Genomic DNA, 252350 nt, shown 5'->3' with positions numbered 1-252350 from the left:
AAAAACGAAATGCTGAATGAATCCGATCTCAATACCTTCGAGTTGGATGAGAAGGAGGATGATTTTTGTTATTAAACTACAAAAAGGAAGTGTTGAATAAATCCGATTTCAATACCTTCGGGTTGGATGAGAGGTAGGATGATTTTTGTTATTAAACTACCAAAAACGAAATGCTGAATGAATCCGATCTCAATACCTTCGGATGATGAGAGGGAGGATAATTTTTGTTATTAAACTACAAAAAGGAAGTGTTGAATAAATTCGATCTCAATACCTTCGGATGATGAGAGGGAGGATAATTTTTGTTATTAAACTACAAAAAGGAAGTGTTGAATAAATTCGATCTCAATACCTTCGGATGATGAGAGGGAGGATAATTTTTGTTATTAAACTACAAAAAGGAAGTGTTGAATAAATTCGATCTCAATACCTTCGGATGATGAGAGGGAGGATAATTTTTGCTATTAAACTACAAAAAGGAAGTGTTGAATAAATTCGATTTCAATACCTTCGGATGATGAGAGGGAGGATAATTTTTGTTATTAAACTACAAAAAGGAAGTGTTGAATAAATTCGATTTCAATACCTTCGGATGATGAGAGGGAGGATAATTTTTGCTATTAAACTACAAAAAGGAAGTGTTGAATAAATTCGATTTCAATACCTTCGGATGATGAGAGGGAGGATAATTTTTGTTATTAAACTACAAAAAGGAAGTGTTGAATAAATTCGATTTCAATACCTTCGGATGATGAGAGGGAGGATAATTTTTGCTATTAAACTACAAAAAGGAAGTGTTGAATAAATTCGATCTCAATACCTTCGGATGATGAGAGGGAGGATAATTTTTGCTATTAAACTACAAAAAGGAAGTGTTGAATAAATTCGATCTCAATACCTTCGGATGATGAGAGGGAGGATAATTTTTGTTATTAAACTACAAAAAGGAAGTGTTGAATAAATCCGATTTCAATACCTTCGGGTTGGATGAAAGGGAGGATGATTTTTGTTATTAAACTACAAAAAGGAAGTGTTGAATAAATCCGATTTCAATACCTTCGGGTAGGATGAGAGGGAGGATAATTTTTGTTATTAAACTACAAAAAGGAAGTGTTGAATAAATTCGATCTCAATACCTTCGGATGATGAGAGGGAGGATAATTTTTGTTATTAAACTACAAAAAGGAAGTGTTGAATAAATTCGATCTCAATACCTTCGGATGATGAGAGGGAGGATAATTTTTGTTATTAAACTACAAAAAGGAAGTGTTGAATAAATCCGATCTCAATACCTTCGAGTTGGATGAGAGGGAGGATGATTTTTGTTATTAAACTTCAAAAAGGAAGTGTTGAATAAATTCGATCTCAATACCTTCGGATGATGAGGGAGGATGATTTTTGTTGTTCAGCTACAAAAATTAAATGTTGAATAAATCCGATCTCAATACCTTCGGGTTGGATGAGAGGGAGGCTGATTTCTGTTGTTTAGCTACAAAAATCGAATTGCTGAATGAATCTGATCTCACTACCTTCGGGTTGGATGAGAGGGAGATTTGAAACGCAAATAATGGATATCGATTATCATAATATTTGTTAACATGTCTTTGTCTAGATCAGTTTATAAGTAATTTATAAAACACGTCTATCTCTATCGATTAAAAGTGCTGTTGGGATAAAATATTTTACAAATCGTCTCTACTTTTTTATTAAACATTGATCAATTTCTATCTTATTAAGAGTAATTTGTTACAGTAAGAGAAATGTAGAAGTAATTTTACAATTATTTATTACAATTGGAGCAGTATCCATCATTAAAATATCACATTGTTCTGCCTCCTCTTCTGTACATGGTTTTGATTATATAAAATACCCGAGTTCATTACTAGTAAGTTACACAAATAAAAGCCTTTTTTGTGGTTTTTCATATATTTGTAGTCTATATTATACATTTCAATAAGTTTTACTTCAATTGCGTTCCACTGAAAGAAGCCTTTTATGTGAATGAATGTTTAATTTCATCTTTTGTTTTTCTTTTAAGACCTATTGCATCGCAATCGAATAGTAGATTGTCAATTAATAATATTGACAAATGAAATTTATTTTGATAAACTAGCAGAAAAATATGGTAGATATTATGCTGCAATAAAGTTACACAAATAAAAGCCTTTTTTGTGGTTTTTCATAGATTTGTAGTCTATATTATACATTTCAATATGTTTTACTTCAATTGCGTTCCACTGAAAGAAGCCTTTTGTGTGAATGAATGTTTAATTTCATCTTCTGTTTTTCTTTTAAGACCTATTGCATCGCAATCGAATAGTAGATTGTCAATTAATAATATTGACCAATGAAATTTATTTTGATAAACTAGCAGAAAAATATGGTAGATATTATGCTGCAATAAAGTTACACAAATAAAAGCCTTTTTTGTGGTTTTTCATAGATTTGTAGTCTATATTATACATTTCAATATGTTTTACTTCAATTGCGTTCCACTGAAAGAAGCCTTTTGTGTGAATGAATGTTTAATTTCATCTTTTGTTTTTCTTTTAAGACCTATTGCATCGCAATCGAATAGTAGATTGCCAATTAATAATATTGACCAATGAAATTTATTTTGATAAACTAGCAGAAAAATATGGTAGATATTATGCTGCAATACTGTATTGCATTAAAGTTAAAGAAATAGGATGAGAATATAGTCTTAAATGTGCCTTATTTTTTTTTATTTGTATTCTCTGATTAATATTCATGTTGATAAAATAGCAGAAAAATACGGTAGAGAGTTTTCTTCATTACTGTATTGCATCAAAGTCAGTGAAATAAGGTAAGAATATGGTCTTAAATGAGCTCTATTATTTTTTTCTTATTATTTGTATTCCTTGACAAATACATTTTCGTGAGCAATATCTTACAGCAGTATTAAGAAGGCCAAATGTGGCTCCCGAGGTTTCTTTTCTGCCTATCTTTGATGCGATTTTATGTTCTTGCTCTACGAAGAAGCAAGTGATACCTCTGGGGAAAACCGAATAATTGCTCCAAGTTCCTCCATAATGCAGTTGCCAAGTAGTGCAAATCCCTAAAGAGAGAAACATTCAGCTGCTTTTACAGAGCAATACAAATTTTTTTGGTTCTATGTTCCCCAGAATTTTTCAAAACCAATAGAATTTTTTTATTTAAAGAAGTGATTTTTTTTCAACCCTAAACCTAATGCCGTTTCATTTTGTACCTTTGCAATTAAAAAATTCTCATTTTTTTTTCTTCCAGAAAATTCCAAAATATTAATCCCAATTACATATCATTCATCATATTTTTTGACTGTTCAGAAACTGTTTTATGAGTAAATTGAATTAGTAATAAAACTGTAGCAGTAGTGAAATTTTTAAAAATGTAAGAAATTAGACATTATTAAAAGTGGATTTTTTTTCCTGTGAAACATTCTATAATCTTATAACTTTACTTGGAAATATTCATATAATTTAAAATTATTAAATAATTTTTAGTTTAGTTTTAAAATAGCTCTGAAATTGAATTAGTAATAAAACTTTCGCAGTAGTGAAAATTTTAAAAATTTAAGAAATTAGACATTATTAAAAGTGGATTTTGTTTCCTGTGAAACATTCTATAATCTTATAACTTTACTTGCAAATATTCATATAATTTAAAATTATTAAATAATTTTTAGTTTTGTTTTAAAATAGCTCTGAAATTTTGAATACGTATTCCACAGAAATTAAAAAATAACCGAAAATTCTCCAATATATTTTTTATCTATTATTAAAATTTTTGCAGTCTTCTTATCTATGATTTTCTATCTGTATAGACTATTTAATTCGCAATTATCTCATAAATGGCATATCGCATAAATTATCGCATCTGCCCTTTGAAATTTGTCATAGGTGGACTATGAGTGTGAGTTTTTATTCTAAATTTAGGTTAAATGTTTTTATTGAAATATTATTTAACCCTCCCAGCTTATGTAGCTTTATCGAGGAAATCTGTTTTGAATCATACAGAATAATAATTTTGTTTTATTTTGTACCTAGAATTTTTTTATTTATTTTAAATATATTTGATATGCTGATTATAATTTTGAAAACAACCTTTTTTCATAAGCTTTTCTTTTTGAGATTTAGTATAGCTAAATGACTGATATTTAAATTATTATTATTTATTTTGATTTCTCTTTTTTCTAATCTTGAATTAAGCTGTTGTCGATTTACAGGAATAGTACTGCATTTTTTAATCTTTTGAATCGTTTTTTGCGATTGTGAGATGCGCGAGGATAGAACCTGGGACCTTGTGGTTTGTAGTCCAGTAACATAACCCTTATACCAAAATAATTTTTCGGATAGAAAAGCTGTTAACTGGCTTATATGCTATTCACCACACGTTCAACTTAATTTATTAAGGAAATTTTTTTTTAATATTAGGCTTAATTTTATGAGCTAATTTTGAAGAAAGTATCACCTTATCTTTAAAGAAATAGCTGATGGACAAAAAATAAAGTCATAGAGATTTTCAGCACATAAAATCATATAAATATACCCTGTCATAAATGCGTACTGACTTATGTAATCAAAAAAAGTCATCACGTGCATTCATATTACATTTATATGTTTCTGGATGGCAAGATGACCTGGATACAATTGTTGCATGAATGAATAATCGTAAATAACTACAGGATGTACCCGTTCAGACGGTTATCATCCTGTTAACAATATCACGGATGTTGTCCCAGATTAATTAACGAAAAATTAAGTAGAAATCCTTATGCATAGTATCAGAGAGATTAAGAAATCAAAAATAATTATTATTTTAATACAATTTAGATGCAAATATATAGAAACATATAAAAAAAATTGCTTCCTTTCTGTGCGATCTATTCTATTCCTAATATTCAAAAACATTCATTTCAAAACTGTTTGGTTTGAAACAAATAGTAATCCATTAACAGAAAAAATACAATGACAAATACAATATAAGAATAATGCCGGAAGAAAATATGAGCATTATCCTCCAACTAAAATGAGAATATCATGAATCAACATAAATATAAAATAATAAAAATTAAAGACCTCAACTCATTAACCTTTGCCATAATAAAGCATAAAAATGTAAAAAGCAATGCGAAGTTTATCAATCAATTTAAACACAAAAAATATCTTTCTCAGTTGCCAGATGAAAAAACAGAAATTGGAATTTCGCATTCGATAATGACACTAATCAAAAGAACATGAATAATTTTAACTGCGCCCAGTATTACAGACGGCGGTGGATAACTACATATTATGATTCATGGATGAAAACTAATTCATGAATGAAATCGATAATTTTAAAGATTAAATATTTCTAAATATTTTTTCAATATTTAATATAATTTACTGACAAGTAATTGCTTGAGTTCGAGAGGCTAAAACATTTTATGTATATAAAATACAGCACCGAATCGAAATCAAAATTTCACTAAACAAGCACTGAAAAAGCTTAAGAGATTTTTAGGTTTATGTTGGAATAATAAATTGGCCTTAAACACTTCAAACAAGTAAAGTAAAAAATAAAAATAATTTCTTAACGCTCAAAGTAGAAATTAGCAAACCAAATAGGACAATTACCTATGAACTCAGCTCAGTGGTTGAAAAAAAATAAGATTTCGAATTAAAGAAAGAAGAATGATAATACGTTGAACTACAATTCAAAGAATAATATCTAATGCTTAATATATTATTTTTGATTGGTAAAAGAACCAGTGCATTGGAATATTAAAAACTTTTTTTTTATCAAGAAATGGGTGCATACTTCTAAAACAATGATATATTTGTGAAGCAGTAAAACGCCAAACAATATATTTTCATGCAGAATTTAATTACATAAATAATGCATTCAAACAAATAATTATAAACAAGTATAGAATGTTTTTTTTTCTCTTTCTAAAAGTGAATATTTTAAAACAATATATTTTGCTACTGCATTTGTATGTTCAGAAGCTACTTGCGATATTGCGATAGATTGTGTACAAATTGTTGAAACAACTGTTGTACAATTGATGGAAGAAAATTCTTTCAATCAGATAATATAAAATCAGGAAAAATAGCCCTTGCTTACCTGATCTAAGATTTTAGGATCGGCTCCTGCTTGCTTCAACCTTTTACATAGTTCGTGATCACCTCTCTGACTGGCAATATGTAACACTGTTTTTCCTTTCTGGAATAATAAAAAAAGCACTGAGGAAATATATATTAAAAATCATAAAACTATATAACTAACTACGTTAATGAAATCAAAGTTTAATTATCTATCAACCACTTAAGGTGTACGCACACATTAGAAGATTTTTTTTCTTTTAATTTTAATTTTAAAAATCTAGTTTTTTCACAGTAGGTCATTAATATATGTTTAAACTCATTTCAGTGAGAAAAAACCAAATTATACTAATTATTAATTAATTAATTAAATAATATTTATTGAGCTAATTAGCAAATTTTTTGAAACATGATTTCTTAAATTCTAATTTGTACAGACACACAATTCTAGTTGGAAATTATGTCTAATATTAGTCTTTATGTTGTCTGCTTCAATCAAGTTATAAAAATATATAGTTTTTTTTTAACAATTTTTTCATCTGTGATGAATAGAAAGAGCGCGATTTTTTCTGTAATTTTAACTCTTAAATAAAAATTAAAACTGTATTTCTATAATTATAACTTTGATTGATTCACAAAACATGCACTGTTTCATACAGATTATTTTGATATGTAAATAATTGTATTTGGTGAATTACTTGTTGAGTTATGATTGTTTGAATGAAGCAACATAATGGAAAAATATCATTCTTCATAAAATGAGTTAAAAAAAATACCAAACTAGAGTTTTTAGTGAAAGTACCTCAAGAAAAATAATTATATCTTGAGAAATATTCCGAATATTGACAACATCTTGGTATCGTTTGAAAGCTAAAGAATCAGAGAACCTTTTGGAGTAATAAAAAAATTCGATAGTTTGAACAATTTTCAAAGTTTCAAGTGTGTATGTACACCTTAAATCCCATGTTCAATCAATCAAAGCTTGTTTTCTGCTAGTATATAATTGCGGCTACTGAAATATGCAGGTAATATTCTACTACAGGATCTCAGTATGTGGATAAATACTTAGAGGAATTCAAAATATTTATAGTGAAAATACAATTTATCTATCAGCTTCTTAAATCACATGCCCAAGCAATCAGAGAACAATTAATTGCGACTACTGAAATATGAAGGAACCGATCTACTACAGGAATCCAGTATGTGGATTAAATAATTATTAGAGGAATTCAAAATATGAATTTATAGGCAAAATGCAATTTAATTATCTATCAACTTTCTGAATCATATGTTCAATCGATGAAAAGTTGGTTTTTTCTAGTACTTAATTGCAATTATTGGAGCAAGTAAGAAAACTTTCCATTACAAGAATCCCACATTTTGATTAAATACTTATATTAAATTTATATGTTGAATTCCTCTAAAATTATCTATTTATATATTTTTTTTATTTATTCTTTTCCATTTAGATTAATTTCGAGTTCAGTACATTAAAACTCTTAGATAAATCTGAAAATTAACATTTCAGTCCTTTTTACTGAAATGTTTCATTTCTTCTTTCTTTGCGCTTCCCTTATATTAATATTTCTAATTTAGAGTACTGAATACCTAGAATACAGATGAAAAAAATAAAACTAATATTTTGGTACGTTTACTTAAATATAGTGTTCAAATATTATCCCAATTACTATGTTAAAATTACAAGAAATATAAATATTCTACAATTTTCGAATTTCGGAACATATTAAAAGAAAAGAAGCATGAAAAATATCGTGTACTTTTTTACAAGCAATAAATAATAGTGGTTTTAGTATTTCTGTTAATTAATGAGTATATTTTACAAAGGAGAACATATGTAAAAGAAGATGTATTTCTTTTTGCATGAGGTTAGTTATTTAAGTCAAAGAAAGCTCATTTATTTTTCTTAGAACCAGTATTAAAATTATAACGATTACTGTATGAAAGATATTAGAAATATGAGCAATTCTTTAATTTCCGAATTCGGAATAATATTGGCAAAAAGAAATAGAAAAGTTTTCTGAAAAATTTCACAAATAATAAATACACTTTTTATGTTATCAATTGCAACAATAACAGGTAAATCGTCCTCCTAGAGAATTATGTAAACAAAATATTTGAATTTTAATTCATGATAGTAACTATTTATGTAGTTTCTGTGATATTTCAGAACATATACGTGATACATGATCTAAATGCTTTGAAGAATCTTATTCATTTAAAAGTTTGAATTAACATTTAAATCAGTGATGAACGAAGAAAAACTGGTGACTACAAGAACGTCAGATCTCGAGGGTATACGTCTTAGAACACGGGAAAACGATAGACACAAAAGTGATATATACGAGTAATGGAGAAGGTAAGATATCAGTCCTTATTACCACAAATTACTCCGCCTTGCCATAGGGTAATTAAAGCAAAATAATCGGACCATCACAGAAAACAAAACAGTTATAATGATCTACACGAAATAAGCCAGAAGCACTTCCACAAACCCCCTTATGAGGGAGAAACACCTTGCCATCGATCGAAGAATCGTTCGACAATCGACGCCAGTATCAATATATCGTCCTGCCTCCGAAGAGAAGCAATAACCTTCATATTTATACGACAACTTTTCATCCTCAATCGAATCTTCTCTCCCCCCCCCCCAACACTCATTCTCTAATATATCAATACTGAACAACATTATCTCGTATAAATATAGTTAGGTGGTCATTTTGTAATTATTCGATGATAGTCGTATTGTATATTAAATACGATAAGTGAGTGGTAAAGGAGTATGGTTGAATCTAGCTATTGATATTCAAAGACAATTGAATGAATACATTTAAGGCAGAGTAAGATCAACAGTTTTAAGCAAACCATTCAAAATGTTCTCTCTTTATAATTTATCGCATTTTCGAACTGTTATTTCCATAAGCAAATAAACAGATAGATGGACAGAGAAACTCCTCATTGGTTAATTTAGTTTCAAAATAAACCAATGAGGTATAATACAGTTTTTCTAGTTTTTATAATATAGCATTCAATAGTTTTTTTGTAACTACAATTTTGAAATAATGAAAACATACCAATTACATCTATCTAGTTCTTCGCGGTTTATAGACAGATTCATGGTTACGCATCAACATCCCTTGGTTGATTTTTTTTGACGATTATAATAATTTCATTTTCTATATTTCACATAAAATTAAAAAAAAAACTAAAAAAACGGTCATTTTTGCTACATTCCTCTTTTTTTTTCTTTTTATCTGATTTTTGTTACTTCCCATATTCTAAACATGCAGTAATTTCGTATTCTTAAGTTAAGCCTAGTTACCACCACCACTATAGTACTTAGAACAATGAACAGGAATGTAGAAACAGGTAATTCAAATTACCTTCAATTGAATGAATAATTTACATTCAATTTACCATGTATGTGTATGTGTTGATGAAATATTTTTTGAAATTAAAAAAAAAAAATTGTTAAACTAGATGTAAAAAGTTTTTATACTTGATGATGTACAGAAAAATAACCAGTTTGTACTGAGTAACATTTTCATCAAACAAAAAGAATTTTTGTCACAATTATTTTGTATCAGTCCTAATATAAAACATTTTAGGTAATGAAATAAATTAAATGAGAACAATAAATCTATAAAGCAATAAATAAATTAATTAATAAATTACTCACAGAATCTTTACAGTTCAACACGTTTGAATGGTTCCTCAGAAAATAATCTAAAACTTCTGACTGATTCGATGTCACTGCTATATGTAAGGGTAAAGACCCTGTATCATCTCGAGCTTTCATCAGTTTCTCATTAGCTGAGACATGTTCTCGAACTCGTTCAACATCTCCTTTTCGTATGGCATCGTGGAAAGACTGTATGTTATTCTACAGAAATGATAAATAATATAATTAACATAGAATAACTAAACTATAACAACGTTTTCTAACATTATATTTATAACTGTATATATATATTATGACATACATATGACTGCATTATTACGTTGCAAAGAAGTATGTTTAAATTTAAATACTACATTCATAATTATAAATTAACAGTTTTATTAATTTTAGGAAAAAACTAGTATAAAACAGGTCATGTTCTACAAACTAAATTGATTTGAAAAAATTCAGAATATCAAGTACATAATAAATTTAAGAAGCATTACTTTTTAAAGATTGAAAAATGTGATAATTAAAACAGAATCAACTCTTTGATAATGTTACAACGTTTTAAAGTATGAGGTACAACCATGGATGTGTTTCAAAGCTGAACTTTTATGTTTAAAAAGCTATATTTGATATTTAAATATAATAAAAGTTTTCAGTCAATATTATTACTTTTCTAAATAAAATTACTGTAAAAGAATACATTGTGCAATATACTATAGTGCATTAGAAGAATTGGATATGCCATACAAACAGTAAATTTAAGGCATTTTAAAGGAAATAAAAAGAATATGATAGTTAAAACAGATATTCTAAGATTAGTGCTAATAAGTTCTCAGAGAAAGAGTACAAAGTGAAAGGTTTATGAAACAAAGTCCTTATTTTACAAAAGAGTATTATTTACTTTTTAAAGTATATTAATAATTTAAAATAATGATTGATTTTATTAGTTTTAAGTAACAAACTAAGGCAAGTGAATTTCTTGTATTGAAATCAAAAATGCATTGAAAAAATTCAGCATAACATAAAGCTTGTAAATTTAAGAAACGTGATTTTCGGACAAGTCAGTCAAAATTTCCTCTTAAGATTTATCTTCAGCAAATTATTTTTAAAAAAATGTAAAATGTAAAATAGTGATGGTTGTTTCAAAATTTTAAATTCATTGAGAAAGTTATATTCGCTACATGTATCTGAAAAGACAATTTAATAATACAGTAAAATTTCGATTAACCATGGTTGCTAATCTCAAAATATTATTATAAAAATATCAATTGCAAATAAAAAATTCTATGTTTTAATACCTATAAAAAGTCACAAATAAATTACCCTTTTTGTCTAAAAAGGTGAATCAAAATGCTTTTTAGCGCAGAAAACTACATTTCATTCATTCAAAAATGCGTAAATAGACACCCTACTGTAAATAAAAATTGCTTAAATACATTTTGTGTTACACAATTATTCAAACATACACTGTTGATTTACTCCTACTTCCGGCATTTTTACACATTATTTGCGTTTGCGGAACCATCCAGTTCCGCGGATAATTGGGATTTCACAGATTTTCTATGCCCAATTATCTTAATCACATCATTCTATGATATTAAAATAGTCGAAACTTGAAACTTTGGGTATAATAGTAAGAAGCTGAAATTAAAACTGAAATCGCTCTTGAGCCTTTTAAATATGCATTTTGGAAAAGTATCAGCAATTACAATCATTTGAAAATTTTTTTAATATTTCTTTTGAACAAGCCACGTTTATTTTTGCTCCTTTTTATTTGATTAAAATTAGCCAAGTTCACCAGATAATTAGGACTATTATGCTTTTAATTTCACTTTTATTGAAAATTTCATTTATACAGATTTACTAGTGAAAACACTACCGCATGACTTGAAATTTTGATTTATAATAAATGCGTTCTATTGAAACTGAAAATTTTTTTCCAAGATGTCAGTATGTGTGCAGAGTTATCTGAAAAAAGAATAATAATAATGGAAAAATATACTTTGGTTTATTTGTTTCAAATATTTTTGGAAATTATGTTTATATATAAATATATAAAGACTTTTTAATTTTTAAATAACATATTGAATAATCTAGCACGTTATATGAGTTTTATAATTAAAGTATTTATTTGTATATTAGATATTTAATATATATGTACAACGATTCTGTAATATAATAATATTTATATGTAATTCTAAGAAATTAATAATTTTTTCTTTTGAGTTTGTTTTGAATTTTTGTATTTATGATGTTGCTTTTTTGCTTATTGCGTAATATATTCATATGTAATTGTATTTAGGAATTAAAATTCAACTCTCCATTGCCTCAATCAATCTTTTACATAATCTGGCTGTGACAGCATCGCCAAATAAAGAAAGAAACCATTTGAATAATAATTTATTCTTAAATGGTTATATAAAGATCATGATTAAGAGCTACCCTATCAAGAAAACTGGCTTATTACGAAGTTTCCTGAAGTCAGTTTTGAACTATGCACGAGTTTTGACATAAAACTGAAGAGTAATGAACGTAGAGTCCCAAATATTGACACTGGGAACAATTGAGAACCTTGAAACGAGCTACTTGTTATCGACATCATAATAAGATCTGAAACTTCGTCAAAATCGACCAACAAACGACAATCCAGCAGTTTACTGTTGAAGTTCACTAAGCAGTTGAGTTAGAATCGACTAGAAGTTTTGTTTGCGATTACCGAATTCCCTCTGTTTGCACAATCTAAAGGCTGAGGTTCTTTTAGCTACAACTCTACCTTTTCATTCCATGAATTCGGAATTTCAATCATTTGCGGAATACATTGTGTACATATGTATATGAAGTTGCTGTAACAAGAGAAGTATTTTCCGCGGAGTTAGTGAATCAGAGCACCTTAAGGTCAAGGGAGAATTCATTCCCTCAAAATTAAATGATGATGAGATCCTACCATTTAAAACAATATTGATGAAACTTATTTTAATAAGCGTTCATTTTTTTCATATTATGATTTTTATTAAATTATATTCTTTCAGCGTAGTATTACTAATACAAATTACTTTCGCTTCCAAGTTATATATAGACTTCCAATTTTCCTTTTAAAAGGATTTTATAAGTATATAGTAAAAAGCTGATATATATATGTGTGTGTGTGTGTGAGTGGGTGTAAAAAACTCTTTGAAAAATATTTGATTAAAAATAACAAAATGGGAAATGAAGTTTCATAAAAAATTCCTTATTCTTCAGTTTTTACCATCCTTAACGAATAACGTAAACATTTTCAACAATTTGCTTTTAATGTTTAAAATTTAATATTGTTATTTGATTTATTGTTGTATGATTAAAAAGTATTAGCCAGGAAAAATACATCTTAGAAATCTAATTTTTTAAGAGTTTGAAAATTTAATAAATCTTAAATGGAATTTTATTTAAATTTTGAATAATACTTTCTAAGCTATATATAATATCTTTATTTTCTTCTAAATTTGTTCGTTGAAGTTATAAATTTATAAAGAAAATAACATGAAATCAGCTATTGAAGCAGTCACTTTTTAAAAATTAACTGTAAGAAAATAAAACAATAATACAAATTGCAAGTATGATATAAATTTTAAAATATTTTAAATAAATGCTTCAAATTTATTAATTTATGTTAACATTTTTACAATAATGTGCAGCGTGATATACGTACTAAATATGTAGGAAGCTCTTTAAGGAAGTTTTTCACATCATCATGCCATGAAGTTTTCCCCAGCAAATGTTTTCCGTGACCTTCTAATACCAAATCATGCAGAAGGTCAATGTCTCCTCGTTGCAAGGCTGCTGTCATTCTTTCTAATACTGAAAATGATGATACAAGCTAAATAATTTTCAACTCATGAATAGGTCTCAAAAATGATGAGAAAAAGTGTTAATCACGTTCTAAAGAGGATGTTTTAAATTAACACCATATAATTTATTCATTGATTGAATATTAAAATAAACTATACTGTATACAAAAAACATTCATTTTATAAATCTAAGATATTGATATCAATTAAATGTAATCGATAAGGTAACGATAAAATTAATAAAAATTACTTATTTTAATTGAGTAAGTTAAAGCAAATATTTTTAAATCACATTATATATATAAATTGGTTTTATAATTTGGAATGTTTAAGGAGTTTAGATTATATAAAAATAACTAACAGTCATCTCATTAAATTTTATAAAAAATGAACTTTATAATTGCTTTTGTATTCACTTCTTTAGGTAAAAGAGTTCTGAATGTGTGTATATTTGTGTTTACCCATAATTTTTATACTTATAATAATCTATTTATTGTGTATGCTTCTCTATCGCATTTATTTCAGTTAAATTTTTATTTCTTTTTAGAGGTGTCCTCTAGTAGCAAATTTCAGAAAAAATTAATTGCAAGACTAAAATTTTTCTAATTATAAATTAGGAAATATATTATGAAATATAAATTGGACAATAATAGAAATAAAGAAACTTTTATACCAGGGTGCTAAAAAGTTGAAAAGAATTTTTTTTATCTCAAGTATGGAAATCAAACCTTAATCATAAAACCATGAAACACTGAAAATGATAATGCAATAGGGATTTATAATAACTATATTATAAGAAAGAAAATACTTAAATATTCATTAGATTATATGTAAATATATATTATACACTTGATCAACTCTCTAATTTAATTAAAGTATTTCTTTCAGTGCCTGGCACTTTTGCCAGTTTATTTTGATATCTATATATTTGATAAAAAAAAATCTTGTTCTACCTTTTAAAAATGTAATAAATATGTGTTTTTAAAAGCAGTTTCATCTTTATTATCTACATTTGTTTTAAATGAATATACCCTCTGACATCATTCTAATAGTTTGATTCCAGCGTTTTGATTCTTAGCCTATGAAAATTTATTAACATTTATGACGGTACAAAAAATTAAAATTCCTATGATATATATTTTGGATAGTTACAATGGTATGTATCATTTAGAAATCAACTTAATTATAAAAAAAATCTTCAAGTACTTTTTTTATTATAGCACTTCTTTTATTCATTCTCTTCCGATAAATTTACCACTGAAATCTTTCAAATTGAAACAATTGAAAAACGAACACATGTAGAAGATTTGCATATTTTCCAGATTCGAAAGGGTAAGTTTTGAAAATTTAGAAATATTTTTGTCATTTATTTAATTTTAATCAATATATTATGAAAAAAAAATTCTGAAAAATCAGGCCAAAATTTGCAATAAATCATTTGGTAACATTTGTACATCGATAAGATTTCTGTTAAATTATAAACTTCATTTTAAGAGGTAAAAAGTTATTTCCAATTGGCAATCTGTGTTTTGGACTTTAGAGAAATGCAAAATTTATTTTAATAAATTAAGTTTTTATTTTGAAAAATTATGATTTTGTTTTGAGAAGACAAGGTTTTATTTCAAGGAATCGTGATATAATTAAAAGATAAGAAACTGGATTATTATTTTGAATAAATGATTAAGGATAAAGGAAACGATCTGTGAAGGAAAAGTTTTTTTTTCTGAATATTGCAAAATAATAATAATAATAATAATAATTAAAAATAAATTCAAAATCTGAATATTTTGTATTAATTGATTCTTTTTTTAAAAGATAAATGTGTTTCAAAATTATGAAAGGGAATTTATGAAATTAAAAAAAAATAAATATGTTTGGAAATGAAAGTAAGAGAAATTTTTTATATGCCCAATATATCCAACTACTAGAATCACGTATATATTCACATTGAAAGCACATTCATATAATTTTTAATCATAAAAGAAATTTTTCCCGTAAAAGTTTCTCATTTGCTGAATTTACTATTTACTAAAAATTACAGAAACTTCAATTTCTCACAATTATTTCTCGCAATTAGCAATTGCAAGTTTTAGTAAAATTGAGTGCAAAATGGAAGCTTCTTAAATAAATAAATAAGTATTTAACTATTCACAAACCACGTCATTTTTAATGTTGAAAAAGTTATCAAATACTTAAAATAAGAAAAGAAATGCCAAAAAAAGAATTATTTACAAAATAAAAATCCCTTTTAAAAAAACTATTTTCTATTTTCATAATTTGTTTTATTTTTTTTCTTTTTAAACAGAATTGGTAACAGTTGAAGATTTTATATAATCTTCTGAGCTTATCTTTTTTTTAGATGCACTTAAAAAGCTGACATTTAAAATTTATTTAAAAGATAGTTAAGAAAAATTCTAATTAAAACAGTTAAGTGGGCAGCAGTATATTTTAACTTCGGTCTTTGCACACATTTTTTTAAAGAAGGAGAAAGTTATTTATTCAATTAGCGTAGTTTATGCGAAGGAAGGATGTTTTTTCAACATTTTGTAATTATGATGAGCTCATAAAAAATATAAACAAGAACTAAAATATTTTAATATAAATGTTCACTATTAGTGAATAAAATTAAGAATAAAAAATGTCTCAAACTAAGTGCATCTACCTAATCCTCTAAAATTTATTTTGACGGCACTACTGCAGCTCTAGTTTTTAAATATTTTTTTTTCTTTTCTTCCTCGTTAATATAAAGTATACCTTCAAAATATCATGATTTTTCTCCTAAGTAATTGCAAAATATAAAAAAATAAAATAAGGTAGCTAAAAAATGTGCAGTTTTTCCAACATTTCATATTTATGTAGGAACAAAAATTGTGTTATTCATTACTTTTTTCACTTACCACCTTGTTTACTGTAACGATTTAATGTTTCTGTTCCTCGGCCTCCTGCATGTCTTGTCTTCATCATTGTTTTACTTGGAAGTGTTATGAGGTGGGTTTTATAGTAATCAGGTGTCCGCCCATGCTAAAAGGGAAATATATATTTAGTTTTAATACTTAAAATTAATGATTTCCTTTTGATTAATTTCAAGTATGTAAATATACAACAATACAATAAATTAAAGGCTATTAGTGAGAGACATTGCTTAACAAAGCGAAATTACATTGAATCCTTACTCAAATCCCTAAATTAACAATAAAAGTTTGAATTTCCTTTGTGTAACATACCGTCGCTATAACATTAAATATCGTATATGAAAAATATACAAACGTATACGAAATCTAATACAACAACTGAAACGAGATCGACATATGGCATTTCTTAATAACGTACGAACATATCTCATATTACACACAACAGTTTGAGAACAGTTATTGCAAACTTATGCAAGTATTTTGCATCAATAAAACATTTGGCTTGATATATCAGTGATGATATATTGTGAAATCCATGAGTCAAGGACTCATAATAAACCAGAAGTGTCATCTACTATTAGCCAAACCGATAATAAAGAATCTAGATAGTACTTGAGATAGAAACTGAACTTAAATCTAACGTATTAGGACACTGGCCCTCATTTGTTTTGTCTTCCAAAAAAGCTAACAAAATTTTCAAAAGCCAATTCAACTGCAGCGAGCAATTTATGTGCGTAGGTACAAAAGTGCATAGGTACATAGGTACAAAAGTGTACATGGGTTTTAAATAATACTCAGTAAGAATATAGATAGAGGATAGTAGAACCCATTACATTCTTTGTGCGATTTATGTTCCTCAAAAATGTAATGCCTACTAGGTCACTAGTTGATCAAGTTGATTGTAATTTCTTTGTCCTATACTGATTTGATTGATTGAGTGTATTTTCTCATTTCCTGTCCAAAGACATCTTAAATATCGTCATGTGATCCTCACGGGCATTGGTTCAAATATAAATTTGTACTCATTTTGAGATTAAATAAACCAAAATTATTATGTCGAAATTATATGTCAAAATACTCCAAATATAATTAAAATTCCCTTTGGGAACATATATAATTAACAATATGGGCATTTGATTTTTCTAATTCACTATTTTCTTTTCAGCCTTGGAATATCGTTCTCTGTTAATAAAATTATAACATTGGAACCGTTTGATTGTCCTATGAAACACCATTGATTCGCATTAGTATGTCGCTTTAACTTAATTTTTTAATCCCTTGCGCATCTTCAAAAGAAAAGCGCAAGATCAATTCAATGTTACATGGTATACGTTGTTACTTATGCCATGTGACTGCGGTGTCACATGAATTGACTTCATTCCATTGAAAAATGGTGAAACCTTAAATAAGGCACTTTAACACTTAATTCGTATAATTATCTATCATTGATTACAGCTTATTTAGTCGATAACACACCATGATCTCTTAAACCAAAATTCTCCAAATTCCTTCAAGTGCAGATTCCGACCATTCTTCAGTACACCGAAATGCCTTCTAACCTTTTATAACATCTTAGTAGCCGAAATCGGTTTATCCTTCGAAGAAATAAATTGCAGTGTTTAGAGCACCCCACAAGAGAAAAAGAAAAATGAAAATCTTTGGCGGGTGGTAAGGAACTGGATAGGATGCGGCTTTTGATGGACTTTTGCGGAATAATCCGTGGCAAATAATGTTGATGAAGTTTCTATAAACATAAGCACAGATGAGGGATCAGGCTTCTAATGTAAATACGGTATCAAATGCTGTTAATAATCAAGAAATTAAATTTGTTAAGCAAAAAGCATTGTTAGTGCTTGGTATAGACGCAGTTTTATTCTTTTCTTTCCCTTTTCTTGTTTCTTCCTCCCCTTTTCCTATCAAACATTGAATTTCTAGAATTCCTTATCACTGAATAGATATCGTAGACTGACTACTCCGACCCGCCCGATGGCACACGGAAAAACTTGAATGACTGGACTGCAGCAACAGCAACTCTGGCGGGAACTGTGGTTCACTCCTAAGGGCCATCACTGGCCACGGCACAACATTTCCTTAAGGGAGTACGTTCCGTCATCGATGGGAGGAGTCAGACCCCCAACCTTTCGTGTACCCACAGGGGTGGCGAAAACTAACCAGCATATCGGAAGCTTCTCACCCCCAACCCCAGGTGGGACCATTTGAATGGGTATACATGGAAAGATTTGTTGAAGTAAGAAATGCATGTTAAAGTTTACATACAATACACGAAACTTCACTACAACTATGAAAATATGAGCGTTTGGTGGGGTTTAATTTAGTTTAGTTATATTACCGTCCCTTTTTAAATCAACACAAGGGCTGTTTCGGGACGAACCTCAGTCAGATGACGAGGACGACAGCTGAGCTGGCACCCCTCTCTCCATACCACACCAAACAAGCGACAGGGCGTTTGGCCAGGACGGTTTAGCGTGCACCAGACAAGCTTACACGACAATTCTTCAATGGAATCGGGTATCGAATCTGAAACCCACCGGTTCCGAAGCCGAGACCTTACCACCAGGCCACCACGACCGATTGTTTGGTGGGGAAAAGAAGTTCAGGGATTCTGATGAGATTTCTCGAAGAAAGGCTAGATTGAGGAAATCGACGAAACAAATTATTCTGGTCGTGGTTTGGGAGAAAAACAGGTCTTCGCTATCCTACAGAAACTGCAAAAGATTACTGACTTTGATTTCGGACATTTTGTTTGTCATCACGTTGTTCCGCCAAATTCGTTCGAGGTCATGGGTGGGTTGGTGAGGTGAAAATACGTGGTAAGAGGGCAGCTAGTGGCATAATGAAGTGGATCGTCTATTTCCTAGCAGCGGCAGAGATCAGAATTTTTGATATGAAATCGTAAAATATAAAAATTGGAGCCAAAGGTGGGATCTACGAATCTCATTACAACTTAGAGTGGATGTGAAACCGCTTAAAGCACATGAATGATTATGTTTAATAATTCAGTGCCTGAAGTATAAGAAGGTTGTCGGTGAAATTATGATAAAACCCTTTGCAAATGCTTCCTTCGAATCGTAGACACAGTATGTCAGTAGATGGATTTTAGTTTAAAAAATTATTTTAATCCATATCATAGCACCTTGTTTTTTTTTCAAGAATAATTATTATGCAATGGTATTGAACATTTATTATGTTGTAAAGCAATTAAGATATCATCCAGTAGAACACGTAATGAGATTCTTGGTTTTATTAAAATTCAATAGATAAATCATTTATGAAAGTGGAGCATTTTTATTTTAACGTATTTCTGTTGACTTTGTGACTGACTGACTCCCAATTTTGAATTTTATATATAAAAAGGACCAAATTGTAAGCTAAGATGAAATTTTCTGAATAATTTCAGAAATGTGTTTTTAAATAATCTATGCTTTTAGTAATTTTCGTTCATTTTGAATTTGCAAACACTAATTGTTTTCTTTAGAAATGTTCTTGTATTTAATGTATTAAATTGTGTTAATTTCTTTTTTGAAATATTCAGTCAATTATTTTGGATTATTATATCTAGATCATAGTTCTTTTCCTTAACTAACTATTCCTGTTTATCTATTCTTTTGAAATGTTGTTTAGTGTAGGTTCAAAGAATTTAAGTAAAGTGACATTCCTGATTAATAATATGATTTTATTGGAAACATTAACCAGTTAAATTATATATATATATATATATATATATATATATATATATATATATATATATATATATTAAATGCCATAGCGTGCATTATTCCTATAGATTATTCTCTTGCTGGCAATTTTTATTAAGTTTTAAAAGAATCTTCATATATAAACCAGATAGTACTTCGTTTTGGTTTTAATATTTGAACAAAAGAAATTGTTTTTGATTGGATAAAACAAAATGGCTTTTATTTCTGTAATGTACAAACTGTTTGATTTTAGGTCTTATGTGCAGAAATTAGCCTCGAAGTAAGTATGACTATCAGAATGAATAAATTGAAAAAAAAATGCGAATTCAGCCTTTCGATGATATTATTTGATATTAAGATTTATTGATTGACATTTTCGGAAAATTTTGAAGAAAACTGTATTACTAAAACCCATAAAAACCTTACAGGTAACCAAAATTCAAAGAAGAAAGAGAAAATTCCACTTCTGGAGGTTGCAACTGAAAATAAAAGCAATCAGTGAATTTCGTGTAGATATAAAGAAAACAAATTATTTCAACAAAAAGAGAGAATTTTCCTTTGGAAATAGCTAAATTGTCTATCTCTAAAGCCACGAATGAGATTTTTCTTGAAGATATAGAATTACAAAGTCCTTTTACAGAGAAGAGAAAAGTTACTTTAGAAACCGAGGACAGTTGTAAAAGAGTCTGTACCCTCAGGCAAAGGGCGTACCAGACAAATGTTGAAAACTTTCTTTCTTGGGACTTTAGAGTCAATGAAGACAATAGTGAAACTCTGACTGAAATAAGAAAGAACCGCCTATTTATTATTATAGCAGAAAAAAGATATTTTCACCGAAAAGAAGGCTATTATTTGAGCTGCAATGCAGAAGAAGCGATTAGAAAAAAATTGTTTATAATCCTGAATGCCCATTATCCAGTTGCCGAAAATACATCCATGCTTATGAAAATCAAACATGTGAAATAGTAATAAAATTTATCCTTTGAGGGATTAGAGCATCTTGTTTTAAATAATTGTATATTATACTTCTTTGTATATTTTTAATAATAATATTTATGTGATAGTATTTATTATCCAATAACATCTAATGAAATTAAGAAATTGACCAGAAACCTACAGAATAAAATTGTTGCTTTTGTAATTGCTGAGAGTTCAATCATCTAGGAAATTGAAGGATTTTTATTATAGTATCTTTCGGTAGACTGTATAATTTTAAATATCTTCCAATCATCTGCGCCCTAAGAGTTTGAAGATCACATTTTCATGCTTCAGGTAATTTTAAAGAAGGGAAGAATGTAAAGGTTTCATGTAAAGAAAAATTCGACATGTATATCCATTTGGAATTCTGGATGAGGACATGAACCTTAAACCGTCTACTTCTACTCATCCGAAGGCAGATGTAAAAAAATAATAATAATAATAATAATAAATGACCGGACTGTAGCAACAGCAGCACTGGCAGGAACTATTGTTGAGTCGCAAGAACCATCACCGGTCATGGTACAACCCTTCTTTTAGGATGTACGTCCCGTCATCGATGGGAGGAGCCGACCCCCCAGCTTTTTCTATACCGACGAGGGTGGCGTGAACCAACCATTATGTCGGAAGCTTCGCATCCTCCATTACGAGGTGCCTCCCCCCCCCATTGTGATGGATGAAAACATGGATAGTGATCATCATTATCCTAATATTTCTGAAACTAGGAATGGATGTAAAAATCTCTCAAAACAGGATGGACTTAGGTTTTCTGTTCACAATCATGCCGTTTATGTGACTATTAGTGAATACTTTTACGAACGGACAAGTCACCCAGAATCAATAGGATCGTGTAAAAGTCAAAAGAAGGTTGATGAAAATGATGGCAAGCACTTTAAGATTCGTAATAAATCTGTTCTACTTAAATTAGAGGATGATTCTTTCCAGAGTTGTTCATATGAACACGAAAGTTGAGATAAGAATATTCTGGGAGATCATGAATGCAGTAACCAAGATACCCAAGAGGAAGTACTCTGAGGATAAAACTGCATACTGTGTTGGTAAGGAAATATAATGATATTACAGATTCTTATTTCGTAATATAATAACACCTCATTATTATTATTACAAATTTTTAACAATATTATATCATTATCATTTTTAGCTCTTAGTTTGTAATAATGTCCTTAATTCCCGGAACTCTTTGTTTCGAAATTGAAAGAAAACTTCACTGATTGTCTCCCGTAGTCTAATGAACTTAGCAACAAATATATCCACCCTCTAAAAGGACTAGAAATATCGGATGAGAGTTTATGTCACATTAAGGTTAAAGCAAAATGTTCTCATAACAATTCTTCACTGATAAAGGATTTACTATTATTTTCTAAAAGAATGATCTTGTATTATTTTATAGTATCTTAATTAGCAAGAACTCTATAAATAAATCTATTAAAAAACTGAATATCTTTCAATTGAACTTTATCCAAAATTCCATCAAAAAATTCAGATGGTAATATTATGTATTAAAGTAGGATCTCAAATCTTAAAAATACTTCTTGAATAATGAATTAAAACAGATTGAGATTTGTAAATGAATTTTGTGGATAATGAATTTAATTAATTTTAATTTGAAACTGAAATATAGAAAATTTAGTTTTAGGACTATCTTTAAATTGAACTTTATCCAAAATTCCATCCAAAAATTCATTTGGTAATATTATGTAGTAAAGTAGGATCTCAAATCTTAAAAATACTTCTTGAATAATGAATTAAAACAGATTGAGATTTGTAAATGAATTTTGTGGATAATGAATTTAATTAATTTTAATTTGAAACTGAAATATAGAAAATTTAGTTTTCATCTTAAATTCCTTTTGAGCAGATTTATAATTCAAATTTTAGCTATTTAATATTTCGGATTAAGAAAAATTTGTCAGTTATATTTTTTCAAAAGAAATTCCATTAAAATGAAGATATTAAATCATTGAGTTAAATGAATTAATTTGAAATCAAAATGACGCAATCAAAATTTTACATTTTTAGAGTACAGATAAGAGATTGGTCTCCTTGTATAAATATGAGATTTAGAAGCTCTTAATAATTACGAAATTATGTCTTTGTTAGTAACCTTTTCTTCTCTGTTGAAGCTAAGTATAGTAGAAATGATCCATAACACACAATGCATAGCGGAACTTTGAAGGGAAAGTTCATGGTTGAAAATTACTGAAATTGAAATTGCAAATTTGAAAAGCTTATGATGAAATGAGTGCACGGTAGCGTGATAATATTAATTTCGCAAGAATTTAAATATAAAAATAATTTTTGCAATGAATACATTTTGTAAATCGTTCAAAACATTCCATTACTGGATCTAAAACTACAAGGAGTTACTTTCTGGATAATAAGTGCTCAGTAAGAAAGGGCTTTATTTTAATCTTATTAAATATGAATTCAAACTTCATCACTTCAGGCGATATTATCTCAAAATAAGTATTTTTACTCCTCTATAAAATGCAGCTTATTATTTCTTCAGTAATACCTATTTCCTTATCCTACAATTTTTTCTTTATCTAAGCTTCAGAAAATTAATTTTAAATAAGATTTACTGCAATGAGTTTTATTATTTTAATGAATTCCATACCCATTTTATTATTTCATCAAATCTCTTCTCAATTACTGTTACTTAAGTAATGTTATGATAAATGAAAAGTTGTTTTCTTTGGGTATTAATACCAAAGCAGAATTTTCCCTTTCGCTTTTAGTGACATTAAAACGGATTTATGCAGATATTTTTTTCGTAAATTGCGTAAAATAAAGATCTTTATATATAGAATGCAATGGCTGATGAAATTAAGCCAGGCGAGAATAAGACAGGAAATCCAAGCAATCAAAACATTAACAGGGTATTAGGTTTCAAAATGAGGCTCGAATATTTTCTTTTCATGAATTCAAATTTTTCTTCTTTTTTTATGTTTTTTTGGGGAGTTTGTTTTTGTAATGTATTTTTGTGTTTGTTTTTTATAAAATTAATTGTAAGAAATAATAATTTTGCTATTTTTACTTACGCTGTCTCGAACTTTTGGATCAGCCCCCGCCTGAAGAAGAATCTTGTACAATTGCTGACCATCTTTCCTAGACATCGCAGCAGCATAATGCAGTGCACTGAGTCCATTCTATTTTTATGAAAGAGATATAATACATTCAGATATCATCTTGATTAATTAGTTATTTCTGAAAAAATACTAATTTATATAAAACAAATATAAAATAGCTTTTAAATATAAGCAATTTAATTTATAAAATTAAATTGATAACTTTGTCACAAGTTATATAAAAAAGAATTAACTTTCATTTAACAAATATTATTCGTCAGGACAACCTTCACACAAGTATAAATATGAAAGACTTTTAAATATAAGGAATTTAATTAGTAAAATTAAATTTGTGTCTTTTTCTCAACTTATACAAGTAAGACTTAACTTTCATTCAACAAATATTATTCGTTATCTCAATCTCAATTTTCACAAAACATTTTTCACATTTTTACACAAAATCTCAATTTTCCCATAAGAAGCATTTTTCTTAAAAGATGATAATTAAATATTGATAGCTATCATTTTCTTATAATTTTAAATATATATCTGTAATCTAATTTTTAACAGAACTGCAAAATATATCTATTTAGATTCCTGACTTTATATAGCCATTGTAATATTATGTTTACTGCATAATTTCAGATCATAAGATATCACGATTATTGAAATGAAACTAGAATTTTTCTAGTTTATACATTTGGAAAGTTTAAATGCCATAATCATTCCCAAGATAATTATATACCTAATCATTCCAACAAGTTAGAGGGAAAAAAATCTTTTTTTTCCAGTATTATTTCGTTGATGACCGCACCTTTGTAATGACTAAAAATTATCTTTGTTATTTTAGTAAAAAATGCCAAAGTAATTTAGTGATGAACAATGTACTACCAAATGCATCCGTTTATTCAATGTTCTACAAACAAAAAGATGGTATTTATTTTTGATGATGAAATTTTAATTGATATATTAGGAAAAGGAAACGCTCATAATTTTCATAATCTTAAAAATATCAACAATGCTAAAAATTCAGAAATAACTTTTCAAAACTCTAAAAAAATCATTAACAATGAAATTTTAACAAGTAATTTTTTTTAAAGTTAAAAATAACAAACAATAAAAAAAAATCAAAAATAATTTCAAGAAACTTTAAAAAGCATCATAAATAATAAAAATTCAAATATTAATTTTGAAAAAGTCTAAAAAGCCTTAAAAATATTAAAAGTTTAAAAAATTTTAATCTAAAAAGTTTTAAAAATTTATCAGAAGAAATCAATATAATATTGATTGGTAAATATAATTATTTACCAATAAAAATTATCAATTATATTTTTGCGTTGGTAAATAATTTGAAAAATAATTCCAAAGAAGAATACAATAGAAATATCAAGTGCCTTCTTTGATTCGAATTTTGGGGATACAAAAAATGCTATTTCTTTATAAAAAGATTTTAATTAGTGCAGTAGAGACACCAAACACTTTAGGTGATTCGATTAAGGGATGGCAAAAAATGATTACTAATTGAAACCAAAGAAACCAAAAAAATCTGTGACGGTAAAATAATAATAATAATAATGTTTGATTGAAAATGGCGAAGTCACCCAAATACCTTATTTTTTGCATTAATTGCTTCTGGAAATTTCTCAATGAGAAAGGCTACAATTTTATTTTTTCTCAACAGCACAGCTTTATGCAGAGGAGTCATGCCCATATGGTCCTTGGCCAGTGCATAATCTTTCTCATCGAGGTGATTCTGAAGCTCATTCAAATCATCGCTGGAAACTGCTGTGTGAATTGCATTGACTCTCTCAACCATTTCTGAGATCTTGTTGGCTATTTCTGATTTATCTTCTTCCTCTGCTGTGTGAGCTCGAACAACTTTTTCGCCATAGCCTTCAATGACAGCTTTAGTCAGCTTCTCTACGTCTTTAGCGTTAACCCATTTTCGGATGTTAGCGCTGTTTATATCTATTCCTGCAAATAAAAACAAATGTTGTTTTTATGGAAATACAAATAGCCATTCACGATACATAAAAAATTACAAGTGAAATGCCTTAAATTCATCGTGGTTACTCCTAATTTGCAATGAGATTAACTATCAATGTTGAAAGACCACAAACACCCGATCAAGGAAGCAACGGAATCAGCCGAGTTGCTAGGATATCACTACTGAATGTCCTTTCCTTTCTTCAGCGTGATTGACTGAATACTCATGGCGCGTGCTTTGTTCGTTAGAGATGCTCTCCCAGAGGGATTTCGGGAGAAAAAGAAGCTTTCTAAGAATACCCAGAGTATAAACGAGCATACGTGTAAGCTATCATTGAAAAAGCTTATCATTAAGCTTATGAACATAGGTTACTATATTGCGGGTTTTGAGGGAGAGGGGATAAAGATACTGTATTTTATCTGAAAGAGAAACGTAGGATTTCCAATACTCTGAGGTAACTGAACTAAAATGATCTTAGGAAAAAGAGGGTTAAATATCGACTTTAATATTACAACTCGTATTTCACATATGAATTGAGACAGACCTTTCCTCAATATCATCTTGCATTCACGCAATAAAAAAAATTATAAACTCTTCAAAAAAAAAAAAAAAACTGACTTTGAAAAAATGCTTTATGGCTTATCACTTAATATACTCGTATGCCAATTCCCGCTATTGTTTTAAGCCTTAACTTATAGTTTCATCTTGTCAAAAAAAAATGATTACTTAGAAGCATTATGTGCATAATTCATTTTGTCAAAAAAAAGTGATTACTTAGAAACATTATGTGCATGATTCATCTTGTCGAAAAAAAAGTGATTACTTAGAAACATTATGTGCATAATTCATCTTGTAAAAAAAAGTGATTACTTAGAAACATTATGTGCATAATTGAATAATAAAACGATTTAAAAAGTGATAATAATTATAATTTACAGGAAATAATCTTTTATACAGTTAACGATAAATATTTTCAGATTTTTATAACTTTCGTGCAAAGGTCATTTGATAAATTTAACTAAATTTTTCAGCAATTTTCTGCCATTCAAATTATTATATTTTTTAATAAATCATGCTGCAACTTCTGATGCAAATTCTGGTTTAATTAAGATTTCATTCCTGAAATATCTTCTGCTGAATTTGTACTGTAAAAAGGATGGTTCATACAGAGGGTATATAAATGTTCAAATCAGCAAATAGGCCAATAATTCAGTCATTAACCGACCGATTGTAATAAAAACGATCTATTAGAATAAATGCCACATTTATTTCTTTTATGAAAAATTGTCTGTTGTCTAATCAAAAATCGAGGAAAATGCGCCTAATATTGCTGGTTACAATAATTAACTGCAAAATGTTCATTTTATATTAAAAACTAGCTGTTTTGGGGTATCACGTTGTTGCGGGAAATAACAGTTAACCTTAATTTATATTTAACTTCTTGTTTATTGTATTGATAGTTCCTTCAGAAAATTATTCTGCATTTTCGAATGTCATGGGAAATTATTCCGAGTTAGTTTAGCTTTCACTTCTATATTTATATGAATTATATTTCTTCTATTGCTTATATGAAATTCCCTTATAAAAGGGAAACCAAGAGACTCTTACTCGTTTAAAGTTTAGTTTAGTTTAGTTATATTAACGTCCCGTTTTAAAGCAACTCTAGGGCTATTTTGGGATGGACCTCGTAATTTTGAACCGCAGTCAGATGACGATGACAGCACCTGAGCTGTACCCCCCTCTCCACACCACACCAGTGGGAGGACGTTTAACGTGCGCCAGACCAGCTTACACGATGGGTTTTCGGTGGAATCGGGTTAAGAACCTGAAACCCACTAGCTTCGAAGCCGAGACTTTACCACCAGGCCATCGCTGCCCTTACTCGTTTAAAATATAACTATACGAATCATCTAATTGCGCATTGTCTTAAATGGAACTATAACTTCACTTTCTTATTCCTGAAACAAAATGCTCTGAACAACATTAAAAAAATTTTAATTTATGAGGTTCTTTTTCTTTCAGAAGCAACAATAGGTTTCTCATTAATTTTCTTTGCTTTTTTTAAAACTATTTTTTAAGTTGTTCATATCTGTTCGGGCTGAAATTTATTTATTATTTAAAAAAAAAAAACGGGTTAATTTCACTTTTACAAATTTTGTAAGAGAACCAAATGACTATTTCCTTTCATAATATTTCCATTTAATTTAAATCTGTATATTTTTATCATTAAACGGAATTAAATTTTATAGAAAAATGCTTACATAACTATTTATGGTCTGCAAGATGACCAGTAAAAACATTTTTCCTGAGAGGGATGACAGATTTTCAAAACAAATCTGCATTTGTGAAAGATCAAGTACATTTTAATTTACAAAAAAGGCACATTTTATGAATTCCGTGATGAAAATATCACTGCAAAATCTTATTGAATTTCCATACAATATGCCAGACTAAAAAGAATAATAAATATTACAAAGAGAAAGCTACATTTACTAAGGCGCTTCGTTTGCGTAGGTTTGGACCATTCATTTATTATTTCATTATAGAAGTCATTGTTGGCTGGTATATACTTCTAGAACTTCTTGACGCCTTGTATTAAAACTTATTATTGATAAGAAATAGGCGTTTCCTAAGTAGGCGGAGTTGTTTTCTGGCTCCCTGATGAATAGAGGGGAATGAAGATCTTGTTCTTATTTCTTCAATAATAAAAATAGTTCTTGTAAGATGTTGTCGGTATAGAGCTTAGGCTGTCTCAGCTCCTGAGTTTTCACAGACGAAATGAAATTCATACGAGTCGTTCATGGCAAAATAACATTTCTAGTTCTTGTTATGTACAGCCGACCACCCTCCACCATTGAACGAAGCTGTATCGACAGGTATTGTATAACATTTATGCTGTTGCGAAACATTTCTTCCATAATCTCGAATGGAAAGAACATTCTTTTTAAAGATGGTTGACCAGAAAAAAAACACAATGTAATCTTGAGGTGTGACACTACATATCTGGAATTTCTTTGTATATGTAAAAGGCTCTTACAAATGAGATGGAGGAAATGAGAGTCGCTTTCTAAGAGATTACAATTTTTAAAATAAACGCTGGAACAAGATTTATTTGGAAAGCTTTTAATGGGTGAAATATGTCCCATTTTTACATGACATACATGAGTTAAAAATAAAAAAAATCTCGATAATGTGAATTTGTTAAAAAACAAACAAACTGGAAATGGCTTTTTTTCTTAAAATGATACGCTTTCATAAATGACTGATTTCAAAATGAACGCCTGAATGAGATGTATTTGGAAGGACTTTTAATAGATAAATATGCCCATTTTAACATGACATACATCAGTCAACACCTAAGGAAAAACTGGAAAGGAGCCTTTCTCAAAATAACCGCGCTCTCAGAAATGATAATTTGCAAAAGCACCACCCTGAAATGATATTTATTTAGAAAAGTTTTAATAGATGAAATATATCCCATTTATACATGGCCTACTTGAATCAAAACCAAAAGAAATCTCCGCCATTTTTTTTTTTTTTTTTTTTTTTGAATTTGTGAAAAAATTGGAAATGGACCTTTTGCAAAATGCCTGTTTTCTTAGAAATGACAGATTTCAAAATGAAAGAAAGAATGATATTTATCTGGAAAGGATTTAATGGTTGAAATATGTCCTATTTTTACATGGCATACATGAATCAAAACCAAAAGAAATCTCCATAATGTGAATTTGTGAAAAAAAATGGAAATGGCCCTTTCTCAAAATGACAAATTCAATTATTTTATTATGCAGAAAATTTTTTCATAAGAGTTAAAGAACGAGAACTCTTGTGATCGAATTCGAAATTCGGTTTTCAAAATGTATCAAAAATGGATACTCCGAAATCTAAAAGATACTTACAAAATTTCATTTATATTTTTCTGTATTGAAATCTTCTTAATTATTATTGTTTTACAATTGAGACAATATTAGGTACATGAAACACAAGACAAAAAATTTAAATTTATAAAAATATTTAGTGAGTTATTTTTATGTCAGGCTAATATATTAAAACAATGGAAATTTAAATAAATAACTTCAACCTTATACTTACGTCTTGATAGCTTGTCTTTCTGTAACATCGATATAAGTTCAATTTCGTTTCCGCTGTCATTGCTTTGACTGTTTTCCTGAAATAAATTATCAATATGTTAATCTTTGTTATTATAATCCAATAAATATAATTCAATTATTATTAATGGGGTAACTGAAAATGTTAATGAAATTAATGAATTAGAGTCAGTCCATTAGTCCTCTCAATTCCTGATTTTTTTTATGGTGAATATTTTTGTCGTAAGCTCTACATCTTTAGAATTACATTTTATTCCGTTAAGTTAGGCATTTTATCTATAATTAAAACATGAAAACCAAAATAAATTTCATTTTTGGAACTATTTGTGAAAATGTTTTTACTATCGAGAACAATTCAAACTTCAGAGGAATTATAAAAGCCAATATTTCACAAACGAATGGAGATATAAAGATACCGATGACACATACACAAAAAAAAGATAAAAGGGAACTTTTTTTGAGAAGAAAAAGAGGAGCACTTATGCTGGAAGAGTAGTTTGCAACTAAAGTGACAAGAGTGTTCTGCAGATGTCAGAGCAATGCGTTACTAACATGTCAAAATAACAACTTAAAAATCGTCGCTTAACAAGAAACGCCATACATTTTTGCGATTTTGAAAAATAAGAAATGACTGTTTTTTCTAAAACAGTAACGAATATTTTGAATTTTCTTTTCTGCACCTGGTATAGACATACGAGTGCATGTTCATACTAAATTGAATATATATATATATATATATATTCGTTATTGATTGAAAAATTCTCGAGACAGGAAGTTTTGTACATGTTTAAATTGAGTGAGAAAACTTGTTCTGATTAATCAGTGACATGATACTTCAATCTTGCTTGAGGAAGAAATGGAATAATTCCTTTACTTTTAGAAAATAATTAAAAAAATTATTTTGAACAACTTAAAATATTTGAAAGTGCAATGAAAAGGTATTTGGTGCTGCCAAAAATTTTAATCAGTTAAAAATTAAAAACCGTATCTGTATTTTTTTTATTAGGAAAACTCTTTTTTTTTTTTTTGGTTTAAAATATATTGATCCAATCAAACTCAGCCGTTTAAAAAACATTCGGCGGATATATTTAAGAGAAACGATTACGCATGCAAAATACAACTTACATATGTAACTATTCATATTTAATTACATATATTTATTACAACTATGCATATTTTATGAACTCTATACTTTGTTTTACTAGTGTCTGATGGTTAAAGCGAGTGCCATACCTTTAAGAATCTTTGAGCCAGACAGATTCGATCGATGCGTTAGTGAAACTTTTATTATCAGAACCAAAGGGGTACAATTATTTTATTTTTCTTTATATGATTGGAATCCTTTAAAAGAGAAAACGAAGTGAACTGATGCACCTGCTTTAAGGAAAGTTCTGTCCACTTTTATCGATCATTGCAGCGCTGTTTCATCCAGTTCAAAGAAGAAACTTTCTCTTAATTTCTTTTTGTACTAAGAAAATATTAAATAGTTTTTTCTTTTCTACTTCAGCTTGGTGTTAAAAAATTGCTTTTTTCCCCATAAATAAAATCAAGTAATTTCGGGTCTGTATGTTTTTCCCTTATTACATACTTTTATTTGACATGATTTTTTTTTTTTCATATCTGTAAGCATGGGATTTCGTAAGCGATTTTTAACTCACTTCTTCATGCGCACGAGTTCTAGAATTCAGCCTAATTGTGTATTCCCAGTGACAATACAATACTTTAATGCTTTCAGAATTTAATTTTTGTTTAAAAGAGTCATTTTATGTAGTATCGACTCAAAACAGAGCTAAAAACAGCTACTAAATAATAACATGATAACACCAAAAAATGATAATGAATTTCAGAAAAAAATTGTTACGAAACTTGATAAAAATTGCAGTGATGAATTATAAAACCCATTAAACACTAATAAGTTGAAAATAGCATAATGAAAGCTTCTGTTAATATGCTAAAATATCTTATTTCAAACTCTGGAGGTCAAAGCAAAAATCGTAAATGCTTAGACGTTGAAACGACTTGATGGTGAAATGAATTCACACGAAAAACAGTAATTAATATCAAAATATATTATGCATATGATTAAAATTCCAATTCACTTATCTCATCAACAAACATTAAGATATTACGATACGATTTTTTGCTTTGACTTACAGATTTTTCATAAAGAAGAAGTTATTGTCTGCATTTCAGTGTATAAATGACTACGTGATTAAAAAAAAAAATGTATTATCTCCTTATTTAACATTTATTTGCTTTTTATTGGTCAGGCAATGGCAGATTCGCGGATTCAAGTTTGGTGGGTTATTGATTCGAGACGTACTACTATTGAATATACTTAAAGTATATGGGCCTAGTGAAAATGAAATGCGTTGAAGTCAAGCTTTCTTCAGGTTGTTGTTGAAATTTAGTAGATAGGAATTGGCTCAAGTTTCATCCTATTTATCTGTTCAAGGTTCAGAATTATGAATTCCATACCAATATAACCTTTGTATAATTTCAAAACAGGAAAATAATTTTGACAATCCTTAATCTAAACTAAGCTTCCTTACAGCCAAGATGGTCCACATATCTTTTGATGAGAATTCTCATTTATACTATTATGAGCATTACATTACCTAATACCATACCTTACTTAAATTATACATTCTGTGTCCAGATTATCTTTCTGTACCAATGAGGCATTTAAACTATGCAAGACAGCTAAAAATTCTTTTTTACATATATTTTCGTCAGCTCAAAGAATCCATTATTCCAAAATTGGCATTTTCACTTTTATTCCTTAAACAACGGAACCGGCATTTTTCATTTCTCATAATCGTTTCAAAAGCAGATAATTCATGCTCAGATAATTCAAAAAGAAAATGATTTTTTTTTTCATCTCCACGAAAACATTATCCTTTAGATTTAGAGATTTGATTCAATGAAAAAAATGCTATGTTTAGGCATTTTAAATGTATTTTTTTCAAATTTTAAAACTCTTAGATCAAAGCACTCGAACTCTTGGAGCATTAAACCATACCAAGCCATCTTTACATAGTATGGAAGGCTGCAATAACTTGGTGGTAAGGTTACAAGTTTGAAACCCGATTGCTCTGAAGAACTTTTGAGTATGTCATCGCGTGTCGAAAATATACATACACATGGTGTGGTGTAGAGGCTTGGAGTAGGTGTCGCCTCAGGTGTTGTACTTTTCATCTGACCATGATTCAAAACAACCTACATGTTGCTTCAAAACGGGTCATTAGTACAACTCAACCAAATTTTCACCATCTGAATTAAAATGAAAGATTTAACAAATTTACAAAATTTAAATTCTAGCTAATCGAAATTAATTTCTGAAATAATGATTCATGTATTTTCCGATTAATCCAAATTACAAATGAAAAAAAGAACTATGGCATTCAATCAGCAATAAACCATACTTCTTATCTAAAAACAAAAACAAGAAGTTTAATGAAAGAAAAAGAAGTCCCCGATATTTATTGCAAGTAACCTCAAAAATAAAAGAAGGTCAAATGATATATCGAAAAGGGTTTTGCGAAAACTGTCTTCTATAGAAACAAGGAAAGGACGATATTATTCTTTATATCCTTTTAAGGTGCAAAGAATCATGTCAAGTACTTATTTCATTTTTCCAAGAAATAACTATTTGATACTAACAAAATAAAATGTTTGTTAATAAAATAAATGCTAAAGAAAGTTTATTATGAAAGAATGCATTTACTTATTTCTCAGTGAAAAGTGCATTTATTTTTATTTAAAATCGTTTTTCAGGTTCAAGTGGTAAAAAAATTACTATCACTAGTTTTAAGTGCTTATTATCGCTAAATAATAGAATTACCACACTTCTATAGTGTATATATATATATATATATATATATATATATATATATATATATATATATATATATTGTTTGATAGGAATTTAAGAATGACTGGAACAATTCAAATAGATAAAAGCAATTCATTTTCAAAGCAAATGGAAATAAATATAGTTTTATGAAATAAATTTTTAATTTTTTGATGCATTATAATGGCTATTATTATTTTTCAGATTTGGAATCATAAATTGAAAATAATTTGATACATTTCATTATCATACAACATTCACGTAAGTTTAAGCAAGAACTATCAGAAATCTTTTAAGAAATGTTTCAGCACATGATTGGGATTTTTGAAAATTCCGAGAAGAAATATCATTTCATTTCATGTAATATATTTAAAAGGTTTTCAAATACTAATCCATTAATAACACAGAAATATGTATCATAAAGGTAATCTAATGATATGTTCATTTATTGATACATAATTAGATTAATTACATAACGTACATAAATTAGATTAATTTAGGAAAAGACAAAACTTCTAGTTAGTGAAAAATAGCAAGTTTCATTCACTAAATTTTCTGAATGGTTCAAAATTCAATTATTATTAATATTTCTCAATCTTTTTTTTATAAGAAGATGATTCTAAAAAAATCTTATTTAGATAATAATATCTTTTAAATATTTTGTATAAAGATCATTTAAAAAACAGCAAAATTTCAACACTTCTTTTATTTTCTAAAAAATATCATTTATTTTAAATATTGAAAGGAAATTATACTAAGGCAATGGTTTTAAACGAATCAAATTTAATCCGAAGAAATTTTTGCAACATTAATCAATGATAATCACGTCAGTCGTTCAAAAAATCGAACTAATTGAAAAAACGTTCTAATGAATTTAAAGGCATAATTAAGTCTCATTAGTATTCATGTACAATCATCTTGATTAGGCAAATGATGAGATACCTTCTTTCTGATGAGTGAGTATCCTTCTTTTAGGCTATTTAAAATTGCCAAATTGGAAGATATTTCCCAATCCCTTTGCTTTTTCCTTCGTTTTAACAATATTACTTAATGAATAGCAATGATGTATTTATGCAGATTGGTTTAGTTTAGTTTAGCTTAGTTATATTAACGTCCCGTTGTAAAGCAACACTAGGGCTATTTTGGGATCAACCTCGTCATTTTGAACCGCGGTCAGATGACGAGGACGACACCTGAGCTGGCACCCCCCTCTCCACGCCACACCACACTAGCGGGAGGACGTTTGGCATGACGGATTTAACGTGCAACAGACCAACTTACACGACGGTTCTTCGGTGGAATCGGGTCTCGAAGCTGAAACACTACGGCTCACAAGCCGAGACCTTACCACCAGGCCACCGCGGCCCTTATGCAGATTGGTAGAATGCATCAAGCACAGATTTATGTCAACTTATCTGGCATTCAAATCAATTACTCTAAATTTTAAAAATACATCTTTGTCTCTAAAACTTCATGCGACATCAATCCAGTTTTGATATAGATATAGGTGGATTTTATTAAAATTAAAATTAAACTATATAAGATATAAAAGGAAAAATGGAATATTCCGCTGAATATGAATATATAAAAAATGAATGTGAATCTATAACTACAAAATTATAGAAATAAATTTACCATAATTAGAGTAAAACTATGCAAGGAAAAATAAATATGTGTTACAAGAAGGGCACGGTATTTCTTACAATGTAAAATACAAAAGATCAGGGGTAAACATTGTGTTTGTTATATGTGAAATACAAAGATAAGGAATTGCATAGGAAATAAAAAGGAAGAATTAAATCTAGCCGATTTGTTTGATATCTCATAGATATAAACTCATACACTGAGTAACAAACATAAAAAACGAACATAAAAAATATTTAATACTAATGATAAGAATAATAAAAATTATTATTCTTACCATTTGTAATATATACAGGGTGATTCTAAAATCATGAAGTAAACTTTCAATGTAGGACAGGCATACAAAAAAAAAATATTTCTTTCCCAAACATATCATGGAAATCATTAGAGGGGGCTGGTTGTCCTTGGGTTAAGGAAAGAAGCAAAGTTTCAATAGAGAAAGAAGTCAGTTCAAAATAATCATGTTCAATAGAATAATACACTCAGGGGATAAAAGTCATGGGTTACCTCTTAATAATATGTAGAACCTCTTTTACCCCGGCGAAGTGCAGCAGCTCGACTCGGCATGGACTCGACAAGTCGTTAGGAGTCTCCTGCAGAAATATTGAACCATACTGCTTCTTTAGACTTGCATAACTGCAAAAGTGATGCCGCTGCAGGATTTTGTGCAAGAACTGACTTCTAGATTATGTCCCATAAATGTTCGAGAGAATTCATGTCGGAGGATTTAGGTAGCGAAATTATTCGCTGGGATTGACCAGATAGAATATAACCAGTAGCAGAATATAAGTATTTTCAATCAATGATCGGTTTATTTGGAACAGAGGACACAGTTCATTTCATTTAAAAACGGACAACACCATTATGGATGCACCACCGGCTTGCGCAGTGCCTTATTTAAAGTATGGGTCCATGGTTTCGAGGGGTCACCACACTCGAGCCCTACCATCAGCTCTTAACAATTGAAATCGTGACTCATCTGACCAGGCCACGGTTTTCCAGTCGTCTAGGATCCAACTGATCTCAGGAGAGGCGCTACATGCGAAATCGTGCTGTTAGTAAAGGGACTCTAGTCGATCTTCTGCTGCATTTTCCTCACTATCCTAACGGACACGTCCGACATACGTCCCACATTGATCCCTATGGTTATTTCACACAGTTTGGGTTAACACTGATAATTCTACGCACACGTTGTTGTTCTCTGTCATTAAGGACAGGCGGTCTTCCACTGCGTTATCCATGGTTGGAGGGTATGCCTGAAATTAGGTATTCTCGGTACACTCTTCATACTATGGATCTTGAAATATCGAATTCCCTAACGATATCCGAAAAGGAATATCTCATGCGTCTACCATTGCGAGTTGAAAGTCTATTGATTCCCAGCTGTACTCACATTAAAACCCTTTACACACGAATCTCTTGAATATAAAAGAAACCCTATTACTGTACTGCCCATTTATACATTTTGTACACGATATCACTGATATTAGTATATTTGTGTACTGTTATCCCATGAATTTTGTTACCTTACCGTAAATACGTATTGCACAGTGCGCGAAATAAATAGCATCATTGTAAATCATAGCATAACGGATAACAATGGCAAGTAGGATACAATATCAATAGCAAATAAATAAGATGTTTGAACCAAATACATTACTAAGTGTTCAAAGAACGTTCTAACATCAGTGATGTTATTCGCATTCATGCACCTATGCTGTTGTGATATTTTAAATATGAATTTCATGTAACCTTATTTCGTATTTTATTTTATTTTGTTTGACGTTCCTTGATATCTGTTTCTTTGGAACAACTCGATGGCAAAGGGACCACTGTAGATATCCTTTGCATTTTCGTTCTCACATTCTATTATAAAACTGAATTGTTTTTGTATGCCTAATCTACCCCTAATTGTTTCCTATGGTTTAAGAATCCCCATCACCCCTTATGCAGCTAATTAGTGTAACGTAAAGTTTTTCTGCATTATTAAAACTATGATTTGATAAAGGAAAAAGAAAATAAACCTATCTATGTCATTAAAAATAGGTAATAACTTTTTTCACTAAACAAAATTTGAAAATCTTATACTCCTTGATAATTAATACTACATGCTCAAATTAAACTTCTTATATGATTTCGTAAATCCGTTGATATTGTTAATCTTTATATAAATTAATTTTCTCACGGTAAATAAAAAGAAAGTATACAAAGAACTTCTCAACGTTTCATTTTTCTACTCTTTTGAAATAAAAGTTGCAATGAACATTTATGGATTATAAAACAAGATAAATTTTCCAAAATAACAGAAAACCGAGCAGTGTATAAGAATTATGTTACTTCCCTATGTTAAAACTAAGAATTAGGTTGTTAAAGTTGTTTACAGTAGCTAAATTTTTTGTCATTGTTGTTCCGTACGGACAACCGATTCATGAAACTAGGGATTGCAATACCGGACCAAAATTTCAATACCGGTATTCGGTATTTTTTAGATCTTAATACCGGGATACCGGTTTTAATACCGGTATTAGAAATTTTAGAAAAAGAAAGAAAACAGGTGTTTCTTTGTTTTATTTGCCAGTTTTGTTAGAGAGTGTAAATATCACAAAAAATTATTTGTAACTTATAAATTATAACAGTATATAATCACAAAAAGTAAAGAAATATCTTATTTATTTAAATCACAAAAAAAGTGTAAATATCACTATTCAGTCTGTGATACTATTACAATTTTTTGAAATGTGATCTTAAAAACATAATGCATCAATTGTACTGTCATTAAGCCTAAAAAGTAATTTTGTGTATAAATTACCAGCTGTCGAAAATGCTTTTCGGCATCTACGCTAGTTGGTGGTAGTGTTAGCAATGCGCGATATACTTTTTCCAAATAGTTACCTCTAAATCCCTCATCTTCAAATAAATCGATTTCTCGTCAGATAGTTTAGGATATAGCTGATTTCTGTATTGTATTTTGGTTCGTTGCAATTTTTTTATTTATCGCTAATTCTAAATTTTGTTCGAGAGACAATTCCTTTTCACTATCGACAGTAGTGACATCATAATCTTCGATAATTGAACCGAATTCTTCTGAATGTGACTAGGTTTGTGGGGAAAAAATTTTAAGAAAATTTACTCTAAACTTAATCAGATTTGAATTGGTTATTTTATTTATTTCATTTTCATTTGTAAAATCATTATAATTATGCAAATACCATAAGACATTTTCTATTTCGGTATGCCTTTCTTCTGTGCGATTTTTCAATGCAATATATAATTCTTCAGATAGTGATGTGTGCTGTTCTTTCAGTGACTGCAACATGAAATTTATTGTTGCATTAGCTGTTACTAAATTAGAATCTCTCCGACATAATGCCTCAGTAGTCAGTTTTATTGAAAGCAGAGCGTTATAGTTCTGGATATTAAGTCGAATTCACTATCTGAAAAATTAATTTACAGGTTTAAGTCGATTATTACTTTTTTGGATTGGATTTCTCAGTTTCAAAAATCGTTCCATCATTAGGAGAAAACTGTTCCAACGTGTTTTAGAATCTAATATTAACATATATTCTGTTTTATTTTCAGTTAGTATATATTTTAGTAATATATCCTTTTTATAGGGGAACGTTTAAATATCTGAACAATTTTTCGAACTTTATAAATTATAGGAAGCAATTCTTGATAGGTTAATATTTCATCCTCATTAGCAATATTTTCTTCAACAATTACATCGTCATTATCTTCATTTTCAATATCACTCTCACTCTTACTCTCTTCAAAGTTGGAATCCGAAGTTTCTACATCCACAGTATTTGGATTGTTCTGCTCTTTATTTTTTTTGGTATAATACATCTATTACTCCTAATTGAATTCCATGTGCATAGCTCAATTGCTGATTTGCATCAATCAACTTTCCAACTTTTTTCATAACTGTTGCTCCATCAGTCGTTATGGCTACAATATCTTCTTTCGGGGATAATCCATGTTTCGTTACTTCATATTTAAGCAATTAATTAAGCCATTAATTAGCTAATTAATTTCGCCCGTTAGGGAGACATAAAAACAAAAACGTATACTATTTTGCTATGTTCGCGATCCCTGAACATATAGTGGTGACAATTTTAAAAATTTCTAGTAAATACCGAAAAACCGGTATTTAAACTTGTGAATACCGGTATTACAAAATTGTACAAATGGCTCAAAATACCGGTATTCGGTATCCCGGTATACCGGTATTGCAATCCCTACATGTAACCCAAGATCCATGTTGAAACGACTTCAGTTAAGATTTCCTTAAATTTCGAAATTCCAAAAATTTCAAAAAATGCTTAGAAAGACTTTGAAAGCATCTTATTTCTGAAAGCTGGAGGAAGCACTGGGAATATGAGAAAAGAAAAACTTACTTTTGTGGAATCATTAGTGTCTTCGGACTGAGGGTTACTTAAATTCCCGTTACTTGGCGGGGGAGTTTCTAGAACAGGAAAACAACATGTTATTTTAAAAATATTTCAGGAAAAGTTAAGATTATGTTTCAATAAAGTAAGAAAATAGCATTAAATAAGAATGTATGTTTCTTTAAACTTGAAATATTAAATTGGAGAAATTGTTTACAGATAATGAAAGCCAAATAATTTGTGAACAAAATGTCAATATTTATTGAAATTCAAGAAAAGTAGTATAACTAAAATATCATTAATCGTAATTGTTATAATTTCTTTTTGCATTTTACATTATTTCAGTGGCAATTTCTAACATATTGGTGAGTATTGCAGCAGAAACATAAGCAATAAATGTCAGATAAACATATACATTATCTGAAAAATAAAAGAATTTGAATTTATATTTTGAATATATTTTATTTAATTTGCATTGTATTTTATTTAAAATAATTTAACGTTTGAAGGTCACCTCAAACATAAGAATGAAAAGTCGCCAGATAAGTAAATTTGTTTTCCAATAACGTACAGTAATGATGGTGTGGGCCTAGTTAACAGACTTATCATCGATGACCGACCGTATATTTGTTTGAAGAGTCGTCATATATACCAGTCACCAGAGTCGTATATTACGTCAACCAGAGAGCTTGAATTAACAATTCTAGGTATTCAGATTACCCGGAAACTACAACAAGGCGGGGGTAGTTTTTGTAGTTATTCAAATCTATCTGTATGGCATGTATAATACCGTTAACTGCTTGTAAAAACAAATAATTCATGAAACAAATCTGACAACAATTTTATTAAAATTTCATTAATCTGCACTTTAATAACTATGTTTCCTTTTTATTTTTTTATTTCATAAAGTTTATCAATGCGAGTATAATTATCTTAGGACTTCTACGAGGATTTTAAATGATAATTTACTTTGCAATTATATACATATCTCTATAACTTAAAAATATAAAGCACTGGGTACTTACGCCGTACAGGTGATTTTCCTTTGATTCGACTAGCGGTGTTGGCTAAATAATTAGCATTTACTTTGTGACACCTTTTTATTACTTCTTCAAGGTTCAAGTGCTCCGGGTATTGAGAGTAATAATCAGCTGTTTTTCCTTTCTGCAACGGGATGGATATATTTCTTTATTAAAATAAAAATTTAATTATCGAAAATGAAATTTCAATTTAATATTTAACGTGACAATAGGAAAAGAGAAATTATAAAGATGTAAATACTGCAAACTTTTATAAAATGTCAAAATGGCCAAAATTTTGATGCATTACCGAAGTCAAAATGTCTAAAGAAAGTACATGATGAAAAGAAAATGTTGTAATACGAGCTAAGCAATAATTTATAATTCATAGGTAATTTAATACCTTTTTTGGGTGCAAAGTTATTAAAAAAGATTTCTTTGGAAAATAACATCAAATTAAAGCTATGTGAGTAATAATTGGTGCTTATTACAGGTTGGAATACAGAGGTTGATGTAGATACAAGTGAAAAGATAATTCCAGTTGCTTAGAAATCATAACTGATGAACGAGAATACAGCTTTTTTTCGATCAGTCTCAGCCTCAAGGGTTGTTTGGGGGACTTTAAAAATAGAATATGAACACAAAAATATGCGATCTGCGATTATTCCTGAAACAGCTACAAAGACTTAATAACTGTAATATTGTTTCTCTGTGCAATGAATCTCATAGTAAGAAAGATTTAAAGATATGTGTAATAATTCTGGATCAATGACCCCCTTCCTTGCCTAGGTAACCAATGCAGGGTTCTTGAATATAAAGGAACTATGGCGATATCTGTATTAGGATTCGAGATTCATAGTATCTTCACAAATATTCAATATTCTGTTATGGAAATCATAAAAACTCTAGAAACTACAACAAGAGAGGAATATGAATTCTCCGTTTGGAATGTACTTGAGATGAAAGTGTTCTAGCGACAATCTAAGGATATTGCACTATGCTATTATTCATTCAACGATTTGCTGTGCCGGCGTCCTGGCTTAAGGGTAGCGCGTCTTCCCCGTGTTCTAGGCGTCTCAGGTTTGATCATGGTTGTTCTTTATCCTGTGTTCTATCTGTGAAGAGTGTCAAAGAGCCCCCTGGGTGTGTACAAGCGAATGTGTGAGTATCATCTTCATATGAGGTAGAAGTCAGACTTCTGCCCTACGGTGCTCAGGGGTCTTTACCCTTAGAAGCTACTGCACCCCTCTTTACCTGATCTCTTGTCTTTGTTTGAACTGGTGTTCAGTCCAAGTTGGATAAGCAACAACGATTTTGCTGTTTGCCTATGGGATGTTAATTTCTATAAATGTTGTATTGTGTAAGCTTAAGCTGTTTATATCTATGTCTCGGTTTTTTTTCTTGGAATAAAGCATCGCTTTCGGTCATCGATCTGATTGGACTTCTCACCATACATCCACCAGACGGAATTTCTGTTACAATATAAACGCCTCTGGTTCGCTGTGTTAGAGAGTAAGGTCAAACAATGTACAACCTTCCTCCTATCAATGTAGAGATGATCTCCCCATTAGCATTTCGATTAATCATACAAGCGAGTGGTGGAATGAGACTTGCGAAATATGAATTGTTATTCTCATCTAAGACAAATCTATGTCCACTGAAATTCTATCAGCATTCATCATAAAATTTTAAGAAATTCATACTTAGCGTGGAGAGTAATGTGCAAATTGTACAAATATGATTCAAACAGAAAAAAAAAAGAATAATTTTGTTAAAACTGTAATATATTGAGAGGCTGATAAACTAAGGAGTGCCATTTAAGTAAAATTCAGCAGAGAAAAATTTATTTCATGTACACTAATAAAAAATCACAAAATAGCAATAATAAATCAATTAATCATATTAAAAAAAACTGTATAGTTACACCTCCGTGAAAATTTTCTATGAATTTTATATTTATTGTATATACTTTTTCCTTTTAATAAACTATTTTTTTCCAATGTCCCTGAAGTAAATTATACTGAATTAATAATTTGATACTGTTTTTAAAATCTAATATAGATCCTTTTTTTTAGCAAATGAGCAAAATGCAAATTAATTTGTAAGATTAAAAAATCTCAGAAAGAATCTTTCCTAAAGGTTTCTAAAAAAATTAAATTCATCGCAATTCATTTATTATTAAGAAAACTACCTGAACTTTTTTGTTTAGAAAAACGAGAAACAAGTTTTACCCAAAAAATTATAATATTTCAATGAAATTCGATACGAATTTTAACAACTGGAGAAGAAGAAAACATTGCAAATGGAGCTTAATAAAGAATATTTTTTCAGGGCAAGTATCAGGTTTTATTAAAAAAGATTTCGGTGTTGAATTTAATTAAGAAAACAGTTCCTGTAGTTCATAAAAACTCAACCTCAGCTCAAAATAATTTAAACAGGAGCTTTTATATAAATCAGATAATGTTGTTCTTGTTTAATGAACGAAAATGAAAACATTTCATTGGTAGAATGGTAATGCCATTTCCAATTATCAGTCGTGAAATAAATAAATATTTATTTTTTTCCTCAATAAAATTAATTAATTCTAATAATTTTTTTAGGAAGGTGAAATTATTTTTTTAGATATGGGAGTATAGTGAAACATTAATAGTGGTCCTATACACATACAGTAATGTTTGACTGTAAGTAAAAATGCTGTTATACTCAAATTTCATTTTTGTATAAAAGTGATATTTTTTCTCCTTAAGTTAAACGTAAATGAGAAGAAAAATGTCTCATAAAATTTCAAGAAGATAAAATACTAAATGAAATTTTTTCCCCTAAAATAATTTATATATGACAGCATAAAATTCAGGATAAAAATTACTGAGGTAAAATAAAATTTAAAAAAATGACAAATGACTGACATAAGAAATATTTTTTCTCCTGTTCTCATGTTAAAATGGCATATTTTTAAATTTTATATAAAAGCAATTGAAAATACTTTATTGAATTTCTTAAATAATATTTTTTCACACGTTTAATTTTGAATATATTTTTCAAACAATCAATATCAACAATTTCAGCATTTCTGAACACGTCATGATAATATGATCCAATTTCTCTGGACTTTTGTTTAATTTTTTTCAATACTTAAAACTATAAAAAATTTGAAAATAACTAAAAAAAATGATGATATTTTTCTAGTAAATAACTCTCAAAATAACAAAAATAATTGCATTACTTCATAATACATTGTAACATATGGAAATTAAGATACCATGAAGCGTGTGAAATGTCAGAAAATAGTTAATACTCTATAATCAACAGGTTTCAATGAAATGACAGTTAACATTATGTCTAATACGCATAAAGCGAGTTTTATCTAAAACATGAAAATTAAATATTAAAAAAATAATAAAAAATGTACCTTTGATAATGTGCTGCTCTGTAAATAAGCAGTTCCATTTGAATCCCAATAAAAAACAATATTTATAAATCACCAGTAACTTTCACACTGATTCCAATGTATTGTGACATATGTATTATTAGTATAATATATTGGAATTCTAATTTCTACTATTTTCTAAATTAGGGTAACATATGTACTGTGATATAATTATAATGCATTGTGACATATAAATTGTAATTATAATGTATTATGACATTTTTGAAGTGTACAATAATATATACGTGATTTAATGATACCATATATTTTTGGAGGGTGGTTGTGGTTTGGGGCGACATTCATGCACTAAAACCCTGTATCCTCATTTCACAGAGTTTATGATTCATGACAAGACACCTTGTAAATACATAAAATTTTAAATTTTTATTCCAGCTGAAATAGACCAATGTATAATAAATAGATGTTGATAACGAAAACTTAATTTTGCTGTCTGTGAACAATTGAAAAGCTTTTCTTTAATAAATCACATTATTTCGTAAATAAAATTTCTTTGAACTATGTAAAAAACAGACAAAAGAATAAATTTTTAAACTTATTGAAACACGTATTAGCTTTTGAAAATGCGTCATTCTTTTAACATTCTATTATTTAATTTCTAGTCACCTTCCGACGTTATTGCTACATCATAAGTACGGTTATTCTTTTCTAAATAAATCCTTAGTGTCTTCCAGAAAAAAAAAATGAAAACAAATAAGAGAAAAAGCTCTAAGTAGCCTGTATTTTGCAGTATCTTTCAGTCAAAAATATATGACATTTTTCCCACAGAAATTTCGAGGCAAAGAAGTCAGTTTTTTTAAAAGCATTCTTACGATTTTTTTTTTAATATTTTGAAGATTCCTTTGGGAAACAAAACAAACAATACAACGAGAACCTACATTTTCATTTCAAAATGCCATCTTGAAACATTCACTACTTTTTAATAGCAATGCATAATTAATTTCTTTTAGTTTCCTTTTTAACATGTCTTATGAATTTTTAGTAAGACAGAGGTAAAAAATAAGACTTTTGTTGGGGCAGAGTTTTTTGACAGAGTACTGTAATAAACTGCAAAAAAATTGCACATTTTTCCTTGAAGAAAAAGGAATTCTGAATTTCCTTGAATCTATGAATATATAAAAACCTTGTGTTTTTTGAAACTCTTACGTACGTTGTCGTAGATTCCTTTATTCGCACCAGCTTCTATTAAAATTCCGTACATGTTCTTATTGTCTTTTAAGGCGGCAGCATAATGGAGCGCTGTGCGTCCTTCCTAAAAAGAAGATAGCCTGTTAATAAAGCTGGACGAATATTTATGCACATGCAATTATTCATTGAATAAAACTACATTGGTAAAAACATAGTAGAATAATTTTTCTGTTTCCATTCATTATATTCCTGTTTTAAGAAATTTCTTGAGATATGCAAACGAACAAATACTGATGCAAATACTGAAACACTTGAATTTCATTTTCAATTATCTCAAAGAACTACCAGCATGTAATGATAATTCATTACATGCTGATAATTCATTACATTGTTTTTGTATTTTGTTTAGCATTTTTTCAATATATAAGAGATTGTGTTTAAGATATTGAAACTGATTTCAGATATTCGCATGGTATTTGTTTTTCTTTAACTTGTACGCCTCATTAAAGGGATGTAAAAGACACTTTTATCGACTTTAAAAAGACGATAAAGTGCAAAATATTCCATTTTTTTGCACCAAAAATATTGATTAAGTATTTAATTTAGTGTGCAGTAACGTTTTAAGGAAGGTAGACGTGATGAAATATCAACTGTCACTAAAACTAGTTTATTAATGAGAATTAACTAGTTTATTAATTATGTTAATTCCATAAAGTGCACATTCTTCTCCTTAAATAGTAAACTCATTTATAATAAATTAATTATTAATCTCCAGAATAGAAAATTGAGGGCTTCATGCCCAATAGTTGATAAAAAGTTGTATATGCAGGGCCTTGTACTCATAGTAATATATACAAGCTGAGAGAATTGGGTGTTTGCTGTTGTATTACCCTAGTCATCAGTCAACGCCTCAATTTACGAAGCGCTACTTCAGTAATCCTTCCGGGATGTAAATCAAACGTTCATCCTTTGGTTTATGCCTTTTCTGTATGATTTTAACTCCTTCTTCTCTGGTTTCAACGCACATAAAAGTATATTTGAGAGACAACATTAAAAGCATATATTATGGATCAAAGTTTAGCACAAAAGTTATTAAATCGTTAAGATTACTTTCTTACTTTGCTTATATTTAGTCAAATACTGTGTAAAAGAAAGAACTAAATAATTTCATTCACTTCTTCAATTTTCTTAAATAAAAAATATCATGAAAAACTTTTATCGAAGTTTTAACTGTTTAACTTAATACATTACACGAATTCTTGATTAATACAGAAAACTACGATTCGAATAAAACTAATTTCTCACTTCAGTATTCTTAAAGTTTAATCTTTCGGCTTAGATTTCTTAAATTATTTTACAGCTCTATTTATTCTTCTTTTATTTACTTCCTTTGTATCCAATAAATATTTTTTCCATAAAAGTTTCTAAGCAAATCTATTTTTATAGTACTAAATAAATCTATATTATTAATATCCATAGATACATATTGCAGTTCTGTTAATTTAACTATTATATCTTCGATATAAGATTGAACACATGCTTTACGCACGTAATGAATAAATATTAATTTGGGATATTTCAGCATAAAGATAATACATCAAATATCATTCCAACGCTGCATATTTCCCAGAAGTTAAACATTCCTTTCAATGCAAACCAATCATTCCTGAAACATTCAAAATATTCTCTTCTGTCGCTGACTAATACTTTCTCAAAAACTAAAGCCTCCCCAAACAGTTGTTCCCAGTGACACGGCCAACAAGGCATTTAGGTTACATCGCCTTGTTGACAATAATATTCACAGGCTAATAACATATCCTTGCTATCATATTTAACCGAACATATGTGAGTGCAGTAAATATGTCCTGGCATATAATCGATGGCTCTGTGCGTGTGTACGTAATTATTTCTCCTCTCGCTGCCTGTGTTAGTTTCCATTTCCCGGGACTGACGCCTAAGGCAGGAAACTATTAGGAGTTGTTTCGTTCCTCTAGTGCGAGTTATTCTTTACTCTTTATATTAAGAAGATCACTCCACATATGTAATCCTTTTGGACGATGGAAGAAATTTGTTCCCAGTTAGTAGGAGTAATACGAGTTAGGGATGAAACCATCTTGCTTCAGGGTGATTTTTTCTAATTGGGAAGAATAATTGGTGTTAGAGATTATCACTGAGAAGGAGTAGTGATAAATAAAAAAGAGAGATTCAATTTATTCCACACTTACGTGAGATGAAATTCTAAATAAGATTAAAGATGTTAATGAAAAAGTATTATTAACATTAAACACATTTTTCTTTGTTTTCTCAGATTAAGATAGTATATTGGAATCGTACAAATATTTTTAAGAGTAATTTCTATAAAAAGGACAAGAAAATTATTTTTTAAACAGCAGTTCATATTCATACCCTTCCTTCACTTTCATTCAAACTGACTAATTCGATTTTTGTAAGGATGGAATTTGATTATCTATTATTCACACATTTCTTATTGTACTAGAGTATTAAAATTTTGTATATTTATGTGTTTCCGACAAAATAAATTTTATTTTAATAATTGCAGTGCTTTTCAGTTATCAGTTAATAGATTGAAGTAATTAAAATTTGAATTGGTACGCGTGGTGACATCTAGTAGCAAAATTTCATACAACAAGATGATCCGCACCGATCACCTGTACTCTAAATTCTTAGAAATTCAAAAATGTTGTATATATTTTTATTATATTGCTGGATTATTTTTATTATATTAATGGATTATATTGATACGTTAATAAATGTAAACCTGCTTTGGAGAAAAACGTTGGAGAAAAAACGTTTTGGGAAAGATACTGTCCTTACAAATATGACTTTACTTCTTACTTACAGAAAGAAATATTTTTTCTATATCAAATGCTAGGATGCTCCATGCAGTACTAGGATGAAATTCCGAATCTTTTAAGACACCAGACTTTATTCCTGTACCACCCAGCATAAGAAAAAAAAATTGAATAATAATTATTACTCACCATATCAATGGCATTGAGGGTTTCAGGGAACTGTTGACTTATGAAATGTGCTATTTTATAATGCCCAAACCATACAGCTTTGTGCAGTGGTGTGGCTCCCAGCTGATCTCTGGCCATCGCAAGTTTCCGATTTTCTAAAAGAATTACTACATGCTCTAGTTGATCCCTCATCACCGCTCTGTGGACATCATAAATACGTTCCTGAAAAAGAAGATATTTAGCTTGGCGCATTGAAATTTGGAAAGAAGCATACATTAGAAAGCACTTTCAGTCGTTCATTTTTTGAGGTTATCGAATAACTTAGCAACCTCCGTTTTTGCCGAAATATCACATCGCATGAAATGGAAAATTTATAGTATGATAAACTTAAATCTAATATTAAATTAAATATGAGAATAATGTCGTCAAATCTTCTAATACTGATACTCAGCTGCATCAGTATCTTAAGCTATATGAGTATATTATCTGTAACTTAAATTTTACAACAAAGGGGCACTTAAAACAAAGGGCTACCTTGATACAAAAGATTTTTAATCAGTTCTACAATTGTGGTGTAAACCTGTAAATTCAATTTCATCCGCCTAACTCTTTTCATTATTTGAATTAATGTGTCCACAGACAGACAGACGTGATTTCATCCAGTGGGAGTATTCTCAATAATAAAGATGTTATTCCCCTTCCCCATGTATGCAAATTGTGTACCTTACACGAGGCTGTGTCCACCACGAGTCCTCCGATTCCCATTGTACTTGGCGGAAATGTGACAACACAAGCAAAGGTGCCTATCCTTTCGATCTTCACGTAGAATGACAGAGTCGCATATGAACGCTTTGGGCTTAGTTTTATAAGAAAAAATGTTTAAAACCAGTGGATGTGCTCTCCTTTCAACTTTCCTGTATGCATGTCAAATAGGACGCTTCGGAATATGGGGATAAAAACTGAATATACATTGTGAAAGTTTTCTTTTCAAATGATTGAACTATAATTTTATATAGCTATACAATTACAGAAGCAGAATCGCATGCCATATTTCATCTATCTAAATCTTTGCAGTTTTGAGTTCTATGTTTACATACACTTCAATTAACAGATCAACAAACTGTAAGCCAGCGTCCTGGCATAGGGGTAGTACGTCTTCCACGTGACCTGGAGGTCCTAGGTTCGAGTCCCGGTTCGGGCATGGTTGTTCTTCATCTGTTCTATTTGTGAGAAGTGTGAATGTATCCCCCTGTAAAAAGGGGTTGTGCAAGCGAACGTGATGCGTCAGTAGCTAAGACGTACTCTTGGCCCTAGTTGGTGCTACCAAAACAAGAGACGCTCCCTTGGCTTGAAATTGATGATTTCGTCAGCGAGCTTGTTCATGGCAAGTGCCATTATAAACAACAACAAACTCTAAACCTATATAGTATTTGATTCGAAATTTGATGCACATGTATAGTTTAGATGATAAAACTGTGTACTATACTTTAACCATCTAGTTTTTGAAGATTTTTGACTATTGTATTTCCTTGTATTGAGATAGTTACACAAATTTTCTGTGATTGGATTGCATAAGAGAGTTCTACCATTGTGCAGTAAAGACCATTCATCAACTTAGTTCAAAACTTTTTTGAATTACCGTGTTCATACACAGACACAATTCCATGATTATTACATTCTCCAGAATCATCATTTTTATCAACAAAAGTTACCAAACTTATCATCAAATTGCCAAATGGTTATCAGGTCTCTCGCTAAGATCATGCATCATTTACCTAACATCAATTAAGAATCTCTGTAAATCTTTTATCCCAACAATAAGACTAACGTATCAGGGAAACTGTACTATTGATTCCTGAAAAAATTATATATATATATAAACAAGTTTCATCAATTATCATTGGTTTAATATTAAAACCATTTTTTTTGGGCATGGTTTAATTTTTGCAATATCGGCCAAAGTATCAAACATTCCCCATTTAAGGCACGATCTTATTACTTTTTGTATTAAGAAAGTTTTGTGATCAATTATTTTTGCATTAAATTTCGTCTCATTCCGTTAAACTGGATTGGAATGTAAAACTCGTTTTGAAAAATCTATTGAAATAAAATAAACAAATTATGCGGAAATAAAAAATGGAACGTTGTCGAAAATATTTTTAAAGTCTCGCTGTTGATTAGCCAATTTTTCTTATTCAAAATCGTCTGCAACTATTTTATCATTTACTAAATTTGGAAAATAATTAAATTAAAAATTCCATGAATATAAAATGGATATAATTAAAAAATAAGATTTTGTATTTTAAAATGGTATAAAAAATATTGCTTTTGAAATTCATTTTCGAAGTTACTGTGGAACATGTCTCGACATTCCAATAAATTTCTATATAATATTTAATTAAATTTTGCACTTTGAAAAGCTGACAGTTTCTTAAATAATAATTGTGCAAAAGTTAATTGAATTGAACACAGTTGTCTCAAAGGAGGTGATAGGCATACATGCTTGCAAAGTCGTGAAGACTTTTATTTATATTACAATCGGAAAAAAACATTATAAGACAAGTTTTGAAGAAAGAAACGCGATTTTGCAATAAAAAGATAAATTAAGAAATCGCAATCAATTAAAATAAAGATATTTTTCATACCAAAAAATAATAATGTTCTTGTGATTCTTAATTAAATGAAACTGTATTAAAATTTTATTCTATTATTCAAAAATTTTTCTAAGGAGCCAGCTTTAATACTATGTCTTCTACAATTATTTAAAGTTTACTTATTTGATATAATGCTACAAAGTAAAATTTATACATTTTTCTTTTTAATGGCACGTAAAAGCTGCCTTTTTTTGGTAAAAAGTACATAAAAAATTTGATGGTTAGCGGAACATGTCTTGAAGTGCCGCAAGGATGATAAGTTTTTAAAACTTGAAATATTTTGCTTCATTTTAACTTATTTCATTAATTTTTTATTGTACTGTTAAAGCCTTGGTAAAGTGGTTGTATTATTTATGCCGTTTCATTAACAGAACAAAGGCTTTTTTAGGGGGAGAGGATAATGTATGCCAAAGACATGAGATATTAATTATAAGCCACATATTTCCAAATAATCAGTTATGTAAAAAATATATATAATTTCTAATCTAGAATTTATTGATCTGTTATATTATTAACTGACCGAAAACACTTATAAGTAATATGTTTTCAAGTTCTATAATAAGTCAAGTTCGAACATAATGTATGGAATGTGAAATCGTGCGAATTGCAGTGGAAGGGATGGAATATCTGGGTAATGGAGGAGCAACTTTCATTTCTTAATAATCATCATTCCCTGAATGAGTTTAGAGTTTATTTAAATGTTTGATTACATTTTGAAATTTTATACTTTATTGTTATTACTATTGTGTTACTAAGAAAAATTATCAAAATGAATTAATCCCTTAATGTTCGTGCTCGTCTGTCATATGGCCAATAAATTCCAAAATAATTTGTAATACGTCTATATCTTATACGGGCAATGGTTTTCCAACAATATACCATAGAGATTCCGATTTTATCGTGTCCGTATAGCTTTTGAAAAGGAGGAGCAATTGCTTCCAAAATGACAGCTCAAAATTTTAATTGAATTGTTATTCGATTTGAAGCTAGTAACACTTGAATTTGAAATGGATAATTAAGACGTACTGTGAACAGATTTCAGATTCAACGCCTTCTGAAATATAGTTTTCTACTTTTTGTCATACGGGTATGGAAATTGGGAAGTGATTCATTAAGCAAGATTTGTCAGATGCTTTTGATTCTGATACTTGAGAATCAGAAGATAGCGACAGTTCCTCTCAGCTTTTACCAAGACGGCAATGAAACAAAAGTATTCCGAATGCGCCAAATATCTGTCCTATAAGTTTTAAAGGCAAATTTTTTCCTTAATTTAATATTTTAGGCAGATTAACCCGATACTGGGTTTAAAAACTTATCACACACAGAAAACTATTGTTTGTTTTTTAAATATTACAATCTTTAATCCAAACTATATTGAATAAAAACATTATCTTTTTTGTAAGTAATACGTCTTCCTTTTTTCAGCAATATATATATTTTTTTTCATCTAAAAATTTAGGCTTATTTCTTAAGTGTCTGCAGTGTAACCTTTCTGCCAAACTTAAATATGTGGGGAAAGTCAAATATCAAGTAGAAGATGTTAGTAAGTAAGCGATTATGTACCTTTAAAAAACCGTTGTACTTAAAGAAAAATATGCTATTTCTTATACAAGCAATTTAGAATTTTATGAACATTTAAAATAACCCATAAGAAATTTATGTTTTTGGTACATATTTTGAAACTATTAAAGTATTATTATTAAATAAATGATGGTATATTCTAGCTTTAATTATCTAAATGAAGTACTCTGGCAAATACATGACAACATAATGAATTGCTAATTTTTGCAAGATTATATCTCAAACCGGATACTTAATGAAAAGAGACAATTCACTGAAAGTGAAATATCTGACATTTTAGTGCCGAAAATAGAAAATATTTGGCTAACAGTTTCTATTCTTGTTGTTTATAATTCCCAAATTTTGTAAATGATGAAAACTTGTTATGTAAAGTATACAAATGTGTTAAAATTAAACAATAGGAAAAAAATCAAAAGATATTATTCAAACCTTATTAAATTTAAGAAGATGATAAGCTCTTATTTGATATTTCTGCCTACAAATGTATGGGTTTTCAGTAATGCATTTGTAAAAAATAGTAAAATCCCTTTCTTAAATCAGGAGTTTTTAAAAGATCTTAAAAAGTAGTTAAGAGTAACGTTGACAAAGTGTTCACAAATGCTCTGTAATTGAAAGATAAAGAATTTTTAGAAAGAAAGAAGATAAAGATAAAGAAAGAAAGAAAAGTGAAGAATTTTTAAGTTAAAGTTATTGAAAGCTGTTAGAAAATTCACAAAATGACACAGAAACGTCGCTAGTATGATTGAAATATTGAGGAACAAGAGAAAATAACACAAAAGCTCAATGTTAGTTATGAAAAAAAGATCGATTTTTTGAAAATTCACCAGGCACATCAATATGACTATAAAATACTAGTAAAACAGCTCGAATAATCTGCCATCTGCTGTCTTCATATGTGATAACACATGCATATCCGACAGAGTAGCTGCACCAATAGATAATGCTGTTTTAAAGGACTTTGATTTAATGAACATTTATGCAAAAAGTCGAATGAATGAGAAATTTAGACGAAAAAGTTCGAAAAACTGGGAAAAAAAGTACATTTAAGACAGTCAGGACAGTTAGATAATCGAAAATGAAGGATTGATTTCTGATGGAAGAAAACAAGACTATCAATCAAAAAAAAGGAAGAAACTAAGTTATACAAAATTGCTACTACCAAAGAGCTTTTTGCTATTTAGAGAACTTGAAGGTTTTTCATCATGTAACATCAACACTTGATACAGGAAATCGCGTTTCAAAGAGCCTAATTGAGTTTTAAAGATCTAGAAAACAATTTGAGAACTTGACCATGAATGGATGCGATAGAAACATTATAGATACTGGAATCACTAATGGCTTAAATTCGTTGTTGAAAAACAAAATAAGAAGATCATTGTAATGGTTCGTTTCCTAATAACAACAAATAACATAGCAACGAATTGTCTACGCGACACCTTTTTTTGTTTATTGAATGGTAAACTAAAGGCCTCATTGCATATGGGGGGGGGTAGATAAGCAATCATAAACCTGTCATGTGCTTCCAGTGGTGTCTTTCTTGCTAATTACAAATAATCTTCTTTCCTTAGAAAATATAAGGGATTTAAGTACAGATCATGTGAAAAATTCTCATTAATTTTATCTTTGAAAAATCCTGAAAAATCTGTTAACTCTTTATGCCTAAAATTTGAAGTTGGAATATTTTCATAGTACATGGCAACTAATAATCTCACGAAACATCCACACTTTATGGCTAATTTTATTGTAAAAGCTGTGCGCCTGTGCAGTTTATCCATGCTTTGTTAAGAGTGCATTCAAATAAAAGAATTTTGAAGAGAAGTTTGTGAGTCAAAAAGTAGAAGTGATATTATCAAGTTCATAATTCCTCAAATCAGTAAAGACATTTAAGATTATATAGATATCATCACATGAAGTATAACTGAAATTATGAAACTTCTTGTCGAAAAACACGTTTCCATTAATTCCTTTAAATAATGCATTAAAAATATCAGCTTCAACTTGTTGTATCATTTAATAATTGACTTCCTCGCGTTTCTATCCCACATACAAGTCTTGAATGAAGTTGTTAAACTAATTATTGAATCATTTTTGTCTGTGCGTATTGATTTTTTTCACGAAAAGGTTTTATTAATATAAAGATTGTATCTCAAGAAATATGATAAAATTTGATTAAATAAACGCCTCAACGCAGTGAAACACAAACATTTTCAGATGCTGAAAACTTCTTCACCTTGTCATGAATTTCAATGACTTAATTTTCTTTGTTTGCAGGATAAATATTTTCGCATACATGCATGAGGTAATAAATTGCTTTAATTCATTTTATTTTATTTAAATTACAGTAACATGCCTTAAAAAACATAAAAAATAACAACCTTATTTTTAAGACCTTATTTTTTAATATGTATGATATTTTGAGTTGGATACTTTTTCTATAATTATAAAACCTTGTTATAATTATTTACATTATTTTCTTATAAAACCACATTAGAATTAATTGCATTATTTCCCATTAAATGTGTCCAAACATTCATAAGAATTTAAACAACCAAGACATAAATTTAAAAAAAAATTCAAATTAATTTTTCAGAACAGCTTTTTTTTTTGAAATGCAAAATGCAATAAAAATTAATCGGTGCTTTAATATATCATGTTTCAAGTATTTTTGAATTAAGGCAATTAATAATCGACATCTATTTGAATTTTCTGATGAGACATTTTAAAATCAAGTTAAGTGACATGTCCACAATTTAATGCGAGGAAAGAAGAATAATACCTTTATTTGAAAGTATGCGAAAAAATTATTGGGAAGACTCCCTCAAGCTGATTTTATCTCATTGCGTATAAAATTTTTAGGAATTTATCAAATAACTGGCTGCTAAAAGAGAGAAATTTGCCGGCGTCCTGGCATAGGGGTAGCGCGTCTTCCCCGTGATCTGGGCGTCCCGGGTTCGAGCCCCGGTTTGGGCATGGTTGTTCTTCTGTTGTTCTATCTGTGAGATGTGTGAATGTGCCCTCCTGTAAAAAGGGGTTGTGCAAGCGAATGAATGATGCGTGAGTGGCAAAGTCGTACTCTTGGCCCTAGTTGGCGCTGCTATAAAAAATAAGAGACGTTCCCCCTCAGGCTTAAATCGCTGTCTTCGTAACAGCGGGCTTGTCAGTGGCAAGTGCCATAAGAAACAAACAAGAGAGAAATTTTTAATTTAAATTGTTACTTTCAATCTATATATCGTGTAATTTATTAAATAACTAGTGAGTAAAAGATACAAATTCATTTTCTATTCCAAAGGAAATGTCGAGGGAAATATTTTTTATCAATTATAAAATCAATATATTTTTTTATCAATTGTAAACTTTTTACAGGGTATATTAGCATGGCGGTTACAACTTTCAGGAGAAATAGACGATACCTAAAAGATAGGAAATCACTCAGCAATTCACGGTCGGAAACGCTTTCCTAGAGCAGTAGTGACAACACAAAACACAAGTATGTAAGGATACGAACAAGATGAGAAAAAATATTTTTTATTTCTAGTACAGCAAAAATGCCGAGAAGCCTTTGGCACGTGTACTCCACCTAAATGCAACACATCGCCTAAAGTGGATCAGGCGAAGTGGTCCAGAGCATTGGCCCACTCAATCGCCAAACCTCACTTGCCTTGATTACTTCACTGGTGAACGAAACTCCTGTTAAAGCTACTGGGGAAGTCCCGGACACGCCCGGTATTTTAGCTAACGTTAGATCTTTAATGCGCCGGAGATGTAATTTCGAACATCTTTGATGAAGGTCGTTGTCTCTTTATATTCTTTTTTCTTAGCTTTTTGCTGTACTAAGAATAATAAACATGCTTTCTTCTCCTGTTCATGTCCTTCCTTTCTTGTATTTTGTGTCATCACTACCGTGTCAGGAAAGCGTTTCCGACCATGTATTGCTATGTGATTTTCAATCGTCTATATGCACTCTATCTCTCCCGAAAGTTTGTAACCGCTGTACTGATAAACCCTATATATACTCCTTTATCTTTATAGAGGGTTAGGCAATTTTCATATTTACCGCATTATAAAGCAAATACACTGAAGGTAAGGTCACATTCCAATGTAAAAAAATTGTGCTTCTTTTTATGGTACTAACATCGTTTACCTCTTAGGTATTTAATTAATAATATTTGAGGGGAAAACAGAATTTAAATAATAAACAAATATTAATTTTCAAAAGAAATATCTAAAGGTAAGAAAAAAATTGGACTGTGCATTTGAAGGAAATTTATCACAGCGGTTTCAAAAGTACAGCCCATTTATCAAATACTAACCTTTTATATCACCAACAATAAATACGATAAAAGAGACGATTATGGTTCTTCTACAAACAAGATTCCTAATGGGAAGTTCGCATGTAAGTAACAATCAATCGCTATTCTAAGCATCCCTGTGATTCCCTGATCCCCCTGATCTATACTTACAAAAGATTTGTTTGTAGAAAAGCATTGAGCCTGTGCGTGTATGGCCGTGTACATTGTCCAGACGAATCGAATGCACTTAAAAGTGATAAGATATTACACGCGTATCCCTAATGGTCATTCAATGTACTTCTGAGTCCGAGTATTGATATGTAACTTAGAAAAATCGTTATTTTTTATGTCGTTTTGCCCTATATTTTAGCGGGTATTTACCAGTGATATTACTTTCTTTATGACCTTAGTGGGTGGGGATAGATACATCTCCAGATAGATCAGACAACTTTCATTCTAAAATAATTTAATGTCTAACGCAATTTACTAAATTTTCAAAAAATATTTTCAGTATATTTAAAAATTAAGAATTAAAGCTGAAAAAAATTAAAACCAAAATCTCAAGATCCGACAAATTTCGTTAGATTTTTCAAATTATTTTGATCTGAGAACTTTTACCTTATTGTAAAGCAAGTTTTTAAAATAATTTCTTTGGAGCTTTCAAGAATAGAAGAGGAGAGGAGAGGATATTTTTTTTTCGCGGGACCATTACTTGCATTATTGCCAAGTCAAAAATTCATCAATGAGCTGTGAACTGACTTAGGAATGAATTTTTCACTGTAATGAAGCAACTATTAAAAAAATCTCATTGCCAGTTATGTTCTTTCCAAATTGATTGTAATTGCTAAAGCAGATCAGTAATATTTAGAAAGAAATTAATCACAGAGATTTAAATTTTTTTTTTATACTTGAAATTTTCGCTCGTTAAATATTTGTTTTGGCCTATACCTATCACTAGTATCTGCATTCTAAAACTTTTGCAGCTTATTTTCTCCTTAGCGCAATTATTATTTCCTTTTATTGAACTTTAGATATTTCATGTTTGTAAATATGGAAATTTGTAGTCAATTTTTTTACTCACTACTTAATGAGCTGTAGTTTTGAAAATTAGTACACTTTTGTGTATCAATGAGAGTTTTTGTATTTGCAGTACTTAATTATCAGTTACTCAGGAATTAAATTAAATTTTGTTTCCCTACATGTGGCGCCACCTATTAGGAAATTATAGATACAATTGATTTCAACGTAAAAAAAATAAAAATAATTAAAATAAAAAATCCGCTGTTTGGTACTACAGTGATAAATGGGAATTTTTAAAAAACTGCCTTTTTTTTATTTTTTCACTTTTCATGTTTCCCTGTTTTAATATAAAATGTCAGAGAAAAAATAAAAAAGCCGCACGATATTTCATAAGATATTTTTCAGCAGGATTCTTGATTTCATATTAAATGCTATTTCGTCTATTTATTAAATAATGAAGTACTCAGTTAGTAATCAAAATTTAAATTAAATGAGTACGAATTCATTCGCTTTATTTATATGCTAAAATTTTACATAAACAAAAACAAATATTTTTAATCGATATTTCCTATTGACTCTAACGTCTGATTCTCCCCTCTACCTTGAGTACCCGTGACAGTTGAAGTCACAAAACGATTTGTTGGAAGTGACACGTGAGTTTTATTTCAATCAAAGGACTTACACAGAAATTTGTACTGTATCATACAGTTCATTAAATTTCTTTGTTAAATATATCCTGATTTAACTTTTCTTACCTACATGAATAAACAAGTTCTATTTAATATATAATAATAATAATAATAGGCTCATTTTTCATATTACGTTATTTGATATTTTCCCATTTCTTGTTAAAATTGTGCTGTAAATTAAAATAATATAAAAAATAACATAACCAAAAATTAATGGTAATAATTAGAGCCGAAGTAAGCATTTCCTACTTTGGGATGACAAAAATATAAAAATCAAGAATAAGAATTAAAAAAAAATTACTATGAATATTGATAATCATAAACCACTGACTTATTATATGCAATATTATAATGCATAGAAATACAAAATTCTATAAACAATAATAATGTGTACTGAAAAATGTTTAAATATTGTCATTACCTATAAACATACCATTCTAAAACAAAAAAAAAAAAAAATGATTCTCAGCAGCAAAAATTATTATCACCAAACAATCATTAATTTTATTTTGAAACTCATAAATTTCAAGATTGAAATATAAAGTACTTACCATGTACATTGGCACTATATTTAAGAAAGACTGGACTTTTGGGATGGCAGAGGTTTCTCCTAACAATCTGTCTCCTTGTCCTTGTAAAACCAATTCTTCTAAAGCATTTATATTACCATCGGAAATCAGCTCTCGAATCTGTGATTTGCTAATTGTTGATTCTGCAAAAATTACATAGTTACGTTAATGATTTTATGCATTACATATTGCGAGTTAGTAATAACTGCAACTATCAAATTTTCACGCACGTAAATCTAAATCTAGAGGCCAATTAAGAAAAAATATCTTACTTACATCCTAAAATAATAAAAAATATAAATGGATAAAAAGTTTTATTGTTTTAAAAACCCTTTCAGCTGCAATTGTAAAATACAGGGTGTTCATTAATTATTGTCAGGGTTTCCGTACCTCATAACTTTCGAATAAAAAATATTACGCAAAAACCGATTACGTATTCGTAAAGTACAACTCAAAGAATTTTATTAATGATATTAAAGTGTAAAGCTTGCACAATTTGCACTTTGTAGGTATTCAGCTGAAGGCGATTCTTTGAGTTGTACTTTACGAATACATAATTCTTTGAGTTGTAATTTACTTATTCATAATTCTTTGAGTTGTAATTTAAGAATATATAATTCTTTGAGTTGTACTTTAAGAATACATAATTCTTTGAGTTGTAATTTACGTATTCATAATTCTTTGAGTTGTAATTTACGAATACATAATCGCCTTCAACTGAATACCTACAAAGTGCAAATTGTGCAAGCTTTACACTTTAATATCCTTAATAAAATTCTTTGAGTTGTAATTTATGAATACGTAATCGGTTTTTGCGTAATATTTTTTATTAGAAAGTTATGAGGTACGGAAATCCCGACAATAATTAATGAACACCCTGTAAATCGAGAATATATGCTCAGATTATTTAAAGTGGAAAAAAAATTATTATCAAACACAGTTAAAAAAATCCAGACCTGCATAGAAACATATTTATTAATGCTACTTGGTGAGTTGAACTTATTGTTAAACACATTAATTTTACTAGTGGGCGGCAATATATTTAAATATTCAACAAGGATATTAAGGATTAAAAGATGTCTTAACTAAGCACTGAAATTAATTCGTCACGTTAACCCTTTGCATTCGGTAAAGTAATTCGATGCAAAATTATTGAACTAACACAAGAACTTGTTTATTGCTATTAAAAATATATTTATTATAGTTTTAAGTTGTATTTTACCGAAAAATTAATCTACTTCTTCTTATTCTTTTTAGGTATTTTTATAATAATCAAAATTTTAAAAAATAAACGTCAAAATGATGCACACTATTGAATGCAAAGGGTTAATTCTTAAATTTACAAGCAATTTACTGATTTCGTGAGGTTTAAACTGAATATAAGATCGCATATTTATTAATATACACGAAATAGCTTCAATAACTAATTTTTATCTCTTAATGATTATGAAGAGATTCTGGATAAAAAAATGGCATCTTATTTATATACAAATGCTGAAACGTTTTTTAATTGGCATTTCCTGTTTCATGTTATGTAGGTTAAATCGAAGATTTACATTAAACATAAATATACAGTGGAATATTATTAATTCAAAATCGACGGTGTTATAATAAAACTCGATTTTTTTCCAAAAATTCGTACTAAAAATAGAATCAATGGAAACTTCATTTGAGTTACAGCAACTAAAAACGATAACTTTAAAACTAAGAACCCCAGTTAATATTTATTTTAATGTTTAAAATTTATAAAATAAGTCACACATAATTAATAAATTTATATCGTGTGATTTTAATAAATGAAGTAAAAGAATTATGCAAAAAGATTGCGACATAAAAGGAAGAAGATACATCTAAAGTATTCATAATTTTGCGAAAATAAAGAAATTTTAATGCTTTTTTTCTATTGAGCAGAAAACGCAAATTCCATATTATAAATGCTTTTTAAATGAAAGAAAGAAATATTTAAACACAATACAGACGAAACCTTAAACATCTATTTCTGTACATAATAATTGTTCACTGTGATTACCTTGGTCACATAGGCAACATACAAGTGATCTACGCTATATCTTAATGAAACGAAGACATAAGAAATAATTTCAGAATATTAGCCACATGTAATACAAGCATGACTCTTAACACCGTATTACACTTCCGTTTCTAGAGCTCATGTGGCCCTTTTCCAGTTTGACATTGATGTAGATGGACTTTGTTAAAAAACAAAAACGAAAATTACACTGGATTCAATTGAAAAGAACCTTACAAATGACAAAATACGAATGCATATAACAAAACAAAAATATTAAAAACTAGGATCAAAAATGTTTGGAGTACAAGAAAACTGGATGAGTGAACATGATAATGTACAGTATGAGTGAAAAAATAAAGCAATTATAAAAAATGAGGTACTATAGGAGATATAAGGATATACTATCAATAAAATGGGGAGTATTAAAATATAGCATTGAAAAGTTGATACGGTTAATCTAATTGGAATAATTCTCCATAATTTATTAGGAATTTAGTCAATAGCTTCGAGTATGTTTCAGAGTGTCTAGCGTGAAATGGATTATTGCATTGATATTGCTTGTGTGACCAAGGGAAATCACATGTAATAATTAATCGAGAGAAATTATTACTTGTGCAAACAAAACTTAAGCAGCTCCCTTCTTTACTATGTTAAAATGTTTTCTTTTTTCGCGCTTTACAAGGAAGTAATAATCATTTATAATCGATATAATTGTTTTGAATTATCTATATTGCCCACTAATAAATTTATGGCTTTAAGAAGTTATTCATCTGTAATTATTTAGTATATAAAGGACTGATGTATTAAATTATCAAAAGCAATACTTCGCAATAAGTTTTGACATCGAAGTAATAAACATCCATTCAAATTGTAGCCGAAACTTTTACATTACATTAATAGGAAATGCAAAGCAAATATTGATTTAACGAATTCGCAGTGAAAATGTTCGAGTTAACCAAGTTCCATTGTATTTTTAAATCCTGTAAATTTTCAGATATTTACTCATTTTTCTTTAATAAAATCACAGGAACAATTGAAAATCGCAACAAACTAATACTAATGTGTTTTGAAGATGCAAAAGTCGGCTTCATTGAAAATTCATTTCGTCGTAAATAAGTATCCGTAAGGTGATACACGAATAATGCATTTTAGGGTAATGATATCTTACTTGCCGTTCCGAACAATATTTCGGTAAACAAAGTCTTGTTTAATATATCGCCTTAGAATATTGATTTAACCCATTTTCTCTCACTAGATAATATACAGAATAAATTTATTCAACATTGATTAGTTAATGGCAGTGTCGAGACAGAAAATGAAAATAAAAGTTTTATCATATCCTCCCTACATGAATTCTAGGGAAAGCCACAAATAAATTACTCTAGTACAATCCTAGTGTTAGGTCAGGAAAATTTCTCGAGATAAATAGATTCTTCCGTAGGCTCTTCACCAATTCGATGACAATAATTATTTATTATGTCTAATTAAATTTATGTGTAATGTAGCATTATTGACAAATATTGATATATTTAATTTTTAGAGTTCCTTAACCACTTAACTGATACCATGTAACATTTTAAGCATTTAGTTATTTGTAGATGTTAGAAATGGACCTAAAATTGACGAGGAATCCATATAAATATTTGTTCTTTAGACTTTTAGTCGTGAATCAAAACGAGAAAACAAAGACCACAGTGGCCTGGTGATAAGGATCCGGGACGGGAGGCTTCTAGGTTCGAAACCCGATTTCACCTGAAACTTAAACATGGAAGTTGACGTAGTATATTTAATATTTAGAGTTCTTTAACCACTTAACTGATACCCTATAACATTTTAAGATTTAATTATCTGTAGATGATATAAGTGGATCTAAAAATGGATGAGGAATCCATTAAATCTTTGTTCTGTAGACTCTTAGTTGTGAATCAAAATGAGAACACAGCAAAGACCGCATCGGCATGGTGAGAATGATCCGAGATGTGATGCTTCCAGGACCGGAACCCGATTTTACCTGAAACTCGAACATGAAAGTTGAACTAGTAAATTGTTATAACCATTAACTGATTAATATAACCATTTAACTGATACCCTGTAACATTTTAAGCATTTAGTTATTCGTGGATGTTATAAAAGGAGCTAAAAGTGATGAGGAATCCTTATAAATCTTTGTTCTGTAGACCCTTAGTTGTGAATCAAAACGAGAATATAACAAAGACCGCAGTTGCCTGATAATAATATTCCGTAATGTGATGCTCCCAGGTTCGAAACCCGATTTCAGCTGAAACCTAGTGCTCTTTAATGTTTTCTTGCTCATACAGTGCTGAAGTTTGAAGAGAACACTGTCTATAATGTTGTCATGTTATCTAATTAAGGTTCTATAGCACAAGGACCTTCTCAAAGCAACGTTTGTGTTACTTCAAATCTTGACATAAATATTAATAAACTAAATTATCCCAATGTCAGGCGTCTTTTAATTTGATAATAGAGAAAAATGAATGGTTGAATGATTAAAATTTAATGAATATTATTGCGTCCACTATCCATTAATATTGATTAACTTTAATGTTGTAATTATAAATACATTAATAAAGTTATTATAAATACCTTAATTTATAGTTTCAAAATTAAGAACGTTAAAATGTAAATATAAGCTTATCTTTAAAATACGAAAATAAACTTCACTTCAGAAATATTCCATAAAAATATTTCAGTTTAAAGAATCAGTATTTATGATGCGGACATTTTAATTCAATTATTATTCTAAATTAATCAACTAATCAGCATCGCAAACATTAAGCAAAATTTTAAACTGCACATTTTTCTCTAAAACGTCTTAAATTATATCAAACTGCAATTTCATTATATATTGTTGGAAATTTTCATTTCTTTATTTTAAATAAAATTAACAGTTAAAGAGTCAGTATTTATAATTATCTACCTCATATCAAAACAGAACACACATTTGGCAGCAGTTCTAAAATCGTAAAAAAATGTTATATTCTTGTTGTCATTATTTAGTCTATGATTACAAAAGAATGACAAATAATCTTTAAGAAAAATTTGCTAAATTTAGTTAATGCCTGCACATGACTTACTTATAGTGACTTTGTGATACTGTACCTTTATTAAATGATGATGATAATAATTTATCCATTAGAATTAATGGATAATTAAATTACTGGAAATTAATGGATAATTAAATTACTGGAAATTAATGGATAATTAAATTACTGGAAATTAATGCATAATTAAATTACTGGAAATTTGGAGTAATTATTAATGGAATTAATAATTACTCCGAATTTCCACATCTCAGCAGCAGTGGGAAGTTTGACTCCTTAATGTCATATTAAACGCGCAGTAAGTGCACTTAGGAGGCGGAAATGGGTCACGAACGAGGAAGTTTTTGGTCCCAAAGATGAAATTTTATCATTATGCCATCACGATCCGCATCATGAAAAAGCTATTTTTATCAGCACCCAAATTAAAATCAGAATGCATATCATTAAAGAAGACTGATAATATCGAATACCAATTCTAGATACACCCCGGCAAATAAATTAACAAAGATTTTCAACTTATCCCCCTGTCAGTTTTCGTTTATCAATAAATAGTGAATTCCATGACATAAAATTTCTTGTTCTTTTCACGAGTCCTGTGTCCCGAGATTAGCACTTTTTGCCGATTGTACTTAGCTAAGGAATAGTGCGCAAAAAAAAATAAATAAAAAAAATGATTGCTTATTACTTCTTTTCATTCCGAGAATAATCTGAGTTCATCCTATTGTTAAATATAAGCATTTCCCCCTCTTATCTTTCCTCTCATTCCTTATTTACGAAATAAATTTTTCCTGCCGCCTGCGCAAAAGCACGGAGGATTTCCGAATTCGATAATGAAACAATATCTATTGTTCAAAATAAATAAATAAATAAAAGAAAAGAAACTTCAAAACCTGTTAGATATCAATGCTCATTTCCCCTTCATATCCCCCCTCTATCCTAAAATAAAATCTGCCGTTTTGTAAGCTGTCGTAGATGCGCATGTGTTGGATGCTAGACATTTGCGTCATATATATTATTCATGGTTGAGAATCATTCCGATACTGGTCCTAACTTTCCTTCATGTTATTCTCAATTAATCAATTACTGCAATGTCTTCCTGCACTGGTCTTTTCTTGGACTAAAAAACCCTCCTCGCTTTTGTGCGTGAATCAGTATACATTTATTTAATCAAAATACGGGTGAGAGAAGATATGAAAGGAGGAGATGTTTATATTTAACAATAAAGGAAACTCTGTTTGTTCTCGGATTTAGGAGGTGTAAAAATTGAGGATAACTTGTAATGTTGCCAGGAACAGACACTAAATTGCAATAAAATACTCGTGCTTTAGAGCAATTTTTTACTTATAGTAAAGAGCTTTAGCATGAAATTATGATGAATAAATGGAAGATTTCTGTTCTTAAAATTTAGTTATTCACTTTTTTCAAAATAAAAATAAATTTTTATATTAAAACATTTTTTATTTCTTATTGAGTTTTTTGATAATATTTTTATATTAACAATGGTAGATAATTTCAATCACATTTAATGATAGCATATAAAATATTTTTCGTGCCACTCCTGAAAGCTTTTTTACCACATAAACTAGCATATTAACAATCAATATGCAATTTTGAGTTTAAAAAAAATAGCACGGTCAGCAACGACACTCAAATACATGTGGGAAAAAAACTGAAAGAAAAGTTTATTATGGGATGGAAATCAAGGTCAAATAATGACGAATAATTCTGTAAATGCTTTCATCCTTCTGCGTCTCACCCCTTAGCGAGGTAGAATCTTTGGAAAGTGGTAGCCCCGGGATACTGAAAGGACACTATGCGTTTCTGTATAAATAAATACTTTTGATGTTTTGAAATATTCACTTCTTTTATCCTCAACAAAACCAAACTCTAAATATCTAAATAATATTGAGTGAATTTCACGTGGAAATTTTTTAAAGTAAATAAACAGAAATTTCAAAATCATTGCAATAAATAAATATGTAGCAGCTGTTACAAACTAGAAAGATACATAAATAGTCTTGAAGCTTTCCGGATTTCGATTCTATCTTTTCGAGAAAAAATAAACAAGATCCAGTTTAAGGAGATACATCTGACTATAAGGATATTGAGATATATGTGCAAAACTGAAAATGATATCTAAAATGCCATTAAATGGCCGGATCTCTGCTAGTCATCAGTAAAATCTCTAAAGCAGTTTTCAGTGTTCTGTTAACATCTTTCCTTTGCCTTCCCTATCTAGAAAGATATAACAATTTGAAATTTGATGCATCACTACTTTCTAGGATATTAAATAAAATATTTTAGTTGAGGAAGGCTTTTAGTGAATCTTTAGCAATTTTTTACAGTTAGTTAGATATAAAAATTTGGCTGAATTGATAAGTAGAAGAAATAGTCTGTATGATGTAAGTCTTATAAATGTCTGTTTTAAGCCAGAATAAAAACGGATGAATAGAACTTTCCATTCTCTAATTTGCATATCTATTTTGCAACTCTTTGCTATCTAATTTGTAACTCTTCCAATTAAACAGTAAAATGCTGAAATGTAATTCCTTTTCCAAGCGTGTCTATACGTTCAATAAAACCTTTTAAATTTTAGTTTCATATTTTTAGATCATTGCATGATTCCGTGATATTTTTTGCTTTATAAAACAATAGAACCTATGATTTTTTAAAGTTATTAAAAGAGGCATTGTGAATATTTTATTTTTTAGAAGTGTGGAATGATCGGATACTAAAAATGCCAACTTTAGCTATAACATTTTCTGACTTTGATAATGCCTAATATACATATACTTCTGTTCTTTGATAATGGCTAATGTACATATACTTCTGTTCTTTGATAATGCCTAATATACATATACTTCTGTTCTTTGATAATGCCTAATATACATATACTTCTGTTCTTTGATAATGCCTAATATACATATACTTCTGACTTTGATAATGCCTAATATACATATACTTCTGTTCTTTGATAATGGCTAATGTACATATACTTCTGTTCTTTGATAATGCCTAATATACATATACTTCTGTTCTTTGATAATGCCTAATATACATATACTTCTGTTCTTTGATAATGCCTAATATACATATACTTCTGTTCTTTGATAATGGCTAATGTACATATACTTCTGTTCTTTGATAATGCCTAATATACATATACTTCTGTTCTTTGATAATGCCTAATATACATATACTTCTGTTCTTTGATAATGCCTAATATACATATACTTCTGTTCTTTGATATGCCTAATATACATATACTTCTGTTCTTTGATATGCCTAATATACATATACTTATGTTCTTTGATAAAGCCCAATATACATATCTGTACTGTGGTGCATAACTTTTCCAATGAAAACTGGGAGAATGTTTTGTATATAAGCTTTGATATTATTCCATATTCAATCACAAAACTTAAAAAGTAATTAGAGAACAGTCGAGCAAAAATCTTGAAAAGATTTCTGAAAATTTGCAGAGTAAAAGTGAAATAAATTTGAAGAATGTGAAGGAATACAAAAGGATTAGATTGTGATCTGTTTACTTTTTATGAATAAGGATACATCAAGTAAAAACCTCTTTTAAAATTAAACCCAAAAATTTAAAATTATAGCTCTACTCTACGGAGCCATAATTCGGATTTTTTTCATCACAACATCTTGAATATCAAATATTCATCGCATTTGTCTCTCCAAAATCGCTGAAAGCCTCTTCAGCACATTAAATAATACATCAAGAGATTTTGAAGGTAAACATGATGTCAGAAAACGAAAGAAACAATTTAAAATCTAGAAAACAATACTTTCCGTCATTTAAATTCTTTTTTGAAACATCTGCAAAATTCAAACGGTTCTCTTATTATAGAAGCATTTGTAAAAGAACATGTATCGTTTTCACCATCTGACATGGGCTCAAAATGACAAGGCCCGCCCAAAGTAATCCGCTTGTTGCTTTCAAACGAGATATTAATGTAATTAACTGAATAGTAAACAATAATATCAATGTTTTTTGCAACGAAAAAGGCGCATAGTATATTTAAAAGTATTGTTGAATTGATTTTTTCAACCCACGTATGATTCTTCTTACGATTGCAAATTTTATGCAACTGCTTTCCATTAAACTGTTTTCCATTAGAATCATTATAGTTCATCCCCTGATTGCATTTATTATGTTATCTAGTATATTCGGCGTTATATCTAAAATGCCGGCTCTAGAGAATTGACGGATATTTAACTCTCTCGAACCAACTTTTGCATGATTAAAATTTTAAATCCCATTTAAAAATAATCCTTTCAACAATAATCCATGCAAAACTATGATTTACTTACCCAATAGAAAATTAAATCCGATCACCGCAACGTATAGGCTCATTAGAGCCGAAAGGGTTGAAGGTAGGTTTTATTAAACCGATTGGGTATTAAATCTAATCTCTGGAACGTATATGTCCTTTAGGGCCGAAAGGTTTAAAATAGCTGCTTGAGATACTTTCTCATTAATACGAAAACAACATATTTGTGGTTTCATGAGACAAAATGTTGATTTTGCCAATAATGAGCATTACATTCAAATGATTCAGAATCGACGTCTTCTCCGAACTGCATAGTGCAGAGGAAATTAAAATTTTCTTTTTATAAGTGGGATATATCAAATAAATGTTATCAAAATAATTCGCAAAAGTAAGATTTCGCTTTATTTTTCTACAGAGCAAATAAAATTTCTATTTTTTAGCGTTGCGAACGACGAGCAAAATAAATATTACCACATATTATTTTTTTTTCTCAAAATATGATCACGATTTGGTCAAATCTCCGACTAGGAAAATACCTGGGGTGGGAAGTCCTGTCTCTCCGCCATGTCTCTGCCTATCACTTTTGGGTATATTAACAACGGCTCGCGTGTTTGTAAATTTTGTTTTATATAGTTTGTTTAATTTGAGATTATAGCAAACAATATATTAAAACTTAAAAAGTATATTTTCTATATAACTTATAGTAGTAAATTAATCCTTTTCACTTTTCAACTTTTTCTAATTCATCTGCGGAATATGACTCACAAACCAGCTTGAAAAACAATTGATTTACTGAATTCTTAACTTATAATTTTTGTCAGTTGAAGGGGGAATTGTTCCTTTTCATTTACTGAGTTACAGTCTAATGCATCGATTGTCAATGACGTGTCAATATTTTTAGAAACAATAATTTCATCTAAACAAATATGATACCGCAAAAACAGACTATTAAATCAGTTGATAAAAATAATTCGATAAATTAAATACTCTATTTAACGAAAGCATTTTATATCAAAGAGCAAGTGTTTTATTTATTTTAAATTTCAACATATCATTTGTGGGTTGTTTTTTTTTTTCATAATTTGGCAATTTAAAAACTCCACATAATAAAAGTTATGGGATTTTGTTGTAATAGCTGGAAATACTAACGACATTTGTAACATTTTGAGACAAATATATCATTCAGATACCATACACAACAATTTGAGAGCAGATGCAATAAACCCCTTATACAACCTATACAAGTATTTTACATTAGAAAAATGTCGTGGGAAAATGGAAATACAACATTTTAATATAACAATGATGTTAAATAAGAGCTAGCACCCATTTGTTTTAAAGAAAAACGTTAAATTCCCATTACTTATATAATATGACTTAACAAACAAAACGCTTGTAGAAACAGACACGAAACATTCGTCTTATCACATTTATCCCGCTTTTCTTCTGATTTAAAAACTGCTTTAAACGTCTGTTTTCACTTAGTTAACTTGTCTCTCCAATTAGAATTTAACCGTCGGTGGAAACTCTTCATTAGTGATTACTGTATTCCCGAATAAATCAGGTCAATGAAATTAACGGAAATGTATCTGTTAACAATGACGGTTAAAGAGATTGTCTTCGATTTACAGCTTGAATGAGAATTCTAACGAACAGAGAATGAAATGAAACGTAATTAAGCTAATTACATTCCACATTAACGGGCTTCCTGAACAACTTCGCGGATTCCTGAGGTAACCAGACAGACTCTTCTACGCTTTATATCCTTAGAAATTAGCGCGAAGAGTTTATGATCATTTTGTTCTTTTATGATATCATTCTGTTCCATGGTTTGAGATAACAGATGTCATGTTGTATGCGAGATTGTCAGTTGGAGTTAGTTATGGAATTACAAATAGACAAAATTGAATGGTAGAAATCATTAAGAACAATGTACATAACGAAACGATTAAATAAGTGCTTTAGTGAAGTCATGACCATTCTTAGAAGAAATTTACATTATATTTCTAGAAAAATTTGATTTTTTAATTGATAAGTGGAATTTAGATTGTTTTATCCATCAGGGGCTGCATATTTAACTACTACTTCACTCTAAAACAAACAGATATTGTATACAGTTTCTTAAACTTCAGAAGAAATTTCAGAAAAAGAATATTTTTTTTTATCGTTTCCCAAAAGTTGACCATGAAATAACTTTTCCAGTTTGGTGGCATCTGCAGCTAAAACGAGAGAACGAAATAAAATCACATTTCATATGCAGACTGTGGAAGGTATAGGAAGAAGAATCCGCCGATAGGGGAAATACTGACACTGTGGGAATACAATTCTGAATGAATTCATGAAACTCATAGGAATTAATCTTTTATTCGTCAATATTAGGGTCCCCTGGACGCTGTGCATTTTCAATATCCAGGCCTTCCATGTGTACAACACATAGCATACGATGTATGACGTTCTCCACTGCTTAGTGTAAACTGTCAGTTTCGATGTTCATAACAACCCATCTTATATTCTGTACATAAGACATGCAGGCTTGCTTAACCACGGCATTACATTGTCTAGTGTAAAACAGTTTTCCCAGTAAAGCACGCTGAGGTAAGGTAGGGCCTATATTAAGAACACATCAACAATCAATGATGAACAACAGTCAAGAACACTTCAATAGTCAAGAATGAACTACTAACAAGTCGTTTGCTCTCCCCTTTTTACAAGGCATGCATATAGAGCTGCTGTCAAGCAAGCACTAGGAAATTTACATAATCCATCCCATATACAATGCAAATTTCCTTGTTCGTACGTAACAGCACGCTACTATTTCCCCTAACGGCAATTTTTAGTACTAATTTGTTTCTGCGGAATTCATCTCCCACAGTTTGTATATGAAATGTGGTTTCATTTCGTTCATTCGTTTTAGCTACATATGCCGCCAAACAGGGAAAGTTACTTTATGACCACACTGTATAATGCAGGCAAAACAGAATTCGGAATTAATACAATTTAGCACCTCACAACGAGAATGAACAGAGCTTCAGATTCTATTATGAAGGCAGACATTGGGTTCAGACCCAGAAGTAATCGATAAAAAACACCATAAATGTGAGCTTGATGTCCATTAAATCTAGTCATCGATCAAAAGACTTGACTTTAATATGATGAAAAAATATGGGTATTGAAGATTGGCTTAAGCTCGTTCTTTTGAATGACAACGCTTCAAAATTACGAAGTCTATCCCGACACTCTCTCATAAAGCCTGAAAGCGAATTGTTGACGTGCCAAATGGATCGACCTAAGAACCTACTCCTAATTAATAGATAAAAGTCTGTTGTCTAAGGAATCTCTGAGGCTATGCTGTTGAACAGCAGAGACTGGACTTAGATTGAAATTTCATTTCCTAAGTTTGCACGTTTCTGTGTCCACTTTGTGATTATAACAAGTATCAGAATTATTAAACTAATAACTAAAAACACAACGCTTATCAATAGCAGAAGTGCTGAGTGTCAGAGAGTTGTCTTTGCTTGCTTAAACTAAAGAATATCGAATTTGGAAGCTGAATCCTCAAACACGGTAGATTCTTTTTCCTCAAAACGTGCAGTGAGTTTTCCCTCAGATTAAATGCTCGATATTCTGACAAGTCGATTACTTTTTTTATTATAAAAAATTAATAGGTAATAATTTAACCTTAAAAATGACAAGGAAAAAAGTTGAATTAGCTTTCCACTTTTCAAATGTGAAGCCAAAATTGCCTTTGGTAGTCCTTTGTTGTCCTACTTATATGGATATTTTATCTACAAAGAAATATATTATATAACGTGTACAGGTCCACAAACATGACAGAATTTCTGCAAAATCCGGTCTCAAATCAACGAGTCCTCTATTCTCGACGGTTCTAGAAGAGAAGAACCTCATAGAAAGTACATTTGTAGAGAGCGCAAAGCGTTATCATCTGACAGTCTTCAAAGCCTTAAATTAATTATTTTTTACATTTTTTAAATATTGGTCCTTTTAAAATTAAATTTAAATATTCTAATAATTAATTAATTAAATATTTTACTTATAATAGTTTTGACTTAAAGCAAAAATATTTCAATTAAAAAATTAAAATCAACAATTAAGGTTTTAAAATCTATTAACATATCCGCTTTAAAATATCAGATTTCTTCATTCTTTTCTCAGCTTAGTTACGACAGTATCGCATATTGAGCGATATGCATTTTATTTTAAGACTTCTAATTGGCAAATTGATATATGTCCAAAATCATTTTATAATAAAGTAACGGTGATTTACTTTTTTATAAATTTTCCTTATCCATTAGTTCTCTCTTTTTTTTTTTAGATGAAAATTTTATGCTAGGAGTATAGCGATTTGTCTCAGATGACAGTACTTGGCCAGTTTACAGCAGATTCACATTATTTCTATTAATCTAGTTTTCTTTGTTAAAGCGCAGTTTTTATATAATAAAAAGTCTCTATTAAATTGTCTCCCCAATTAATTTTAGTTACAAAAGTGCTGTCTTAGTATAAGTAAAGCAGCTATGGTCGATGCAATATGATCACAGATAACACGACCTTGCTATAAAATTAAGAGTTGTCATTCTTATCTCTAAAATAGCCGGAAAATGTTAAGATCAAAGCTGATTACAAAAACTCTAGAGTTTCACCTCTCAAGTATGAAAGTTATAGAGTTAAATCTGTTAGACTGTAATCTAGATGAGGTGTTCTGTCTGGATATCTATTAACGTTGCCATGAATCATGACTATAATTTAGACCACAAAATAATAAGATGCTTACTTCTTTACCATCTTTTAATTGTAGTAGAGAAGAGAGTATCTAATTGACTGTAGGTGTGAATCACAGGCAATTCACATGGTGAACAACGGGATAAAATAAGAAGATATAAATTAAACATAAGCGTGTTCTACATGCATCAAATTTTACACTGAATGAGAATTTTTACTCTCACTCAAACAACCTTCTTTACCATCTTTTAATTGTAGTAGAGAAGAGAGTATCTAATTGATTGTAGGTGTGAATCACAGGCGATTCACATGGTGAACAACGGGACAAAATAAGAAGATATAAATTAAACATAGGCGTGTTCTACATGCATCAAATTCTACACTGAATGAGAATTTTTACTCTCACTCAAATATGGGTACGTAATACGCTAATTGCCACTGATTCTCCTGTGATTCCCACATATCTAATTGTACGGAACCATCTATTCCATTAAATGACTCTTTCTTTACTTTAATTAATAAATCGCAAAAAAGGGATAATTTAATTAGAAAAATGGCCCATATATTCGGCGTGCGTTGTGGCAATAAATATATTAACATTATTTTTAATTAATCAGAATATTTTTTTCGAAATGCCTAATATTACTTAAACTATATGTTATTTTTTTGCAATCAATCGATTGTAAGAAATAAGAATTGAAAAAAAATTAGAACATCCTTTGCAATTTCTTAGCTTGAAACTCGTTTAGAAAACCAACAATAACATCCCACTTGAAAATCGATACTTCTTTTCTCTATCCGGATTTTTTTCCCCGTCCCTCAGATTTTTCTACGCAGTTTTTAATTTTTTTTTTATTTCAAATTTAGAGTCACTTTAATAATGATCTTAAAGAACGAATGGCGATTCGATCGATTGTTCACCACTGTTTCCTTAGCTAGGCTAAATAAAAAAAAGAAAACAGCGTAAGAATTTTTCTTCCTGAAGAATGGGTGGGAGAAAAAGGGATTTTAGGATTCTCCATTCTCTCAAAGTTGTCAGTCTGTGGTATTTCCCTTCACGAGAGGGAAAACTTGATTGGCGGGTATCAAGTCCTCTAGAACTGAGTGTGTGCGTTTCCCATTTGTCGTTAGATGTTTCTATGTCCGTTCCTTTTCTTGTTTATTTATTCAGTTCTTTTTGCAGCGATGTATTGAAGATATCTTTTAATGTAACGTTTTGTTCATAGTGCCAAGAAAGCAATAAAAATTGAAAGCTGTAAATGTATGAAAAAGAATTCCGGGAAAATGTTGCAGAAAATGTCCTATTTTCACTCTCTTTCTAGATAGGATTTTTTTCCCCCTGCTATCAAAAATGAAAGGAACGGTTCTCGATGAATAATTGGTGTCTGCTAATTGTTCATATAATTAGAAGAAATATAATAATTAGGAAAAGGAAGTTATGGCAATTTCATGGTGCATTTATTAATAATTATGTTTGTAAAACATAATATTTTGTGCTCAACAAATTCGTAAAATTTAGTACATCTGTTGACAGTGAGCTAGGTATCTTATTTCATAATTAATATTCCCTAAAATAAAATAATGTTCTAGTTTCTAGTAAGATGTATCACATACCACATTTCTAAAAAATCACAGAGCCAAGATAGAGCAATTAAACTGAACTGAAATCTTGCAAACATGAGCTTTACTGGTGCATTGAAAGAAAAAATAAATTTGATTTAAAATCAAAATAAATATTTCATTTGAAAGAAACGTTTCAGCAATACTCTCAAACAGATTCATGAGAAAAAAAATAGGCGACATGAAATAAAATGTGGTATGAAGAATTACTTACTGTTGTTGTTTGCAAGAGACTGACTCGTGGCCACTTGACCATAATACCTAGGTTTTATTTTTCTTATTCCATTCAGCGTTGACCCGTCTCGAAGTTGTCGCAACGTACTTTCATTTTGTCCATCTAGATAGTAGCTGGGCTGTCTGCCATACTGTAAAATCAACATCACACGTTTTGAAATAATTTTATATATAATCAAACATAAATTTAAATTTTTTTATTAATTTTGTAATTGAGAATGAATGAACATTTTGGTAGTTTAAATGTAGATATTCATAACGAAAAGTCTTTAAAAATGCTTTGTTATTCATCGTTTTTAAGCTTTAAATTTTCATGCTTATTTTTATATGAAAGTAACCCTAAAAATGTAAGAACATGCTTTGGTAAATGCAAAAAATATTTCACAAATAAGCCTTTTTTACATACTCTTTAAAAAATTGTTAGAAGCCTCATGAATATTACAAATGAAAATAATTCAAATCCTGTATCTTAGGATTAGCATGGCAGTCTAATGGCCTCATGAATATTACAAATGAAAATAATTCAAATCCTGTATCTTAGGATTAGCATGGCAGTCTAATGGCCTCATGAATATTACTTTATGAATCTAATTCAAATCCTGTATTTTAGGATTAACATGGTAGTCTAACGGTCTCATGAATATTACTTTATGAATCTAATTCAAATCCTGTATTTTAGGATTAACATGGTAGTCTAACGGTCTCATGAATATTACTTTATGAATATAATATAAATCCTGTATTTTAGGATTAATATGGCAGTCGAATGGTCTCATGAATATTACTAATGAATCTAATTCAAATCCTCCATCTTAGGATTAGCATGGCAGTCTGTTTAGGATTTATATTATTTTCAATCTAATTTATGGCAACAAATTGTGAAAAAAACTCTTCAAAATTTAAAATGAAGAATAATAATCATGAATATTTTTATTTTTGTCAAAAGTAACGACATAAAGCAGATTCATAATCTTGCTTTTCTTTAATAAATTATGCTTTATAATTAAAGTCATAAAGTTTTATTTTACACCTCAGGTTTAAAGTTAAATTATGAAAGAAAAGGAAAATACATAGGACAGAAATTCATAAAAATGTAATAAAATTAAATGAAGAATATCAGTAACTCGGTGGTGTTTACAACAGAGGAAGGAAAAATGGCAAATAGATATGAACAAATCCAATAGCGCTTTACTTTTTCTGAGTTTAAGAAATTGCTTTATATTGCATTATAAAAATAAAAAAAGGTAAAGTTATTATTATTTATAATTTAAACATACTACATAAATAAAATGAAAAAATTAATGAAAAAATTTATATTTTCTCAGTGATGGCTGTATTTATTGTTTAATTTTTCTTTAAATATTTTTAACTTATATTATTACCATTAGAGAGAATAAAAGTATTTTAGATACTATAAAAAAATGTATTTATCATGATGTTAATAAATGCTGTAAAACATGTGGAAAATATGATACCATGATACTTAATCATAATTAAATACATATAATTATAGAATAACACATCAAAAACATTCAAAATTTTAGGCATGATAAAAGTCTAATTTCTAAATATGATAAATTTGCAGCACATATATTTTCCATAAATCTTTGTTTAATAAATAAACTAGCCGCGGTATCCGCAGTTTCGTCTGCGTTTATTTGTTGTATGAACATCTAACTAAATATAAAATACATATAATTCTACGTCGTATAGTTTTCGAATTTCCTACATTCAATCTCTTAAGATATATTCCTATATTTAATCTCTTTAGAGTTCTCAACCATAAGTGAAATAATAATAAATATTAAAGATTTGGGATAAACAACGCGCTTGGCTTAACATTCTGCATATATATGTAAAGCTTATTTGTAATTTACGATATAAATTTAGCAAGGGGAGAAGTATGAACTTTTAGTATTCATACTGGTATCTTTCAGAGAGTAAATTTTAACACAGACAGCTTAACAATTTTATGAGAAGACAACTCAATTAAGAAAGCTCCTTGGTCTCGGATAATATTTCCTTGATTTAATACTTGAATAATAACATATGTAAATGTTATTAAATTGAATGGTATTAAAATAAAATTCTAATATTTACTAAATTCAAATATCAAGTAAATAGTTTTCATGGAGGAAAATATAACGTGTACTCAACAGAAGGCCCAAATGCATGAAAATAAAAATATTTTCTGAAAATATTTTTCAAAAAGCGTGCAATTTTTTAGGAGCATGGCATTCAATTTTTTAAAAGTTTAATCAAAAACTTTATAATTCAGTTCTTGAAATTTGAAACCTGACGGCACGACATTTACTAATGAAATGTCCCAGTATTCATCATAGCATAAACATCAGGAAGAAAAACAGTTCAAAAGATTTAGATTTATTGGAATTATGGTAACTAAGTTACTTGGAGCTATTCTTTTAGTTTATTGTATTATCCTTAAAGAAAATATGCAATGTGTTCTGTTAACGGATCGACAAACACAGACCTTTGTTAGCAGTCATCAAGAGAGACTAAAATCTCAAAGGAGAACGTATTTATTGCTAGTCACTGTATTATGACATGATACATTGTTAGAAACTGACATCATTGCACAGCCGCATAGTCTACAACGAAGTAAAAAAGATTTCCGGAAACGTTCGAAGATATCAGGGATGCTTTTCATGTCTGACACAATGACGTCAATTCGCACTTATGAGATCCTCCGTCGTGCCCATAAGCGTAGCGTAAAACGAGTGATTTGAAAATAGCCCCATAGGAAAAATTCATTCGGATTAAAATCTGTGGGGGTCAAGCAATGAGAGTAGTCCATCTCTTTTTTCTATTGTAACATCAAAGTAACTGCGCACTTCGCGGGAAAAATGTACATGCTATCATGCATGAGCAACATGCTTCACTGTCAGGTGAATGGTACACTTGACAACATTTCCGGAAGAACCGTTGAAGAAAAACAAAGTGTGTTGCTTTATCCAGACGTTTCGGTAGCAAGTACAGCCTCAAGACAGAATCAAAGAGGATTTCTACCCACACATTGACACTAATCCTCTGATGAGATTTCCACTGATTTGGAGATCGGTCATATATATACCTCCAATGTCGTTTGGGCAAAGATTTCGCTCTCTCAACGTAGATTGTGACACCATGTTCCATTGCAGTGTTTTCCTCTCGATGCCTACTAACAACTCTCCGAGTTTGTAGGTCCATCAGTAGAAAACCCTGTATAAAATTGCAGGACAGCTGTTATGTTGGCCTTCTGAATTTAAATAGCATTAAAAATCTGATTTGGCCAAGAATGCTCTTTATGAAAATATTAAGTAATAGTGATAATCTATTTTCTTAAAAGACTCGTTTCTACTTTTATCAATAACATAGCATACGTTAGAAAAAGAGGAATAATAATACTGTTTTTCAAGGAGATATTAGGGGACTTCAAAATGTTTTCATATTTTCAAGGAGATATTAGGGAACTTCAAAACGTTTTCATATTTGTGATATGCTGGATCTAGAATCACAAAGATATGTTCTACATTCAAAATTAAATAGTGGTAAAAACCTTATTTGGTCTCAAATGCTCTTTATGAAAGAATTAAGTAATAGGGAAATTCATATTCGGTTAAAATATTCATTTTTACTGTTATCAATAACACATCATATGTGAGAAAAAGAGAAATAATAATAATGCTTTTCAAGGAGATATTAGGGGATTTCTAAACATTTTCCTATTTGTTATATGGGGAATCAATAGAACCACGAAGATATCCATTTGAGTTAGGAATTGACTTAGTGCATTTGTCATCAGCATAAATTTTCTCTAGTTTTTTGCTTTCTATTTTTCAAATTTTGAACTAACAGTCTTCCCCATACTAGAATTACTAACTTCATAGAATCCCAATTTTCCCCCATTTATCGTATTTAAAATGCTCGACAGGCTTTTAGAAAACAAAAAGTATGGTTCAAAACCATTTAATTATCAATAAAGAGAGTGTTTGTGCTTGCATATATTTGTATATATATATTATATACATGTTTAAAAATAATTCATAATATTTAAAACTTGATAAAGAAATACTGTATGCAGGTTTATCAAAATTTAAAAATGATAAAGAAGTTTAATTGATGAAAAAGATTAAGAACTATAAATGAAATGGTTTTCCTATGTAGGAATAACCTAGGTTTGATAAATATGTTTAATTGATGCATAATTATAAAAATAACATTACATCAAGATAGTTTACTATACCAGAAATCGTTTTACATTAATGGCAAATTTGTTGGTATTATCTCTTGTAAGAATCGAGTTATTTATCCTTTCTTTCTTCTGGGAGTGCATATAAATCTAGAAGTAATTTTGGACTTTCGAGGCAAATTGGTCTTTTGGGAGACTTTATGTGTTGCCATGAAGATAGTTACCAATCTGAATAATTTTCGAAGAAACTGCACTTTATTTAGGCTCCTTGAGAGAGAAAATAACAGCGGAGAAATTATGTTGCACTGTTAATGCTTTTTAATGTAAACATAAAGCAAAGAATCTATGAAGATTTTAAAGATCGAAATTGTTAACAATATTCAGTACTGATCGAATTGTTAACAATATTCAGCACTGATCGAATTGTTAACAATATTCAGAACAGATTTAATTCGTTTGCTATTCATATGATTCAAGAGTTGTGAGAATCATCAAATAAATCGAAACTTCTTTTTACATAGTTATATCGTTTCAAACAATTTTTAATTTCAAAGATAAAAAAACAAGATATAAATGCCATGCATATCTTAAATTTTAACTGTGTTGCATATCATGACATGTCTGTGGGGAAATTTAAATCTTTAACTAAGTGAAGTAGAAATCAATTCAAAAGACAATAATCATGTGGAAACGCTTAAATATCTTACCTACCTTTAACACTTTTACATGCAGTAAGTAATAGTAAATAAATATCCCTACTAGTATGCATCATTTAATTAGATGGTTAAATAAATTCACAGTTTAAAAGTGTAATATTTTTTTTTAATTTTACAGTTATAAAACGATCTAATTCTTCACTTTTTGGCAATGGATGTGGGTTCAGAGATATTTTTACTCGTTCATCGGTTTATTGAAATTTCCAATTGGATGAATTAAATTATCCATCTCAATGCATCATGGAATTTAAAAGGTAAATCAATTCATAGGTCAAATGATTAATATCCTTATATATTCAAGGCTATAAGCTGTATTTAAATTCTACATTTTATGGTAATAAATACAGTTTTAGTATAAATTTCTTCTAGTTTATATTTTTATTTACATTAAAAAATTTATATCTTAAACTTGAAAGTAGAGAATTCTAATTATGTTATTTATTATGATGATACGTTCTCTCATGAATTTAATTTGAATTAATATCCTTATACATTCAAGATTATAAGATGTATTTAAATTCCACATTTTATGAACATAAATATGACTTTAGTAAAATTTTCTTCTAGTTCATATTTTATGCTATTTATTATGATGATAATGAATTAATACACGCTATTTAATTTGAATTAATATCCTTATACATTCAAGGCTATAAGCTGTATTTAAATTCTACATTTTATGGTAATAAATGCGGTTTTAGTATAAATTTCTTCTAGTTTATATTTTTATTTACATTAAAAAATTTATATCTTAAACTTGAAAGTAGAGAATTCTAATTATGTTATTTATTATGATGATACGTTCTCTCATGAATTTAATTTGAATTAATATCCTTATACATTCAAGATTATAAGATGTATTTAAATTCATTTTATGAACATAAATATGACTTTAGTAAAATTTTCTTCTAGTTCATAGTTTATGTTATTTATTATGATGATATGTTCTCTAATGAATAATTAATACAAGTTATTTAATTTGAATTAATATCCTTATACATTCAAGGTTATAAGATGTATTTAAATTCCAACATTTTAAGACAATAAAGATAGCTTTAGTATAACTTGCTTCTAGTTCATATTTTTATTCGCATTAAAAGATTTTTTTTCCACCTTAAACTTGATTGTAGAGAATTCTAATTATGTTATTTTTTTATTATGATATGGTCCCTCATGAAATGATTAATAATTTAATTTGAATTTTTTCCAAAAATCGTTAAAAAACTAAATTTATTTCTGTTGGAAACATTTAAATTGTAAATAATACATTTCCTTTCTCCGATTGTTTCTGAGCCTATTATATTAATGCTTATGAAATATTACTTTTAACTCATAATATCGATTTCAACCCTTTCTTCTGCAAATAAATAATATTTATTGCAAAAATTCTTATTTCTCTACATTCGACTTAGCCTTTTAGAATCTGAAACTTTTCTTTATTTCTAAGAGCTCAGATGTTATTTTTCTTCCAAATGTACCTTTGGAAATTTCCCTAGCAGACTTCTGTAATGGCTTAAAATAAATAAAAATGGAAATATGAGTTTCAAAAGGTTTCATTCAGAGATTTAGAGTGTTTGGGCTCCATCTTTTTTCTGAACTCCTCCATCTGATTTCCATTTCTTAAGATCTTTATGATAAAGCGAACGAAAGCCGAAACGCATAAAACGAATAAGAATTTAGCATAAAGCAAATAAGAATTTCTCGCATTAATTAACACATTTTATCAGTATTGGCACTTGCATTTTTTAAATGGTAACCGTAACTACTTCATCAGAATTTCATTTCTTGGTTTTATTTTTCTGAATCAGTTCACGTGAGAATAAATTCGGTTTTGCTTACCTGAATTTTTCAAATTGAATAATTCAAAACTTACGAAGTCATTATAAATATATATTCCAACTCTTTTAATTACTCTTTTAATTAAAATGAGATGATATAATCCTAAAAAATTATAGGTACGCCCAGAAAAAATTATAATTAATTTTATTAATATGCATTATATTAATTATTACTATCAATATAACAGATTTCAAATTTATTAAATGCAAATTTTGATCAATAAAATTTTCGAAAAATTCGTCCTCGAAATTTAACATTAGAACTCATCAGAAAAATTTCTTTTCTTTCAAGTTGATGCATAGCGATACAGATAAACCCTATAGAATAGGTTTTAATTTGATTTATTTGATTAATATCCCTCCTTAAACCACACACACAAGAATGTTTGTGAAAGAATTCTTAATGCTGAATTGTGGTAAAATCACGAGAAAGACTTTTAACAATACTTTTCTGAGCTAGACCATTTTCTAAATTCTTTACAGAACTAATGTGAGGACTCTCATCTTAATGGCAGATTTAATATACAGTATACATAAGCTCTCATGCATTAAGTTTTTAAATAGAACTAGTGTTGAAGTACGCTATTTATGTGTCAAAATCGAGAATACACCATCGGGCATATGCCGTATCATACAGACTAAGAAAACATTACGGTTTAGGTTTTAGTTATATTAACGTCCCGTTTGAGGCAACACTAGGGCTATTTTGGGACGGACCTCGAAATTTTGAACCACGTGCAGATGACGAGGACGACACCTGAGCTGGCACCCCCTCTCCACATCACACCACACCAGCAGGAGGACGTTTGGTCAGGAGAGATTTAACGTGCAACAGACCCCCTTACACGACAGTTCTTCGGCGGAATCGAGACTCGAACTTGAAACCCTGCGGTTCCGAAACCGAGATCTTACCACCAGGCCACCGCGGTCCCTGAAAATATTACGGAATTGAGTTACAGAGTTACCCACTGAGAACTCAAATTATTCAGCAGTTTTTATTGTATCAGTAAGGTCACCTCTTAACCTTTTCCAGGGCGATTATATCCTTCCGAAAATATCCTTTAAAAATCAATCCTATCTCTTTTTCCCTAAAAAGAGTTAAAAGTTTTTAAACTATACCACTTTCTTAAGAACCTTTTTTCTAAACCAAGTGGTAGTCTTTCGATGGTTTATAAGAATAAATTCAATAAATTCCTTCTTCATACATAAGATTATTGCAGTTAATATAACGTTCTGAACACCATATTTTTGCAATGGAACAACATTGAAAACACATATTGTTTGAAGCCTTCGATAAAAACATACATCTTAGTTAAAATATTTCGATTCATATAAATTTTTAGAAGAAATATTAAGCTAATTTGTAATAAATTTTAAATTATAAAGCATGAAAAAAATATATTATGAAAGATTTTTAAAAACTTTTAAAGTTTCACATTTTTTATTACAAATTTTAATTAATAGTTTAATTTACATTGATAAATAAAAGATAATAGTTTTTCTCCATTTAATTAAGCCGTAGTATGCATTAGATAAAAGTAACTGAAAAATTCATGACTCTTACTTGATAAACAAATTTAGTGTTTTTTTGCAAAAATTTTGATTCAAGTTTTCAAAACAGAAATGCACATATTTGGAATAAAATTATTAAAAATCTGAATGTTTTTTTAAAATTATTGATATTGTTTTCCTTTCTGATTATAAAAGTTGGTGGATTTTCTAAAACAAGTAAATTTAATTCGTTTCAGAATTATTTAATAACACTTGTTCTAAGTTACTTGGTATTTTTGACAAACATAGAAATATGCATGCTTGTTCTAACCTTTAAAACATTAGACAGCATTTTAATGTTTAATTTTTTACTAATAAACAAATTAAATTTCAACACTTCTAAAAAACGCTTATCAAAAGCAAGAATTATATAAAATTACTTTTTTATGATTAAAATAACCTCTGATAATTAAATTAAATAAATACGTTCTGTATTCTAAACGTATTTCTTTCATCTTGGCAAAGTGTTTTCTAATTTAAAATCCGTTTAATTTAAATCATCATGAAACGTGTTCAATGAAATGAAACGCTAATTTTATGTCCAAATGAAAAAAAAATTATTCTTTAATTATTTTTAATTAAAGTAGTAATATCCCTAAAATGGAAGTAAATGAATAGCTACGTATAATACTTACAATTAAAAACAAAATCCTGATAACTGAAAAAGTAACAATTTTGTAAAATATTTATTTCCCAATAAACGGAAAATTTAATTAAACTCAAAACATGAAATTATTTTTTTTACATCGAGAATAAAGTTTCACTCTACCAATAAGCTCTCTCTGTTAAATTATTTTAATTAAATCGAGAGGTGTAAGCAATAAATTTTAAACAGAAATCAATTTGTAACATATTTGAGAAGAAAACATTCAATCACTGAAATTCATTTACTGAAACATTCATTTGCTGAAATGTTGTTTCTTGAAAAAAAAAAAAAAAAAAAAAAAACAGTGGGAGTAGTCTCCCCGAAAGGCTCTAGCATACTCTTTAATAAAGATGTTACCCACTGAATAAAAATTATGAACTTATTATTATCAAGGTCGTAAATATCACTGGTGTTGAGATTTTTATTTTCATAGTGCCGCACATGAGAGCTTTAAGCTTTTTATTATAATAAAGAAATTATTTTAATTAAATCGAGAGGTGTAAGCAATAAATTTTAAATAGAAATCAGTTTGTAACATATTTGAGAAGAATACATTCAATCACTGAAATTCATTTACTGAAATGTTGTTTCTTGAAAAAAATCAGTGGAAGTAGTCTCCCAGAAAGGCTCTCGCATATTCTTGAATAAAGATGTTATCCGCTGAATAAAACTTATGAACTTATTATTATCAAGGTCGTAAATATCACTGGTGTTGAGATTTTTATTTTCATAGCGCCGCACATGACAGCTTTAAGCTTCTTATTATAATAAAGACAACCAAATACAATTTAATTCCACATTCATTCTAAAGTATGTTTTTCGTCCACAAAATTCACTCCTTGGTTACTGTCAAATGAAATCGAATTTGTTTTATATTTCATACTCGAGAAGTTCAATTCCCTTTTATTTCTCTATTTTAATTAATTTGTAAGATATTTATTTTTTAAAAGATATAAATCTAGACTCGTTTTATCATTACCAGTTCCATTACTGCATATGTTTGTACAGACTGATTTTGATCGATACTATCTTTTAGCAGTTTCGACTTCAAAGGATCGTGGATTCAGGATTTCCACTGAAACCCGCATTCTACCTCTGTTAACGTGAATTGAACATTATCGTTGTAATGATGAAATTTGGATGTGTTGTTGAAATGGTGGTTTCAGTGTTATCATCATTATTTGATGATATGTTAATTCTATGAATTCAATTTCCTCAATAGCTATAGCGCAGTACTAAAATAGCTATAGGAAGAGATGTTAATCTAATAAATCAAAAATCGTTCCCCTATTTTTATTCTTTTTTCTGCAAAAATATTTGCTCATAACGCATGCAATAAAATGGAAAGAATGTCAATATTTGTTTCTCTATTCAAAATTGAAACAAAGAATTTATTGAATTAAATTTATTAGCTTAAAAAAGCTATTTTTTTAACTCAAGTATCAAATGGCGAAAAACACATTTTCTCTCTTAAAATTATATGCCTCTGTAATATTCTATAGTGATATGACAAGCTTCAAACCAATTTCAAATTCAACAAATTCCTTTCTTGTAAAAACAAGTCATTTGCTTATTTTATTATTTATCATCTCTATATCCAAAATTTAAAGAAAGGAATGAACTTTGTATAAAATAAAAATGGATTGGGATTTAAAATTGGATCTGTCATTTCAAATTCCTATATCAGTAGTGGATAGTACGTGTCTTCACTTACCCATTTTTTGCATGATGATGGAAATTTCCATCATAACAATTAGTGAAGAAAAAATTGCACTCATAACTGGTTTACTGTAAACTGGTTATTGCTGGCAACTTTTTTCACGACTATTGTGTAATAAGGGACATAGCTGTCAAAAAAATCAAATGTCACAATCATTATAGCGGATTTTAATTTGTCATTTCGTTGTTTGTTGTGGTTAGAAGAAACGTGTGATTTCTTGAATACTTTTTTATAAATAATCTGAGAAATTTTTGCTACTAAAAGCGATAATGAGTGGAAAAATACAGAAGAGAGGGACATTGAATACTTTGTGCTGAGCTTAAAATGCAAATTTGCATGATGATGGATATTTCTATCATACTGTTTTTTCAATTATTTTGTATTATATATTTATACTAGGATTTTTTAAACAACTTCCCTCTAATCTAGAACAGGAATTATATTACCCTGATTTATTTCACACAAAAAAGAAAAAAATATGCAAAGAATCGTTAATAATAAATGGTTATTTTAGTTCTTAAACTGAATTCTTTGAAGTAGTTCCAAAATTGAATTTTAAATCAGTTAAGGAATTTTATCTTTCTCATACTTTTATTCTTTACCCTGCAACAATATTTATTCACGAAGCTGGCAACAAAGCAGATAAAATGGCAACATTTTCTCTCGATCCCAAACTGAAACAAGGTCACCCAGATTTATACTATTTTTTCGCCCTCACATATCAAACGGTAAACAATACTCTTTTGTGTATAAAAGTAAAAGCTAATCGCTCCGCCGTAACACTCTGGAATGCCTGCATTCCAGGACAATTCTCTACTGCTTTGTTTCAAATAGAAAAAGGTTATTTAGTGCAACAACTATTTCCTCTCTCTTTCTACCCCAGGCTAACAGAAAGAGAATAATGCAAGAGTAAATGAATTTTTAATAAAGAACATTATCTCCGGGAAAAAAACTGAGTTACTTTTCAATTAAATATTCACAGGGACGTTCTAATTCATCGCGACATGAAAGCCTCCCGCCCTTTTCTATAAAACAAGTCACAAAGGAGGGGTTTGAGTAAGACAGCTGTGAAATTGCCCTCGATTTCTTTAGAAACGTTTGTACGTGCATTGCAAGCCAAAAATGTATGACTTCATGGTACAAAACGTGAATCTCGATCTTCAATGTTAACTTGAATTCTCTCAACTTCTAAAAGAGCATTTAGTCTCATGCTATGGTCTTCAGTTGGCACAAAATGATAAAATATCGAGCGAACAATTCATTGTTTTAAATTATGCTAATCTGTCATAATCTTTAAACATACAAAATAATTTAACGTTAAATGGAAAGAGTACTTTATGTTCAGTTATAAGTTACAAATATTGCAACCAGAAGGAATCGTTATAAAATATGTCTACTCTAACTGAGATCCAATAAATGATTTTAAAACAACTAGATAAATGCATATATAAACGATAGGAAAAATGATTTAATTAATATAAATAATCAATTTTATGTTGTTTCACTCAATAAATGCGCTGCTCAAAAAAAACTGCAAAATCTAAATTTTTGCACAATTACTCGGCCCTATCAATTATATTTAGTAAAATACTTTTGGCACTAATATTTTTTCCAAAAACGTTACACACTTTTGAAACTAAAATTTATCGAGTTGTAAAGCTTTGAAAATCTCTATTTTAGTTTATTTTTGACCGATACTTTACCCTACCATAAAAAAAGTTTGCTTATCATTAAGGTTTCTAAAAGCAACTCAAATGTATGTGTGTTTTTTCATCTGAATCATGGGTATAATATTTCTTATTAAAGAATACTTCATTTGATTTAATTCTAGTGAATTAATTCACACTAAATATTTTAATCACTTTTCTAAAAATGCATTTTCGTATAAAAAGATTTTTCCATTTACATGAAGAATTGTAGGTGTAGAGAAAACATCACATGAAAATCTATTTCTAGAAAAGTATGTTTTTAATATTAACCAGATATAATCTGTTTATAAAATTAACTGAAAACATCATCAGTAGAATTTTTCACTTATGCTAATTTCAATTTATTTCATTTCCAGAAAAAAATCTAGAGTAAATTTCTGAATTTGTTTTCTTCTTGTTTATGAAAATGCAACTATTTAAAAAATATAAATAAGGAGAATAGAAAAAACAAAACAAAATCCTAAGATACTCTACAGTATCGTTAATATGCTTTTGTTATATAAAATAAGATGGGGAATAGGGAGCAATATCTAAAAATATTGTATAATGCATTTTTCTTTGATGCTAGAAATGTGCATCACAAATAGAAACAGTTGAGAATGCCTGCAAGAGATATTAAGAAAAAATTAAGATAATTTAGAAGGCATAAAACTTACAATAAAGTTAAAAATCAAGACTCACATATTTATTACACTGTAAATAATAAATAATAATAAGCAGTTGGAAAGAAAATTTTAAAATTCTATACTAATATCATTCCTTAAAATAAATAACTATACTGAAAAGTCAAGTTTTTTTTTTTTTTCAAAAATAAGAAAGGTTTTTGTATCAATATTCTTAAATTCTGAGCAGTCTTCTTCATAAAATAATTTGAATTTTGTTTCTTAGCTTATTCTTTGAAAAATTACATAGATTTTTATATTTGTATAATAAATGATTTAATTCTATTTTACATATTGAAATCCTTTTTTCTCAAATTCCTAATTTTCTTACGAAAAACATCGCAAATTAAAATCTAAGGTGCAGTTTTCGTTAATATTTTGTATAATAACTTCTCATTATGTTCTACAATTGTCTATGTTTCTAAATTAACGAATAAGCAATCTGTTCATTTAACAATAATCTATAGTTGTTTTAATGACTCACAATGCGAAAAAAAGTTGCACATTTCATGCTGTTTGTCAATCGAACCACAATATTTAAAAATTCGATAGAAGAAGTGTTTCTTTTTTAGTTTAGGAAATAGAAAATATTTTTCTATATGAGCTATTTGAGCAAATTGTTTGATAATCTTTTAAGCTAGAAGGTTTTTGCTTTATACTTGATTTTAGTCTAAAACATATTTTTTCCAATTGTTTTCAAAAACTGCTAGCATTAAACTGGAACAGTTTGATTTCATGGATGTTATGCAGAAATTCGAAAATATCGAACATAGTCACATAAAGATAATTTAAATAAATAGTTGAATTTGATGATATTGTCACGTAGGTACTCTAGTGTGGAACTCAATGACACACACAATATGTAAAGCTAAACCAATTTATTAAATGAACTCAGAACACAGTGACTGATAGATCTTCTGCTTTTATACTAGCAGGATAGTTCCAGAATACTTTTCTGGAAACAGTAAGAAAAGTCCAGAACACTTATCTGGCAAATTAAAGAAATGTCCAGAATCTTCTGGAACATAGAATTAAGAAAAACATAAAATCAAGGAATTAAATATTTACACAGACCGAGAATCGCTTTGTCTCTAGTGGGATTCGAACTTACGATCTCTTAATTAAGAGACCAGTGCCATGCCCATTCGACCATAGAGAATCGATTGCCTCTTTTCAATGCCGCAATATTACGTAAATAGAAAATTAAAAGGTTATAATTTTGAAGATATATGCTCACAAGAAAATACACCTTAAGAATGCATGCTTTCTCTCATATCAGCAAATAATTGTACAAAAGTGTATTTCCATAAATATGTACAATTAGTTTTTTATCAGTAAGATTCTTGAATGATTTGGAATTAATAAGATATAAAAAAGTGTCTGTTTTCTTGATATTCAGTAAATATACATAAAAAATCCATATAATCATGATATAAAACCGGTTATAATAAATGTTTCTCTAACATAAATGCATCTGAATAAACCTGTAATAGCAAGAGTTTTCGCGTTTTAAGAAAAAATGCTTGAATGTAAATTTAGAAGTACCAAGCAGTGTTTTAGCTGGAACAAAAAAATATCAATTTTAAGTAGAATGATTCATGTAATGAAAAAGTAACCACAAACTGGCTACTCCAACCCCCCGGATGGCACAAGAAAAAATCTAAATGTCTGGAATGCCGCAACAGCAAAACTGGTGGGGACTGTGGTTGAGGGGCCATCACCGGCTGAGGTACAACCCTTCCCTTGGGAAGCAGGCAAAGTAGATATGGAAAAGTAGATATTTTTTGTTTTCATATTGCTTTTTCTTATTTAATTAAATGATTATTAATTTCAACAAATTTTGTTTTGTTTTGGCTCTTTGAAAAAGTATTTAGAAGAATTTGAAATTTTCTTTTAAAGTAAAAAAAAAAAAAAAAGCTTTCTTTCGATGCCAATTTACGCGAAACATTTAAATGGATATTCCTGTATTCAAATATAATTAATTTAAAACAAAAAAAAACATCTTTAACACTAAGAATTCAATAGAAAAAAATCGATTAATGATGCTCCTGAAAAATCATAATAAAATCTTAAATCAAATAAAATATGAAAAATTAGCATTTTCAGAATAAAGAAAACTGAAAAATAACTTTTAAATAAGAGAGAAAATTAAAGATTTGTTGTTTGTTTGTTTGTATATACGAAAAGCGTGTATGCAAACACATTGGAAAACATTTCTAAATGAAATATTCGATAATGGCAGTAATGACATTTTAATAATAGGAACAATGCAAATCAATGCTAAGGAGAGAGCCATGAAACCTTCCGGTTAATTTATTTTGTTTTTCACGTGAGATGGTCTCACACTTGTAAAAATATCAGGCAGGTCTTTTCCTTGTTAAATTTTAAATTAATTATTATCGATTTTAATTTAGAAATATTTTTAATAAGAATGATAAATTGTGTTTAATAGGTTAGTTAAAATGCACCAAATGAGGTTAATTTTTATTTTATGGCATCAGAAAAAGCCTTTATTTAAAAAAATTAATAAAGTTAAAAAAATTCTTATTATTATACACTTTGGCATTGACTTTGAATAAAATGTAAACACAACAGAAGCAATTTATTATTGAGAAAATTCATTAATTGAAAATGCGTTAATTACACTTCAATTTCATAGGGTTCAATATCTCAGATATTGTTAAAATAGTTCATACTTGGAAAATATTCACTGAAAAAACGAATCTCAAGTTTCTAGGGTTAGTTCAACAATTTGAAAAAAAAAAAAAAAAAAAAAAAAGAAAGAAAGAAATTCTAAAACGTTAATGAATCCCAGCTGGATATAGAATCTTTTCTATAGTTAAACTACTTCAGACAGGAAAAAAATATTAACAACATAAAATTAATTATTTAAGGAAAAGGTAAAAAAAAAGGGAAGCCGTGTTTAATAGACCGTGCTTCATATAGTTTCATTAAGACTGATCGATTGGTAATGTTAACGGAAGCATAAAAGCTTGTAATAAAAGGCGTCCTTTTTAAAATATAAAAAAATAAGTACAATTACCTACTGTTATAATTTTCTACCCGCAGAAAAGCAGTTCATTAAGCTACGATATTCATTTTTTGAATATATATTGCTGTTTTCTTTTTAAAATCTTTCTAAGAAATTTCCACTTGAAAATAAATTTTGAAATAATTAAATCGGGATAGAGCTCTACTTTTAGAAATAAAAAAAATATAATAAAAACAGATTAAGCATGAAATATGAAATGGAAGATAGTTGAATTTCTCAGACTAAATTTAGTAAACAAAAACATTCATTAAGCTGTAGTAAAAGATATATTCTTTGCATAACCAATAAAATACAGGTACTTAATGCAAAATTTTGTAGATTCTAAAAGATGTTTTGTAGCTTAGAGATAGTAAATATAAAAAAAAAACTAAATCTTAAATCAGTTAAATGATCTTATATGATCCTACTCTAGTCAAAATTTTTGTATGAGAAATAAGTTGACTTCTTTTTAGTATCACACTCAGAAAAAAAATTGTAAACCAATAGAAAAATATAGATATCTTTTTGTATAAAAGCACAAATAAAGAAATTTGAGTTTAAATTTAAATCCTAACGAAATAAAAGTAAGCCCAACACAACTGAAAAATTCAAAATGCATTCAAATACCGATTTTATTATATTTTGAATGATATCTTAGAAGCACGATTAAATTCTTTTTTACTTGAATGTCTGCGAAGAATCCGCTTAAGAATCGTAAACAGCCCATTAGATTCCTGCAAAATTCAAATATAAACAGAGTAAGAATCAAATCCTCACAAATACCATTATATATTTCTCCCTAGTAGTCGTTACCTTATCGCTACTGAAACAATCATATAAATTCAAAAAAATTTCGTAGTATAGCTCTTGAAACGTGAGTAAGCACTGCTTCAGAAATATCTCAAAATTTCTTTATTTAATGCTCAAAACTGGAGAAATGCTTCAGAAACCTCTTAAATATAACAATAGTTTTAAATCTTTTCGAAAAATGGCTGTATTATTTTAATGGCGGTTTCTTCTTGCATTAACCAAAAACCAATGAAAATATTTTTGAAAGTGCAAAGTTTATGCCCAGTTTAATTATTTATTTTATTATTACGGATGGGTTTTTTTCTTCAGAATCTTGAAACCCCAATTCTTTTCATTGAGAATTCTAAGATGGAAGGAAATTTAAAAAAAAAAATTAGATGAAACAATTAGTTATTGTTTATTAGATAAGTTTAATAAATTAGTTTAGATTTTAAAAAATACAGCATACTGTATACATCATTTATGATATTGTGTTACTATTTTCTGACCCATATTTGCAGAAAAAAAACCCTAGAAATGGAAAGCGAACTATGAACACATTGCACATTTATTATTATGGATGGGTTTTTTTCTTCAGAATCTTGAAATCGCAATTCTTTTCATTGAGAATTCTAAGATGGAAGGAAAATTTTTAAAAAAAATTACATGAAACAATTAGTTATTGTTTATTAGATAAGTTTAATAAATTAGTTTAGATTTTAAAAAAATACAGCATACTGTATACATCATTTGTGATATTGTGTTACTATTTTCTGACCCATATTTGCAGAAAAAAACCCCCCTAGAAATGGAAAGCGAACTATGAACACATTGCACATTTATTATTATGGATGGGTTTTTTTCTTCAGAATCTTGAAATCGCAATTCTTTTCATTGAGAATTCTAAGATGGAAGGAAAATTTAAAAAAAAAATTAGATGAAACAATTAGTTATTGTTTATTAGATAAGTTTAATAAATTAGTTTAGATTTAAAAAAAATACAGCATACTGTATACATCATTTGTGATATTGTGTTACTATTTTCTGACCCATATTTGCAGAAAAAAACCCCCCTAGAAATGGAAAGCGAAATATGAACACATTGCACATTTATTATTATGGATGGGTTTTTTTCTTCAGAATCTTGAAATCGCAATTCTTTTCATTGAGAATTCTAAGATGGAAGGAAAATTTTTAAAAAAAATTAGATGAAACAATTAGTTATTGTTTATTAGATAAGTTTAATAAATTAGTTTAGATTTAAAAAAAATACAGCATACTGTATACATCATTTGTGATATTGTGTAACTATTTTCTGACCCATATTTGCAGAAAAAAAACCCCCTAGAAATGGAAAGCGAACTATGAACACATTGCACATTTATTATTATGGATGGGTTTTTTTCTTCAGAATCTTGAAATCGCAATTCTTTTCATTGAGAATTCTAAGATGGAAGGAAAATTTTAAAAAAAAATTAGATGAAACAATTAGTTATTGTTTATTAGATAAGTTTAATAAATTAGTTTAGATTTAAAAAAAATACAGCATACTGTATACATCATTTGTGATATTGTGTTACTATTTTCTGACCCATATTTGCAGAAAAAAACCCCCCTAGAAATGGAAAGCGAACTATGAACACATTGCACATTTATTATTATGGATGGGTTTTTTTCTTCAGAATCTTGAAATCGCAATTCTTTTCATTGAGAATTCTAAGATGGAAGGAAAAATTTTTAAAAAAATTACATGAAACAATTAGTTATTGTTTATTAGATAAGTTTAATAAATTAGTTTAGATTTAAAAAAATACAGCATACTGTATACATCATTTGTGATATTGTGTTACTATTTTCTGACCCATATTTGCAGAAAAAAACCCCCCTAGAAATGGAAAGCGAAATATGAACACATTGCGCATTTATTATTATGGATGGGTTTTTTTCTTCAGAATCTTGAAATCGCAATTCTTTTCATTGAGAATTCTAAGATGGAAGGAAAATTTTTAAAAAAAATTAGATGAAACAATTAGTTATTGTTTATTAGATAAGTTTAATAAATTAGTTTAGATTTTAAAAAAATACAGCATACTGTATACATCATTTGTGATATTGTGTTACTATTTTCTGACCCATATTTGCAGAAAAAAAACCCCCTAGAAATAGAAAGCGAACTATGAACACATTGCACATTTATTATTATGGATGGGTTTTTTTCTTCAGAATCTTGAAATCGCAATTCTTTTCATTGAGAATTCTAAGATGGAAGGAAAAATTTTAAAAAAAATTACATGAAACAATTAGTTATTGTTTATTAGATAAGTTTAATAAATTAGTTTAGATTTAAAAAAATACAGCATACTGTATACATCATTTGTGATATTGTGTTACTATTTTCTGACCCATATTTGCAGAAAAAAAACACCCTAGAAATGGAAAGCGAACTATGAACACATTGCAAGCCCAGCCACTTCTATACCAATCTTATTGAAGAGCTCTCGTAAATGATAAACATTCCATTCGCGTGTAATAATTTCTTCTACTTCCTATAAGCAGCTTACTAAAATGTTGCTTCTTTTTGCATCAATAAACTGCGTGGGTTCTAATCAAGTAAGTTGTGCGTTCAATCATGTCATGAAATTGCCATCAGAAATATATCCAAGTGACTGCTACTTCTAGATTGGCATTCCATACATTGTTGCCACGTATTTCTAGTTTTCATTTACAATCTAAAATTATATTCTTTGATAGACGTACTTCAATTTCAAGCGATGTACGTCCAATGGTATTTTATTTTCATTCATTTCATATTTCTACATTCTTGTTTGTGTTTAATAATTTATGAAGCAATCAGATGGTTTATATTGCTATTTCTTCGATAGATTGTTAAATCTAAAAAATAACGAAGTATGAAAATTCTTTTAGTTAACTTGTAACAAGTTTGTAAAAGTGCAATTTTGTAATTGATTTTTTTTTTCATCTTCTAAATCAATAATAGGACTGAAATTTTCAACATTGTGTTTTAAATGCCAGTATACTAATAAATAAATTTAAGATCATAATTATCGGTTAATTATTTAATTAAAGTTTGTTTCTATGCTTATGACGCCACCTGATATTGAGAGTGATAAAAATAAATTTTAATAAAAAATATTTAGCACCATAATCAAAGATTGCTGTTAAAATCTTTTAATTAATTATTAAAATTAATATTCCACAGTTGTAATTATTGAATGTAGTATTTCATTAATTCATTAATTCGGATTCCTTTTTTACCATCTTTACTAGTAAAACAGTTGCAGTGATAAAAATTAAAGTTTACAAGTATTAAAGTTATTAATTAAATTACCAAAGAAGTTACAGGATAATTTTTTTAGTTTTATATTGAATTTAAAGCATAATATTGAAAGCATAATAATTTAAAGCATTTATATTGAAGCAGTAATTACATTTACATAGTGATAAATAAGAGCATTTACCTTTCAGACACTATGATATTATCAAGACCAAATACCAGACATGTCTGTGAAATCAGACAACTAATTAACAACCACTTCATTATGTTACTGGACACCTCTATTTAATACCTTTCCATTAAAACAGCTAGCATAATAGATCTGTCCATTTTATGAAGCTTTAAATAGACATTTTTGATCTACACTAAAAGATACAGTCTCCCATTAATAAACAATCAAACTGCGTTATGGAAATGCAAATCGAAACTTTATGCTGCTGTTATACTAACAAAACACTGAAAAAAAATGTAGTGTGGTTTTAAAAGTTTTCGAATGTTTAAAAGAAAGAACAGAATTCAAGAAAAGATGAGTTACGAGGGTCTCTTTTTAATACAGTAAATATCGAAATTTAGCTTATAATTCCAAATTTGGCCTAAGTGAAGATTAGTGTGCACCAGCCGATTGTCGCCAATATTGCAACCCATCGGATCCCTCTTATAGCAACCGTACTGCTGTTTTGTTTACTACTTTTTGCAATGGTTGAGTTGTACTTAAACTACAATTAAATTATGAAAAAATGTTAAATTAAAAATATTAAAAAAATATCGATTAAAGATTTTACTTTTGTTCTTTATTATAAAGAAATTTAAGCTTATAATTAAAAGTTATTTTCTTCTTTCTTTTTTTAATGTGAATACGAACAGAAAATATTTATTCTTTTGCAATTTTTAATTGTCAGTATTCGCTTTAAAAAAATCGTCTGCATTCTCACTTTCAAAGACAGCTGCAAATGGAATTCTTCGCAGTTCTCGTAATTCTTTTGGTGTTATAACGGTTGGTTCCCTTCATAATTTGTTATGTCGGGATTATTTCGAACCTGTAGAATGAAGAGCGAGTTAAATATGCATACATATATATTTTACGAGTTAATGAAATTAGGAAAGGATGCTTGTTTGAAATTTTGTATTGAGAATGGTTTGATATCGAACAGGCAGAATGGATGGAAGGTGAGTGGAATATATTCTTTTACAAGTTGATGAAGGTGGGGAAAGTATGTTTGTTTGAAATTTTGTATGGAGAATGTTCCGATTGCTTATTTCTCCGTTTTTTCTTTTCTCTTGGTTATGTACTGTTTCTGTTTTCCACACAGTCCTTATGTTCAATGTGCTAGCGAAGCTACTAGGTTCCCGCTCCCGCTGCTAGCGAAGCCGTAGGATGTTTTTTTTAAGTTAAAAAATTCTGCCCGGTGCCTTCTACAGATGCCTTCGGCATCTGTAGAAGGCACCGGAGTATGAAAAAAAAATACTTATCAGTAAAAAGTTCTAATTAGATGGCGGGAAATAGTAACCGTAACTGTTCCGCGGAAGTATTTGTTTATTTTGTCCGCCATCTTTATTGGCGACTTGGCATTGTTGGCGCAGCTGGGTGCACACTAAAATTCACTTTTACCCCAAATTTAATTTAAAATTATATTTTATATAAAGATAACTGTCATTGCATTCATTCTAAAGCAAAAGAAATAAGGAAAAGTGAATTTGGGAACGAAAAACTTTCAAAAATATTGGTCAGTTATGGTTGAAGCTGTACTTTTCAAGTAGTATAACTACAGATAACAAAGAATAGCCGTAACATGGCATAAGAATGGCATACTTACAACATCCATAGCTCTCTCATCAGCTCCCAACGCCAATAGATATTGGTATATCTCCCCTCTGTCTGGTAGAAATGCAGCGTAATGCAGGGCTGTTCTTCCTTGCTACAAAAAAATAAAGAAGTCCACATATTCTTTTCTGAATGTACACTGAAGAAAATGTAAACATAGCTTTATTCAGTAGAGTAAACAAAAGTAAGAAAAGCATTTACTGGAATGCCTTCCAGCAATTTTGTTTTACGTTCCGATATTTCAGTTTTCTTTTCCGTCCTTTCTGTCTGAGCAAACTGGTTTTTTTTTTTCACCTGAAGCCCTAAAACTCTAGAGACAGTAGAAACGGAAAATGAAGTTCCATGTGGAAGAAAAAGTAACAGAAGTAAAAACAATCGTTTCCGAATAGTTTTCGTAGGCAAATATACAGAAACATAATATTTCAAATAAAAACTAAATTGCGACAGAATTAACTAAAACTGTTATATAATCCTTGTTAATATTTCAAAAATTAATGTACATCTGGGTTATAAAAATATATTTGCCGTCGGAATTTCCTTCATGGCCATGGTAGTCTAGTAGCAAAGTCTCGTCTTGGTGATAGGAGAGATCAATATTCAAAGCCTAATACCAACAAAAATCCACCACGAATATGTGGGCCTGGTGTCTTTTAAATTTCATGGCAAGTGTCTCTACGTCTTGTCGCTGGTGGGGAATACAGTTTGGGAAAGAGACTCTAGGAAACTCAGGCGTTGTTCTCGGCATCTGATAACGATTTAAAATTATGAGTTCTATCCCAAAATATCCTTTACTTCAAAATACAACCTTAATATAATTGAAACTAGGCACCCCTCCCGTTAAAACGGCCGCGGTCGCCTGGTGGTAAGGTCTCCGCTTGTGAGCCGTAGGATTTCAGGTTCGACACCCGATTCCACCGAAGAACCGTCGTATAAGAGGGTCTGTTGTACGTTAAATCCGTCATGCCAAACGTCCTCCCGCTGGTTTGGTGTGGAGAGGGGGCTGCAGCTCTGGTGCCATCCTTGTCATCTGACCGTGGTTCAAAATTACGAGATCCGTCCCAAAATAGCCCTAGTGTTGCTTTACAACGGGACTTTAGTATAACTAAACTAAACCAACACTCAACAAAAACATATTTTCAGGGTCCTCTAAAGGAAATGTGTGTATGAGCAAATTTTGCTCAACAAATGCCAGTTGTTTCGGATATATTTGTCATCCTTCATGTAAAATTATTAATTAAGTTCCTACTGTTCACATTTAATGTGTCTTTAGAGAAGATGATGGTAATTAAATTTGCAATTTTTCTTATTCTGCTGAGTGTTAAGTACTTGCAAATTTAGGAGGCTAGTGAACTAAAGTATTAAGGGATAAAGTCTTGTATTATTTTACAATGATCATATGTTTAATATATAGAAAAGTTGTTAATTCCATTCATAAATGTTGCTAGATTAAAATAAGTAATCTCTAAAAATTTATCTAAAAATCCATTTATCTTAAAAATCAAAAAAGTATAAGGTTTTTGTAATGCATTGTAAAATAAAAGATCTTGTAAATTATATGCTATAAGGTATTGAATAATTTTTTTATTGTTAATTATCATTCATTACATTATTTCAGAAATTTAAATAATGTGTGATTAGTTGGAATTTTGTGGCATTTCTTTTGATTTCTTCTGTAAAGCCATAGGAAGCATACTTTCATCACTTTAACGGTGGGTTTTTTTTATTAACCTGAATTTTTTAACTTTAAAAATCTCTATTAGGTAAAAAGAATTATAATGCATTTTAAAAGGTTCAGGTAGTGAAGAATTAAGGAATGACTAATATTAAGCTCTAGATATTGAAGAATGCGTAGATATATCAAAATTCCAATCGTAGCTTTGTACAGTGCCGACAAAGAAAATGTAAGTATTACGACATGTGTGTGTTTATTTTAATTTTTAAAAGTTTCCTCTTAATTTTCAATTTTATATTCCCAAAGAATCATAATTTGTAAATAAATCTCTACTCTAAAACTGACAGCTCGTTATTTATTTCAAATTTAATCTGACATTAAAAAAATGAAAGTTATTACATTTTACAAAAGTTGCTTTGCAATTTATTGAAAGTGAACAAATATAAATACGACGCAACATTTCAAAATTTAATCTATTGACATCTGACTTATTTTTATAAATTCAATAAAATTTTAATTTGATACATCGATCTGCATATTACTAAAAGAAAAAAAAATCTTTTTTTTTAAAATTTATGGTTTATTTATTACTATTAAATTACATTTTACTTTTTCAATAATTCACTACTTAAAAAATCATACAAATCTTATTTATATACTTCTTAAATTAAAGAGTAGCCACAAAATATGCTTTTAAACAGTTTAATAAGCATAAACTTATTTCGGATTGAATTGAATGTCTTTACCTTAATATTTTATTAGCTTACTTTAAGACTTTTAAGTCAATAAATGAATAAGTATTTCCATTAAGACATTAAGAATGAAAACCAATGCAATTACAACTCTTTATTTCCCACAAATATGTTTCAAAACTCTCTCGACAAAATTCCGATTAAAAAGGGTTTCATTCGATTATAAAAGCTCATGATGAATAGAGTTTTATCTGATTAACTTCAAAACTCTAATCCTAGCACTCAAATCGTAATCCTTTTGCAGTAAGTGGCTTTTATTTAATATTTGGCAAAAAATTCAAAACATGCATTGATTTGGACAAGCTATTTGTCTTCCGGGAATCTTCGAGTTTGATTTAAATACCAGTTTAGATATTCAAAATACGTTTACTTTTTTCTTTGTTGGTATATAAATTGTTTAAAACGAACTCAAATACTCTTCATCGTTTCTGGTGCTTGCATCTAATTTATATATTGCAGTAAACGTGTTGAAAACATAGATTTAATGGAGAGATATTCAAAATTTCAGTTAAATAAACATTCGAAGTTGATTAATTATACTTAAAACTGCGAAGAATTTCCTTTTAGTAAATCTCTAAAGTAATTAATGGCAGAGCTGCTTTATCATCTAAAAGGTTAAGTGATTCTCAACTTAATTTTAAAATAAAAAAACTGCTATCTAATCATTAAAAGTGTCCGAAACATAATGTGCTGCCTTTATAACAAGAATCTGAAAATCAATATAATGTGCATTAGTGACTATTCTTGAATTAATGGATTTGAGCTAGTCATTGCACTTGCCAAAGATGCTGTGAAACCAAACCAGCCCATTTATTTTGATAGCCTGCCAAAATTCTTATAAAAAAGAGTTGCCTTTGATATTTCAATAATTTCTTGGCAGCAGCCTTAATTTATTAGTAATGCAAGTTATAAAAAATAAAGAACAAATATCTCAATTGCTACACATGACCTACTAAGAAATTTCATTGTAATTTTATTAACAGAGACTTTTGCTGGAATACAAAAAATTTGATTACCAAATGTATTTTGTATGTTTTTGTCGTGTCATATTTCTGCAATAGAAAATAATTTTGAGCTTCCAAACGCATCCACTAAATGAGATATCAAAACCAATTTTGGAATTTTTAAAAGAAAGAAAATCACTGTTTTAAATCATTTGAGAATATATTTTCAGCAGGGGCATGCAGTTCGTCAAAATGAATTTTGTCTCAAAGGATAAGTCAAAATTAGGGGAAATTAATTGAGGATTGTTATGCCAATGATTCTATTCTTCCTATTACCATCCGAAGTAAAGTTGTTTGCGATTGATTGTCCAAAAGATTGGCTAGTGGATTAAGCTTCTTCATACTTGACAATTCTCATGCTAATTCCCTCTTTTTGTAATTTCTGATGCTATATCCTCATCATCGAAATTTCAATTCGGGCTGGTGATTTCATTGTACCTCCAATAATGGTGATGCAGCTGGCTAAGGCCCCAAGAGCAGTTAAGTGGATCAATATTCTTATGAGTGCTCCATGTATTTTACTGAACTTCTAAGTGATCCATGCATGAGGTAATATTTCCTTCTGAGTGATCCATACCTGGGACAATACTCCTTTCTGAGTGCTCCATGCATGGGACAACACTTCTCCATGCATGAGACAATTTTTTCTGAATGCTTCATGTATGGGGCAATACATTTTTCTGCGTGTTCTATGCAGAGGCGGTGGTAGCAGGGGGGCAAGGGGGCAATTGCCCCCCTGTCGACAGCCTCTTGCCCCCCCCCCCGTTGGCGAGAAATTCAGAGTTTCGTCGGCAAAAGTGTTCACCATTTCATAATGGTTGTAGAGAGTTGAGCATTATCGAAAATGATTATTTAAAATCAAGTCTTTTGGCTATATTTGGTAAAATTGATTGGGGGTAGGTCAATAATCAATAGGGTGGTAGGTCAATAATATGCCGTATTTTGGGGACAATTTTTGATAGACCAAATTAAGAACAGAATGCAATGGATGTCAAAGACGTTAAGTTCGCAGATTTTCAAACATCTGATTCAAATGTCTTTCATTAAGCTATGATTTGTACTATGTTTGGCAATATAACCGACAAGGTAACAAGTGAATAAGATATTGACACGGTGATATTCACATTTTGCTAGCAATTTTTGGTCGGTCGACTAAATTCAATGCGGTGAGCGCCGAAGATGTTAAATCTGCAGATTTTCAGACATTTGATTGAAATGTCGTTCACTTAGCTTATAAATTGCATTAGATTTGGCAATATATCCGACAAGTGAATAAGATACCGCATTCTGCCGATAACTTTTGGGCGGCTGACTATGAACTAAATTTGATGAATGTCAAAGAATACATACACAGATTTTCAGATATTTGATTCAAATGTCGTTCATCAAGCTTTGAATTTGCACTACGTTTGGCAATATAACCGAAAAGACGACATGTGTATAAAACATAAGACATGTCGCATTTTGTCAAAAAATTTTGATCGGTTGACTAAGAATTCAATGCGAAGAGATGTCGACGAGTCCAAATTCTCAGTCATTTTATTTAAATGTCATAATGTTCATTCAGTATATAATTTATTCTATGTTTAGCAGAATAGTCAATAATCTGGCAAATGAATACGACGTCACATTTTTTTCCGACAAATCTTTATCCTTCGGCTAAGATTTTATTATAGATTATGAAAAAATTGTTTCATTGGGCACTTCGATTACCTGCCAGTGGAATTATTAGAGAAATTGAAGCTTTTATATTATTCATGAATAGGCCGATAGAATTGTTTTCCATAATTCATAATTCAAACCCAAGTTCTAAAATTAATCATCATCTTATTCATATAATTGTTACTTCCTCGGTAACGAATTGATGAATTTATTTTATTTATTTCACTATGAGGATTGCCTGACTAAAATCTAGTTAATGGTTAAACTAAATTTAAAAAAACACTGTTTTCTTTTGACACTCTTGTGAGTATGCATGCTAAGAAGAGTTATTTTGCTGTAAACAAATTATGCGAATTCATTATAAATCACTGGAGTAAGTAAATTGTATAATTGTAAATTAAATTCATTTAACAATAAAATGTCTGTTTTCTTTTGAAATCTAATTTATCAGGCTACAATTATTACACTAAAGAAATATTATCGACTGCAGTTGACGATAAAAAAAAATGGTATGGTAGCTTTTTAGCTACACTAAAAGAGTTTATCCAAGTATGCACTAATTTTTTTAATAAATTACTACCTAAATGCGCAAGACTCTACATTCAATATTATGACTATGTAATCGGAGAACGTTTCATTTATATATACTTTTCTTTCAATTACTATTATCGGCAAAAAATATATCATTTCAGATACTCCTAAATTTTTAATAGACTTTGAATAAAGATGTCTTGATAAAAAGATGATTAAAATAGTTATTCTTAGAATATTCATAAATAACACATTAACCCCTTGATATACGAATTTACTTAATTTCCTAATTAGATGGCAGATCTTATTTGGGACAATTATCGTTATCTTAATCCCCTAAAAAATATACGGGCATTTGAGGTAATGATGCGTTTTCAAGTGATTTTAGCTTTTTAAATTACTTAATACTTTCACTTAATTGCAGATTCAAAATTTAAAATTAAATAATTCCATACGTGAGTTAGACTTGCCATTGTATATAAAGGGGTTAAAAAAAGCCTATGCATGCAACTGAGGGGATAAAACTCACCTTTTGGTAGGAATATTAGCTTGTAATAACTTCGAATTCAGACAGTACTTAATAGTACATAGAATAGTCAGAAAGTGCATAAATAAAAATGAAAATAGGTGAATTCATGTTCAAGATCTAATATTTTTTTTTTCAAATAAAATGCATTGGTTTTTTTAAGCCTAAATTTATATAGAAAAATAAATACAAGAGGATCTAACGTTTAAACAGTCCATTTTTCTTAAGAATATTTTTCATATCTTACATAAAATAGTAAGTTTGTACATATATTTACAAAAAATTTTCTCCGGCCTTTTTAAAAAACAACAATTTAGCATATTGTGTATTTTCTGCCTTCTATATTGTTCGAGTCTGAACTATAGTAAATTTTTTGTTGAGTACGCGCATTTATTTTCCTCGGATTCGAAACACATCTTAATTTTTGCTCGTTGTTGAAATCTTTACTTAACAAATATTTTAGGTAGGGGACTAAGCAGAAAAATCGGTTTTTGGAAGAAACATCGAATATTTTTTATTTATTATTCTGGATTTCTAAAACAATTACTTTTATAAAACTTTTTGTTTCAACATTTATTTATATAGATTCTGATATAAAATAGTAAGAGTATGCATTTGTCCATTTAGCATGACACGTCGTTCTGATACAATCTGTGTTTCTATCTTTATACTACAATCTAGAATGGAATATGACTATATTTTTTTTTCTAAAATTAGATCGCAGAGAAATTAAATCTCAAGAGTCTCATAAAAAAATAGACTCAAATATTGAAAAAAAATTTATGGTTAGTAAAAGAAACTGAGAACCTGTTTTTTTACAAATACCTTAATAAAGTTTTAACAATGAAAAAAGGATCAGCATCTGAATAAAAAAGAATGAAATAATACTTGATTTTTTTTAATTAAATGTAAAATTAATTATTATGAGCTATTTTGAAGCCAAATTAGAAATATTGTGCTTGCCCCCCTGTCGAATTTGTCTTGTCCCCCCCCCCGTCGGCAAATCTCTACCGCTGGTTCTATGCATGGGACAATCTGAGTAATTTATGTATGGAACAATATTTCTTTCTGAGTACTCTATGTATGGTACAATACTTCTTTCTGAGTATGCTATGAATGGTACAATACTTCTTTCTGAGTACTCTATCTATGGGACAATAATTCTTTCTCAGTGATCCCAAGCATGGGACAATACTTCTTTCTGGTGGCTTGTCAGGCCTTACACGCTTGCAGGTTGGCGAGTCGCTGTATAATATGTTTTGTATGGAGCATTCGCAATTGGGTCTATTTTGCATGGTTCCTGGCATTAGCATTATTATCAGTGGTAAAATCGGTTGCTTATTTTCATTAGATGCCAAATCGGGTGGGGGGATTGTAAGCAATGACTTGCTAATTACAATAAGTATTTTTTTTTATTTGACCAAAAATAAATCATTAATATCATTTTATGCAATCACGATGTTTTCTGCAAATTAACTTATTCAATTATTTTCAGAAATTTTGAAAAATATTTTATATGTTTTTTAAACATTTTGCTAAACATGCAAAAGATAAACATTTTATTTTGAACATTCTAGCACTAGACTTTCACGAATTTATTTCAATATGTTTTGGGAGAAGTAAAAGATAGTAACTATTACATGAGATATAAAATTTTATGAAAATGTTCATTAGTAAATTTCAGAGCTTATGCAATGTAATCTGCTTTCTTAGCCAAACCTTTTTCTTGCCATTTACAAAAGAAAGAATTTCCCTAATTTTCAAGAATTAGTTTTGTCATCCTCGGAAAAACGATACGATGTTTAATAACGTTCTTTAAAAACAAAAATAACAGAAACACAGCAGTAACAAGTATTGCACACAAGTATCAGTTATGGGATATTGGATTGAGAATTGTGTAACTGCAGTATGTAGTTTCTAAAATATAAAACTGTTGAACCATAAAGAAATACAAGCATATCATTTGTTTTTGGGTAAATTATTGTTCGTATTGTTTCTATGTTAATGATAGAGTAATGGTGATATTCTCTAAAAGACACTATGATCGTTCTTATGCTAAAAACATGTCTTAACTGGATCTGAATGTTTCAACATTTATTTTAGGCCCATTTATCATTATAACCGTTCTTAATTATTAATGACATATTGAAGCAAAGCAATTTCTCATTTCATTTCTCACAGTCTTTCTAAAATTGATTTCAAGAACTTTTAATTGATATAGCCTTCACATGATCTATCAATTTCTCCAGATCTCGATGCCATTCAGTTTTTGGAAGAATGAAAACAGTATTTCTTTCACATTCTTGATTCAGCGTCAAAATTTGTGATATATTTGAGACAAGCACCAATGAATCGTTAGATAAAAATAAAAAATAAAAAACTTTCATGTTTTAATACCTAACTAAATTACATCCAAAACTTTTAGATATTAGTCTCAATGAAGTGTCATGTTTTGGAAAATATGTGTACCTACTGATTCTTCTATATTGTATTCAAATAGGGTATCATTATAATCCAACATTGGTAGCGATTTGATATTATATCGTGTCAGAGATGCAAATGTTAATAAAAGTGCACTTATAATTGATTAGGCCTAAAAATGGATATGAATGTTATCACAGGAAGAAAAATAATATAACCTCTTCTCAAAACCGTCATGCAGGCATTATTTTTTGTTATAATTAATAAATAATTCTCCCCTTGGAGTTAGAGGTATTAATAAATTAAGATATTCAAATGTAAACAAATGAAGATTCCAGTTAATGTTTTTTAATTGCTGTCGATGCATTGAATGGGAAAAAAATCTATACAAATAAGCTCAGGATCACATTTTAATTGAAAGTCATGCAATTGACATTTTACGTATTCGATATTTTTTTTAAATATGAAAATCTCTACATGAGGTTTGTTTAGCTAAATAAATTCTATGTAAGACCAAAATGAAAGAATTTTTTTAAAATTTAAATATAATATCCCAGGAGAATTAATTCTAAGCATTGTTGTAATTTTATAATCATATCATTTTCTATAATTTTTTTTCTAAATCAAAACGTAAGTAGTAAATTATCTCGAAAGAAATTTCAAACGCATTACCTTCTAAACATTTTCCCTATCCAAACTGCGTTTATGCAAAACTAAACAAATTCTATGCAACATATAAAAAATTGGTTCTATTCAATTCTACAGTTCCTCTATAAAATTGAAATAAACCAAATACTTTCATCAGTATCAATAATTGTTTTAATTTAATTTATTTAGCATATTTATTGTATTACATTTCAAATGCATTCAATATCCACAGCTGCACTGGGACATATTTCTACATAATCATATAAAAATGGTTTTAGTCAAATCTACTCACTGCTGTAACTACTAGCTATATATGGTATTATATGGTAGCAATATATGGCAACATAAAACATTCACATGCAGCACATGCATCAAACTTATTTAGATGCTTTATATCGATACAATGTTTCAGTAGATTTGACGAACGATATCTCTATAGAACAGCTATGATTTGTTTAATTTTTCATTTTTAACTATAATGAAAAATATTTTACGTTCTCTGAAATCATGCAATTCCTTCTACAGAGCATTTTCAATCGCAACTACATTTTAACTCTTTCTAGGGCCATGGCAAGTATGCTTCCTACCAAATTCGCCAATCGTTGTATGAAGTTAGGTAAGTTGACATAAGTTCTGACAAATATTAAAATAAAACAAAAACTTAGATGTTTCTGTTCTTTATCTTACACAAAATAATGTATCATCTTAATTTATTATTTAATTATTGATTCACCAAATTAATTAATTAATCAAAGTACGTTTATCTAGTAAGCAAAATGAATCCCTTTTCTTAAGTCAATCTCAATTCTAAAAATATTTTAATATACCTAGTTAGAAAAAAATAGCATTTTAATGGTTTAACAGGTAAATGCACTTCCTAGATTTTAAAAAGCATCTTATACAATATATTACAATACAAGTAAAAAGTTACGATACAATATATTAGGATACAAGTAAAACAAAACAAAATTTTTTAAAAATTTACCTGTCGAAATAATTTTTGGCAAACAAAATCCAGCTTAAATTATTCCTTTTGTTTTTATTATTTACTAAGATATCCAGTCATACTATGTTTTATACTCAAAATTAATAATAAACTCCAAATAACATCGAAATGACCTTCAAGTTTGACTTTGCGCTATCATGTAATGCTCTTGTGAGTGTGCGTTTCTGAATATGAGTGATTTTAATGATTATTCAAGACACAATTGAATCAATAATTCATCACATGTCCTTCACATAACCTTCAAACATGCATTCATCTTAAAAATTAAAAAAAAATGCCATTTGAAATGCTAAGTAACACTTGAAAAAAAAAGCGAAATGTTTTATTACGTTCTTCACGAAATGCGGTGGACTTAAAAAAAAACTTTTATTGAAGGTGACTTATATTTGTTTTTCATTTGAAGTCTTTTCGTTCATGTCATATTTCTTTCAAGTATTTTTATTGAATCATCTACTTAGTCTCATGATAAAAGGCATATTTATCATGTGCACCAATCAATCATATCTAAGATTCTTTTTTGGTCAAAACTCAATGACATTACATATACCATCGTTGAAGCACGCCTACCCATTAAAGATGGTGTCAATAAAAATAAACGGAAAGCAGTGAACACGCAAAGCATTAAGGGTAATCTCACTCGCGTGCAGACATTTTTGTTTGTTTTTTTCCTTTCAAAAGAGAGGCTAGTTTGTGTGTGTGGCCGTGAGCAATCTGCCTAATAATGCTCGCGGCCGCACACACAACTAGCCTGTCTTTGGAAAGTGAATTTAGATTAAAAGATAGTGCAGTAAAATTACTGTTTAATGTAAGGATTTATGTATTAAGATCGTTCTTATTACCTGATTAACTCAATATATTGATTTTGATTAAAATATTAACTCAGTGTTTCTCACTTCATACAACCAACTAACTCAAATGGTTGTGTTTTCGATTAGTTCGAATGGCACGAACATTGGGCAATAAGTACGTTAAATTATATGCTCCTATTTATTAAAAAGTATAACACATTTCTTCAGCAAGCACAGTGTAAAATTTAAATAAGAAAGGAAAGTAGACCTGATTTTTGTAGGAAAATATGTTTCCTACAGCATCCTACACTACAGATCTTATGAACAATACATTCAAAGAACTCGAGAGGTAAAAGATTGGAACTGTGTAAAAGCTTCATAAAGCAATTGGCCCTATTTTTCTGAAGTGTTCTATAAGGATTCAGATCTTCTCCGTTAATGGACAACGTTAATAGGAAATACTGACAAGATTTCAAAAATGACAATGCATGCTCACACGAACAAACAAATACACAGACAGTCTATACGATGTTGTATTTAATATAAAAACAGACAGATCTATAATTTTGATGTAAAGATCAGTGGGAGTTCGGGAGAGATCCCCCCCCCCCAAAACAGTCTCACATACTTTCTAATAAAGGTGTTACAACAGAAAATGCCTTGTACAGCATTGGCATACAATTGTTAGGAAATATTAACTTTTGACGTGAAATTAGCATTTTTATCAAGTTTTTGATTATTAACCCTTGGAATATGGTTAATAGTATGCGGAAATCGAATTTATGATTTATATGCGTTTTTCCCCAATCGATTGAAACAATATTTTGACACAGAATTGTATTTGTAGTCATGAAACAACATACTAAATTTAATATACTGAAGTCATTCCGTTTTCGAATTATATCGTTTACGGGGTTCTGAAAATATAGACCAATAGATGGTCAACCTCTGGTTGGATATGATACACACTTCGGTAGGTGTCTGTCTACACACTATGGATATTAAATCAGTGTGCCGAATTTTATTTATCTAGTTCTCTTCGTTTTGCAATTATCGTGTTAACTTACATTCGAATATCCGGACGGATTTTCTCTGAAGGAATTTTGTTCATAGTTTGAATGATATCTAGAAACTTCATGTAAAGACTATATATATATATTCTTCCCTCTAGCATAATGCATTTTTGAGCTATCCTTGTCTCAGATAGACGGACGGACAGACACAATACCAAAGATGTGTTTTCCGAATTCAGGGAAGTTTAAAACATGGTGATCGTCAAAATCTCGAGTTCGAATTTTTTGACGATTACAGTACTCACTCTATGTGGTTTTCAAATAGATCTTCCAGATATGGATGGAATAGAAATTTTTAGATGGTTCAAAAGATGAAAATAAAGTAGGATCTGCAATAGTTGTATACTACTATGGGAAAGAGTTAGATAAAAGTCTTGTGAAATTATCGAACCATGCCACAAGTTTCCAGGCAGAAGTGCAAGCTTTAGAGATGGCCATTGAATATTGTGAAAAAGTGGAGGACGGACATAAGCACTCAATTTTTTCAGATTCTCTGTCAATCCTACAAGTTATACAATCATCTCACAATTGTAATAAGGAAATATGGACGATAAAAGAAAAGATAAACACTGTAAAAACTAACAAGTGGTTAGAGTTGAATTGGGTTAAGGCCCATATTGGAATATAAGGTAATGAAAAGGCGGATCAATATGCAAAGTTGGCGGCACAGAAAGAGAGTGTTGATATGGTTGTCCCCAAATCAAATGGTATCTTAAAATGGGAATTAAGAGAAGAAATAAAGCTGCAATGGTTTGACAGATGGTCTATGTCCAAAAACGGAAAAGTAACTTTTGATTTTATTCCTCATCCAGAAATAAAAATAAGAAGATACCATCCGCTGATAATTCAAATTATATCAGGACATAGGAGATTTCCTGCATATTTCCAAAAATTTGAAGAATGCAGGAAAATAAATGTATTGTGAAGGAATCGGTACTGTTTACCATTATTTAAAGGAATGTATTGAAATCTCGGAGTTAAAAAAAATCTGAAAATTGTAAATAATGACTTAAGTACAGTACTGATGGTACCAGGTAATCTTAAACTCTGAAGGACATGACGTCAAAAATTGTCATTTTTTTACCAACTAGTTGAGAGTTTAAAAGTTTTCAGTTTTCTGTTGTTGTGTAACTAGAATTTGAAGAGATATTTTGAATTTCGAGGAGAATTTCTCTTAGTGATGGCCATTTCATTGTTTTATGGGTAGATAAGGCAGAAGGACAGTAATTGAGCAATTTGTGGCCAATTACCTCGAAGAGAATGTCATTTTGACAAATCAGTCAATGCAAGGAAAGACAATGCTAAAGATAGTAGTCGGCCACAACAAATCCTGTCGATACTGCTACGTTCAGTGGTGGCGGGGTGATCGGTTGTACGCAAGAAGAAGAAGTACTCACTATATGCTTCGTATTTCAGAAAATATTAATGCGCTCATACTTATCCGTTCAGCTTATTATTCTTCAAATATTGCATTCGCGTGCGCAATAATAGACAGCTAGCCAGACTATTATTCGATTGACGGATTTGGGTCAAAATGTAAAGCATTTCTATAAATTTGGTATTAAAATTACATGTCAGATTTTACATGTTTAGCATGTTAAGTAATTGTTTTCGTATGCACAAGGAAAAATAGACAAACTTCTCGCTGATGGATTTCATCTAAACTTTGATATAAAACTACAGTTTGAGAACAAAGTATACTTACCAAATTGCATCCCTTTATTTTTCCATTTTTGAGTTACCGTTTCACAGACAGACTTGGTTTTAAAAATACTAATGACCTCATGAAGGTCTCAAATATGAAAGTTCTTCAAAATTTCGAGGTTGAATTTAATTTAATAATAACAATATTTTTTTTCTTTGTGTAATTCGTATGGAAACATGCATAATCAACTTAGTCATATGAATGGAACTTTGAAAACTAGATGATATGTGCAAAATAGTGAAAAAAAGATTTATACATTCTGGTAATTAACATTCTGATCTTATTATACTGGTAATTAACATTCTGAGGTAAGTCATTTCACTGACTCTCCGACCCGCCCGAAGGTACACGGATAAAGAAAACACTGAGTGACCAAACCGCCGCAAAAGCAACACTGGCGGGAATTGTGGTTGAGTCCTAAAGGCCATCACCGGCCAGGGTACAACCCTTCCCGAAGGAAGTACTTCCCGTCATCGATGGGTGGAACCAGATCCCCACATTTTTGTGTACCCTCCAGGGTGGCGAGATCCAACCACCACACTGGAAGCATCTCATCCTCTTTCCGAGGTGCCCTCCCCAGGTAGAATATATTCTGAGGTAAAAAAAAAAAATGAACTTTATACAATAGTAATTCGTGAATTTCAAGTAAAAAAAATTAGTTTCATGTTTCTATATCTAATTATTATTTCTAGAAACATAGTGACTAATATTCAGGTGCAATGAAATAATTATATCTTGCAAAAGTTATGGAAAATGGGTTTATCAAGGTATGCAAAATCCAATAATTAAAATAAAAGAGGAGTAAATGAACTTTAAAATTTACTCAATAACAGAAAAGTATTGATTACTACTATTACAAAAATTCGAAAATGAAAGTATTAATACAAAATATATACATATATATTAAACGTCAGAGTAGAACGGCAAAGAATTAAACGCTTTCGTTTTATGGCAAAAAAAAATCATAATGTAAAAAAATTAAGATAATTTTCTTCTGCAAAGTGAAAATTCGATTTTAATTCGATTACAGAGCAACAATTCAAAAATAATAAAAAAGAGCAATATTTTATTATTTCGAAAATAATAAAAGAGAAATATTTCTATAATGCAATTATTTTTCAAGTCAGCTTCTAACTTTCATTGAATGCAGCCAATAATTAAAATAATAGAAGAGTAAATGAACTTTAAAATGTTCCCAATAACAGAAAAGTATTAACTACTACTATTACAAAAATTCAAAAATGACAGCAAGTATTAATACAAAAAAATTAAAGTCAGTCTAACATGACAAAGTAAACGTTTGCGTTTATTGCAAAAAAAATTACAATAATGTAAAAAAGTAAGACATTTTTCTCCTGTAAAGTGAAAGCTCAATTTTAACTCGCTTACAGAGGTACAGTTCGAAAATAATAAAAAAGAATTCTGGTACAATATTTCTATAATTCAATTATTTTTCAAGTCTACTTCTACCTTTCATTTAATGCAACCAATAATTAAAATAAAAGAAGAGTAAATGGGCTTTAAAATTTATTCAATAACAGAAAAGTACTGACTACTACTATTTCAAAAATTCGAAAATGACAGCAAGTATTAAAGCAAAAATATATTTAACACAGTGTAGCATGACAAAGAAATGAAAGCTTTCATTTTATAGCAAAGAAAAAAGAACAATAATATAAAAAAGTAAAATGATTTTCTTCTGCAAAGTGAAAATTCCATTTTAATTCGATTACAGAGCAACAATTCGAAAATAATAAAAAAAAAAAACTGGTACAATATTTTTATAATTCAATTATTCTCCAAGTGTGCTTCTAGCTTTCTCAAATTATTCCTATCGATTACATTGTACAAGATGTTATCTACATGGCATTCTCTCGATAAAATTATCCAGATTTTGAGATGAGAACTTTCTAAGCCCCAAAAGTGGGCGCATTTCTTGAAATCATAGTCAGATTGCGACTAAAACGTTCAATATATCTATGAGATATGTAAATGCCGATGGGTCGAGAATCATTCCAGTTGTTTGTTCACATCTTAAAATGAGGGAACATTCTCTTTGTCCTGTTTATTCAAATATTGACAGGAAGTTTTTAAATTAGATTAAATAAATATAACCAGTGAAGGTGTATTCATTTGAGAAATCAAATTTCCGTAAAAATATGACATTAATATTGAAGTGTGAAATTGTCTAGTTCATATGATTCAGACCATAATGCTAACTGTAATTCAATTTCTTAAAATTATGAAATCAGTTTTAATTCGATTCCAAAACAACAATAACAAAAATATTTTCCCCTTGGATAATACTTTTAAAATTCAATAATTTGCAATTATGTTTCTAATTTTCACTAACACAAATCTATTATTCAAATCAATTGAATTTTACGAAATGTTTTTCTAAATGACAATAATTCAAAATTATGTCTAAACTTAATGATGAGTCTGATTCCTACCACTAAAAAATATATTATATATGTTAAGGGAAATGGGCAATATTATTCGCTTTGTTTGATCACAGCTTAGGAGACTTCCTCTGTATCCAGTCGATTCAAATGTGGGTGGCAAGTCTTTAAATCAGATTAAATAGAAATACGCATTTTAATTTGCAGAAATGTATTTATTTGAGAAATCAAACTTCCATTAAAGCAAATGCGGTTTGACACTAAAAATGCCCAACATGAATGCAGATAAGAATTGTAACCCTTAAATGCATAAATTTTAATTTTTAATAAAGGAAATTTGAAATCAACTGAAAAATGGGTATAGTTAATGGGAAAAAATACAAAAAAAAAAAACCCCACCTAACAATTTTTTAAACCAAAAAAAACATATTAATTTATGTTCACATCATCAAGAAGCAATCACTCCTTGAGTTTTACAAATCTACTAGATATTATTTGTAACTCTTACCTTGTTTCAATACGAAAATAATTTTTTATGTATGCTTTTATTACTTTTTTTATAAATAATCGTCATTAGTAACACCCGCCAAAATAAAAATGTATCAGATAGAGCGCGAACAATCAAAATTCTCCCAGATAAAGAAATAAATTATCAAAAATTCTAGTTGTGTTCGGAAACGATAAAATAGTTTTGGTAAAATGAAAATTTAGAAAAAAATAGCACTATGAAAAAATATATCAGGATGTAAATAGACGATGTAAATTACATATATCAGGATGTAAATAGACGATGTAAATTACATATATCAGGATGTAAATAGACGATGTAAATTACATATATCAGGATGTAAATATACGACGCAGATCTACATCGCTATGCATTCAAGGGCACAAGTGTCTTAGAAAAGACCCTTTTCGAGATCTCAGCATAATTCCAATTAATTTAACTTTTTTATGAAATCTGAATTTTTATTTGTTGTGTTAGTGTCTTTCAAAATACTGAAATATGCTACTTTATCTACTTCATCTTTACTTCACGATACATACATTAAGTACTGATAAAGGCACAGATGTAATGCACCAATATATGAAACTGCTTTTTAATTATTGTAACCGTTATTTTATACTTGAAAATGTTAAATAATCTGATAAAGGATTATCTAAATATCTTAAGTATTATGTATTAAAATTGATTTAAAATTAACACAAATAAACATTAGCAAAATCAACGAAATTTCTGTACAAAAATATTCCAAACGTTATTAAATTTACAAATTAGTTCAGAATGAAAGGTCAATGAACATCTGTACAAAGTCAAAGCAAAAAAAAATCTCCTGTATGTTAAAAATATTACCATAATAGTTTTGGGGCAATCTAGGCTTCAAGACAAGAGAGACATTCGACCAAAATATCCTAAGTTTAAATATAAGGACCTAATGTAAGTTCAATCCACTAAGAATCAAATGCTTTTTCTCTAATATGATAAGGAAATTTTCATTGAGGCTATAGCTAATATAATTCCTATGAGGAAGATATAATTCATATAAGGAAAGTTCGTATTAATGTAGCCATTCCAAATAACCTCGTTTCGATGTCTCCTCCCATGGAAATTTGGAATGAGGGATTAATTTAACTCAAATCAAACTAAGCTTGGGCATACGTTCTGAGCATAGAGGGTGACTCAAAATTTAACCTACACACTATTAGGAGAGGCAGTAAACACAAAAAGTAAGATAAGAAATCAAACAGTGAGTATAAATTGGAAACGTCAAGCGCATAAGCTAGAGGGCGCTGTAATTGGATCTCAGAGCTAGTCATTTAAATCACCGCTTACATAAAGAAAATACTCGACCGTCTGCAAATGCTGAGATGATTGGATTATGGGTTCACTAGGTATGTGTGTATAGTAATTGGTGGCACGAAATATGGCAATATGAGGAATGGTATTCAAACAATTATATGCGAAATTCCCAAATATTTCAGCTTGAACTTTCGTGAATACACAAAATTCTGCAGTATGGAAGTGTGCACATACTAATCAAATATAACTAATGAATTTTCCTTCTTTAGTAGCTTATCATTTTTGCAACTTTGTATACCTTTAACTCTCCCGAATAACGTTTCCTATGATAAGCCCATATGTGTTTCTATTTTTATGGTTTTAGCTTCTTCTATCAGTTTTTGAGCTAAACTTTGTGTATTCATAAACCTATTCATCTGTAGACCACCTATCACTTATATGATCTATAGATATATAGGTGACATATTTATAGACCTTTATTCAATTAAATTTAGTTCAATTAAAATTAATACTAAATTTTAAAAATAAATTTTAATTAATTTAAAATTTATTTAAATTAAATTGTATTATTAAATTAATTCAAAATTTATTTCTTCAAAAAATTAAAACTTCTTTTTTTTATTTAATTTTTAAAACATTTAAAATTCCGAATTTAAAAATCACTAGTAATACACAATCACTGCTAGTACATTCAGCCCATCAGCTAATATATACCTAAAACGAAATAAGAGAAATTGCATTAAGTTTCTTCGGAAACTTAATACAGTTTCTTAACTTCTATAAAGATATCGAGAATTTTATGTAGCCATCTAATTATATCCTTGCCTTTAAGCACAATTGTGGACCAAACAAGATGTGAAATATTGAAGAGATAAAGGAGGCTTTATGAATTGTTTCGTATACGCAAACGACATCTCAGGGAATTTGCGTGACTCTCGATGCGTGAGGTTGAAATCCCTTGAACCAGAAAACCGGCTTATGTGGCTCATTCATATTTAATTCAAACGATCAAAATTAAGGAATGAATCAGTAAATACAATGAAATTTTTCACGCAAAGCATAACACACGAAAATTACAAGGAGCAACATAGCTTTGTAATTTCCTTTTTTTAAAGAAAAATAAAAGTAATTATAAAAATACCTCAAGCGGAAATTTACAGTTGCTACATAATATTCAATTATACTTTTTTTGAAAAAATTCTGCTATTATTTAGTCTTCCGGCTACTATTTAATTCTAAAAATAACATTGGATTTAATTGTAGAAGCTGTGCCAAAATATCATCAGATTGAATAGGTTTCTGCCTTAAAAATAATTTGTTTCTAGCACTAATGAATTATTAACTATTATTATAAAAATTAATAATTAATTATCGTTCTATTTATTAATATCCTATTTGAAACTAAGTTAATATCCTATTGAAGAGTTTCTTGGTATGAATTTCTTGATTTTGAAGGATAACTTTGACGAGAATGATTTTCAACCTGATACACTTTCTCCAAACTTTATTGCCACACTAGCAGAAGGAAGCTCAATCATCAGCTATGGTACAACTCCTCCCGGATGAAGCACTTCTTGTCAAGGGGTAAGAGGTAGTTGACCCTGCATCATTTTTGTATCTACTAGGGAGGTGAGAACCAACCACCTTTTCGGAAGCTACTCATCCTCCTGTCTGACGTGCTTCCTTGGAGGGGGGGGGATACTACTTGGTATAGTAGCACTTATCTTTTACTGTTATTTATTCTAAATCTATATTGTATAACTAAAGGAATCTTTACTTCTTAGCTAAATTTTTATCCATTAAAAAATTCAGAGTAAGCCAATAAATGTCCGTGCATATAACGAAACTACCAGTTCGAAAACTCTTCGATTGTCATAGACTGGCTCACATTTATTAAGCAGATGAAAGACGCTTATTGAGAAATTATGTAGCTTTTAGCTTGTTACAAATACTCGCCTTGTCTTACTTACATGATCTCTTATATGAATGACGCCTCCATATCTTTTAACAAGATATTCTATGATGTCTTGATGACCGAAAATGACTGCTTTGTGCAATGGACTTGCACCGTTGTGATCTCGACAAAAAGCTAACTTCTTCCTGTCTATAAGATGCTGGACATCCCGCAGCCTCCCCTGCGAAACAGCCTGGTGAATATCTCGTATTTTGTTCTGAAAAATGAAATAAAAATCATATGATTGAAACATTTAAACAAGCATTCAATAAAATAAACTAAATAATAGCTGCTAGCTTTCCATGTCAAACATTATTTCTTAAATGAATAAGTTATTGAGAAATACCATTTTAAAGGATATTCGTCGGCCATCTTTCTGCTCATATAAATATCATTCTGTCAAAATATCATTATATTAGTTTTATATATCTGTAATTGAGAGATTAGTTCAATACTTTTGTAATTATCAAAAATAATATCACTAAATAGGATATGAATTCAGTTTGACTTTTTAATATCATTTCAGTATTGGAAATGATATCCTTCAGTAAACTTCGAGAAAATCATTTGAAAAATATTTATTAAAAAATATTAAGTGGTTCTTAAATATGCAGTGTGTCTTCTTTAACCGTATTCCAGTAGCTTATTGGAACTATATTATACTCTTTAGCATATAATACCAGTTGTAAAATGCTTTAAGTAACGTGAAGAATTATATTTTACGCTCTTTTAATCAGTAAATATGCTGATAAAAACTTACGAAAACTGCACTTTTATACAGCGCCCTAGTCTTATTAGTCATATTAAGTAAAACATTTTTGCCATTCTAAAATTTTAAACAAAAAAAAAATGTTCAGTTATCAAAATGGGTCGATCAGTGAAATTTTAATTTTCACTTTTTAAAACAAATCAACATTAGCTTCGATGAATCGTTGATTGGATAGTTTTTTTAAGGAGCCATTGAAATGGTCTAAAACAGTAGTAGTCAAAGCCTCATAACTCGGTCGGTTTTTGTCATAGTAAAGTGGATTTTATATATTCTTAAATTGTTAGTATGCCAAGAATATTTTACAAGATAGGAGTAATAGGATTGGGGCAGTATATAAAAATTTATGATTTTTTTCAGCAATATTTTTGTTGATAGAACAACATAAAATATTATTTTCTTGCGTCATTTAAATCATTTTTTCTATTGCAGTTGTATACTGTCCTAACAGTTTAGAAATTATTTATTAAGCTATGAATAAAATGGACAGTCACTATATTGACAATAAATATTAAATGAAATTAAAAAAATGATTTTCTATTAATATAAAACACAAAACTATATGCAAATATTCTTAAATTTGTTCCTAATAGCTGTGAAATTCCACTTCTTGAACACTGAAATTCCACTTCTTGAACACTGAAATTCCACTTCTTGAACACTGAAATTCCACTTCTTGAACACTGAAATTCCACTTTTTAGCAAATAACCAAAAATTTAAATAGCACATATTTTTTCATAAGTCATAGCTTTGTTATAACTTTGACCGATATTGTAAATCCTGCGAAAATTGTATGAAAAATGTATGCAAACTTATTACAGGATATTTATTTTATGTTCATTGCTGTTTTTATAATTTTTATTTAACTAAACTTATTTCGTATTGGTAAGAATGGAATTATTCTATTGCTAAAATGTCAAATGTGTTAGAGATTTTTAAATTTTACATATTTTTATATTTTCTATGACAATACAACATTTTAATATTTTAAAAACTCAATTAACACTTAATAGACAAATTTAATTAAGTTTTTTTATTACACACAAGTCACATTACTCGGTAGAGAATTTGAGAATAATTGATTCCAAGATTCCATAATATTTATAATTATGATTTATATAATTTAAAATCTAAAGAGTAAAAAATAGTGAAAATAAAACATTTTACTTTTAAGTACACCATAAAGAATTGTTTTTAAAACTTATAATTTTAATTTAGTCATTCCGCTTTCAGACTGAATGCAAATAAAACAGAAATTTTTTTAAAATAGCTTCGGTTACATTGGATATTATCATTTTCAATCTGCAATATCGTATAATAGTTTTAGATAGCAATAATCTTTACAAAAATATTAGAAAGTAGTTTTACCTTCATGCGGCATGTTTTATATTTTATAATACCAGTATATTTTAATACTAGTTCTGTAGAAATACGTATATGACGGAAACAATGTTTGTTTGAAACTACATAAGAAATAAATTTCAGTGAATAATAGTTACTGCTACAACTACTGTAGTCAATCCCATTCAAAGACCAGAAAATGTATATTTAATTTTTCTCTCAAACACACATGTCTATACAATTTCATTGTATTCCCTTGTCTGGATGTTACGGTCTGTAACATTGCCTTAACCTTCAGCCAGCGATTCCTCTCATCAAAGAAAGTTATTTTCACAGCATAATCGAGCGAAGTTATTTTCTGTTTGTGGTGTTTTTGTCAACAATCTCTTGAAAATGTGATGCATGGAAATCCCAGAAGAGCTGCAGTTTTACCAAACACTTTTCCACTACATCTCCTGCAGTCGAAGTGAAGGAAAAAAAGAGCTTCTCTATTCTGCTATCGTTCTCTTTCAAGTAGTACCAACTAAAAGTAAAAAAAAAAAAAAGTGAAACTCTGTTTGAAAGGAAATGACGTGCTTTGAAAGTTTTTATACCTTAAATTTTCATGGGGGACCCTCTGCATATTTTAAGACGTACCGACATCAACAATTTCAGAACAGTGCAATATTTGTCATCAAATCTAATCTCCCGCGGATTTCTCAAGAAAAGTCACCATCCTCATTTTCTAGTCTTATTATATATGATGCATGAGAATATAAATTTTAATTTTATAGAATTCAAAGAATTTGATAGATTTTTACAATAATTCATGAAATAATATTATTTTTAAAACATCCATTTCTGTTGCAGCAACATAATCTTAATATAGCTGTTTAAATTTTAGTCGACTTTAAAATGAAATGACCATGAAAGATCAAAATTAATATTAAAAGACTATGAATCATGATATTCATAAGTCATGTAAAGGTATTTCTGTTTTTTTTTTATATCAATGTGAAATTTCCTGATTTATATAACAACTCATGACTTATGAATCATTATATTCATAAGTCATGTAAAGGTATTTCTGTTTTTTTTTATATCAATGCGAAATTTCCTGATTTATATAACTACTCATGACTTATGAATCATTATATTCATAAGTCATGTAAAGGTATTTCTGTTTTTTTTATATCAATGCGAAATTTCCTGATTTATATAACTACTCATGACTTATGAATCATTATATTCATAAGTCATGTAAAGGTATTTCTGTTTTTTTTTATATCAATGCGAAATTTCCTGATTTATATAACTACTCATGACTTATGAATCATTATATTCATAAGTCATGAAAAGGTATTTCTGTTCTTTTTATATATCCATGCGAAATTTCCTTTCGATAGCATGAGTAACTCTTTTGTCCTTCACTTGTCTTTCGTGCTGCAGTGTTTAATTTCGAGATTAATGAATCACGATATTATTTTTCTTCCTCATAATTTAGGATAATTTTGGCAGGTATACATCATTTTTAGAAACAATTGCTCTGATTACAAATGGCTATAGCAAGCCTGTAAAAATCCATAAGAAGATTTGTTTATCGCATAATAATTACTCTATTCAACTTCTCTTGGTCATACAGGCAACATAATTGCAGTAGTCCGTTTCATGCCATAAGAACTAAGAAGTATATTAGCAACTGCTGATGATGTGTGTGTGGCAGTCGCATGGATGTTCTGCATGTGACTTTTTAAATCTTCTGAAATTACATTTCATATCTTCATTTCATTCAAAATGCTTTTTTTTTTCATTTCATCGGCAATGTTTGTCTTAAATTTCTCTCTGTACAAAAATAAAAGAATTGAAGTTATGTATAGAGAATGCTTAACATAATATTGAAATGGACAACCACATATGTATTGTCTGTGTGACGAAGGGAAACAGCATAGATATTGCCTGTGTAAGAAAGGAGAACCACTATAGAGAACTTACTGCACGCTTAAACAAAATTTAAATTTTCCTTCCTGACATTTTCACATGAAACTTATGGCCATTTGTAATCGGGTTATTGAATTATTTTGTGTTATGAAATAAAGATGTATCTTTAGCAGACAGTTACGAACTATATGTACAAAATCCATAGCTAAAATTATGTCCCTAAATTGATATACTGCTCATAAATTTCTATGATGAATGGCTGTAGTCAGAATTTTGTTGACTGAAAATCAGAATTAATTTCACAACAATAAGCAAATATTAAAACCTATTATTTTATAAAAATAATAAAATTTTTGAACTTTTAATTTAATTCGTATTTCTAAAATTTTACTTTTGATCATTTTTCTCCGTTACTAATCTTTTAGAATAATATAATCTTTAAATTATTACTTTTATAGTTATTTTTATAATTTATATTTCTTGTGCGCTTAGTATTTTTGCAAAAGTAAATTTTAAAACTGTTTGAACTTTATTATTTACTAGCCGCCTTTGGCGACCAGCCGGTTCGCCAATCTTAATGTTCGCTAAAATTTTAATAATTAAATATTTTATGCAATTTCTACTTTAATAGCTTCTTCAAAATATTTTAAAACTTCAAATTTTGATTATCATATAATTCATTCATAATATTATAAAGGCCTTCAGTCATAACGTAATATGTATCTCTCTCATTTTCTGTTAGCACCCGTAGAATTTATGCTTTAAATTAAAGTGGAAAGAATTTATCTTCAATTAATATAATAATATTTTTTACTGAAACAAAGCATTTTTTTATAATCTGATTACTAAAAATACAGTCACTCAGCGTTTAAACTTTATGGGCACTAAAGAATATCTTTTTTAATTTATGTAATATCTCAAGAGTTGGTCAACAAAATTTTCTTAGATTCATTATGAGCAGATCGATTAATTAACAATGTTTAAATTTAAATGCATCAAACACTAAGAAAATAAAACGAATCGTTTAAAATAAACGGTTGAAAACAGGTTTTAAAAAAACTACTTAAAAAACGATGTACTTAAAACTATAAGCATATACAAAAAATATATAACTAACATAAATACAATTTACTTACAAAAGCCTGCAACTAACCCAAAAATAATTTAAATCATCCATTGATAACGGTTGTCATAGCAACCATCAGAACAGAATGCGCATGCGTGGATTTTCTTCGCCAGTTACGTAACGCAAATACGTGATTTTTTTCTACGCCAGTTGGGGTAACGCTATGCGGATTAGAAATTTTTAATTTCCTTTATTCTGTGTTATTTTAATTCAAAAGTACTTCAGAATGAATCTGAAAGATCGATTCATTAACAATGTTTAATTTTAAATGCATAAAACATTAAGAAAATAAACAGAACCGATTGAAATAATCCGCCGAAAAATTTTAACCCTAGCCTCATTACTGTTGGGAGAAAAAAAAACTGAAGCCTTTCTCGTTTGGCGCTTGGGATAATGGAAGATTTTTTTGGCGGAAAAGTTGGCGATGGGGAAAATGGAAGATTTTTTTGGCGGGAAAGTTAGTTTTTAATTAATAATTAAAATTCTAATTAAAAATTCGAAAAAAGAAACCCCAGGTGCACATTCCCAACCTCCAAGGTATACATGTACCAAATTTGGTAGCTGTATGTCAAATAACCTGGCCTGTAGAGCGCCAACACACACACACACACACATTGAGCTTTATTATAAGTATAGATAGATAAATTCTTGTTATTTAATAAATTTTAGAAAAATCGAAATTTGAAACAGGGTGGTTAAAAAATCTTTCCCTAAATACAAAAATTATTACAAAAGAACTATTAGATTTATTACAAAAGAGCAAAAAATTTATTACTAAAGAGCCATGCTGTAAGATTTTTATAGAATAGACGCTTTTAAAATTTTTTAAGTTCAACGGCTAATGCAGATTGAGTGATTTTGCACTCGATTGTTATCTAAATGACATGAACATTAATATTTTCTTTTCTTCCCTTAATTCAAATTTCCCATTACTATTCAACGACAGTTTTGTTATTTCATATAGGACTAAGTGTTTTCAATGCTAGATGAAAGTTTTGACATTCAAAGTTAGGATCACAGATCTTGTGTCCAGTGTGACAGCTGAAATGCTAGACAATACTTAGCTAGAATTGGAATACCTTCTTGACATTCATCGAGACACCAAGAATGTTCACATTGAAATTTACTGGTGTAAATGGTTTTATTAAAAATTTTATAAACGTCTTTACAACATGTCGGAGCAACCATATACCAAATTCTTATTGTTTGTTTACAATAATTTTTATAATAAGGAAAATACGTTTTCTGGATACAAAAGAGTAAGCAAATCCTGATTACAAAAATTTTTCTTTGTGATCTTTCTGTATTTTAAACATTGATCTGTTTCAAATATAATATGCATTAAAACGTCTCAACAACTTATCATCTTCAATTATTATTATTCTGATAAAGAATCATTTTTATCTTATTTTCCTTTGAAACTATTTTGTAATTATTTGTTTCTTGTACTTTGCTTCGTAAACCATTACAGCATAACTAATGGTTTAAGTTCTACCTATCCATCAATTTACCATTTTATCTTTGAATCATCACTCTTCTCCAACTAATTTGACAGTCTCAAACACTCATTAAAAAGGAATTCCACTTTTAATCAAATTGTATCGTCGAAGCTCCTATCTTATAATATAGCTTAATGAAAAATTATGTTAGTTTAAAACAGCATGAAGCATTAGGATAAACAATCAATTCTGTTTGTATACTAACAATTTCAGTAAAATATTAAATAGGGAAATGTATATACTTCCTGCTGGCCACTATATTTGCCATCATTTATTTTTATTTTTCAATTTTAGTATGATAAAACTCTTTGATGATTCTAGTTATTATTTCCTTTAACCTGCAGGATGATATAAGCTATATGGGTTTGGAATTATTAGAGAAATCTTCATTTGTAATGTCTTCATCATTGGAGAAATCTTCATTGCAATTTCTTGATTTTTCAAAAGGCAATAGTCATTAAAATGTGCTTTACAACATATATAATAAGATTTTAAAAAACAATTTATGTGAAAAGTAATGGACCGATCTATAGAAACTTAATTTATAAAATGTTTAGATATTCCTTCAAAATACTAATGAATAAATATGGATTTTTTCCGAAATTTTTATAAATTAATTTAAATCTGCTTTATTTACAAATGAATTCGGAAAAGAATATCGATTAGTAGATTTTTAAATTGCTTAGAATTAAATATGTAGATGACCCCTTTGATAATCTTGTTCATAAGAAACATTAAACGGCTTTACTCTCTTCTACACTGCTCCTTCATCTGGTTCTAAAATGAAACATGCCTGAATTCGTTAGTTGGCTCTTCCCCTACAAATGGAAATTCTAAAATGTTACGTTTAAAAGTGTATTTGATGAGGATTTTTGTGAATTGTTTTGTTTTTATTCCTGGGGCTTTTCCTTTCTTACTTAAAGATTCGTGTCATGTTAACTACAAGTAATCCGTTTACATTCACCAAACTTTGCAGTAATATTTTTACTGCCTGAAATTCACCAAACTTTGCAGTAATATTTTTACTGCCTGAAATTCACCAAACTTTGCTGTAATATTTTTACTGCCTGAAATGTCATTGTTTATTTACAATAATCAAAAATATAATTTCTTTCATGTGCAGTAATATTAGCAATAACAGTAGCCCTCATTTACTCAATATCTTTATAACAAGAATTGTATTTATAAAATATTATTTAAATAAAGCGAATACGAAATATATCTAGATGTCGGAATTTCGATACCTCATTAAAAGAAGAAACTATTTATTTGACAAAGAAAAAATTGTCAAGAAAATAAATATGAATAAGAAATTTTTATTAGAATTGTTGTTTCATTGAAATTTTTTGTCAATTTTGCAAGTATGACAAGGATGAGTGTATTTAAAATGTGTATGTGTGCGTGCGTGCGTGCGAGTGCGTGTGTGCGTGTGCGTGTGCGTGTTTATTAGATCCGCCACTGGATGGGAAAAAAAACTGAAAAACTGATTGTTGTTTTTAATAAAGCGATAACAAGTGCTTTTTTCTTTCGTTTTTATTAGTTTGATAATTTTTCCTAGATTAACAAATGTTTGGCGTGCTCTTTAATAAACCAAATAAATTTTAGCACATAGGCACATTCCATGTTCTCTTTCATATAAACAACTTTTGTGAATGCAATTGTTATTATAAATTGGAATAATAATCTTCAGTCAGTTAAATGATTACAACAAAATTTCGTAATTGAAAATCTACAGTATAAATAAAAATAATTTAACATAATTTAAATAAAGCTGCCCTAATTTATAATATGTCAAATTTGTCATAAAATTGCACTGAGTATATTAAAATATTTCAAACTAATCATACAGGTATATTTAATTAAAGGCTTTAATAGTCACAGTACATTAGCATAACATTGTAAAAATTATAAACATTTCATATATTATCTTAAAAATATAATGCATTATGTTCCTTTAATTGATCTTGAATATTAATCTAAAATCTAAATTTTTCTATAAACTATGTTAAATATTCAAATAACTTTTATCAGTGCATTAATTAAAATAATATTGTCTCGTTTTAGATGATATTACACTATTTCATAGAGAAACACAATTTCTTAAGACTACGGCCTTATACATTAAATAATTATTCAATTACAGAAAGTGAGAGCTATTTCAATAAACCCTGAAAATAATTAAATTAATTTTTCTTGTACAAAAACAAACTTGATTTTCCCCCCTTTCAGTTGTTATTTCCCTCAAATAAACAATACTCAGTTTCAGACAAATAGAATTGAAAACGCAGAAACTGTTATCCTCAAATATTTTTTATGTCATTTTTAAATTTACTTTAATTTTTTGTTTTGTTTTCACTTAATCGTTTTTATTTATTTATTTTGGAGGAAAAAAATTAATATTGTTATATGTATGAAAGCATATTTTAGTATTTGCTTGCCCGAATAGAAGAAACTTTTGAAATATTAACTTCGATTTATTTCATCACGGGAAGCATATTACGTAGAAGGAAGAAGCGACGAGATACTCCAGTCTACATCGCGATACAAGAGTAGAAGAGGCAGAATTTTTTCCCTTCGATCATTTTACTAAGAAATTTTGATAGGGATTTCTTTGAAACGTGTCGATTTAGGCAAGGGAATTTTAGGTATCTTTAAAGAATATGGTAAGCATTAAGGATTTTTATCCCTTCGCTTTGAGCGTGAGAAAATGCTGAAGTGAATAGTTTTATAAATTGCATATGGAATTAATTAAATAAAAAAAATGGAATTGTATCAGGAAATAAGAGAACATTTTAGAATGAAGTTAATATGGGCTGAATTAAGATAAAAATTAGGAAAATAATTAGGATTTAAATCAGATTTTTAATATATCATCACATGTATACATCAGTGATTCTTATTCCGTAAATCTCAGCTAAGTAATTCATTAAATTTATGTGAATTGTATCAACGTTAAAGATTACCATGTATAAAAAATATCTAAAAATTAAAATGTAAGTGGTTTTGATTGTTAAAATGGGCGACTAAATTTAACATGAAATTTCATAAATTATTTCCTGTTTTGAGTGAACAGAACTTGCGATTCATTTGGAGTAAAAGCTGATATCACAAACTCTTGCAATGCACTTTTCTTTCTAAATAATATTATTTTGAAAAATCTATGACATTTTCGGAAAAACAAAAAAGAAATTGCCTAAAAAATTATCTAAAAATATAATTGTTTTTACTGCTAAAATGTGCGACTTAATTTAACATGAAATTCTATAAATTATTTCCTGTTTTGCATGAACAGAACTTGCGATTCATTTGAAATAAAAGCTGATATCACAAACCCTTGAAATGCATTTTTCTTTCTAAATAATATTATGTTGAAATATCTAAGATATTTTTTGAGAAAAAGAATTCATCTAAAAAAATTATTTACAAATTAAAATATAATGTTTTTTTTATTGCTAAAATCGGCGAGTAAATTTAATATGAAATTGTATAAATCATTTCCGGTCTTGAATGAACAGAATTTGCGATTCACTTGAAGCGAAAGTTGAAATCATAAACTCTTACCTTGTGTTTTTCTTCGTGAATAAAATTATATTGAAAAATCTGAGACATTTTCTGAGAAAAAGAAATTTATTTTAAAAATTATCTACAAATTAAAAAATATAGTTTTTTGATCACTAAAAAGGGCGAATAAGTTTAATATGAAATTGTATAAATCCTTTCCTGTCTTGCATGAACAGAATTTGCGATTCACTTGAAGCGAAAGTTGATATCATCATCATCATTGATATCATATCATATCATTACCGTGCATTTTTCCTCATGAATAAAATTATGTTGAAAAATCTAAGACATTTTCTAACAAAAAGAAATTAATTCTAGAAAATGTGAGCATTAAATATTGTTGATTGTATCATTTCAAGTATGCGTGACTGTGATTTCCTTAGTGAAATTAATTTTTATCGATTATTAAGAGCTAATGATCTGAAAAGTTATAAATTATTCTCAGCGAACGCTCTATTTTTAATGATTAGGAGATCTTTTTCTTACCGCCTCTGGATACGTAGATGCGTGTTCAATCTCATAAACTCTTCAAATGACGAAAACGATCAAACGAACACGAGAACATTTTGCTGTGATGAAGTCAATGATGTAGATTAATTTTCAGCTTAGGAGAACAAGGGTCAATGACTTGCAGAGTGGAAATATTCATTTATTCCAGCTTTTGTATTAAATGATAAGGCAAAAATGGCAAAAATACCAAAAATAGCAGAAAAAATTGTTTAAAATGTTGTTTAATTATGGCCAAACGTTAGCTAATGGATTGGTATGATTGAATCATCGCTTTGGAAAGAGCAATTATTTCTAAAAATGATGGATTATAAATGCTTAAAGAATATCTTGAAATCATATGCTTTAACGTAGAATTAGCTTTGGGCATGTATATATTTAAATATAATTTTATTATTAGATTAAGTACGAAAACTAGAAGATATTTGAATTCAAAGTTGAATAATTATATGCGAAAACTAATAAATTGCATAAATTATATTAGAACAAAATTCAACACTTTTAATATTAATATTAATAGACAGCTATTATCTATATTTCATAACAAAATTGCTGAATTTATTTAAAACGGCGGTGTTGGGAAAATGCACAATTTGAAAATTTTACATCATACTCTCATACTCTAATGTAAACCATCAATAAATTGCTTAAGTTTCAATTATGTAAGTCTCATAGTAATTTCCTTCGATTGTATTTAAAGATCCAAAGAAATTTTGAAACTAAATTTATTGCTAAATTTTTATTTGAAAATATGTGAAATTATATAAATGTTAATGAAAAAATTTGGTATTGAGAAAATTCAATTTTACTTGAAAAGTTATTAAAGATTTTTTTTTTTTCTTTTTGCAGAGATAAATATCTGATATTCAAAAACATACAAAAACATTTGTCAGTGGAAAATACTTAATTTGAAATCTTTTAAATTTTACGTTGCAAATCTAAAAATCTTTATAAGATGTTCCTTGCAATTAGATTATTAGATTATTTCAGGTTCCAGACAAGTGTTATCCCGTGCATGTGCTGATTTAGAACTTGACAAATTATTAAAATTACGAGTCTCAAATGATCCCAAGACATTAATTAATGTAGTCTAATATTCAATATTTCAATTCAATTTTATTCTTAAATTCATGCATACTTTTTCCAATCATATATTTTCCCTTGTTTGTTTCATATTTCAGACCAAGACTCTTAAAGACCAAGCTCAGCAGGTTTAAAAATTATGAAGATATATGCTGCGGCTTGTTATCTCTGCTGTTGCGAATAAAGAAATGATGAGCAGAAAATCATTTGAAAGTTATTATATCCCTCGAAAAATCATCGTGAATAAAGGTTAAGTGCCTTCATTCCAAAAACCCAAGACGCCGAACTTTATTGAGCAATGCTGAGGAAGATGAGATCCTCGAACAAGTTGTCCTTACTTGAGCAAATTGGGAAAATGCCTTCTAATACTCTTGATCTGAAGCTCAGCCTGAAATCTCTCGGATTCCGTCGGGAGGCAGAATCTACAACTTTACAGTTGTTAGGAAAAGATAGATCCCTTCCTAATGCTTCCACAACAAATCACATTGGGGTTAGGGGGCTCGTAAATGGAAGTACAATCAAAGGAATGGCCATAACATCAAGAGATGTAATAGTTGCGCATTTTCTTTAAATAATACATCTGATGAACATGATGAAATGTTGAGAATGAACGTGACCCGGAAAATGATAGCATACTTTCTCAAAAATAAAGCTTGGAATGTTTATTGCATTAAGGGTCTCAGGGGGAAAGTGTATCGAGCATTTTGTTGATAAACTTACTCAATTGTATTGAGAACGGGAGTTTTAAGCATATATTTGCATAAATGGCAAAAAGAATACCTTTTATTTCCTGAACGTGTGTATTTTGGATATTTTTGCATATCTTTCTTAATAATAAGAGTTAATACAAAAATGCAAAGCGTTTTAATTATTAAAAACCACCTTTGTTCTTATGTTTTCTTCAGGATTTTGGTTGCCCTTTTTCCAGATTCACTATGCAAAAGCTGTTTCTTAACATATAAATGTCTACTTAAACTGTCGTGATTCCATAGAACGGCAAAACTAAGAATCAAGACTAATGGTTTATGACGATTTTAAATTATTTACATTCATATTATTAGTTTCCAAAACAGTTGAAATAAAGGGAAAATATTGCAAAGTTTCCCAGGTTTACTGTAATTAAAATAAGAATAGGAATCTCACTAAACAAGTTTTAAGTTTTCTAACTTCTCGAACAGAAATTACAGACTGTAGAATAGTTATTTTCAAAATTTATAGGAAACTATTTTTTCATAGGTTATTAATAATTTTTAAGAATGATGTAATATGTACATAAAATAATTTTCTATAAATAATTATTTAACAAAAAACTATTTAATCAACAGCCACAATATCTTCCATATAATTCATAAAAGTTACGAGCAAAATTTGAATATACTGTATTAAAATATTTTGGATTTATACAGCCTTCAAACTATTTATGAATTTTCACTTTCATTTTTATAGGTTATATCTTTTAAGGCTATATATATAAAATGTTATATTTATTATGGCTTTAATCTTCCTTTGTTAACCTCCACCTATATTTCTTTAGTAAATAGGGCAGATGATTTTTTTTTTCGCTTTTCATCTGCCATCAGATATATTTCCTGACTTCAATATTCGATTCATTAGCAATTTTGCTCTATTTTTAGAACAAAGGTGTCATTTATCAAATGCAAAACAATTTAGGGAAAGAAAAGTAGAACGTGATAATGAAACTTCGCACAGTTCTTTAGATAATTTCATTCATCATCAAGGTAAAGCTTCACGATTCAAACTGACAATGTCACGTAGGAAGAGTATAAAACCATGTTAAAATATTTTTAAGGGATTTCACATACACAATTTTAAATAATTTTTAATTGTTGATATTTTTAAAAATAGAGAATCAGTCAAATTTTATCAACAAATTTATTCAAATCATTCGAAAAAAAAAGCATGTTAACGCCAAATTCATTCATTCTATTCTATTTTTAATTAAAACCATTTTCCTACTTCGTTATCTATTATAATAGCATAGTTAAGTTTGGGCACATTTTTTTTTCTGTAATTTAACCATTAAATGTCAGGATTTTTCTTAAAACCCGATCTTAATATGCTTTCTTAACTTTCATTTCTTGAATGAATTGTCGGATAAATGATTTAAAGAATCATATTTTATTTTAAGTATGATGACTTCTAAAAAATGGCACGTTGCTAATCGGCAACAATAGGCTTTAGTTCGGTAAAAAAATGATACATTGTAAACATGGACATAAATGTTTATATTTATATATATGTCTATAATACTAATTACTTATTAGGCATAAATGTATATATTTATCCATACGTTTATAATACTAATTATTTATTTGGCAAAAATGTATATATTTATCGTTTTAAAATTAATAATACCTTAATGTAACGCTTTAATAATACTTTTGTGAACAGATTAGGCTAAAATATCAATAATTTTTCACAAAATAATTTCATGAAATATTAGTGACTCCTAGAAATACAAAGTTGTAAGTAATTTCAGATATTTTCTTTCTACCTAGAAACATAGATTTTTTAACATGAAAGAATCTTAAACCTAAACCTGACATGAAAACTTTGACAAGTTTCAATTAATTGGATACTCCAATGTTGGCAATCAATTATAATTATGAAAACCGTCTTCATTAAACTTATTGTGATTAATATGCGAGTTAGAAAAATTAAGTTTAGTTTTATTTTTGAAGCAACACGAAAGCTATTTTAGGATGGATCTCATAATTTCGAATTGAGGTTAAATAACAAGGATGAAATCTGTGCCAGCACCCTCTCTCCGAAATTCGTGCTATATCAACAGAATGAATTTTGAGCTTTGACTTCAGATTTCAGGTGCATTATGCCTTAACGATTTAGATGGAACCCCAATTAGAAAATCATTGCCATTTCAAAAAAAAAAAAAAAATTACGTCATAAAATAAATAAGTAATGATACATATGACCTTCATTTATTAATATACATCACTTTACTTCTAAGCTGATTTGCAAATCAAGTTCTTAAAAAGAATCATGAATGCTAAACACTTCAAAAAAGATCCATTTTTGCATTTCTTGTTCCATGTTATATCAATTTTCCTTAAAAAGAGAAAATTCATCTGTATCTGCCCAAAGTGGAAGTCACGTGGCTTATAGTATAGATGAGTAATGTAATGTTGATAACTTAAGTAGAATTTATCAAAGAATTCCATTAATTTATGTATTTGTTATTTACTCTTAACAACTGTTTGTTTTATTCTTCTCTTTTAAAGTATACTTCAAATTCTGAAAACTTTTTGGAATGAAAAGTTAACAGGATGTGAAAAATAATCATGATTAAATTTATAAGCAAATACCACTGGGGACAAATTTAAAATCTCATCAGTGCTCGATAGTAATAAAAGGAAACTGTGAAAATTTCACACAATTTCTGGCCTTGGATTTCTAGAATTAAATTTCTTCATTAGTTTCAAATTAGGAAATTGTTTTGTTCTTTCTGACAATGTCTGTACGCTATATTTATGTGTGAAAACTATTTTTTGTTATCTATTTATTCTATTTTCTCTTATTTTTGCTCAGCGTATAATCATATGAAATAAATCTTTTTCAAAATAAATAAACAGACCAGCTGCGAATCAAATTAAAATGGAAACTTTAGAAAATAATAAGCGGCTTTGGTATCTGTTTTGGAAAACTTTCACTACGGCAAAACTGAAGCGTTACATCAGCGAAACTAGATACAATAATTCTAATTCTAAATCCTGAAGAATAAAATGACATGTTTCATTGGGAATTTGAATTCAAAAGATAATTAATATTTGAAACGAAATACTAAACTTTATTCTTAAGATTTATTCTCAGAAACATTGCGATAAATAAGATATAAAAAAGGAAATTTCTTGATAATTGGAAATGGCGATTTATGAATCAAGCCATGAACGATTTATATATGCTATAAAATAGTTCATTATAAACTAGAACAGCAATTAAAATAATTTTAAAAAAACAAATTCTTGATGATAGATTTAAAATTCATTTAATGAAATATTTATTCTTCTAGACTATTTTTTTTTTTGACAATGAGGAATTCCTTTTTGAAACATTTTTATTAATAAACGCTATTATTCAATTTCTCATGTTCCATGTGCGCAAGGCTGGAATTTTGTGACCGATTTTTCGCCAATTTCCTCTTGTTACTTGTACATAATAAATTCTGTATATTTAATATTTTAATAATTTTCGAACTCATAATTTTCAACTAATATTAATTAAGCCAAAAGTTGGTTTCATAGGGGTGGTGGCATGCATAAATTTATTTGAGAATTATTGATTTTTATATTCAATGATTTTATATTTCTAGCCATGGATTGTGAAAAATATTTCAGACTAAAATTAGAAAGTAATAACAATAAAAATATTTTAAATGTACTTTCATTAGTGTTGCAAAAAGTAGGTAATAATATTCTTTAATCAAAAATCAGGCAAAATTTTAAAGGAATTAAAACGCAATATAATTATAAAACATTCTTCGATGTTCATTGAAAGTTATGATATATTGTATTATATCTAATTAATTATATTAAAGATTTGATTAGAATTCCAATTTAGTTAGAGTATTTCTATCAGAATTGCATGTTTTTACATCCATATTTTTGTTACAGAGTTATAAATTTTAAAAAAATTATAAAAATATTAGAAATAATAAATTTATTCTTAGGAATGGTATATGTATCAGTAAAACAAGCTAGAATTGTAACTATCTTAGTAGATTATAAACTATATAATTAAATATATTTATATATATAGGTTGTGTACAAATTAGAATATTATGCTTAGAAATTTAGAATATTAGATGATGGCAGCTTGTTTTACGAAAATTTTTTGCATAACTATTTAGAATATAAATACATTTTTAAAAACGAAAAAAAAAAAAAAAAAAAAACACGTTGGTCTACTTGGTTCTGGGGTTTGTACATGATATTGTAGCGCCACCGTGGCCACAATTTATTCCTGGTTAAGTGTCTGATGCTTCATTTTTTTTTTTTTTTTTTTTTTTTTTTTTTTTTTACAAAATTGTAAGATATAAATTAAAAAATACAAAAAAGCTTTAAAAAAATTCTTTAATCAGTGTCTTAAAGAAAGAAAATTAATTTCAAATAGCATAAGCATGAGGAACAAAAAACAAAAGGAGGAGGATGCAATGCCATAGTGAGCATCATAAGAAACACACCCAAAATAAAATGGCAAAGCATTCATTGTATAGAATTCATTGAATTTAAAATACATTATAAATGTAATTGCAATTTAATTTATTTAGGACATTTGTGCGCATCTCATGGTTTTGCGATTTTTGTTTTGCACTTACAATTAGTGAATAAACATATTTCTTTTTTAATACAATGATAAAAGTGTTTTTTAAAGGTTTTCTAATTTTCATTATTTAATTTGACTTGTTTCATGTCTGTATTAAAGTAATTTTGTAATCGAGTTTTCAAGCGCATGCAGGTACTCAAGAGACTTAAAACATTGTACACTTTTATATGCCGGTGTCCTGGCATAGGGGTAGCGCGTCTTCCCCGTGATCTGGACGTCCTAGGTTCGATTCCCGGTTCGGGCAAGGTTGTTCTTCCTCTGTTCTATCTGTGAGTTGTGTGAATGTGCCCTACTATAAAAAGGGGTGCAAGGGAATGAGTGATGCGTGAGTAGCAAAGTCGTACTCTTGGTCCAAGTTAGCGCTATTAAAACAAGAGACTCACCCCCTATCGACTTAAATCGCTGTCTTCGTAACAACGGGTTTGTCTAAGCGCCATAAGAAACAACAACATTTTCATATGCACAGTGCCAATGCACTCTTTAAATTTTTTTTAATTATCAGATAATTGATTCATTTAATTTAATTTTCATTCCATTCGAAAAGCACTAGCTAACAGGAAATTTGAAATACATTTCAAAACTTCTTTATAATTATGATGAATTACAAAATAAAAAGTAGAAATTAATTAAAATAAAAAAACTACATTTTTAATTCGCAAATAAAACAGTTTTATTGAAAATTTAGCAAAATTTCCACTTATGAAACGTTAAACCAGCTCTATTTTCAAATAAATACTCATAATATTTATACTTAAAAAATTACTTATAAAATATAAGTAATGATTTTTCATCTATTTCTCTTTTTAAAGCCAAATAGAATGTTTGCCAATTATTTAGAATATATAAATATAAAGTATATTTAAAACCTTGAATCAATCTATCTATGATTCGTTTATCAGTTATTTATTATTTCCTATTAAGTATTATCTGTTTCCATTACCCATTACACGAAGGTTTTCCCAATTCCCATTTATTCATTCATTCATTCACTCACTCACTTTCTCATCAACGCATACCCTAATGACTATGTCAATGATTGAAATATAGGAAATATTGTCCATTTAATATATGATCTTAAAAGTTTCAAAAGTAATTATAAAATTCCGATTAAATATTCAATAGGTATTTCAACTGTGCCTTTATTATTTTAAAGAACATAAGCATTATTTTTAAAAGTACGTCAAAATTATTATCAATTATATTAAAAGTGCACTTATTACTCCGATTTAACATATAAAGCTAAGTATTCGTGATGGCGGCGACGGAGATATATAAATAAAGGATCAGATGGAAGCTAAGAATATCGCTAAAGCAACCCTGGAATGCTACGCCTTATTTACCTTAAGCCCCCTAGAGTAAAAAAGGATCCCATGGCAACTCAGGATCACGACGCCTCTCACTACCCTAAAGAAACTAAGCCCGTAAGGTCCGTCGCGGCTGAAACAGAAAAAGATAAAAATAAGACAGACAAAAAAAAAAAAAATAAGTAAGAGCTTAATTGGGAAGTTTCTTCATGGTATCAGGATGCTAGAGCACCAAGAACGTCTTTCGATAAAAAAAATGTCCAACACATTTTTATTTAACTTGACTTAATTCATGTTTGTAAAAACGGTATTTTTTTAATCGATTTTTTTTCTTTGGTGTTCTGGGGATAAACTAACTGTTTGTTCTCGGTTCTAGTTCACAATTTTATTTTTTTCAGAATTTAATTACTAGTTAATCAACTGATTAAAATAAATTTTAATTCCATAAACATGGTGTTGCTTGCTAGCGAACATGAGAAAGATTGATTTTAAAATTTCGAAATATTTATAATAACAAACTATGAATTAAGAATTAGAAAGTAGGAAATAAATAAATAAAAATTAATTTCTCATTTTATTATACTAATACATTTAACTATTATTATTTTTTAATTGATATTTTGCACTATTATTTATTCTACTATTATTTTTCGCATTAAATTTATTGTTTATGCGCAATTAAAGTATTCCAATTTTGAAAGATTATATCTTCCTATGAAATTCCAAATGTTAATTAAGTTTTCTATTCCAGCTCTAATCGTTGGTTTTTTCCAGTAATAATGTCTCTAGTAAACAATATTTTTGCAATATTACAACTCTTCAATTAGCTCATAGAAAATAATCTTTAAATTTTGAAAGAAAATAATTTAAAATAAGAGACGTACACTGGCATTTAAAGCTTTTGCTAAAATTTAATTTAAATTTTGTCATTATACTGCAATATGGTTATTGTATATGAATTAGAAAATGAGCGTGGAATTGTTTTCTGAATAAATGAAAACAATTTGATGGAAGAGCTCACCAGTAAAAAAAAAAATTCTCTTTTAACACATTAAACCAAAGCTTTTAAATTACTGAATTTAGGTACATGAAAAGGTAAAGTATATGCATAAGCATAAAAACAAATTATGTAATAATAAGTATTCATTTAACATAATCATCCACACATTAGAGGTATTCTTTTGTATGAAAAGTAAGAAACTGCAAACAAATTATTTAGAATTAAAAATTCAATCAAATAGGAAAGAAAATTACAAAAACTGAAAATAGCAAAACAAATACATGCACAAAATAAGATTAAATTAGAATTGAAAATATTTCCATACAATAAATTTATCGTGATTTTTTTTAATGCTTCTATCATATAATTTCCTTTTGTTGCTAAATTCTGTTTATACACATGCTTATATAATATTCAAAGATAAATAAATGTTACAAGATTATCTTTTATTTTTAATTAAATAATAATAATTAATTAATAATATAATATTTATTATTATTAAAAATAATTTAATAATAAGAATAATTTTAATTTAATAATAATTGATAAACTCTTCGTACTGATTTTTTTCTCCGTTTCTGTTTACGTTTAATTAACTGGACTTGTTCATATTAGTTAAACTAACGCTTTATAATATATATTTCTTTTACTCCCTGATATTTAGGACTTTGAAATTTTGTACCTTTGCCTATTCTCGAAATCTACTAGTGTATCTAGAAATGTGTAAAGCAAATTAGTAAATTATACTTGTTTGTTATATTTGTTGGAACACTTGAAGTTTGTTTCTCAAGCCTATAAAAAATACATAATTTTGATAAACTCTTAACTTTATTATCAGTTAACTCACTAATTAAATGTTGTTCTGCATGAAATCAAACTACTGGCACTGAATTTATAAAAGATTGATTTCCTGATGCTATGGTATTTATAATAAAGAATTATGAATTAAAGGATAAAAAGTAAGAAATTATTAAAATAAAAAAATTATTTCAAATAATTTGGTACTTTATGAAAACTTTTTTTATTTAATTTATTCATTATAAATTTAATGATTTAAACAAATTTCCTTTGAAGTTGAATTTGTTTTGTTTTTTTAATCTTGGTTTTTCTTTCTTTCTTTTTTTTTCTCTTCGATTTAGTATATACGCAATTAGGTAAGCATTTTAGAGCAAAAAAATAATTGTTTGATATTTATCATTTAATGAATATCATATAGCTTGAATTACCAATATCATATATATATAGTGTCCTCTAAATTGTCTTATAATTAATAGGTCATTGTCAACAATCATTGTCTCATAATTAATAGGTCATTGTCAACAATCATTGTCTCATAATTAATAGGTCATTGTCAACAATCATTGTCTCATAATTAATAGGTCATTGTCAACAATCATTGTCTCATAATTAATAGGTCATTGTCAACAATCATTGTTTTATAATTAATAGGTCATTGTCAACAATCATTGTGTTATAATTAATAGGTCATTGTCAACAATCATTGTCTTATAATTAATAAGTTGCCAGTATTGTAAACTTGGTCAATAATTAAGAGAAAACATTTATTAATTCATATTCTTTTTGAAATAAAATTATGATTATTTTTGACGATTAAACATCAAACACAAATAATAAAAGCTTATCAAATCTTTATATGGTTGGATTTTATACAATTGTCGTTTCATCAAATGTCTTACTGTGTCGTCATCAAAAATCTTGATCTATTGTCATTTTACGGACGGAATTTCGAAAAATTTATTTGCTAATGCAATTCTTATTTCTAGTACTACACTGAAGAACTACAAAAGACCAATTATTATGGAAGCCAAAATATATGAATTAGAGGAACAGAAAATATACATAATTGTTTTGATGATAAAAGATCAACATTTTTGATTGCTTTAATTGATAAACACCTTATTCACTAGACTGACGACAAGGACCAGATTCATTCTTCAATAGGTAGGGAAGAAGAAACTCGTTGATTGTTGGAGAAACCATCTCATTCAATAGAATAATGGATACCATCTTTCATTTGTGATAGATTTAAGTCCGAAGACTGACAGGAGGTGTTCAGTGGTGTCGTTTTACCGATTTTTATGGACGTGATACGTACCTCAGAAGAATGAAGCAAGCATTCATATCGCTCCATCCATCAAGATTTTGTTCTTAGACCCATAATGCAACTGTCACGAAGTGTTTCACTTGTCACACTGAGCCTAATCCGATACCGACTCAATGAAGAATTCTTTGTCGCAAAGTTTGTACCTTCGAAAAACAGTGCAGTAGAATCTGGGAATCCAGTTTTACTCATTCCATGTTTTGCGTTCTGATTGATTTTTCTTTCAAACAAATGAGCTATAATGAATATTTTCTCCTAACATGGGTTCCATTTTCAATCAATATTTATTTATTTAATAAAATACAAAGTTACTTAAACTAACAAAGACAATTTATATGAAAATTTATATATACGAAGATATTATAGACTGACTACTCCGACCTGAAGGCAGAAGGAAAAACTTGAATGACCGAACCGCCACGGCAGCAACACTGGCGGGAACTGCGGTTGAGTCCTAAGGGCCATCACCAGCCATGGTACAACCTTTTACTAAGGAAGTACGTCCAGTCATCAATGGGAGATAGCCACCCATACCATTTCGTATACCCACAAAGGTGGCGAGAACCAACCACCGTGTCGGAAGCTTCTCATCCTCAATTACGAGGTGCCCCTCGGATGGGACTATTTATGCAGGATAGCAAATAAATTTCTAGGTTTAATTATATAGCGAGGAGATGATAATACACGTAAAAAAATTTGCCCTTTATCGGCTTACTAGATCTCACAAAAATTAACATATACTGTATCAGTTATTGCTCAAGGTTCAATTTGCGCCTCAGTTTCTTGCATCAAAAATTGTCTTTTGTCGTTTAATGAGATCTTACAAATATTAATATATACTGTATAAGGCATCGCCCAGGTTCACTTTGCGCCTCGGTTTGTAGCATTTCTCTTGTAGACATGATGATAAGCGATTTCACGATTCAAACAAATGCCCAAATTTTCAAATACTTACTTCTTCAACAATCAACTCCCACTGGAGGGCATCTCAAAAATGGGAATGAGAAGCGTCCAGAATGGTGATTGGTTCTCGCCACCCTGGTGGATACAGAAAAAGGTGGGGGTCGGCTACCTCCCATCGATGACGGGAAGTTCTTCCCTTAGGGAAAGGTTGGGCCGTTGCCAGTGATAGCCCCTGGTACTCAACCACAGTTCCCGCCAGTGTTGCTATCACGGTGGTCGGTCATTCTGATTTTTCCGTGCGCCTTCCGGAGGGTCGGAATAGCTGGTTTAAGGTTCCTTATCAATAAAGATCTATCTTCTATTAATATTTGTATATTTATAATTTTTCCTTTACGCTCTTCTTTAACCCCTGTTTCCTCAACCAATCATAACAGTATGTCTCTTCATCTGACGAGGTGGGTTACTGCAATTTTTCCGGGGGAATTCGAAAGTTCTTTAAAGAAAACGGATGAGAGGTTTTCGAAAATTCATGAATACGGCAGAAATGACCATATATCGTGGATTCCCTCAAACTCTGAGGCATTTCATAACCTTTTCACCTCTTTTAACCAAACAAATGAGTAAAATTGGAAGCATTTCACAATATCCAGCTTCTTCTTTCAATATCCAACTTCTTTTTTTTTCTTCCTATGGACTATTAATAGTAATATGAATGAACTGTTGTGCATATGAAAGTGTTTCATATATTACTGTTCGAATTCGTTGATGAAACACACATACAATATGTTTATTAAAACTTCCTTTTTCATGTATTGCATTTAGCTTAATATGCATTATTTTTTCAAGGAATACAAATTATTTTTTTTTTTCGATTCATAATTCTTAAAATAATCCATTCCTGCATATTGCACCGTTTTAGTAAGTTCAAATAAATTCTTTTTAAGAAGGCTAAGATACTTGAATGAATGGATTTTCCTGCTGCTAAAAATTGACGAATTTATCTTTATTCTGAGTTTGCTATTTATATCGGAAAGATAGGAATATTTTTAATTCAAAATCCTAAATCAGAAAGAAACTAAACGCTAAGCTATTTTTTGCAAAATTTATTACTTTGAAAATAAATATAACTTAGTAGAAAAAGAATCAGCAGTGAAACATTGCTATCTCTGCCTCATACGCTTGGCGGATGAAAAATGCTGATTCTTACTCTCTCTAAGAAGATTCTGCCTTTTGCTAATGCCTTAAGAGAGCAAAGAATTATTGATGCCCTCTATTTTACAGAAAACTACATCGAAGTTTTTATTATTTTGTGACCGCATCTCCTATTAGCCAAGATCTGAAGGTTATGCGTATGTGCAGAAACTAAATATCAATACTTCGGAAGAGTAAGTACTACAACCTCTGTTATTATTTCGTATTTATACAATGTCTTAGTATTCAGTGCTTCCAATAACTTTTAAAATTTTATGAACCAGTTCCTAAGTATATTGAAAACTAATTGAAGAGTTAACATTGATTAAATTCTCTTCGATATAAAATTTAAATCTTAGTTATTTTCTTACGACAAATCTTTAGATGACATTGGTGCACGAATGTTTCGTGTCAACACTGAAAAGAATATGGTTTATTCGGAAAACCACTATGAATCAACAAAAATATTCCTTTCTATCATTTCAACACACATTAGACAAGGAAAAATATCCATTCTATGATTCCTCAAAAAAAAATCGAAACAAAAAAAGGTTAATTCTATTTTAAATAGATTTCAATGACACTAATTAATAATAATCAATTACTTTTTTTTATTTTAAATGTACCATACATTTTTTTCTTAAAATATTTCTCATAATTAATCATAATTAAAATGTCCTTACATTTTTGTTTATTTTAAAAACCTGTGATACCATTCGACCATAATTCGATTTCAGCGGCTTTATAAAGAAAAAAAAAGAATACATATAAGATGTACAGAACGCAATGAAATGGGTAAATTATGTAATTCTTCGTTGACGTAGAACGTAGTAAAGGAATTAACACGTAATGGGAGGAGAAAATGTACGTTATTCTTAATGATTTGTAGTCAAAAAATGATCTTGACGTGGAAAGAGAGAAATGTATGTGCAGTGTGCTTCATCAGTTTCTAATATTTATTGTTAAATGCTAATTTTCATTTTGACAGTTCCATGCTTTTGACGTCTAACAAGTACCCAAGAGATTGGAACTCGAAGTTATTATGTAACAAAGCCATACTTTATTTACCAGGTTTGTAAGTTATGAAAATAATAATAATGATGAGGAAAGACTAACCTTCATAAGAATATTTTTATCCTTGAAAAGTTTATTACGTAAGTTCTGATCAAAATAACATTTTGCTTTAAAATAGAATAAATATTTGCACATCGGAACTTGATTCCCATTTTCAACAAACTAATAAAAAGTTCTTAGTAAATTTATTGCAATATTATTTTGTTTAACATTACAAAATGATTGCGTTTAATATTACAAACTAATTTCATTTAATTTTCATTGCGTTTAATTTTAATTAATTATTATTAATTGCGTTTAATTTGATTGAATTGAATCAGTATTAGTTGCATTTAATTTTATTGAAATATCTCAAATATCACAATCAATTTAATATCACAAATTGAGTTTAATTTGATTGAATTTAATTTTTGTTAATTACGTTTAATTTTATTGAAAAATAACCTTGTGTAATATTACAAATTGCGTTTAATTTTGTTGCAAAATAATTGCGTTTAATTTTAAGGCGAAATAATTGCGTAACTGCATTGAACGAAACTCTTTTAAATGCCTTTTTCATTGCATATAATGAGAAAAGAAAATTTTGTTTTAATTATTTCTGTTTTTGCATATTTGATTAATAATTCATTACTATAAATATTACAGAATCTTGTAAACCTTTCTTTCTGAAACTCACTGTCAGATGGCGCCACTCTTCTGGTAACAAAATTTAATTGATTTAACTGTAATTTTCTGAAAATATCGAAATATTATTTTCTCATCAGGACACACAAGGATAAGAAATTTTAAAAATCTTGCCCCAAAGAAAGTGAGTGAAAAATCGATTTCGAATTTTATTTTTTATAAACACGAAGTGTGCAATAAATTTACTGAAGATGAAATGAGTTATAAAAATTTCAGAACGTATATACTAGTAGAATTTTTAAAATGCTTCTCCTAGAATTACAAATTAAATCATTACGGAATAGATAAACAAAGTAAGGTAAATAGACGAATGGAAAACAGCTAAAAGAAAGATCCTAAGATAAATAGAACACTACAATAAAAATGATGTATGATCAAAAGTAAAGCATTTTCCAATTTTATGACATGAAGTTGTGCATCTTTTGGAAGAATCGACCGAATTTTGATATTAGAAGTTGTAGTAAAGCTAAGAATTATGCAAACAAAGCTGTCATTTACAGGGGCAGATGACATCTCTCTGCAAAAAAAACTGGCGTGATAAGAAAGTTTACCTTTCATATTTTTAACATGATAATGTTTTTAACCTGATTAACAATATTAAAACTCCATGATGTAGAATTGGAAAAATCTTTCATTAAAAAAATAAAGAAAGAAAAGAATCTATTACAATAAATAGTTGTTATAAGACAAACAGAGAGGAAGACAAATAAACTGAAAGAAATATTCTCCTTGCAAATTACATGATACAAAAAGCATTGCACGCAGAAATCAAAAATTGGTGCATTCAAGCTTTAAGCATGATCACACTAGGAGAAAGCATTAGAGCTAAAGATTCAAAGCTGTTTTTATTCAATTTTTATAAACATATTAGTGAGAAAAGAAATATATTTTTTTATATTTTCGAATCTAATCATTTGAATTCACTAATATGTCAAGAATAATATCTTTTAATTTATATTATTTCTTTACGATGAAAATCCATAGGAAATTTAAACGATCTAGAACTAGAATGAAACAAATGATGGAGTATAAAATTTTATTGTGAATAATTATAGAATCTTTCATACATTTTTTTTCTTTTCATACAACCAATATTAAGCACATGATCTTGCATATCCTACATTATAATCAATTATGCAAGGATTACTTTTTATCCCTTGTAGTTAAGGTTATTTTAAATTAAATCCCTTTCCGAGAAAAGAAAAATGTTTAACATATCAAATGAAAATTATAAGATTATTTTAACTGTATTTATATTAATAATTTAATTCATTAATTTAACTATATTAATAATTTATTCTATTTGATATCTATTCAGATCTTTATCTCTTATTTAGTATTCGTGTTTTATTTATTCTTTCGGTACATTTAAAAAAAATAAACATAACTAGAAATCCGTGAAAAATCAAGTAGAGACTTCTCGTTTAGCTAAAATGAATTGACATTCACAATTAATCGCAAGATCCCAATATATCCATCATTTATTCCAAATTAAGACTCATTTAAATACTCTTGTGTGAATGAAACACAAAAATATTCAAAAAATAAGTGAGAAAAATAAAAAGCAATTTTAAATTAGTATTACATAACATAGGAAGAAGGTTTTTCATACTTATTTTGTAAACAATTATTTCCCAAGAGTAATATATTTTAATGGATAGAAAAGCTTGCAAAATTGAGTATTAAGTATGACATATAAAAACTTTCTAATAACCTCAGTGAACACAAATTTCTTCAAACTCTCTTCAAAATAGGAAAAGCTTGAACAAAAGCCCTGAACTGAGTCTTGGAATTGAAAAGCGAATTCTAAATGACTTCAACAGAAATGTTGCCGTCCCAACGGATGAAAACCCTTTTTCCTTAGTTATGACATCCCAAGAGCTTCAAGGAAAAGGAATCATCCGTGCATTGTTTGCCGTTTGTTAACCCTGTAGCAATGAATCGGCTTTCTTCGTCATTAAATGATAAGCATCCGATCGCCGAAACCTTTCTTGCAGGGTTAAAGCACTACCAAAATGAGAAGGATATTTTAAATACCTTTGTGACCAATTACCGGGTTTATTCAGGATTTGGGAAAATGATAAATAATAACATTTTTGAACCCCAAAATGAAAACAAAGAGTTGAATGTCCTAGAAATCTTTCAAATGTGTAGTAACTAGCTTTCATGTAAACCCAATAGACTCAAACATCAAATCTATTACAGAAGAGATGTTCTTAGATTATATAATATGAACATTAAAATTCATTTCGCCTGTTTGCATTTGAACTATTATTCTAAAATTTAGGTGAAATCAGCTGAAAACAAGGAGAAGAATGTCATCAAGACATAAAAATAAACAGAAAGAGATATCAAGGAATTTGAAATATCAGTTAGATTGCAAAGAGGCGATCCTCGTCAAGCTTGCCAAAAGTACAGCGAAAAAGAAGCTTTGAGAAAAATAGAAAGCACTATTATAAGGATTATAATTTTTATATACTCATTTAACCTTTAAATAGTTACAAAATGGTGACATGTATTTAAAGTAAATATTTATTAGATGATAAACATAAAAATGTTATAATATTTTTGTTTGTATTATTTCCTAGAATATATGAAATTTCTTTTTTGATAAAAACCTTACATGATAATAAAAAAAAAAAAACAGATTTCACTTTGAAATCAGTATTGAAAATTACATAAAAACCAGTTTTCAAAATCAAAACATTTCTTTTTAATTAATTTTTACAAATCAGTACCAAACCAAGAATATAAGATCAAGTCCCTTTCCTACAAGAATGACTTGACTTTAATGATTTCATGAAATATGTCCATTTTATGCTTAAGGCAGATATCGATTTAGAATGAATACATATTTCATTCTTCAAAACTCTGATGATGATTATTTCTTAATTTGTTATTTCTGAAATTGGAGATTTCTTCAATATCATTTGGTGTTCTTTAAAGTTAAAATATTCGAAATATATTAGAGAAATGAAATCTAGGGCAAACTCTCTGTAGTTCCATGTATTATTCCTTTTGTGCAATTTACATTTGCCAATATCTGCCTTCATTCTGTACTCAAGATTTGCCCTTAAGCGCTCTACATATTTTATCGAAGTCCCATGCGGTTGTATAATTTTGCATCCGCTGAACCCCCTATCCTTTCCGAAATGAAGAATTTTATTTCCTAATGTTTCCACAAACAGCCATTGCCTGCGTTTCCCTCCTATATTTGTTCATCTCCAAAGTTTAAGCATCTTCGCGATTCTGGGTGCAGGGACACGCAGTATTGTTAAAGTAAAGACAGCACCATTGATGTGTTCCCCAAAACTTTGATTTTGCAAACACTGAAATGTAATTATCCTTACTTGGAAGAGTGGCACTTGTTTCAAAAATTTGTTGACTTGGGGAATTCTGGAAGTTTTCCCGCAAAGCTGATCTCCATAACCATCAAGAACGGCTTGCTCTAATTTCTCCAGAGCTCCGAGTTTGAGCCAGAGGGCGATCGTCTCTTCGCTGATGGATGTCATGAGTGAAAGTGGCACATGGCATGATGTCCTGACAGGAGGAAGGCTACTGGCTGCCGTCGACGCTGCTGTCATGTTGAACTAACCTAGAAAAATAAAAGCTCAAGTCAGTATGAATATTTAAACAATGTTCTTTATATGTAACCATGACCGATGTTGCTCGGGATGAGGATATTAGCATGTTATTTATTAATAAAAATGTAAGTATTTAATTCCTTATCAAGTAAACTCCACTAAAGCATTCCATCTGCTTCAGTATTCGAGATCAAAATTTACTAATAACTTAACAAATCCTTATAGCATATCAAAGTTACAGGCATTAGTAAACATCATAATCGAGAAAGTAAAAATATATTTAATATTAGATATAACGGAATACTAAACGATTTGTTAAAAAAGTATATAAAAATTATTTTTAATACAAAAAAATTTTTACATGAAATATTATTTCACAAAAATCCTTTCTATACTTTCCATTTTAATGAAAATGAGAATAATCGTGGCATTAAACAATCCTTATTATTTATAGTTTATAAAAATCCTTATAGTTTATTTAAAAAATTAGATATTGCAGCAAAGGATTTTTAGAAATTACTAAAAAGCTGAGTTTTTTTCATAACTTATTAAAAAAGTAAGGTTTGCATTAGCTTATGTAACTTTGTGAAATAATAAAAACGATTAGTTAGCTATTGTGGGTGGCATCCATAAGACAAGTAAATAAAATGTTTTACAATGACTACTAACATTTTCATTCAAAACGAATGCCAAGAAAGACGAAATACATGAAAGCACAATTGTTAATTAATAAAAAAATTATTTTGAAGCAGAAAAAATAAAAAATAATTCAAAAAATTAATGCAAAACCTTTATTAGATACTCGTGTTTCATAGCATTTGTTAATATATCCTGAGAAAATTATATTCTGTAATTGAGTAAATTACAGAAATATTTTCTGTAATTATATATTCATGTATTATAGAAATTATAGAAATAATTTCTATAATTATGTAAATTATGGAGACTACTGAATATGAAAGGGAATAACTTTTCACTTTTATTGATATAAATTTGTCTGCATTTTGCCCTTATTTAATTATAATTTGACCAAACTTCTCTTTAAAAAATGTATTTCCAGTGTTACTATGTTCCATTATTATTCAAATTCATTATGGTGAGATCTATTGTTTTGGTATTTGTATAGAAATAAAATTTTGCTGATAAATATTTTCTAGGAAATCTTGGAAATTAATATTTGAGAAAAACGTTACAAAATATTAAGCAGATAATCCATTATCCAAACGAAGCTCGATTTGACATTGGAAGATTCACCAGTCAAGCATTTTTTAAATATCAACTGAAAACAAAGGATTATAAATTCTGTTCTTAGCTAAAATGAAGTATTGATAAAATTAGTAAAATTATAGATTTTATGTCTTTACAACAATATCTACCATAAAAATATAATTATCAGAAAACTTGATTACGTAAATAACAAAATTGAGTGGGTTTCTTAAATGAATGAGGGTATTTACATATTTAGAAGAGAATAGAATACTATTCAGTGCAATTCTGTAAATTCAAAATATTTCCTCCCCAGACCTAAATTATTTGCTTTTATGTGAAGCAAGTGTTTTTGTAATAAAAATTAAAAATGTGACTTTAAAGAGTATTTTGATTTAGAGATTATGGTCATGATGGTAAATTAAAGCTTTGATTTATTTAGCAGTATAGACTAATTATGCATTTACCGAAATACATGACTGTTTTTATTTTCTTTTATTTGTGAAAAACTTCACATCACAGGTTTTGTGTGATTTCATAAATAATAGAAAAATTTGCTATACGAAATGTTTCAGAAGTAAAGAAATGGGGATAACTTCACATCACAGGTTTTGCGTCATTTCAAAAATAATAGAAAATTGTGATATACTAAGTGTTTCAGAAGTAAGGAAAAAGGAACAACTTCACATTACAAGTTTTGTGTCATTCCACAAATAGTAGCAAACTGCGATATATTGTTTCAGAAATAAGGAAAAGGGAACAACTTCACATCACAGGCTTTACGTCATTTCACAGATATATGAAAAACATGATATACTAAGTGTTTCAGAAGAAAGGGAAAGGGAAACAACTTCACATCACAGGTTAAGTGTCATTTAATAAATATGTGGAAATTTTGATATATTAATTGTTTCAGAAGGAAAAGGGAATGCCGCCTTTAAGCAAGATGTTGCTGCGAAAGCATATTGCTACGCTTCGCAACAACAGAAAAATGCAACTGAGTGAGAATTGTAACCTTAGTCATCTAATATACTTGGGCACTATATCTTCCAATCTAACCTCTTATGACTGGCCTCATGAGATGAGGGTCCCAAATGAAACTAATTTTAGACATCTTGTTGCACAAAAGTCTATGAAAGACATTTGCACATAGGAATATGACATAAAATTAATAAAAATTGTTTTTAAAAACATACTTAGATGGTGTATTAAAAGGTAGACTTGTTTTAATTATTTTTATTAGTTTAATGACTCTGTAGAAACGAGTTAAATTTTATTATTTCTGACAATGAAATTTGAAAAAAATTTCTGAGATCAAAAAGGAACTAAAATAATTAGTTTAGAGACAAAAAAATGTTCAGAAATGCTCTTTTGAAATTCAATTCAAACTAAATTTCCATTCATTATTATATTTCACGACATTCAAAAGGCATAAATATTTCTCTTTGAACATTCTGAATTTTGAAGTTTATAGTTAACAGTCACTGGAGAAATTTATATGCGCATATATTTGTAGAAAATTCGTAGATCGATTTACATAAATACTATTTTTATAAGCAAACAATTTAGACAACAACAAAAATATAAAATAATGAAAACACATTGCAAATTCATTTCTTCAAAGCTCAAGGGGCCACAATAGAATTCGATTTGTCCTAAACTTTAATTCAGCAAAAATAAAAATAAAAAAAGTTGCATTGCAAGATGAAATAATATTTTAACAAAATGTGAAAAGAAACTCATTCTTAACATTTACATTGTGAATAAATAAATAATAATTTAATGAATAAATTGATGATGTTTATTGTTATGAATTTTTAATGACACCAATAAATTTACTTATTTAAAACTTAAATTCGAAAGAATCTCAAGAACTGAGATGCCTTTTTTTCGTGTACATTGTGCCACTTACCGAATTAAGGAGCTTAAAAAGTTACTTATTCGTGATCTCAAAGTATGGACATATTTAACAAATAAAAACAATTCAGAAATGTATATATGTATTTATTAAAAATTAAAATGTATTTTTTTAATTAATTTTTTTTCTGATTTCGAACCAAGCAAAACTAATTCGAAATACAAATAGTATTTTAATACTATATTTTTAAGGAATAAAATGGATAAGTAAAAGAACTTTGAATTAAAAACATTTGAATTAGCCAACTTCCATTATAATGTGTTCCATTGTGAAAACAAAATTCTTCCCTTTTTTTCTTTATTTATTTTCTAACCTTGGTAACAAATCGAAATAATGATGTATACTCGGAATTTAGGGATTTCTGTGATGCAAAAACAACTGCATTCCCCACCATAAAGCAATTATGGTCAGCCTTTTTTTCACAAATGTTGCAATCAGAACACATTGGAAATAATACCATTCCAGCCAGTAAACGTTTCCAGGTTAGAGAAAGTAATTATTTCCTGTAATTATTTCAATGATTTTGTTTCAATGTTTCTTCTGCACATAGTAAGGAAGTTTTTCTCAGAAAAACTCTGGCATTTTATTTAATAGAAAGGACGCCCCAACAACTAAGAGGCAGGTATATTTTTCTAGCATTAAACGAGCCATAAAAAGAAAATGGCTTAAAGATGTTACAGAAGTGTCAAAAATATATATACGTCATTCTTCAAAAACATTTAACCTTTCTTCTCTAAAGATGTCCATTTTTATGAAGTATAATGAAGTATTTTATAAATGTCAAATACTTATGGCAATCAACAACTAATATTCTTAAAAGAGAAAAAAGAATAAAGATTCCCAATCATGTTTGTCAAGGAATAGATTGTTCTTCATGTCAATGGCAGAAGATTTTGACAGTTCTTTAACAATTTTATATATTTTTGGAGGCAAATATTTCAACATCGCTTGAAGGAAGATGTTTTGGCACTTTAAAGTAATTCACTGGACTTTACTGCTTGTTAAGTTTCTTTCTGAAATAGAAAAGTTTCAAAAATATTTTTATATCATAAATTGAAAGGAAGGATATTAACTCACTCGGAGGAGTATTACATGCAAAAAGTAAAAATGTGAAGCTATTGAGAGTTATTCATTTGATTTTAGTAAATTTTAGAAACCGCATTATTAAAACAAATGTTCGCTTCTAATATTTTTAAACATTTCCTCTCGCTGTATAAATATGTTTACCTCTTTGCATAATGAGTAACATTCTAGTATATTTTATATGAAATTAATAATATTTTATAAAAAAATTGTTTTCGAAATGCACATTTTTATCAAAATTAATACATGAAATGAATTTCATAAATATTAATTGCTCCTAATTTTCCAATATTTCTTATATCTGCATCTTGATGAACTTAATTCTGACGAATTTAACCAGTCAAATGTTTTTGACGAGTATACTCGTCATGGAAAAAATACAACATTTTGCGTTATGACGAGTTTATTCGTCAGGTGTAATAAATAGTAAATATAGCTAAATTTTGTGACCCGATTTAGATACACAGTTTCCGATGAGGTCGAAACTGTTCTGGTTAAACAATTATATTTTCATTTCTTGTTATGCACATCAATTTTAGAATAATTTAAAAATATTACTTGAAAGCAATACGAAAATAAGCTGATGATAAATATATATATTAAAACTGCCATTGCGTTTTTTCTTGTAATAATTTTCTATTAAATTATTGATCTTTTTTTTTTTTAGTTCTGAAGGTGTAAAGAAATTTTTAAATTAATATATTTCTCTTTAAATTATCTGAAGAAAAATCTAAAAGCTTATTTCAACTTAAAATAACTTTAATTTTAATTAAAAAGACATCTTTACTTATATGACCCTATACTTCATGAGAATCGCAGAAACCGGCTATTTTCAAAAATTGATAAAATCAAAAACCACCGCTATTCTTACAACAGAGACGAAAGTTTTCTGAACTATAACAATGTAATCCCATTGATATAGGGGTAGCGGATAAATGTCAATATCACTCTCTCCCCTCAAAAAAATGCCGCTTGTCTTAGAAACTCAACTGTGCTACAGGGATTCCTTTTCTTATTTTATTACAGCAGGGTAAGTTTGTCAGGTTTGTTTCATTCTAGAGTCAGCTGTCAGCCATTGTAAGGAGAAAAAATAATATCATTAAAAATAGACCATATTGATCAACAAACGAATTAAAAAATATAAAAGCACTAAATAATTATCTGATATTAAAAAGATACTTGATTTTAATTTGAATAATTGCGGCTTAATTCTTTGTAGCAATCATATGAGGGCCCCATCAAGCCCATCAAACTTTTGAAAGGGACTGGCCTAATTGTCTGAAAGACAGCCCTAATATTTAAAGTCAGAAGTGCACTGTGATAACCAAAGTCTTTGATAATACGTATCAATCTCAGCAGCAGAAATAATGTTTTTAACGACATAATTCACCGTCTAACAGTTGAGCTTCTGAATAGAAAACGACACATTGAACATTCATTAGGAATTATTCTATTCAGCGTTTTATTATATATATTGCATTGTTCCATCCACTGACTGAAGCGTCGCCTAGTGTTAAAATTGTATAAAATGCCTTTAAAAATATTTGACTTTCTGATAAAAAAAAAATTAACTTTCTTAGTTTTCATTATTCCTCTGGAATTTTTCTTCTAGTATTTTTTCACTAGTTTACAAATTATTGATTTTTAAAGTATTTTCTGAGTTCTAAATACACCTATACATGCTGTTCCTGTGCAAAACTCATTAACATGAAACCATCATCAATGGATTTAATGAGATATTTTTTTAGGAGTATCTAGAAAAATTTCTAGAAAAACTGGCAGCAATCAAGAAATATTAATGAATGTCTCATTAAAAAATCAATCAAAAGAATGCATCACCTTTGATTTCAAATCAAATGAAAGTCCATTTAAGACAGAAACAAATAAGCCTTTGAATCATTATTAACCGCAAAAACATCCGAAATCAACAGGAAAAAAAACAAGGAGGAATCTTGATAAAAACAGACAAAAATTTCCATAATTATGAATTGTTTTAAATGTACATATTACTGTCCCGGATTTAAAAAACAGTTGCCATAACTGCGCATAAAACTGAATAAACGAAAAAAAAAATTAAACTAACGACGCTGCAAGCAATTAAATTTATGTCTTTCTATACTTTCAATTTAAACATTGGCTTGCAAGAACATGTATTCAATCTCTGAACAAACCTAATTCCATGCTAAACACATTGTTAAACTTCAATATAAATGCTTTCATCAATAAATGGTGGATGCATACTCACATTCTCTTCCAGATTCCGCGAACTGAAAGCTCAATAATTGTACCCTCCGGCATCAAATATTTTAATTAAAAGAGATTTCGCCGCTTCATTTATTTTGAACAATCAATTTTTCAACTTGTTAGTTTCGCTAGAGAGAACACGATTTACATGAAGGACTTTTGTAAATTATTCGACGTTTGTAAAATGCATTAAACAATTGACCGGGAACATAGCAAATGAAAGCAGATATTAGTTTTCGACGTTGTTCGTGATTATCAGACAGTGGCATTTACCCTTTTGCAAAACCGCTGAAAGGATTCAATGTTTTCTTAAAATATTTGTATCATTTCAAGAGCAAGCAATCATTAATTGTATTTTATAAATTAATACAACTTTGTCTGATTGATGTTTTAAGTAGTATTTGATTATGAATATTTAGTTGTACGATGGATCTTTATGAACCAAACTGATTTAATGAAATATTTAGAAGACAATGAACATAGAAAGCAGTTTATTTTCTAAATTAATTCATTTGGGTAAATGTATGGCCTTTCTAGCTAGGAAAGAAATAAAAGAAAGTGAACAGTAAAAAAGTTTAAATTACCAGTCATCTGGTCATTTAATTTTTTGATAATCCGATTTGGACATTGATTTATACCGGATGACCCAAAAGGGCGCGGGCCTTGGTAGCCTCGTGGCTGAGGGTTCCAGGCTCGAAGCCCCACTAAAGGTCCACCTTATAGGTGTTCTTGGTACGCCTCAAATCTGATGACGTGTTTGTGTATATCAGTTAAAATAAGTCTAGAAATATTCTTTTCTTTTGATAGCACCCTTACGGTGTGTTTTTTGTATACTTTTTTATTCATTAATTGCTATATGATAATTTTACATACGTAATTTTTTACCTAGCTCTGACGAGTTGGTGAATGTGGCCCAAGAAATGCGTGATATTATGCTACGAATCTAACTGGATACGTTAGTAGATGATTGTGAAGCAAAATCAAGCCCCCCTCTCCGTTGGCGAGCGGAGAAGCTGAGAGAAGGATGTATCAGTTCAAGTGTCGTACCCGTCATCTGAGCTGGGTTCAAAATCACGAGGTCAGTCCCAAAATTTTCTTAGTATTGAATTCATAAGAGACGTTAAAATAACTAAAGTAAACCAAACGATCATTTACGAGCTTTACGGGTAGGTCAAGAACAAAGTAACAAATAATATTTGAAGCAGAATGTAGGGTTAAAAATCCAAAAGGGGGCTACAGGGGGCTCTATGTAAGTAAATTAAGTAAACGGAAGCGATACACTAGATAAAATATAAAACACAGATTTCATTGAATGCAAATTCACAATATCGCAGCAACACAACTGCATAGTTAACAACGTTCCAAGACGTACGCAACAGACAGATACGATTATGGGAAGTAACAAATAATAATAAAAAAAATGTTTGTAGATGAAAATAAGCGCTCTTAATTAATTCAAAACAAAGGTTCAAGACTTGTCTATTCAAAGATTACATGCTTCGCATGTTGCTGTTCATGAAACTGGGTTGTCGTCCTAGTTTAAATTTCTACTACAATAAATCTGTATTGCACATTTTATCTGTTGTAATCTTTTCTCTTAGTTAATTTTTTGACCATAAGCCCTCCTTGATCAGATGATCCCCAAATAGTGTTTACAACTCCAAACACCAATGCAAATATGTCTTGTTTTCAGAACTGCATTTTAAGTCTGTTAACGATGTTTAGGAGTGCCCTGTATACGGCATACTCAAATGAGGGGGTTAAAAAAGTTGAGAATAAATCTTTTTTATTACTATGAATTTATTGTTTAGAATAAAAATTAGAAATTTAAAAAATCACAATGAATCATTATTTTGCCGAGAACATTCACTTTCACTTCTATCTGTGGATTTTTATTTTTAGTTATGTTAAAGCAACACTAGAGCTATTTAGGAATTGACCGTAATTTTGAACCGCGGTCAGAAGACGAGGATAACGCCTGAGCTGGAGTCCCCTCTCCAAGCTTCCCCACCACATCACAGGGAGGACGCTTGACCCCTACGGATTTAACGTGCTCCAGAACCACGCATACGACGATTCTTTGGTGGAATCGGACCTCGAATATGAAACCCTCCAGTTCCGAAGTCGAGACATTACCACTAGGCCACTGCGGCTCCACTACTATTTGCGATGTGCGGATTTGGGCATTTTGAGCTGCAGTTTTTACATGCATAATGAAATATAATTACTTTTCTAAGTAATATCTTTAATTATTTAAGCAGCACCACTTATTAAGTAATATCATTGGCATGCCAATACTCTATTCATCTGCTATGTCCGGAGGTTAAGAACCTTGAGTTCAAGAACTCCGTGACACTTCTCTCAAAATCGGTAAATACTGAAATACAATAGAAAAAGAATTACTTTCCGATTCAAAAATAATTATTTTATCATACCAAATATATTCATCTTTGTACTCTACAAATTCATTCTGGTGACATCTTGTATCTTCTTCAGAGTACAATTTCCAAGTATGAGCAATGGAAATATCAAAAAATTTAATAATATACATTTCGAAACATTTCACAATATTTGAATTTACATAAATAATATATCTTTCCGAAGCATTAATAAATCATAACCCATTTTATAAGATAATGCCAGGCCAATTTTGTTCATCGGACATTAACTGGATGTATCTTTCTTAATTCATCTTTCTGGAATTCCTGATGAAATTTGAGACTTGATTTCTGGTCTCTTAATTATTAAATTGCTTTCGCCTAGTTTTAGAGTTTTCTGAGAGTTTCTAATTTAGATTAGAAGTTAGTGAGATAATCAAAAGCAGTGAGAGAGCCAAAAAAAAAAAACATTACAGAGTAAAATAAATAAATAGTCAAACTAAATTTAATTAAGAATAGTTTTTAGAAATGAAGTTTTGCTAAATATATAAAAGAGCAGATTTTTTTTAACTTTTTAATCTTTATATATATCGTTTCTCATATTCACTATCTGGAAATCATTAAAATTGCAAGGACAAAATTTAATCAAATTAATTTTAAATGATATTTTTAAGTTTTAAAAATATTTAAAATAGTAATCGTTATCAAGAAAAAACTAGATATTAAAATTCCAATCTTCTATGAGATTGCATTGCTATTCAAAAATTCGATTGCAAAGTTCCATTGTTACAAACAAGAAAAATAACAAATTTAATATTTGAGATTATTTACATTAACGCCCGTTTGGATGTAACGCAAGGACTATTTTTGAGGTTGGACTCGTATTTTTGAACCCTGTCGGAGGCGGGGGCATTGGGCTCATGTCATCGAACTTTGGGTGTGCTGTGTCCACTACACATCAGATCATTGGTGAGATCGGGAATCGAGCCTAGTCTCTATGGTCGCTAAGCCGATACCTTAATACTAGTCACCGCTGCCACAACCAAATTAAATAAAAGCGAGTTTCATAGATGAACATTTAATTTAATTACAATTTGAGTTTCATATATAAGCAGTTAATTTAATTACAATTGGAGTTTCATAGATGAACATTTAATTTAATTACAATTGGAGTTTCATAGATGGACATTTAATTTAATTAGAATTGAAGTTTCATCGATGAAGATTTAGTTTAATTAGAATTTAGGTATGCATTCGAGCAGCCAATTTTTGCTTCTTTTTAATTTAACAAATGTACTTTATGAAAAAAGCGATCTCGTCACACTTTAAATAAATGTATTTAAAATTAAAGAAAGGAATTTGAATCTTAGATAAGGGGAAATATTTAATTCATTGCTAAATATGATAAGACAAATTGTCTGGATATCGTTTTACAAAATGTTTATTGACAGCTAAATGGCTCTTCTGTGCTCTAGTTTATTCACCTTCTTAATGAATGAAAAATAACAGGTCATGCTAAATATTCGCTTAAAAATAGTATCGCATATTGGTCGTTTTCGTTCTTTAATTTAATTTACTTAAAGGAAAATTATTTAAGTATAATCTCACTTGACTTTCTTTTATAACAAATTACGATCCGAAATAAAACTAAATATGATTAAGGAGTTATTAGTTTTGAGTGACAATTACTATTTAATTCATTCCATTCGAAAGTATTGATCTATCACTTTATTTATGATGAAAGTGCCTAAATTTTACTAATTTGAATTTTTAAAAATACGCTTTGGGCCTATAGTAGCTACCTTTTTGTGTCAATACCTCAAAAAAATAAGAAATATTCTAAAATAATATTTTTGTTAAAATGAGAAGTTTTTATCAAAAATAAAGTAAAAATCTTCAACTCTAATCAACAGATATAGTTTATTTAATGAGAAGAAAATCCTCAGTCTTTATGTAAAATCAATGACAAATATAATAAAATAGATTTTTTTTTCAAATCTTTAATCTCAGAATAATTTTAAAACTATATTCTATCCCCATCTTTCTTATCTAAAATATATCTTAATAGCGTAATGGTTCATTCTTTATTTTTTTAAGTACTGCCATTTTTCATTTATGCTTATTTAATGAATTAATAGAATACCAAGGAAAAGAAAAGAAAAACTTTCTTACTGTATGTCTCCATCTGAATGTTTTCTTCGTTTATAAAGGACAAAATAGTTAAGCAGACTAAAGTACGCAAATTGCAGTAATGCGCAATTTTCTTTGGATGATAATATTATAAATTCATCCAGAAGTTGTAGCTTTATATATTTATTTTTTTTTAAAAATCGAAAACTCCATTAAGTTAAAAATATTTTAACCTTAACTTTCTATCCCTTAAAGTTAAAAAAAATTCATCTTATGAGATGTTAATATTTTTCCTCGAATTTTCAAGATACTAACAACCAGGAAACCAGGATAAGTTTCGTAGTAAACTATTATAAAATATTTATTAAAACTCAGTTAAGCAAAACGCCTTCTAAAGCTTAGTATAAAAATGCATGCATAAATAATCAGGTTTATATCAGAAATTTTGCAGCATAAGTGACTTTGGAATTTTATATTTCTGGAATGTTTCTAGATAGATATATTTTGCAATGGCTCATGAAAAATTGGAGAAGTATTTCTAACCTTCTTCTTTTTAAATATTTTAACACAATATATCACTCAATTTTTAAGAAAGGACAGTAAATGTGATTTATGATTACAGAAGTCACAAATCATTTTTTACATTTTACTTTTCAACACTATTTAATAATGAACTTCAAATTCAAAACCCGATTCCCCGAAAACACCGTTATGTAAGTTGACATGGTAATTTTAAATCCATCAAACCTCCTCCCTCTGGTGTTGCGTGGAAGTTTGGAAAAGGGATGCAGGGTCTGATATTTTCCTCGTTGTCTTACCAAAATCTCAAAATAGCCTTCGTGTTGTTTCAAAACCCAACGTAAGTGTAACGATATTTTTTTTAAAAAAATTATAACTAATATAAACTGTGCATAATATTTCAACCTGACCTTTGTCAAGGTAATGGCTTTGAATTTTCTTCTAATAGAACCCCTTATTCTTCGAATATTTTCTCCTTTAAGGAAATTATGTAACAGTTTTTTCTTCAAGGGACAAATTTAAGAAAATTAACAGAAATTTCAAACAGAAAATAGTCTGACATGCAATTCTATATCTATGCATAATTTATATCGGGAAAACATGAATACCATATTTGGCTCAAAACAGTTTTAAGTGCATAATGATCCATATGTGATGTATTTCTTTTTTTTAACAATATGTGTTTTCCTTTTTTCCTTCCAAAATAAAAGGCTTCCATTTTCATATGGAAAATGAGTTGATGAGTTTGAATGTGATAGGGAAAATGTCATAAATTTCATTTGATACTTAAATAACTGGACAAAAAATTTTTATTTCTATGTTTCTCTGTTTTCAATTTATGTTGGGCAAGAAATGTAATCAAGTTGGAATCATGATGTTTTCGGTTATATGATATATTGGTCGGAATAACAGCCACATTTATCTAGTTTTGAGTACCTCTTATGTTGTTACGCCAGAGGTTTTATACATTTTTGTCCTCGGTAAAGTACTGCAGATCTCGTCTCAAATATCTTCTTGGTTACCATCGTTTCCAATATCTTCCAAATTGCTCCTGATTTCAAATAATGAAGATGAAATGAACGTATTAACCTCTTGGGTTGAAATGCCTGCTCATCAGTTTCTGATGTTATTTATTTCTAGGACGAAAAAGACGTGTTTCGCAAGACCAATTGGTTTATTTCTAAAAAGATAATGAACAGGTAATGAAAGATAATGATTATTTGCTTCCGAAATGGGAATTATATAATAAGCAGGTCTTCTGGTTTCAGAACCTGAAATAAGCAACTTCAGAACAAGGACTGATTCCTAATTGCTTTTGGTAAGTTAAAAATGAGCATTTTTGCCAATTCATATCCAGCATTCGAGATTAATAAGAAACTTTTTTAAGCTTATTAGTTTCTGTTTTTATTTTTCATGTTCTCTTTACGCTATAACGATGGCTTGTCTGGTATTGCTATGTTATATGATTCCGATTCATCTTTGAGTCTTCTTAGAAATTAGTACAGTCTGTTCGAAAATGACCAGTATATACTGGGTGATTATAAAAAAACTGTCGCGATATATGAGACCGTAACTGTCATAGCCTTCGCAAGAACGGAATAAAATTTTGGTTCACGCTATTTCAAAGTGTGCGCTGAAGAATCATAAGAAAAACAACAATTAAACTCTAGCAGTTACGGTTACAGTGATAAAATTTTCAAATTTTCAAATGGCAACGCCAACGTTTTTTTATTGGAATGTATTCACCATAGCAAAAAACAATAAATAGCGTTGGAACGGTACCAGTTGAACGAAAATAACCAGCGCTAGATAGACTAAGAAGAAAAGAGAACACAATTTAGGTATACCTACCAGAGACGTGGAATTCAACAGATTCCTGTCCGCATGGTTCGTGCTTTGATTCTAAGCATCATCTGCTGCATAAAAAATGTAATCGTGGTTGAAGTAGGTTAAGTAGAAAATTTGTGAAACACATATTTTTTTTTCTTTTTTTTATTTCTGTTGCTTTCTTGCTGTTATTGGTTGGTTTCTTTTTTTCTTCTTCATCTGTCTACCGTTGATGATTTTCATGTTAGAGGTACAGTTCCAATGCTATATCGGGATAATGTTTTTATAATCACCTGGTTTTATAGCATTTTTAGTTTTAAACAGTATATGTAATTTCCATGGAATATATATGGAATTACTATAACCTTTTAACTCCGACTGTCATCAATAAGCGATTTCGAAAGTCTGCATTCCATTCCGAAGAAATTCAATGGACTATTCACATTTCAACCCTTTTTGGGGCTCTGAGAAGTCTGCTTATCACCAAATTCATCAATCTTTGTATGAAACTATGTGCATTGGAATAAGTTCTGACAAATTTCTCACTAAGACAGAAATTAGATGTTTCACTTCCTTATCTCACACAAAGTAGTATGTCTTTATTTGTCACTTATTATTAACTTATTATTATTATTAATAATTAACCAAATTAATTAATAACTCTTATGAAATTTATCTAATAAGCTAAAAAAATCACTTTCCTTGAGAGAATATCAATCTTAAAAATATTTTAATAAACCGTGAGTAGAAAAAATAGCCTTCTAAAGGGTTAAGCATTATTAAATACTGCGCCTGCCAATAAATGTACATATATCCACCAGTAATTTTATACGTTTTTATGCTTTTATGAACTTTTAAATAGACTTTATTTATTTATTTTTTGCTGTTGGTTTTGCAGACGCATAGTTTTATCCATAGTTAAAGGGTTAACATTGTAATTTGCATCAGAATTATTACACAACAAAACATTCATCAAATAGTAACGATTTCTTGTTAAAGACGGTCTCTTTCAGATGAAAGCATTATTTTTCAAGAATAATATCAACCAGCATTTGTTTTACAACAAAATTTGAAGAAAAAGATATCCAGTCTGAGTATTTTTGTGAAGAATAAAAAAGCCAAACTTAATATTAAAAAAAGTCGCCATATCTGAATGTCTATCTCCGGTTATAAGTATCAAATCATTCTTTCAAGTAAGAATACAGTATTATTTTTAACAATAAACCAACTGACTCAATGCATGCCACGAAATAAAATGCATCAGTTCTTCGTGTGCAAATATAAAGCATTTACATAAAGAAGCGTGGCCTTTTTTACGATATTTTTCTTCCAAATATTTTCATATGTCTATTGTCAATAAAGCAAAGCAAGTTTCTTCTTTCCCTAATCGAATTTATAGCGGCAATGTTTTTTTCCCCAAAAAATAATTCAAAAAAAAATTTTTATTGAAAAATTCCTTTATCTGAGTTGAAGCGATGCATTAAAAAATGGTATAGCTAACTTTTATTTATATGAAAATTGTTTCAATACTTTATAATACTGTTGCAATTGATCCTTTCAGTCTGGTTTCATTTGTGATATATAAAAATAAATAGATTATTATTGAAAAAGCATTAAAGAATTCATTCTTTTTTTTTTCAAGTAAACTTGCTCTTTTTTTGTCTGTTTTATTTATTTCCTTCAATTCTTTATGTAAAGTTTCTTTAAGAAAACCAGGTGCTTTTCTACAGATAATGAGTAGTAAATTTTATAGTGATTTGCGTAATACCAAAAGATAATTTTCATTTAATTCTGGTGGCTTATGATTCAAAATAAATGCCTCAATCAGTATCTCAAGCATTTTTAAATTCAGACGAATTAATTCAATGGTCTCTTTATCTATTTTTTATTGAGCTTAAATATAAAACATAAAAATGAATGTTTTAGTTTTGTATCCGTTATTTCGGAATTTCCATGCATTAAAAATGTTTTCAAAGAATTCTTTCTTGTTTATTACAGAGACGGATGTAATAAAAGTTACCGTTTCTATAGCAACCACCAAAACGTGACCTTTAGAGTTTAGAATAAATCTTAGATGAGGTATATACATATAAAGCTCAAAATATGGCATGGCTAATAAGCAAGTGAGATATCGTAACAATGTAAAAATCTTTTTACGATATTTTATTCTCATAGCGAGTGAATTTTTGATGTCGTGGCAGAAAAAATAATAATGAATAAAAATAAATATCAATTTAAAAAATCGGTCTTGTATTTAATTCCAGCATATTTTAAGAATATGCAAACGATATTTTATTTTTTATTGATAAATTCTGAAATTCAAACTTTCCAATAGCTTCCTCAAAACTGTAAAGAATCTGCAAAATTTTTACAAAAACATATTTCATGGCCTGTGCAATAGATATAATCTTACCTTAAATTTTAAAAAAATAAAGAAAATCTCTGAATTAAGAGAGTTTAAGAACAAAGAAAATGGTTAAAATTTTATTACAACAATGAAAACTGTTAAAGAAAATGGTTAGAATTTTATTATAACAATGAAAACTGTTAAAGAAAAGGGTTAGAATTTTATTACAACAATGAAAACTGTTTTTGTAATCTATAATTAAAGATATTTTTAACACATTTCTAAAATTGTGAGCGGGAAATATCCCATTACGAAATTTCTTAATTCCAAAGTGACTTTAATGAATCTCGAAACATACAAAACTTTCTTTTTGTATATTTCATGTACAAGAAAATAAAAATTTAATTTTGAATTACAGCCGGAAGCAACTGAAAACATTTTTAAAAAACAATCATACTCGGACAGAAATATCGCATACAGAATTTAGAATTTTATTACAACAATGAAAATTTTTATTGCAAACTATAATTAAAGATATTTTAAAATAATTATAAAATTGGTGACAGAGAAATGACATTACTAAATTGACATTGGGTACCCAACAACTACTTTGCTTAATTTTAAGATGACATTAAAGAGTCTTGACTCTTACAGTACTTTCTCTTTGTACATTTCGTATATGAAAAATTAAAAATCGCCTGTTGAGTTAAAGCCTGAAGAAACAGAAATCACTTTAAATCAGAGGGAGTTTACATGACACTGGCGTACAATAGCTACGAAATGTTGACTTTTGATGTGAATTTAGCATTTTTACTGAATCTCTTGTATGATACTTAGGGATTAATTCCTGGCATACTTTAATAATATCCAAAAATTTAATTTTTGTTTTAGACATGTTTTTCTTAACCAATTGAAACAAAAAAAATCACTCAAAACTGCACTTGTAGACACAAACTTTCATACCAAATTTGACATATTTAAATCACTACGTTTTTGAATTATATCATGGTTGGATTTGGCTCGAAATTGATAGGTGCCTACACCATAGATATTCAATCTGAGTACCAAATCTTTTCTATCTAGCTCTCCCCGTTTTGTAGTTATCGTGTTAACTTATATTCGAATAGACGGACTTAGACTGAACAGATTTTACTCAAAATTTCATAGAAATCCACAAATTTGGGGTAAATACATATACCAAATTTCAATTACCGTATAGGAGAAATTAACAAACAACCACACTCAGCAAGAAATATCGTAAACAGAATTTCGATATTTTTAATCCAAGTAGGTATCATGTCAGGTTCCCTCAATTATGGCTTAACTAGAAAATGTATATTTTATTTTATTGTGACGTCATTCGCACCACAATAACCAGCAAGCAGAAGCCTTAAGGCGCTATACCGTCAGATTTCACATCTTGCTTTAATAATTCTACATGATAAACTGCATGCATGAGGAAACACTGTCACAACTCAAGAATGTACATTTTGAGTTACAGCCCGAAGCAACAGAAATCAATGAATAGATCAATGATACCTTGTGCGCTCTACCAGAAGTTTTGATACTTTGAGTCTTGGTAGGTATCATTTCAGGTTTACTCAATAAGGAAAGCTTCAAAATGAATTGTTGTTATTGTAGCAGATTTCATATAGCACAATTCTACGATATATATTTCATTTGAATCGGTGAGAAGAAAAAAAGTACCATTGTTACCGCTATTTAATTCTTATTCAAATTTAATCCTTAACACTTGGAAAGATAATTCGAAGCATAATTATTCACTTAATACATGGACGTGTTTATTACACCAAAAAAATAAATGCATGCAACTGTTTTAAGTTGAGTTTCCCTGAAAAATGAATCTCCATCTTTGTAACATTCTGTATGTATTTTTAACAATTAAAATAAAAAATAAAATCTCAAAATGATGCACCGTCTTGAATAGTAACTGAGAGAAGACATCCGAATGCAAAGGGTTAAAGCTGTCTAGAACCAATGAAGGAAGGTTGGTTCATTAGGAAGGCTCTTGCATTAAATGTTAGGATGAACCTTTATCGAACAAATTTCTAAGTATGGGTCTCCCTGTAACTTTCTCGCATACTCTCTTATAAATATCTTATCCCATCCCCCCCCCTCATAAAATAGTGGACCGTGGGTAAAGCCCCGAATATCTTGCATGGTAATAGCAAACAATAGCTAAGAAATATAGATTTGAAGCGAATCCAGCATTTTTACAGAATCTACCTTAGGAATATGTATTTTGGAGCCCGATTTCCGGCTGATTGAAAGTAAAATCAGATATGAGCTGCGGATATAGTCATAACATCACATACCAAATTTCATTGATTTAAGTCATCGAGTTTACTTGCATGCGAAAGCACATACAGACAGACTGTCCATCCTTTGACAAATTTGGTTAAAATTTTGATAAAAAAAAACTAAATTTATGTATCATATTTTATTTATGTAGCTCTTCATGTTTCGTATTTATTGAGTTCACTTGAACAGCCAGATTGGCAGACGTCTTCTAAATGGAATTCCTTCAAAAATGTTCACCGTTTTAATAGCAATAATCAATAATCACAAAAATAAATTACTTAATTAAGATAGAAATTAGACTTATAAATTGATATCTCTTTAATGCACTAAAACTATCAAAAGGATGTCATAAATACAGGACGTGGCCCATCTACTACAATTCCTTTTATATTGAAATCTACTTAAATAAATACACATTTTTTTCCATTTTAAACAACATGCTTTTCAATTAGAAAGAAAATTGTAATCAGTTTTGAGCTAAAATTAGGCATTACTTTTGAAGAACAAAATAAAAGAAATCATCCCTAGACTCACTAGTTACTGCTTTCCTAGTCCTGGGATAAAAAAGTATTTTAAGGGCAAATAGTAATTTCCTAAGTGGTCATCCGTTTAGTCTAACTTTCTTGTTTTTTTCCCTAAGGGTATTAGTCAGTATTACAGAGCTGCTCAAGTACACTTTGATACTGAAAAATTGCTTCATCGCTTAAATGGAATTAAAAAATAAAGTCTACTAATTTTTGCTACCTTTCACAAAAATTATTTGTAACAGAAAATATTTTTATTTACTATTATTTTGAACAAAACCATGTTTTTTGACATATTCTGCGATCATTTCAAAATTTTTCCGAAGACTTTTATCATCAGAAAAATTAGAATTAACTGTAACTTAAGAATAAAATTGATTCATTTCCTGTCTATCCATTCGTAGCTCCTTTTGCTGAAACATTTGTCAGAAAGCACATTTTTATCGAAAAATTGTCTCATTTCATTAATCAATGCTTTCATTAATTTCAAAAAGCAATCGCTTTTCAATCGATGAGCATTTTTAAATAATTAAGTGTTTGACTTGTCTGGTCTCATATAGGTATTGTCGGAATTCTGCAATAAGTTTTTCTTTAATTTCTAAAGTGCTTGAGTTTTGAATTTTTCTATCTTTTGTGAACTTGATAAAATGTATCTTATTATATTTTCAGAGAGTAATTAATAGCTAATAATGAATAAAATTGAATTATGAGACCGCAGCAGTTACATTTTTTCTTTAACGACTATCAATAACGCAACCTAGTAATAAGTTAGAGAAAAATAAATTTCTGAATTTTTCCACCTTTTGTGAACTTGATAAAATGTATCTTATTATATTTTCGGAAAGTAATTAATAGCTAATAATTAATTAAATTGGATTATGAGATCTCAGCGGTTACATTTCTTCTTTAACGACTATCAATAATGCTACCTAGTAGTAAGTTAGAGAAAAATAAAGTTTTGTATTTTTCCACCTTTTGTGAACTTGATAAAATGTATCTTATTATATTTTCAGAGAGTAATTAATAGCTAATAATGAATTAAATTGAATTATGAGATCGCAGCGGTTACATTTCTTCTTTAACGACTACCAATAACGCTACCTAGTAATAAGTTAGAGAAAAATAAAGTTTTTAATTTTTCCACCTTTTGTGAACTTGATAAAATGTATCTTATTATATTTTCAGAGAGTAATTAATAGCTAATAATGAATTAAATTGAATTATGAGACCGCAGCGGTTACATTTCTTCTTTAACGACTATCAATAATGCTAGTAAGTTACCTAGTAGTAAGTTAGAGAAAAATAATTAATCCTATGATTATAAAACGGAAAATAATTAAAATAAAAAAACCTGATAATAAGCGTACTAATAAAAGTGTGATTTGAAAAATTTTTTAATAAATTCTTTGACAGTATAATAAAAAAAATATTCTATACAATGATTTGGACATAAAATTTTTATACGGACAAAATATTTTTCATTAGACAAAATATTTTTCATTTCATATAATAATCTCGTCCATTTCATCGACTATTTTGACTTGAAACCATTTAGGATAAAGTTTCCTACCTCCTATATGAACATACAAAAATTTGAAGGTTGTATGATTTTTTAATACCATAATTTCCTGCGTATTATCCTCGACGGTGCATAATTCGCAGCCTTGAAAAAAAAATCCAGCAGGTAGTCCGCACCGCCGTATAATCCATGGATTATCCTCGATGACAGATTATTAGTACTGATTACCGTGACGATTTTCAGGCTTTTTGCCAGATAATCATCGAATTATAAGCATGAAATTACATAATTTAAAATAATTAGAACTTCTGATGGCTTAAACTTTAAAATTGCTTTATTGAAATGTTTTTCATGAAATTTTGAAATCCTTAGACTGATTTGGGTAAAATGCTAGCTTATGATCATTCTAACACAAATGGAAAAATATAAAATTTCTTATTCTTCCTATTCCAGCAAAATAAGAAAGCCTCTGAAGTTTGTTACTAGATCCATTTTCAATATCGATCGTTCTTGGGATAGAAATTAGTCGTAGATGCTAGCAAAAATTATTTGGGAATCAAATGATCTACATTAGGGTCTGGAATTTTTAAAAAACTGAGAACTGGAGGGAGTGCACACACGCTACATGGTCATACTTGAAGATTACCAATTCGATCCTAATTATCCTTATTCTTCCTGTACCAGCAAAATAAGATCTCTAAAGCCTGATACAAAATCCATACAGATTAATCGATTATGCTCGCAAAAATTATTTGTAAATCGAATGATCTCCTATAGGGTATAGAATTTTAATAAAACCGAGAGCCGGACGGAGTGCGCACTCGTTACGCGCTTCAAAATTACCAATTCGACCATAACATTCGTCTGGTTCAGCTTAAAAACATGATGTTAGTCTAACAAACGATCGCACACCAGATAATTACTCTCTCCAAATTGATTCTGTTTACATTACTGTGAGGAAACAGACAATGAATATTTTGACGAAATGAATGTTTGAACAATGAATATTTTGACTTTTTCTTTCTGAAAGCGAGTTGTCTCCGAGTAACTTTTGAATTAGTTGTGGATGGGACGTACTCTGTTATATTCATTCTGAAAATCACAATTACCTGGTTTTAGACCTCGGCTTCTGAATTGGAGGATCGTGATCCGAGATTCCATTGCACCAAAATTGTTGATATTTTATATGATTGAGATATGTTGCAAGTTAAATTTACTATCAAAATTGAAATGCTCTCGAGTTGGAAGACCATGAAGTTTGAAAAGAGGGATGCCAGCTTAGGTTCGTTCTAGCTATCTGACCACAGTTCAAAATTACGAGGAAAGTGCCAGAAATGGAGCCTTTTGCTTCAAACAGGCCCGTTAATCTAATAAATCAAATCAGCGTGCATTCATTTGAAATCAGGATTGAACTATTTTTCAGGTGGTTTATAAATGAATATCACAACTTAGAAGATCTGTTGAAAAAACAAATTACAACCTTGATATTCATCGGAAATCAAATATAACAATTGCAAGTTTAAATTCAAGATAGTCGTAAGCGCTAAATGTGTACCCATCCAGAAATACGAAGAATATCGAAGTAGTAATATAACTCATCCCACAATTTTTTCTACATGCCTAATATGAAATTTTAAAAAGATGCAGATACGCATGTACGATGACACTTGATTTTTTTTCTAGGGTTACATCAAACAACAGGTATTTGTTCCCCCGCTACCAACAGGTGTATATAAACTTGAGACATACATACCGGCAGGCTTTCAAAACATCATATCAGAGATGATGAAAGAGTTTGGCCTGAGTTATCGTATCGCCTTGATATCTTATAATGAAGAGCTGCTTATAATGAACAGCTGTGTTAAATGGTGTTAATGCGGTATAATGGTGTTAAATTTCAATTTTTAATTGTTATTTGTAATTTCTGAAATACAACAAGGCTATACTTTGTTTTGTTTTCCTTTAATTGCTCTACAAAGTCGGATTTTTCATTTATAAACACTCTATAACACTATCGATAATTAGAGGCTTAAAATAAAATTTAAAATAAAAAATAAGCGAGCACTTTCAACATATTTACAAAATTTGGTATAGTTAATGTAAAGGACTTCAGGTGGACGTGACATACAGATTTCCTAACGTAGGTAGAGCCAAAGGAATCGAACATAGCATATTATATGAATATATAATTTGACTTCAACTTATTTCATGGGAAAGCATGATTTGAAGATGGAAACCAAGGGTGGAACACGATTGTTCACACAAGAATAAAAAATCGAAAGAAGTTTTTCCATTAGTGCATTTAATAAGATATTCTCACAAGGATTTCTTTGAAACGCGGAATTCAGGAAAAAGAATTTCAGGTATATTTAAAGAAATGCAGTGGGCAATAGGTATTTTTATCCCTTCGCTCGAAGCTTGAGAATTATAGACTCAGCCATTTTTCAGAGCGTATATTAGAAATAATTGAATAAAAATGTAGGATTTGGATCAGGAAATAAGAAAAAAATTTAAAATAAAGTAATATGGACTCATTTAACATAAAAAAGTAGGAAATTGATTAGGATTTAAACTAGATTAAGATATATCATTATACAGAGACACACAAATAAACTTTCAAATATTATTTTGTAATTTCCAACGAAAAAGAAGGTTGTACTTTTTTTTTTGTTTTCTTTTAATAGCCCCTCTAATTTGGGACATTCATTTATAAGCACCCCCTATATTTCCATTCAAAAAGAGGACGAAACCTCCTAATCAACATACTCATGCGTCATACATTTATAGAATTATCGCATCTCTAATTTATAAGCTAAAATTAAATCACTTAAAAACTTTGCAATTCGATATAAAAAATACACTTGATACACAAACATCTCAAATATTCTATGATTTTTAATTAAATCAACAAGAGAGTGCACGAGGAATTTCCGGAAAAGGAATGTGTCCTCTTATTAGAATGTGAAAAAAGCAAAATAGTTAAGGAGTTCAATGCAGAAACTCTTATTTTTGTTCAACAAATTTTTAAACTGAAATATTTCCCTGCCTTTTGTAATATCAAAACGTAAATACGATATGTTTCCTTTAAAAAATCATCCTTCCATAACTACCTTTTAAAAGAGGATGGCTGAAAAATCAACTTCCAGTTGCTTCAAACTTTTGAACCTTTTTTCGAGAACTTCTTAATTTCCTTAGCAGTTTTACGCTTGAAGAGAGAAGAACTTTGCAAAGCTAGCTTTTTTCCTATCTGGAAAACTTTTTCTATCTAATTATCGCATCTGAAAGGCTCAAAACAAGATGGTTCATTAAATCGCATGCTCTTTCACCATAAAACAAGGAATTTATCAAAAGAAAAGTTTTACTCGTGTGCGGAAAATGGATTTGAGAAGCAATTTTTAGTGCAATTCATGGAAATTGCGAATCCAAAAACGAAAATTTAATATTTTCTACCCAAGAATTATGCTATCTTTCTCAACCTTTTTATATTTACTTTAACAATATTTTACTGAAATTAAACACAATAAATATTTAATTCATTATATATCCCACTGATATCCAAAAGTGGCAGAATAATTGATTTTATATCAGAATATAATTTTACTACTAATTATATCCGAAAATAATTTTACTGCTTGTATTTGCACTATGATAGTTAAAAAGTTCCGGAACTTATTTTATCATAGATTATTTGTGAATCATTTGGTATTTCTTTCGAATTAACTACCGTATGTAATTATTAATTTTTGTGACTGTTGGTACAAAGATATAAATGCGAAATACACGCCTACTTTCACCGCCTACCCTTCACTTCTTCGGAACTTGAAGATTGTTGCACCTTTAGCAGGGTAAACAGGGAAGCAGCTGTAGCAATAATGGAGGCAGCTGTGGATTACCGAAAATTGATGTTTTGATTGGTGGTGAAGTCGCCACAATGCAGTACCTTCGATTTGGCCCTTCCGGCGTTCAGAGTAAAATTTTGAATGCCTGTAAATACGAACTACATGCATGTATTATGCGTTTTTATCTGAAAATGTTCAGATAAAAAAAATAAGAACAAGGTTAATTGGATAAACCCTACTCTGATTAGTCATTCACATGACCGTTGCTTATTCTACCATATATGAAATAATTAATTTACAATTGGAAAGTATTTAAGAAGTTCTAATAAGTTTTGAGCTTTGTAGCAGTACTGTTTTCTTTATCACTTGTTATTTATATAACACCTTACAAATTTCATTATATTAAAAGATCATGCTTATAATGTTATTTCTTCAAAGAAAAAAATTTTAATTAATTTCTGAACAATGATATATAGTGTATCCCTATAAATTATTATCAATTTTTGTGGATATACTATCTGTTTGTTTTTACATGTGATAATGATATATATTACATTTTCTAAGTTTTCAGCAAGACAATAAAGGTAACAGCCTTTTTGACGTCAGTCTTGATAATTAAGCAATGAAAATAACAAATAATTACAATGAAACGCAGATTTTCCAGAAATCAAAGCATCATCAACGAAGCTAAGAAAAGGACAAGTAATAATGAAAAAGAAGTTTTTTCATAAATTAAAGCCTCAACAACAGTTATAAAAATAACAAACAATCACAAAAAAAAGTGTCATTTCTTGAGAAATCAATTACTAAGTTAGTTAAATAAGCTATGAAAATAAAAAAAAATGATCGCAATAAAACAGCTATATATTCGGAAATAATAACAATCAGTTTATTCAAAACTAGACAAAGTTCCAGTATTTTATCTTCACTACTGAATTCAGTGTTAATAGAGTAAGTTGAATATTAAAGTTCAATGGCATGATTGTTTGATAAAAAGAAAAATTCTAGAACCTTGTTCAAGTCCGCGAACCAAAAAAAAAATTGTTTTAAATTATTTTCTTGCTTCTCTTATGACATTGCTCAAAGGCCATTAACCTGACCAGAGCTACCGACTTTCGCTTATAAAAGCAGATTAATCAATAAATGGCATCGAATGAAAATTCGATTGACAGATAAAAGTAATGAAATTTCCTAAGTGAAGTCTTTCACATGAGTTTTACGATCAAAAGACACGTAATCACCTTCTCCCTCCTACGATTTCGGAAATAACGCATTCTATTGTTTTCCGACGGGGTAATAGCTTTTCATAATCTCATGAAAAACTAATTAGAATTTAAGCAAAATACTTGGCGAGATTAAGATAATTTGTTTGTCTCCATAACAAATAGTCTATTCAATACCTGTACTACACGTGAGCTTGTAGTTGCTTTAGTCATCAATTTTGTTACGTTTCCAACGAAACACTGCAGTAAAGCTAACATAAACGCAACTATTCAAATGAAATATTCAGATGATTGTAGGCTTAGTGGCTAGCTGGGGCTGTACTTCTAAGCATTTAAAATACGTAAATTATTCCACAAAATTGCTATATACTAAACTCGTTCAATATTAGCATATGCTTTTGGAAGGAGAAAAATACATTTAAGCATAACGTTTCATTCATAATATAAAACGAAACCATATCCGCATGCTTTAAAAAATGGCTGCGTTGAGTGCTTGCAACCTATTATCTAAAATAATTTGAGTATTATGATAATTTTATTCTTCCCTTAATTATCGTAAATGGGATAAAATCGATTTTTTGAAAAAATGTTTTCTGAAAAGCACGTTTATGTTATTATGTCCTTATCATAATACATATATCAAATTAAAAATCTAAATATAGCATTATATAAATTGCTGTATGTTTTGCTAAGTGCAGAAACAATTTCTATTTTTTAAGCACTATCGTTAATAAGAAAGTTATCGAAAAAGAAGGATCTAATTAGGTAAACATAGTCTAAAGATAATAACTTAAGAGCCAAAAATTATTTCTTATGTAACTTAAATACATAGGAAAAGAGGTGGGCGTTTTAAAATACCTGTAGCGGAATAACATGCAAGGATAAAATTTCTCATTATTTTAATAAATAAATACAACATAAAACTCTACTAAAATAAATGATTTCGGAAAAATTCTAACAAGCTTCCGAAATAATACGCCTCTTTGGAACACTATAAAAACTTAACCTTTAGTTTGGTTAAAAGATTTACGAATGAAAAAAAAATGCTAATATCAAATAACTAGGAATAACTCGCTTTCGTAAATGACGTTTCTAAACGTGCCTATAAGGAAATATCCGTTTGCGAATAAAGATATGCTTCAGAGATTCAAGGAATTGTTCATCTTCTGAAGTAATGCCAGATTGATATGCTATCAAATTCGTCATTATAATTCTAAGAAAGAGGAACTAAAAATTCATTTATTTTTTTACTCCAGTAAACTGAAATTCTTGTTTGACTCCTATAAATTCCGTTTTAAATTAATTTTGAGAAAGTGACAATTTGAATTCTATTCTAAAAGTTATTAGAAAAAGAAAAGAAAAAAAATCAAAACTTGATACTTAAATCTTTACAAATATTTAATTCTAAATAATTAAACTTTACCTGTAAAATATTTTTAGTACAGGACTTGACTAAATCAAACCATTAATTATATTTTATGCTTAAGAAATCCACAAATAAACATTAAATGATTTAAATTCTCAAATAAAATCTTTACCATCAAGTCGCTTTATCATCAATTAATTTATAATTAGTCAAATAGCTCATTAACTAACTTCTTTTTAACGCATCTTTACCGTAGATTGTAATGCAATTAATAAATAAGTAAATATAAATTCGTGTTTAACTTTCTGCAACAAATAAATAATTAGAAAATCAAAGTTCTCGTTTTTCTCAGAAATCTGAGCGCTTTCTTATTTGTTGTAGTTCATTTAAAAAAGATAAAGGAACTATTCAAATTCCCAGTAATTAATATTTTAAATGCTTTATTTCATTTTCCGATTATTTTTATATTCTTATTGCACTCTTAATATTTCTTAATTGTTTACCTTAACAGTTTGTTTAATATCTATACTCCGCGCTTTTTAAATCAAAAGATTTCATTGCTGTTATTTTGAATAATATGTTAAAAAGCACATTTATTTATTTATTTTTATTTTAACTTTCATGTATCCTGAATATGAAATAAATGAGTTTATTTTAGTATTTTTATTTACCTAAATAAAAGTAAGACATTTCGTTCCTTTTCACCAAATTAGAATAATTATACTGGCGGCGTATCATAAAATAAAAGAATTTGTAGATTCTTCTGGTTCTCTAATAAATTGATTATACATATTTGACTGCAAAAGGTTTGAATTGCTAGAATCTTTTGAAAGGCACTATAGATCATATGAAGATGACAGAAATATTTCAGTTTCTGCCTCAGATGTTAAAAAGTAATTGAGAAATTGCCATTGTTCAATTAAGATTTATGAATTAATCATAAATTGAACTCATTGCTAGCATTGCATTAAATTTAAAAATTCTCCGAATAATTAATTTGCGCGCCATGTCTTTAATTAGTTTAGAATTCCCATATTTTTTATTCGTCCTGTTCCATTACACCGAAATTAGATTCATCATAAATTCCAAACTTGCAAAATTAGTCACAGAATAATATGCAAAAGTTGATGAATCTTTAATTATTCTTTTGTTATATTTTTTGTAAACTTTTATTTAACTTGACATATTTCATGTTTATAAAAATGAACTTTTATAATCGATTTTTCACTTCTTGATGTAGTAGATTTTAGTAAATTTGTGCATTTGTGTGTTCTCGAAAACAATGTACTAATTTAATATTTTTAGAATCTAATTATCTATTATTCGATTAGTTTAAAGTAAATTTTTATTCTATATTAGAGGTGTCATCTGATAGCGTATTTGAGATGAACTGATAACAAGATTCCATGATGTTTACACTCATAACTTTTAAAATAAAATTATAAAAATTTATAAAAAGGTTTTCAAAAAAATGACATTATTAATGTAATAAAATAAAGAAAGTATTTTTATCAAAAAATTGAAAGTTGAAATAAAGTAAAAACACTGAGGGACATTGACAACAATACTTTAAAAAAATGGAAGTATGTTAAATAATTATGTAGGAAAATTCTTCATTATTAATTTAAAATAAAAATATATTATTAATGAGATGGAAAATCTAGTTTACGTTGAGTATTTCTTTTAGAGCTACACATTTTTACTTTTTACCTCCAGATCTTCCTTTAAAAAATGTTCTTCTTGCTACGAAAAAATGATAAATAATGACAAAATTTTTTTTTCAAATTATGACTTAGTATTGTACTAAAATGAAGAAAATATTTTAATAAAAAAACAGAGATGGAAATAAAATATAAAAAGAAAGGAGCATTAAAAAATGTAAGTAAATTGAACAGCCTTGAATATTATTAATGGGAAATTCCCAAAGCAGTAATTAAAAATAAAAATAAAAACACTCTATTAATGGAGTTGAAATTACTGTTTATGTCAAACATTTCTTTATAATTTCGAGCTTTTATTTTTATTTTTTTATTCAACTCCAAATATTCTTTATAAAAAATTACTTTCAACTTTTGTCCGATTAATAAATAAACATGTTTTTTAAAAACTTTTCTTTATTCTTTATCTAAAGAATTATTTTCCTCTTTTGATCGATGAATAGATGAGTATGTTTTTAAAAGTATACAAGTACAAGAAACTTGTATACTTTGTTCTTAGTATACAAGTTTCAGGTTAAAGATTAAATTATTTCTAAAGCAAGGAATAATCAAAATTTTTCAATCAATTTAAGTGGTTTAGAGAGAATTTATTACTTTGTTTATATCTATCTCAGATTATTCAGTGTAATTTGAATTACAAATAGGATTAAATGGCCAAAGCGAGCAGTGAACCAAATACAATTTGAATTGTTCAGTAGTTACTTTCACTTAACTTTTCAAAAAAAGGAAGTAAAAATTTACCGAACAGAAGAAGGAATCGCTTTTATTTAATGTTTTTTATTATATAATTTTTCTTATATGGAAAGTAGAAAAAAGTCTATATATAGAATATTTAATGAAAGTAATTCTCTAAACTGCTTCTGTTGAAAATAAGTTTCATTTGGTATTTTTAGCCGAGTACAAAAGATCTCAATTAGATAAAAGATTTTCGGCCATGTGGTTGATCCCCCCACGTAAGCCATTAATGGTAGTCGAGGACGATAACTTTCCTTGAATCCACTCGATAAAACGTTCTTCACGAAAAATAAGGAAACTTTCTTCTTCTTTACGATGAAATCTAAATCGTTAGCCATCCATCACGAAAGAGAAGTTCATATGTTTCGTATAATTACATCTCTCTGATAAATGACGGCGATCATAATTCCTCTTTGAATGCCGCAAAGATGCAGCTAAAAATAACTGCCTCATGATCACGCGATTTTGTTTTCCATTCAAAGAAATACATTTCCGTTGCATTCAGGTAATTCTTAGGCAATAATTTTTCATCTCTAAATGGGGTAGTGTCTTCCTGCTTCGTTAGGAACTGCGTTTCTTTAGAATAACAGCTTTGTTGTTGGATGAATAGGAAGTTTTAAGATGAAATAATATTGGAGTTTTAAGATATAATTAGATTTGGAGAGAGAATAAGACAGCTTTGATAAAGTAATACTTCACTAAGCTTTCCTTTTTAAATGGATAATTGCAATAATAGAATAACACAAAAACTTGGTTTGGCTACACAAAAAAGTAAACCTTTGCTATTTTTTATCACTAATTACTTAACAGCATATTGCATTAATACTTTTTAAGGTTTTTTTTTTTTTTTTTGATTTGCACATACACTTTAAAAGTAAGAAGAGTTTTTATGTTTCATTACCATTTTATAACCTTACTTTTTAACTGGGTAATTTATTACATAACAAAGTACTGTCATTAAGCACCAGTGTAAAAAAAATATTTTCCATGTTGTTAACCCTTTTATTACTGACCCGACCCGACAGCCAAGCATATTTCATCCTTGAGAGCTGGACTCTGTTTGAAACAAGATGTGCCGTATGTAAAGCGAGGATCATTGGTGATAACTCATTGTAATCCTGCACTTCTCGTTTGAAAAAGAAACTGTCCTGCCAGGATAGAATTTCCACTGTCGGGTATATCCAGCCTGGTCAGTAGTGAAAGTCTTAATACCAGAATGTGAAAGCTTCATTTACTGAATTTTATCTACTTGCTTTATTATGTAGCAACACATGTCCGATTAATGTAGGTAACGTCATTAGTGAAAAAAGATAAGAAAAGCTACTAGAAGCGTGAAGTAAATTCATGGTATTTCAATAATGCACACATACCTCGAAAGAGTAGTTAGCAGCACTTTTGCTCAGAATTTTCTTCAGAAATCCAAGAAAATTTGGAAATATGTGTGCACTACACAAATGCTCACAAGAATTGTTCAGAAGTAAGTTGTTCTGTACTATATTAAAAAACGGATACAGCTATGCACAAAGATACATATTTAATAACGATTTAAAAATGTGGCACTATTTCTCGACATAGTTACCCAGTAGTTAAGACATCTATCATATCGAGAAACAAGCCTTGCATGCCAGAATCATAGGTGGCCACTCGCTCAATCAAGATGTTACGGCTTCTCTCACTTTTTCATCGTCATCAACACGCAGACCAATCAAGTACCAGAATATATGAAAGTCACTTGGATCAGATCAAGCTGGACAATTCATTTATTACCAACCAAAGAATATTTTGAGCACATAAGCGGTGTGTGACCTCAAATTGCCATGCAATGAAATTGTATTGCCGCATAAACCAGAATCTTCAGCAGTCGCGGTGATTCAGTTGGCAGAGCATCTATTTCAAGATTGATCTGGTCGTGGTTCGAATTCCAGCCACTGTGTTTTATTCAAAGACTGGAATTGTTTTATTTAAATTGTTATATTTTGTTTATCTAAGATCTGGAAGGTTCTAGAGCTTTCTAGTCATATTATGTTGAAATATTTTTAGGCTTGAAATTAGAATAAGAAAAGGGATTCATTTAGCTTATTAGATAAATTTAATTTGATTAATTAATTAATTTGGTTAATTAATAATTAAGTATCAAATCAAGACACATCATTTTGTGTAAAATAAAGAACTAAAGCATCTAAGTTTCTGTCTTTCTAAAAAAATTTGTCAGAACTTATGCCAACCTACATAAATTCATACAAAGATTGATAAATTTGGTAGGAAACATACTTCCCACGGCCCTAGAAAGGGCTAAATAATCAAATTGGATTGGATTGGATTGCATTAGATGTATAAAAACTGAGCCCCATCGATGATAAGCAAGTTCTCAGTCTCGCACTGTTTCCAGTTGCTCGTTCTAATAATCTAATTGTTTAAATTAAAGGCGTAGTTCATCACATCTTCATCCTCAAGTTAACTTGTCTTTTGTTTTGAATGGCCCATCGGAGATTTTTCAGTGTAACACCGTAAGCAGCGGCATTGTGTGTTTTGTATCCGGCTAAGAAATGGTTCAGATGTTTTTGCATGTGAATATGGTCCGTTTGAATTTCTGCCGGATTAGCGAGGCGAGGCGAGGTGCTTCCAGTTCCTTTTTTTTTGTTTGTTTGTTGTTTTGATGATAAAGTGCTATAGGAAAATTATCATCATCTGTAAAAATGTCTTCAGTAAAGATATTTTGTCTTCCTGGGCGTTGTATTAGTGCATAAAGGTGAAAGCAGTATCAAACTGCTTACCTTTTTCTCTTCTGTAAGTATTTTTGGCACACACTATTTGGTAACCCAAAATTTCAGGCACATTCCATTCAGAACCGTATATTCAGAAAGCTCCAACAAAAGACTATAGACCGTGAAAAGTCTATTCGCACCCTTATTCGTATCAACTTCAAGATAGGCTTGCCAATTTTTGGCTGCTTTATTTACTCTTCATCGCGCATGTTTGTTTTGCCTGAATTGAACAGTTGGACCCATCTTCTAATTACCCCCTCAATCATAATTATATCGCCGTACACTTTAAAGATTTGTCTATAGATTTCACATAGTCGCATATTTCTAGCATTCAAAAGGCGAATTATAGAACGAATTTCACAATCAGCGAGACCTTCATCTTATACATTTTCAGTGCATGTTTACACTTAATAGAGTTTCACCATACGGAATTTCTGTCGCAAGACCAATCTTTAGTCATAGCAAATGCGATACCGTATAGGCAGATTAACCTATCTGCCACAGCAATTATTATAATCCGGAATTTAACTTCCGAATAACTCAGGTATAGAAGCCGCTAATCGCATCTTCGACGTTTTCCTGCAGTTAATAGCATACCCGACGCGTGTTTATCGGGTCTAATTAGCACCGCTCTTGCTCATGATTTTCTCTAGAGTCCCAAGTGAAATCGAAGCAGACGCCTAAGTATGTGTATATTACCCAACTGCAGTCAATGTTCTTCATGTCGGTAATGGCCTCAACGACATTTTGTGTCGCTAATCCCTTGTCAAACCGGAATCTCGTATGTGAATCGAGCCTAATTCTTCACCACCTCTTAGCTTCATGGAAGATAATGAGAAGGACCATATGACGAGAGATAAGGCAGTAATGATATTCCTGATATTCCATTGCTTTGAATGTACTGTGCCAGAGAATGTTGATCCACTTCTCACATAGGAGCAACTATGAAAGGATATCTTTGAAATTTAGTTTAGTTATATTAACTTCCTGTTTCAAAGCAACACTAGGGCTATTTTGGAACGGACCTCGTATTGTAATATTGAATCGAGGTCAAATGACGAGGATGACATCTGAACTGGCACCCCCTTCTCCACACCAGCGGGAGGACGTTTGGCCCGGACAGATTTGACGTGCACCAGACCCGCTTACACGATGGTTCTTCGGTGGAATCGGGTAACGAACCTGAAACCGTCCGAATTCGAAGCCGAGACCTTACCACTAGGCCACCACGGTCCTAGGATGTCTTTGAAAAAAGAATGTTCTTTGTTATGTCTGATGTAGACGAAGTGAATTAGATATTCTTAACCTTTTTAAAGGATCTCATTCTCTGACCAATAAATTTGAAATAAATTCTTAATTTTCTGAATCTATCTCTGTGATTTATTAGTGTTTGTGTGTAGCAAATGGGTATGACCAGAACGTTAGATTTCGGGGGGAAGGTGGCTTTAAAACCAAGTTATAAAAGTTATTCTAAATATTTGAATTTCACAACTGTAGACAATTAAACTGAAAATAAAATCTTTTGATGTTATACTGCTTAGATAATTGTAATAAAAATATGAATTCTGCAACTTAGAATGATAATATTCTAAATAATGCATACCGTTGTGAAAAATTATCTCAGTTTTCCCAAGCAAATAGCTTATTTGCCTTTAAGAATAATTTCTATTATCCCATTTGATATTAGTTATCTAATCATTTAAACTAACTTTTCAGGCAAATTTCGTGTAATTCTACTTCTACTCCATTTGTAAATTGCTAAGTTTAATATGTAGTATAATAAAGAGAATTTTCATCATATTTCTCTTTTTTTTTTTAATTTGTACTAAGTGATGAAAATTTCAAATGTTCCTGGACAGATGAGACATGCTTATGGCGCTCTTGATAATTATAAATCACTTTTCAGAACTGGTTTAACAAGTTTGTTTCCCCTAATTTTCATTAAAATATGACCAACCTCTCTGTCAACCAACTGAAATTGATGATTATTATAACCGATTCTTATTGTCATATGCATAAGATTACAGAAGTCTCGAAGTTTAGTTTAGTTTTCCGACAGGCATTGGTAAAATCTAGTATTTTTTTAAAAGCTCTATTCTCGAGTTTTATATCAATTGAAAGGAATTCAGTATTTACTACGTATAATATCTGTAGTTTACACTTGAAGTATAACAAAAAGTTTCATTTCCGAAAAAAATAACGATGAAAAATAGATTGTTTGCCATAACATCAATTAAAAAGTTCCTGGAGCAACCAAGATAAACCAGCACAAACTAGAAAGACAAACTAAATTATTTCTAAAGAATATTAAATCGTCATTTTGGTACAGTTATAAAGATACTGTATTTTTATTAGCTGCCAAACTACCGAGCTATTTGTTCAAATAATTAAAACATACAATAAGAGATGGAGATAAGGAACTGATAAATCCCTTATGGATTACATTTCTAAATATTGAAAGAATCTCATACAAATTTTACAAGATGCGTACAGATTATTGGAGTATAGTTAAAAACAATATAACGTCCATTGTAAACTCCAATTTCTGACCAAATTCTTCGCTTATATATATATATGTGTGTGTGTGTGTGTGTGTGTGTGTGTGTGTGTGTGTGTGTGTGTGTGTGTGTGTGTGTGTGTGTGTGTGTGTGTGTGTGTGTGTGTGTGTGTAAACATATTTCAGCTGATGCATGGCCAGAAGAAAATCACTTTTGAATTTTTAGCTTCGATTTATTCTATCCCAGGAGGCATAATTTTTGCACAAGTCAAAAAGCGTTAAGCAATACGTTAGTCTACAACGCGACACAAGATCAGAAGAGCAAAATAGACCGAAATTTTCTTTTCAGTGGTTTTTACAATGAGGGTTTGATAGGGATTTCATTGACATGTGTAGAGTTAGGATAGGGAAATTTAGATAGAAAGAATGAGTTAAATATTAAAGATTTTTATCCCTTCACTTGGAGCGTGAGAAAATGCAGAAGTAAGCAGTTTTTCAGACCACGTGTTGAATTAACTAAATAAATAAAAGTTTGAATTGGATCAGGAAATAAAAGAGCATTTTAGAATGAAGGTCATATGAATTGATTTAAGATAAAAATTGCGAAATTAATTAACACTTAAATTAGAGTTTAAAATATTATTACATATTACATATATATCATAAAGTCATAATGATAATGACACCATGAGAGAGCACTTCATTCAGTTTTTTTTGTTGATAAGTTCAGACATTTTATGAATATTGCATAATAAAATTGGGAAAAGAAATAAACGAACGTTATTGGAAAACACCGAATATATCATTGATAAAAGTTCATTCATTGTTTCAAAATTGACGCTTTATTCAATACGAGAAAAATACAATTATTTTGCGCCAATCGAACAAAAATTGCAGAATGTTATCGGAAAACCCATGAAATATATCATAGATAAAAGTTCATTCATTATTTCAAAATTGATGCTTTATTCAGTAGGGAAAAATTACAATTATTTGTGAACCAACCGAAAAATGCGTTTTTATTGCTTAGCCAGCAGAAAAAAAATTGCTAAACCATTAAATAAAGACTTAAACAACATTATGTAGAATTTAGATAAACAATGTTCGAAAACTCAATAATTCAAATTGCAGTGGCAACTAAGTTTATGAGATTGCACTTAAATTTCACAATCTTGACACTAAAGAAAATTAGGAGTCCTTTATTAAACGTATCTAATTTTTTTTTAAGTTAAAAAACCCCTAACTTTCATAAAGCACGTGAAGTTAATATTGAATGGTTATGTACGAATCCAACGTGCGTGCAGGATATATGCTGTTACTATATTATCCAGATATTGCCAATTTTCTTGAAGGGAAGGATATTTCATAGCTTCTCTGCTGAATATTTAAATTATATTTTTGCAATACATAAAAGCGGAAAAATACGGATAAAAGTTTTCCCAAACAGAAAGCCAAGTTTGCATCTAAAAATCCATATTATAACTTGGAAGATATTTCAAAACGGATTTCCTGTAAGATTCTTTGAATGGAAGTATTTCAAATGTCAAAGGTGATCTTTTATAAACTATGAGATAATATAGTGATATATAGTTTCTGAAAAGAAATTTTTATGCTACAAATTTGATTATACAAATAGAATATACAAATTGTTGTCCGAATACATGCATGTTTCAGAGGAGCTTCAAGTTTAAAAAATGTTGTTGTGTTAATTGTGAAATTTTAAAAGCAATGTATTTATTATGCTTTTAGATATTGAATAAATTCAATGATTTTACAAAAGAAATCATCAAACAAAATGCAAGCACAGAGAAGTCCCGTACAACATGTGTCGCATAATATGAAATCGCGTTATAGGAACATATATTATCGGAAGAATTTATATAAATTCAAACGTCTCTAAATTATTAGCCATTGCAAAATTCGAGGGTGGAAGCGTTAAAAACTTGAAAAATGAAAGAAAGCAACACTAAAAATCGTTAAATCCAAACCATGAATTGAAAAATCAAAATTTTATATGAAAATATTGACGCGCGAAACAGCATTGTTTAGAACCGTATGAATGCTAGTCACAATTTTCTCGTCGTAATAAAGGTAATCATACTAATATATAAGTGTTTGCTACAAATCCAATTTTCTGAATCCTTACTTTTTTTATGATGAATTTTAAAATTAAATAAAATCAACGAGAATGGCCTCACCATCACTTCCTCGCATATTTTCTAATCAAGCTGTTATCCAGCTTCCTCTGAGAATAAGGCTGAGAACATCCCCAGTACTCAGATTTTTATTTTCAAAGTCACGCACATGAGAATTGTGTGCCTTGTAGATTAGTGAAAAAAGCTAGTACATGAGTATCGATTGCATTGCATTGGCGAACAACAATTACAAAATATCCATCTTTGGGGTGAATTTAGCAATCATTGGCAATTTTTAGGGAGAGGGCATTTAATCACTGTCGTGCGGTTAATACACAAATACAGGAAACTCGAATATGCATTTGGGACGGGGTTTTTTTTTCAACCAATTGAAGCCAAAATTTACAATTTTATAAATTACAATTTTAATAAGAAAATCGCATACCAAATTTCATTTATTTTAGTCATAGCATTTTTGAGTTATCACGTTTACGTGCATTAGAATGCACAGACTGACAGATAGCTAACTTTTTGTCCGATTTCGTTCAAATTTTTTTACAGATCTACATTTTAGATGCTAGATCAGTTTCCCAATTTTATTTATCTGAGTCATTACATTTTTGAGTTATCTTGCTTCCATGCATTGGAAAATACAGTTCGTAAAGAAAGTCAGTTCTTCGATAGATTTGGTTCAAAATTTTATAAAATTCTACATTTTAAATTCTAAATATACGAAGTATACCAAGTTGTATCTATATAGCTCTTTATCTTTTGTAATTATTGTGTTCACTTGTACTTATACAACCAGACTTACAGACATCCGCTAAATGCATTTCATTCAAAATTTGATAGAAATTAACTCACTGGTTTAAGTTCATATACCAAATTTCATATGTCTAGCTAATTCACAGACTAGTAAACATAACTCCTAAAATATATTTTAAGAAAGGTTTCAGCCGTTGAAATTCATCAAATTTTCGATATTGAATTTTTAGAAGTTTACATTACATTTTCTTTAAAGACTTCGTATACGAGAGGGTAAAAAAAAAGGGGGGGGAGTAGTTTCAACTCCAATTAAGTAAATCTTTTAAGATTAAAAAATGTATGGATAAAGATTCTTTTAAGGAGATTAATAAAAAAATTTACATAGCAATTCAAACTTTTCATACTCTTCAGTGAGAAACCTGATATCATTTTTAAAGTGACAAAAAAATCAAGTGTAACATACTGAAAACTATTTGTATCTTTTTCGTCACTTGAATGCCTCTTCAAACATTATAACAGATTAATATTATGAAACAAATATATTTCTTATGAGTTTTGAAAAAAAAATGTTTCATTTTAACACACTAAAAACGTTATATACTTTAATGCCCCAAATAATTATCAAAATTGTTGTTTGTATATCATCATAATGACTTTCACCTCCTGACCAGTTGGAAATACTAGTTTGTTACATATAAAATTTGTTACACACCTGGATATATGGTCTGATTTTAATCAAAATAAAGAGATCTGTATAAAAATCCATCTAATGTAATAACACTGTGTAGATAATTTATACATCATTAATAAATGATGTAGAAATAGTAAAACATTATCGTTCGATTGCCATAATTCCATTCCACTTTCTTACTTTCTCGTATAGGTAGGACAGAGAAATTATAGTAATCATCAAAAACTTCGAACTCGTGCTTTAGTCGAATCTCCACGTTTTATACTTCCCTCAGCTCGAAAAACTCATTTTTGAAAAATGTCTGTTACAAAGGTAAAGCTGAAGGCATGATAAAAACAGTTTGAGCTAGAAAGTTGAAATTTGGTATACAGTCTTTGCATCAAATTTACAGATTTCTATCAAATTTTGATTAAAATATACTCAGAGAAAGTCCGTCTGTCCACCTGCGTGAATATAAGTTAACACCATAATTACAAAACGAAGTGAGCTACATACATGAAATTTGCAACAAAGATTTAACATCTATAATGCAGACAAATTTTGAGCCAAATCCAACTACGGAGTGACTGTCTGTAGATCTGTACTTTCAGAAACATATCAAAGCAAAAACTCAAAAGGGTTAAAATTAAATATATAAAATAAACTTAAATATATTAAATTTGGTATGGGACTTCGTGTTGGGCCGCGGTGGCCTGGTGGTAAGGTCTCGGCTTCGGAACCGGAGGGTTTGAGGTTCGTGACCCGAACCTGAAACCCTCCACCTCAGAACCATCGTGTAAGGGGGTCTGTTGCACGTTAAATCCGTCATGACCAAACGTCCTCCCGCTGGTGTGGTGTGAAGAAGGGGAAGAAAGAAGTCCCAATATAGCCCTAGTGTTGCTTTAAAACGGGACATTAATATAACTAAACTAAACTTAAATGGGATTTTGTGATTACAAGTGCAGTCTTTTTTGTCATATTTTTGTTTCAAATTTTGAATCGATGGAGAAAAACGTGTCAAAAAAACACAAATCCGATTTTCGGTTACTACTAACCGCATGTCAAGGAATAATTGCCAAAAAAAAAAAAAAACTCGGCAAGGATCACACGATAAATTCAGTAAAAGTGCTTAACTCAATGCCAAAAGTTAATATTTCGTAACTATTGTGCGCCAATGCTATACAAGGTGTTCTCTGGATGACAAGTTATTAGAAAGTATGCAAGAAAGCTGTGAGGAGACTACTCCAGCAGGTTTTTTTTTTCAATTTTATTTATTTTTATTTTTGTATTATTTTTAGATGCATTCAGCTGGATTCAATTTAAATGCTGAAGAACACCAGTTAAGATCATTTCTGTGGTCAGAAAAGCAAATACGTTATTCAAAAGATCTCGAGACTTAGAAAATTGTATAACAATTCTGCATTCAAAATCTGGAACTCTTTCAATTATTATTCAATAAAAAGTTCTTAGAAAAAATAGCTAAATAGGATTTTTAAATAGAAATGTTATTGAATAATTAAGGTTTAACTAGAATCATTTATATTTATAAGAACTGCCTTAGAAACAACTAAAAGCTAAATCTCGTCCTTTATTTTAATTATGATATCTCAGAAGTAAGACGTAGATATAAATTATTCAGTAATCACATAAAGAAGATCATCAGTGGCGGCTGCCTCCCAGAAAGATGTAAGAAAAAGAATTTAAAAGATTCCGAAAAAGTCATTTTATTTAAAATTTCTTCAAAAGTTCGTAGACTTACCACTTTACTTCAGTAGAAATACATAACAAAAGGAGATCCTCTCAAACGGAGATCTTTCATCTTTGGAAACAATTTTCTTCGGAAGTAATTTATTTTTGAAAAATTTGGATCTTCGGAAAAAATGGAGATGAAAAGCGCAATGAAAACATTGATGAAACCGTGGTGTAATCAGCCAGCTCAATCAATAGCTCAAGTTGTTAAAAGTATTATTGATTTCTTCCGGAAGTTTATTCGAATTTATTTTGGACGTTGGGAAATAATTAGTGGTCAAAGGAAAAGTTATTCCAAATTCTAACACTCTGTATTCAGAAGAGCAATACTTATGATGAAACTGAAAAAAACCTATCAATAGAACATAATATATTTTACAAATAATTAAACTTTCCATCCGGGCAATTTAAATACAAATCATCTGACTCTAGTATTAGATCGGCTTCCGCGGATCATAAAAAGAACACTAAGACCAATTACAAAGTATTCATTACAGACACCTGCACAACCCCTTACATCAGAGGTATGTCGCGTCATCGGCAATGATAACACCCCCATTTTTGCGCAATTAGGGAAAGCAGAACCCTTTTAATTTGCTGGCGACTTCTCACCCCCCATATTTGAATGCCCTCCCTCCCAGAGGAAGGATCAAATTAATTTAGTGTAGTTATATGAAAGACTCGTTTTTAACCCTCCTGGCGGCGGCTTTCAGATTGCTATCCTTACCGAAAGCGGCACGCCGGAATAACAGGTTCAACCTTAAAAATGTCGCGGTTTGGTCAAAAGGATTGCTTTCCCCTTTTGCGGTCAGTTCAGCGCTGCAGGTGGGAAGTGATTAGCAAATTTCATGCTGTGAGTAGCAGGTGTTTCTTATCGTAGTCTTTCGATTTCTAGAGCATTTTTCTTTCAGTGCTTAGGAAGAGATTGACAATAACATCGATTGAAAATGCGAAAATGTGATTGGTTTTTTTAGAGGTTTTTCGATTATTTTATAAAACAATACATAAAATTTATGTTAGGAATAAGTTATTATCATGTTTATTTTGATACTAGTTTGTTTTTATAAAATGAAAGTCCTCGTCTAATATTTTTTTCATTGCAATATGTTTCGCAAATTATTTTATTCCGTAGTACTGTGAAATTATTTCTCGACATTACCTGCAAGTGATTTAATTTTTTTTAAAAACCCCTTTCAGCGCATTGCCAATTTATTTTAATATTTTAAAATGCGTGTTTAAAACATTAATTGTGATAAGTGACACTACGTTATATTTTTGTTTCTTCAGTATTCAAAAAAAATAATTGTGTAATTAGGGAATTTCATACAATGTTTCACTTTCAAATATATCGATTTTCAGTATTTATCTGCATGATTAAAATTTTATAATTAAATATACTGTACAATATTTAATTGGCCAGTTATTCAGTAATGCTGAAATAACTGGTCGATGCGCCTTATGACTGTAACAAATAAAAATAATTGTCAAAATATTTCTTTGTAATATTCATGATACAAATTTGGCCTGGAAAAATGACTCAAATAATACAGATTATTTAGACTCATAATTAACCATTTGCAACTGGAATTTTTTGAATGCCTGCAAATCAAGTTCCTACAGAATATTAAGTACTGTTTTAAAATAAATTACAATTTTTGAAAAATCTCAGTTTAAAGTTTTTCGGGTTAGAATCAAAGCTCTTACTATTTTGCAATCGGATAACGACAAACCGTGGGGTAAACGAATCATTAAAAAGAAAAATCTGAATTTAAAAGCTTTGCAAATACAGTTGCATTGATCTTTTTTACTTATTACTTTTACATTATTTATTGCTTTTGGTGATCAGCACATGTGTTACGTCGAGGTTACTAGCCAATATAAAATTTTTAATTAAATGTTTTCTTCAGCAAAACATCTTGAAATTTCAAATTTTGATAGTCATATAATTCATACTATTGCAGACTCATTGTACCATTCTGTATTGCATATTTTTTTAATTTTCTGTCAGCTCCTTGACAGTAATTCCTTAATTTAAAACGGGAGTGAATAAACTTCAATTAATGCAAAACCTTTTTTGTTGAAACCAATCAGGCTTATTAAATTTCTAAATACAGGGAATAGAATCATTCAGCAATAAAGTTTTATGTACATACTGAATATTTCTTTTTAATTTTTGAAATGACTTTGAATGATCTCTTATTCAATAAAAATTTCCAAAAATTCCTTCTTATTCTGTAATAATTTTGAAAGTTATGATGGAATACACTTCAAAATCTCATTTTATTTTTAATTCATAAGTTTTAAAAAATTTCAGAAAAAAGAAAACAAAAAAACATTTTACACATTTTCATTTTCTAAGATGCATATTCCACTAAGATATATATAGAAGATCTAATAGACGCCACGCACAAACATTCGTCTAAGTTAATAATAAAGATGGACAAGTGTGTGTGTCATTACTTGTCTGGTTGTATTGGTACTTTTCAGACCAGACAATTTGAAATAGAATTACCAAAATCTGCATCTACATACATTGGACAGTGGGAATCATTTTTAAAAAATTTTAATTAACCCTTTCAAGGGACAAGGGAAGTATGCTCATCACCAAATTCAACAATTTTTGAATAAAGTTATGTAAGTTGGCATAAATTCTTACGAATTTTTCAGTAAGGTTTCAACTGTAGGTTAGAGGTTTCAATTGTTTATCTCAAATAAAATGAAGTGTCTTGATTTATTTCTTAGTTATTAATTGGAAAAATTAATTAATAAATCAGATTAAACTGATCTAATAAGTTGAATGAATTACTTTTCCTAAGCCAATCTTAATTTTAAAAACATTTTACTCCAACATGACTAGGAAAAAAAGGCCCTTTAAAGGGTTAATAAAAATTATTAAAATTTTAAAGTTCATTCGAAAATATCACAGTAGAAAAATAATTTATACATTAATTGTGAATTCAAATTTTTTTCCCCCACTTTTAATTAAATTAAAAATATTTTAGCATATTTTAAAAATATATTTTATTTTTGAATTGAAACTAAACGTTTTCATTGTTATCCTTATATTTCATTCCGGCTTTTTACCCATTGATGATGATTTAGTTTAGAGGTTAAAAAGATCTAAGCAAAAAGCAAAGGGGTAAAGATTTCTTTACTGAAATACAAATAAACCATGTGGCTGAAGAGAATGCTCCATAATTAGCATCGCAATAAATAAGACACTAAAAGTTCAAGATCTTAATTTTACCTCAAAGAATGATTTTTCTTGGTGATACATTCAAATGTATAAATGACACATTGTATAAATTATATTAGAATAATTTCGTATTTTATCGCTGATAAATGGTAAAGTTTTAAATAATTTTTAATTAACAGAAGTTTTAATTAAAATTTTGAAAATTTCCTCTCGAGGTGAACGTTAACAGTTTTCTAATTATTTAATGGCGAAGTGCGTTCGCTCTAAGTCAAACAGTTTGATCTGGAGATCGCCAATACGAACATTCATATTCATTATAATTAGAGATATTCGCTACTTTAATAGAAATATTCGCAAGCGACCTTCATGTCTGACACCCTTGTTCAAACTAGTTCTGTTTTTAAAAAATGAAAATGTGAGGCTAAAGGTTATTAAGAATAAAGAATTTCAAATTACATGGAAGTGGGAGTTTCCGAATTTTTTTTACTCTCGTGATCAAAAATAAAATAAATCAAAGATCATATCCCGTCTTGTTTGTTAAAAATCACATCCAGTGAACTCGAACTGACCAAACAGGAGAAGAAAATGGTCTAAATGCCAGTTGTACGCATTAAAAAATTTTTAAATGCTAACATATGAGATAAAATTAGATCAAGGAGTTAAAATAATGGTAACAATTTTAAAATTATTTATTCTCACATTTAACTCACACATTCACTCACTTTCAAGTGGATTAAAATTCGTGGATTAAATTACTCAGCATTAAGAGTAAAAATGTCAATATAAACCACTTTCATATAAACAGAATCGTGCGATGTATATATAAGATTGTACATTGAAATAAGATTAATATTTCGATACAAAAAATAGAACCTTTAAAAACTGCGCTTATATTAACTTTGAAAATATTATTAAAAAGCAGAGGAAAAATATAAAAACAATGAAACTTATATCTCTACAATGCTTACATTTTTGTTCGAATTCGTCAAAGAGTGTGAAATTCTATAAGGTTTAAAGAATGAAACAAATATTCAATTTTCATATATAGTTTATTACGTTATAAAAATAAGGATTTAATGTAACGAATACTAATCTTTCCGAAAAATCGTACTTTAATATATTGGTTCTATATATCTCCCCGTTTTGAAATACACTTATTAATGAACACTAAAAAAAATAATTCATTAAAAGTTAAAAAGTTTCGTTCGCTAAGTAAATTCTGTAAATAAGTTTAGTGTCTTATTTCCAAAAATAAGTTGCATAAGCAATGCCAATTCTAAAATCCTTAAATGAAAGCACGCTATAAAAAAGAAACTTGTCAAATTTTAATTATATATTTTTTATTTATTTTTTACATTAACTATTTTCTTATGCTAGAAAGCTTTAAATTCTTATGTTTCAAATTATTAATAATAATACGTTTATGTATGTATTCATTCCAGGTATATATTTTCATACTTTCAATTTTATTCTCGTTATTTAAATTTCATTTTGGATACGTAATTATTATCAAAATCTCAAAAGTAACGCCTCAGAACGTAAGCGAGATTTTAAAATGCTTAAGAGGGCGCGAGCAGGAAGACATCAATCATATCGTCCACTGATAACGATTCACTTTTCCTTATCTCACATTTCCTTCTCATTATCTCACAGCTTGAGATTGGGGGTAGGGAAAAACTGGAACCCGTAAAAATACGGGCAGTGACAGTTTTAAGGGAGTTTTTGTTTCCGTCTATAGACGGGTCCGCCGTTTTGAAGGGAGAAAAGATTCCGTCTTTTTCCGGGGTTGCCGCTTGGAGGGTTAAGGCAACATTAAAGCTATTTTAGGACGCACCTCGTTATTTTGAACCACGGTCAGATGACACCGCAGACGACACCTGAGTTGGTATCCTCTCTCTAAAATTCCACACCACATCAGCGGCAAGACGCTAGGCCTCGGCGGATTTTGCGCGCACCAGACTCACTTGTACGACAGTGTTTCGGTGTAATCAGGTCTTGAACCAGAAACCCTCCGGTTCCGAAGCCGAGACCTTACCACCAGGTCACCAGGCCACCAGGACCCAAGAACAAAATCAAATAATGATTTTCATAAAAAAAACGATTACAAATTTTGATAATGAAATTATAAAATGATTTTGGAAATAAAAAAAAAGATGATTAACTCAGCATAGGGCAAGCACAAGAACAACCTCTATTTGCAAATGAGTAGAGACGGAAAAAAGGTTTTATGTGAAATCCATTATCATAATTTTGCTCTCGAAATTATTGCACATGGTTTGAATAATTTTTTATTTTTAATTATGGTAATTTTAATCAATTTTACGTTTGTGTATCCAATTTCAGATAATTTTATGTCTACTTAAAAATTTTGTGTGTAATTTAGTACAGTTTTAGTTCACTAGTTGAATTAATCTTTATTTCTAAAATCTTGGTTTCTTTTTATAAATTTTTAACAGGAATATCTCATTAAAGGAGTTTGATATATTAATAAAACGACTCTTAATAGTAAACTAAATGCCTCTTAAATTATTTGTCCGCACGCTTCAATTTATAGCATTTCTACATTTTTAAACAATAAATAAGCCATTCTTTGACAGTATAATTCAATACAAATACAGAAATGCAAATACTTGGAATAGAGAATAAAAATAGGATATTTATTAATTATTTGAAAGATAGAAAGGTATGAAATGAAGTTATAAAAAGCAGTCGGTAGACAACAATATTTGATATGCTCGACATGAAACCCATTATATTTCATATCGCTTTACAGTATCTACTTTATAATTTTCAGCATTTGTTATCATGTCTAGTAAGTTATTTTCGTCTAATTTTCATAATACCCTAAAGAGACTTCCGCAAATGCAAACTTTCCATTAGTAAAACTCAAAACAGAAATTAAAGGCAAGCATTTTCGGAAAGCAACCAGATTTTGACTGATTGAAAAACGAGTCATTTTTTTCTGCGGTGAAAAACGGAGACAATCAATACCCGGAAGATGAACCGCTAGGGGAAACACAGGGCGAGTAGTTGAATACAAAACGATTTGCAATCTGAACTGTCTCAATAGATGACCGTTGTTCTTACTGGAGAAATGAAAGAACTTCAACAAAATGAATTCCCCGTTGTTATAGTTTCCATGTATCTATAATAAAAGTTTATCTTCACTGAAAGTATATATATAGCAAGCAGAATTTATTGTTTCAAGCTCTTAGAAGCAAACGTCTAAAGTAATAAAACTTCATAGCCATTTCCGGTTCTTTTTTGTTATTAAAAATTTATATATTTTAAATTTCAAAAAAAATATTTAATATTTTCCATTTATTATAGATCAAATATTTTCAAAGCAGATATATAAGACATTTCAAATTGTGTTTAACTTTGAAACGAAATCAATAGACATTCGGCTTCTATGACAGCTTTTTAAAAAAATTATTTATTGCAGATATTTTTAACCATAAACACAAATAAGCTCTTAGAAGCATACGTTTAAAGGAGTAAAACTTCTTAGCCATTTCCGGTTCTTTTTTGTTATTAAAAATTTATATATTTTAAATTTCAAAAAAATATTTAATATTTTCCATTTATTACAGATCAAATATTTTCAAATCAGATGTATCAGACATTTAAAAATGTGTTTAACTTTGAAACGAATTCAATAGACATTTGTCTTCTACGACAGCTTATTAAAAAAAATTATTTTAGTGCAGATATTTTTAACCGTAAACAAAAATAAGCTCTTAGAAGCATACGTCTAAAGGAGTAAAACTTCTTAGCCATTTCCGGTTCTTTTTTGTTATTAAAAATTTGAATATTTTAAACTTCAAAAAATATTTTGTATGTTCCGTTTATTACAGATCAAATATTTTCAAAGCAGATATATGAGACATTTCAAATTGTGTTTAACTTTGCAATGAATTCAATAGACATTTGTCTTCAATGATAGCGTATAAAAAAATTATTTAAGTGCAGATATTTTTAAATATAAACAAAACAAAAAAAAATAAGCTCTTAGAAGCATACGTCTAAAGTAATCAAACTTCTTAGCCGTTTCCGGTTCTTTTTTGTTATTAAAAATTTATATATTTTAAATTTCAAAAAATATTTAATATTTTCCATTTATTACAGATCAAATATTTTCAAAGCAGATATATAAGACATTTTAAAATATTTTTAGCTTTGCTACGAATTCAATAGCGATCCATCATCAATGACAGTGTATTAAAAAAATTTATTCTAATGCAGATATTTTTAACCATCAATAAAAATAAGCACCTTGAAAAACTAGTTTTTAGTAGCCTTATTTAGTGTGTGGCTTTTATGTCACGAACGGAGACAATAATTATAGTTTCTGACAACTGAACTTAGCGTGACTGTATTTCTTACTTGGCACAATATTCAAATACTTTTATAGCCTATATAGGCCAAGGAATCTTGCATAATGGTAGCGATCATACTTAGGGATGTAATAAACTTACAGCATTTACCTATTTCAGTTCTATTCTTGCTGTTTACAGTAAAAGAAGATATATCATCTATTTGATAAAATTTTTCAGGAACTCTATTAAATTAAATAAATAGCATTTTTGTCGGTTATTTTATTTTCCAGCATATATGCAAATGCGGTTATAAAAAACATTTTTATGAAACTCTAATTCTTTTTTCGACATTAAAAGATATGAGAAAAAAAAGTTTATGCAATTTTCTATCTCTTTCTGGCATATACATATACTTCGTTTGTAAAGAATATATTAATTATTTACTGTCATAAAGGATGCTAAAGTTCTTGAATGAATTTGAGATACAGAAAAATTTATTTTACATTTTTAATATGGAAATTATGATTATTGAATTAAGTTCCTAAGATCTACCATCTTCCTAATTTTTTCAGCAAAATTCAATATTCAGTAAAATTTCTAATGAAATATTCATTAAATAATAATTTACTAGAACATAAAGAAATATATATCTAGAAAAATATATGGATATTGCTTGCGTAAGACGTCATTATCATGAAACATATCGCATCTATTCTTCACTTATCTCTTTACATATATGATATTAATATATATATTCTTGATATTTTTAAATCACTTTTAAAAGATTATGGTCGTTCTTTACTGTACAATCCACTTTGGTCAAAAAGATAGAATCAACATCATAGTCATTTCACTAACATGTAAAGCATTCATCCGTTCATTCACGTTTCTTTTGCTTTCAACAGAAAGCAAAAGAAACGTTAAGACATAAACTACGACATTCCTAAGAATGAAAGAATAAAAGAAGATACATTAACTAATTTTGGAAGAATTACATAGTCACATGCATGTAGCTATCAAATACAAATAATGGCCGCAAATATACTTTTCTATGTTTGGCGTTAAATGAGCTATCTCGAGGATGTTGTTCATGTGACCAAGAGAAATCTCATAGAGCGGTTATAATTCTACGCAAAAAAACCTTCCAGCTTTCTTTTGCATTATGTTCAGATTTTTTTCTTCATATGGTTAGTGTTACCTGACGTCCAGTATATAAGGGACAGCCACTATTTCCATATTACATATTTGTTATTTGTTTCATTTTTGCCTGCTTTTCTCTCTTAATTCTGCGTGAGGCAGCAGCAAATATTCAATGGAAACAAAACATTCTATTGAATATTTTCAAGTAATAAACATCGAGACTAACAACAATGAGAACCTATTTAGTCAGTAAATATTTATAAAAATAATATTATCAATTAAAAAGCTGCGATACAACTATGAAATTTAATTTTGGAAACAAACAGATGAAGCGCTCAGCAGATTCAAACTACAATTGCCAGAAGTCATGTCTAAAAATTTATATGGATATATATTTTCCATTCCATATGTGGATAGAATATTTTCCCTAATGTTAATTCGGTAAAGTCTGGATAGAAATGTGTTTTCAATAGAATAAATCAGAATTCAGTAGAATAGAATTCGGTAGAGTATAATTAAGTAGAAGCAATTACTATTTTCTCTTTTAATTTTAAAATAATTTACACCCAATTTTATAATTATATGAAAGAAGAAAAGGGTATAATAAAGGAAGTCAAAACAATTTTAAAATATTACCGGATTTAAAAGGATTAGCCTTTCATTTTTTTAATTATTTTACGCATTTGTTTCATTAAATTGTAAAAATTCATTGTTTTTTTTAATCAAGGTAAAAAAAATTATTAACTTCCCACTTTCTCCATATTTTATTTATTTAGTAAATGTTCTGTATCAATACTTCAATATCACTACAATCAATTATGACAACTTTATCTGCAGCTGTTTATAACTAAACAATAAACATGTGTGATAGGTACTACTGTTTTGATTATCAGTGCATTCTTTTATTTTAAGACAATGAAACATCCTGTGATTAATTTTTCACTTCATCGAACATTTTAGAAAATGCAATACCTGGATACAAATTTTAAATTCAGTACTTATGAGATAAAATACTCAACTCAACTTTTAAAATCTTGAAATAAAAACATTTAATAAAATATTTAGTTCTGAAAAGGCTAGAAAATCGAGCTTATCTATTCGTTTACATTTATGAAGGAATAAATCAATAGTCTGTGATAGGTACTTCTGTTTTGATTATCAGTGCATTCTTTTATTTTAAGCCAATGAAAAATTCCGTGATTAATTTTTCACTTCATAGAACATTTTAGAAAATTCAATACCTAGATACAAATTTTAAACTCATTACTTATGAGATAAAATACTCAACTCAACTTTTAAAATCTTGAAATAAAAACATTTAATAAAATATTTAGTTCTGAAAGGGCTAGGAAGTCGAGCTTATCTATTCGCTTACATTTAGGAAGGAATAAATCAATAGTCTTTGACAGGTACTTCTGTTTTGATTATCAGTGCATTCTTTTATTTTAAGCCAATGAAAAATTCCGTGATTAATTTTTCACTTCATCGAACATTTTAGAAAATGCAATACCTGGATACAAATTTTAAATTCAGTACTTATGAGATAAAATACTCAACTCAACTTTTAAAATCTTGAAATAAAAACATTTAATAAAATATTTAGTTCTGAAAAGGCTAGAAAATCGAGCTTATCTATTCGTTTACATTTATGAAGGAATAAATCAATAGTCTGTGATAGGTACTTCTGTTTTGATTATCAGTGCATTCTTTTATTTTAAGCCAATGAAAAATTCCGTGATTAATTTTTCACTTCATAGAACATTTTAGAAAATTCAATACCTAGATACAAATTTTAAACTCATTACTTATGAGATAAAATACTCAACTCAACTTTTAAAATCTTGAAATAAAAACATTTAATAAAATATTTAGTTCTGAAAGGGCTAGGAAGTCGAGCTTATCTATTCGCTTACATTTAGGAAGGAATAAATCAATAGTCTTTGACAGGTACTTCTGTTTTGATTATCAGTGCATTCTTTTATTTTAAGCCAATGAAAAATTCCGTGATTAATTTTTTACTTCATAGAACATTTTAGAAAATTCAATACCTGGATACAAATTTTAAACTCAGTACCTATCAGATAAAATACGCAACTCAACTTTTAAAATCTTGAAATAAAAGCATTTAATAAAATATTTAGTTCTGAAAAGGCTAGAAAGTCGAGCTTATCTATTCGTTTACATTTATGCAGGAAAAAATCAATAGTCTGTGATAGGTATTTCTGTTTTGATTATCAAAGTTTTCTTTTATTTTAAGCCAATGAAAAATTCCTTGATTAATTTTCCACTTTATCAAAAATTTTAGAAGATCCGATACCTGGATAGAAGTTTTATAACGCAATCCCTATCAAATGAAATACACAGCTCAAATTTAAAATTCTTGAAATAAAAACATTTAATAAAATATTTAACTCTGAAAAGACTAGAAAGTCGAGCTTATCTATTCGCTTACATTTATGCAGGAATAAATCAATAGTAAGTCGCCTTCCACTCGATTCAGTGTCCCTCACGAAAGCCCTCTCAGAAAACTGAAGCCTGCATGAAATGATAAGAAATATCCATAAATTCTCCTAAGCGGGGATTCTTCCTGAGATAAACAGTAAGTTAAATCATCATGTATGATGACGTCCAAGTACAACTTGCCATGGCAACCTATATGATGATTCTACGTAATTCATCAGTTAAAGGGGGAAAGAAGATAAAATTTGCTTAAGAGGCCCATTTTTGGACATTTATTTTCTTTTGTTGCTCATATTGCTGCAATAAAGAATATGTGAATGGCCGACATGCGCTTTTTAAGTGGCAGATCATTGAGATGTATCGTGAAGCTACTTTATTACCGTTTTATTTCAAATTTAAGTAACATATTGCAATGAAAAGATTATTTGAAAAGGGTGAATCTAATGCATTGCGGATTTTTTAAGAAATGAATGATGAAGTTTAAGGTTAAAGTCATAAAGTACATGAAGATTTGTTTTTTCATCATATATTAGAGATTTGGAATAAAACGAGACTTAGTTGCAAATGCTTACATGTAGTTTTCTATTGGTTTTATTTCCATGTTCTTATTCACGAGGGATGGGAAAACAACGCATTATAAATGTCAAAAAGATTCGAGAGCCAGGTTTAGATAGATCCCCTACTTGCAGGGCTCGAAAAAAGGATTTTTAGCAATATATCTGCTTACCCACAAACACATTCAAAAAGGAAATTAGTTTACCGATGAAATTTGGTACACGGTCTTTAAATCCGAAATAGAAATTTCTGTCAAGGAACCCGTTGAAGAAATATTTAACTATCTGTTAACGCATCCGTGTGCATATGAACGAAATAAATAGAAGATTCAACGAGGTACGTCTCTGAAATTCGGCTTTTGGTTTGTAATAAGAATTCTAAAATATGTACGAAATTTTGGAGGAAATTCGCCACTTGTTTGATTGCCTGTCGGTATGTTTATTTCTGTCAAATTTGTAAGGAATCCGCTTAATTGAAATTTAACTATATGTTTACCCATCCGTGTTCATGTGAACCAAATAAATTGAAAACTCAAAGAGAAATCAATGAAATTTGGCATTTAGTTTTGTAATTAGAACTCTAAAATATGTACCAAATTTTGAACGAAATGCGCTATTAGTTTGATTGTCTGTTGGTATTCCTATTTCTACCAAATTTGTAAAGAACCCGTTGAAGAAAAAGTTAACTATCTGTTTACCCATCCGTGTGCAGCATATGAACGAAATAAATAGAAAATACAAAGAGGTACACGAAATTTGGCGTTTGTTTTTGTAACTAGAATTTTAAAAGATGTATCAAATTTTGGACAAAATGCACCATTAGTTTGATTGCCTGTTGGCCCGTTTATTTGTGGTTATATGTAATAAATTCAATATATAAATTTTAACGTGAGACTTTTAAGCCAAAATTTTAGATCAGCATTTAACTTTGCATAAAATCGATCAAAGGAAAGAATACTTGTTTCTTTTTATTATATGAGAAAGCTGAGCATAAAGCACCAATATCATAGTTATATACAAAACTAGATAAGGTACATAACGCACACTAGGTAATATACAAAATCGGTACAAGAGAAGTAATAGTGATCTATTCGTTTTCCTTTCTCAGATATGAAGAATTGTGTACAGTAAACAAAGGAAAAGTATTATAACCGGTAAAAAATTCGATTTCCAGATTTTGACAAATATCTACATTGTTAACATCCGTGACCCTGATTAACACATTTTTGGAATTATGCCTGTCTTTCCCTCTCTCTATCTTTTTGCGCAATAACTCGCAACCGCTTTGAGCTAGACGAATGAAATTTGGTAAGTGGCTTTTACGCCAAATTTCTAGAATTCTATCAAACCTTGAAAAAATCCATTTTCAGTAAATCTTTTTGTCTGGACGTCCGTGAAGAGATGAACATGATAGTTACAAAACGTAAGAGTCTAGATGGATAAAATTTGGTACATTGTTTAAGGATTTATATTGTAGATGCGTACCAATTTTTGAACCAAATCCAATAAAAGATTGACTGCTTTCCTTACGGTCTGTACTTTTGTAAACATGTAAGTATAATAACTCAAAAATGCAAAGACTTAGATAAATGAAATAGAGAGATTGTTTTAGTATGCAAAGACTTAGATAAATGAAATAGAGAGATTGTTTTAGTATGCAAAGACTTAGATAAATGAAATAGAGAGATTGTTTTAGTATGCAAAGACTTAGAAAAAGAAATAGAGAGATTGTTTTAGTATGCAAAGACTTAGATAAATGAAATAGAGAGATTGTTTTAGTATGCAAAGACTTAGATAAATGAAATAGAGAGATTGTTTTAGTATGCAAAGACTTAGATAAATGAAATAGAGAGATTGTTTTAGTATGCAAAGACTTAGATAAATGAAATAGAGAGATTGTTTTAGTATGCAAAGACTTAGATAAATGAAATAGAGAGATTGTTTTAGTATGCAAAGACTTAGATAAATGAAATAGAGAGATTGTTTTAGTATGCAAAGACTTAGATAAAGAAATAGAGAGATTGTTTTAGTATGCAAAGACTTAGATAAATGAAATAGAGAGATTGTTTTAGTATGCAAAGACTTAGATAAATGAAATAGAGAGATTGTTTTAATATGCAAAGACTTAGATAAATGAAATAGAGAGATTGTTTTAGTATGCAAAGACTTAGATAAATGAAATAGAGAGATTGTTTTAGTATGTACAATATAGATCTATACCAAATTCTGAACCAAATTTGACAAAAGGTTAGCCTTTCGCCAATCTTTACAATCTCATGCATGTCAATGCTGCAACTCAAAAATACAAAGACTTGAATAATTGAGATTTGATATGTGATATTATTACTGAAATTGTAACTGTATATCAAATTTTGATTTCACTCAGTCAAAAAAAAGAGTCTAAAGTGTAAACTCGGGTGTGTTTGTTTTTTCCCCTGTTCTGAGCAGCACTGAATATTTTTGTGCGGGACTCTTAAATAAAAACTGATTACTCGTGGAGTTCACCACTTTGCTTAAGGTCCAAATTTTACACGAGGTAAAGGGAGAGAAATTTTTAGAGAATACGCAAGAAAGTTTCAAGGAGACCATTCCCGCTGGTAAATACATGAGAAAGCTAAGTCCAAAACACGCAATATCATGATATATATATATATATATATATATATATATATATATATATATATATATGGTGGTGTACAAATTCGATTGAAGGGAAGAGGTATTGTTCCAAAATGCGCAGTCAGTTCACTTTTTCATATGAGGAGGCTAGCTCCAAAACACACAGTTTTTAAAATTTTTGTTCGAAAATGCATGTTTAAATCTCTTTCCCATATGATGAAGTTAAGTCCAAAATATACAGTATCATGGTAATATACATAGTAGTGTACAAATGCTATGGAAGAGAAGAATTGCTGTTCCAAAATGCATATTTAAATATATTTTCCATATTAGGAAGCTAAGTCCAAAATACAAAACAGCATGGTAATGTACAAATTTGATTGAAGGGAAGAGGTATTGTTCCAAAATGCATACTCAGTTCTTTTTTTAATATGAGGAATCTAAGGATAATATTATCGATGTATTCGGGAATTTTGAAGGGAAATACTCCTGTTGATTTTATTAGCGCATACAAATTTTAAATTTCATTTTAATAGTTAATATGTCTATCTTTTATTCTGAGACTATTAATCAGGTAGAAATAATTTTAGCTAGTGGTTAGTAATCCTATTTTGGAGAATCGCACGTATTGGAATTAAATAAAAGAAAATGCTTAGAAATTTTAACAACTACACATTGTTTTCAAATTTATTTCTATCCGAAGTGAGTATTTCATTTCTTGCATAACTCACGCTTCATTCAATCTCTTTCATCATTTTCTTGTTGTGAAAAGAGGGATTGCACTAAAAATTCTAAGAGTTGAAATCTTGACTGGGTCCTCGAAAATAAAGAATAATTAAAATTTTACTCTTAGCAGAGTTCATCAGATATGAGAATTATTGCAAAATCTAAAACTGAATTCAAAAAGAACACCTTATAATTATTTCCTTTCATTTAAAACTTTAATTAATGTACCTCTAATACATATGGAGTATATCCAGAAATGATTCATTAAAATTTCATTCTTAGAAGTGTTCATTAAATACAGGCATTGTTTCAAAATGCAAGACGACATTCAGGAAGAACACTTTGCAATTATTTCCGCTAATTAAAAATTTCAATTAATGCAGTTTTACAATGTACAATGAGCATGAAAAATTGATTTCCGTTTTCATAGAAATCATTCCACACAATAACAAAAGAAAACTGACAGAAATTTTAGCCCAAAACTTCTCCTTTTATATTAAAGAGGAATGCGAGATGCAAAAGCAGATGAAACAAGAACCGTTTATCGGGAAAGTTGAATCTTGTTGTGGCAAGAAATATAATCGTATTACAAAATATAAAAATAGTAAATGTCAAATACTGAGTTTCAACAATGTTTAGATGGTTTCGTTTGATATGCATGAAAGGATCGAACAGAAATACAATAAAACAACTTATTGTTCAAGAAAGCAAAAGAAACGGAACTTTAGCCTCAAGTTGTTGAATTTTTCAAATCGGAAATTTTCATATGCTCCTTTTTTTCTATTTTCAGTTCTTCTTAGAGGAAAAATACAAATACAATATAATATAAAAACAAAAAATAAATAATCTTCGTTTGCATAAGAAGGTTCGGGTTTTGTCAATCGAATAGATTCGATTATTATTAAAGGATATAATATTTATCATATCTAACTGGATGAATCATTGTTGCTTTTACGAAGAAAGTTATTTAAGCTCAAATGTTTTTTTTTTAAATCTTTCTACTTTTTAGATCTATATTTGATTTGAAACATTTAGTTGTTTCTACGATTATTGATTTTTTTTATTGATAATTTGATAATAAATGAATTGTAATGAAATGTTTTGGTGCATATTTATTGATTTATTTAATACTTTCGATGATTTCTGTAGAAAATAGATTCTGGAAATGTTCATTTAGTTATTAAATTATGTAAATTTTCATTCAGTTATTAAATGATGCAAATTCTTCTTTAGTTTATAGGTTATGTAAATTCTTCTTTATTTAAAAAGGTTATACAAATTCATGTTAGCTTCTAAATTATTCAAATGCTTCTTTAGTTAATATGAAATGAATTATTCAGATTTTTCTTTCGTTAATAAGTTTCTGAACAACGATTCAATCTATGAATATTCCTTTAATGAAGAAAGATATTGGATGAAATACACTTAAAAAATATATTTAATATTTAGAGGAATAAAAACCAAAAATATTTGGAACCAGAATTTATTTTTTCCTTTCCGAAAATCATTTGAATAATTGAACTTATAATAAAATAATAATTTTTCTGAATTAAACAAAAAATCAAAATTAATATTCATCAAAATAAAACTGATTCAATAAAAACGTACAAGGAAGAAAGTATAAGAATAAAAAATATTCTATTTACTTTTTCAAGTCAAGTCTTAAACAACATTCGAAATTCTTCTAAGCATTCAAATGTGCACATTTTACTAAGAATTATTGGCAATTTCAGATCTACAAATTTAGAAACCCATAAAGTTATTAACAAAATTTTGCATCAAACGTTACAAACAAATGGAATTCCTTTTCTGTTAATAATGCTTGATTCACTCAAAAATGGCTTTTACTACCCAGAATCCTTTAAAAGGATTGCAATGCTTTCTATCTCTCTAGTTTAAGAGAGTCATTAGTTCATTATTTTGGAAAGCTGAAAATTAATTTAAAATCTATTAAAAATCATGCAGAAAGGTTTATCCTTATTTTTATGCTTCACCAATTTGCGAGTTCATAGAAATTCTGTCCCTCACAGTCAATTCCTGAATTTCTATTTTAATACTTAATTAGAAAGGGTATAGTTTCCAAGAACTAAGCATTTAACAATCTTACTTCCTACTTTGACTCATGGAAAGAGCGTTATCTGATAAACGCAAAGTGAAGTTCAAGTTAGGATAAGTTTGGTCGTTGTTCTTCAACAATAATCTATTAAGATACACGTGCATCGTTTTAATGGATTAAATTGCGTTGGTGATAAGTATTTAATCCATTTTCACAGTGATGTGGCTTAATATCTAGGGACGCGTTTGATTAATTAAAATGTTTACAATTTTGTAAAATATCATATTCTTGGCATATTACTTTTAAATGTTTCTGAATATAAAAATTTGTATTTTTAATATATTCAGTATATTCAGATGCACGCTTCATTATCAGTCACTGAAAATATTTATAATAAATAAAAAGGAAAATTTTCGCCAAACGGCATGAGTAAAAATATAATTAAAATCATAATACTAGTCACATAATAATAATTAAAATCATAATACTAGTCACATAATAATAATTAAAATCATAATACTAGTCACATAATAATAATTAAAATCAAAATACTAGTCACATAATAATAATTAAAATCAAAATACTAGTCACATAATAATAATTAAAATCATAATACTGGTCACATAATAATAATTAAAATCATAATAATGATCGCAAAATAATAATTAAAAGCATAATAACGATCGCAAAATAATAATTAAAATCATAATAAGGATCACATAATAATAATTAAAATCAAAATAATAATCACAAAATAATAATAAAAATCATAATATTGATAACATAATAGTAATTAAAATCATAATTTTAAATCCTCAAAATTTAATTTAAAATCCTAAAAAGCCATCATATTTTGTTTGCATAGAATGTTTTTACGAGTTAGAGTTAGATAAAAACTCCGTTTTCTACCTATACTATTTTGAGATTGAAGTCATGTTTTAGAAATGTCGGAAAACAACTAGGCTGGAATCCCCAACTCCAATTTTCACCCCGCACAATCACTTTCGCATACCGTTAAAGGAATAACTACTCTGTTATTTGGTCACTGCCACTCTGAATACGTCTATAATATTACATTACTAACAATATAAATAGTTTTACAAGTAGGCATTTGATTTCATTATTACGTTTTTTTCACTTTGTCATTTAAAGAATAAAAATGGCAAGTGATGCAAGTTCTAAAGAAATGCAAAAACACAATAATTTTGGAATGAAAATAAATTATTTTTTAATATAATTTTTAATGAAAAGTATTTTTCCGCATTTCCTCAAAAATTTCGAGATGAATAAGTATAACGAAATTGCATTTTCAATCCTTTTGATCGAACTAAATTTGTTATTTCATAATGAAATCAGTTACCATAATTAATTTTAAATATTTAGTCAAATATCTCCACAAAACACGGTAATATAGATCTTCTTTATGTAGACTAAACCTAACAATAATATAATTACATATAAAATATTTAAGATGCTATTGGATTGAATTTTCATTTCGTCAAAGAAATAATAATACCTCGAGCAGCAATCCTCAATAATCATGATATAAATTTATTTCATTCTACCTAATTAAGGCATTTATTATTTATTAAAATTTCTATTTGTAAATGCGAAAAGAGAATTAAAGGTAAAAAATTTGTATAAACGAATGGTGATTGAATATTTTATATTTCATTACAAGCAAAATATAAATTCACTAAAACAATTGAATATTACATTTCATGATTTATTCTAATCAAATCCAAATAACATAGTCATTTGATGCTTGAAGTAATATTGCTTCGGGCTCATAATACAATCTCCTTAAGATGAAGTAAGGGTGTTTTCATAAATCTTTTATTGTTCGTTTTTATCTTTTACGGGGCTTTCATTATCAGACGATGTATGCTCCATTTTATATTCAGTTCAAATAATGTTTTAGCGATAAGGAAATGAAATTTCACATTTGAAAGCAAAATTTAAAGTACACTCGTAATTCTAATATGATAAGTAAAACCTCTTATAAAATATCAATAATTTCAACAAAAAAATTTTTTAGAACATACTTTTATTAGTATACTAAAATCTGCAATTTCTAATTTTAATTATTTTCTGGACTTTAGTTTAAAATTTACAATTCCTTAACTTAAGTATTGTATAATACAGTAATTAAATTTTTCTCATTAGCATAAACAAACGACACTATGAGTGGCAAATCATAATTTTATTAATTTAATTGATGAACCTGTATTTCAGGATGATGATCCGTTGATGGAATGGATTTAGAGTGAAATTAGATAATGAAATATAATTTTGATATAAAATCATGTATAAAAATTTATTCATTAAACCTGTTGTGTTTTTTAATCATTACGTTTAAAATATTATCGAATAGACAAACTGATAGACAGCAATACAATATGGCATGAGTGCAAAATTTGATATAGCTTTGCTATAACAAAATAAGCTAAATTTTAAAAATCCAACTAATTGCGTTTTTTTAACTATCGTGTATTAGATAATGATGTATAATTTGATATAAAGATCATGCATTAAAATTAATTCATCATACTTGTTGTGTTTTTTTGTCATTGCGTTTCAAATATTCACGCTGTGAATAGACTGGAGAAGAACTGACAGATCGCAACACAGGGTCGATTATGTACATAATTTGATACAACTTTGCCACTCTGGTGAAGAGACAAATTTTATAAATCTATCTAAATGTGTTTTTTAATTATCGTGTTCACATTTGTATTTCACGCATAGAGAAACAAATATGACAGATTGCATCAAACATTTGATGAAGATATACATTTGTTTTTAATCTGACAATCCGATTTTTCTTATCTTTATTTGATACCTTCTAGAAATTTCTTTAAATTATTGGTATGATCTTGCAAGCTAAACATTTTCTTAGATTTCTAGTATTAAAATAAGATTCCCTTTCTAAGAGCTATTAAAGATTCATTTGTTGTTATGAAGGAATTGCAGCTTAAATGGCCCTTATAAATGTGCAATGAATATTTATAACAAAAAATTCATCGAAATAGCTCTGGGATGTTTTTTTGACAGACGATTTGCCTAACAATCCATTTTCCTGACAGATCATTTGCTCAACGAACCATTTATCTTACAAGATGGCCCATTCGATTCCTTTCTCATTTACGAAGTATACAAAGAGGAAGTATATAATAATTGTCAAAAAATACGATCTGGCGATTTTGGCGAATTTCCAAACTTAAATCTTTCTAAGTTGAAAAACACGGGTTTTTGGAATTACGTCTATGTGTCTGAGAGCGCGATAATTTAAAAATGTCTCGATAATTTAAAAATGTTAGACAGATGAATGGGTTTAATACCTAATTTGTAGTTTTCTATAGCAAAGAAAAAAATTTGAAAGATATCCAATCAGAAGAAGTCTATCAGTTCGTCTCTCCAAATACAAGTTAAGACAATAAAGTTTAGATGCTTAGCAAATTTGAACCGAATCCGTCAGAGAAATGATTGTCTGTCGGTCTGTAATTTCGCGTGATGTAAACCCAGGAATTCAGAGACACAATGATTTAAATAAATGAAATCTGATAAATGATCTTGCGCCAAATTTTCGTTTCAATCTATTCGGATAGTGACTGCTAAAACCTTTTCGATTTTCTTGTACTTACGTATTAACTGCATGCCAGTAATTAATCGCCAAAGATGACACGCTAAATTCAGTAAAAAACACTAGATTACGCCAAATATAGATATTTCTTAACTATTATATTCGTTTGCCAAACCAGTATTTTTATTATACTGCAAAGCACATAATTCTCATGTACGGGATTCTGAAAATAAAAATTTGAGCACTCGTCGCGCTCACGGGCGTTGCAAGTTCTACAATTTTAGAGAATAACACCTTTATTAAAGGGCATGAAAGAAAATTTTAAGGATACCACTTCTGCAGGCTCAAAATCAATAGCTAGCAACTTCAATAGCAGTGGCGTAAAAAATAAATAAATGAATCAAGGAAGTTTTGATAGATTAATAAAAAAAATGTTTAGTTAATAAATTCACCAGATTTCAAACATTTCGTTAAAATTAACTGAATTATTAATTTTAATTCATTTTAATAATCATTTTTATTTATCAATTCAATTTCTTTTTTTTATCAACAATCAACATTTAAACGATATAGTAATGATTACAGGATGGCATCCTTTTTCCAAATTCCGTGTAGCAAAAGTCTTTCAAAATGCGTTAAAAGGCAGCCAAAAGGCTACCAAATTTGGAGCACATTTCCCTTTTATGCAGCATTTACCTTTTTTTTAAAAGTAAGGATTTTCAACATTTTTACTAAGATTTTAATTACTTAAAAATTAACCGAAACCTCAATAATTTTATAGCATATTACCACAAAAAAACCTCTTTTTACATCACTGGGAAATAAATTTATAAAAAATGTATAGATTTTCAGTAATACCACTTTAGTTTCATTGCAGTTTCTTCTCTAATTTTAATAAATTTTTCAAAATTAATTTTATACACAATTTTCAACAATATTATTAGAATCAAATCAATCAACTTTTATTAAATTTTTTTCTTTCATTAAATTTTTCATTAAATTCATTAAATTTTCATTTCATTATTTTAATTAATTTTTTCTTTTTATGTGACCTTGCCTTTGAGAAGAAAAAATGCTTTCTTTAGTCATCAAAACAGAATTTTCACTTTCGCTTTAATTAATAAAATAATGTTTTTATTCTAACATTGTTTCTGTAATGAAATTGTTGCGCACTGAATGCAGCGGCTGATGGAATTAAGCCAGGCGAAGATAAGACAAACTAATTAACCCCTTAACTGCTTTGCTTTTATCATAAACTAATTACATGACACCTTTCGTTTCCGGAATGCACTGTCTTGCTGATTCAATTTAGAATCCATAGAGTGCTGATTTGCTTGTGCATTATGTGTAATTTTTTTTATCGAATACTGCGTCTTTGAATAATTTAATTTCAGCTTATAATTTTGAGAACTGATATTTCGATAGTTGTATGACGATTAGGATATGAAAATGAAAGAGTTACGCCTAAAACATTTTCATGTTATTATATTTCGTATCGACTTATTTATTTTTTATATTTGGGAAGGCAATAAATTTTCAGCTGAAAATGATGCTCCTTGTAAAAAAAGGGATATAAGGTTCTGTTCAAGAAAATAGATATTTTTTTAATAATATCAAAATTTTTAAAGTGCCTTTAAATTAAAAATTAACAGCCCTTCGCATTTAAAAATTATTATTAGTTCATAATTATGATGAGTCATGAGCATTGACTGTAATTTAGATAATGCAGTACATAATTGCTATGAAATAATAAGTATCATTATAATAGCAGCATAATTATAAAAATCAATATAACATCATTAGGGTGAATTAAAATTTCTTTAACATTACGCAAAAAAAAATCTGTTTCGTACTATATGATTTTGAATGACCTTAATAATGTATTGATGTAAAAGAGGATTTTTTTCGCATATTTAACCTATTCCAGCTCAAATTATTATGAAAAAAAAAGATTTTTTTTAAAAATTCGATATAGTTCATAATAAAATTTTTCATTTATTACAAATTATTTTCTTATATATTAACTAAATTAATTAATTCATTATTCATTTGTATTCAAATCATGGTGCTCCATCCAAGCGTTTACGGCTCAAATTAAAAATGGAAATGAATGCATAGAAAAACATTTTGTTCTCATGAATCTAAAGTGATCATAGGCCTTGTAAGGGTTAATGCAATTTCGAATGTGAAGTTCTTTCTCTTTAGCCAAAGAAAAGTATTTTTGCAGTTTTATAATATTTTGCAGAAATAATACGTTTTACAGGTTAATTGATTTCCCATTTATTCTTTAAATTAAAAAAAACTAGTTGGTATTTAAATAACAGTAGGACAATGTATAAACTCTTAATATCAATTACTACAAACAAATTATTATAAACTAATTATTTTCTTATATATCAATTAATTTAATTCATTCTTTATTCATTTGTATTCAGATCACGTTGTACCATCGAAGCGCTCAAAGCACAAATGAAATTAAAAGCACAAATGAATAGAAAAACATTTTGTTCCCGTGAATCTAAATGAATCATAGGCCCTGTAAGGATTAATGAAATTTCGGAAGTGATATTTACTCTTTTTATCTGGAAAAAATTTATTTTTATTATTTAATTTTTTATAATATTTTACAGAAATTATATTTTTTTCAGGTTAAACTGGTTTCCAATTTATTTTTTAAATTATAAAACTATTTGGTAATTTAATAATAGTAGGATAATATAGAGATACTTATTATCAATTTTATTTTAAATGATCATCAAAAAATTTATTCAGAATTTTAGACCCCATTTTATTTTTACACGATTATACATAAGTATTTTTTATTATTAGTTAATGCTATTAAGAGATTAAATGAAGATATTTATTTTGAAAAAATTAACACTATAGCATTAATATTATCAGCGACATATCAGTCCTTAGAGCTTTAGAATTTCATATAAAACCGAAGAAGAGTCTGCTTCCTGAGAGGATTCAAATACAACTCAAATCTGAAAGCAAAATTATTTTCATAACTACCGTCAAAAATAAAATCATTAATCCTTTTGCAAGTTACAACCATGTCGAAAAATAGGATTCAAATACAACTCAAATCTGAAAGCAAAATTGTTTTCATAAATACCGTCAAAAATAAAATCATTAATCGTTTTGCAAGTTACAACCATGTCGAAAAATAGGATTCAAATACAACTCAAATCTGAAAGCAAAATTGTTTTCATAAATACCGTCAAAAATAAAATCATTAATCGTTTTGCAAGTTACAACCATGTCGAAAAATAAAGCTTTACACTTTTAATAATTAAAAATGTATTGTTTCCGAATCAATCTCTATTTAACAAAGCTGAGCTAGCACACAAAAGCATTATGTACATTAAATGTACCGTGAAATTCTTTTCGTTTGACGTCATAATTGCATCAGCTTACGTAATTATAGATAATGAAAGGCGTGTGCCGTCACACATGGATTCAGCAGCGCTTGTTAAGATCAATTAACTACTAGAAAGCCCATGCAAAAGCCTATTCGATTTCATTTTAGATGGTGGAATTTCCGGAAAACCTAAATTTCCATGAAAAACGTGTTCACGCCCAACACAAATTAGTGTTTCCTTTTATTATTCATTTGTACTTAAAACATGTAATTAGTCTGATGAATGTGACATACACAGATGGGGTTTAATTTTTGGTAATCAGAGTTTTGATAGAACAGTCAAAAAATTCTATAAATTATATTTACGACTACATAAATAAGAAAAGTGGTCAAAAATGGTATTTTAACTCTAAGTATAGTTATATATGATATAAACACAAAATACATATGCTTGTGTTTTTGTTTTTGTCGAAAGAAATCTTCTTTAATGGTTAACAGTAATAATAAGAAATTTGGACATGACTTCCTGAGGTCTATTTTCAAATCTCAAAGATAATTATTTCTTTAAAAAATTAATAAAGTCAGGGAAAAGATCATTAGTTAAGCTTTCGATTAATATCTTGAGTACCAAGATTTGAAGCGAAAGTGCTACACAGTTCAATTTTTTCACCTTATTCCGATAGAGCATTATTGGGACTACCTCATAAGACAGGTGGCACTTCAAAGCATCCTTACGAAATATTTAAATAAGATTGGATTCTGCGTTGCTCCATAATTGATCTTTGCTTCTCATTTCGAGATTCTAAAATTTAATTGAAAGTATAAAAAATTCATGACGATTCCTTGTTAAATTCCATCTTCTTTATTTTATTTTATTTGTATATTAGTCACCTCAAGTGACCAGCTGGTTCTCCAAGAATATTAGTTATATTTTTTTAGAGAAATGGTTTAAATATAACATCATGTCCATTACTCCACCAAATGTTTTGACAATAAACCCTTATTATTTGAATTGTCTTGCTTAAACTGCACTTATTACAATGTATATTGTGTGTATCTACTTTACAAATGGTGACAGTCCCATGACGACATAACGCTGTTAAAAATGTAAATATCCGGTGAATTTATTTTCTCAATTTCGTGATGTCATAGCTTCACTTTTTTAATCGTCCTGTAAAATTCGCACAGTTTAAACAAAATCTTTCTTATTTAGCTTTCAATAATGCAGTAAAATCACGCGATCAAATGTTTAATGGAACAATGAAAACAGTTTGAATTTCAGGACAATCATGTAATCTATTGTTGGAAATTAGGCAAAAAAACTTTTTAAAAAATTGCCAAAATTCAATACAAATTTACATCATTAAAAAAGCATTTTTTTAACTGCGAAAATTTTATTTCGTACAATAATATTTTCGGAAATTAAAGCGGAAAAATATAAGATTTGAGAAAAATTTTAATTAATTAAAATTCTAATTAAAATGTTAAAAGAAATCGTTTCTCCAAGGTATACCTGTGCCAGATTTGTTAATTGTAGGTCAAACAGAAATCATCTGTGAAGAGTATTGACACCCATTTCTTTTTCGTCCAGGTAACATGCTCTCTGCCTGTGATTAAGAAGGACACACACAAATTTTGTTCTTGTATAAATTTCCTGATAGTGAAGGCATCTTCGTACTGTAGAACCAAACATTCTAGTCTTGGTTCCAATGAAATGATCTGAAACGAGCTGAGGCAGACTAAAAATTATCTTTTTTTTGGACTGAAAATACTGGAAAGCGATCTTGAGCAAGGATTATAACAAAGCGGTCATACACAGATCTTCTTTCAAACTGAATTTTCAGATTGCAAATGATTTCAGAGTCGATGAATCACACAGCATTTAACTTACATTAAAAAGCAGTATTAGCTTTTACTTACTTTTGCAGCATTAACTTATGTCAAACATTTCTATCCACACGATGACAAGCAATCTCTATAAATCTGATAAATACCTTTGCTGAGACATTATTAACAATATCTTTGTAGAAGAAATAAATGACTAACAAATTGTTCGTTCTTCCTTTGATATAGTTTCCAAAGAAAGATATTCTTAATTTTTTTTTTCCTTTGGCTCTTATAAAAATACAAAAAAAAATTAGTAATTGGTAGATATCTATCTTCCATGTAATTTAATTAAAGTTACCCCAAATCCTTCATTTAAACCATATTTACCATCTTTATTTGCATACATTTAATAGTGACTTTCAGAAAACAGGTTGCACTTTAACTTTTGGAGGTAAGCCGATTATATCTTAAAAAAACTTTTCAATTCAAGATGTGTGGTTGCTTTCCCAAATTGAAATCTGGTACGGATGCAATGATAAATCATGAAAGATATTGTGTGTATTTTGACATGATAAATCATGGATTAGTTTGCCCAAATTAAATTTTAAACTGATTTGCATGTCATTCATTGCGCGCATGCTAGTATTAAGAAGGCAAAAAAATATAGCTAGTAATTAAATTTGGGTTTGTATTGTCCCTGCAATACTCTATGCTAATTTTAGGAAAGCGCAGGAAATAAAGAAATTAATTCAATTTGGATACCCGCATGTGGGAAAGAGAAATTATCAAGAGAAATGAGTGAACAGAAAGTGAACCCGAGAGACAAAGATTGAATTTAGGGTCCATTATCACTATTGATTTCGGGGTCCATAAGGCTTACAAACTCATCATCGTCATTTCTCTTTCATTTATGCCTTTCGTGCTAATTCACTAAAGTTTTGTGAATGTTTGCTCAAAACTTTGGTTAGTAACGTGTTTGTTTCTTTTACTTCAACCTCTTTGTTCTAGAATTAACAATTTTTAAATTGGATTGTCTTTTATTCACCAGGGTCCTTAGAAATCATTTGAAATACTATTTCGTTAAATTTTGCTTGATCTGAAATATCCTCATCCTTTCTAAGTTCTCATCCAATTGCTTTCATTTATTTTGTAATTCCTAAATAATCCGGTAGATACTGCCAGCTTAACGAAAGCGCAAAATAAATTATACTTCTTTAAAAAAAATCTCCTCTTAGTATCGAAATCGTTCACTATTAAAAATAAAATAAATTAATACCAAAAATGATGTATAGCAATTATTACAAATTTAAAACCCCTGAATATTCTTTATGGCATTCCAATGTATTGCTATATACCGTGACTTATTTTATTTTTCAAGATTCCCTCCCATTCACTCTTCAGAAAGCGCCGAATTACCGAAGGCTACAGATTGGAACAAAGCCGACTTATGGAGGGCCTACTGTATTTTAAATTGAAATGACTCACATAATACCAAACAAAAGGATAAAGGTCAGAATACCCAATGAAACCTATTCTTTGTAAATTTTTTGTCTTTGCCTCATTCTCTGAGAGATGTTCATTGTAATTATTTATATTTTATTACAATTTCTCTGATTCGTCATGTGTTTCAGATATTATCTAAAACCCTTTCAACTAGAAATCGGACTCAAACAAAAGTCAATATTACAGACTCGTAAGTTTTTCAATTAAAACGTGTTAATGAATTTTTAATTATGTTATCATATGAGTGACTATTATCTACCGTGTTACAATTTAACTTTGACAAGTCAAGATATTTTAATAATTAATTAGAGTTCTTTCATGACATCATTATGCTTGTGAACAAAGAACTAAAAGGAAGAAAAACCCATATGTGTTTTAAACTGTCAGGATAAAGGACGATATTAATATGCTCCAAAGACAGATTCCATCTTGAATTTTGAACTTACTCTATTCGATATATTTTTACACTCATCTGTTTAATGAATAGCATCACCATAAGTATATAACTGGCGATATAATAATGAAATAATTCATTATTATAAATACTGAGGAATTTGAAATCATTATTTCTCAAATTTGCAGTCAGATGGCGTCACTGATATGGAATTACAATTTAATTAAAGCAATTCATTAACTGATAATTAAACTCTAAAAATTTTTAAGGTATATTCTCAAAAATCAGACACAATTGTAAAGAAACCTGGATCACTTAAGATCACCTGGAGAATTTGGTTAAAAAATTCCATTCTTATAAACAAGCAACAAGATAAATTAAATAAAAGTGTATAATTAATAATGAAAATTGATATAAATTGATAAAATACTTAAAGGAAATTCATTTTGGAATGTCGTTTTATAACGTTTCATAAAGTTACTGAAATCGATATCATTGTATAAGATTTTACGACCTTTTGTTTTGACTTCCTTCTTGTTTATGAAGATGAAAGCTATTAATTACTTTTCCCTTTTTTCCATGATGACATTTTATACACAATTAAAAACATTTTATACAAATTACAATTTATACACAAGATAAATTAAATAAAAGTGTATAATTAATAATGAAAATTGATATAAATTGATAAAATACTTAAAGGAAGATCATTTTGGAATGTCGTTTTATAATGTTTCATAAACTTACTGAAATCAATATCATTTTATAAGATTTTACGACCTTTTGTTTTGACTTCCTTCTTGTTTGTGAACATGAACGCTATTAATTACTTTTCCCTTTTTTCCATGATGACATTTTATACACAATTAAAAACATTTTATACAAATTACAATTTATACACAAGATAAATTAAATGAAAGTGTATAATTAATAATGAAACTTGATATAAGTTGATAAAATACTTAAAGGAAGTTCATTTTGGAATGTCTTTTTATAATGTTTCATAAAGTTACTGAAATCGATATCATTTTATAGGATTTTACGACCTTTTGTTTTGACTTCCCTCTTGTTTGTGAAGATTAAATCTATTAATTAATTTTCCCTTTTTCCCATGATGACATTTTATACACTAGTGTGTTATCAAGGGAAATATTCTTCCAAACAGTTTTAAAAATTAAATTATCAGTTAATTGTTTAATTTAAATAAATTTTATTTACGTGTGACGTCTTTTGTTTATGTACTTTAGAATAAAAATCATTTAAAATTTTCTGTAGTATTTATCCTAATGTATAAACCCCCGGGGGGCACCTCGAACGAAATGAGGAGGAAATGCTTCCGGTATGGTGGTTGGATCTTGTCACCTTGGTGGGTACATAAATAGGTGAGTGATCTGGCTTCCCCCATCGATGACGAAACGTACTACCTTCGGGAAGGGTTGTACCGTGGCCGGTGATGGCCCTTAGGACTGAACCACAGTTTCCGCCAATGTTGCTGTTGCGGTCATTCAGTATACTTTTTCCGTGTGCCTTCGGGGGGTCGAAGAGTCAGTGATACGACTTATCATAATGTAAAATGAATTGAAAGTTTAACTGAAGAAAGTAAATCAAATTTAAAAGTTCTTCTTTTTAAGTTCACAATTAAAAGTGTATTTTTAAAAATTGTTTTCATTACAACTTTTACTTGATTAGTTTTGAAGAATCAGAAGAAAATAATCCGTATCAGAGTTTCAAAAAAACATTTTATACCATCTTATTCGGGGTTGCTTTTTATATTTTAAGAAACCCTGATTAAGAAAAAGCAGAGAAAAAATATATAAGATATTTTTTTTCTTTATATTTCTAACTCAATTTATTTTTGTCTGTCACAAAAAGTGCTTACTTCTTTCAATTTTTCTTTCGCCTCTTGCGAATGAGGCGGAAATAGGAATCTGTGTATTGCCGCAGTTTTCGGCTTGCGTGTAGCTCTCACCATGAAACAAAATGATTAGCCTAAGTGCTGATTCGGAGAACAACGTGGGCGTTTAATAAAAAAGTAGATAGCACACACGCGAAGGATGGGATTGCCTTAATAAGCACACATTTTTATTGAAAACTGACTAATGCACCCAATTTTTTATGAGAACTGCAAGAAACGAAAAATTCCAGCGAATTCTTCAAGGGTACTAGTATAAAATATAGTTATTTGGTATATTAACACGTTCCTAAATTCTTCGCCTTTAAAAGATGTATGATAATGAAAAAAATAGTGAAATTTAAAACAAAAATAAGATTATAAATAATTGATGATTTATCAATAAGGAATTCTTTATTATGTCATTGTTAAAACTGGATATAAATGCTCATAATTATTTAACTTAAGATCAATTTATTGATTCAAACGTTTTCAAAAATTACTAAATCTAACGTAGAGAAATTTAAGCCTAAATACTTTTTAGTTAATGTATTTAAATTGAGTTTAAATAAAATTCGAATTGCTCTCATTTCAAACTTTTAGGAAGTATTTTTGTTTTCTTCCGAAAACTCATTCTTTGAAAAATCTTCTGTAGCAATACTTTCTCTAACTCTTTTATTCAATATAAAATGCATTTACAAATTTAAAAAAATAATAGTGTCAGTCAGATCAAGTTTCGAATTTCAACCCGAACTTTAACAATTTGCTAAACAACTGAACTATTCCTTTTCAAATTATTTAAACAAAAAAAATTCAATATTTTTTTTAAAAAAATAATTATTATAATCAAAGCAGAAATTTCAAATGCAAGTTCTATTCGTAATTAGTATATTCAGAAAATAATTTCAGACTATCACCAAAAGTATTGCTGCTGTAAGCTGTTGCTGAAGAGTTAATCCTCTTTCTTCTGAATATAACCTCAATAATCTTCAAAATTTTGTATTTGATTTCAATTGGTAGACTAATGGATTTCGTATTCAGGACAAAAGATCTATGTTATGCAGCTAATGTTCCTTTCGGCTAAAGGATTCTCTAAAAATTCAATAGAATTTTGCAAATTCCTGATACTTTTTTTTTAAAAATGTTTTAATTTTTGGCACTATCGATTTTTTAAATAAAGGCTATAAGTCTTTATATAAATTAAAATATATCTTCATTTTTATTAAGTTTAAAATTGAATTTCAAATTAAATTTAACAAATGAAGTCTGAAAATGTAGAAATGGAAGTTGAAGCTGCAGAAGAATTTGATAACACAAAGTCCTTTGATTGGGTAAATTAAAGATTTACCATGTCCATTTCTCCCATCTGTGGAAAAATGTACGTTACTTAAACAAATATAAGAACGATAAATGCAATAAATTATCAATTGGTAATTTTAAAGGGAAATGTGTAAAAGTATTCATTTTGTAATTTACCAAGAATAAATTTTAAATATTCGGAAGTATGTTCCTGAGATTTATTTTAGTTTTCGATACAACATCATGTTTGCTTGTTAACTATTTTTAAATTTATTCGCATTTTATATGAAAAAACATTGAAAGAACAAATATTTGAATTGTTTAAATATTCTTGAGACGAAATTAATTATCCTGTAGCCTGTCGAAAATTGTATTTATTATCATCACATGTTTGAAAAAGATAATGGTATGCCTCAACCAAGTTAATATATTTGCATTAAAAAAACTCTTATCATTGATCCCAGAACAAAACGTAAGAAAAAACATAAAACTCTTCTTTATTTTTACAAAAATTTCATTTCCAAGTTAGGGATTTCAAATGTTTAATTTATTTCCCCCATTTGCCAAAGCCCTTATTCATACAAAATAAAGAAATAATCTTCAATTAGATGAACTTTAGATGAGTAAAATATGCAGACTATGCCCCAAATTAACTTAACTTCTTTTTAAAAATTACATTTTCTAAAAATCATGATTTAATTACTCGAGTCCCCCCCCCGTTTTCTGCATTCTGTACCACCCATCTAAAGGTTAAAGGTTTCAAATCTCCTTTATAAAGAAAAGAAAAAAGAAATTGAAATGCAATTATCGAATTTTTACTTCTGACGAAACTTCTCCGCCTTTAAATACATTTGTATTCAAATCATGCCATGAAAAAGCCCTTTTTGCCTAAAATATGAGCTTTTGAGTGAGTTGGGAGGAGGTCGGAAATTGACGGGTCCTTTGAGCATTCTCTGCGCATGTCAAATCTGTCCAGTCATCCTGACCTTGAGACCTTATTTACGGCCCGAGTAATTCATCATGTCCTGCTTAATATGAAATAACCTGGTGGATAATTTTTATTTTTATGACATGGCAAGTTTCAGAAAATGGTTTTATCTCCATAAATTAGAATTCTACAACTAAATACTTGGTTTTTCTAACAAGCATGTGTTATTTGTTATTACACTCGTGTTTGTATCACTCACTTAATACTTTTTTTCCGACATTCCAAGCTTTGGAAAACGATTTTGTCTCTCTAAAATAGCATCTGCATTAAAACACCTGGCTTTCTACCAATCGTATAACACTTGTAATTATAATCGTTTGCATCCCTTCATAAATATTTTTATAAAATGGCAAAATTCACTAATCGTTTTTGTCTCAATTCGGATTCGGCATCAAAACATTTGTATCTCTAAATACGTAATTTGTTGTTGCTTTTTATGACATTTCAAACTAGATTAAATATTTTTGTAAAAGGGACTCCGCATCCAAACAAATGGAATTTTCTACCATCTATATGTTACTTCTAAAATTGTAATTTTTGGTAATATTTAATATTTTATTTAATGCATTCATTATTACTTAATACTTTTTTTGTTTTTAATCTTATTTGTATTGCTAAATACCAAATTTTTTGGTTTTTTATGACACTGTAAATTTCAGAAAATTTTGTATTTCTAAATTGGAATTTTGCATCAAAACAACTGGCATCCATTTTATTTTGTTTGTAACTGTAATCGTGTTAGCATTATTTCATTCTTTGACGAGAATCGATAAGAATGTTTTCATATTAAAAATACCTTTAATTAAGTTTCTTTTCATTTTGATAGAGGGTTTAATAAGCTAGGTTTCGCTACACGAAGTGGGTTCCATAGCACATGATTCAGGAAATGTATCTCCTAGATTCTTCAGTTTCTCTTAGCAAAAATGGTGAGAAAATTATCTTAACTTAAAACACTTTAGTTTAGCAATTTCAAACTAACTTCTTTAAATTTATCCCTAAAGGATATTTTATTCTTTTATTTGCTCTCTAGAGACAAACTTTTTAAACGAAAATAGAATGTAAAGCATCCCTGCCGTCCGGTATAGTCAAAAACGCTAGCGACTGAATTGTTGAGATTCTATTGTTTTATAAAAGAAATTCTTGGTAGACTCCTTATACAGCATATATATTGCAACAGTCCTTGCAAGATAACAATAGGAATGTTTCTGCGGATTACAGTTTTTAGAATCCATAAACGTCCCTCATTTAAATGTTTATATTTATCATTAAAAGTTAGGCTAAAAATCTCTTCCGAGTTCATAGATAGGACATCCAGATCAAAGGGAATAGAAATAATGGGAAGTTGAAATTTTCTGTTTAACTTCCATATCTCCCTAATGATTGAAGATAGAGTAATAATACGCAGTAAGAAAATCATAATTTCATCATACAATACAACTTTTGCTCTAAAAGTTTGTAGATAGCTTAAAATTTATGAACGGAAAAGTGATTTTCAACATCGATTGCTTTTTAAATTATGCAAGTGACAATATTTAGGAAAGCTCTCATTGGCTGTATTCTCTTTTGGCCCTTTTTTCTTTTCATAACTACAACCATTAAAGAATTAGAAGAGAAAATGGGAGGGAAGATAAAAAATGTCTTTACTTAAATCGCTAGATAGAAGGAATCAACAATTATCTCCCGGCTTGCCAACAAGAGTTTCTCTTATTGTTTTTCAGGCATATTAGTGATCTACAAAGTAAGTTTACAATAAAAATCTGTTGATTCCCAACGCTGTTCTTGTATTTGATACTGTTTGTTTAGTGTTCCTATACAAATGACTTATGATAACATATATATATTCTACAAGATTCCATAATATTTATAATAATGAATAATGAATTATAAATTAAATCTCAAAAGATTAAAAAAATAATTCAGATATACATATCCATACTTTTATCACAATTATAGAAATGCTATTTACTAAACAATGTTTAATAAATTTATTTTAGTTTTATATCAGAATGATTTACGTTTAACCCTTAACTAGGGAGGTGAAATTTTAGGACTTAACTGGGAAGGTGCGGTCTACGAGACCGCATTTCATTTACACTCAAATTAAATATTCTAATGAATGTATTAATATGAAAAACTGCCAATATATTTTGCAGATATTTTTCTTGATATATAGATATGTTTTATAAATTTTTAGAAAATATATTATCATTGAAAAAAGTGAATTCGTTGGAACATACATTTCCTTCTCAAATTACATGTTACGATAAATAATATTCTTGAAAAACATATTATTTTTTTCTTTTTAAATCATATTTATTTTTACAGTATATGAAGGTATATAGAAGACAATATAATGTAAAATTCAACAATTATATAAAAAATAAAAAAATGACAATGGGTAAAATTGGTCCTTTTTTTATCGGCTTGTGTGTCTTTCATAGGACAGGTTTCTAGGGCATTTTAAACATACAGGCTAAGAACTAGTATAAAAATCAACATATAAATTCTGCATATATATCTCTTGGTATATTAATATATTTTATAAATTTTTCAAAATGCATTATCACTAGAAAAATTAATTATGTTTGAATATACATATCAGAATCAGTTGAATGCTAACTTTCATCGAAAAACTCTTCTGTACAATTATCCTTATCACTAAAATCCCTTTCTGCTTCATTTAAAAGTGTCTGGAGCATTGCTTCATATTAGGATCAGTAAATTGGATATTTTGGGGCCCAAGTTTTAGCGCCAACCGCTAAGCCTTGTTTATTGCTGGGACACTAACAGGGAGGTGCGGTCTTAGAGACCACGCTAAAAGAAATAACTGAATTATTTAAAAAAGCATCCGCTGAAATCGGTTGAAAAAGTGCACGTATATTGAAACAAAATAGGAAGCTACAGGGTCAATCCATTCAACTGACCTAAAAATAGAATAGAGGTGACCGAAAATCCATCGCTAGCGGTCTCACAGACCGCACGTCTCCAGTTAAGGGTTAAAAGAAAAGTCACAATAACAAAGATAGAATGACGACTCAAGCATTTAATATCATTGACTGCATAGTTTTTTTTTACATTGCAATATTATTTTTATATTTTTTGAGCTGTTATACAATTTTCAAAGAAACTAAGTATCATAAAAATATCAACGGAATCTATTTCTGTCGAAAATTTATTGCTTCACGCAGAAGAGGAATTGAACTAACGCCATTTTGAGTAAATTGCTCTCACGGCGAAGCCTTTTTTCAAATCAATCTTGATGATCAGCGCAAACTCTTTGACAACTTAAAAGAAACTCTCGGGATTCTATATCTAGCATTGCAACTCACACATACCGACTACTGGGAATTGGGAGCTGAAATGTAATTTTGATTGGTAGCTGCTTTTCCTTTGTAACCTCCGGAACGATAATTCAGCGACGTATAATTACCAGTAAAGACATTTTATGAATCGTGCACTATACAAGAAGAAACTCTATTAAGCCTCTTTTAGTGGTGAGCGAAATCTAAGATCGCTTGAATACTTTTTGCTTTCGAACGTGAAATCAGCTGCCCATAATTGCAAGCGTTTTCAATTATCTTCATTAACCTTCGTATTTAATGGAGTGAATGTATTGCAGTTAGAAATTAGGAATGAGTTATGAATTTAGAATGTATGATTGAAATTATGAATGAAGCCCGGCATTACTAAAGTCTGCACTTTTTTGCTATTTCTCTGCGGCTCCAAAAAGTGTAGTCATCGACACCAGAACAATTTGCAAGAAATCTGGAAGATGCTGGATTACTAATGTCTGTTCTTTTTTGCTATTTCGCTATGACTTTTAAAAGTGCAGTCATCGACATCAGAACAATTTGCAAGAAATCTGGAAGATGCTGGATTGCTAATGTCTGTACTTTTTTGCTATTTCGCTATGACTTCTAAAAGTGCAGTCATCAACATCAGAACAATTTGCACGAAATCTGGAAGATGCTGGATTACTAATGTCTGCACTTTTTTGCTATTTCTCTGCGGCTTCAAAAAGTGTAGCCATCGACATCAGAACAATTTGCACGAAATCTGGAAGATGCTGGATTACTAATGTCTGTACTTTTTTGCTATTTCGCTATAACTTCTAAAAGTGCAGTCATCGACATCAGAACAATTTGCAAGAAATCTGAAGGGGCTTTCTATGCTTGGATGAAACAAACTTACAAAATAATTTATAGGTATTAAGTTATACATATTAAAGACATTATATATAACTAGAGGGAAACGGTAGCCACCTCCCCGCAAAGCTTTCTAGCAAACTCCTTAATAAAGATCTTATCCAACTCCTCGCAAAAAAAAAGTACTCTGTTTAAAGCTATGAACACCACTAATGCTGAGATTTTAATTTTGGAAGTCCAGCAATGAGCGTTTTGTGCTGCGTAGTATAAGGTATAAAACTAAGTACGCATTTTGGATTCCTTTTCGTTAACAGACTAAAACCCAAAACAGACAAAATTTGCAGAACAAAATCAAATACAAAATTGCATTTATCTAAACCTGTGCGTTTTGGGTTTATCACACTGAATATGAATATTGAGACCGTCATTCCTTAATTAATTCAATATTTGGCACATAACGACAATTTTAGTACGAAGATAACTTCTCTTAACATTCTATGACTTTTATTATCATCTAATTTCATTTATCTAAACATTCGTTTTTGATTTATCTTCTTTCCATGCATGCGAATGTACAGATACGTAGTTATTTGACGGATTTGATTCAAAATTTAAAACGAACCAACAATTTAACTATTAAAATTGTATACCAAATTTTATTTATTTAGCTTTTCCCGTTTTCTAGCTATCATGTCCACTTGCACACGGACATGCCGAATTGCATCCATCTAGTTCAAAGCGCTTTTGAGTGATGTCGTTCACAGAAATAGTTCCAAAAATGTATTTACGAGCTGAAAGAGATCTAAAATGTAAATATTCATCAAACTGGAGGTCGAAATTTTTAATACTTTTTTTGTAAACTTTGTACACGAGAAAGTAAAAAAGAATGTCATTTGAGGGATCGTCGTGCGTAATATTAGACATATAATAAACGTTCCAAACAATGTTCAACACAATTTTTGATAAAACACAATTTTTGATTTTAATACAATTTTGAAAGTAACACAATTTTTGATATAATTAGTTAATATCATAATGTTTGATTTTTTTAACTTCAGATAGCTGTTTATTTTATGCAACATGCAGAAAGTATTAAACATACTTTTTCCCATCAGTTTATTTCAGCATTTTAGTAAAAGCATAAAGCACACTTGTTACAATACGTCTGAAGCATAGAAATATACGTAACAAGGATAATATTACTAACTCTAACGTAAAATCTCTTTTTGGTTGGACACCGGAAATGTAATTTGTAACATTCTAGATTTTTATCTTTAGTATCAGTTACTTAATAATATTTTTACTTTGTACTTTCAGAGAGCATAGTAAAGTTTTGAAGATGAATTCAAATGAACTTCAAATAACGAAGTGGATAATGAATAAAAGACTATTTTTTTATATACAACTACAAGAATATTTTAATATACAAATTTAATTTTAGTTTAGTTATATTAACGTCCCGTTTTATATTAACGTCCCGACGAGGACGACACCCGAGCTGGCACCACCCTTTCCACACCACACCTGCGATAGGACGTTTGGCCTGGACGGTTTAACATGCATCAGACCCGCTAACACGACGGTTCTTCGGTGGAATTGGGCCTCGAACGAGAAACCCTCCGGTTCCGAAGCCGAGACCTTACCATCAGGCCACCGCGGCCTTGCTGTATGCACATAAAATTATGGGATAGCGCAAGATTAATGAGTAATTGCGGAAAACTCGGTAATTTTAAAGAATGATGATGTTAATTAAGCTTTAATTAATAACAAATTTAAATTAATGAGGTTTTATTTTATACTAGCCGCCTTTGGCGACCAGCCGGTTCGCCAATCTTAATGTTCGTTAAAATTTTAATAATTAAATATTTTATGCAATTTCTACTTTAATAGCTTCTTCATCAAAATATTTTAAAACTTCAAATTTTGATTATCATATAATTCATTCATAATATTATAAAGGCCTTCAGTCATAACGTAATATGTATCTCTCTCATTTTCTGTTAGCACCCGTAGAATTTATGCTTTAAATTAAAGTGGAAAGAATTTATCTTCAATTAATATAATAATATTTTTTACTGAAACAAAGCATTTTTTTATAATCTGATTACTGAAAATAGAGTCACTCAGCGTTTAAACTTTATGGGCACTAAAGAATATCTTTTTTAATTTATGTAATATCTCAAGAGTTGGTCAACAAAATTTTCTTAGATTCATTATGAGCAGATCGATTAATTAACAATGTTTAAATTTAAATGCATCAAACACTAAGAAAATAAAACGAATCGTTTAAAATAAACGGTTGAAAACGGTAGAATTTATGCTTTAAATTAAAGTGGAAAGAATTTATCTTCAATTAATATAATAATATTTTTTACTGAAACAAAGCATTTTTTTATAATCTGATTACTGAAAATAGAGTCACTCAGCGTTTAAACTTTATGGGCACTAAAGAATATCTTTTTTAATTTATGTAATATCTCAAGAGTTGGTCAACAAAATTTTCTTAGATTCATTATGAGCAGATCGATTAATTAACAATGTTTAAATTTAAATGCATCAAACACTAAGAAAATAAAACGAATCGTTTAAAATAAACGGTTGAAAACAGGTTTTAAAAAAACTACTTAAAAAACGATGTACTTAAAACTATAAGTATATACAAAAAATATATAACTAACATAAATACAATTTACTTACAAAAGCATGCAACTAACCCAAAAATAATTTAAATCATCCATTGATAACGTTGTCATGGCAACAATCAGAACAGAATGCGCATGCGTGAATTTTCTTCGCCGGTTACGTAACGCAAATACGTGATTTTTTTCTACGACAGTTGGGGTAACGCTATGCGGATTAGAAATTTTTAATTTCCTTTATTCTGTTTTATTTTCATTCCAAAGTACTTCAGAATGAATCTGAAAGATTGATTCATTAACAATGTTTAATTTTAAATGCATCAAACATTAAGAAAACAAACAGAATCGTTTGAAATAATCCGCCGGAAAATTTTAACCCTAGCCTCATTACTGTTGGGAGAAAAGAAAACTGAAGCCTTTCTCGTTTGGCGCTGGGGATAATGGAAGATTTTTTTGGCGGAAAAGTTGGCGGTGGGGAAAATGGAAGATTTTTTTGGCGGGAAAGTTAGTTTTTAATTAATAATTAAAATTCTAATTAAAAATTCGAAAAAAGAAAGCCCAGGTGCACATTCCCAACCTCCAAGGTATACATGTACCAAATTTGGTAGCTGTATGTCAAACGGTCTGGCCTGTAGAGCGCCAACTCACACACACACACACACACACACACATTGAGCTTTATTATAAGTATAGATTTTAAAGAAATTCTTTAATTTACTTTCCAAAATTCTTGAAAGATTAAATCATTTTCTTAAAATGTGAATGCTTAAATCCTTTTCTTAAAGTGTGAATGCTTAAGTGATTAATCGTTAATAATTCATTAAAGTTTTTATATAAATCGGTGAAGATTTTTCTTCATATTTCAAGAACGTTAATAGAAATTTTATCAATTAAAATCTTTTTTATGAATAATGGGTAATTTTAAAAAATTATTAAAATCTTCACATTTTTAAAAAGATATTAAATTTCTATATTTAAAAAATTACGAACTTGATTGCTGAATTTCACATATTCGTATAAAGACAAATCATTTATAACATATAATAAAAGTAATTGCATTTTTAAATTAAGTTTACTGGGAAATCCCTCTTTCCTAGCATATATTTAAATTTTCTAAAATATACTAATTCCTATTCAACTTAATTGCGAATCTAATAAGAGAAACTATAGATAAAATAATTTTAAGAACTGTAAGAAAAACTTTATTCATCTAACCACATTCATAACATACTAAAAAATGAAATAAAGAAGAAATTTCGCTAGATGAACAATTAACAATTCATTTTTCATATCATCTGTATGTAAATATAAACTATAGGAAACACATGTAAATCTAAACAGTTCAAAATATGCATTATGAGCATTATAAATTATAATGTGTGTGACGCATAAAAAATGTAATGCTAAAAGGGAACAACCTTAATACATAAATAGCTTGTATGTAAATGGAAAATAACATATTGAAAGTTAATTTTTCTAAAGATGTCCCTAAAATTCTACCGAAAATGTGCATGACCTGAATGCTAAAATTTCAATAAAATTAACAAACGTATTGCATATACTTTGTAAATTACAAGTTTCTAATGTATATGAATTATGCAAAATGTTGTATAAATAATTTGTATAATAAATCCTTTGTATAAATAATTAACGTACAAACGGAAACAGTGCACAAAAAATTTTCTTTAAAACTAATGAAATGTTTTACATCGGTAACATACTGAAATCTATTAATCTAATTATATTATTCTATATTATCTGTTTCATATTCTTTTGAATTATATTAAAGTAGTAAATAGATTTCAGAACAATAGCTTCATTAACGTCCCCTCGTGCTACCTTACTTATATATAATTATAAGTAAAGTAGTTTTCTTTGCTTATTTTGGAAAGAAATCCTTTCGTATTCTCAATAACCATAATTTAAGACTTGCTAAATTAGCATCTCACAGAAACCTCAGCCATTAAATGTGTCCCGATTTCTCTGCATAATATAGCTGCAGAGAGCGCATAGATTACCCAAATGTATCAAAACGATTTTATTTCCAGGTAATAATGTGTCTTGAATGTGCTTTATGGGTCTGACATGATGGGAAATTATGCCAAGGCTTTCATTGTTCCTCTAAACTAAATTAAAAGCTGCCTTCACCAGCTGTTGTCATCAAAGTCACGCAATCTACAGCCTTCGAACGTTACTTGAATGGATATCAAATAATTGTGTCTTTAACTGGAAATATTTCACTCATATTTAATTAAGAAAACTAGAATTTTCCTCGAATACGGCAGAATTCCAGATACAAAGTTGACGTGTGTCCCGGTTCATCATTCGAAAAGAAAAAAAAAGGAAACAAACAAAGGATGAGTTGTTTTTCAATGTTTGTGAGGCAGGTGCTTTTTATCGTCATTCAATAATAGTTTTAGAAAATATAAACCATCTGCTAGTAGCACACCCAGAAAGCCATCAATAAGTGACAGTAATGTTTTGTTACGTTAAAATAGGAAAAACAGCTGTTAAAAATGATTTGAAGAATCCATATCAACATGAAAATGTTCTGAATTATTTAAATGTTATTTTTTCAAATACGAGATTATAAATTAATTTTCTTTTTTGTTTTTAAAATGTATGGTTATTAATACAGGATTCGCTTTTTTTTTCATTAAGTTTTGCTACGAATCAGGAGATAAACATGAGATTTTTTCTACAAAATCCTTTAGTTTAGTGCAAAATATACCAATTTTAAACGACTTTCGCAGAAAGAAATATGCTTAAGACAAAAGCAAAATTTTTGAACTTAAAATGACAAAATAAATTGCATTGAAATAACATTTTTAGCACCTAAAAGTCAATACATGTAAATAAAAATTCAGTTATTATCAAAATTATTTTAAATCTCTTAATATATGAATTTATTTAACTTTTTAACTGCATTTTGTTTGGAATATTTATAATCATTCAATCAATACAAGAACATAAATTACACATTCGCTATTATATTGACGCAGCATATTGAAGAATTGCTTTTTGCCTTTTACGGTATTATATTGAAGCTTCATCGCACAATTAAGCATCCAAAAAATACAAATTAGGAACATAGTAATAGGCATAAGAATTAAAATAGGCATATCATCCCTGTTATATCAAAATGCCGAGTGTCAAAATTCCCAAAATATTTTATTGGCATAAAATTCCATGAAACCGTCATATATTACAGCCAATAATTTTAGAGAATCAAGAAAATATGTTTTTATTTTAGTTAAATAAAAAAGACCGTCTTATCGATCCCAAATGTTTACAGTAAAAATATATCCGCCGAAGATACGACTACCTTTTAAAATGTTTAAAATTCTCTTAAATATAATTTCCACGTTTGCAAAACGTGCTCTATTGAAATATAAAATACTTTATACTCTTTTGATATGAAAAAGTATATATATTCAAACTCTGAGCTTCCTTATTCAAAACTTCCTTATTTATTATTCGAAAAAAGTTGAACACTTTGCATTTTGAATAGAATACTTGTATAATAGCGAGAATCTGCATATCGGTCTTTAACATGATTTTTGGTTTACTTAGAGATTTGCATTCATTTTACAAGACGGAAGATGTTTGAAGTTCAGTTTTGAATATATAATATCTTTTTAAATATTTTGTTCCTTAAATTCCGTAGCCTATATCAAATGTGATAAAAGGATGCTATATTTTGCTTATGTATTTGCTTTTTTTAGATATTAAGTTGAATAATGGTGTTAAACTACTAAAAATAACCATTTCTAAGAAAGCTAACGAACAGGGTTTTTTTCTCCAGCAAAAAAATATTTATCAAAACTTTTTTGTTGTCAAAAGAAATACAGTGCTTTGTTAGTAGATAAAATTTAATATCTCTTTATTTTACCATCAATATCGCCACTTCTCAAATGTATCAAAATAAGGCCTTATATGATTGAGTGTTCTGCTGTAGAATGCCGCATTTCAATTTGATTTGTATGGCTTAAGCGGTGTACAACCAATCCTTCAAGTTATGAATGTTTTCTTTTCAGATGGTCCTAACCTAAATATCACAGGTACTGAGATCCGGGAAACATGATGCCTCCTGCTTGGAAATGCCTGCCTAATTATTCCTTCACCATTGAATTGGTTGAACCAATAATCCAGTATAAGGAGATATTAAATCTTGCTGTTATGTTAGAATGCAAGTGTTATGTTAGATTGCATGCAGCTGTTGCAATTATAGTATAACAAAACTTAGAAGCAGCTTTTGTTAGTGCGCAGAGATATCGAATACATATTAGGCTACATATAAAAAATGTCATTCATCCAGTTAATTCCGGTTTTTATTTGTTATGTTCACAGATAGACATAATTCCGGAAAGGATTTTTCAGTCTCACTTGGGTATAAATCTTGCAGATTCATTGAAATCTCAGGGTCGTATTTACAATATTTAAATACAATATCCGATTACAATATTTTATAAGAATTCACAATATTTCTTTACTTTACATGTGAGACAATAAAAATAGTTTAAAACATAGAAGTAGTATATGGCATATTTTGATATCAATTGTTTCAAATACCTGAATTCATCGAAAGGGATATATGATTAAGAAATGATGCATAATGCTAAGAGTCGCTGATATACTCTGATAGTTGGGACAATTTACTAGGATTAAAACCGGGATATTCGAGTGATATTTCACTACTTCATGAGTAGAACAGGCTTATTAAATATATAGAGAAAGTTAAATAGTGGCCTGATTTGGAGCAAAAAGAAATTCGTATTCATATTCATATTTTTTAAGACTTATATTGAAAAAGATTCTTATAAGACACCTGAACAAAAAGGCATATTGAAACAAAAGAAAGCAACATGTGAAGTTTCGTAATATATATGTATTGCCAACTGCAGTAATTTGATACTACCTCCGTTCAAATACGTCATTTTGTTTTTCTAGTTTGAAATAAGAGCTGTCAAATTTTTAAAAAATGCAGTTCAGATAATTGGTCATATATTTTGTTACCACTTATTCTCTATATAGTCAAAATTGTGGTTCAGATCGAATATGAGGTTCCAGTTTATTCCACAGGTTAAATTAGGACTATTAATTAGGAGATAGATTGACTTACTCAGAATTCAGACTTCAGTTCTATACAATTATAAGGTTTTTAAAAATAATATGATAAATTTTATTATTATTTATGAGGTCTAATATATCCCAATGTAAGTTATGCACATATTTTATAAGTATGCGCTGGTTGTTAATATATTTTAAAACCTGATACAATGAAGTATAACTCTTCAGAGATTGAAGTTTAAAAAATACAAATACACTCCTCCATTATTTAAATTCTCTTAGACGACAAATGAAATTCAGCTCGCCGCAATGTTAATATCTTTCTGAATCTTAACCCTTATGTTCATTTTGTATAGTATACCATACATACAACTTTATAAAAATATACTACCACAATAAAATAATTTTTGACTTAGTTTTATTAAACAATTTTTATTACACGATTTTTTTTATGTTTTTTATAGCGTAAAGAAGCTACCTGTAATTCATTTTTTTTTTTTTTGCTTTTCTTCAAAAAAGCAATCTTGCCACGATAAGGGTTAATGGTATTCAACTGTATTTATTACATAATGTAGCCTTATATAAGGTTTTGGAACTATGGGGGGAATATGCTATAAATCGTATATGCGCGATTAAAAATTGTCAACTACAAATATCCCTTTATTTTTGAATATTCGAAGTATTTATTCCAAGTTCTAATATAATATGCTGGCATATTCTTACTTATTCTGTAAATTTTCCATAATTTAGATGTAAATTGCTTGTTATAATCAAAACTCATGTTGTATATTTGGGATTTTTTAAACTTAATATATCTGGTATTTTTATGAAAATACGTTAATGTATTGCGTACTGCAAACAAACCCATTGGTGAAAGTTGCAACTCTTTATCAGTTTTCTGTGAAACGGAATCATTTTCTTCTTCATCAGGGTCTGGATGAAAGCCTAAATGCTTTTACGGCAGACTCTTATATGAAAAATATGAGTTGAAGCACTTTGCATACATGAATGAAAGACAGTTGGTGCAACCTTTCTAAAGAAATGCGTAAATACGAAAGTGTCAGGATAATTTTGATCACATATTGTATGTGTAATTTCCGTGCCTTTTAATCTCTTGAATCTTTAATCTCTTTGACGACTGAGACTCGTCATGTATTTGTTTTTCCTAAATTATGTATGAAGAGTTTAATTCGTTAATTAACAGAATCTACTGCCTTTGTATTGTAACGAATCTGTGATATTGTTTACTTGCTACCTTCGAGATACAATTAGGAAGAACGAATTACAGGGATTCTTCTCAGATTCAGGTAAATGAAGGAATAAGAGACGTGCTTTTCCAGATAATTGAAAATGAGAAAACTTTCCCACTTACATTAGCAAGAGCTTGAGTAATTACAAGAAATCCCTGTGTTACACGTAAGTAATTAATAGCCATTAAAAATTCTATCGAATACTTCTGTCTCTACTTCAACTAACGACAATTTCTTATTTGAATTATTGATGTTCCCATGAGAAGGCTTCTGACTTTTAAGAAACCTGTAGGCTACATAGCTCGCTGTAATACAGTTTCAAAATCCAGCATCGTAAATAATACTATTTCTATAACACTGACATCGACTTTTGAAAACACTGCTCGAATGCCGAGTAAAAGTTGTTCTGGAAATAGATACTTCAGATCCTTAATACTTTCCTTTTAATTTCATTGCCTTCCGCTTAAAGTTTACAGAGTTACATCTATTCGTGGAAGAAGATAACTGTTCACTTTCGTAATTTTGTTTATTTTTCTGTAATAAACACCAAATCGCATCGATTAGTACTTTTTCTTAATAAACACTGTAAACCAAGATTGCTCGATTGCTCCATTACCAAATGCTCATACTTTTTCATAGCAAGATACAAACCTCTTGAATGCCGCTTGATTGGCGGATGATCACCTGCATTAATTATAAATTATATGTTACCACAGCCGCTATATTCAGTATCATAAATAAAAACAATCTTAGAAATTATTTAAATAATTTTCATATTGCTTTTCACATCTTTTCGCAAAGTCTTTAAGACTCTTCAAGTTCGTTAAGAGAGATGCGCTTCAGAAAATTCTTCAGAAAAAAGAATTTTATTCACTATTGGCCGAAATTTCAAAAGAACAGCTTCTTAGTCTACAGTCTAGGGTTTATTGCCCAAATTCAGAATTTACACGGAAATGGCCTCCCTTCCAAAACCAACGAATTTTCCCGCCAAAAGGACATCATTTTTAGACAGCAAAGTCCGTTAAATCATACATGAATTGTTCAGAATTTTCCTGATATCCTTGCATAAGACATCCTGATCTCGCTGGTAATATAGTCTTCTCCTTTGTATTACAGAACATAACTTTGAATATTGTATACTGGCTGAAAATATAGGAATTAACTGTCTTTATATCTGAATCTCATCTTTCTCCAGATTTAAAATAAAGAAGAGTTTTTGAATCCAACGCGAAACACATGGATCGGTGGTATCTGCAACTTTGATTATGTTTATTACCTACTATTTATCTATTATAAAGTGTTGAAATTTTCTGGATCTGTCCCTTATATCTGTTTTTCCACCAGTGGCGATGTTTAAAGAAACATTAAGGGCACTGTAAGTTAGGAATTCTTTTAGTTATTTAGTAAGAACAGCTCCTATTTCTTCATTATTTGCACACCTCTGACACTAAAGAGCCAAAGAAAACAATACTACGGATTCGTAACAAGAATCCGTAATATTGTTTTCTTACTACTTTAGCGTCACCGCTAGAAAGACAGATTTACAGATCCGGGACAATGTACAATTACGTACAATCCGGAAATGAAATTCGCTCTTTTCTTTTGAAAGGAACGAACAATTGAAACCTTTCTTTTCAAATAAATCGGTACCCAAAGGATTAATTGAAAATAGTAAATAAAAAATTTGTTTTTGTTTTCTCGTTTCTAGAACATGTTTATTACCAAGTCCAACATTTGCTGTGATATTTCTCGATTTGATTTTAATTTAATTTCTTTTTCGTTTCTTTAATTATTTTCTTAATTTATTTTTCTTCTACTGACATGCATAGTAGAAACAAGGAAAATTAACGGAAATAGACAGAAACGATCAACAACATGCAGCTATATTTTGTGTCAAAGATATAGTATGTATGTATCGGCTGCATGTTGTATCTTAGCATCAAAGATACAACATGTATCATTGACGTCTTGACTATGCTTGATCGTTAGCTTTAAAATGTCATGAATTCAGATGAATAAAGACTAATAAATCTTCATATTTTCATATCCTTTAAAAATAATTTATAAAGAATACCTTGAACTTTCGAAAACTGAAATGCTATTTTTAAACAAGAAAATGGCCAAATATAGCAATTATAGTTAATTGAAGGAAATTATTAGTTTCGTAAAATTTATGCTTTTATGAATTCTTATCGTATGAATTCTTTCTCAGATTTTAAAATGCTTTTCACCATATCTGTTCTTTTAAAATTCATGATTAAATAAAGAAACAATGTTGTACCTGAATTACTTGTAAATGCCTTATTCGTTATGTATAACTATTCAGTCTAAAACATTAGACAAACAAATAATCGTCAGATGTCGAATGCTATTAAATGGCATTAATGGTAATTTATGAAATATTATTAAATAATTTTTTTAAAAAACTTCTGTATATGACAAGATTTGAATTAATTATAAATCAATAAAAGCTTCCGATTTTAAGTTTATGAATTCTAAAAGCTTTTACTAAAGTAATTATACAAAGAAGAGAATAAATCTTCCCACTCCATCTCAGCTTTGAATGTATGTTTTATTAAATAGACTTCTTACGATTCTCTTCTTTCTGACTTTTGAATAAATGCTTCTTCAAATACATTTTTGTCAGGGAATAAGTCAAGTAAAGCTCGAAGTGCAGAATACCTATTTAAAGTGCACTTTAAAAGTTTTCCAGGTAGAATGCAATTTCTGTAATGCAGTTTCTACACTTTTTGAATCATTTATATTCTCATTTTTATGCTTTATTCTCCTTTCTTTTATTGAAGCTTTAGACTAGTAATGGAATAAATATTGGAGAGCTAGACTACATATCAAACGAAATCAAAGTAAATATTCTATTCTAGAGTACATCAGAAATACTTCAAAATGAGAATCCTGGAGAATATAATTAAATCATATGAAAAATACTTCAAATAAAGAGATAATTCTTATAGCTCGAAGATTTAAATTTTTTATTTCATAAAATTTTTATTCATAACAAAACAAAATTGTCTTGAAAATGAAATACATTAATATGATAAATTGTATTACATTGGAAATAACGATATTCATATTATGAATAAGTTATTTGAATATTAACATTTAATGTCAAATTACGTTTAAGTTCATTAGAATTTAGCTCATCATTTATAAATCGTTCTTTAACACCAAATTATTTAAAATAATACCAGATTACCGTTATAGACACTCAAGATGAATATAAACCATCATTCTTTAACATGGAGATAAATTTTAAAACATTTAATAGTCTTTAAAATAATTTCATTTTAATCTGTAGTTAAAATAAGAAATCTTCAAATATGCCTAAATAAGTTATTTATTTAATAAATAAAGTGCTGATGAAGAAGAGTTATAGAAGTTTTAATCGTTTATTCATATATTTCTGAAAAGTATCGCTTTTGAAGATACATAGAAATTTGATTGCAAAGAATTGTAAAAGTGTCTAGGAGTTGGCTTAAAAGCATAAGATATACAAATTTTACAGAATAATTTTTAGCGCTTTTCAATAATTTTTGACATTAAATCAAAACAATAACAAATAACAAATACAAAATTATAACAATAACAAATAACAAACCTCTGAATTTTTTTTTTCATATATAAAGCGAAAATAATCTAATCTTTAAAATATTCATCCTTGATTGTTTGATGAAACTCTTCATTTTTAACGTTCACTAATTCGAGAAATTTATTTTTTGAAAATATATCTACCTCTCTTATTTGCCATCTTCTCATCATTATTTTAAAGATCTATCAGATTTTGGATGAAATTTATCAGCGGGAAATCTGTCTACCGAAATGCAAGTAGCTAACATAAAAGCTCTAGAAGCTAATAGGATGAAATTTGGCAATGGTTCTGTCACCATAATTGAAGCTCTGTCATAAAATGTACACCAAAATGTCAAATGGTCGAATGCCTGTAGGTATGGTCATTCATAAACATGTGAACACGGGCTCAAACACACAACAAGTTAAAAAATTAAATTTGACTTATGGTGAAATTAATTTTAATTAATAACGTCAAAACTGCAGATCTGAGTGAAACTTTGGACTTGATAGATCATCAAAACTGTACATCTGAGTGAAAGTTTGGACTTGATAGATCATCAAAACTGTACATCTGAGTGAAAGTTTGGACTTGATAGATCATCAAAACTGTACATCTGAGTGAAAGTTTGGACTTGATAGATCATCAAAACTGTACATCTGAGTGAAATTTTGAACCTGCTCGATGATCAAAGCTGTAGGTCTGAATGAAATTTTGGACTTGTTCCATCTTCGGGAAGAAGTTGAAATTCTCTGTCATCTTCAATATGTAACGAAACTGAATGTAGAAAGATTCATATTATAGAAGTATACAAAAACTCGAGAGGACAATAATCCCATGAATTTAATTTCAGTTTAAAAACTACTTACAATCTAATCATGTCCTTTTATACATCTTAAAAAGTGGCAATAAGCATTCTAATAATATACCTTTAATTATTCTTTTACAATAAAATTGAATGTTTTTGAGAGAAATTTTTGGTGTTTGTTGTTGAATCAAAGTTAATCTAATTATACAAACCGATCAGGAGTTTTAAGCCGCAATCAGGTGAAGAGGAAGGTACATGAGCTGGCTGCCTTTCTCCAAGACTTCACGCCATACTAGCAGAAAGGTGATTGAGCCGCGAAGGCAGTTTTGACATGTTCCAAACACACTTTTCCAATGGATCTTTAATGGAATGAGGTTTCGAGCCTAGAGTCCTCTGACCAAGAAGCTAGATCTAACCACTAGGTGACCACGACCGTCCTTTAAAACTTCAGATCAAATGCTTTATGAAAAAGATATGTACGCAAAAAAAAAAATAAATAAAAGTTTCCCCTTGATTTTTGATATTATATTTTATGTTCGTGGGAGATATTTTTATAAGAAAAGATTAATATATCAGCGTGAAACAAACACATGTAATATAAAAATTAAAATAATAAATTTCAATGTAAACTTTGTAAAATAACTTTCCGCTCAATTCAGTGTTTCAGAGTTTGGAAAGCTACACAGATTCCATGTTTTTATTCCGCATTTCAAGATGCTATTTCATACATATTTTCTGCTTCGGTTATCTGCTTTCGGTTATCATATTTACATGACAAAATATCAATCAAACTATTCATGCAATTTTTTCAGTCCATGTTTTAATGAAATATTTCGGTTCGTTTCTACCAATTCTGATAATTCTAGTCAAATTACAAATCAATCTCATCTGTATAACTGCTATCTAAATCAACAGATTCCATGTTTTTATTCCGCATTTCAAGATGCTATTTCATACATATTTTCTGCTTCGGTTATCTGCTTTCGGTCATCATATTTACATGACAAAATATCAATCAAACTATTCATGCAATTTTTTCAGTCCATGTTTTAAGGAAATATTTCGGTTCGTTTCTACCAATTCTGATAATTCTAGTCAAATTACAAATCAATCTCATCTGTATAACTGCTATATAAATCAACAGATTCCATGTTTTTATTCCGCATTTCAAGATGCTATTTCATACATATTTTCTGCTTCGTTTATCTGCTTTCGGTTATCATATTTACATGACAAAATATCAATCAAACTATTCATGCAATTTTCTCAGTCCATGTTTTAAGGAAATATTTCGTTTCGTTTCTACCAATTCTGATAATTCTAGTCAAATTACAAATCAATCTCATCGGTATAACTGCTATCTAAAACAAAATATCCTTTGGAGGATTTTTAATAACTAAGTTTCGAATTTAGAGAAGAACGGAAGTATATTTTAATGCAATCAAAATATTTCAAATTCTTAAAATTGAAATTCATACATTGCAACAATAACATTTTAACAACAAATAAACTTCATAATTAAGTTTGTTTATGTTACTTTAAAGGTTGAACATTGTATATATAACTATCAATATATATATTGATAAGTACTGACATAACAAATGGTAATTACTTTAATTCCTCAGCATTAAGCATATTGAATATTGAAATATCTTCTTTTTTTTTAACAAGTAATTTGTTATTCATGAGAGATGCATCTGTACAGTTTAATTAACTTCTTTAATTCATTGTAACTTCTTTTTAAAAAAAATAACAAATAGATTATATTGTTAATAAATACAGAATTATTTTTTTCCTTGTATCAGAAGAGAGAAATTTGACAAATTGCAGAATAAATTAAGGTTTTCCCACTAACACTATAAAGATTTTACAAGGCTGCTTCTTTTCATATAATGTATTTCTATAACTGCTAACAATAATATGTTTTAAATTAAAAAAAGCTGCAAATGGGAAATCTTCTCTTGTTCAAGTATATTTTAACATCTAAAATATTTTATAAATATACTGCTTTATTGAACTGTCACTTAACACTAATCTATCCACTAAAAACAATCCTTCATAAGTGTTATAATTCGATATAAAAAATACGTGGAATTCACCAACATCTCTAGTATGCCATGTTCTCTGAATTCGATCTATTTGAAAATATATTTTCACCAAAAAATGTCTATATGATTTTGTAATATAAAAATATAGCTAAGCTTTTAAAAATGTATTTCACTCAAACATAAAAACGCAATGAGGTGTTTTAATTATCGGTACATATCCACCCTTTCCTTTCTTGCATTAGGTGATTGTATCGTGTTATATGGGGGTTTCCTGTATGTATTGTAAAAATAAACTTTCTGTTCTAACGAACTCAAAATGAATATTTTGGCAATACAAAACCTGCAGCGACCCAAGGTAAAAATTTGGAATTCTGAGAAAATAAAAAATTGCCACACCCAACATTCCAGTCTAGACTTATCTTCAATTGATTGCAATTTTCCTTTCTTGTGGGCGGATTGTCTAAAACTCTTTTCAGCTGTCGCAATGCATACAATATGTAATACAACAATGTGAAAGACTTCAGGAAGTCGAAAAATATATTGTGTGGCTTTTCGTCACTTAATTCAAAAACATGACTTTCAGGTAAATTGAAATACTAGAAGAATCTATTTTGGAAAAAATTTGATAAGCTACAATAGCTTGAGCAACAACAACAACCGGTATCATCTAGGACAAAAAGTCTAAAAAAAACTCACATAATAATAACAAAGAAATAAAAATTTTACTACACTTTTTTTGACAAATTTGTTATATTATGATCCATTTTAAAGCTAAATTATAAACTATAGTTAGGAAGATCGTAATTATGAGATATACTTAGTTAACGATGGTAACATCCGAGCTAAAACCTTCATCAATCACATCATTATAAAGGCTTCCAGAGATATTTTTAAATCACTTTATGGTTAGAAGTAATGCTTCAATATTACTTTCAAGAAATCAAAAATTAAATCAATTAATTAAGTCAACATTAAAATTAATTAAGTCAACATTAAAGTTAATTAAGTCAGCATTCAAAATTCTATATCATGCCAACATCTTAGATTGAAACTCCGTCAAATGGAGGCTTCCAAAGATATTTGAGAGCTAATCTGAGGTCAGAAGTAACACTTTACTATTACTGTCAAGAAATCAAAATTAAATCTATTAAGTCAACATTAAAAATTCCATAACATGTCAACATTTTAAGATGAGAATCCTCCAAATGAAAGCTTCTGAAAATATTTATAAACCACTCTGGAGTTAGAAGTAATTCTTCAATATTATTGCCAAGAAATCAAAATTAAGCAATTAAGTCATCACTCAAAATTCTATATCATGTCTCATCTTATGTTCAAAGTCCTCCAAATGGAGGCTTCCAAAGATATTTGTTTTATGATGTTTATTGGCCCATGATTGGATGAAATAAGAGCTTGAAGGATTGATACGAGATTCTATCACCAGACCAAACAGTACTAAACTCAATGTAAAAATATGCAAAAAGAAAATCTAAGTTTAATTTTGCAGAATATTTTAGAATTAAAGAAGCAAAAGAAACTAGAGAAAGCAGAAATGTTACATCATGGTTTTGGGTCAGTTGTTACTTACATCAAATCACAAAAAATCACTAGAAATATCTGTTTCCAAATATTTAAGGAATATATAATTTATAATAATAAAATAATTAATCATTGCTATATCATTCTCATTTCAAAAATAAATGTATTTTTCCCGAGAATTTTAGTGTTTATATATAAAAAAATGAATCAAATGAAATACTTAAAGGCATGTATAAACTTAGAAATTCTGTTCAAATAATAAAGCTGTAAATCTGGAGGCTTATAACTCATAGACATTTATTCAAATCATTTAAATTTTGTATCTTACAAAATTAATATGACTTCGAAAATCATAATTTAATTTTGAAAGTAGGTGTTATCACTAAAAATAATTTCAGTAGGTAAACATTTTGAAATTGGAGGATGCGTAAACAAATAAAAATAATCTGTAATCTTACAGATAATTAATTTGAGCTTTGTTGCATGTATTTTAAATATAAAATGAATTATTGAATCGCATAGATTTACTTTTGGAGGACTAGGCCTATTTTCTATACCAAAAAAATTTAGTATGATGGCATTGTGTATAGATAATACCATCATTATGTGAAATAACATTTTTTAATGTTGATTTGATCTACTCCGAATTTTATCAAACATGAAAAAAATTCGATATCTGAAATTTAGCTCATTTCTATCTTAATACAACATAAAATGTTTTCTTTTCAATTGATCGAGTCCAGTGACGTTTATCGCCTCTCACAACAACCCCGGGAGGAAAGAACCGGCCAATGGTCATCTCTCTCGCGGGAGTTCCCTGTGAGCTGACCGTCGGCGTTTCCGATAGTATGTGGACGATATATTTTCCCAAGACTTCCAAGAAAAAAATAAACAGTTCAAATGGGTCGTTTATTTGACAAAAATCGCCAAATAAAACCTGATATATCTCTGAACGCTAAGCTGAAATCAATACAATAATTTTGGACAGCACTTGCTTTGGATTGCTATTTATCTGACAGATATCATATACGAAAGTAACAAGATTATGTCCACATCTTTCTGCTTCATTCTAAACAAGTTTTAGCTTTATTTTAAGTTTCAAAAATCATAATTTAAACACTTCTTTCTCATCGCGATAAGGCTCTAATGAAACATTTAATTACACATGAAATTTTAATTTGCTTATTAAGATGCTGTTCCGAGTAAATTTTGTATTTCAGAAAATAAGACGCAAATCCACGTCTTTCTCTTTCGTGACGATCAGGTTTCGGTCATAATTACCTGAAATTACGAGAACATCAATGCGACGTATACATGAAGGTTTAATCTATTTAATACTCTGTTCGGGAGATAATTAGCTGAAAGCTATTAGGGATAATCTCGCAATTTTGATCCTTAGTTAGGTGACATCTGATCAAGTACCTAGTCACAATTTTTTTCATCTTACTAATGAAAGGAAGGTTATTACCAGACTTTCTTATAAAATGATACTGTGTTGTCCTTAAAAAAAACCACTGTACTCACTTAAAGATTTTTTGACGAATCTTTGGACATAAGAAAACAAAACACAAATCCGCTATTTTTTCCTTCGTGCTGATCAGTTTTTGTTCCAAATTACCTCAATTTGGAAAGATATCGATTTGGCATGTAGAAAGTGTATTGCTTTTAAAAAACATCATTGCGACACGTCTTTTGCATCGTGACTTTCCCCAACTAAGCGCTCTGTTCCAAGATTCCATTTGTTTGATTAATTCTCTATTTTGGAGCTAATGAGACGAATTCTTTCATGCGTGGTATATTATTTTGGATAAGTAGGTGAAGCAAATGAGAGTTATATAAATAAAATAATGAAGCGAATACAATTAGACATAGCCTCAACATTCTAAACCATATTTAAATGGTATCATCTGGCGAACCACTTCTTTTCAAATTTCTTCACCACCCTTATTAAAGGATGTTTGTTTTGCAATTTGTACCAGAATGACACGCATAACGAATCATTGTTGGCACTGGAACTCTGATCGTAGTCGTTTATTGACCAGCATAGTCTTGAAATTCTGATTTATATGTTTAGATGACATCATCTAGCAAGTTGCTTATTTCCAAATTTCTTCACCACACTTATTAAAGGACAACTGTTTCGTGATTTGTACCAGGCTGGTACTCATAGCGAATCAATGCTGGCACTGTAACTCTAATTGTGATCTTCTAATCACAAAATCAGACTGACCAGCATAGTCTCGAGATTCTGATTTACAAGTTTAGATAACATCATCTGGCGAGTTGTTTCTTTCTGAATTTTTTCATCACACCTATTAATGGACAGCTGTTTCGTGATTTGTACCAGACTGAAACACATTGAAAATCTTCTCTGGCTGTGGAACTCTAATCACAGTCCTCTAATTATAAGACCAGACTGACTAGCATAGTCTCAAGACTCTGATTTACATGTTTAGATGACATCATCTGGCAAGTTGCTTATTTCCAAATTTCTTCACTACAGCTATTAAAGGACAGTTGTTTCGGGATTTGTACCAGACTGGAACACATAAAGAATTTTTTCTGGCTCTGTAACTCAATCCATGATCTTCTAATAAGACATGCAGCTAAAAGAAATCAAAACGTCTCAAGGAATCCGTTTTTTGATCATGATGTTTTTCAGTTCATTTATTACATTATTTTCTAATTTCAGAATTAGCTATACATTTTCATTTTTTTAAACATTGATAAATTTATTTTTAAATCAAATTTTGATTTCTTGAGCTAATTCACATCTTGCAAAACTTTATTCGAGAAACTTTAAAGTGGATCATGACATATCTGAAATTGATGTGGACCTTCCTTGAAGTGAAAAATCCGAAGAACTGAAATCAGTAAAATTATGCTGATAAATGGAAATGAATTTTTTGAAATGGCTCATGTAAAAAACATATTTATTTCTCAAGTTTTGGGAATGCTTGAATTACATTGTGCTGTACAGAAGAAAAGATTTGTTATGTTACAGAGAATATTACAGAAGAATGTTATGTTACAGAGTGTTGAACAGTGGGTTATTTTTTTCCTTTACATACGAGAATGGCAAACTATTCAACCTGTAAATAAGCAGAACTTCCTTTCCTTATGAATCTAATTTGTAGGATATTCTCATCATTCTGAATTTCTTTTTATCATTGTGTTATAGCATATCATTGGAATGCTTTAGAGACCATGTGGCAGAATTTCGGCTCCAAAAATAGTATTTCTACGCGAAACTCGATTCCATAAATTCCATTCGAGTTAAATCTATCTAAAGCCTGTTCAAGTGTCGTTCTCGCCATTTGATCAGGACTCAAAATTATGAAACCTAAATTAACCCTCGAGTTGATTCTAAGTAGGACATTAATCTAAGTTAAGGTAAATGTTGCGATAAAAAGGGGAGACTAATAGCTTCAGATAGTTGACAAGAAATACTTAAGTAATCTATTGACAAAGTGACTAAGGTAATCTATTGATAAAGTGACTAAGGTAATCTATTGATAAAGTGACTAAGGTAATCTATTGATAAAGTGACTAAGGTAATATATTGATAAAGTGACTAAGGTAATCTATTGATAAAGTGACTAAGGTAATCTATTAAGATAAAAAATTCCTGTTCAGCCACCTTAAGATATATCTTAATGAATTTTTCATTCGTCATATAAATGTTCACTTAAGAGTATGGAAAATGCTAAAAAGAAAAGTATTTATGAAAAATCTTTATTTAAAGCATATGTTTAATTTCTTATCTTTGAAAGTAACTGAGGCAAAACATGGTATCAGTAGTTGAAAAATCAACGTAAATCTGAAACATTTGTATCCCGTACATGATGTTAAAATGACCGGACTTCCAAAGCGTATGATTAAACTTCCAAAGCGTATGATTAAAAAAAAAGAATATTTTTAATAGTTTTAAAACTGGAACCGTAAGTAAACCGTAGTAAGATAGTAATATATCAACAGGTATTTCTATCATTCAAAGATGACTGGATTCGCTCAACAAGTTAACAATAAATTAATCAGATTGTCATATAATTTGAATCTAAAGAAGTTTCCAGTTGTTTTAATTTTCCTCCAGCGATTTTTTTTCACTCAATTTTAAAAATATTAAGCCAATCATTTTTTGTAAAATAGAAACTTTTTTTAAAAAAACTAAATTTTTTTTAGTGTTGCATACTGTTTTAGAACTGATTTTATAAATTGTAAAATTACAAAATAATGTAATGATTAAAAATGACAATAATTTCAACTGTTAAAACAGAAACATCAAGACATCTATTTGTAAAGTATATACCTGATTATTTTTAAATTTTCAATCTGATTTCCCTAAAATGAATTTTATATATATATATATATATATATATATAACATCACGCAATTATAACTCTTAATGTTTCGTGATAAAAATATAAGCAGTAGACAAGCTATAATACGAAAACTAATCCTAATATTGATACAAGTTCACAAGATATTCTCTGACTTGAAAGAAATATTTAAATCAGGAAAAAACTGAGAAAGTCTGCTAAATTTAATTTTTAAATCTTATTCATAGTAGCTACTGTCAACAAAATTTGCATTATTATTGAAATTTTCAGTATGAAATTAAAAAATATTAAAAATATTATTCATTTGAAGGGAACTCTTTTCGGAGACATATTGAGTTAAAAGTTGTTAAATAGACAAATATTATCTCTAAGAGAAATTTGCATTTTATATTTTGTGACATTTACTTTTCAAAGGAAATATTAAAATATATAAAGCATTAGACATAGTGAAATATTTACCAATTTTGTGTGACCTTGTTCAAAATGGGAAAATTGCAAGGCAATAGGGCACAAGAAAAGTAGTAATATCTTTTCTTCTCTAATAATTTCTCCGAAAAGACTATTTTATTGTCTTACCATGTTTTTACAGATAACTTTTGTTATTAAATTATTTAAATGACCACACCGCATTAAAGCATACATCGTTTGCTTGCTCAGAACTGCATTTCTTGAAAATGATGTCAGATTGATATGTTTCAAACTTCACTTCAACATTGTTTCATGAATTAAAACCTAAAATATTACCTTTTGAAATTGAATTCTAATATCAACTTTTAAACTACTTGCAAATAAGAGAGATGGTTAGTTGGTATTAGCTAAATTTTAAAATGATTTTAATTTTCACAGTTTCATTTTTTCTACATTTTTAAGTATTTTGTCTAATTATGAACATAAATCAATATTTATTAATTTTCTTAACATTTTTAACGATGCAGTACAGATATACAGTAGATACACAGATATTCTGTAGCAAATATTAACTTCCACTAAAAATAAGTAATTCAAGAAACAACTTTATTCACTTTTGCATTGTAACATTTTCTAATTATAAATCAGAAAATTATTAAAAATAATCTTCTTGAAAGTTGAGCGTATCATGGCATTTGCCCAACAGTCCATTGAAATTAATTCATTTTCATGAAAATTATATATTTTATTATGTATGTTTTATTCTTCTTTGGCGTTGTAATACTTTCTAAGCAAAACTGAAAAATATTTCATTATGCCTTATTAAATTAATAAACTTCCATTTTCCTCATTAACGCGTAATATAAGAGAAACGAAATAATCCTCTTTCGACCTAAGTCTTTAATGATAAGCTTTATATTTAATGTAAGTAACTTATTTGAACATTCCTCTTCGTAAACATACTTAAACCTTTAGAAGAATGAAGTCAAAACACCTACACATTACATTAGCTTTCACTTTAATTAAAAATAAAAATACTCAAATGTGTTGTGAAAAGGTTGAATCCAGAGAAATTAAATGCTTTCAAACATCTCAGTTTCACATTCTGATTTTATTATTATACCTATAATTAAATATAAATATCTTTAAAAATATCAAAACTATTTAAATACTTTAAAATACATAATCTTATTTCAAACGAAAGCAGTATGCTTTAAAACTAAAATGTACTGCCTAAAAAAATTTTTCTTAATAGAATTCCGCACGCAATAGTTCAACCATTTATTTACAAGGTTTAAAAATATTATATTAAAAAAAAACATTTTTGAAGTGATTAAAGTTATTGTTTTATTTTGACAGTATTTTAGTAGAAAGAGGGATGGAAAAGACTTCAGCAACAGTCATCAACAAAGATACTTCAATGATTAAAACGCGTTGTCATGCAAACATTAGAATTAATTTTTCCAAAGCTATTCGTTCAGAAATTATAAAAACAAAAGTGATCTGAAAAAGAACTAATTGATCTGTATGCAGCTACTTTTTTCCAAATGCAATTATTTTGAGCTATTAAATTCATTTTAAATATAATCCCATGCAAGGAAAATGTCTTCAAATTTTAAATAGTTTAATGAAAGTGCATGCTAGTTTAACATTTCTTATGTTAGTCTATTAGCAATAACAATATTGTAAATATATCCTAAAAACTAAACGAATAGGAAAAATAATATTATTAATATTTTTATCATTATAATTATTAATTGAATTTATATACATTTCTTTAATTATTATAAATTCTAAGACATTATATTTTTAAATACTTCTTCCAAGAATTAAGGTAATCAAAGCTTAATATTTAATATATAAATATTTTCAGAAATTATATGAGTTCCTAGTATAGGTATTTCGAAGAGCGATATGCATATAATTAGATGTTTCTCACTATTATGCAATAATAGTAATAAAATAACCTTAAGAAATTCAGAATAGTTTGGTTTTATACAACTTTTTTTGCATGGCTTTGATAATATTGAAACGAACGCTACTTCCAGAAAAACTTACGGAATCGTTTGCACATTCATTTCCAACTCTCAGCTATGTAAATTTATTCGATTTGTTTCATTTTCAATATCAGTCAAAACATTTCTTCAAATTTAATTCATATGTAATCAAAGTCATAGCGAATTATTTAAAACATATTTTAACAATAATCGTAGCACAAAACTTTTATCTTAATATTTTATAATACAAAAATTTTAAGTGATCTGACTATTAAGGATTGAGGTATAATTTTTCTTTATTAAATTAACTATATCGTATCAATAGTCTGTTATTGTTGTTTTTGTTGTTTCCTAGACTTAAATTAACTATCGTTTTTTATCCTATAATATCAGTTCATTGATACAGAATCAATACCCAAAAATGCAAACACGAATAAATAATACAACAAAAGTTATTTTCAATAGATAATTATAGATTTGTCTAAGAATAGAAATTAACTTCCGTATTTCTCTTCTAATATATTTTGCTTATACAGTATCAATCATCCGATTGAAGTAATCAGTTGCAAAGATTATTTTCAGCAAATAAATATAAATGTTACTTAGAATAAAAATTAACTTCCGTGTTTCTCTTGCAACAAATCTTGATTGATTCCGAATCCATCATATAAAAAAATAGTTATAAATTCATAATAATACTAGGAATATTTTTAGAAAATATTTATAAATGTTTATATATTATATGTGGAATGTATTCCATGACTTCTGAATGCATAAACTTTTTTTTTCTAATTTCGTATTTATAAGTTCTTTTTTAAAAAAATCAACTGAAGAATATTCTTTCTGCTAACTATTTCTTTGTATAACGAATTTTATTTCAATCACAAAAATTAAATTTTTCAGTTGTTTACAAACTTGTTGAGCACGTTAATTGAGCATCTCATTCTTGTAAGCATAACCGAACATACAAGTAAAGCGAAACACACTAACGGCTCCTTCTAGTGAACGCGTGTTTCTACAAAAAGGAAAACAAAAAAAAAACTTTTTATCACCGGTGAGAAATACAGAGAAATGCGGGAGATGTTTCTATCCGATCTGAAAGCAAGTTTTAATCTATGAAAGAAGATGATGGCACGTCTAAGTTTTCTTACCTTTCGAATCGGACGGCGAGAAAAAGAATAGTTCGTAGCTAGCCCATAATGGCAAGTTAGTGTTCGCTCGGCGCGAACTCTCCTGTTCACATCACTTATCAAATAATAGAGACTCGGGCTGGGACCATTCAAGTCACCACTCCCAGTTTCTATAGCAACTCCAACACAAACTGCTACATGTGCTTGGCTACTTTTCATTTCCTGTACCTCCACGTGGTCTGGAGGTGATCTCTTCCAGGCCCCTTCATTGGATCACAACAGGTTTGTTTCCTCTTTAAAGATTCAGTAGAGAAAAAAAAGAGAGAGAATGGGAAAAAACGCCATGAGATTATTGGAGTTATAATGGCCACATAAATAATACCTCGTCGAAATCGGAGAGCCGAGCTTTGTTTTTCCATCAGAATTCTCTATTCGTCCATTTAAAGTCAATATATGATTTAACAAAATAATTTGAAAATAAAAATATTACATAAATAAAAAAAAAGTGTTGTAGAAAAGAATTTGAAATCTGTTTAGATTTTGATTACAACTGCAACTGCATTTCTATCTCTTTATCAACAGAAAAAGTATTCCTCCATTTGAAGTCAATATAATATTTAAAAGAGTAATTTGGAAATAAACATTAAAAAATATTATATAAATGAAAAATTATGCTGGGTTAAAGTAATTGCATTCTGTTTAGATTTAGCAACTGCATTTTTATCTCTTTAATAAACAGGAAAATAATTCGTCCATTTGAAGTCAATGTAAGAGTAATTTGAAAAGAAACATAAAAAATATAACATAAACAAACAAAAAAAAGTGCTAGAGAAAAGAAACTGAATTCTGTTTAGATTTGGATCCCAACTGCTTTTCTGTCTCTTTAACAAACAGGAAAAGAATCCATTCATTTGAAATCAATATAAGATTTAAAAGGTTAATTTGAAAATAAACATTAAAAGTATTACCTAAATAAAAAAAGAGCTGAAGAAAAGAAATTGAATTCGGTTTTCGATTTTTTTTGTATTTCTATCTCTTTAAGCATTTAAATAGAAAAAAAATATATATTTATGAGTAGTCGAAATAATAGAAATTGTGTTGTTAATCGATAAAACTTACTGGTGAGTCTATTTAATGTCGTTATAAGATTTAATTTCGAAATTACAAAATAAATAATTAAAAACTGCATTGATACAGAAACAAAGCTAAAAAATAAAATAAAGTTTTGGAACCTAACTGAATTGCTTGGTCCTCAAACATTCAAATGGAAAAAAGAGAAAGAAAATAGTTATGAGAATTGAAATGGCCCGATCAATATCTCGTTAAAATCTGGAACTGGGTTATTGTCAGTCATTGGGATTTTCGAATTTTCTTTAATGTCAATATACTAATTAATTCCCTAGTTTCAAAAAGTATATTAAAATTATTTCGCAAATGAAATCAAAAGTGAGATCAATTGTGTGGAATAGAATATCGTCTGTCATTGGAATTTCCAATTTGTATTTTCAATGTCATTATACTTTTAAATGTTCTGGTTTCAAAAAGAGTATTAAAATTATTTCGCAAAGGAAAACAAAAGTGCGATCAATTACACAGAATCGGGTTATTGTCTGTCATCGGAAATTCAAGTTTGTCTTTTTAATATCATTGTACTATTAAATTTCCTAGTTTCAAAATGGGTATGAAAATTATTTCTCAAATGAAATCAGAACTGACATCAATTTCGAACACTGGTTTGCATCTAACCCAATTTTTGCTTTAATTCTCAGATAGGAAAAGAGTAGAAAAAAATTGGGAAGGATTTAATGGCCAAATAATCAAGTGCATAATCTCGATGTAGAAAGTCCCCAAGAATTTTTAGTTATTTCTATAAATTTAACTGTAAAAGTTAACTCTTTATTTTAAAAATAACTGTAAAATATATAAAAAGAAAGAGGAAAAAGTCAGATCTATTTAATCTTCATGCGAAAAAGAAAAGCTAACTCTACAAAATACAACATTCATAAAGCGAAAAAATTCAGAACCAAAGATTTTTCAATCCTTTTTTTTTTTTATTTTCTTTAAAATGATACATATTATATTTTGGACGGCCTCCTGGCCTAGGGATAGCGCGTCTTCCCCGTGATCTGGGCATCTTGGGTTCGATTCCTAGTTCAGGCATGGATGTTCTCAACCCTGTATTCTATCTGTAAAGTGTGTGAAACGGCCGCCCTGTAAAAAGGAGTTTTGCAAGAAAATATGTGTGTTATCTTCCTATAAGCTAAAAGTGAGACTTCTGCCCTCAGCTGCTCAGAGGTCTGTACCCTCATAAGCTCCTGCACCCCCTTTCCGTTTTAAGTGGACGCGACATCATCATCATATTATATTTTTAGCATTTGAAGGATAAATTTAAACTGTGGTTTCTTCAACACATCACGCAAGGTTCAACTTCCTCTGCCAATAGCAAAGTCTACTTGTCTATTAAGGGCAATTATTTTCAATGGGGACATACCACACAATCATACACACCACATGTTACAATATAACACCATCTTTATAATTTCATAATATAAGAATCAAGAGAGTAAATAATAAGGTGATACATCCGACGAAAACAAATATTATACCATTTAGAAATACTTAATATCAAGATTCTGCCAGGAACCTTTTGCAAAAGACACCCAGATATCCTTAATGCACAGAAAAATGTTCACGTTTCAAAAATATTTAAACATTTTAACCCCCACCAAAATAAAATAACTAATTACATTTATGATATAGAAATTAAATCATTTATCTTACAACTTTAAACTATCAATTCTTGTATATGTATAAATTTATTTCATGTATCTCGGAAAGAGCTCTAACCATTTGGATCAAATTTTATATTTAGATAAGGTTTTGCTTTTTAAGTTTATTTATATAGGTGTCTTTCTTGAAAAAGCGCGATTTTACACACAATAAAAAAAATATTATTAACTATTAGAATAAGTATATTCACCTTCCGGTTTGAAGTGTGAAGTATAGTGGCCAGAACAACATAAATGGTGAATATATTGAAGGCTCTCGATTCGAGCCGCCCTCTTTACTTCATCTTTTTACTTATTTATTTATATTTAATATTTGGTTTTTTAAGTTTATTTGTATCGGTGTCTTTCCCGAAAAATGCGATTTTACACACACACACACACAAAAAAAAAAAAAAAAAAAAAAACTCAACGGCCACGGTGGCCTAGTGGTAAGGTCTCGGCTCGGGTGCCGTAGGACCTCAGGCTCGAGACCTGATTCCACTGAAGAACTGTCCTGTAAGGGGGTCTGTTGCACGTCAAATCCGTCAGGGCCAAACGTCCTCCCGCTGGTGTGGTGTGGAGAGGTGGGTGCCAACTGAGGTGTCGTCCTCGTCATCTGACCGTGGTTCAAAATTGCGAGGTCCGTCCCAAAACAGCACTAGTGTTGCTTTACAATGGGATGTTAATATAACTAAACTAAATTTTTCTATCTTCTCTCATGCTGACAATATCATATAGCGCCTTTTCGGACCCGATTTCACCTTGATAGAACTGAGCATAAGTTAAAAAATATAAGTAATGATAGATACACTGTAAAATACAGCAGATTGTTTCGAATAACATGTTAAACAAAGTGAATGATCTTTTTTATTTTAAGGACCGATTCATATGTAAGATTGAAAAATATTCATATGAAACAAATATGTGATTAGGAATATTTTCTCCGAAAGAAACACGATTTTACAACAAAAAACCGTCGCGAGTAGCTCAGTTTTCCAGATATTAAGAGTTAAAAATTCAAATGTTCCGAAACTGAGCATTGGCGAACTCAGGAATTAGCACGTGGTAGATGGGGATGCGAGATTCTCATATGATTCATACCTATTATCGAATTAAATAACTCCTTCTCTACAACATTTAAGAAGCGGTCATATAGCTGGCAAAGAAATGGTCATATAATTAGATAGATGGTTCGAATCACAGACATAAACCATCGCAGCGAACGTTTTAATGATCCAACAACTATAAAGTTCATTCTAAAATGACTCAATGGCAATTTAAACTACTGGCACAACTCCAGTATTCCATGACCTTTTCTTTTGTTAAAATAAATGTAAAAAACATTAAGAGTATTTCAGATGGGGCGATATGTAATAAATTCTTTAGAAAATAGAATGGAATCAGTAGTTGCAGAATTTTTACTGGTATATCTAGCTGAAAATCAAAAATATGACCATATTCAAGATGGCAGTTTCAAACATCTTTAAAAAAACATCAAATACAAGTATCAATGTGAAACTAGAGCCAAATGCCTGTCTTATAATAAATTGAATTATTTAAGCATTTTTTTCTATGTAGATTGGATGAAGAATTTCAAAAGAAACCCAAATAAAAATTCTTTTAAACCTTCATACATGACTCTGTGAAACTGATTCCAAAGAATTAAATTTCTTATTTACTGCATTGAAATATCATCAAAGAAAAATATACTTTAAAGTAATATCTAAGTATGATATTGGTAGCAAACCATAATTAATTTCTACAAAAGAAAACACAATTAAAATGGAATAATAATTAATTTCTTATGAAAGAAAATATCTTGTATTAAAGTCGTACTTTTAAAGTTAAAAAAAATCAAAATAAAAAAACTTAGAAACTAACCAAGAATTCTTAAATTCGGTTATAATACCTTTTTTTAATATCGAGTATAGTTTTTATTTTCCGCTGTAATACTTTTAAAATATGTTCAGAAATTTTCTCATTTTGTAATTTCTTTAAATTCCCGAAATGAATTTGCTTAACTTCAACTCTTCTGACTGTTATGGTAAACCAAAAATTATTTCAATTTATAAGTCACGGTTTTAACCCTATCACTTCGACGTTTTCAAGATTAAAATTTTAAATTCCATCTCATAACACATGTAAAGAAAGGATTTATTTAACCAATAGGGATGATCTCCTGTTTGTTTATGCTCATCAGGGCCGAAAGGATTAATAAAATGGAGACAAAATAATAATACAATTTCTTATAAAGAATACCGCTTCATTATGAGTTTAAATAGGATTATGTTCATTCGAATCTATATTTTCTAATATAATATACAAATCTTTCAATTTCCACGTTTAAATTTTTTAAAAAGGAAAGGCTTGGCTGGTAACAATTTATACTCATGGCTCTTTAAAAAAGGATAGTACAAGAGCATCCAGATAATTGAAATCTTAATAATCATTTGAATTTAAATAAATTTAAATCTCAATAAGAACATTAAGAAAAGCAAAATATAAAAACGAAGAAAAAGATATTAAATGTTATTATGCTGATTATTTTCGGATTGAGAGATGGCATTAATTACACAAAGAAATAAAAAAAATCATAGTCGGAATTGCTTGTTCAATAAATCAAAACTTTCTTTCAAGAACTTTGTAATAATAAATATCCCAAGTTAG

The 252350-nt window shown here is 29.0% G+C and overlaps 1 protein-coding gene across 1 annotated transcript; it reads right to left on the bottom strand.

The window, feature by feature from the left end:
- Positions 1-9684: 9684 nt before the first annotated feature.
- LOC129959655 (poly [ADP-ribose] polymerase tankyrase-like) lies at positions 9685-247021 on the bottom strand. Its single transcript, XM_056072543.1, has 17 exons — positions 246937-247021; positions 146324-146568; positions 117550-117750; positions 97581-97682; positions 75601-75751; positions 59629-59789; positions 48866-49066; positions 45886-45987; positions 41297-41435; positions 40281-40348; positions 30370-30445; positions 25900-26264; positions 24264-24371; positions 16493-16616; positions 13457-13605; positions 9781-9984; positions 9685-9690 (listed from the first exon to the last, which is right to left on the bottom strand). The coding sequence occupies exons 2-17, from the start codon at positions 146555-146557 to the stop codon at positions 9685-9687; spliced, it is 2391 nt and encodes a 796-aa protein (XP_055928518.1). The 5' UTR covers positions 146558-146568; positions 246937-247021.
- Positions 247022-252350: the final 5329 nt, after the last annotated feature.

The sequence above is a fragment of the Argiope bruennichi genome, chromosome X2 (genome assembly GCF_947563725.1).
Source record: "Argiope bruennichi chromosome X2, qqArgBrue1.1, whole genome shotgun sequence".
In the NCBI taxonomy this organism is placed as follows: domain Eukaryota; kingdom Metazoa; phylum Arthropoda; class Arachnida; order Araneae; family Araneidae; genus Argiope; species Argiope bruennichi.
The sequence above is the reverse complement of the archived record's forward strand: the minus strand, read 5'-3'. Positions and strand labels throughout refer to the sequence as shown.

Bases quoted from the DNA above. Each gene is read 5' to 3' on its own strand.
- LOC129959655 (XM_056072543.1), bottom strand. From the start codon at position 146,557: ATGACAGCAGCGTCGACGGCAGCCAGTAGCCTTCCTCCTGTCAGGACA. The intron at 13,606-16,492 runs GTAAGTGAAAAA...CATCATTTTCAG, and splicing joins TCGTTACAGTAAACAAGGTG to TATTAGAAAGAATGACAGCA. The intron at 9,985-13,456 runs GTACGTATATCA...TCATTTCTGTAG, and splicing joins AAGAGCTTCCTACATATTTA to AATAACATACAGTCTTTCCA.